The 261,654-nt window shown below is 42.9% G+C and overlaps 8 protein-coding genes and 1 long non-coding RNA gene across 25 annotated transcripts; 7 read left to right on the top strand and 2 right to left on the bottom strand.

The window, feature by feature from the left end:
- Nucleotides 1–6,476: 6,476 nt before the first annotated feature.
- GPCPD1 (glycerophosphocholine phosphodiesterase 1) lies at nt 6,477–49,722 on the bottom strand. 4 transcript variants are annotated; one of them, XM_033053931.1, is made up of 21 exons: nt 48,945–49,092; nt 41,535–41,620; nt 38,018–38,102; nt 37,035–37,128; nt 29,662–29,737; nt 27,821–27,862; nt 26,588–26,711; nt 23,906–24,149; nt 22,752–22,914; nt 22,529–22,661; nt 22,259–22,313; nt 20,621–20,713; nt 19,478–19,555; nt 18,617–18,656; nt 17,811–17,872; nt 16,868–16,933; nt 15,869–16,005; nt 15,000–15,135; nt 14,519–14,679; nt 11,666–11,767; nt 8,168–8,251 (listed from the first exon to the last, which is right to left on the bottom strand). In XM_033053931.1, exons 2-20 carry the CDS (start codon nt 41,581–41,583, stop codon nt 11,713–11,715), a joined length of 1,893 nt encoding a protein of 630 aa, XP_032909822.1. In that variant the 5' UTR covers nt 41,584–41,620; nt 48,945–49,092; the 3' UTR covers nt 8,168–8,251; nt 11,666–11,712. The 4 variants fall into 4 exon arrangements, with proteins under 4 accessions (XP_032909820.1, XP_032909819.1, XP_032909821.1 ...); XM_033053929.2 differs by lacking the exons at nt 11,666–11,767; nt 48,945–49,092 and adding an exon at nt 49,582–49,722 and having other exon boundaries at nt 6,477–8,251; XM_033053928.2 differs by lacking the exon at nt 11,666–11,767 and having other exon boundaries at nt 6,477–8,251; nt 48,945–49,090.
- LOC116993413 lies at nt 48,733–51,774 on the top strand. 2 transcript variants are annotated; one of them, XR_004417289.1, is made up of 2 exons: nt 48,733–48,980; nt 50,138–51,774. It is a non-coding gene; the product is annotated as an uncharacterized LOC116993413 (long non-coding RNA). The 2 variants fall into 2 exon arrangements; XR_004417290.1 differs by lacking the exon at nt 48,733–48,980 and adding an exon at nt 49,845–49,941.
- Nucleotides 51,775–75,467: 23,693 nt separating this feature from the next.
- Nucleotides 75,468–118,399, top strand: SHLD1 (shieldin complex subunit 1). Of its 5 annotated transcripts, none has more exons than XR_004417474.1 (6): nt 75,468–75,931; nt 76,620–76,735; nt 78,549–78,717; nt 108,895–114,138; nt 116,287–116,350; nt 118,371–118,399. XR_004417474.1 is itself a non-coding variant. In XM_033056091.1 (4 exons), exons 3-4 carry the CDS (start codon nt 78,558–78,560, stop codon nt 109,404–109,406), a joined length of 672 nt encoding a protein of 223 aa, XP_032911982.1. In that variant the 5' UTR covers nt 75,468–75,931; nt 76,617–76,735; nt 78,549–78,557; the 3' UTR covers nt 109,407–114,965. The 5 variants fall into 5 exon arrangements, 1 of the variants encoding a protein (XP_032911982.1); XR_004417473.1 differs by having other exon boundaries at nt 76,617–76,735; XR_004417475.1 differs by lacking the exon at nt 75,468–75,931 and adding an exon at nt 75,939–76,037.
- A 42-nt stretch (nt 118,400–118,441) lies between these two features.
- On the top strand, nt 118,442–128,693 carry CHGB (chromogranin B). 2 transcript variants are annotated; one of them, XM_033056087.1, is made up of 5 exons: nt 118,442–118,502; nt 123,420–123,463; nt 124,668–124,761; nt 125,585–127,254; nt 128,319–128,693. In XM_033056087.1, the coding sequence occupies exons 1-5, from the start codon at nt 118,457–118,459 to the stop codon at nt 128,400–128,402; spliced, it is 1,938 nt and encodes a 645-aa protein (XP_032911978.1). In that variant the 5' UTR covers nt 118,442–118,456; the 3' UTR covers nt 128,403–128,693. The 2 variants fall into 2 exon arrangements, with proteins under 2 accessions (XP_032911978.1, XP_032911977.1); XM_033056086.1 differs by lacking the exon at nt 118,442–118,502 and adding an exon at nt 119,635–119,738.
- Nucleotides 128,405–141,835, bottom strand: TRMT6 (tRNA methyltransferase 6 non-catalytic subunit). Of its 2 annotated transcripts, XM_033056088.2 has the most exons (11): nt 141,717–141,835; nt 140,306–140,433; nt 139,796–139,905; nt 137,531–137,622; nt 137,360–137,443; nt 136,149–136,273; nt 134,588–134,952; nt 134,272–134,357; nt 131,159–131,261; nt 130,992–131,078; nt 128,405–130,150 (listed from the first exon to the last, which is right to left on the bottom strand). In XM_033056088.2, exons 1-11 carry the CDS (start codon nt 141,809–141,811, stop codon nt 129,977–129,979), a joined length of 1,449 nt encoding a protein of 482 aa, XP_032911979.1. In that variant the 5' UTR covers nt 141,812–141,835; the 3' UTR covers nt 128,405–129,976. The 2 variants fall into 2 exon arrangements, with proteins under 2 accessions (XP_032911979.1, XP_032911981.1); XM_033056090.2 differs by lacking the exons at nt 139,796–139,905; nt 141,717–141,835 and having other exon boundaries at nt 140,306–140,392.
- An 80-nt stretch (nt 141,836–141,915) lies between these two features.
- Nucleotides 141,916–155,052, top strand: MCM8 (minichromosome maintenance 8 homologous recombination repair factor). Its single transcript, XM_033056357.2, has 18 exons — nt 141,916–142,249; nt 142,430–142,504; nt 142,813–142,895; nt 143,080–143,229; nt 143,573–143,676; nt 144,506–144,704; nt 145,398–145,483; nt 146,352–146,503; nt 147,335–147,533; nt 148,286–148,316; nt 148,600–148,740; nt 149,757–149,898; nt 150,497–150,692; nt 150,948–151,161; nt 151,799–152,008; nt 152,581–152,657; nt 153,123–153,312; nt 154,190–155,052. Exons 1-18 carry the CDS (start codon nt 142,120–142,122, stop codon nt 154,280–154,282), a joined length of 2,472 nt encoding a protein of 823 aa, XP_032912248.1. The 5' UTR covers nt 141,916–142,119; the 3' UTR covers nt 154,283–155,052.
- An 877-nt stretch (nt 155,053–155,929) lies between these two features.
- CRLS1 (cardiolipin synthase 1) lies at nt 155,930–160,454 on the top strand. Its single transcript, XM_033056681.2, has 7 exons — nt 155,930–156,239; nt 156,528–156,665; nt 157,069–157,198; nt 157,667–157,752; nt 158,110–158,178; nt 158,501–158,592; nt 160,116–160,454. The coding sequence occupies exons 1-7, from the start codon at nt 155,955–155,957 to the stop codon at nt 160,201–160,203; spliced, it is 888 nt and encodes a 295-aa protein (XP_032912572.2). The 5' UTR covers nt 155,930–155,954; the 3' UTR covers nt 160,204–160,454.
- A 1,220-nt stretch (nt 160,455–161,674) lies between these two features.
- On the top strand, nt 161,675–220,459 carry COMMD1 (copper metabolism domain containing 1). The gene is made up of 3 exons (XM_033055854.1): nt 161,675–161,873; nt 178,895–179,176; nt 220,318–220,459. Exons 1-3 carry the CDS (start codon nt 161,685–161,687, stop codon nt 220,423–220,425), a joined length of 579 nt encoding a protein of 192 aa, XP_032911745.1. The 5' UTR covers nt 161,675–161,684; the 3' UTR covers nt 220,426–220,459.
- A 12,292-nt stretch (nt 220,460–232,751) lies between these two features.
- B3GNT2 (UDP-GlcNAc:betaGal beta-1,3-N-acetylglucosaminyltransferase 2) lies at nt 232,752–249,755 on the top strand. Of its 7 annotated transcripts, none has more exons than XM_033055535.2 (2): nt 232,752–233,385; nt 247,358–249,755. In XM_033055535.2, exon 2 carries the CDS (start codon nt 247,367–247,369, stop codon nt 248,558–248,560), a length of 1,194 nt encoding a protein of 397 aa, XP_032911426.1. In that variant the 5' UTR covers nt 232,752–233,385; nt 247,358–247,366; the 3' UTR covers nt 248,561–249,755. The 7 variants fall into 7 exon arrangements, with proteins under 7 accessions (XP_032911426.1, XP_032911427.1, XP_032911421.1 ...); XM_033055536.2 differs by lacking the exon at nt 232,752–233,385 and adding an exon at nt 233,893–233,915; XM_033055530.2 differs by lacking the exon at nt 232,752–233,385 and adding an exon at nt 233,997–234,122.
- Nucleotides 249,756–261,654: the final 11,899 nt, after the last annotated feature.

The raw sequence follows: 261,654 nt of genomic DNA, 5'->3' as shown, positions 1-261,654 counted from the left end.
TATAAGTGGTAGGTATTGGAAGATAATTGTAAATAATGTTTATGTAGTTTATAGTCTAAAAAGATAATACTGCCATGAAGGCGGGCAGTGTGCCTGGGACTGACCTGCTGAGCCGACCTCAGCTAGTCAGGGAAAGAAGTTTAGATTACAGTAATTTTACGACTATAAGGCGCACCTTAAAGCCTAAAATTTTGATCGAAACTGGAAGTGCGCCTTATAATCTGGTGCGCCTTATATATGGACAAAGTTCAGAAATTTGCCAACCCGGAAATGTGAGCTGCGAGCTGAGCAGCGAGCCGAGCCGCGCGGCTCGGCGGGGCTCAGCGCAGCTCACGCAGCCCCGCACAGCTTGATGTGGCTCACATGGCCCGGCGCGGCTCGGTGCAGCTCACATGATTCCGTTACTTATTGGTTACTTTGTTGCGCGCAGATTCTCACTGCAAAAAAAGTGCGCCTTATAGTTGTGAAATTACTGTAGATAAAATAAACAACTTCTGGAAATCACAGAAGACGCCTCCAGACTCTTTTTCCGATGCTCGGGCTGGGACACAGAGATTCTCAACATACACAGGTGGTTGTCTCGAGCTCCTGAGACACCACCGACCATAACTGGTGTCCCTGGGTGGGCCCCCAGAGTGGGCACCAGGGTGGGCTACCAGCCCAAATTACAGTCTGAGAAGAGGCACACCATCGGAGAAAAGTCCAGGGAGGAAATTTTGACCTCTGCTGAGAGACAGACTGTTTCAAGCTCGACTCAGATGGGAGGAGACCCGGGAAATCCTTGCCTGTAATCTGCTGGTCAGTGAACAGGAAAACCATCCGATTCGACTTTGAAGATGACGTGCTTTTGGTAAGACAGGTCAAAATTCAGAACATGGGGGGCAGATTCAGCCAAGAACAAATAAACCTTCTGTCCACCTGTCTTGGTTACGATACAGAGTGTGATAAAAGGTATCTATTCTATCTCCATCTTTGAGAGTGGGGGCAGTGATCCTTCTCTCCGTGGGAGATATTCTGCTAATGGGCCACCCATTGAAACCAGGCAGGGCATTGTTCTTTATCTTTTCACAACCCATCCTTCCTCCAGGGAGTCATTTTCTGCTAATGGCCCATTGAGTCCCACTGTGTGACTGATAAAATTACTGCATCCCATTGGAAGTTGCTCCAGCCAGCGGAAAGAGCCCAACATTTCTTACCAAGATGAAAACAGAGATTTTGGGACACTAAGGTAGCCCTTTCTCCACTGGAATTCAGAGAGAAACGGGATTTCTCCACCGTGTCTGGAGGGAAACGGCACCTTCTACAGGAGCACTGCTCCAACTAAATCACATCTGTCACTGCAGGAGGATGCAGTCACCATTTAATGGGACTGCTGCCAACACCCTGCCTGACAGGGTGTCAGGTTGTACTCTGACTTTGTCAGGGCTTGGGGTTTGTTTCTTTGTAGTACTGTATTTCTATTTTAATTTCCCTAGAAAAGAACTGTTATTCCTAATTCCCATATCTTTGTCTGAGAGTCCCTTGATTTCAAAATTATAATAATTTGGAGGGAGGGGGTTTACATTCTCCATTTCAAAGAGAGGCTCCTGCCTTTCTTAGCAGACACCTCTCCTCCAAACTAGGACACCACCTTAAAAGGCATGGCAACTACCCATCCAGTGGCTATTCCAGAAAAAAAACTCAAAAGCTTATTATTGTGGATAAGATTACAGTATCCAAACGTAGAAACAGATCTGTTGTTTGAGCCAGGGTTTTGGCGAGAAGTTAATAGATCTACTTATGATTTAGCAACTAAAATAGATAGAGTAGCCATGAAGCTCTTATCCCAAGCAAGGATAATGTTGGAAGTTATATCCCGAGGGAATGTGGGGGGCGGCGGGGGGTGCCGTGGTGACCACGGGAGATATGGCGGAAATAGTGCACATGATAGTAAGAGCAGCGGCAGCTGGGGCGCGCAGGACAGGCGGGACCGCGCATGGCTGTGGCGCTGGCGGCCCCGACCCCAGGCAGCAGCAGCAGCAATGGCAACGGGCGCATGCACGGTCATGGCGGGACACGGCAAGCATGCTGTAACGCAACAACGAGATGACACAGTATGCATTACAGCTTCAGAGGGTGTTCCAACCTGGGTGGTTTCAACTGATGTCAGCTCATCCAGCCAAGGACAATCAATCATGATACCAAAAGGTATTGTTAAAATTTTCTTGCATTGTATGGGAACAACTTTGAAATCTTGTCCAGAGTTGTGGGCTGAGCTTCCACAGATTTTTCAAGCAGCTCAGCAATCGCAGATCCCTGCTCCCCAGCCAGGACCAGGAACAGCTCAACAGGGTGTACTGGTGCCTCTGAAGCCAGTGAGTAGGCAGATGAGTGGAGGAGGCTGCAACATCAGAAAAATTGGGCAAATGTGTTTAATAAGCAGATGAAGTGAGGGACAGGGTTACATAGCAGAGCAAGCGCTGAACCATAGTGCTGGTGGGGCAGGGAAGGGGTGGGATGGATGCCTCTAACCCAGACCCTGAGCTCTACTATTTTCACTCTATTGAACCAAAATCATCTATAGTAATTTCACGACTATAAGGTGCAACAGATTATAAGGTGCACTTCCGGGTATCAGCAAATTTCCAAACTTTGTCCATATATAAGGTGCACTGGACAATAAGGCGCACTTTTTTATTTTGCAGCAAGGATCCGCCACTGGTTTCCCCTGTGCGGCTGCCAGACGCGGCCCCGCCTGCCCCTGCCAGCCATGGCCCCACCGGCCGTGGCCCCACCTGCCCCTGCCAGCTGTGGTCCCGCCAGCCCCTGCCGGCTGTGGCCCTGCCAGCTCCCCCCACGGCTCTCGCGGCTCGCACTTCTGGGTTGGCAAATTTCCCAACTTTGTCCATGTATAAGGTGCGCTGGATTATAAGGTGCACTTCGGGTTTCCATCAAAATTTTAGTCAAAAGGGTGCGCCTTATAGTCGTGAAATTACTATAAGTAAAAATGTCACCTTTCTTTTTTTCCTGAGGCCTCTTCTCACTTAAATGCAGAGTCCATGCTGACCTTCATGACTTCCTCAAAGGTGGGGGAGTCTTTTTGCTGCATCCACCTGATTTCCCACTTCTCTAGTGAGATTTCATTTGCCCTAAGGTAACACAGCTACACCTAATGGATGAAAACTTGGATGTGAGGCAGACCTAGAAACCAGTCAGCTAAGAGGGAGAGCTGCAAGAAGTAGGAATGCAGGCATTGGAGTTGGAGACACAGACAAAGCTCCACAAGGGTCTTACTGTCTCTGTAAGGGACAGAGATGAAGCTCTCCTATTCCTAGGACCATGGGACTGGTGAGAGGAACAAGCAACTGCATTATGAGGGGCAGGGGCACTGGTGCTGTTCCATTTGGAAAGGTTGGGATAACTTTAAAGAACCCTTTCTTATTTACATATTTTTGGTGATGGATTAAAAAACGGGGGTTTAGTAGAATACTGGGTTCGGTGGTGAAGAATGCTGAGACCAGATTGACCAAACTCTCTTAAATTAGGCCCCTCAGGAGTGTGCTCCTCCCGACTGAGGTGAGCATCAACAGACATGTGGAAGAACCTGGTAGGGAAGCGAGAGACTAAAGTTTTGAGCAGAAACCAAAGAGCTGGTAACATCTGACTCAAACATGCTCTACTGAGGACAACACAGAATCTAAAAGTTGCAGGACAATCAACCTCTTCATACTACAGAAGATCAACCCTAGTTTTCCCAGGATATCACCTTTAGATGCATGAAGATCCTTTCCTTGGGTGGGAGCACCCCTCAGAGATGCCTCTGGAGGCTGAGTGACAGACTTGCCCATGGTCAGTGATATGGGTAACATCAATCTCTGTCTGAAAAGTATTAAGCTAGCTGTGTTATTGGTGCAATAAGTAGAGCACTGCAGTAGCAGCTGTACTGTGTAGTAAATAATTCTGATCAGATTGTCGTTTTGCCATTTTGCATTTTCATCTTTTTAGATTTTCATCTAATCGTTGTCAATTTAAATAAAGCAGTTATTTATTCGTCTTTGTCAGGTGCTGGTCACCTGAAAGAAAAGGATGACATGACAGCGTTCCCTAGGGAGGTATAAACCACTAACAGCTTTCTATTCTGGAAAGGTTTCTCTGAAAGAGATGCCTGGACATACACAGTTTTGGATCAGGTATCCAGATACTGGTGGGAGCTCCAGAAGGAGGATGAGGATGCCTTCACTTGCTAAGGAAAGCACCTCACCCCATCGCTGGTGGTGCAGGAGATGCTGCTCTGGGGAGGTGCAAACCAGCAACAGCTCATTCAAGAGCATTTGTGTTAGAGCACTCCCTGGTGGATGTATTCAACACTGGAAGCAGCATCCAAATGTTGGTGCAGGGCTCCCACACAGGAAGTGCCACGAAAGTAAGTTGGGTACTGGAGCCTCTTATCTGCACCAGGAACACTGGGGATTGCTGCTTCCCTTCCACAATAAATGGATTTCTTTTTGTCCTGGCACATTTTGACAGTAGGGACTAGGCATTTTTGACTTCAGATCTGCCCTATGGGTTTCTGAGGCAGCATCACAGTACATTTAATAGACTAGGAAGTACACAGGGATACAGGCTGGAGTTCTGAATGTTGACAGTGAGAAGGTAAAAGCCAACGTATTTTTTGTCCTGACACCTTTAGTGGGAGCAGGCAGTGGAGGGCTTCAGGTTTGGTTCCTGAGGAAAGGAAAGGTGAATTACCTCAGTGCAGTTTATAGTTAGAAAAGTCTAGTCCAGCACTGGCTCTTTCTTCCAGGACCTTCTCTGTGGAGCAGCTGCTGGAGTTTTTTTTTTAATTTTGGACATAGATTCTGTGAGAGAGTCTGAGGGCACACACAGTGAAAAGAAAGAGCAAAGATCCACACATGGTGCAGTTCACAGGCTGCAAGAGGAAGGGTAAGGCCAGGGCTGGCTTTTTCTTCCTAAGAACTGTGTGGAAGCAGTTGCTGGTTGCTTAACACTTTGGATCTGGGCTCTGGGAGATTGATAGCCCAAGATGAAGCCTGAGAAGGAAAGCACAAAATTCCAGGATGTGGGGTGTAATTCCAGGGGTGTGAGACAAACGTGGAGCCAGCAAGTTTCCTCATCTGGCACCTGTTGTGAGCAAGACTTTTGCTGCATGTTTACAGTTAAGGTACAAGATCTATGTGACTGAAAATATATGAAGGCTCAGCTATTTAGAGAAATTTTGGAGGTAGTAGCCAAACTTTCTAGGTGGCAACTGCCACTGCATATTGTAACAGACCAGCTCTGTCATGCCCAGCTCACACACTGTCCAGCTACACACATACATATATATAGATACGCATGTATATATCTGTACATAAAAGTACAGATATATACAGGCACCATTTCCATAGTCAATGGCTGTCCCTCCAAGGTGGCTGTAGAGTTTCAGAGTCTTCACTTAGTCCATGACTGAGTTCTATCCATCCCAGCTGACTTCCAGTGAAGCAGAGCTGCTGTGCTATCGGCTGGTTGCTGCAGCAGGAGCTCAGGACTGGTGGAACTGGAGCAGTCCATACTCACGGCACATATTAGTTGTGAGATACAGCGGAAGTGTCATTCAGCAAACAATACTACAGATGTAGAGCCCAGTCTTTGGGTGGGCCAAAAGGAAATGTTCCAAAATCAAGAGGGAAATTCTGTCTCCCCTACTACAGCTCTGGATTAAAATTCTGCAACGGTCCCTTGGCTGGAGCAAAGCCATCTCTGCCCTGGACCATGATGGTCTCCAACAAGCACTCCAAAGCAGGAGGGGGCAGTTTCCCCTGCCAGATCCCAAATTCCTGCTCTCTATCCTGCCTGCAATGCCAGTGGCTGTGGCAGAACGGCTGCTCAGTGTGGCAAAGTCCTCAGCTCAGCTCCAAGGGCTGGCACAGCAGGAGAGCTGCTGAAGCTCCTCAGATTTGGAGGAACTGACACAACTTCCCTTCAGAAAAAAAGGGAGTCAGCAAGAAAACACCGACACTAACACTGCTCAAAACTGTCCAGTAAAATCAGCACGGTGGGTGAATTTATGTCCACTCTCACTCCCCTCAAACAGAACAGGCACTAAAGCACTGAAGGCTGGAAATAAGATTTTAAGGGTGCCTAAGCCCTCCTGAGATCTCACTGGGATTAGTGGGAGAGGGTACTTCACACAGCACAGCTTTTAAATTCCCTTTGCACACAGCAGGTGTCACACTCAACATCTCTGTGGAGGTGCTGCCCAGCTTTCACAGTGACACAAACTCTGCTAGGAGTTGGGTAGCAGTTGGAAAAGCCCTCAAGACCTGTCAAGAGGATCCCATAGGGTACACAAATGAGGAAAAAGAATTAAGAAAAAATATTTAAGAATTAATCACATAGGTGAAGAGTGTATTAAGTAACAACCACAAGTTCCTGATGCCAAGATTCTGGTTCAGTGCCCCCTCCTCTTCTTAAAAACACAGCACACACACTTCCAGTTTTGGTTTAGGGTTGTTTTGCATTTTTGCTTTTTTTTTTTTTTTAATAAAAGAAGGCTTCCAGATACCTAATCACTATTGTGCTGTTTGTGCAGGACAAACAAACTTTAAATACTCAAATGCACAAGTCAAAACAAGCTGTTTCAAACTGCTCAGCAGTGCAGGCTCAAGCACTTATTTGCAATGGCTTTACTCTTTGTACAATCAGTTCTATATGTAGCAATGACTGTATATAAAGAATATAGTACATACTATTGTTTTCATTGTCAATTTACAAGAGGAAAAAAATAAATATTTTCCATTCTTATTATACATTAACACTTCAGTAGAAAGTTACAGCTGTTGTGTTGGCATGACCTGCAACATCAGGAGAAGAGACATGCATACTTATCTTTTAAGAATTCTAAACTATGACTTAGTAATAAATTACAGAGGAGAGACACCAGTCAACAGAATACTCATTATATGAATTCAGTACATTTGTGATTCTTGCTCCATGGTAAAAGCCAAAAAACTTGCAAAATACAAAAGCCAGTAGCTTGTATTATGTAAGTAAGACAAACCACATATGGTACAGCCTCTTCTCCAAATGTTTGTGAATAACAGGCTTGTGGTTTCTCAGGCAAAGGAGATTAAGTTGTTGAGTTGGTCCTTGCACCCTTCACACAGAACTTAGCACCATAAAGATGCAAGGACCTCAGCAAACACCTAAATTTCACGCTTAATAGATAAAGCATGCATTTTGTAGAGTTTGTGCAGGGTGTGTACTCTGTTCATTAAGGTTACTGTGCAAAAAAGATTCTCAACCACTGAAGATGTTTCTGTAATTCTGTTAAGATTATTAGCAATATTTTTAAAGTTTAGCAGACCTGTGTGCGATTAATGAAAAACCGGCACTCGTGGTTTCCCCCTGATTGCTGTGCACGGGCACTGTACCACTGAACTGAGAGCTGAGGAAACAAAGGCAGCAGCCTGAATGTCCAATGAAGTGGGGGAAAATGAGCTGCAGTTCGCTAAAAAATAAAAAAAGCATTTTAAAATGGCACAAAGCTTTGTACAGGTGGATCTACCAGTGCAAATACATATACATGAGGTACCAATTCCTTCAGATCTTTTTATAAGCCAGATCTATCTATACGTATCTTAAAATCACTCTCAACTTCTTGCTGTCAGATAAATGCTACAGCTTGTCAGCCTGAAAGTAAAATCAAAATAATTTTTCAGCATATTCAATATCAGATTATTGTAAATTTCTTTACAATTTCGTTTCTGAGCTTTCACTACTGAGACTGCTTAATTAATTTTTGTTTTTAAAAGCACTAGTGATAATTTTCAAGATTTGAGATGATTTGAGGGAAAAGTTAACTGTAAATTGGAACAATAACTATAACTGTCTGAATATTTTAACATTGCTTGAAATTTTACTAAGTACTGTTAGGAAGGAGGAACACAGTTATTGCTATTTGAAGACTTAAAATTAAAACAAACCAATCTGAAAGCATAGACAGAACTATTCCAATGGTGAAACTTTTATAGATATAAAACAGCATTCTGCCTAAAATTAGTCCTTCTGCATCTGAACACTCTTCAAGTTATCTACAGCTTTCTCTTCCAGGTAATGATGATCACATTTACATGGAGCCATGCATCTGAATTGGCTAACTGAGGGGCACAAAGAGCTTTTCAACTCTGGCAGTTCTTTCTTGAGATGTTCCAGCTGCTCCAGCTGCTCCACCTGGAATACATTTGGTTGTTCAGGATTTGAGTCGTATATCCTGATGAAACGAGAAAAGAAAAAACACTGATTAGTATAAACTAGCAGTCCACAGAAATGTGCAGCAGATGAAGTACCTTTTTTTTTCCTCAGTAGAGCAAATTTAGGTCCCAAAGACTGTTTGGGGTTAGTACCCCAGGTTTTGCTGCTCATCTCACATATAAAATGGTATTCCCTTTTCACTGACTAGTTAGTGTTTCACTGGATATACTAAAAACCTACTGGCATAGACTCAATCTCCTGACAAATGTGATTTCACAGGTGGCACAAAAGCAGTGAAACAAGAGCAGTGTTCCAGGCTGCAAAGTTCAAAGCATAAGAAGTTTCAGAGCCCTGAGATTATTTGAGGATTGTGATATACTGCTTGCACATAATACTGCATGGAGTGTATACTTACTGTTTCAAGAAACATTTCACCTCCCCACAGTTCAGTTTAAATTAGCATCATTACCACCACAGTATTAAGTGAAGAGTGAAAAACAGAAAATCTGACCTCTCTCCCCACCTAATGCAAATTAACCAATCTATTCTCTTTTCACTTGTTTTCACACAAGTAAACAAAGGCGCAGGATTTGAAAAATCAGCATCATACCAGATTTTCCAAATTCAAACCACATTTTTGAGTGACAGCGCAAGCACTGAGCACAACTCAAACACTATTATGGTGTAACTCATTACAAACAAAAGCACTGCTGCTCCTGTAACCTAACACTGGCACACCTATTGTAACAAGAATATACCTTGATTTCCCAACATTAATTTCTAATACCAGCATGTTTATATCCAAAATTTTAATCCTGGCACCCAGTTGCCCTCACTTTCAGATGATACCTGGATACACAGTTCCAGGTATTGCAGGTTTATCTCCTTCAAATGAAAACTCCTGCAAGAAATTACTATGGCTTCTGCCTTAGTCTTTAAGAATGTTCATACTTCACTTACAATTCCTACAAGAAAGTAGGTTGTTTCTATTTCATCATTCTTTGTCTCTCACACATTTTCAAGTTATGCCCAAAAGGAACCAATGCCACTAATAAAACAATGTAGTGCTGATGTGAGAGACTGTGGGGTGCCCTTTTACCCTGACAAGACAACTTGTGAACTGTTGGCAACTCCAAGACATCAAAAACAACATGCAGCTCAAAGATGGATACAATAACAGGATTCAAGTGAGGAAACATTTCCACAGGTAATATTGATATGGATCACAGTAAGGTCAAGGACAATTTCTGTGAAGAAACTCCTAGAGGTGAGGACAGATGCTGTCCAGTTTGATCAAATTCAAACAGAAGGCATAGCATTTAAATTTCTTGCACAGAACTTACAATCCAGTACAGGACTAAGATATGACTCAAATTTGCCCAATGGAAGCTTTCTGCAAAGTAACAAGCTCTACCTTCCTTCCCTCCTGTGCCTTTGTCAGTTGAGTTTGCTGACACCTTACGAATTTCCCTGCAAATTCCAGACAAAACACTGAAACTTGAGGATGGTTTTCTATACAAAACACACACTATGAACTAAGAATCTAAAGTCCTTCCCATCAGTTAGACACTAAACCAACAAAAGCATGGTTCTTCTAAGCCCTTTGCTCCTAAGATGTGGCTAGGCATGTTTCCTAAGCAGCATCTGTCAAGTATTTTATTGCTAGTTCTTTACTACAAGTATAAATTCTTTAATTCCTGCTCCATTCTAAATTCCTTTCAATTGAGCTTCTGGACAAATTCAACCCTCCAAGCTCCCTTCAAGCTGTCCACTAAACCAAATCCACTCCAATGTGTGTTTCTTTTAAACCAAAAGCAGAGAAGACAACTCAAAGCAAAACTTCAGAATTTCTTGACTCTACTTTTTGTTTCGGTCCACAAAAGTACACCACCAGTTTGCAGCAACAGAGCTCCAGTACTTCTCCAATTATTTCCAACAACACTGTAAAGATAAGGAATAAACTCTCATGCTCCTATGCTCCATTCTTCAACAGGACAATTATTTGTAATCAACTATGCACCGAAGTTTCTCCATCCGACCTCCTCTTAATAAGCAAGCCCTGCAGAAGACTGAGAAGTCCTTTAAACATTATTTTTTAAAGTAAGAACCTTCTACAAAAGATTTGCTGGATGTTACAGGTCTCTGCAGTGGGTGTAAAACAAAAGTGTTTGGCTCCTGAAAGGTGTTCTGCAACCTCTGAAAACGCATACAAAACAAGAGGCAGCAGCACTCAAATACTGTTTCCATGCTCAAAAGATTTTCTGAAAGTTCTGATTAAAGCTTTTCACTTTTCTTTAGGTCTTGAGGAAAACTTGAGTTAACTTTGCAATTCACAAAACAGGGAAACTTAAGACTGTCATTGCATAACATCTTAATTCCATCACTGAGTAGATTATAAATCAACTCATACTTCCTCCACATACCCATGCTGTTATTTAAGTAACATGCAGTTTCAGGCAAACAGGGCAGCCCAGATTTCAGCAGTCCTCTGCTTTTGAGAGGTGTTTAAAATGCTTTTGATTTGATGACCAAGTAAATTTGTGTAAAAGTTGGGAAGTTACTAATACCAATCAAGCACAGCTTTTGCCTGCAAATGCAACATGCAGCCTAGGGAACTGTAGTGTTTGGACAAAGCTGTCATGGAAAAAGCTCTCAGCATCCATGTTTTGGAAATACTGATTTAGTATTTTTTATGCAGTTCTGTGTATTATTCAACAAACAAAATTCAGATAATGTAAAGTGAATGAGAAAAAATGATGCAAGTGTAAGCTAGCACTCACCCCTCTCCACATTGGTATTTAACATACAGTCAGCGGGTGTACAAACACAAGGCTGCTTTGTTCTTACTGAGTTAAGTATATTCAAATACAGAAATATTTTCTGGACTGTTTACAAAGCCTATTCAGAAATACCAGATCAATCACCCCAGAAATCCTGCTTTAAAAATCAGAATTTTAACCAAGCCAGAAAATCTCACAATAGGTTGAAATTTCTTCTCTAATTGAGATCTAAACATCAGACTAATAAAGCATTTTAAGGATGAGATTTCTGTGCAGACAGAAGATACCCAGTCATGCACATGAAGTACTTTCCTGTGTAAGAGCCCAAATAAAAGCCTGAAGGCAGATGTGGCACCTTTGTGTAGAGGCTGCCCTTTTAATTCAAATAATTTGGTTAAACAATGAGACAAATGGTAGTTGAACATAGGAAAATAGGAGAATATCATCCCAGCATCCCAGAACATCTGTTTGGATGAATGACTTTAGGTGTATGTAATAACCTGCAGCCCAAGTGGAGAAAGGCCTGGATGGGGAGAAGGAGTGCATTTGTGTTCTTTCCTCTGCCCCAGTGAGATCAGCCTTTTGGCATTTGTAAGCTTCCCAGATTTAGTCTTGCAGTTTTTCTTCATGCAAAGCAAAGCCAGACCCCCTACCTGCATTTTTTTTTTGCCCAGTGCATGGTATCACCAACTTTTGGTATTCAGGACACAGTTTTTCTGCCATCTTCACAACTGGCTACAGTGTTTTGGCCAATTCTACATGGATGATTAAAGTTTGGAAAAAGATAGCTTACAGAAATCATCTCTATGCACACAGTTCATAATCTCAGAAATAACTACTGCACACAGTAAGTCAGTCCTACATACAAGCAATCTAAAATTCACTAAAATTCCTCTATTCACTTCCTAGATTATTCAGATAATTAGCACTTAACATGGTGTAAGTAAAGGTCTAGTAAACAGCAACACAAAATACCATATTTGATAGATATCTGCACTTAGCCATAAATCCAGAGAACAAAGATTTTGCAGAAACCCTGGAAGAAGCATCATCACAATTCAGCCCTGGAAATGTTCTGGAATTTGAAGACACAACAGCATGAACTGGCTTTACACTAAAACAGATTACTGCAGTCCCCACTTGTTTCTACACCTTGGAATCATCATGTACATCTCTCTTAAGTTCTGCTTTTCAGATTTAAATTTATTTATGTCTAAACTCCAAACAGCACAAATATGGATGCTGACACCATACCTATGTGAACTCTTAGTATCAACTTCAAGTCTCAAATGATCTGAAGGACTGGCCCTTTACCCAGCAGTTCCAGATGGGAGTGGAAACATTTGCTGCCAGGTTTTACGTTTCTACATTCCAGAACTTGCAGGTACCACCTGCAGTTCAAAATGTCCACCTTGAGAGATCTGATGCAACTTTCAGAAAGTGTCATATCCCCAATCTGTATTAAGATTGAATTTAATTTTATTCACACAATCAGTAAAACTTGAAAAGTAATTAAGAATTGCAAAGGGATATTCTATTTGTTTTGGCCTACAGAAAACAAGAGAAATTACATTTAGAAATTACACTTAACAAGCCTGCAATAACAGCTTTGGAGTTAATACTGATGTTGGGGTTCCTCTTCAAAAAAAAGGAAGATGTTGAGGTGGAAGTGATAGAGGAGGCAGGCAGTGAGAGGAGGAATGAACACTATTAAGAATCCAGATGAGCTAAACAGTGAAGCAAGGTTAAGAAATTTTTGTTCAGTTAAATCCACAAAGGAATTCAACCTTCCAACAAATTGGCTGGTTATCAAAAAGTGAGAATAAAAGGTGTTCTACTGTCCTACTGCAACTGAAAACACACAAAACAGTACAACAGGACACAAAGTGACATGCAGCCTTAACATACATTTAAGTAGTGTGGAGTATCTAAAGCAATAAAAGTAACATGAAGTCAGAAATTAGGCTGTCACCTGCTTTACTCTTTTACCCTAGTAGTGAGTATCTACTGCACCAGGAGTAATTAACAACTCTGGAAGACTAGACTAGTAGACATGAGACAAAGAGACATTTTATGAACACTTTATGCAGCTGTGTTTGATTACAACACCTCACCAACAATGTATCACTTGAATTTATGCATACCACAGAATAAAATTTCATTACCCTTGACTGCACACTACGTAGTTAGAGGACTGTTTCACCTGCATTCTAGTCCAGATGAATTTTCCATTGACTAAAGAGGGTCCCAATCCTGAGCTGCAGCAGAGGTGCAATATGCAACACTGTTGTAGCAGGAAAGAGAACTCATGTGTCCATGTCTTCAGTGAGAAGCTGATCCCCAGTGTAAAAACCTAGTTCCTTTTTTACTGTCAATGAATAGGAGACATTCGGTACACCAGAAGTGACACCTCTGGCAAATCTGAGAAGCAATGGACCCACCTTGAAAGGACTCTCAGCAGTCAGTTAACTCTCTTCAATCTGTAGTTATTTGTTTATACACTGAGAGCCTAGAACTCTAGAAGCAAACATTTGATTTCTTGCCCCAGATATGATTAAATTGACTCACAGTTTTCACTTTATAAAACAGAGCTATGGACAATTATTGATTTTTCCCTTGGGGTTGGTTTTTTTTTGGTTGGTTTTTTTTTTTGTTTTTTTTTTTTGTTTTTTTTTGTTTGGTTGGTTTTTTGTTTTGCCTTTTTTTTCCCCAGGTAAACAATATCCAAAGCAATACTCTTCTTAAACAGAAGGCCTGAAAGCCTTCTGCAATTTGAAACTTCAATTACACTTAATGCTTTCCGAATTACTTTCTCATCTACCAGAAATTAAAGTTTAATACAGCTTTTCAAATTAAACTTAATTTCATAATAATGAATCTCTCATCTTCAGAGACAAAGAGAGCTAAAACTTTGGGTTTTTGTAAGCAACCAAATAACACAACACCACTTTTGTTCAAATATTTAACACTGTATTCTGATGTCTCTACCAGAATTTTTGGATGTAACAACTACTTTCTGAAATTACTAATTTGGCAGTTTGCCCTGGAGTCACTCCAAGCTAATTTTAATAGAAAAATAACTTACAGCTTTGAAACACAACAGAATGCTGTGTTAACTATTTCCACAGTTTAATGTAGAATGCTGAAACCTCCAGTCAAACAATTAAACATTTTCCTTACCGTATCACATACATAACTTAAAAATTTACTATTGTGAATATTAGCACCTTAAACATGTATGCCATGTAGTAATTCTTTAAAGAATCAAATTACATTTATGTTAATCTTAGGGAAAATGAAAGTTATTTTGCTTCATATATAGAGTTGAAAGAGGGGAAACTGGTGTTAGACTTGCTCTTGATCTGGGTTTATGGGGTCCTTGTACTTTCTGTACTCAGTCAAGCAAGAAGCAAAATGAAATTTCACCAGAATCAATTTACAACAGTTTCTAAGCTTGATGATGGTAGTGATTATGATTATTATTTTAAAAACCCACAACTAAGTACCTGTCATATATCAACCCATGAACACCATATTCTCTCAACTTCCTCCTGTTATCCGCGTCATTTACATCATCACCCCATGAAAAAATAACCAGGCCTTTGGTTACAGCCCGTGTAATAAATGCTGGATTCCTCAGCAGGTCTTCAGAATTCACATTAATTCCCTGGAATACAAAAAGACTTCAATTAAAATTCATGTTTCTGAAACACATCCAGTTTTTTAATCTTTTGACACTAGTAGCTTCTTACCATTTTATCCATAATAATAAAAAATTACTTAATACAATTAGAGTTTATTTATAGTGTTATTTTTAAAACACTGTATTAAAAAGCATTTGAAGCAATGAACTTTTTTTGGCAGTTACCCAATCTCAGTGTATTTCTTTTGTGAGGTTAGTCATAATTTAAAGTATTAGTGTCAAAAATTACAGAATAATTAAAACAAGCAGTAATAATTTAGCTTGATTTTAACTTGTCAGCTTACCAGCAAGTTTTCAAACTGTGCAAAGTTAATGGCAATTGGAGTTGTGCGACATCTGAGATCCATAAGCTCTGGATAGAGTTTAGATTCCCCTTGGGTGAGAAATAACACAGGATACTTGTTTTGCTTATGTCGGATCCTGTCAGGAAAAAAGTCCACAAGTAGCAAATAAAAAGAATGAAACAGTGAGATAAAATTTTTATTTTCTCAGTTTTAAGGGGAATTCCTCTCTTTCCTCCATGTTCTTCTAGTTCCTAGCTGGTGCAAGGAGATGGTCCCACAGTTTAGCATCAAACTGTGACAAGTTGCTCAAATGAGTCCTTCTGCCACTACTGAGATTACCACACAGGCTAAGGGAAGCTAGACTTGATGTTGAACTTAGCCTCACATCCTCAAAATGTTTATATATAATCCCCAAAGGCCATTTAATTCTGTAATTTTCTTCTTAAATGCACAGATTCATGATGATCATGAAGATCCACAACAGGAATTTCTAAACATGGTTAACACACAGCCCCTAATCCTACTAACCGATTTTTCAAACTGGACACTGAAAGATGATTTGTTCCTAAGTTAGGCTTGCACATCCCTCAAGTATGACTGAAAAAGACTTTGGGATATCAGAAGAAACTCTGACCTTTTTTCCTTGACAAAAATATCCACTATGACTTTGTTCTCCTATTTAATTTTTGGCTCATTTCAGATGGCAAAGTGGTCTCATTCCAGTTCTCAACTATTTTGGCACTCAAATTTTATGTCTAAGAAAAACACCTGTTATTCATTTCTTGGTGTGTATTTTTAAATACAAAGTAAAATTTACCAAATAAAAATAAATTTCAAAACCAAAGTACATTATTTCTTTCTTAACTTACATTGTACAAATATCTGCATGAAAAGAAGAAAACACAATTCTTCTTTTTCCAGCATTCATCAAAACAGTTTTCAGAATAATATCTAGAAAAGTGTTCATATCAAAGTAAGTTGACAAGTTGCCATCCCATTGTCCATCCTAGAAAAAGAAAGTCCAAGTTTGAGTCACTTAAATTAATGCTTACTAAAATTGCTTTAACCAGCAATGGTCTCTCAGTCAACCTAAGCAAAGTGAGAATTCAGCTGGCCAGTTTGAACACAGAATCAATCCTTTAGTCTGTTAAGTGCTGGTTACAGCTCTCCAGGACTCACAGCCTGAGAGGTGCAGCTGAATTCTCACAGCAGTAAAATTCACTGAAAAATTCTGTCTCCCCATGCAAGGAACTCATTCCTAGGAAGCCTACTATAGCTTCAAAAACAAAGAAATTCCCTGAAGACCAGTAATTACAGCAGCTACTCTGTCATTTTTAGCATATTGACTTCCACCTACCGCTCTATTAGCTTCCTTCCCCCCAGTCCAGGCTTCCAGCCTTTACAACCATTTCCCTCTGGACTGAGTGTTGCACAATCCAGCTGAGTCTGCAGACCTGCTGACTAGAAGGAAGTAGCTGCTTGCATTACTGCACCATGTTGTAGTTGTTCCTGCACTGGATCAGGAGAGGTTGAATTTCTTGGGACTTTGCTGCCTGCCCTGTTGTCATCTGTTGACTTTAAAAAGAATAAAGAATCTCCTACCAAAAGCAGTCTGAGCTGCATTATGAACCCAAGCCTATAAATACTTTTTATCATTTTAAGAATAAGTCTATTCATTTGCTGGAGTGGTGCTACTATATCCCCAGTTTAAAAACAATGCATTACTAAAAAAAAAAAAAACCTAAAAAAAAGGCACAAAACCCCACAAAAATCATGCCTTTGCAGCTCATAAATTGTCACATCAAATTACAAGCTTTAGCCATGAGAATGCCAAAGAACCAAAGTAAATCACGTGTATGTTTATTTACCCTTTGTTGGGAGATCCACTTTACTTCTATGTTGAACCCAACATCTTCAGAAACTGACTCCAGGACCTGAAAAAAATTTTACTATGAAGAAACCCCACAGCAAAGGACAACAAAGCACTATGAATGTAATTGTTGGGAGAATACATTGGAATTTAAAGTTAAGGGTGTCTAACAGTAGAATTAAAAGCCCTAGGTTTTTAACATTTTATACAACACACATTTACACCTGTTTCTACCCCAATTTAAACTTAATGACTACATAAAGGTGGATAAAATCTTAAGGACAAGATTTTGACAAGGTACAATTGTGAGTCAAGTCACCTTAACACGTGAGAAATGCCCCATTTGTATTCTGAAAGAAAAAAATGGTTTTTCTTTCTCCAGAAAGTTATTTTGAATGCAAAAAACAGCTTAAGTATGAAATCCAGGAGCTTCCCATTACAATGGTAACAAAAGTTCTTTAATGTGAAATTCTTGTAAAGAATTATTTGTAAGGTGATTTCAAAAGGTGGAGCTAACACAAATCAATCCTAAATGGAAATGCACTGGAAATTCACTCAACACTTCTCAATATCTGGCTCTGAGAGATGGTCAAGACACTGAGGAACCGCCAAAGGCCAGGTGTGATTTCATTCAAAATTAGAAACAACTGTTAATGTATTAACAGGCAATGCCCACGTTAACCAGCTGCAAAACTGAGTGCACCCTGAGCTACACAGTTTTGAATTCAGAAGCTTAAAACACACACAAGCTGTAAGCACTGAAAACTCTCCAGTGCACAACAATAAAACCCCTGTTCTCAGTTACAGCATTGATACCAGAGTCCTAAACAAACAAACAAACAAAAAAAAATAATCAATATCCCTTGCTATGTGTGCAAAGCTGAAAGTAATACACAGTTTTGCATGTTCCCCAATCATCTTGCTCTATATTCACTACTTACTCTTTGCAGAGAAGGAAATGGCTGTGTCTCAAAAGCAGAGTTCTCTTCATCTTTAAAGGATGCTGGAAAGAAATACAAAATATTGAATTAAAACAGAAGCATAATCCCAGTAATGCCAGCAAGAAAACACTGGCTCAAAATCCTAAGGCCTTTAGGAGTGAACCAAGAAATCAGGTCTCCCTTTTGATTACCTACACCTTTTCCTCTGACACTGACATACACCCATTATGGTGTTGGCAATTCCGGGTTTGGAATTTAAAACCTTTGCACAATATATATCAGAATGACTTCTCCCATCCCACATCACGTCACTCAGTGAATTACATCCTTAGCTATCAAGGCTTGTTGTGGGTTTTTTTTTTTTTTCTTTTAATCTTTTCTTATACAGGTAGGATGTGTGAGAGAATTTGCTGTCCCTATTCAAGGGTATAATTAAGGCTAAAAATTAACAGTACTGATATGACATCCTACAGCAGTTACCCACGTTCTTGTCAGCAATTCTGAAGAGCTGAAGGCACAGTTGGAGAAGCATAAGATGGAAACATCAGTGGTAATTTTGTTATCATTATTCAGAAATATATATTGATATATCTATTTGCCTTCGACCCTTCTGTCCCTGCTTTCCAAGGTGGTAACTTCTGTTCAGATACTTCCTTCCCAGTAAAGAGTTCTACAGCATGCACAGAAGTAACTGCATAAGCATTTAGAAATGTTCAGGACAAATGTGATTACAACAAGCAATCACAGAATTTATATCATTACATGGTAATAAATCAATCCCAACACTCTTCCAAACTGGCACATACCATTGTGATCTTTTATTTTCAGGGCCGTCACGTGAGCCAGCTGAAGAGCATAAGAGCAACATTAACATTCCACCCACATGTTCCTACATGTAAAACATAACTAATTTTGCTTATAAATAGTTTTAAAGTTTAAAAGTCTATAATAGACACAGTTTCAGTAATATGTGAAATAATAAAAGACATAGTAGTACACAATTTTCCTTCAAACTCTGTTTTAAAGATTTTGAGAAAAGCTCAAAACCAAACTGAAAACATGCTCACTGAAAATTCAGAAATTATGTTAAGGGTCAATCCATACAAAACATAATTCAACATCAAGATGTGAAGAAGTCTGAACATTAATCCCTCCCCTGTGTTTCAATCCAGCGCAGAAGGCTGACCTGTTTTATATTATAGTCACATATACTGAGCTAGAATCAGGCCAGACACAGCCAACTCCCTTGCTCCATTCAAATTCTCTCTCCACAAAAAGGAGCAGACTACTAAGTAAAAAGAATCATATGGTTCTTGGACCAGCCAGATGTTGAGGGCAAGTATCTCAGGAGGGTCTTCAGGAGCCCACTCATCCCCTGACTTTTTTTACCAAGACAGGGCACTTCTGTTTGGAAGGTAGAACAGTTCAGAGTAGTCCCTTTAACATTTGAGAATTGGATACCATATTTCTAGAGGATAAAAGTAATGACATTTATCCAAGTTTTAAAAATGAAAACAGTCTTTTTCTTGGAATTTGTTTAATAGTTCTGTACAATTTTTAAGACTGTACTCTCCTGAACTATCTATAGTTGCTCCCAAAACCTCCAAGCTTCACACACAATTTAAAATTCTACACATAGCATATTGTACTAGCCAAGGTAACGATACCTTTAATAACTGCAGCTGATCAAATGTGAGTTCTTTGACTGCAATCTCAAACAGCTCCAAAGGCTCTGTATCCAGTTTCTTTGAAGAGAACCAACACACAATTAAGCATCAGTGAAAATAACAAAAAAAGCCTACACATTTTTATACAGTAGCATTAAAAGCAATTAATGTTTCCTATTTTATTGGTAAAGATACAAGTGATATCTTATTATTAAGATGATCAGTTTTCACAAGACAATACAGACACTTAAAAACATAAAACAGGTATCAATTTGAAAAAACTCAGTGTTTGGTCTTTCATGCAAGTCAGAGACTTTTAAGTTCTTTCTTCTCAAAATGTTAGCATAATTATTCTGTAAAAACTTGGTTGGTTAATGTATTCAGGAAAAACGTTTGCAAGTATAGAAACGCAGTAAAAAATATTCCAAGGCAGTTCAGTTTACTGCTGTTTATCCAATGTCTCAGAAACTAATAAAAAAAGATAAATGTCCTGAGGTAAAATTCACACACACAGACCACTCCCAAAATAATCTGGTGTCAAAAAAATTCTGTCTATTTCTTGCTTTCTCTCTTCACTAAGAAATTTTTACTGAGCAAGACAATACTGGGTGAAGATACACTGAATATTCATTCCCCTGAAAGTTCCATTTCCACAACTGTTCAAAATCAAGCTTCTTACAAATTGCAATACTGCAGTGTGTGTGTGAGTTTGAAGACACAAGAGTCAGTGCCAAGAAGACAGAGCAGTGTGCCCTGCAATCAGCCTCTGCATTCACTGCCAGAACTAGGAGGGAAGATAACCAGAACAAACAGAATGCAAACATTCAGGTCTGAGTATAAGACAGCCCCACAGGCATCACTGAATATAGCAGAGTAGTCTGCTTTTTTCTTCCAAATAGTAAGTCAGAAAGAAGCTAAATAGTAACTACAATGTGGGTTTGGAGAGTGCCAAACCATGCATCTGAAATGCTGTTGCTACGACATCAAAAGGAAGAAACTTCCCTGCTGTATGCACAAATACTGCTGCATATTTATTCCCACTCCATCCCTTGAGTCCTCAGAATTATTTCTATGAGAGCTTAACATTTTACATTTCTAGAACAGGCATATTTATACAGGAAATACAGATATTATCTTCTTTACCTTTTTCATGGCCATGCAACACGTGAGGTCGTGGTATACTATAGGCACATGATCTTTAGAAAGATGTACATCAAATTCCACAAATGCTGCTCCCTACAGAAAATTGAAAAAACACACAGAACAAAACAAAAGCCCATTAAAGAACTACAGAACTGCATGCAAATACTGTCAAGTATTCACAGGTCCTGGAGATCAAACAGAAGCTGAATACAACTGGCTGTTACCAGTTAAACCATGCTTAGCAATGGATTATTAATGATGAAATCATTATATTTATTATTTTAATTACCATAATATAGACATATATAAATGTATCTATCTTGCTTTATCTTGTAAACCCTCTACTAACATTCAAGTCTTGTGAACCTGATTACAGACAAAGACTAAGATGATTTTTCAGACACAAATGTTTGAAACACTGATGACTTTGAGATATCTTCTTCCTTCCTCCCCACCACCACACCAAGAGACAAGTGATGGCTCCATATTGCCAAGGCTTTAGGGAGATATTCCATATAGGAACAAATTCTGGAGCCACTAGTGAGTAACACAGTAGCAGTGCATTATAATCTGTGCAAGACCAGAAATGGCTGCATCCAGCATTCTCCTGCCCTGTTCAGCTGTAAGTGATTTTCTGTTAGGCTTTAAAAAACGAAAAAAGATTCAAAAGCTCTAAGTATAGTATTTTGGAAAAGAGGGAGGGCCAGAAAGAGAAACACAGTAATAGGTTTGGGGTTTTTTACTTATATTGACTGTCTGCAAATCATTTTTTGAAGGCCTCCAAGAAACCCATTTATCAAATTATCACCCTGACACCCACTTTTTCAACCAGCACAGAGAGAAAATAGGACATTTTTCAGCCATTTTCTCAGCAGAAATATTTTCAGAGTGGTGGCTTTCAGCCTTTTCAATCTGCAAATAGATGAAAGCATTTCTCTGGTGATGCTGCTGATGACTTCATAGCAAATTTCTGCCTCATGCATATATCTTGTGACCATTTTAAAAGCAGTCTATAAACCTGTAGTGTCCATGTAGGGACTAAGAACTACTGCTCAAAACAGTAATTTAGTAGCTATAGTTTTATTCAGTGATCAAGACTACTGGAAGGAATAAAGTGACCACTTCCATCAAAGAATTTAGGCACATGGAGCTATTATCTCCCAAACTGGAAGCTCTGTCTTAGGATTTCAAGTCTTCGCTGCAGCAAGCACCAAAACAAGGATTGATTTATTCTGCCAGTTCAGCTCCCAAGGCACATTTTCAAACAGCAAGCTTCAGTACACAGCAGTTCCTGAGCAAGACCTTTGCCACCTCAGAGGATGCTGACAGACTCCAGCACTGACAAAATTTTATTCCTTTGTTCAAATTGTCTGTTTGGGGTTTAGATTAAAATTCTCCCTGCATTAGAATACCACCAGAATATGCTAAATAGAAGCTTTCATTTTTTTTTAAGGGACTTGAGAATGAGAGTCTGTTCTACTACTAACTTCCCATAACTCAGGCAATTTCCACAGTGATTTTATCCAATTTACATCAGTGCAATTATCATTCACTGTACTGAATCATGCAAATTAAGCACACAAGCCAACCCAGCTTGCACTAGACAAGTTCTGTGTGTGTGAAAATGTGTGTACATACATGACTAGCAGCACTCCTCAGGGATGCAATGGTGTTCTCTTGAACTTTAGCAAGCCTGAAACAACAGCCAAGAAAAAGGGTTTGTTAGATGCAGTATAGCACAGAAATGAAACAGAAATAAACATTGGAAGATTCTGTTTTAGAGAATATCCACAACCTGATACTGAAGCAAATTACTATGGGGGTTGCAGCTTTTTTAACTGTCCACTTCCTCAACTGATGTCAGTGACACAAAACAACTTCCCCAGTGTAAAATGCAAACAAACTTACCTAGTTGTTGTTGTAGAATTCCCTGCTCCCCTATGTCCAACATCCAGAGTTGTTCTTGGTTTCCAGTATCTTGCATATGAAGCCTGCATATCACAAGCGTATCCCTGGATTGGTCTGATAATTATGTAGTCCACTGCAAGAAAAACAGCAATGCTTCACATGTCAGGAAACAGCAGATGGTTTTGAGGAAAGTTATCTGCATCTCTGTTGGTATCAACTGTACCTCTAACTTTTCCAATTGTCTTCCTTGGATTTCTGCTCATAATAGCAAGTGTAAGAATTCCAGCACTCTTTCCAAGTTCTGCAATTGTGGATGACAGGAGGCAGGCAGAGCCTACATGGCCTGGGAGCACATCATCTTGTACTACCTTCTCACTTAAATCCTCCTAAAAACAGAACAAACAAAACCTCAAAACTCCCACTGTTAGATGAGTGAGAATTCTAAACAAACTCTTCAGGTTTGCTGCTGTGTTACACAGAATACTCATTTCAGCTAAAATTGTTTAATGTAACAATGAGATATGAATTACTATCAGGAAAATGAACATTTTGACAAAACTCATTTTTCTTTGACATCCCTTACATTTTATAAGCTTTTCAGATAAAAATAGCATGCATGGAATAATCTGTCTTCTAAAACGCTCAAGTCCTGTTTAGGACAAAAATTAACTGGAATAATATTTATGCTTAAAATGCTAAAAAACTTGGTATGTATTTGCAGGGAAGAACTAATAAACAGAATGTGCACTTGATCTTAGTCAAGTTCAGGAACTATGTAGACAGTTCACAATTATGACCGTAAGTGATCTTGAAGGCATTTTCAGACCAAAAAGAGAATGCTTAAAAAACTTTATTCTGTGTAAGCATTTTCTTTTAAAAACAAATTCAAACATTAAGATCTTTCAGGGGAAAAAATAGTGCAGGATAACAGACACAGTAGTGAGAATTCAGTTTTAACCTGTATGAGTTAGTTCAGAGAAATCTCTTTTGCTTATAATATAAAAATTTAGATTCAATAATTTGTGATACAACCAGTTCAGGTAACGTTGTACAAGTTGAAGCAGGAGAAGCATAACTTAGCTCTGACAAAGGATCAATATCAAGCCAACCTAACAGCATGCAATACTGCACACACACAGATTCAAGTCTAATTTGCACTGACTTCTAAATAAGCAGAACTGAAAAACTTCCTGTGTCATATCAAGAAGGCTCACAAAAGCCTTTCAATAAATGGGCTGGGAGTCAGTAGCCTCATACTTGTGTAAACAAATCCCGAAGATCAAGAACATCAGGCTCTGTTTCAGCAGTGAAATCTTCATAATAATTGACCTGAGCTCCAAAAGGCAGACTGGAGTTACTAGGGGTAAAGAGACATACCTCAAAAAAATCAAATATTAATTCCAAGTTATCAGGCTCCATGGTTTGTATTGTGTATTCTAGCCATCGGTCTGGCTGCAAAGCATAGCCGCAGTCTGGCTGACTGTGCCGACATTTGTAGTCATCGTTGCTGATTAAGGAAAACTCCACCGTGTTTGCCATCTTCTGAGGGACAGTAGGGGATGTCTTCTCCTGGCACTCTTCCTCATCATCCTTCTCTAGGCCTTCTAGGGTCAGTTTTACTCTACTCAACCAGAAACACAAAACAAAGGGTTAAGTCGCTGCAGTGCCTTTGTGAAGGATAAAGATTTAGGAAGAAGCTTGAGCAGGGATACAAGAATTGTTCTCAACTCCATCACTCACAGAACAGCACTGTATACAGCAGGTCCTATTTTAGTCAGATTTCAGTGCTCAAGTCACTGTTAAAAGTTGAACCTGAGTAAATATGAAAACTCTACACTAGTGGTCTGAGAAGCAGCACTCCACCTGACTATCTAGGCTGCCAAACAGACAGCCCTCCTGGGAGATTGACACCCATAATGCCTACAGGCTAATGAAAAGCACTGAAAACAGCAATCATCATATCAAGATCAAGACTTGAACATTGGTGACTGCTGCTATGTCTCTGATAAGAAACGTAAGTATACTCTAATAGACATTAGTAATATAGGCTGAAGTAATTAGTCCCTTGAAAAATCCTAAAGGAGTATTTAAACTGAATGGATATCTGAAAAACCCTGGACTGAGCATAAGCCTCTCTATAAGACTCAGAGTCCTTCATCACACAGATCAAACCTTCCAGACAAAATGAGTTATGTCAGTGATGTAAATACACGAGTAAACCAAATCCCTTCCTGCATCATAGACACAGCAGAGGAGATACAGGATTATCATTTACAGATGCCAAGTCACCAGTAAAACAGAAGTCATATCTCAAAGAAGTAATTGCAATCATAGAAATATATTACACCAAGTCTACATTGAAATAGATCCTCATTTCAAAAAAAAAAAAAAAAAAAAAAAAAAGAAGAGAAAAGTTACAGGTACTCCAGAAACTTGAAAAATGACACTGCCATAGCAAGTAACAGTGACAGAAACTATTGGACAGATCCAATATTTTAGGACAGAGGATTTAGTGAATGCATCTACCTTTATTTCAACCATTTAATTTAGACAAGAAGCTGGCTTCAGAAATTGCTCTCTCTACCTGCTACAACATGCAAGGAAAAATGGCAAAGCTGTGGAAAACATAAGTATTAAATCTCACAGAAGAGCATCGTATTAAATAAACCATCCCCTTATCAGCAAATCTGGAAATGGTGGGAGGGGAAATCAAAACTGGAAAAAAGAAATAAATCAAGTATAACAGATCCATGGAATGGTTTGGTTTGGAAGTGATCTTCAAGATCATTTAGTTCTAACCTCCCTACCAAAGGCAGGGACACCCACTCCAGGTGGGTTCCTCCAAGCCCCAATTCAACTTTGCCTTGAACACTTCCCAGGATCTACATCATCATCTACAACTCTGGACAACCTGTGCCTCACCACTCACACACCTAAGAATGCCTTCCTCGTATCTAATCTAACGCTGTCCTCTTCCAGGTTAAGGCAGTTCTCCCTTGTCCTGTCACTCCAGGCCCTTGTCCAAAGTCCCTCTTCAGCTCTCCTTAAGGACTGCTACAAAGGTCTCCCCAGAGCCTGCTTTTCTCTAGGCTGAAGAACACAGAATTTCTCATCTTACGTCCACAACAGAAGAGTTCCAGACCTCTGAGCACCTTTGTGGTCTCCTCTGGACTCACTTTAACAGCTCCATGCATTTCTTATTCTGGGAACCCAGAGCTGTATGCAGCTCTCCAGGTGGGGGGTCTCACCAGTGCAGACCAGGGGGCCAGAATCCCCTGCTGGCCACACTGCTGCTGCTGCAGCTCACGATGCACTTGGCCTTCTGGGCTGCAAGTGAGCAATGCTGGGTGACGTGGAGCTTCTCATCACCAACACTCCAAGTCCTTCTCCTCAGGGCTTCTCTCAATCCATTCTCCACCCACTCTGTACTTGAGATTGCTCCAACTCAAGTGCAGGACCTTGCACTTGGCCTTGCTGAACTTGGTGAGATTTGAACCTCCTAAGCCTGTGAAGCTCCCTCTGGATGGCATCCCTCCCCTCCAGTGTGACTGCACCCCTCAAGCTGGTGTCATCAGAATCTACTGAAGGGACACTCCATCCTATTTTCCATGTCATCAACATCACCAACCTCTGAGGGACACCCCTCATCCCTGGTTTTCACTTGGACATCAAGCTGCTGACCACAACACCCAGAGCAATCACCCAGTCAAATCCTTATCCACTGCATGCAACAGGGCAGTTCTCTAAACACCAGGGCTAAGGTAGCCATTTCTGACAATTAACTGTGGAGTTATAATAATGTCTGCTTTTTGAGGCACCTCTGCAGAGAAAAGCATCAAACTGATTTAAGTAAGAACCTAAGAACATTACTGTTTCAGCCAAAAAGCAAGAAACACCAAGGCAAGTTTGGAGTAAGTATTCATGTTTTAACATTTGGAAATTGGGCTATTAGCAACCCAAAATTAATTTAAAGGCTATATTAATTAAGTACAAAGAAATATCACAAGTATTGACAATTAATATGAAGTAGATTGCATACTGAGATGAACAGGCTCTTACCTAAACCTTGATGTTTTAAATTTCTTCTTAGATATCAGTACAGGGGATTTCTCAGAATAATGCAGACGTAGCCTTATTTCTGTCTGACATGTCAGCCACCCAGAATCCACAGTTTTAATACCATCTATCAAAAGCCAAACAGAAAGAAGACATTTCAGTAACTTATTTTAGGGAGATCTAGGCAGTTCCTCTTGCCATCATCTTCCAGGTAATCCTCCTTATCACTAGCCTTGATTTACAGCAATGCAAGAAGTTGGGTGCAGCCCTTCCCCAGTCTTTCTGAACTACCCAACAGATACTGCTGGTTTTTAAGGGAATTAAACAGGAACAGTGATCATGTGTAAACTATCTGCAGGATAGCACTGACTAAACTCCCTTGTCCTGGGATCTCTCAACATATGGAATAATACTGACAGGAACTCTGAAAGTTCATCAGATACAGATGTGTCCAATAGCTCATCATAATCAGTGCCAGTAAAGCAGTGCAAGTCTGCAAGACAGAGTACAGCAGCAGTTCTGATGAAAAGAATGGAGAATCCTCACCCTGAACATCAAAACAAGGAAAGCCTACAAGCAGGAGGACCAGAAACACAAGCTGCAAGCCAGGTGGCTGAAGCAAACCTCACAGTTTTGAGGAGTCCTAAAGAGCCAAACCCATCATTTGATGAGGATGTAAGGGGAAAATGGAAAAGCTTGAAGACAAGATTTAAGAGGTATGATGAAGAGTTACTTTCAGTCACAGAGGATTGAACATTAAGTGAGAGGTGGGTCAAAACTGCCAGAAGTGCACACACAAGAACATGAGATGGGGGCTTACAAGGACCTTTTGGCAGCAGCATCTCCAACTGAAGAGGCAAAGTGGGTACATTCAGTGTGAGTGGTTATGTTTTTCCAGGCATGAGGGGTTTGTTATTAAGAGAAAGCTAAAACTATTCTTAGCTCTTATTTTCAAAAAGTGCATGCTTATGATTTAAAGTTCCCAAATTTCAACCTTTTAGACCCATAAGAGTGACAACACTTCAACTCTTCCTAGCATTCTTTTATTAACATTAGAAGGGATAACAGTAAGTGTCAATTCACAAATGTTGGATACAAAAATAACTGGAAAAGCAGAGAAAACTACCATAGGCAATTCTTCTCAAAACTTATAATCTCAAACATTTTTCAATTACAAGACTTAACCTTGTTTAAATTAAATTAATGGTAAAGAATAAAGGTTAATATCTCACTTACTACAGATTCCAAACTCTCCATCGTCGACAGTAATTTCCTTTTCTAGAATTAAAAGGAATGGTAAAGAATGGAAAAAGTAATTAGTATTCATATTTAAAAATCATTGCCAAGTTAAATTAATTCTACTTTTCCACTTCACTTCTAAAAAGTGTATCTAAAAAAAGGTAGGAAAACTGAAACAGACAAAAGCAGCATGTTTTTTGCAACCTTCTACAAAGATTGATCTCAATTCACACTTTTTCTCAGTTTCTGCATGAAAAAAACAACCAACACACAAAATACCACATTTCACTTCAAGTAATCTGAGCTGAGAATAAAAAAGTTGCACAATTTTCTGGCTTGCTGCAGCATTTTGCTGATAACTACATTCCACTAGTATCTAAGATGCTTTACTTGTCAAAGTAATGCCAAAGGCATTACATCTTCTTGCAAATATATAAGAAAGTTGTCCTGATGCATACTAAAAGCTTTTAAATTGAGTTAGTCACAATTAAAATGCTTATTCTGCCTACATGACAGAAACCAACCTAGCACAAAATATTGAAAATGCTCAGTTCACACTTTCTTTTAACCTTACTCTTTCCAAAGCTTTAAGAACTGAAATCTTAAGGCACTAAGTAAAATCATCTGCACTGACAGAACTACAATAGTCTAAAAAAACCATGCATTTCTCAAAACATAAAACTTCACATAATTTTGCCTCTACAGTGGTTAATCCTTTTTTCCCCTGAGAATAATTTGGCTCCTAACCTAATTTCTCAACAACTACAGGCAACAATTTAGGATCCAGATGACCCGTGCTAACATACTGTGTTAGCTGCATTTTCTTAAAAACTGCTTATGAAGAATTGAGTATTACTTGGGGGGGAAAAAAAAATCCCAGCTGTTTGGAATGAGGTAATCTAAACTTAGAGATAAAGTCTAGGCCCTAGCAGAGGATAGGCTGCTTCTTTTACCAGTTACTGACAAATACAGAAATAATCTTCTTACAGGAATAGAAACCCTACTAATTCAATTGAAATTAAAAAAAAAAAAAAGCAAAGAGAGAACAGAATGTGATCATGGTACTATTAATCAGTAACAATCAGTTTCTTTGATATCACCTCCTTTCTAAAAGACATTTTTTCAAATAATTAGAAAGTTTCCTAACAAATGGAGAAAATAATATTTTTCATGTGCTAGAAAAGACAGTGCATAAAACATGCTATAGCAGCATAAGAGATCTAAACTACAAGCTACATTCAAAGGTTATTTCAGTCACTCTTAAACCTCTAACTTTTCCCCTGTTCAGAAAAGCATTAGTAACTCATATGCAAGTCTGCATGCCACCCTCTCTTTCAGCAAAATACATTTCTGCTAAATTGCTGGGTAAATAAGTCCATTCAAGTCTCTATTGTCATTAATCCCTTTACTTAAAATAGCCTACTGAAACATTTTTTGTTTAAAATTTTACTAATTAAATAGTACTTAAATAAAAACACTAGTGACTTCACACCCTCCCCCTCATTTTCTTAAAAAAACATAATATGGATCCTTAGTCTCAAAGAATTAAGCTTACAGAAAATTATTACAATTCCAAATTAATAAAAAACCAACCCACATAATCTTAAGGATGACAGCAAAGAATTTCACATCCACTCAATTTTGAAGCCACTTATGTATATATACATATATATTTTGAGAGTAAGGCCCATGTTGTGCAAAGAAAAAAAGTCTACACCTCCCACACATTAATAAATTTAAGCATTTTAAAACTATAGCTATCAATCCCTCTAAACCAGTGTGCAGCATATCAGCAATCTTATGCATATGCCTCAAACAGATGCAGTTGATGCCCATACCTAAAGGGGTAATTGATCGTGGTTGTAGATGAGTCTCCCACGTGTGAACTATGACTTCGCAGGGACCATCGATAGTCTGTAATTTAAAAGTTACATGTCTGCAATAATTTCTTTTGTTAGGTCTGACTTTGTACCCATGAAGCTGTTTGGGATGGTTGTGAACTAAACTTAGAGATTTAAGGAAGTCACAGAAGAAGGAGAAGAAGGAAGAGAACAGAGAGAGAGACTGAAGGAGAAAGAAAGAAAACAGATGAGGCTTCTTACCCTTGCAACTGCTGATGACTCTGATGTGTTGTGAATACATATGACAAAACTTGTGACAGTCTGACATGGCAGAGAAGTTACATGGAATCATTACACCTTTACTGCTAAGAGATACTTTGCTGGACTACTTTAGTTTCCTTCTGATACAAAAAAAAATTGACTCATTAAGAGTGCTCACTTTGTTCTCAAGCTACAGTAACAGTTTATGAAAAACATACCCCACATCTCTAATTAAACAGCACTCAGCATCTACACATAGCAGTTGCAGGGGTGGCTCTCCTTCAAAATTTGCCTTACTAAATTCAAAGACTATAAAACATAGTTATTTTAGTTGTGGTACTGGAAAGCAAGTTATTTACCTGCTTAATTAAAACATAAATAATTGATCCAATCAGCCAGCAATGAAGGCCCTGCAGTCTATTCCAGTTGGAGCAGGATAAATTAGGTTTTTTTCATTAAAAGGAAATACTGTCCACCAAAAGAATACATTTGTTGACAAACATAGCCAAGACTCAGATAACCAGAACAGTAACACAATCTCTTATTTCAGAACAATTTAACTTTAAAATAGCTTTCTAGGTAAAAGCTTTTAGGTAACCACAACTTAACATCAGAGAGAACATGCCTGATTCCCAGTTCAGTCACCTCAGAAGTTTCCCCTAGTATGGCATAGTTGTTACTATCAGATGTAAAAACCACTGTCAAATAGCTGCAGCTTGTCTTTTTGATGTTTTGGGGCCTAAGTAACTCTTATAAAAAAAATTGCTACTATTGTCAGAGACATGGAAACTTCAACACCAGCTCATCCCAGTACTTCAGGTTCTTGTTTAAACAGATTTCAGACCCACAGGGACATCCAGACAAGCTTCAAACTCAGCAGTAAAATTGCACAGACTGTAATGCATTGTCCCATTACAGTTCACCCAATAAATTCTTCACATGCAGATGGAATTTCTTGACATACACTGACCACATTTAATCTCCCATGCCTTTGGGGGCATTAACAGTAAACACCAAACATTTAACAAGTGCTCAGCAGAATGGGTTTGCTCTGTGAGTCTCAGCTAAAGCAATGTTCCTAAAGAGTTCAGGGCACCCACACTTACAGGTCATGTCAGAATAAAACACATATGCTTAGTTATGCTTTAAAGACAGAATACATGTAAAATATAAATAAAATTATATTACTGCTTCCAGTTTATTCCTGTTACAGAGCAGTTTTAGTTCCCAACTTCTCACTGCTGCCACAATGACCACATTCAGGATTTCTAGAAAAGTAAATATTAAGTTTCTTTCCCCTTCTTTCACAGTACAGTGACATTTGCCAGTTACAATGACAGTTTCTAAAGCTGCAAACCATGTTTGTCAGCAGGGAGGCTGTCATTTACTCCCACCATGCAGGCATGCAAGATCTCCAACAGCAGCTCCCACTAACATGTGCACAACTTCAGTTTGTGAACCTGGGCAATGCAAATCTTCCTAACATCAATGAAGCTGTTTTCTACAGAAGGTAAGCAAAGGTTTTTCCTTGTAAAATCTCCCAATGTATTGTATGAAAATACCTATTTATTTCTTGCACTACTGTAACTGTCCATTCTAAATTTAGGTTCTAAAATGATTAATTAATTTGAATAACATTATCCCAACAATAAGGACACCATGCCAGATACATTTGGCACAATTTCCTCTCCTAAAAGGAATGCAATGGACTGATTGTGCATTTAATCCCAGGAACCCTCAACATTTTCCATATTAAGAAGAGTCAAGCAAAGCTACCTGGAAAAAAAAGGGTAATTGATTAAAGAACAGGCACAGGCAACACTAAGAACCCTCTCAGTCCTTGCTCAGACCATCTCTGAGTTTACAGGCATTTAAAAAACGTTTTAATTACATGTAACAGAAGCCATTGTTAGAACGAGGTCAAAACAGTAATGTCATTTCTGTGGCATATATTGCCCACATCTGAAAAGCAGCCCAGCTGAGTAGCAGAACTAAATTATGTGTCACCAATACTAATAGCATGGTAATGTTGCCTAAAACCAGAGCTTCTGGAGGACAGTCTTAAAAGGGCATCTATTCAAATGCCACATCCAGCATCTCACGGGTAGTACACACACTGAGCTAAGTGGCATGTGGATCCTTTTCTACTAATACAGACACTTTGGGGTTTTTTTAAAGCCAACACAAACATGTTGCTTGATCTTGATTAGCTGAATATCTGATGCAATTTCAAAGCTTTTAAAAGAATATTCATGAACTTTCTTTAAAAATCAAGTCCTCTTCCATTAAGAGAAGCTGAGGTCTCCAGCAATCATTAGACACTTTTGACATGAAGCGTAAAATGCCTATCTAGCATAATGGGTCAGAGGTGCAAAGCAGATGCACCATCTGCATGAAGTGTCTGGGCACTCAGTACAATTAAATAATGAAAACATTTCTGTGGATGTTTCAATGGTAATTTAGGAGATTAGTTCTGAGGCTCCTGCTTTAAGGCCACACAATAGAGTAGGCATTGCGGGGATGGAAAACGCAAACCAATTCTTAGAAACACCACACAAACACATTTATCCAAATGCACTTCACTAATTAAAATTTTGTTTCAGGAATAATAATCTACTTCAATAATATGAAACAGCTAAATTAGACTTAAGTGCTAAAGCTACATTTCTTACAGAAATCTCTCTGGATTATTCTACCGTGCACAAGACAAAAATTAAGCACTAAACCGAGTAACTAAAGCCATTCAGCCATCATATCTGATGTGCAAGGCAGCAGCACATAAAAGTCACCTGGCAGGAAATGCTGAGCTCAGTAGAGATTTTATAGCTCTAGTAGTTCCAATAACAGTTTCCCACACAATCTGCTATCTCAGCAGATGATAATTCCTTCGCTACTATCACAACAACCATGGGTTCTTAACCTACAAAAAGCTTTCCTAAGGCATTAATTACTGACTCTAGGTCTAAGTTTCACCTTTATTACTACAACCCAGGCATTAAATGGATTTATTTACTTGCACTTTAAAAAAGTAAATTTAACCCTCATTTAAAACCTCTGTAATTAAGCAGAAAGTGTGAACAATGTCCTCCAATCCAGTTTTTTAAACCCTGCTACATGCACAGATAGCTTATTTCACACTTGCCTTCAAAGAAGTAACCCTGAACTTGCAAGCTTTTTATAGTTTTAAAAGAAAATACAGAACATAGCTGAACAGGATAAGGTGTGTTCCTTACTAAGGTTTGTAATATGCATCATGCAAACAATGTATATAAAATTCTTCTTCTAAAACATAAAATACACAAATCCCAGCCAAGGGAGTTTTGGTGTGCCTACACAAATCCCCTCACAACCCACCACCTCTGCCTCTGCCACAAACAGAAAGTGAGTATAAAATAAAATCCAGGAAGACCCTCACAGGGAGCTCAGTGGTACCAGACTATGTCCAAGGAAAGAACAACCCCAAGCAAAATTGTTTAAGGTACTATCTTACTTCATCCAAGCATGCGGATTTATTTTTCTTTAAAAATGCTTAAGATCAAAATGTTTGCAACACAGTAAAAGCTCTTGATATGCAGGAGCCAAGACCTGACACCAATTTTATAGTAAAATGTTCTTTGTACATATAATTGTATTCATGCAAAAATTTCAATACAGTGAGTATTTTTAAACTCTGCTCTATTTACATAACCACAATTATGTTAACACTGATATGCTTCACTAGAAACAAGACTTTCCATTACCTCATACTTTCCTTCAAGTAAAAAAAAAAAAAAATTAAGATTAAATTATTATCTTCTTAAAGGGAGGTGAGAAAAAGACTTTTTAAAATAAAATAAAATGTCAAATATTCTATCTTTTTCCATATCTAGCCTATAACACTACTATGGGTAATCCAGTAACTACCATTTCTCTGTGTAAACATGTATCACCCTCATCTGTGCCATCACATCCAACTCCAGCATCTTCACAGATGCAGTTGATGCAGAAGGGAAGGCTAACTTCAGGTGGGTCTGTGTTCAGCATGATTTACTAATTATGTGATGTCAAATTCGTACACTCAGACTTGCACAAATAATTAAAATTACACTGTTATTTTACTACACATAAAATTGATATAAAAAATTAAGTGTCAGAGATCATATATTGCCAGTTTGTCAAGTTTAGGAGATTAATCACATGCATATGCCTAATGAAAAAAAATCTGAAATAAAAATATGCAGAATAATTTAACTCAAAAGTATCTTTTTCTTATCAGCATTTCCTTAATGCTAAAGTTCTCCATGTACTGTCTCACTTCCACTATACTATACCTGATATTCCTCCTACTTTTTCATTATTCTTCAAGAGGTTTACAAAAAGAGGAAGAAAACACTGTACCTGGATTTCTTTTCTTCAAGAGACTTAATTTTATAAGAAATAAAGTCCTGTGCATTTAACAGGCACAAGCCAGACACCACTAAGCTGATAACCCTGTACCCCAGGAATTCACATACTGTTTTGTAGGGTGATTTCCCTTTTTCCTGCTCTTCACATTCAGGAGTTCTTTATGCTGGTATTTGATAAAATTCATACTTACCTTGGCAGACTCTGCATCACACGGTGCATAAAGTGTGCACGATACAGAGCACCTACTCAAAGAAACACACTCACCAATACAGAGGGTAAACTTTTGCAAATGTAAAACAGAAGTTGTATTGTCTACGGCTCAGCCTCTGCTCACTAACTGCTTTTTTGATGTGTTATTACTTACATTTAAATTTAGGGGCATTTGCAAAAAAAAAATTCTAAGAGTCCCATCAGAGCTGCTGAGCTGTAAGAATTACAGTAATTTCACAAATACAAGCCGCAGCAAGAAGACTAAAATTTTGGTGGACACCCGGAAATGTGGCCAATATTCCGGTGCGGCTAATCTATGGACAAAAATGTGATATCTGCCCTTACCTAGTATCATGCTGGTCCAGTCCCGAGCCAAAACAGTCTGAAATCCATGGTTTCCCGTTGTTCCGACGATGAACCAATCAGAGAACAGCTTATTGCCTGCCTGTGGATGGCGGCGTTACTGAGGGGCGGGGGTTGTTATCGGGGTGAGTTACCTCGGCAGTTCGATAAAAGTGTGTGATATTTCTCTGTACTTTTTAAAGTGTTTTCAGTCTTGTGCGGCTACAGGGCTAGCTGAGCTCGCAGGGAGAGGGCTGGGGGAGCCTCTCTCCCCGCAGGGAGAGGGGTAGAACGGCCGCTCCCCCCGCCGGGCCGCGAGGGCTACAACGGCCGCTCCCCCCGCCGGGCCGCGAGGGCTACAACGGCCGCTCCCCCCGCCGGGCCGCGAGGGCTACAACGGCCGCTCCCCCCGCCGGGCCGCGAGGGCTACAACGGCCGCTCCCCCCGCCGGGCCGCGAGGGCTACAACGGCCGCTCCCCCCGCCGGGCCGCGAGGGCTACAACGGCCGCTCCTGTGCCAGCACGGAGATGTGGCTCCGCTCGGAGCTCAGCTGCCTGCCCGCGCGGCTGAGCGGCTGTTTAAAGGCAACGCGGATCCATTGGGAATGCTCGCAAAATGACCACACTATTGTTCCTGTCTTTTTCGGCTTGTAAATAAAGGGTGTGTCTTTTTTCACTTGGAAACAATGTTTCCGAGGTCGGCAGTAAGCCAGTAAGCCCCGGCGATCCCGCGATTGTGTTACTAAATGACGACTTTGTGAAAGTTCGCTGCAAACTAAAGTGCGGCTAATATTCCGGGTGCGGCTTATCTATTGACAAAGACATCAATGTTGCCAACACACCGGATATGCGGCTTATACTCCGTGCGGCTTGTATTCGTGAATTTACTGTAATCTACTTTCGGCCTCAACTTGACCTCAGCAAAAGAAATCTATTATTGACTTCCCTTCTTTTGCCTCAAAGTACCAATTTAAATACCAGTTTCTGACTGGACCGCTGTAATGAAAAAAAAACAGAACTGTAGTTCATTTGAAATCAGTATTATTCACTGAAAGGATAGCTCTGTTAATTTTTACTTTCTTTGTGAATAAAGGCTGACAAAAACTTACATGCTCTTGGCAGTAATTTGAAATTTTTTAAAGATATTGATGAGATGGTTCTGCAACTCCTTTGCACATTTAGCTACAGCCTTCGTAATCCCAGTTTCATTGAGGAACTAAAGCCCAAGATGAACAGCTACAGGATATTAATAGAATAAGAAACAGCAAAGGCAGGATTAAATTTCTTAAGGTTATTAGTTGTTACTATGAAAAACAGTTCAAGAGTAGCTGCTAATTTTCCCAACTTAGCCCAGCTTTTTCCAGGATGCAGCCTCACCCCATCTGAAGAACTTCCCCCTGCCCTAGTGTAATGTTTACAAAATAGTACACTGCCACCTACATTAAACTCTAATTTATGTAACTTCAAGTCATATGCAACTTTGACATCAATAACTATAAGAACAGTCTCTGTCTCTTGAGTGTTTATTTTCCCTCCAAGTCATGCAAATACCTATATACAAACATACAGAAAACAATGGGGCGCCTCATCCCTTGTTTCACCTTTTCACTTCAGGAGATTAACTTACATTAATTATGCAGCACAAAATCTGTTAATACTTCTCATGCTTCACAAAAACAAATCTGCAGCGATTTTCAAAACTTTCAAGGTTTTGATGCACCTCCTACACTAACCATGTTTTCCTACTATCACTTGCTTCCATCCTATCATATCGGATGGAAGTTATATCTATCACATACTATCACATTCCTTCCATGGATCACTTGAGATCCATGCCCTGCTGAAATCCATATTCAACTAACTAGGAGAACTTCACCAGATTATTTAAGCTTTATAAAAATGTCAGGGATTTCTTTACCACTGAAATTTTTAGAACACTAACACTGGCAAAAGAAAGAAGAGAATATAATTAAACTTAACAGTACATGCTCGTGTATTTCCAGAAGTGAACTATGAGTATTTTCACAAATGTTTTAATGTTTCACATGTTGCAATTCAAGACTTATATTTTAAAAACCCCTCACATTTAACTTAGGAAATCCTTTCTTTATTTCAAGTATAGAACTTTTTACTGGGGATGAGCCAACTTAAAGTAGAAGAGATTGTACATACCTTAGGTTCTAAAAAGTATCCTTTAAAATACCGATACTGAACAGGAACTCCTCTAGGAAGCTCTACATAAGCTCTCCAGATTTGGTAAGATGCACTGTGGAGAAAAACAAAAAACAACCATCCAAAACAAAGGTTTCAAAATACAGCCTAACAGCCACCTCCAGACACTTGTCTAAGTAACATTCTAAAATAAAGTCTAGTGTATTGTTGTAAGGAAAGTTATTACAAAATACCTTAGCCAAATCTGCACAGAACAGGAGATGTACTTAGAATTGAAACTGAACTTTCTGATCGACAGATCTGAAGTGCTCTAAGAGAACAAGAGTTCTCATCCCCGTTGAACAGATGGGGAAAACACGAGGAAGCAATTCAGAGACTCATCCAAGATCACACAGCAAATACGGAATTACAAACACAGACTGCAAGCCCTATTTTCCTGCATCACAAAATGGCTAGCAGCATTTTAAGAAAATACTGAACTCTTCCACTGCATTTAAACTTTCTTTACATCCACTCATACACACATCCCCTCCCCTTACGAATTTTAATGAAACTTTCAGTTTAAATAATCTCCTCCCCATCACTTTCTAGCATAATAATGACTTGTTTATAGTCTTTACTTTCTTTTTATCCTTTACATCTACTATAACCTGCTTCACAGCCATGGGACTGAGAATTGCCCCAAAGCAGTTTCTTACTCCAAGTATCTACAGCTAAACTACTGAGATGACTGCCACAATAGCAGATGCATCATCTGTAACTAGAAAAGCACACCCAAGTTTCATATTTTCTTAAACATATTCCCAAGCTTTCAAAGTGCTCACGGGCAATTGGAGTTCTACTAACAGTACATGCAGCTCAAGAGTTTATAAACTCAAAGTCAGAATACATTTGTTGCTACTTCAAATGGAACAAGTAAAAACAAATTGAAAAAAAGAAGAAAAAAATCCCTCAAAGAAAACAAAAAATCCCAACCAACTTACGTCTCCTCAGGGTGGAGCACCACTGCAGCTTGGGGATTCCAATTTCCCAAAGCACTGCAGTTCCCGCATATTGCAAAAACCTCTCCTAAAAAATCCAAACAGAAAAAAACCCCACAATCATCATTACTCTAGGCTAGATGGCATTTAAAAGTACAGCCACAGTCAAACTTTCAAGTCTTTTAAATACATACACCTAAAATCCCTCCTGTCCAGAAAGGAATCCTACCCCACCCAAAACTACAACAGCATTTTCTTCACCATCCCAAGGGCCTGAGCGAGGGACTACTGACAACCCCAGCTGTTAAAAGGGTTGGCTTCCAAACCATTCTTAAGGAATAGTGCTCAGAACATCTCTGGGAATGTAGCAGGCACATTTTCACAATAAAATGTCTAATCTCAAGGTAACAGTTATTTTCCTAGATACTCTCCATTTTTAATATATGTTCATATTCCCTCAAATTCAAACCAACAATTTAGAAAGCACAAACAGGAAGTTGCTAGCATTATTCCCAAGGCAACATACCCAATTAATTTGATTCACACGAGAAATAAAGTTAACTTTGCTGCTATGCTTTCAGTTTTTACTTGACATCAAAACATTGTTACACAAGAAACACATGTGAAATTGTCACACTTATCTTAATGCATACACACATACAAAACCCAAAAGGTCACAAAAGTATATTTAATTCTGGGATGTCCCAAAGTGATCATTGCAATGTACCCTTGTTTTTAATATAAAACCTATATGTATCTGACTGTAAGAACAACAATGATAAATACTAATAGAAACAACAAATCAGTATTTTGCTCTTACAGGGTTTCAGCAAGATTTTTAGACATAATAAAAAGCTGTTGTAGACTGAGAAAATACAGTCTTAAAAGTACAGTTAGGCACCATGAAAGAATGATACAAGCACCTGTGACTTATTTCCTGTTCTCAAAGTGAGTAGTGTGGGGAACACAATAATCCAAAGATACAAAGTAGACAAACTGTATGCAACAAGTGTAGACTACCCCTCCCTAAGCCACATATCACAGTGACCCTTCAAAGTACACAGGTACAGTTTTGAGGATGTCCTTATGTCCCTACAATTGCATCCTTTTTTCTCCAGTTAAACTAATAAGGGATACCACCAGGCCTATTTATGAAAGATGCCTCTGCAGGGATTGGAAACCAACTCCAGCGGTTGGAAAAAATCTACAGAAGACAAAAAGTAAGACAATTTTGCTCTGAAAGCAGTTTATTGAAATAATTTTGATAACACTTCGAACTTCAGTCTTTTTAAAAAAAACAAACAAACCTTTGCTGCAATTCATTAAAAAAAGAAGCCCGAGATTTCTGGATGCTCACTGTAAGCACAGAAATGCAGACAAAAATCTACATTATGTGTATTTAGTAAGCAATTGCCTATGTCAGGTGCTTTCCCTTTTCTACCCTATCCTGAGGCACATGATGACTTGTTTTTGCAGGGGAGTTAAAGTGGGGAGGAAAGACCACCTAAACACCACACAGGTCGAATTTCTGAATGGGGATATTAAAAAGAAGCTAAAATTCTTTTAGCATGCCTTTAAAATGGCAGTATTTAATACATCTTCATGTGCACATGGCCAATCTTTGAAGTACCATCTAATTATATTCCTCTTAATGGGTGCCAGCTGGAATAGTTCTCTGGGCTGTTAAACAAATGTGTGAGCATCCAGTGACCACCTCTCACTCAGTAAGGCACCACACACAAAAGGCAACGCTGGAATAGGATGTGCAGCCACCCCTAAACTCCCTCCAACAACTGCACTGAGGTGGAATTAGGATTTGTAAAACACTGCCTTTAATTATTCCAGTGAAGCCAAAGTGAAATGCATGACAAACTGCCTTCCCATAGGCAATTCTGAACACAGTGAGGCTTGGGTTGGGTTTGTGCTTCAAGCTTAGGGGTCCTCTGCTTCTCCCCTCTCCTTGTCATGGAATTCAAGGCTGCTCCTGGCAGAGCTCCTTCACCCACTGCAAAGAAGGTTAATCCAAGCCTCACGCTGCAACTCAAAGCTTGCAACAGCCTCACTGATCCAACAATAACAACCAAAACCCCAACAGTATCAATATTGTCATAAGCAGAAGCACCCTTTTGTGTCACCTCTCTATGCTCTGAGCATTTCCAGATAATCCTTTGTGAACAGCCACTGAGGCAGGATTTAGTTCTCACTAATGCTACTTTTCATTGCAGATATTATTAGTACAAGAAGTTACACATCCAAAGTCAGTTTTGTTAGTGACAGTGCCACTGCAGCTGTGGAAGCAACAGGGTAAGCTGAGAGAGCACAGCTTGCAGTTCTCCATGGTACACCTACACCAGTCTTGAGCTAAGGTCCATTTACTCTAAAATTTTCTCCAGAATGCTATAAAAAACTGTACTCCTTACTAACAGATTTATGTCGACATTAAGTATCAGTTTTCAGTTCCCAAAACACGAGGGAGAAACACAGGAGAGGTTTAACACAGGGCAGATGTCAAAACCTGTAAAATGTTTTTATCATTTTCTTCCCTGTCAACTCCAGGAGACACTTCCACCGTCTGGTAATCTCCTGGCACAGGAATTTTGCTAATCTGCTCCCACATTCACCTGCTTCTCTTAGGCAACCATCAGTTACTTTTTTGGTGTAACTTCTGTGCTGCTTTTTGCCTGGGGTAGAGTTAATTTTCTTCATAACAGCTAGTAAGGGCTGTGTTTGGAATTTGTCCTGGAAGCAGTGCTGAAAAAAGGGGGATATTTCAATGACTTCTGGGCAGTGCTTACGGCATCAAGGCTTTTCTGCTCTCCTGCCACCAGAGAGGGGGCTGGGGGCACACAGGAAGCTGGGAAGGAACACGGATGGGCCTCAGTTACCAGCTGTGGTTAAACCACAACTCCTTCCTTCCAAGTTCCTGAAGATGAAGGTCAATGTAATACGCACAATTTATCCACACCAGATCTTCATGTTCTACCTGATGTGATACTCTGTTCCTCACTGGGATTACAGGAGTTATTTTGCACCGTTTTTTTTTAGCACAGACAGAATACTGAATTAAGTAGTATATTCCTTCTGCCTGTAACTTCAGACAGAAGTCACATCTTGTGAGAACTTTCAACAGGGATGCAGAGAGAATAAAAAACAGAACAAACATATCAATGTGTGCCTAAATACCATGGTTCTGAATACAAATGTTTGCCTCCATGGAATAAAAATATTCTAAAGAGAGAAGATTTTAAACCAATCATAACCATTTCAGCTAGTATCAAAATCTCTAGCACATTACGAAATTTTTGTTTGGAGAAAGAGGTAAAATTTATCTCCCGACTATCATTTTCAAATTCAAAGGTGAAATATCTTAATATATTATACAGTGATTTATCATTCTCATATTTGAACTAATATGTTGGTTTATGTCTGAGGAAAACAGACAGGAGAGACTTTGAACACTCCTCTATTAAGTTTTCTCCTACAGCAGCCATACAAAAAGGAGAAAGCACGATTTGAGTACCTGCTGCCAATAGTCCTGATACTTCAAAAGTGACTTGACAAGAGGTCATTTCTGCAGAACTTCTGTCTCGGAATAGCTGAAATCTCCTATAGTGGAAGAAAAAATTAGTAAAATTTGAGGAACAAACACTACATTTGTTGCTGTTCTAAACAAGAGGAAACAGAAATCCCACCACTTACACGGAAACAAGCCACTTGTGATATTATTGTTTGAGTGAGTAGTAGAAGCAGAAAGCTCTTTAAAAGCAGCTGCAGGCCCAGAAAACAGCATCCAGCTGCAACACTGGCACAAGGAAAAGACTACTAAATCAAATAGCACATGCAAGTATCAGTATTCTGCAACATTATCAGTCTTCAGCTGAGATTTTTCAAAACTCTCTTTTTTGACTGATTTTGCTTCTAAGGACCATTTCCAGGGCACTGGGTCATAATTTTAGATCTCTTGAAACAGTAACTTCTATCTCTTCCAATACATGACACCCTGACTGAAAAGAAACTGGCAAAACTGCACTTTCACCACGACAGCAGAAACACTACTGATGTATCACATCCTTTTATATTAGTTACAAAAGCAGCAGTCATAGTAAAGTCCACATATGGATGTTGCTAGATGTCATCACCTAAGTATATCCATCTGGATATGGGCTACAAAATAATCGTAATACTTATGTGCAGAATAAATTTTGCAATGGTTTCAATCAATCCAATTCTTTACATTGCTGTAGGGGGCTTTTTGCTCTGTGTGTGCTTTGTTTGTTGAGGTTTTTTTTTAACCAAGGAAGTAGAATGTTACTACTGCTATTTTTGAACGGGACAAACAGCATTTTATTTCAGTACAATCTTGGTCAGCAATCCTTTAATAACAACATCAGGAAGAACAAACAACACTGAAGAAAAACTTGCCTTTCATTAGCTCTACTGCTAAAGGGGAAGCCCTTGCCTTCAAAGGGCACAGGACACAAAAACATGCCTTGAAAGCAAAAGATAGATACCAAATAGGAGGGGGAAAAGAAGCTCATCATCAAACCTCATTCTTTGTGGGCATTTCCAATGCTATTGCAGGTACTGAAACTTCTGAACTGCTTCTTCTGGATCTTCTCCTCCTCTGAATTATAACCCTCCTCCTCTGTTCCTATTGTAACTACAGCTGCCTTTATATTCCTTTCTCTCCTCCCTTATTTTCCTCTCCACGTCAAGGAAGATGACTTTTCAGCAGTAAAATGAGAGAAAAAAAAATAGTAGAAACATAAAGGTTTCTAGTCACATATTCCAATTCTGCATTTGTCTTTCACAAATTTTATCATTCATCAAATTATAAAATCCCAGACTACTGAAGCTAGAAACAAGTACAGTTGCTAAACAGGAATTCCATGAAGGGCACACCCTTAGGAACTTTCTCACGTGTGTGTCACTAGTTACTGTGTATGTTAAGTGACACATTCTAGCACTCGTTTTTAGCAGTTATTTTTAGACACAGAAGCACAGCACATTTCAGCGCTGAAACCAAGACTGGGCTCACGAAACCGGCCTAAAATGACAAAAAAAAAAATCTCAGTGTAATGCAGAGAATATAAATGACTAGTGTGCGTTTATGATGACACTGAGTAGTCAGGGCTTGGCTGTGCTCACCAAACGCCTTGCTTGGACTGCCTCTACCTGAAAGGGCAGAGGAGCCAAAGGGGAAATGAAGCAGGCAAAAAACGCCTTGCAAAAGTCTACAAAGCAGGAAAGTGAAAGCTGATGTGTCCACTCAGTTCCCCAAAGCAAACACATGCTTTGGCTTGTGTGAGGGGGAAAAAAAAATCATATTTAAACTTCACAAAAAGCCAGCATGCATCATACTTAACTAACTACCCAACTATTCCTAGAGAATCATCCAAAACCCTCCTAGGTTTATAAAGCTTTTAGCCAATGTTGCAAAAATTCTGTACACCTAACTTGCAAGACAGGTGTGGGCTTTTCTAAACTGCTTAGTAAAATAATTTTACTTTTCTATTTAGCAGTAGCCAGTTGTAAGGAGATTTTGATAAACTCACTCTGCGAAACTGCCAAAATTCTACTCAAAACGCACTTTATCTCAAAACCTACTTAATCTACCCAAGGGATGCATATGCAGAAAAGAAAAATTCCACTTCACCAAGCAAGGACACATTCTTTCCTAGCAGAACTGCAGGTACAGGTATTGCACCTATATTTAGGGTCAAAGTACCATCCCTCATTCTGAAAAAAGTTATCTTCTAGCAGAGGACTGAACGCAAACACACAGCAAGGAAAAAACAAGCCTGCTTTTTGTTAAGGAATCGAGCCTATGTGGTATATTATAATGCACTTATAAAAGTAGTCTGTGCTTTCAAGACATGATACAAAAACATTTTACTTTGGGGGAGGGAAAAAAAAAACCAACTTAAGTTTAGCTGTCTAGTCACTCACTGATGGTTCCTGAAAAACATAATAATTTAATTCCCAAAGGGGAATGGCAAGCTTCAACAGTCAAATCCTCTGACCTCCAAGTGTCAGGCATCTTTGAAACGTGATGTTCCTTCCTTCAGATTTTCAGCCCTGCTTAGCCAAAGAAGCTGGCAAAGAATTAACAAAATCCTCTTTTGCTCCCCACTCCTGTAATGATGGTTTTTAGATGCAAAGAATCCTCAGCTCAGAGGGGGTCATGTCATAATTGCTTAAGGGAACTGAAGTAAATTAGAACAGTAACATTAAAAATGATAAACATCTCCTGATCAGCAAATATTAGCAAGATCAGTTGAGCAGATTTACAAACTAGAAATCCTTGTGCAACAACCCCTTTTAAACAACCTCTGAGGCCAAAAGTAACAGAGCTGAATTCACATCTGCTGCAGCTCCAGGCATTCAGACGCTAACCTGGGCGCAAACAATTGCTCCTCCTCCTACATTAGACTTCCTCCCTCTCTTTGGTCAGCTTTTAGACTACAACCACATGCAAAAAAAAGCAGGGAACACTTGAATCTCAGTTTTCCTCATGGGAAAGACTTATCACACAGGTAGACACGCACCAGCATTTCACTTAAAAAAAAAAATCAATATGAAACACTAATGGGAAGAAAAGAATGCGAAATCCAAACTCTGCCCTCCCTGATGCTAAAAGAGAATTTCTTTGATAGAAACACAAAAAATGCAGGTAAGAAAGAAAAGATGACAGAACATAATCAACCATTAAAGTGTCACAGATTTCCTCTAAAAATGATGTAATAATAAAGGTCATCGTGGATGGGGAAGACCAAAATATTTTTTGGTTGTAATTAAAAATACACCAGGACAGGGACTTAATTTATTAATTCAAATCCTGAAGTTCATTGAACCTTCTGGCTTCTGGTGATACATTAAAACCCTTCACAAGCCTTCAGCTTTAGTGGATTATTCTGCCCCACCTCTAACTTCCCTAACCTTTCCAATATGATTTAAGAGGTGCTGGTTACTTGCTGTACCATATCTTTTATGTTTTTTCAGGATTAGCGAAACACACACCAGGTAATCTGGGGCAATCCTGGAATATAACAGCCTGACAAACACCAAACAAACAAATTCCAGTCATAGAAATTCATAGCAGCCATGAAGTCAGGTTACCCGCTCTCTGCTCAACAGACTGATATTTTTAATAGCAACTTGAATGGGTTTCAAGGCTTTGAGGTACAGGAATTTTTTTAAACTGTGGAGACTTACAAGTCTGAAAGCCTTGAATTTAGCTGCCTGGACAGAAGGCTTTCAAAATTAGGCAGGGAACACTTCAAGCTACTACCCTAACAGATGTGAATGAAAAGCTGATTTTATCAACTCTAAGTTGACTGTAAGGGCTGCAGAATGGCTGGTTACATTTAGCATATCCATTAAGGATAATCAGAATTTGGCAACATGCTGGTAAGAAAGCCAGAAAGTATCAGACAAAGTGTCACATTTCTCCCCTTCTCTCCCCACAAAAAGCCACAAATCTCTGCCTAATAAACTAATAGTAAAAATTTCTGATGCAAAGCCATCAACCCAAAACTCTCTTGGGTAACATCCTGTTTAAAAACAACAGGATAATACATAGCAGAGGTTTTTCCAACGAGATGGAAAAATACAGCTTACAAAGTATCCTTTTAACGGGTTGGTTCTTTGTTTTTAAGCTAATACATTCGTGAATTTTTTTTTTTAATGGGATTTTTCAAAGGTAATTAGACAACTAAGTATCCAGGTGCCACGAAATTCCTGGAATGCATTTTAGTACTTTCAAACATCTGATTTTCAGTGTAATATTACTCCAACCTGCTCTGTTGCTGAATTTGCTCAGTTAGGTGCAGAAAAATGAAGGCCATTGTGCTGGGTCTGGCTGAGATGGAGTTAATTTTCCCTGCAACAGCCCTCACAAGTGCTGTGCTTTGTACTGGCAGCTAGAAAGGTGTCGATAACACAGCAGAGCAGAGCTGGTTCCGGCTGTGCTCACACAGCACCAGCGCTGTCTCTCCAACATTCCTCACTATCACCAGGAGGAGACACAGCCAGGGCAGGTGACCCAAACTCACCCCAAGAACATTCCTTATCATATGACATGTGCTCAGTGATCAACAGATAATTTTAAAAAAAAAAGAAAGGAGGGCATTTGTTATTTAAGACATTCTAGAGTACTGCTTCCTTAACGGGGAAGTAGACAATAAAATCTTCTGTTTCCCCCTGCTTCTGCATAAATTATTTTGCCTTAATAAACTGTCTCTACCTTGACTCCTGAGGCTTTATCCACCTTTCTCCCCCTGAGGAGAGCAATGACAGAGCTGCTTGGTGGGCAGCTGGCATGCAGCCAAGATCAACCCACCAGCACCTTCTGTACACAAACAGGCTCTTTCATAATGCTAGCACACATTTCGTCACAGCTCCTGGTGTACAGTCCTGAAAGCGCACAATCCAAAAAGCAAACGTGCTCCATTATGTCAAAATAGCTCTCCATTTTCTGCACAGAAAGATAAAATTGGCCAGGACTAGTAGGCTGGAGCATTTTTGCTTTTACTTTTGTCATTTTGAGCTGACATTTTCCACCTTAAGAGACACATGAGATGTATCAACACCAAGGAGAGTCCAACTCCCTGCTGAAGCAGGGCAAAGGTGTCACAGTCCCAGCCAAGTCATTTGACAGCTGGGAGGACACACTGGCAGCACTGGGGCTGACCTTGCACCTCCCTCACAAACCACGAATTTGAACACAGCCCAGCACTTCTGGAAAAGTAACTGTGCACAGATTTTACCTTCTTAAAAGCTGTGCTACACACACCAATAGAAAATCCACTAAGCATCAGATCTGCTGCTGTGCTGAACAAAGAGATGCAAACCTAAGACACAGACTGTGATATTCCAAAGATAACAAGTCACATCTGGTTAACCTCATGGTATGATGAACAGATTTTCTTGCTTGTGGTTGGTCCTAATGAGGTATCAGATATTACAGAATACATCCAAAGCAACAAATTACACATGCAAGAAAATTATGTAAGAGTAGTTGACGACACCTGGGTTTTAGAACAGCGTCAGATGATATATTTGTCAGGGCATTCCCTCTAACAACTGGGAGAGAATTTTTAGAAGCAGCATTACATCATCAGTTCCTTCATATTCAACAAAAAAACCGAGTGGCTTCTTCCTGCCCCCTCCTTTCCACCCCTGCTGCACGTTGGCTGCAGGAGCAAGGATGACCAGAAAGTCAGTAGGTCTCTCCTCCTGCATTGCAGTGACAGCAAACAAATTTGCACAGACCTGGACATGCTGCTCAGATCCAAAAGCTGAAATTTTACCAACAGGCTTATGCTGGCATTTAGAAAGCAGCAAAACACAAGCAATACCTCTGGAATTACAGCATTGATGAAATTAATACACAGCAAATGAGAAAAATATCTTGAGGATTGTATGCTCAGTATCAATTTAGGTCCCCATGTGTGGAGCCACGTCAGCCCCGGTAATGAAACACCAGACCCTTCTCTATTCACCCACAATGTTATCTGCTTTAAGTGCTTTAAGTAACAACAAGTTAATTGTTTTCAGCATTTGGCAAATACCTGTCCCTGTGACAGATTCTTCCACCTCAGCTATGCCACAGCAGTTTTGCAAACTTCCTGAAACAGACAGGAAACAGCTGGGCACGTTTGTAAGTGAAAGAGGGCAGCGTCAGTCCGATTCCTCTTTTCTGAAGTGTTGTTTATCATTAACATACGACTGACAAGATCTTAGGCAGGGAGTAAATTAGCTCTCTGTGATCACACTAACATTCCTCATTTAGGAATGACTTGGATAAATTACATGTATAATGCTCCCCACAGCACTCAACAAATCACTTTTTTAACGGGTTTCCAAAGCCTGGAACCATTCTGCTGAGGAGCTACGTGCTCTACTGAAAGATCAATTACGTGGCAGCTTAGGCTACCTGTGTCTATTTAAGACCAATGCAATCTCCAATTTTTAATCTCTTATATAGCTATTTACAGGAAGTAGTGTTAGACTATAAATATTTATGATAAAAATAATTCTACTTATCAACTATTTCACCCTACCTTTAATATTTAAAACGTGCTGAAGGCCAACCTCCATCTAACATTGTGTGCTCTGATAAATTAAAACGCTAATACTAACACGACAAACTAGCAACTTAAAAAGAAAAAGAGAAAAATGGAAAAAGGAATCTGCGCCTGGTCAGGGTGCAGGTAACAGATTAACTTTTAAAGCTGAATCTAGAGCTGCCTCACTAGCGCCTGTGCGACCAATAACATCAAACCATGCGCCGGTAGCATCATCGCTGTGTTCCCTCAGTGCAGAGCCGAGACAAAGAACAGCGCAGGGCGCACCTCCCCCCGCCCGGCAGAGCCGCAGCGCTCCCGGCCCGCCGCCCCTCGCACCCGGCCGGGTACGGCCCGAGCGCTCCCGCGGCCCGCACGGCACCGCCCGCAGCGGGAGCCCGGCCGGGAAGGCGGCGCGCCACGTCCCGGGCCCGCCCCGGCTCCTTGCATAATGCCGCAGCCGCGGGACCGCCCCGGGCCAGCGCTTTAGGCTGCGATGTAAACAAACAGAGCAGCCGGCCCGCGCCCCCCGGCCCGCAGAGCACCCACACGCTCCGGGGGACAGCGGGGCCCGGCCCGGAGCGCCATGGGCCCGCAGCCCCGCCAGCACCACGGCCGCTGCCGGGGGCGAGGAGCCGCGCTCCTCCCGCCCCTCACGGAACCGGACGGTGACGTCCCACTCCTCGGGCGCCGCGCTCCTCCCCCGCGTCCTCTCAGACAGGACACCGGCCCCGCGGTGCTGCGGGCAGCGCGGCCCCGCTCCCTCAGCGCCCCCTCCGCACAGACCCCGCTCAGGCGCACCGCCCATCCCCTCCGCCACCGCGCAGCCCCACCGCGACACGGGGCCCGCGGCGCCGACTGACCCAGCGCAGCGCAGCAGCTCTCCCGACCCCCACTCGGTTTGTGCGAGGCTCAGCCCCGGCTCCCCGCCCCGGGCCGCCTGACGGGGTGGGGAGGGGGTGGCGCGGCCCCAACCGGTTCCAGCTGCCCCCCGCCAACACGTGACCCCGGCGGCGGCCCCGCCCACCCCGCCGCGGCCAATGGGAGCGCGGGAAGGGCCGGGGCCGTTCCTCGACAGCGGCGGGGAAGGAGGGCGGGCCGGCGGCAGAGGGCGGGCTGGCGGCAGAGGGCGGGCTGGCCGCCGCTGGGCTGAGCTGGCGTGGGGAGTGCAGGCAGCGGGGGCAGGCGCAGGGGGCTCTGAGGGGCACCGGGGCTCCGGAGGCGGCTTAGGGCACAGCACACGGTGGGGGAGCTCGGCCCTACCCACCTCTCCCGGGGGCCAAGCACCAGCGCTTCCCCGCGCCATTGCCCCGATACTTCCCTCAGAGAACGCCGCGCCACTCCCCCGGCGCTCTCCCCACACCGCAGCGCGACCCGACCTCCCCCAGCCTCCAAGACTTCCTCAGGAGCGCGCCTCGACCGCCCCTCGCCACCGCCACCACACACCCTCACCACACTCCCACCGGTCCCGCGCCCCCTCGGCCGGCGGCGTGTACTGACCTGGCCGAGTGCTACAGCCGACTGCCTAGCCTTGGTGCGGGGCTGCGAGCGGCGCTGCCCGGGCTCTCCTGGCGTGCCCGGGGCCGCTGTCAGCGCGGGGAGCAGGGGTGGGGGCGGCGTGCCCGGCACCCGGATCCAGCTGCCCCCGAGCGCACCGGGAGGCGCCGCCCACGTGACCCTCCCGGTAACGCCCCACGCCGCGGCCCCGCCCCTCCCGCCGCAGCCAATCAGGGAGGGCGGGCAGGGCGGGAGGGGCACGCGCCCTTCCCTTGAAAGCCTCGGCGCTGAGGGAGCGCGGTCCCGTATGGGTCAGGGGGCTGGGGATGGCCGTGGTGAGGGGTGGATGGAGGCTCGACTGGGGTGAGTCAGGTTTCTGCTGCCACCCACACACTCTGAGGTCACCCCGCATCGGTCCGTGTCCTCCTTACGCAGCCTGGGACTGTGAGGGTTGCCCTAAGTATGGGGAGCTCTGCTTCCTTAACCTTTACTATGGTTTAAGCTGGCTATAAGTCTGCGGTACTAAAGACTTAATAGAATGTTTTTACATTTGTTTTAGGGCAGATGTTGTGTGTGAAGACCCTGCTACGCTACAAAGTATTGCTGCGTTTGGGACCCCAACATCGTGGCCTTCCCAGAGCTGATTTTATGGCAATAGGGGTGGCCCGCAGGAACTCACCCAACAACATATTAGCAGATAAAGAGAAACTGTTTTTCTCTGTGTTTTTGTTATGCTCGGTTTTGTAGCTGAGCTGTGAAGTTGTTATAATTTCACTCTGTCCTGTCCTGTGTTGGGGGTTAGTGCTGTTATAGGAATGGTGCTCTATGTTGCCCCTCAGTCTGCCATTCAAACAGAGGACTATCTTCCATTTATTCATGCCCTGCAGGTCTAATTGTGTTTATCGGTAATTTGTGACATTTCACCGGATGTTGTAGGCAAAACAAATGTTAGTGTCTGATGGTGTATATCTGGAAAGTGTGTAATGCATCTAAACTGCTGAGGTCTCTGTGTTAGTGTTGCAAGCTTCAAGGAAAGAAAGGTAGGGGGAAACATGCAATAAAAGGAAATTATAGGTGAAAGCTCATTTTTAAGTGAAAAAGATAATAGGAATTCCTCTGGATAAGGAGAAGGGGAGGGTTGGTGGAAAGTGATTCCCTTGTTAAACACAGACATGAACTATTCTAGTAACAAACCCTTGGTATTTAGGAAAACATTAGGAGCCATCACTTCTCCAGGTGTGTTTTCTACTGAGTGAAGAAAGAGAATAAAGAAACTTTAGAGAAAACAGTATTTAGAAAAACAATTGTCTATTTATTTTCTCTTCCCTGTTTTTAGGATTTATTAGTTCAAGGAATTTGTTGTAAAGCATTGATAGAACTGAACACTTTCAAACATGGTTTGATGTGTTAAACTTATCAAAAATTTGATGTCATGCCAGGTATATTATAAAATTGTACCATTAATTTTTTTTTTGTCAAAAACTAGAAATATAGTCAGCCCTGGTGTTAATTTAAAAGAAAAAAGGGAGGGGGCTTTATTTTGTCAAACTGATATTGCATTTCCTTCCATAATTCACTGTAGCTAAAAATTACAATTTAGGCCCTAAATGGATTCAAGGAATACTCATGTGTTCATTTTATTAAAGATGTACATCAGTATGGAGCAAGTAGGAAGAGGGTGGGATGGAAAATGCTGTTTCATGTTGACTTACTTAACCTGAAGCAAAGTCTACATGTAATTAAGCTTCCCAGCGCACTTTTTTTTCCTCCCTGAGGAGTTACTTAAATATGGTTGGGTCAGATAAGCTCAGACTTTGCCATGATGCAGCAGACAAGTCTCAGCTATTCTTTAAGAGGATACAAAATTGTGCAGTAATTAGAGCACATGGATCAGTTTATAGCACTCTTCTTAAATGTCTGCCCAAAAACTTAAGGTTGATGACCTGATCTCCTTTTACACAGAAAAAAAAGACAGAAAAAACAAGACAAGGGAATTGGGGCTTTATGTTATAAAACTTGCACTGAATAGAGGTGCTGTTTGCAGAAGTCCCAAAGAGATCCAGAAAGACAAGGTTACAAGATCTGTTTCCAGTGGGCAAGACAAACTCTATTTAAACCATGTGTGTACCTGTTGGAAAACATGTTTTTCTTATTCAATAAAAATTAACAAGCTGAATGAGAATTGCTAATACTTAACCAGAGGGTAAAATGTTCTTTCTTTGTTCTGGCAGTGACACTGTAGTGCTGAAGTCCCTGAGCAGGATTGAAAGACCCAAAAGAAGAGGCAGAAAGTTCGTGGGGAATCTGCCCTCTGTGTTTTGCTCCCTGCCATGCCAATTTGGAATGAAGTTGCTTGGGAGTGTTGTGTGCTGTAGGTGGAATATCAAAGAAGCCTTGAGGCTGGACTGGCTGAGATGTGAAGCCCAATGGGACTGCAATGATTTTTATAATTAATGAGACCAATACTTGCCCAAGTGCAGGAAATAAGTGGTTGAGGCTGATGTTTGCAATACACTGGCAAACCTATACTAAAAAGGCTTTAAGCAATGCCTTCAAGGTTTGATATCTGTTTCTGTAGCCGATGTCATATATTTTTCAGCTGCCAGAATTATAAATTCAACCTATAATCAAGCTTCATTGATACAACAAGTAGCTATAAAGATTGTGAACATCAAATTACAGCTGTGCTTCCTCTTCACATCATGCATTGAGTTCCAGTGTTCTGGTTTTAGTGACACCAGTGCTGATGACAGCTGAATATTGAGATGAATTTCACTGCATATTTTACAGCACTTGATTTTTCTGCAGTTGTTCTGGGTCTGGTGGGTAATTGAGAATAAAAATAGCTGATAAAACTCTGCAAATGAAGGCACAGCATTAGGCAAGCAGTGTCAAATTGATGTTCTTTGATCTTTTGTAGAATCGCTTATAATTGAAAATACACTTCTGACCTTTTCTCTGGCACTGACAATATTGCTGTATCACTTCCTAATGTGATATCTGGATGGTTTATGGGCACTAAAGAAAAGTGATGCCAAGGGATGTGAAAAATAGCAAGAAAGAGCCATGCTGTCAGAATGGCAAGAGCCTCTCAGTTTCACTGATGAGAAAGGATTATTAGAAAAATTGACCATTCTGCAATGGCATTTTTAATGTTTGCTGTAGTACAGAATAATGTATTTTTCTCTGTGGATGAGTGAGCAGTTTGTTATCAAAAGCAGGGTGGCCAGCAGGCCAAGGGAGGTGACTCTGCCACTCTGCTCTGGTGAGACCCCACCTCCAGTGCTGTGTCCAGCTCAGAAGGGAGAAGTTACAGTTGGAACAAATCCAGAGAAGGCCATGAAGGTGCTCAGAAGGCTGGAGCACCTCTGCTATGGAGACAGGATGAGAGAGCTGGAGTTACTCAACCTGGAGTAAAGAAGGTTCCAAGAGGAGTTGGGAATCTCTTTCAGTCCTTTACAGACTTCAGAGCCTCTAAAGAGGCTACAAAGGTAGCTGGGAGGGATTTTTTTACAAGGACATTTAGTGATGCTGGAATGGTTTGAAAGTGAAAGAGGGGAGATTTAGACAAAATGTTAGGAGGGAATTCTTTACCTGGAGGTTAACAAGACACTGGATGCTGGGGAAAGCTCTGGATGCCCTGTCCCTGGAAGGGCTCATGGCCAAAACCATTCTCTGACTGGGACATTGATTTAGGGGTTGTGTAGGGGTGTTTTCCCCAATTTTGATTTTTCTTCTCTGCCCTCCCTCTTATCTTCCCAGTCCCAATTTTTATGTGGAAGGGAAAGTTAAGACATTCTTCAGTGAGAATTAATGCTTTGGTCATATTCTTTAGAGCTTTTCAAGGTGGGTAATGAAATCATTACTAAATATAAAGTGACAAAGTAACAAGTATAAAGTATCATAAATATAAAAAATGAAACCCTCTTTTGGCTGCTGTTAATAATCAAATTTATAACAGAAAAAATAAGAGTTTCACTTCCTCCTGTCAAAAATTCAGTCACTTTCAAACACTGTTAATTATTATGTATAATCTGGCATTGGTGATAGACAATGTTACAACAAAGTTTTAAAAACAAAACCCCAAGTTCCAATAGAATATTGCAGGCATTAAATTTTGATTTGAAATGAGATTTGTTATGATTTAGTCTTGAGCGTGTCAGCATGATTTACTTCTTGATCTGAGCTGGTATATAGTTTCTGAAATGAAACATAATTTGGGAGGGTTTTGGTTTCATGAAATTTTTTTGTTTGATTTTGGGGCTTTTTTGTTTGGTTTGTTTTGGTGGTGGTGGGTTTGTTTTGGAACACTTGAAGGGCTCAAGTACCACACAACCACAGCACCACATTTAAACTGTTACTATCTCCATCTTGTTATCTCTGGAACTGTATTCCTATGCTAGTTTTCCCAGCAGTACTCCTGTTCCTGTGTAAGAGCCAATGGAAATGGTCAGAAAATGAAGAACAGTTGTGGAATATGACACAGATAATGTTTGTTTGTTTGCTTAGTCTCAAGAACAGGGAGGAACACCTTAAGATAAGGAGAGACAAAGCTTCCCATGACAGCAGGAAAGTTTGACTCTGCTGTCATTTAAAATCCCATTTCAAAGGTCATGTTTGTGTTTTAAATGAAACGTGAGGCTGAACTTTATGCTCTGCCAGATAACAGCAGTCGTGATGCAAGTGCTTCCTTTGAAATCTGCAGGTAAGGAGTAGCTGCAGTGTGGGGTTGTGGTGTGGTGGTGCCCAGTGTTTGTCAGGGGAGAAGGAAAATTATGTTCTCAGTGACCTGTGGGAACACCAAAGGACCCAGCAGGGCCTGAAATTTGGTGCTTATTGTCTGTTGGGTCTCTGTACTTCCAGACTCAACATTTCTTGAAGTGTGCCTCTACTAAATGTATCAATATGGAGAAAGTGAATGGGACAAATCTAATCTGGGGAAAATGTTAGCTTTTCCTGTCCTCCTTCACTTGCATTTCTCCTCCATCTGCCACACATACTCCTAATGACAGGGAAATGTGTTTTAAGTTTCAATTATTGACATGAAAGTCTTTTAAAGTAGACTGAAATATCATCTTCCTTTTTATGGTTATTAACTAGGTATCAATTCCCATGTTTGGGATGGCAATACCCAAGGTTTACTTCACTGCTGTTCCTGGAAATGCCATAGCACAGAGACAGAGTATTTCTTGGGAACAAAGGTCATGCCTGAGGAGAAGCTGAGGGTATCTCTGCCTTAAGCCAGCCTAACATCTGGCTGCCGCCTTTTGGCTCTGCTACACCTGCTCCTGTACTCCTGCCTGCCCTTTGTACTTTCTCTGGCTCTTGTCTAACCTTTCACTGGACTAGGACAGCTCTTTGTCAGAAAGTGGGGAGCTTTGCTTTGGGTTTTGTTTTGCTGCAGGTTGGTTGGTTTTTAAAAGGGTTAGTTTTGTGTTGAGTCAGTGGGCTGAAACAATTCAAATTCATGTTGGATGGATGTTGGAGCTGTCTTGGTTTAAGTGGGGACATCAACAGGTAGAAGCTGAGTTGTCCTTAGTTTTTAGGGAACTGTTGGGACAAAGTGCTCGAGCAGATTTATCACTTGATGTTTAAAACAGAGGGTGAGCCACTTCAAAGTGGATTTCTGAGGGGAACTGTGAGAATATGTCACCTACTTTATGTTTACTGTATTCTTAACTCAGTTGTGCTCAGCCAGTAACGCTTGTAAACAAAACATTCTGCCCACAGCATTGAAAATATCAAAACAATAATTCTTTCAAAAAAAGATTTAATAGAATTAATAAGATATAAATCAAGAAAGCTTTTTGAGTAATTCTGACTCTTATTCTCCTTGCTGGGAAGAAGAAAGAACTCTCATTTTCAAGCTTCTGAGGATAGATATGGCTATATGTCATTTTAAAGATGACAACATCCTTTGCTGACTCTGACAGTTTTCCATGTGAAACTGTTCACAAGTTTGCCATTTACCTTTTAGTCAAAACTTTAAAAGTCAGGAGCAAGCACTATGAAAATGCAAGATCACTGGCAAAAGGCACATTGTACAGATGAACAATGTGTAGCATTTGTGTGACAGCAAAAACTGGTTTATCAGGTTCACCACAGACAAGTATAGATAAACCCTTGAAACACTGCAAAAGCTATTGGACTTTTGGATGAATATTCTCACAAAAAAAAAAAAAAGGTGCCAGGACCAAAGGCAGCAAAATAAGAGCTGCAAAGTCTAGGCTGTAACTGCTGTGAGGTAGTGAGGACTCAAAGCCAGCCTGTTGGTTGATGTGAACACCCTTTTATGTAGAAAAAAATAACTCCACAGAAAAGCACTGAAAATCCTGCCCAGCTGCTCTCAGCCATGGGAGCAAAAAACATCCAAGTATGCTGGAGTACTGGCCTGGTCCCAAGCCTGTGTGCATGGGCAGCACAGATAAAGCACAGACAGGCCCCAGACAGATAAATGACTGATAAACTGAAATGTGTGAGCCTCTGTCCTGCTGCTGCTGGCAGCTCTGCCAGTGAGATTGCAGCTGCAGAGCTCAGCTGCTGCTCACAATCCAGGCAAACCGCTTTTTGCTGGAAAAACTGCAGAAGGGCGAAACCTCTGTGCTGTATTCCAGCTCTTCCTCCAGGGACCTGACCCTGCTGAGGAGCCAGGTGAAATAGTGATTAAAAGAGTCCATGGGGAAGGTTCCCAGTGAGGAAAAGCAGTGCTGCAGTCCTACACTGACTGGTCACCCTGCACCCAGACCAGCACCCCACAGAATCACCAGGTTCCCTGGGAGAGCTACCGGCAGGAAAGGGGGCACAGTTTTGAGGTGGCAGAAAGTGTCTTTTTGTTGCACCTTGCAATTCTCTGATTTACAGGGAGGTGATCTGAGGCACTCACCAATTTTGTCAGCAATTGCCTTGGGCTCAGTCTGTGTTACAGGGAGGCTGCTCAAGAAACAACACCCTCCTACTCCCAAGGTGAAGTAGCATTTGCCTTTAAATTATGATAGTACTGAATTATGGCCAATTAGGCACTATTAAAAACTGTCAAATTTCCAAAGTACAGATGAATGGGTAGCATTGAGGAGTAAAATGAGAGCGCAGAGATGATCTCAGTGTTAATGGCATGCCTGTGGTGTTTTCCTGTTCTCTTCTAGATCAAGATGCAGCTGTAATTTTTTCTGCTGTTTTCATTCAAAGTATTGATCCACAAATAGTTATAGCCCTGAAGAGCTGAGCCAGTTTTTAACATGATTAAACCAGAGTTGCAGTATCCTGCAGGCTCTGAACATAAGTCATGTCAAAGGATAATAAGAAGCTCAAAAGACTTTTTTTTGAAGACTAAACATACACCCTTGTTCACTGGAACTAGAATCACAGAATGGTTTGGGACGGAAGGAAGCTTTAAAGAACACAGAATCACAGCGTGGTTTGTGTTGGAAAGAGCCTTTGAAGACCATCTCATCCTACTGTGGACAGGGGCACCTTGCACTAGATCAGGGTTCTCAGAGCTCCATCCAATTTGGCTTTGAACTCAAAGCCACAACTTCTCTGGGCTGCTTGCTTCAGTGCCTCACTAATTCTTGATGTCCAATCTAAACCTACCCTCCTTCACTTTAAAACCATTACCCTGTGCCCTGTTATTACAGACCCTGGGAAAAGATCTCTCTCCTTGTTTCTTACAAGCCTCCTTTAAGTGTAGAAAGGCCACAATAAGGTCTTTCAGATTAACGAATACTGAGAATCCAAGAGCAGAAACCTCTTTTTCAGCAGATCTCAGGACTGTGTGCATGCAGCCAAAATCTGTGGGGATTCTTAGAGGCTGATTGAAATGAGTATTCTGCTAAGGAATGAGTGGATGAGGTACCTGCAAAATCTCAGGATGGAATTACTGGGAGGATTTTGAATGGAGCAGGCTGATTCTGAGACAGGAGACTGCCTCACCTCAACAAACTGTTAGGTGAGCTTTCCAATTCCTTTATCCAACAGATCTTCTGCAAAGGATCCTAAACTACACCAAAGATCAGGCTGAATCAAATCTTAGTAGTTGAAAAGACAGTAAATGTCAAAACCAGATTTTGACATATTCTGAAGTGCAGTTTGTGACTTGTTCATAGGATTTATCACACCCAGTGTGAAGTAAAAAATAAAGTTTATTTGTTTTCAAACCCTCTAGAGGGCCAAAAAGAATCATTCAATTAAAGCAGGAAAGGAAAAGGAGTCACAAAAAAATCCAAAGAGAGACAGAGAAAATTCCTTGAAAAAAATACACATTGGGAAAGAGTACAACTTGAATCCAAAGCAAGGGGAGCTGACCTTAAAATGTTGTGACTACTCAGTTACTTATTTCCTGTTTATTTCTCTTTGCTTTGTTTTGCAACATGCTCCAGGCTTTTAGAATTCTCTAATATAAATAAAGAGGTATGATTTTTTTTGGTCAAATAATTTCCCACACAGCAGATGTTTCTACAAAAATAAGTATTCAGAACATCTTTTTTGTTTCAACAAGGGAAGTATTTTTCAAACTACTGTAGAAACAAAACAAAGGTATCTTGTTTTTCCAACTGATGCACTTGCATAAAACACCTGCACCACTCAGAGATAGTTTTATATTTATTAACTGAGTTGCAGCACCTTTCACAAAATGTTTTAAAATTAAATATTACAGATACTGGAGTAGAAAAGATTTTGTCAGCATCTCTTTCCCACCTGTGTGTTTAAAGACTATTTTTGTGCAGCAGGTTTTCCCTCAGAAGTGGCACATGAGCTCTACCTCTCCTGTCCTGCCTTGTGCACCTTCTGCCCTATGTGACCAAGCTCCTGCTCTGCACCCCTGGGAGGGTAAGTGGGCAAGAGGGTGCATGGCTTTTCCAGACTCAGTAAGAAAACCCCAAGAAAAGTGGCACAATAGAACAGATACTGTAATACAGTAGAATGAAAATAGGAATAAAGATAGCCAGCAGATCCTGCATCCCTTCAGATGCTGGAAATCTGGCTTGCAAATGACACGGGGCAGCCTTATGGTGAATTTTCCCATGGCCTTGCCTCCTTGTCAGTATAGTCCAAAACCATTGTATGGATTCATAATGTACTGGAAAGTAGGAAAATATAAACACACTGCCTAGATAAGTAAACCTTGACTTTTCTCAGGGTGCTGGGCAAAAGAAATTAAGCATGTTAAAAAAATAAAGCCAAATTATCACTAGCTGAGAGGATAGCAGGGAGAGTGACTTGAACAGAAAACACTGAGCTCCTGCTGAAACTTCAGGCCCTGGTGACATTGTTACCTCCAGCTGCCCAGTCACAGATAGGTCACAGCCTCAGCTTATGGACAGTAGCTATATTTAAAAATGGCACTCTGGCTTTGCACTGAGAACAGTTTTGCTGATAAGCTCCGGAAGCAGTGAAGCTTCGTGACTCACGGCCATCCTGACTTCATTATCTCCCTATTAGTACACATTAATTAATAGCTGTAATGTCATACTTTGTTTACTCTGTGTCTTATCTCAGGGTTTCATCCTCCTGCCCTTAATTGTACTGTAATCCTTGTGTTCAGTGGGACTGTTTGCACAATGGAGGATTATTCATGGGAATAAATTATTATCTGGAAATCGTGTCCATAAGTCCCCTACACTCCATTCAGCTGTCCCCAAATCAGTAAGTGATTTTTTACTTGCTAGAAGCCTGATCCAGCGTCTGTATCCATCAATGATTTAGTGACTTCTCCGCTGAATGCCTCTTTAAAGGAAGGTAAGGGTTGGGAACATTGTAGAGACTGGTGTGAGGGAAAGGAAAGAGCCAGTTCTCATCACAGGTCAGCAAAGCCTACAAGGCCAATAAAAATGTGTAACCCTTCAAATTCAGAAGATTTGAGATCTTGACTCTATTTTCTGATATCAGGCTGCTTTATATTTCCGTGTGAAAAGCTGCTTTATGAACAGCAAACTACTATGCAGTACTTTATGAGCAGGAGAAAACCTCTTTTACTGCATTTGCCAGTATTCAAAAGGCAAGAGGAAGCAATTGTCATTGTTTACATCACACATTGCCTTTCAACTATTGTGTTAGGAGAACAAATTCTAGCATAAATCAGTGTTTTACAACCGTATTTTTTCCTTCTGAAGTATGTAATCATTGTGTCTTCGTTATCTCACAGTATGATTACATCTTGCACAAACTGCAGATAAACTCTAGATAGAGGCAGATAAAATCTGGAATATAATGTCTTAAAATTGGAAGACAGGTGAAGAGTTCATGAGGGCTGAAGGTCTGGAAGGAGTCTCATTTGTATTTAATCCTACTCACATTGCAAAGAATAGACATTATTATTTTCCCAGACAAAATACTGCACCGTATTCAGCACTTCTAACAGCAGCAGTATCTTGGATAGAGATAGCAAAGGAAGGTATGAAGGGTATGAAGGCTAGCTTGAGAAAAGCTGCCAACAATTTTCCCTACAGAGGAAGATGAAAGAATGTTGGCATTAGGGATTCAGTTGTCAGTGGGAAAGGTTTTGCAAAGACAAAAATATAGGATTTGCTTGCAAGTTTGTGGCACTCACTCTCAGAGGTGCTGCACAAAGGCATATCCCTATGGATACTGCTGGTGTAATGTGAATAACTGACAAAATGGTGCTTGGTTTTGGGACTAAGTGTATTGTCAGCACAAAATGCATGGCTTCAAGCACCGGGAGTTTTCTGGTGCAACACAGGAAAGTTCCTTCAGTTGCAGGGAAACTATTCTGGTGGCCAGCTAGGGAAGAACCTCTGTCCTTTAAATCCCTAGTTCAACCTATCTGCTTGCCATGGTCTCTCTGATTTTACTCCCTTGGCAATTATCTTGTTTGAGCTCTTCAGCTCTTCCACATACATCCAAAGCATGAAATTGCATTTTCATAGTATGAATTCACCAGTCAGGATATAAGTGACATTTTATTTGTTTTGGATTCTCTTTTAAAGGACTAAGTGAGCATCAGCACTTTTTTGCCAGTTGAGTGGCACAAACCTATCCCAAAACAGGAATCAGATTCTTGCCTGAATATTGCTGCACAGAAGTTTCCAACTCCACACTGGCAAGATGTGATGGGTGTTACCTTGATGTGAGTGACAGGGATCTGGGGCACACCTGTGCAGGAACCTGCAGTGGGTGGCCAGCAAAGCCTCGTGAGAAATCCTGCCTGGCTTTCTGGAGGCTGCTCTGTGAGTAGGAAGCCCTGCTCATTGCCAGTAAGGAGTCAAACTTTTCCAAGGTCCTTGTGAGGTGCTCAGGGAGCCGGTTTCCAGCAAGAACACAGGAAGAAACAGCCTCTATTTTAAGGAGATTATCTTCAACAAAGATTGGTCAAGCGGAAGTACAGCAAAGGCTGAAGCCAAGGCACATGTTCCTGTGACCCAGTTACCTTCCAGAAACCCAGGCAGGACAGAAAGGACTCTGGCTTCCAGCTACAAGAGAGCTGCTGAGCATTAACACATAGTAACCTAATTAGTTTATTCCCCCAGTGGATAATTACTAGCTTTTTCTTTTTCTTGTTGCAAAGTAGCAGCCAAATAATGGTGCTGATTTTAATTAACTAGCCAATGGGAGGCTGGATGGACTAAGGAAGGATTTCATACAAAAATTAATTAATGCTCTGACCTACTTTAAAGTGTTGCTTAAGTGGAAACTGGGGGGAAGGTGACTTCAATCCGTTATGGATCTTTTCACATCCTTTTTACCGGTCAAGTAATGAGTCTTTCCGTGTGATCCACAGCACTTCAATTGGCAACCTAAAATAATTTAGTGAACACACCAGAAATACGTCATTCCCAAGGCAAACATAATTTCCTCTTTATGAACACACCTGAGTTAGCAAGGGAAAAGGTTCTTCTTTCTCAAACCAAGCCCCTGGTTTATTGCTGAACTCAGCTCAGGGCATATGATGAGTAACATGAGCTCTGCTGTTTTAACCAAACTATAGCTATCTCTGTGTTTCTTCCTTTTGTCTTCCCAAATTTGTTTTAATCCTACATGTCTCAGATTAATAACTCTCACTTTGCTTTATTTTCCATTACTGAAAATAAAGCACTTCAGGATTTTATTTAATCTTCCTGTTTCTTTGGGAAGTAAATAATTATTTCACTTACTGATCATCTGGAAGTTCTTCCTATTAAAGCAGATTTTGCCTCATTTCTGAAAACCAGTTTCTCTGCAGTTCTTGCCATGGGCCCAGAGCAATTTATAACTACCAAATCACTTTTGCAAACTGATGCCAAAAAATGCGTGACATTGATTGTTGCTTTAATATTCTTCATCCTTTGTGCTTTGCTTTGCATTGTCCTGTCCTGAAAAGTTGTCTTTGGGCAGGATAACCACATTGGGGAAGAAATGAGGTTTTATTTCCCTCCACTTTCACAAGCAGGAATACAAGGCACAAGGACATTAAATTAATTTACCAGGATCACAGTAGTGCAGTTAAACCATCCCATCCTTTGCCCGTTCATCAGCATTGTACTATCTTCCTCTCAGCTGGCAAAGTGCAGTTAGGATTATTGCAGTTTGAAGGTCACAGAAAGATACCTTTTTGAAATTAGTGCATCAGGTGAACTCCAGTCTTGTAAGAACCTCTTTCTTTCCATAAACAACTTTGTCAGGGTGCTTGGGAGTCAGGTCCTGCACCCAAATATTGTGAAATGTTTACTCACAAAGCAAGCAGCTCTGCTTAAGTCACTGCAAATCAATGGATCACTGAAGCAAACTCTTACCTGGCAGCTGAGCTTCACAGACCTGTTTGGGTATCTAGAGATAAGTGGAGTCTCACAGCCTTTTCTAGGTCACTTCACTAAAACCCCATAAAATTCACCCTCTGCAAATCACAATGTTATGTTTTATTGGAAGCCTGAGACAACTGCTTTCTGGGAGGCAGGAATTACACATCCTTGGGATCTGACTTCTCCATAAAATGCAGCCTAATCCCGCGTGAGGAGTATGTTTAAACCTTTCTGAATCCTATTAAAACCTCTTTCTGTCAAGGACACACCAAATACCTTTTCCTCCTTTTTCTGCAAGACCAAGTAAACAAGGCATTCCATGAACATCAGGGCTGGAGAGGATTAATGCCTCCAGCACTTGATTTGGGTTGGGGAGGCAGTTTGTACATAAAAGAGAAGGGAGAGCCAGGTACAGCTGTCTTTAGGAATTGATCAGTGTTTGTGTGTAGCTTTGGGTGTGGGGGAAGCTTGAGCTTCTTGCTGTTGTGATTTTGTCCTAAATAAGGCACCAATGGCTTTCAAAGAGCAGCCTAAAGGACTTAGGTGCTGGCTTGTAGGGAAGCTAGGCTGCTCACCTTCAGTGATCTATTTTGTTCTTATTTTAAAGGTTCCCTTTTCCCCACTGTACTGAATATAGAATGTATTGGAATTGAACTCTGTCACTAAAACTGGAGGGCACTGAGTGATGGTGATTACGTTCACGTGGGCACTTCCTGAACACTGGACTGTGATGCTTGTTTGGACTTAGCTCCACAGCAGTCTCCTTTGGCATGCCCTTGCACAAGATTTCTGTGAATATGGCTGAGCCTTGTCCTGGAAATGCACATCCTTCAGCAATTCTTCTTGTCTCTTTTACAGGTTTTGTATTTTTTGTTTATATGGTGGCTCTTGATGAACCTCTCAGTTCAAGGCAATATGATCTCCTATCCCTCCCCTCCCTGAGGGATGCAGGGGGACTAAAGGAGCAGCTGCTCAGAGATTCCTGGCAGACAATCTTGCCCTTGGCACTCTGACTCAAGGCACATGATTGTGTAACACACCCACTGGGTGGATGGTACGTGGCTTGTTTGCAAATACTGGCAACTTTGGAGAGGTGCTGAGTGCTCACAACCATCCAGCAGGATCCTCTTGGTGACCTTTGTGAAGAGTGTCACATCTTTAGTGCCAGCAACAAATTGCTGGCATGACCAGGAGGTAAATGTAATAGTAGCCACCAGTCTCTTGAAGGGCAGCTGAAAAGGTGACAGAGCCAAACTCTCCTTGGTGGTGGGAGACGGCCTAATAAGAGTCAAAGATCACAAATTGTGGCTCGGGATGTTGGGAAAAACTTCATCATGGGGAAAATGTGCAGCCCTGGGGAAGATCACTAGAGGGATTGGAGGGGAACCTCCATCCTTGGAGAGGGTTCAAGTTTCTGCTGGACAAAGCCACAGCAGACCTGATTTAGCATTGGCCATCATCCAGGAGCTTGGGTAGAGAGTCTCTTCCAGCCAAATACTCATGGGATGACCATCTCCCTGTTGGCTGTGGGAAGAATTAGGGCAGAGCCTGTGGACCTGTAACTGAGCATGCAGTGGGAGGAAGGAAAACCCAAATGGCAGCAGATGACCAGTTGGCTCCCAGGCAGCTTCCATGCTGTTCCACCACCAAGTGACCCCTCCAGCCTTTCTCCAGACATGGGGCAGCTGCAAGGACAGTTCTGTGTGTGAAAACACTCCTTGCAGCAGGGGATCAACTAAAGATACAGACAGACTTTGCCCACTTCTAATGCTGTCATGGGGGACAGGGGGAGGAAAGAGCTGAAGAGCCTTGTGGCCAGTGAGCCTGACTTTCTGTGCTAGTTAAAAATCAGTGTGAAAGCCCAATTGTTGATTAAAACTCATATGCTCTCTGTCCATATTTTACCTAAGTCTGTCCAGAACATATGTAGATGTACTTGCCTAAAGTTTGTGCAAAGATTAACTTCTATAGCTGCTCAAGGTTGTAACTGAGAAGCTGTATTACCTCCAGAAATTGAATGCCATCCCTAGAGGCACGTAGCACACTATTTAGGGACTATTCTGGACATAATTTTTGCCCCAAAAAATGTATTTAAATGCATTTATAGAAATAGCTAATATATCAGATTACTAGTCTCTGGCAATCACTGTGATGAATCAGTGGTCAGTTATTTCTTGGCAGGGAAGTAAAAATTACTGTCTTGAGAAATATTGAAAGAAAACAGCATGTACAACCTAAAAGCTAAATGAACAAGAGACCACGTAAACAGTATCTCAATTTTTTTGGGGTGGAGGGGAGCAGGGGAGGTGGAATAATTTAGTTTAAAGCACACTAGGCCTTTGAGGAATAAATTGGAGCACTACAGAGGCTGCATGTGTTACAAGAAGGCAGTTGTATTCTAGTCCTTAGTTTGGGCAAATTGAACCTTATCTGTGATTTTAAAGGCTTACACAACACAAAAAATGTGTTTTCAAGGGGAGAATTCAAATTAATCCTGCATCCTGGCAACTGCATTGGTAATTGTATTGGTGCTAATGTAAAAATCCACGGCATTTGATGTGATTCAGGGGCACCTAAATGTACCATTAGCGCTAAAAGTGTTACATTAATGAATCAGTATCCATGCTTACCCTGAATGAGCTAATGCTTTACCATTAGCACTAAAAAGTGTCAAATTAATGAATCAGTATCTGCACTTACCCTGAATGAGGTAATGCTTTTCCTGCTCAGAGATAGTGACAGACAACATCAACAAGGAGCAATCTTTGCACGGTGAATTTCTGTCCCACTAATTGTACCCCGGTGAAAAGGGCAAATTTGGGCTGCTAGGGGTATCAGGACAGTCTTCAGTGCAAGGCAGCTGCCTTTGGGCTGTGGAAGCCCATCCTTTGCTCACTTGTTGGCACAGGGCAGCTGCCTATGGGGCCTCTGGAGCAGCCATCACTGCCAGCCAGCAGGAGCAGCCTGCCCTTCTTTAGCCTTGTCTGTGCTGTTTCATCCCGAGCCATTTTAGGGCAGAAGGGGCAGGTTTGGCTGTGATCTGTTCCCTGCCCTACCTGTGACAGGTCAGTTTTGGACATCAGATCTAGTCTGGCATTTTTAGCTCGCTGTCTCATAGGCTCTGGATGCTCTAGTCAGGACAGGATTTCTAAAGGGAATATTTTCCCACTATCTCTCAGGGAGTTCCCAGTAGGGGAATTCCAAGGATATTTTGCATTTCTGTGCTGCTTCATGTGTGGTTTGGTTTCAGTCCTTGGCAGCTCCTCGAGTTTGTGACTACAGTCTCATTTAACATCCTTTGCTATGGAAACTGGAAGTAGTGCCAGGGAATTGCTAAGCAAATGTATGAGGGTGAGGGGAGCATCAATAGACATGATGTTTATGAGGGGATGTGGAATTCTTTTCACATAAACCCAAAGGAGGAGGACATGTGGGAAAGGAGGATGCATCTATTACCAGAACAGTGGTCTCACAAGGATCACGTAGCTGTTTTAATTTCTATAACATGGAACATGCTGTACTTGAAAAAGACAAGATTTCATTCCAATTTATGAGAACTTGCTGTTATTTAGCAACTCCATGTTCCCCCATGGTGAGAGAGCAGCAGATTAGATTCAGTAACAGATCCCACTGAAATATTAAATGTACATTGCTCTGATGTCTGATTTCAAAGGCCAAATGGAGGTAAAAATACTTGTTTGGTACTTCCAAGCTACAGACCTGCATGGTTTGACTGACAGTTTTGCCATAGCAGGTACAACCACTGGATGCAGCAGGGTGAGAGGCTGACTTGCTTTCTAACAACCTTGTGACACTGGAGAGGAAGTCACAAACTTCCATGTGGTCAGAGTGGGAACTGATCAACCTCTCCCAGCTTCAGGGGACTTGACCTGCTGTGTGTGTATCAGAACTCCAGCTGGAGAGGCAAACAAGGGGAAAGAAGGGAAAGAAGGGAAGGAAGGAAGGAAGGAAGGAAGGAAGGAAGGAAGGGAGGGAGGGAGGGAGGGAGGGAGGGAGGGAGGGAGGGAGGAGGAAGGAAGGAAGGAAGGAAGGAAGGAAGGAAGGAAGGAAGGAAGGAAGGAAGGAAGGAAGGAAGGAAGGAAGGAAGGAAGGAAGGAAGGAAGGAAGGTCTAGTAAGAAGAAGCAATGGGATGAAAGTGAAAAGTGGATATTGTATAGAAACTATTTCCTTGCTTTTAGCATTAAAAATAAAAAAACCCTCTATGCTGTTTACATAGAAGCTTCAGCAGTGGTTTGGAGCTACTGGTTAGCTCCTCATCGGCCTTAAAAATACACTACAAATGTCTTGGCTCACTTGTCTGTACTGATGCTGCTGTTTGGAATGTACCTCGGCTTGAATCTTTCAGAGCTGCAGCAAAAATTGCTATGGGCAACATCTGCTCTGTGATGCTGGGCCCTGAGTAACCTGGATCAGAGGAATGGGATCAGCTGGAGCTTCTGGGATATAATCAAGCCTTTTCAGTTTTCTCTTTGGTGTAGTTGGGCAATAGGGATTTTTTTACAGAGATTCATTATTGATGCTGTGGTCGTGCATCAGAAGCCCTCCTCATGTACTGTTTTTCCTAGAGATGATTAGCCAAAAGCTGCTAAGCTTACCTTTGTCAGGTTGAATATGTATGACTTCTATAGAGAAGTTCATCTACTTTAATTGCCACTGAAAAATGATACATTTTCCTCCAAAATGTCGGCATTCCAGAAATTCAATACTTCTTATCAGCTCAGTCATCATGTGACTTGGAAACATTTGACTTCAATCTTCTGGCTTTGGCTCTGAAAGCCTTGCAGTGCAAAGCCACAGCGGCTGAAAGTGTGGGATGGTCTCTGTGTAACTTCCAGACAGAACTGTGGTGCAGAATAGGCAGAAGGATGCTGCTTTCTCTACCCAAAAGCAGATTTGAGTGAATCTGAGCACTTGGGATCCAAACACAGTTGTCTCCATCAGGAGGAAGAATTGGTAGTAATAGCCTGAAACGGTTTTGTGGGCTTGTAAAAAAATGAAGAGAGTATTACATGGTCACAGAGGGTTTTCTTTTGCTCAGGTAGCTGAATAGTAGATACATGTATCCTACTTCTCTACTGTTTCTGATGCCTCTACACACAAATACTCCCAAACCTCTATTTATTGTTGGAGAGGAGTTATGGTTTGATGGGTCCTGGACCTGCCATCCCTTGATTTTGAAGGCTTGATCAAAATCAGAGAAACAGGCAGCTCAAGCTCCTCAGATTTCAGGCTGTGTTCACAGGTGCTGATATTTTTTCCTCCACAACTGGGTTTTAAAAAGAAAAAAACAAAGTGGTAACAAGGTTGACAAACATTGGGCCTGTTGCTGTCTTGGGATCAGGGACTTGGTGACAGCTCACAGAAACCTTCAACAAAACACAAGCCTGCATTACAGAGTATTTGGGATGCCCTCCTGGGGCAAAAAGGGTGACAAATTTTTTCACTCCCAAACAGGGAAATGTTGAAAGTTTGAAGCTGCAACCGAAAATACAAGAGAAGTATCTGTCAGTGTAACAGCCCTGAAATACATTGACAAATTCTATGTATTACACCATGATCTTAAAAGTGCTGAGAGGTCAGGACTTGCAGATTGCATCACCCTTGGAAAAGAGGTCTCCACCCTGAGAATCTGCTGTATTCTCAGTGTAATGTGAACCAGTGACTGAGTCATTGCAGCTTTGATTTTTCTTTTTTTTTTTCCTTTTAGTAACTTGGGTGTTTTTTAATTAGATGTCTCTGTTCCCATGCCTGCCAAGGTCAAATTCTGTGATCCAGTCAGTAGATAAATAATTGGCGTGATGTAACTGCAAATAAAACAGCATTCAGTACTGAGAAATGTGAACATCAAAAACCTCTAAGTAGGCAACAAGCAATCTCTTAAAAATAGCTAATCTAAAAATAAAAGATTAGGGAGGGAGCACTCCAGAAGAGCAGTTAAGGAGCTTACATTGGAGACTAAGAACAGCTCTCTATCTGCAAAGTGTCTTTGCCTTTAGGCAATAAATAAGCCTTAGGCCAGAGGCAGGGTCTCTTCTGTATCTGCTCACTTTCAGGGCTTAAGGCAGTCTCAGTCGGATGCTTTCATCCAAGGAATTCAAGCTGACTCAGGAATACAGTGCATGAAATCATGCTCCAGCAGGGCAGAGGTCTTGTGGGGTTCTCCTGCCTCCATGCAAGCCTGAGAATTGTGTTTTCGTTCTCCCAAGCTGTGTGAGCACTGGGAATGGAGAAGCAGGCTGAGCTGCAGCAGTGCCAGCCCTGGAAGCTGCATGACTTCCTACTCCTAAAGGATGGACTCGTCATATTTGTGCGAGGCCATGGATAAATTCAACTATAAGGACACCAGCAACAGCATCCTAAAGCCAGCAATGAGGCTACAATCTCTTTAACTGTTAGCTTAAACCTTCCAGTAGTACTGGGGGCTTTTGGAGCTGTGAAGAGTGAAGTGGGAGGCCAGAATGACAATTTACTGTTCCTTCTGAGGTGCTCACATAGATTCATTGCATAAGAGCATGTTCTGACTGTTGGTGACACTGGATCAGGGCAGTTCATGTGGATACTCAAAATCCAGCTGAAGGCTGAGCAGGCTGAGGGGAAGATCACTTTATGTATTAGAACTTCACTCTGCCAGGTTTAGCTTTGCCCTGCTCTTGATCTCCAGCCAGGGGGACAATTTCCATTGTGCTTCCTCTCTGCTGACAGCTCAGAAAAGGAAAGCACAAACCCACTCTCTCACTGCTGGTAGCTCCAACCAGGAAAGAGAAACTTATCTTTTTGTTCTGGTATTACTGCCTGGTATTCCAGGGAAACCAGCAGGACTGTGAGCATTTCACAGGAAAAAGCCCTTTCTTGCCCTGCCCTGCCTTGCCCTGCACTGCCCTGCCCTGCTCTGCTCAGGTGGATTCCTGGAGAACAGCTAGAAGTCAACATCTCTCTGAGAATATTCTTGCCACTTTCCATGAGCAGTGTGTCTCTATAGAGAGCCACAGCTCAGAGTGTCCCTCCCAAGCAGGAGCACTGACACAAGCCTGACTTTTGGTGGGCTTTTGACTCACACAGAATGCAGGGGTTAAAGGTGGACACATCTTGAACAAACCTCACAGAGGGCCAGACTTTATCCAAAAAATATAGGAAAATGTGTAAATACTCAAAAAAACCTCAAAAGCCCCCAACATACCCCACCACAATATATGGGGCAGGTGATAAGACTGTCATCTCAAATCAAGAAATGCTGAATGGGATCAGAAGGGGGCCTCCCTTTTAAGTTATAAAGATGCTGTCCTAGAATTGGTGGGCAAAATTAATACCAAAGCCATTGTCAAATCTATGTCCTATGAGTGGAAACTCAAAGTTATGTGCTCACAACTGCAAGAACTACTCAGAAGCTCCCTAAAACAACACAGCTGCTGAGGTAGCAGATAACACTGCGTGAGAGTAGAGGATGATTTCCTTGGGCACTCTACAATCTCTGCCCTCCAGTTTCATATTCATCATCACCCTCCTGCAGAACACCAGCCCTTTAGATGACAGAGCTGACTCTTCACTTTGATCTGGCTTCTAGGAAAAACAGGGTCAATGTGGACGTGCTTATCTCAGGTTACTTTTGAACTCTTCGATCCAATCTAACAGATTGTTAAGTAATGAGCTCAGAGCTGGTGTCTTGGTGGTAACAAAAGCCTGCTACTGGGCAGGGGGACGCCCTAGCACTGTAGAAAGCCGAGGAAGTGAGCTCAGCTCCTAAACACAGGAGGTCTTCCAGTGGGGAGAAGTGCATAATTACTGCAATTGACACTTCTTGTTGTACCTCTATGCTATATCAGGTGCTGGAAGATCCAGGCAAGAAGCCAGACTGTGACTCTTCTCCTGTGACTGTTTACTTCAAGTGAGGCTGGAAGCATCTTTTGGAAATTCCCTGGAGGCTCAACAGCATGAGAACATGACATATCCCTGGTGGGTATTTATGTGTGTATAGACGGATGAAGGTTCCAGCTGTAACAATTTCCATCCAGATCCCAGGAATAAAAGAACTGGAAACTCAGACACATGCTCCCTTCCAGAATTAAATGAGTCCTGTTGCTGGCTGGTGTGCACAGTGACTAAGAAGCTGAAGAGACTGTTGATCACTTGGTTCAAGAGGAAAAGGGGATAAACAGCAGAGGATAAAACAGTGGTTAAAGGGTGATTCTGCCCCAAAGGGAGACTGAGACATGAGCTTAGGAAATCCAAATGTCTGTACTTTACATGCATTGCCATGGCTAGCAGCTGTGTCACAGCCAGGTAGAGCGATTGGGATCAATAAAACTCCTGGGCAGCAGGAATGAAAGGGTGTGGGTATGGGGACTTACATAGAAATGCAGTACAAGAGGAGAAGTCTGGCAGAAGGAAACAGGATGCTAGTTAAGGGAGACCCAAGCTGTGCTTAGGTGTATCACGAGAGCTAAGTTACAGTGTGCTTCATGCCTACTCCTGAGTCACATAATGCTCTTGTTTTATTTTATTCTGTGCAGAAGAGAGGAAATGAGACCCCACAGAGCCCTACATCAGCATCCACAGTGCTAAAATCTTGTACAGAACAAGAGTAATAGCGTTAGGTCTTAAAAAGCTTTTATTTAAAGTGGGTTCGAGCAGCAGCAGATGCCAAGGAGGAAGCCCAAAAAAACAGGGGCAGTAGTACAACTCAGAGCACTGGAAGGCATGCTTCTGCACCCATTCTAGCAGGGGATCTCAAAGAAGAAAGGTGGTAATTAATACAGAATTGTAAGAAAAAAAATCCTGCTCCTGCTTGTACTGAAATATCCCCAACATTCACATTTTTCAACCTTTGCCACAGTAAACTGCTTTTTGAAGAGAAAACCGGTTTCTCCTGGAATCACAGCACGGTATTAATACATGAACTAGCTACCATGATTTCATGTATAGTTTAGAAGTGACACCTTAAAAAGTCAGATACCCAGAAAAGCAGGTCTCAGCCATAACAAGGGATTCATAAAAAAAGAAAAAAAAATAAGTCAATTTACGGTAACGTGGTTCAGCAGAAAATAACATTTGGTCTTTGAAACTTCCTGTACCTCAGGGTGTTGACTGCAGCAAGCAAAAGGCTTAAACCTCTTGTTATTGAAGGAGGAAGCAAAAAGCATTACTTGTCTCATGGACAGGGAAGAGAAGACCAAGAATATTTTTGATTGCCTGGCTGACCCACTTTTTGTAATGCAGACAACTTCTCGTGAACTTCACCTGTCTTGAAGAGAAGTACTATTACCAGAATAGAGCTTATGAGGTTGGAGGAACTTGGGAGATGCCTGCGTGACTGTGGGTGAGAAAGACAGGTAGATTAGCTTATAAGTTCGAAAGACAGGTAAAACAGCTGATATGTTAACCCTAGAGTTAACCAGGAACCTTAGTCAGCAATCAATTCTCTGTGATAGTTCAGTCCAAGCTCTGAAAGGCATTAGCCCTGCAGTTATCAGTGCTTGGAGATAGCAATGACCACAAGGGGTACTTCAGTTTAAGTGGAACTGACCCTTTAGAGGGAGGTTTGCTGGTTTGAGTGATTGCCTTTGACGTGGCAGAACATGAAACACACAATGTCTTTTTATGTGGGCCTGAAAACTTTGGCAAATTTGGAGGGACTATAATATTCTCCATCTGATCAACTAACACAGATAAATCAATGAGTTTTAGGGTAACCAACCTCTTTTTTTTCCCCCCCGGGTAACAAGGATATTCCCACAAGTATGCTATCCCCTGGTCTGGCCTTGATAGGAATCAGGATGGACAAAACAGCTTTTAATGTGTTTTACCTCTGCAGCTGAGCTGCAGTTTCAATGCTGTACTGTGGTATGCACGCAAAGGACACGCTCTAGGTGAAGGAATGATGATCATGAAAAAGTTATATGAGAATGCCAGGTGTCTTATGTTTTATGGGATAGTGGGGTGGTGGAAAAGAGCTTTTCTTACAGCCTTCCTCTGCTTTTTGCTATTTGCTGTGTTGTCAACAAACCTTGCTGGTCTGGAAGGAGTGGAGAGGAGTTGCCAGTTGCTGTTTCTCATCTCGTGGGTTTGAAGAGCTGTTTCTCACTCACACTGCCCTGAAGTCTATAAACACTCATTCCTGGGGTAACCACAAGAGGATTTTCCAGAGCAAAGGCCACTGAAACACTGTCTGCAGTGCTTGGGGAAAGCTTCAGAATGGAAACTGGCATGAAGCCTGATACTCTATCTGTTTTACTAACAGGGTCTTGAGCTGAGAAGTAAAATGCATGCAGTTAATAAATTCAAATATACTGATATTTTTTCTTGCTTGGTGAAGGGTGAACTCAAAACACTGAAGTATAAACTACAAACTTTGGTTGAATAATTTCTGTTAATCTTTATAAATCCAACAGTGTAAAAATCAGCCTTGTTCACATCTCCTTAGCATCCCTTCAGGCTACTTCCTGGATTAGCTTCTATTCATTCAGCTGTTAGTCTGCTTTGAGGTACTAAATTAACTTTGAGCTATTGTGTAAGAAAGAAGGAAGTAGACAGGCTCTCCTGCAGTGTGACAGTGGGAAAGGACTGAAAAGACACAGATGTGGAAGTTCTGCTGTTTGTGAAGACGCTCTTTTTCTTCATGTTATGAATTAAGTATTTAAGGTGGCTAGTTGGCAAGTACACATTATCTTCAGTTACATGGAACTGTACAGGGTGTACAATCCAGATTGAGCCAGTCAGCACTGAAAAACCTCTTTGTGACAGAGCTGCAATAGTCAGGATTTATTTCTGAGTTTCCTGGCCCTCATGTACCTTCTATTTTAACTAGCTTCAGACATGACTGCTGGTATAGTTTTATCGTGTGCTAACAAGATGCTGATAAAAGGGAGCGTAGTACACACTTAGAGACTTGCCCTAAATACTACAGGAAAACTTAATCTTTTTGCTGATAACAATAAAGATTACAATGTGTAGACTACAATGGTGGAGGTGCCAGCACTGCAGGAGCTCCTCATTCTGGTGAGGGAGAGGAGTGAAATGAAGTTCAAAGATTTGGCTGCCCATCCAGTACAACAAATTGAAACTGGTAAGTTGTGTATGTTTGTTAATAAGTAGCACAGCTTCCTTGGCAGTTCAGTTTGCTGGAGCTCCTGCCTTTTCCAGGAGCCAGTGGTGTTCCCCACTGCCAGAGCTTTTCTAGTGGCAGAGACTTGGCATGATCCAGTGGGGTGAAATTGCAGAGATGGCTGTTTTCTGGATGCTGTAGTATTGCACGTGCTCCCAGAGCTAATTAAAGCAGATCTGCTGGTGTTTTGCATTCCACAGCTCAGCTCCAGCTCCAATCCCTGCAAGGAAATGAAGGGCTAGGGTGCTGCCTTCCAGGTCACAGAATGCCCTCAGAGAGGGATGGGTAGTTCTCGGGGACAGATATGGCTGGCAAGAGGTATCTTAGCACTAGAGTAGAGTCCAGGCTTAGTTGCAGCTCAGGGTGTAGCTAGGTTTGCGTCTCCACTTCTGCAGTGTCCCCAAATGCCCAGGCCTGCCTCAAGAGACACTGTAAGGGTGAGGCAGAGTCACGGCTGTGCCTGAAACACAGATCCAAAAGCTCTGCCTGTGGAGACCTTCCCTATCTCACCTTCAAGAAAAACAAAGCTCTCTTGGCAGCCACAGGACTTGGAATTGTGTAAGAGCCTAACTGAGGGATTCGAAACTCCAGACAGGCTCTTTAAAATGCTGTTTATTATATCCAAATGATGCAGCAATTCACGGGGTCGTGGGTGACAAGAGCCCAGCTCACAGCCTTTTCAGCCACAGCTGTGGGTTCACCTGAAAGCTTCTCTAGTTCTGTTTACAATGCATGATACACTTTTCATTGTAGATCATCTTAATACATGACAACCAATCAATACCTTTACTATTACCTATAGCCCATCACAACTACTAACATTACCATATTCATGTTACTATATTCCAATCACCAAAAGTTAGTATGTTACAGTTTAAGCTAGAAGTTGTTTTTTCAGTTTTCTTGCAGTGGAAAATTCTGAGATCTTTTCTCTACTTGCAACATTGCATTTTTGTTTGTCTGTGAAAATCTTTTTGCTTGGTAAATGCATCTTTTGTTTGAGGTGGATTTATCCTTTGCTCAGAGTCATAAAAGCCCCTTCCAATTCACTTGCTCTTTGCCTTCTTAGCTACCAAGTAAGACTGGCTCAGCAATTCTTCTATATCAAAACTTGCTATCATTTCTATTCCTTCTTCAGATTCTGCATTCAAAGATCTTTCTGTTATACACACATATCTGAGACCTTCCTGTCAAATCCTTATCCTTCCCAACAGAATTCCTCCTAAACACATCCATTTGCCCTCTTAAGTCCGAAGGCTCTTGGAAAAACCTCGTAGCTCCTTCGCAGCCTCTCTCACAGCTCGCGTGCCAAGGATCCCCGCCAGCTCTCCCCTGGCAGCAATTCTCGGCAGCCTGGCCGGCAGCTCTGATCCTCGACCTCCGCCCCGCCATGTCTGGCTGTCAGCATCACCGCACTGCCTTCTCTTTGCTGGAGAAGAACCCAGCACGTGTGGGCGACCCTCCCTGAAGCCCTGGCACAAACAGGATGTGTGTGGGTCCCCAGCCAATGTCCTTGTCACCACACCTGCCGTGGCTGTGGCAGCACACACCGATCGCGCTGGGATGGCCCGACCGAGCGTGGCTTGTATCCCTCTGCTCAGCGGGGTTTGCTTCCCCCCCGCCGCCTGTTGGAACCCCTCGGTGGGAGCATCCTCGGTGCACAGCCCCTGGTGAGCTCCGGACAGCCCTCGGAGGAAGGCTGCCAGCTTATATCCCGCACGGGAATTGCGTTGGTTTTTATTCAGCCCGCGCTGTGATGTTTGCGCCCTGCGCCCCACGCTCAGCCCTGCTCTGGCCGCACCTTTGTAGGTGTAAAGCGCCGAGCAGCACCCGGCGCGCCAGGCCAGGAGTGCCAAGACAGCGCCGCTGCCAAAACCTCTCCCCTCCGAGTCCAGGGAGATAAAGCCCAGCGAAACGCGTTTTAAGGAAAACCTGGCTAGAAACATTTTGAAATCCACCCGCCCCGTTCCCACCGCAGCCCGCGGGGGCGGGCCCGGGCCCGGGCCCGGGGCCTGCGCAGCCGCTCTGAGCGGCTCAGGGCGGCATCGCTGCCGCAGCTCGGGTCCTTCCCAGCGCTGCCCTGCTAGCCCAGCCCTCCTGCCCCCGGCCCTGGCGCTTCGGCCCGCTTCCCCTCGCCCTGCGGCGGCCTCGGGGCGGGAGGGCCCTCGCTGGGCCCGGCAGCAGCATGGAGGGCCCGAGGCGCGGCCGTGCGAGTGCGGCCCGGCCCGGGGCAGCCCTGCCGCGATTTTGACTTTCCCCGTATTTCCACTCCGTCCTCCCCCCAGCCCTGGCTGCTCCTGGGCTGCTGCAGCGCTGTTTCCCCTTGGAAGATGGGGGGGATGCTCCGGCTGTGGGCCGCGCCGGGCTCTATGTCACTCTGGTTGCGCTTCACTGCCGAGGGAGTGGTTTTAGAAATAACGCGTGAATGTTGCCTGCAGAAAAAGGGGAAAGAAACGAGGCCGGGAGGAAGAGAACCCCCTCACCTGCTGAGCGGGGCGGCTGGTAAGGCCAGTGCCTCACCCCTCCTGTATCCATGATATCCTACAGCCAGGCAAGCCTGTGCAGGACAGGCCTTTGGACATTCCTGGTGGTGCTGCAGTGCTACCAGGTGAGGGTGGCCCGGGAAAACATCTAGTTTCTGCCTGAAAGTATGTCTGTCCTGGTTGCTCACTGAAAATAATCGAGGTAATGGCAAGAGAAACAGTGTTTGGGTTTTGTGAGCTTCTGTTGTACTCTACAGGGAGGGCTTCGTGGCCCTCTTAAAACACATCTTTTGGATGAGGTTTGACAGAACAGGCTGTTGACATCAAGACACTCACCACTAGATAAACCTGTTGGGGAAATACCTGCTCTCCACAGGTGGCAGGGAAGGTTGCCAACTATGACTTGCTTCTCTGCCTGATGAGTTTTGAATAAACAGCCCATCTTGTAGCTTCTTGTAAAGAAAATTTTGCCTTTACTTCTAGGATGTACTAACCCCTTTCCTGGAGGTCTGTCATAAGGTTCAAGGGCATAAGTCTGATTCCTAGAAAAAAATTTCTCTGTAAAAAAATGACACAACAAATAGTTGTACGTGTGATGACTGGTTGTTGACATTGGCTAGCACATGCGCTTTGAAAGGTCACCCTGTCCATCTGCCAGATCAGCTGGTGCAAAGCATCTAACTGACCTGTTTGTTTCGTTCCAGCAGTCTGGGATTAACAAACCATGAAGGAAGAATAAGGGAATCCTGAAGCAGCAGCAGACTGTTTGCTCCTGGACTTTGTCCAAGGGGACTGTTTGCACATCAGTGCTCTGTCTTACCAGGTATGACACAGAGGTAATAGTAAATCTGTTTCATTTGTCTGAAGGCAAGGGCTGAGCCTTTTTTCACAAACACCATGAGTTGTGGTCTCACCATCAGTTTTGGGTGATAGGACTGGAGGGAGCTAATCCAGAGGAAAACTGTTTTGTTTTTTTTAATACTGTTTTGTTTTACGTAAGCCTGATCAAAACATGGTTGCACATGTTGTTAGTCCTGTTGTGGCATGACAAGGAAGGGGAGCAGCACAGGCAGCTGGCAGAGACAGCTAGGGCTGCTGCAGCTCCCATCAGTGACAGCCTTAAGCTGCTGTTGCTATCACACCAGCAGCTCCTATTGCTGTAATTTGCCTTTTGCAATTCATTGGGCTTGTGATGTGTGCTTTTGGGGTTTTTCCAAAGCAATGAAGGGAATAGGTAGTTTAGTTCTCTAAAATATTGTAAAGTATATCACACATCATAAACACAATATTTGAGGAAAGTTTTTCCTTCTCTGTGCTCCTTATGCACAGATCATTTATATTTTGGTGCATGAAAAGCAGTAGAGGAGAAGTTTCCATCTGTTGGGGAATGATGGTTGTGTGCTTTGTTTTGGTTTTAACCTTCCACTGCCTTATTCCTGGAATCTTTCTGTGAATGCACAGACCTTTTCCCTCTAAGGCAAGGCAGCTGCTCGTCTCTGATATCACAGCCATCATCTCCCTTCTCTTTGTTAGTGAGTTGGCCAGTGTTTTGCAAAGGTCTGAAATGTATCTTAGCTAAATGTTTGCTCGGCACAGAAGCACCCAAGGAATTATGGTTTTGGTTTTTTTTAAATCTGCCGGCGGTATTTATTTTTCAGTACTAATGGATTCTGGGGATTTTCTTGCCCACTGTGGCTCTCACATTCTGTACTGATAATACCCACAAGACAAGAATTTGTTGTCTTCATTTTATAGAAAAGGAGATAAATGTGAGCCTGCAGGATTACAGGCCATTGTCTGACCACCAGATCTGGTTCTTGGGTCTTGTCTCTCTTACCCCACCAAGTTTTTCTTATTTCACTGCTCTTCTGCCCCAGACACTCACGTGACTGTGCTTGGAGCTCCTGGACTGGAACATTTCAGATCCACCCTCTCCAAAGGAGTTGCCCATTCACTGTAACCCTTGGTGTGGAGCTGGGTGGCACCAGCTCTGTCTTGTTCTCCACTCAGCTGTTCTTTCCCTCTGTGGAGGTGAACTGGTTGTGGAAGCTTTATAAAAAGGTGTTGGCATGAGGGAATGCTTCAACCAAGACTTTTCACAGTGTTGTGCACTGATTATGTAACACAGCTCCTCTGGTGTCTCCACACCAGGAAGTCTTTGCCATCCCTGTGAGGTTGAGGCTACCAAGTTTTAAGATGCTTTTTCCTTCTGCTAGTGAGCATAAGCCGGGAGAGATGGGTTTAACCTGGGACTTGCAGCAGCATCAGTGGAAAGGGACCCTGTACAATGTTTCCTTTTAAATGGCACATACAGGATACCCTGAAGGGAATATGCTCCATAGCTTCCTTGTTTTGGGTTGTGAGGCTGTATTTCTGGGAAGCCTCTAGGAAAGCCAGAATTATTGTGGTCTCCTAGTTATCCTACTTAAGGCTGAGAGCTGTTATCTATGGGGCTTACTGTTGTTGTTCCTTTACATCTTTAAATTTGTTTTTATTTTCTTAATTGGAGTATGGTTATACTAGAACAGCTCCTGTCATCTCATAAAGCAGTACAAAAATGTCAGATCATTTGTGTTGACTTCTGCTTAGATTTTTCATGCTCTAAAAACCCAACTGAGTCTCATTTCTGTCTGCAGTGGGAAACCATGGAAGGGAAGGAGACGTCACCAAGTCATACCTCAGAGAGCAGCATATTGGACCTCCCCTCTGTTTGTGACCTAGCAGAGCACTTTCTGCCTCCACACAGCTCTGAAAACAGCAAGGAGCTTTATCCTTCTGGAGATGTTTTTCCCTCTCCACCCACAGGTAACAGCTTCTGCTTTTCCACATGTTCTTTCTTTAGCCAATGCTTCATCTACGTAGGCAGTGTGTTGTTGGACTGAGTCACTGCAGTCTAATACTGGTGCACCTGCCTGTCATAAAACACAGTTTTACAAGAACTGCAGTCTGCTCCAGCTGGACGGATGGGACACAGGAGAGAAGCTCAGAGGATGCTGTCAGCTGCTAAGGTTCTGCAATACTCTTCGTGTTTAATGTGTTCGCAGAAGGACAACTAATAAGTGGTCCTTCAGACATCAGGAGTGAACACTGTCTCAAATTGCCATAGTCAGTAGGAAGAGTTTTTAAACTTTTCCTTATGTTTTTCATGTGCTCATCACAAGCTCAGGATGTGGCCTTGTTACTCTATTACTATAATAATAATAATAACTGAGTCTTTGCTTGTGCTAATGACAATAATGTGGTGAGGATTGCTTCAGTTCAGCTCTTGCAAGAGAGCAGTTTGCTCACTTGAAAGAGGACTGGCTTCTGCAGACGTAGCCACCACTCCAGATTCTTAGAAGTAATAGTATAAATTGTGTATCTGAGAAGATAAGGGGCAGCTGGCAAGAAAGGTGAAATCAAAACGTGCTGGTCCAGTGGCACTTCCTGCCATGTATTCATGCTGGCTGGAATGAAGGTTTAGTAATTATATTCAGTACTGGAGGAGAAATAAGTTCTGGTCAACAAATAATATATGGAGAGGATTTGTCAAGACACCTGAGCAGGTGAAACGTCACTAACATTTCTGGTTGCTTTAGAATTTTAAGTAGTGTAAAAGTAGGGTTTGACTTCTTACTCTAAAGTGGTTTTCTGTGGCTTACTTCCAAGAAATTAGCTTGAAATTCAACAGGTGAGTTTCTTTCAGTGGGAATCTCACTGTTTTTGTGCCCAATGGGTGAGCTGTGGGATCTACCAACTGATCTCACTCAGCTGATGTTAACTGCCTGTGCAATTTCCTTCAGCTGTAGGTGTAGGACATCCAGAACTGTAATGGAATCTGCCAACAGTAGAGACCAAGCCTTGCTTTGGTTTTTCACACGGACCGGGAAGTCACACGTCTTATGTTAATAATGATGGGAATCTTCTGCTGCTAACCTCCACTTTAAACCACAACATGTATCACATTCCATGGTCCATGTTGTACTATAGAGTAATAGCATGTCTGCTTTGAGGTTTTGCTTTATTTTTGTGTGTAAGAGTAGTGACCAGCACTGCAAGGAATGTCCTGAGCTGGCCTTTTCCACTATCATGGGAGACCTCCTCTGATAGTGAGACAGGCTGGAAGGCATTTGTCTGCTCAGATTTCACAAGCCCTGTGTCACAGGTATGAAGCAATCCTGGGAGCTGTGAGGCAGTTCCTGGGATGTGTTGCTCAAACACCATTTAGTGTGGCTCAGGGCAACTGGCCTTGATTGAATGGGACACACAGAATAACTGCATGACCACTTGGCAGTCCCAGGAATGTCTGAGGCTTAGTGGGAGCAACACATGTGGAAATGACAGTGCCAGGGAAGTGTTTGTGGTGCCTGTGTGGATTAGGCAGCTGAAGCTCAGCACCAACATATGCTGAGAGGCCACATCCTGCTTCCTGGCTGTCCCCAACACCCACTGGTACCAGTGTGGATTCCAGGTGTGCTGAGGACGGCAGATGAGGCCCATGAACCCTCCCCTTCATTGCTTGTTGCAGAGAATGCTCACAGCTGAAACCACTTAGCATTAACTGTGGGATGCTCCCTGTGGTCCTTCAGTGAAATAATCCAAGTGTCACAGGGTAACCAGTTCGTGCTCAGAACATCTTGGTTCTTTTCTCCTCATAACATCACCAAACCAATATACATACCCACTTAAACTCTCTTTTTTGATGCAACTTCAGTGTTCCAACCCATTGAGTTTGGTCACTGTGGCAGAAGAGACAGGAAGATGGTTTTAGTCTGCCCATGTCAGATATTCTTGGAAAAGCAGGTTCTGTCAGGTGTATCTTGGGAAAGGACGCTCCTTTGGTTGGTTGTTTTGTCATGAGACATTGAGAATTGCTGCTGTGGCACTGTGTAAATGAGAAGAGTGGGAGTGGCTGTGGGTTGCACCCCCACAGTGTGACCAGCAGATTGGATCCGGGGGCTTGGGCAGGATGGGTGAGGATCTTCCTTAGTGATTCAAAAGCATTTCCAAAAGGCTGATAGGTCTCTGGGAATGTGGCAGCTTCCTTAGGAATGAAACAGACTGACAGGACAGGCTGTATTTTCTGCCATCTACCACATGAACTGGCCTGAGACTGACTGAAGTACCACACCACCCTTGCCTCAGGAGGTGGAAATGGTCATGGGGTGTTCCTACAGCCTGAGGCACCAGTAACAGGTTTTATTAGTCTAGGGAGGCTCCATCACTTTTAATAGCAGAAGGTAGCACTCATTAGCCATGAATACAGGACCTCCTGAAAGCAGACATCCCCAGGCAAGAAAACAGTAGTCCTGTAGGAATATTACTACATCTCTTAAATTGTTTATAAATTACTGGTTTTATGGTTTGTGTGGAAATGAGGGTTCTGCTCTTGCAACAGGCATTCATACCTTTAGCTTATTGTCATAGTGAGTTCAAGTGTCTGAAGTGGTGATAGACTGAGAAAATTAAATGGGATACGTAAACTCTTCCATTTGCTTCATCTTTTTTAATCCCATACAGGAAGATAATTTTTAAAAATGTAATTGTTTATTTCTTTTAATCCACATCGCTCAGTTGCTCAATACACCAGGAAGACCTTACCACTTCCTCTGGATTAAGAGAAGTTGCCAGCTAAAGTTCTTACTTGGTAGGCAGCACTCAAGTGTATGCGTGGGAAAGCCTTAAATTTTTTGGATTAATATTTCATAGGAAGCTAATAAATGTGATTTCCAAATAAATAAATAACTGGCAATGTGACTTTTCATGTAGGGCACTGAACCAGAGAGTACCAGGGACAGTGGAAAAATACTATTTACCTGGAAAAATTGCAACCTAAGAAGGTGTTAGAGAGTAAAGCACAGATGTACTGTACAAATTGGTAGAGCACAGGGTTCTGGGCTCTGCCTGTGCTCTGTGGTCAGGCAGAACTGGATTTGCCAGTGCAGCCCTGGCGAAATTCTACTACATTTGGAAGCAGTATTTGAGAGTTCAGCTGTGGAATCATGCTTGGGAGACTGAAGCATGGGCAAAGCTCAGTCCCATCTCCTTTCATGGTCCTTCCTAGGGTTTGTGATCTTGGGCCGATGGGTCTCCTGTTTGTCCTGTAGCCTCTGCCTTTGTTACTTTTTCTCTGTAATGAAAAGCCTTATAGAGAAAAGGAAAAGCTGTGTTCTTAGGAAAATGGATGGGTGGAGAGGGTCACCCAGTGGAAGAAAATGGTGTGTCACAAGAACAGAGAAAATAAGGGTGACATTAGGAGAGAGAGGATGACAGAGTTTCCTGTGGGCTTGAAGAGACCTGCAAGTATTTAAAAGCTGGCTGGCTTTTTTTAAAAAAGCAAAATTAATTAAAGCCAGCTTGGGAGGATAGAGATCTTCAACCTTTAGTTGCCTCTCCAAAAACACTACTGCAGTTTGTTTCAAGTTTGAGTCCAGGCTTATCTTTAGTTATTTCCACATTTAGTTATTTTCAGTTATTTTAGTTATATGGGCTTCCCTGACCTCTGTAGTGCAGCCAGAATCCCAGGCTGCTGCTGGCTGTGCTTATTATTCCTGGTTGATCCTTAGTGTTGGTACACAGTGAGAAGTCAGCTCAGGGAACTGGCCCAGCTTTCTGGGCAGCCATGTGAATATTTGTGTGGATCAAGTGGGGACAGCTCCTCTTCCTGGCAGCAGCACAGGTTCATCCAAGATCAGCGCTCTGTGGCGTCTCCTGACTTTCATGTGGGGTTACAGCTTTTCCAGGATGGTGCTTTCTGAAAAATGTGGTGTGGGACTATTAATCTCTTCTCCCTTGTGGGTAGTCAGGCTGTAGGTTCTCTCTGATCAGTTGTGGGGTGCTGTAGGCTTTCTTCAAAAACATTCTATTTGGAGCAAGTTGTGAGAGCTTTGGGGAAATGGGATGGACCATTTCACTGGAGACTCTCTGGCTTCAGGCACATCAGTGGCACTGCTACTGTACTTGCCACCCGAATCAGGGGTCATCTGGTCACAAGGTTATCCCACTTTAAAAGGCATGGTTTTGGGACTGCTCAGTTACTCTCTGGTTTTTCAGGCAACCAAGCAACTATGTTAAAGCAGACATTTTCAACCTGTTAACACAGCTCAATTGGGATTCCTCTGGAAAAAAAATCCCAGTGAATTTACATGCCTAGTTTTGTGGTGGATTGCTGTACCTTTTATTAGCAGTGGAGGAGTGGTGTTGATGTTGGTGCATGTGTTCTGACTTGTCCTTAAATGCTCTCTCCTCTCTACCATGTCCTCTGGCCTGTCAAGTGTTACTTAATCTGTTTTGCAGAACTGGGTTTGTGTTTACTGAAGAAGTCTAGCATGGCTTGTGCTTTTCACTGGCTGAAAATGAAAGGAGTGGATTTTGTCACGTCAGCAACAACCTTTCAAGGCTGGCTCTTGGTGGGTTCTGGGAGGTTCAGCTCAACCCATAATTCAGTGCTAGTGTAGAAATTACAGCTTAGCTGTCTGAGCTGCCTCTGAGCTGCCACTGCTGCCAAAAGTTGCCAAATTTCCAAAATGGCTTTTTTATCTGGCTAAAGACTTTTATATAAAACTGTGTAACTTTGTAAATCCAAAACGTGTGTAATATTTTAAGTCACTGTCAGGCTGAGCCAAAGCTGAGATAGAAAGGGCTCATAAGTGCATTCCAGGTTAGATGCAGAAACTTCTGAGAGTCCCCTTTGCCTGAAAGATATAGATCACAATGAGAATATTTTACTTTTTGGTTAGCTCTAAAGGTGAAGGGAAGGGTGCTGCTCAAAGGTGCTTTGTGATGTGAAGAGTCTTCTTTGACTGCGTGAAGTTAGAAGAATGCAAACCTACTTCAGTTTGAGCTATGGTCCCAAACAACAGGACTAATTATGATTAACCACAGAACAACAGAATTATTTTTTTAAACCAGTATGTTGGTTTGGAATTGGTTAAGCACAGTGCTTGCCTTGGCCTTGATGAAGAGCATAGTCCCTGTTCTGGGAGTTGGTGGATTTTTATCGTTTTAGTTTGTTTCCTGCTGCCCTCTAGTGCTCAATGTTACCCATTTCTGATTCCACCAGCCTGGTAGGCTTAAAACTTAGGAGGGCTGGAGGGTTTTTTAGGTGGTGGTTTTTAATCAAATACACTCTCAACTATGACCTAAATGCTAGATTTTTCTTAGACTCAAGGAAAAAGAAAGGCAAAATGTTCCAAAGCTGTTAATTTTGTATAGATGGTGTGAACAGTGGACTTGAAAATTGTGCAGCTCCACTGTAGTTATGGGCAGGCCCTTCAGTGGATGACTCCTTGGCTCTGGTGAGTTTGGCATCGTGAGCCCTCCAAGCATCTTTGTGGCCCAGTTGTGTTGAGTGCTGGATGAAAAGGCAAGGTGGAAATTTATGCCAGCTGACATAAAAAAGGGAAACTTCCTTGACACAGGGAAACTGCAGAGCACACAAAAGAGAGCACTGGGCACCACTGGATCACTGTAGGTCTTAGATCTTGTGTAAAATAATTTTTCATGTACTACATAAAGCATTCATGCAAAGATAAATCCTGGAACAGAAAAAGGCAATGTTTTATTCTTCACAGTCTGAGGAAGAAAACTGGTCCTTTTTGAGGAGAATTAGAGCACTCTGCATGCATCAGTAAGGGAAAAACCTGAGACTTGTGCCTTGCCTTTTATACTCTTAATGCTTCAGAGTACCTCTGTGTTCTATGAAAGTGAACAGTTTGTATTAAACTATTAATAATTAGTAATCAACTACAGAGAAAATCCTTCAGTAACAGAGACAAGGAGTTTTACTACTTCACTGAAGTTGTCTGATCAGATTCCATGTTTCTCTGCATGAAGGGAGCTTGAGAGTTTGTCTCGTGAGAATTTGTTTTGCTTCTTATTACCCTGCTCTGATTTTGATTGGTAATAAATTAATTTAATTTCCCCAAGCTGAATCTACCATGATGGTATTTGGTGAGTGATCTCTGCCTGTCCTTATTTCAACTGATCAACCTTTTGCTGTATTTCTTCACCCCTGTCCAGTTGTGGAGGGGAGTGTGGCCCCCTCCAGCCAGGGTCTCACCATCAGTGCCAGACTCCGAGACCTGTCAGGTGTGTAGAGCTCTGTCTGCCCTCTGGTGGGACTGAGAGCTTTTAACATCACCTTGTTGTGCTGCTGTGGTGTCAGAGCTCCAGTGGGTCATTTCTTCCTTACCTTTACCTAAAGTGTCATTCCAGCCTGGACTTTTGTCTCATCACAGATATCGGTGTTTGTCCATTGCTGTGACCTAATCCAATTCAGACTGCAGTAATGTCATTATGGCAATTGTTCCTAAGGTAGCTGTGAGGCAGCTTTGTGCATGTTCGTGCAAATGCTGTTTTATCTCACCAGACCAGTGCTGTTTTATCTTACCCAAGAGCATTAATCATTTTAACAAGAAGGAATTAAATCCTGTAAGCAAATGTCAAGAATTCGTTCAATGGGCAAGAATGGACAAGAGTTTGTTAAATTCTTTATTAATTATTTTTCATCCTCTGAAGTGCAGATGTAGAGTCGTTTGGGATGGAAAATAATTGGGAACAGAAGCTGTTCAAATATGAGTTTTGCAAGGGAATAATAAACAAATTCAACCATCATTTGCAACCACTATGATGCCATTAAATATTATGGGAACAAAGAACAATTTCTAAGCTAGTAAAAGAGGGCCTCAGGAGTTCTTCCTGACCGAGACACAGACTGATACTAGGTTGTGATGGGGGTGTGATTGGGAAACCACATGCTACTGGCTCTGTGAAGCTGCAAAATCCAGTGCAGATATAGCTGAAAAGCTGCTCCTTGGTTGGGTTCTTCCTTAATGGGTCCTTCCCTGGGCTTCCCCATTCCATAAATGTTTATTTATCACATACGTAGTACAAAGTTTCTCCTGTGCTTGAAGCTGCTTTTGTAGTCCTACTCAGGCTTTTCAAAGCAATGATCTCTGTTCCTTGCCTCTGGAAGTCATCAGTGGAGGGGGGTCTGTCCTGGAGCAGCTGGATGTTGGCATTCAGCAGATGCTGCTGGAGGCAGCAGAGTTGTTATTGAGTAGTCACCCTGTAAAACAAAGGTTCACCTGGGATTGCTGTCTCCACTTCACTGAGCTCCTATCTGAAACAAATTTCACTGTAAATTGTCTGTAGTTGGGCCTCAGAATTTTCCAGGAAAGACTGTGCTAACAGGTCTGTGTGGCATTGGGTAGCCAGCATGGGAGCCATGGCATAGGACATTTCAGCAAATGGATAGCATTCCTTTTTAGTCCCTCAAGAGCATGACTCGAGAATGCACTAATGGCTGTGAGTGCAGTTTCACTCACTGGGCTTGGTGCTTTTCCATTTTTCTGTGTATGGCTGCAGGGGATTCACTGAGTGCTGCAGGCCAGGGGTTCTGGCTTATAAAGGGCAGGCAGATCAGAGATTTTTTAGACAGACAGTTATTTTAGTGCAAAGCTGTAATGGAAATTCCTCAAGTTCCATTCTTTTCCAGAAGAGATAAATGCCTTGTTTAGACTCATCTAGCCTTCTTGCCCAGGGACTGCTTTTACCACCTGCTTCTTGCTCAGGTGGTGGCCTTGAGCCATTTCCTTCTCACCATCAGATTTGGAAGCACAGGCTGATGTTGTAGAGATCCTCATCTGCTTCACTGCACAGCTCAGCTCCCTGTAGCATTATTGCGGCTCTGTGCAAAGGTGCTGAAGTGCCAATAGAAAGGATATGGGTTGAAAAAAAGTTCAGGATTCGGCAAAGAGGAAATTAAACTGTCAGGTTCAGGAGAGATCAGAAATCCTGTACAGAAGGGATGTGTTGTTTAATCGCTAAGTTTTGGTTAACGCTGTCATTATTTTGAAGCTCAGGAACTGTGGGAACAATCCCTGATGTAACTTTGGGGCTGGAAGGGTATGGGAAGATGGATAGCAATGACCTCTCCATTGATGCAGAGAATATTCTGCATGTGTGTGAGCTCTTTACCCACCACCTTGGGTTACCATGTTAACTTCAATACATTTCCTTTTTTTCAGGCAAGTGATGGTTTTATTTGCTGAATTCCAAGATAACCTTCCGTAGATTCTTGTTACCATTGAGAAGTGACTCTTGATAAGTGTATTTGTGTTGTATTGTGTCCAAGCGTCCATAAACTATTTCACCAAGCAATGTGCAGAATGCCGGGAGAACATCCCCTGCTCTCCTGCTGTAGTGGTAATTTTGTGTGCCCTTGTGTCTAAACAAGGACAACATGAACCAGATATCAATGTGTGTGAACAGTCAGTGCTCAATGTTTGAAACATCAAGAGGCAGAGAAGTTCACTTTACTACTGTAGAGAAAAATTTTGGTTTCCTTAAAAAAACAAAAAAACCCCAACAAACAAACAAAAAACCTTTAGGATGTGTTTTTACTTTAAAACCATGCAAGAAGTTTGCATTACAAGGTTGACAGATGTGAGAATTACACAAGGGACAAAGACCACAGAGGAGAATGGGAGCACAAAGGGGTTGGGCTGTGGCTCCTGTAGAGTGTCCAGGTTAGACTTATCTCATTTTTCTTTCTGCTTTTAGAAAGAGAAGCATCTTTTGTGGGAAACAATTTCAAGGAAACTCCCAGTTTTCCTTAACAACTGGAGAAGAGAAGCTACAAAGGAAATTCTGAGGCCTGTAAGCCAGAATAGTCATTTTTCTAACAAAGGGCTCCAGTACTGCAGTAATAGCAGTTGTGAAACATTCTCACGTGTGTGTGAATTGGTCTGTTTACTTTGAAGGGTAAGAACTGCGGTGCAGCTGAAATCCTTCACAAAATGCTTTATTTTTTTCCCAGGGAGAAAGAAAAGTATGTACCATGAATCCTTAGTAATTGAAATAACTGTGGAAAGCTGTCAAGGTCTGTGGCCATTCTTGTTACCTGGACATGTGTTCATGGCATCTTTCTATCAACCTTAAATTTTGTGTGGGGCTCCCAAGATGTTGGCACCTTTCTTGTGTAATAGAGTTGCTCTTGGTATTATGGTTTTGTTGTAGATGATGCAAGAATGACCCAAGATCATTGGGTGTCTGTGCTGAGCAGCCAGCAAGTGGCAAAATATGGAATGCCTGTGACAACATCGTTATATAAAACCAACATTGCCCTTGCCTGCTATCTGCAGAACCTGCCTGGTGTCTCAGCTCTATCACTTAGGTGTGGGTGGTAAAGATCTGTGAAAGTGCCTTAAAAATGGCAATTTAAATAATGGGGGATGTCAGGCTGGGGCAGAAGAAAAGGGCAAATTGGCTTGGAATGCCGTGTTGAGGCCAGCCTGTGCCAGTCCTCTGGGATATTTCTTTGGTACACAGTGCTATGGAGTCACCCACATTAGCATCAGTGCTTGGTAAAAGAAGTACAGTTGCTTTGGGCTGAAATGCAGCTGTACTCGAGGCAGAGAGCCCAGGTAAATGATGGTACAGAGCTTTCAATAAACTCTTGAGTTTCACACATTTGTGCAGATGCTCTGGGACATCTCACCTCCGGTCCAGTTGTGAGTGGTGTTTGTGGTTTAGAGGGCAATTTGATACTCTGCTTATACACAATAATACACATAAATAAGGAATGTTACTCCTAAAGTCTCTTTAAAACCTCTTGTTTTCTTAACTCTGTTAGTGAGATTTCTGCTTTTTTTTTTTCCTGGTCTGATTCTAAAAGTAGGGATTTTGTGTTGTAACTTACAAGATTACCTGTCCTGATACACAAAACACCTTGAGGGACCCTGATTTTGGGCACCAGTGATCAAATATGCAGGGCCTGACTTTGATTTTTATTGAGAAACTTCCCTTACATTTAGATCTCAGTCATTCAAATGTTTTTTCAGATGTAGCCTGTGACTGTGTGGTAGAAAAATCATTTGAAGTTTATTGGACCCAGAAGGCCCTGCACTTGCAGTTGTTGAAATGCAGCAGCAGAAAGCAAGATACATCTGCCATGGTTGCTGTGGTCCCTTATTGTCTCTGAATTTATTCCCTGAATTTGGAGCTTCTTTAGGAGCTGCTGTGAACTGGCAGCAGAGAAACACATTTCAGGGAATCCTCTGTGCCTAGTGGCAGGGAGGAGAACAAAGAAGTTAAACTGGTGGTATTTAGATGAGAAGCTGTGCTCCCAGGATGCTGCTTAGTGTACAGGCCAGACTTGCTGCTGTGAAAAGATGCAGATTGTTCCTACCCAGTTTTGCCATGGCAGGTTTGGAGTGAGCTGAGCAGGAGACTGTGGGCAGGATGCCTTTGTTCCATGTGCCTGGGTAGAGCTCAGGGTGGATGCAGTGCCTGGAGTGCTGCAGGGATGCTCCATAGCTGTGTTGAGGATGTAGGACTTAGCAGTGCTGCCTGCCATCACCCTCTTTTGAGTACTGAGCCATTCTCTCTGCAGTCATGTGGCTTGGATTAATGCCAGGATTGTGGGGGTCATTGTGGAGTTTTCCCTGGATTTATGTGCATTGATTTGGTCCCTGCCTTTACATTCACATGCTGCTCTCAATGTTTCCTGGTTTCCCCTTTGTGTAACATCTGGTTTGTACCACACCACATGGATTGAGCCCAGTTGAAGTGTTCCTAAAGCCTTGCAGCTCAGACTCCTATCACCTGTGGGGCATCTGGCACTGAATTTAAATTGGATCTCTGTCTTAATTCAGGCCTCATTTTTCTTCTCTCTTTGTCTGATTTACTTCACTGAGCTCACTGGTGTGCAACTGATGAGGCTGCAGCATAAAAAATAGTGAGTCATAGCCCCTTAGTAGCAGACTGGAAGTATAAAATACAGCACACATCATCATCCACATTAGTTTTTGAAACAAAACAACACCAGGCCAGTGATTCAGCATCAGTGTGGGCTGCAGTACACAAAGGTTTGTCCTGGAGCCCTCCTGCATCTGATTTCTTCCTTCATTTTATGGGCTTTAACATCTCCCACCCCACTGCCCTCCCTTCTTTGTCTTTTATGCTGTAGATTCCATAGTAGCTGAGCCTCATATGCATGCACATCTCTATGCCTGTGAAATCTCCTCCCAGACAGATGGAATGCTGTCAGGATGAGCAGTGCTGCTGCCTTTCCAGCAGGACTCCATGCTAAGGGTTTCTCTGTGAAGGGTGGCAGGCAGCTGGTTATTTATTGCTGCAATAAGCACTGGCAAGCAAATGACAATATTTTGTGCTGTGTGCTGCTTGCTGTTCTTTTCATCCTGCCGAGGGATTTCTGGCTATGCTCTGTTTGTGCTCACTCTGGGTGGAGGTGGAAGCAAGTGGGGGTTTGAGTTTTGCAAGTTCACTGTGTTTTATAAATGTAGCACTGCCTGTGTCAGAGAGGTTATCTTACTCCAGAAGTTATTTGGGTTTGTGAAGAAGGTAAACCCTTTGCATTCCTACCTTCTCTAAGTGCCTACAGATTGTTTTATTCAGCTCTAAGTAATAAAATGATGCATGTTACTGCTAAGGGAGGTCCCAGCTTTGTACAGGCTGCAGTGCCTGGCAGGAAAAAATTTGTGGGTTTGTGTGTGTGATTTTGTTGTTGTTGGGGTTTTTTTAGTTAGTTTGTTTGTTGGGTTTTTTGATTTCTTAATCTGGAAATAGGAGACAAAAAGAACCAGAAAGACTAAACATGGGGAAACAGACAAGTATACTATAATATCTTCTAGATGAATGGAGGTTTTGGTACTCTCATAGTGGTCTGTTTTAATATGTGTGTTTCTATCTCAAAGAATGATGAAGAATGAACCTTTTCTTTTTTTCTATTTCTAAAATTAAATTTAAACCAATAATGATCTCAAGAGGAATCTGAATGTTGGTTCTGTGTCTGTTGGACAAAAAGGAAAGGCAGTAGAATCAAAATCAGTCACTTCTTACACAGCAGATAATTAAATTAAAAATTAAATTAATTAAAATAATTTTATAACTAGATTATAAAACTCTGTGCAACAGGAAGTTATTGAGGCAAGGAGCTTAGCAGTGAAGAAAGGGGACTGATTTGGGTAATAAGAGCAAGCTCAGTCGGTAGTTTTTGCTGATACAAATGTTGCTGAGATATTGAATACCTTTGATGGTGTTTCAGAGCAGTGTCAGGTTGTATTTGTGTTTGTGTGAATTTTACAGTGGTATTTTACTTTATTAATGAATAACCCACACATAGATAAACCAAAAATACAGTAACTTGTACAGACCTAAGGAGTACTCATCCTTAAGATGCTGACCCAATGCCTAGCCCAAGTCCTTCTGTACTTCTGTTTGTGTTCATAATACAAACTTATTTTGAATTCAATTTTTTAAGCAGTTATTATCTCTTAAGTTTGCAAAGAAATGTATCATCTCTTCTTCTGCTCATGGTGCTGCACAAGTGGGATCTGTTTCATGATACCTTGCCATTCAATAGCAATTTTTTGAAAGGAAGAGCATTCTGCTGATGTGCTGAATTGAAGCAGAACCTGATTTACAGAGCTACCATCTGCAATCCCAGCTGAATTTAACATTGCTCTACATTGCTTCTTCTCTGGATGTCTAATGAGGTTATTTCTAGGTTAATCTTTCTCCTGATGCAGTCTTAATTAAAATATAATGAAGGCAGCAGAAGTTGCAAAATAAAATAACTTGAGAAGATCCATTTCGTGCTGCACCAGTGCTTTGTGGTAGGATGTTTGTTATGGCTGCTAATTATTATTTTGTACAAGGCACTTGCCCAGTAGCATTTGTGTGTGTGTGAATCATCTGCAGAGCCTATGACAGCATTCCAGAAGTGAAATTAGCTCCAGTGGCTGAGACACTGAGTTTGTGCCAGTGGGTTTCATGCTTGGGTTGGATTGAGTGGAAGGAAATATTAGGATTCTTAAGCCCAGTAATCTTGGAATATAAAGGGAAATACGTTTGCATTGTTAAGAAATCACCTATTGCTATTAGCTTTCAACAACCTGCTAATAGTTAACGGAGACAGTGATTTATTTCTGATTTAACTCTAGCTGGGATTTTTTTTCTTTTGAAGAATCATTCTTTTGCAGAAGATTAAGGCAAAAATGAAGTTGATGGTTGGATGTGATATTCAGAATGAAAGCATCATACTCCATAATTAGCAGCTGTGAGCTGCAAACCCACCAGGGTGAGTTAGACCATGTGGTTAAAGAGGGTGATCATGTGTTGTTGGTAAATGAGATTCTTCATGCTGAAAACAAAATGCTAGGTTTGCCTGTGCTATTCCCACACACTGCACGAAATAGTCAATCACACAAATTCTTCAGGACTTCTCTTTTATTAACAATACCTGGCAATTAAATATTTGGTTATGGATTAATTGACTGCTATCTCTACAGCTGCTGAAGAGTTAGAATGAGAGGATATAAAACCTAATGGTATTTCAGGCAATAATCTCTAAATAATCTTTAAAAAGTGCATGTGGCTGGTTTAAATGCTTCAGTCTAATAAACTCCCTTGTTACATCCTTTGCCAAAATCTTTTTTCCTCTATCACAGAATAAAGTCACTGTGCTGTTTCCAGATGCCAGTGCCCAGCTGTGTGGTGAAGTGTGGAAGCCTTTGCTTTCTGGACTTATACTGATGGTTTCCCCTCGCTTGATCCTTCTGTCAAGTAAACAAACCAACCAGTTTAACCATTTCTTAATAGGATTTCAGAGAGGATCTGGCAGGAGTCTCTCTCCTATTGACCACAACCAGAATTTGCCTTTCCAGAGTGGTGCTAAATGAATGTGTAGGGATCAAACTGAGTCAAATGCTCTTGCAGCAAAACCATGGAAAGAAACACATTCACATTATTTCATGGCTCTGCTATTTGAGCTAGAGCCAAATTTGGCCTCCTTAGAAATACTATTCTATTCCATGTGCCCAAAGATTCTGCTCATCTCAGTTCCTGTGGGATCTTGGAGCAAGAGTGATCTCAAAACAATGGGATGGTCAAGTCTGAGGGAAGACAGGGAGCTCTCTTTGGTTTAGCAGCCTCAGTGAAGGTATTTACTTGAACCTTCCAAGGTTTTTGAAGCTCTGCCAGGCAATAGCTGGGCCCTCCCTTTCTCCTCACCTCTCAAACAAGCCTCTGTAGCTTTTCTCAGCCAATAGGTTATTAGCTTGCTGCAGCAATCTGGTTCCCTCACTTGATTATTGCATGAGAAAACAATCAGGCTTCACTGCTGTTTTGGAAGCTGTTACATCTGGTAATATGTCTTGGGTTTTCCTTTTGCAAAACACTGTTGACTGCCAATTTGAAAACAGTTATTTCTGGAACCAATGCATTCCTTTGGAATTTACTTTTCTTCAGGACATCATGGTATCCCTGATTGCTCTTGCTGCAGTGACAAATGAAGCAACAGAAGTGACTATGCTGATTTAACTCTTGGTTTGTCTTTTCCTATAACACTTCGCCCCAAACCATCTTTGTTCTCCATCTGTGAGCGTTTGTGAGAACATCTCTCATTAACATTTGTGTGAGTATTCCCTAAAGCTCAGTGTAGTCTTTAAAACCTGTCCCTGTCCAAAATGTGCTTTGGTGCACATTAAGTCCTGCTTAAAGGCAAAAAACTAAGACAAAGGCAGTGCAGTAAACAAACTGTTACACCTTAGTTATACCTTGATACTAAGAGCTCTCTTGGGGAGAGCATGTGCATCCAAAGGAACTGCAATTTGTATGGCTTCTTACTCTCTGGATAGGTCCTGGAATCCTACTGCTCAGGGCCCATCCACTTGATGCAGAGGATATCTTTCATTCAGGGGATTAATTGGAATAAATAAAACCTAAGGCACTTTTTCTATCTCTACAGAGCTCCAAAATGCACTGCGGATGAGGGGTGTGGGGATGGATGCTTGGGAAAAAGTTGATGCCTTGCTCTAGTCAGCAGTGATCTGGGAAACAGCACTGGTAAAGTTAATATGGAGATGTTGGCATCTCTTGCTAAACACTTTTTTAAGTCTGTAGATTTAGAGTATCTCAGAATATTATTACTGAGATGTTCTGCTCTTGGGCTAATATTGCAGAATGAAACAGCACATTAGCTGTAAGAGTATTTTATTAAAATACTTCCTAGCTTGTTTCCTGGCAAGAAACTTTTTCAAATATTCTCCCTTTCATATGTGCTCAGCAATCTGTTCATCTTTTTTCATAATATTTTTAATATTTTTACAAAACTGGGGTGTTTGTTTTTTTTTTTTAAGGAAATTAAATTCTGTTTTCAGCTTGGGGCTTTTCATTAGACTTGGTCTGTAGCATGTGTCTGTAGCATCAATATCAGCCTGATACCAGGCTATAATTGACTTTTGCATTCTGTCTGAGCAAAGTTCACCTCAAAACCTAAGATCTGAGGGGAAAAGTAATTTGTACAGATGCTCTTCATAAAACAAAGACAGATTAAATCTGGAACTGTCACAGAATTGCTTTTACAGATGCATCTGCTGCAAAATAATTACCTCTCTTGAGCCCAGTAAGTTAATCAGTGTATTTTGTTTGTGTCTGCAGTGAAAACAATTAAAAGCTCATTTCCTGGTTTTTAGGTAAACCTAAGATTGTCTGATTTTTAGGGGTAATTAGATTTATTTTGATGTTTATCACAGTCCAAAGTGTTCCTGTTTGACAACTAGCTGTCTGTAATGTAATTTACTTGTAGCCAGGATGTAATTTCTTTTCAGTCACTTTTTTTCCTTGGGATGGTTTTTGCTAAAGAGTTCCACCTCTCATGGAAACTGCATTTTAAAAGCTTGGTGCTCTTTGTACAATCATAAGAAATGGCATTATTTATATTTATTTCAAATTTCCTTTAAATTAAGGAAATTTTAAGGAAAAATTCTCTACTGTAGTTGAGAAAATAAATAAGCAGTGATCACTCACAGGCAGTGAGATGTGTGCACCAAGGGCGTGCTGGTAGAGAGGGACCCTGCTGAGATGGGCAGTGGGTGTTAGAAAGCAGCCACTGACTCTGGCACCTAATTCCTCTCTGCAAGGTAGCAGATGATGCCTTTCTCTCTGCTTTGCACCATCCCTGATCCACCAGGACACACCACTCCTTGCTGTCTTCAGATGGACTCTGCTGCCTGTAACATCTGGTTTGTTGACCATGAGCAGATGTAAACAACTTTTCCCGTGCCTTCTTTTCCTCGTGGCTTGGCAAGAGCATGAATTGTTGAGCCAAAGGTTGAAAAAAAAAAAGGCAAAATAAAAAAAAAGCTCAAAACCCTAAAAAAACTCCAAGGTCTTTTAAACTCTGTAGTACATGATAGTGGCAGTAGACTCTTAAAAAAGAAGTGACAAGACCACACCCCACGATTAACCTTGCGTGCCTTCTTTGGGATGGCTTCACTTTCCTCTTGGTGCTTTGCTTGTGGCTTAGATTTTGCCATTAGATCACAAGTGCTGTGTCACTAAAATATCCTTTTTGTCTCCGCTTCTGCATGAATACCTTAATCTCTGAACTGTGTGAAGGCTCTGCTGCAGCAGACTGGCCTCTAATTTTTTTGTTATGGAGAAAGAGTGACAGCTGCAGAGAGGGCACTAAGTCTCTGTGCAGGCAGGCAGATATATTTGTTTTATTTTAATTCTCAGTGGATCTTTATTTTATCCTTATTCAATTGCTTGCTCAAGGGCACCAATTTTTTTTGTGTGTCCTTAATGCATTAAACATTTTTCCAGCTCAAGGAAGCATCAGATATATTTTCCATTGACTTAAGAGTCACGACTAAACTTCAGCAGTGACTGTGGCCAAGGGGAAGTGGAAGGATGTGGAAGTGGGAAGTGGATTTGTTTGTAGAGTGGAGGGAATAAAAAACTCTAGTGCTATAAACATAAGGGTTTTAAAACCTCAAAGCTGAGGGATCTCCTGAATGTCAGTTTTATTTTCTGACATCTGTTCATGACTTTGTTCAATTAATGGGAAAAGCACACTGATACTTTTTTTGTAATTTAATAATGTTCAAGTCCAAATCACTTTTGAATATGCTCTTGTATGTGCAGCTACACCTTCTTTTAAAAGGCTTGGGTGTCTATATTCTGTGCAGAAATGTCCTCTTGCAAAGGTGCTGAGGCTTTCAGATGGCTTGTGAGGAAATGAAAGAGATTAAGGTAGCAATGTTGTAAACATAGTGGAATACAAATTAACTACTTACATCCTCACATTGCCCATATGTGATCTAAAAAAACCCTATTAAGTAGCCTTTGAAGACAAATGCCAAAACTTGAGCTGAAAAGGTTCACTGAAGGCTTTCTTTCAGAATTCCATTTTATTTAGAAATACATGTATTTGCTATAATCACAGAATGCAGTCTGTTTGAATTACATATTCTTTAGGCCTTTTAAAACAAAATTCTTGAGCTGATCATGACCTTCTTGGGATTTAAAAACGGTTCAAAGAAAATTACCCCAGGGTGTGATCTAAATTGTGTGGGCTGTCAAATCCCACCCACCAACCAGTGTCAAATAAGAGCCAGGAGACTTGAGCTTGTAGTGGAACACAGCTGTCAGGATTATCTCCAGCTTAGGTGTAGGAATTGCCCAGTAATAAACTTTCCTTTTTATTTGAAAAATGGAATCTTACCTTCGTTGTTTATAGTCTGTTTTATATCATACATATATCATACTTACATCATTTTATTATTGAATAAAAATGTAAATTTTCAGGCATCATTATGTTAAATAGTTGTTTTTTCCTTTGAATAGGTTAATGTCCATATTAAAATGGTTAATACTATTAATTATGTTTGTATTAATGTTTACCAGGAGGGCTAATCAGTATCATTAATTCACTGACATTTTTAAATTTTAGTTGCACCTGTGTTCTCATCCAGATGACAGAAGAGTAATGGGAATTGCTAAATGCCCCGATTACATTGGTTGCTTCACATTTAAAAAAAAAAGAGCTGTGCAGTTCTGGGAGTCTGATCAATAAACTGCAAATTCTGAACTTGCTGGTGTTTCCTCATATCTGCTTCTGCAATCTCTCTAGCCCCTACTCAGAGAACAAATTCTAAACAAACTTGAGCATTATTCATCTCCCTGCTCTGTAAAAGTCATACAAAGACTCCCACATCACCTTGAAAAAATAGCTGGAGAGTGGTTCTTTGCTGTTTGTAAATGATCAAAATATTTATACCTGCAAATATCAGATGGGTTAAGTTTTTAAAAGTTTTCTCTCCTTACTTTGGTACTTTTGTGATTATTTTTGAATGAAGTAGGTATTTTCAGTTAGGCAATATTAGGGTGTAGAGTGAAAAATGTTTCACTTAATAAAGGAACAGTGGAGTTGCCCTAACTAGCTCTGGTTTATCTGTCCTTTTATTCACCTTATTTGCAGGATTTAATTAATTCTTCTGTTCACAAATATTGGGTTGCAGTAACTATCATTAACCACAATTCATAAATAGTTGAAGGAGTTGCTAAAAACCTCTAAGCAAGTGCTTCACACACAGCCCCAGGCTCTTTCCTGATGAAGTGTGTGCAGCCTTCTAGGAGAGCCATCCTGGTGCTGTATGATAATAAGGTGGGATGAACAACATAAATTCATGTTTTATTTTGTTCGCTTTGTAAACAGGATTTCGGCTCTCACTTGCCTTCATAGTTTACTCAGAGTTGTGTCTGCAAATAATTCAGGTGAAATGTTTGATTTGGGGCAGAATCCTTGGGTGCACCCAGATCTGCTCATGGCTAAGAAGTTTTCATAAAAAGCAGGACTATTGGGCTGTAGAGCCAGGTAAAAGGATGTAAACAAGCGTGGAGTGAAAGAAACCTTTTGCTGTTTGCCCTTTGAGCTGGGAAATGCCTGCAATGCCAAGCCTTCCTTGTGACTGGCTGGGAGGAAGATGGGCATAAAGACTTGCCTGCTCAGTATTTTTGTACTTTATAGCTTTTAAAGTCGTCCTCCTTGTCAAGGACCTTCTCCCTTCTGCTCTGTACTTCAGGTTTTCTCAGTCCATTCAGAAGCACAGAGAGTATCACAACCATGGCACCTCCTAGAAAAAGTCGGGGAGGCAAGTGCAACCCTGGGGCCTGAGGATTTGCTCCCAATATCCTTCTTACGTTATAACCATTTCCAATTTCAGTTTTTAGTTGCTTGGTTTATTAGCCACAGAGCAATTCTTGCAGAAGGCTGGTTGATTAAATGGCAAAACAATTCTGTTCAAAGCTCAATTTTCTCTTAAGCTAGTTCTGATAGAAGAGATTTTCCATGATTCCCAAAACAGCATGTAGATAATTAAACGAAAGCCCTTGTGGTTCTCAAGCCTCCAGCATTTGTGAATGATCTATAAATGTGCCTATTGCTCTAGTCCAGTTTCTGTTCATTACTTGATTTTCAGTCATACTGCAGCAAAACTAGATGGCTCAAATATTTATTTAGTATATACCTTTAAAGTAGCAAGCCAAAATGTCACAGATTAGTGATGAGAAAATGTCTCCCAGGTTATTAAATTTGTATATCTTGTTTGCTTTTCATTGTAGTCTGTGCAGTTTGTATTTTCTGTCTCTTGAAAATTTCCTTGATGACTGTTTGATGTATCTGACACTGATTTTTTCAGTGTCAGGCTATTTCATTTATTAGCTTGTGGAAAGCTGATAGGTGGAGATTGGTATCTTGTTTCCATTCTTATTTTTGAGTCTGGATTTTTCCATTTTAATCAGTGTCTGTGCATGAGCTCCCACTGGCACTGCAGAAGAAGAAAGCCCCAAGCTGTGTGATCTCACAGCCCCATGGCTGGAGGGGACGTGGGTCTACTCTTTTCTGTGCCAAGGCACTGGAGGCTGGTGCATCTCTCCCCAGCTACATCAGGCCTACAGGGAGGCTGGGAAAATGCTTCATTCTGCCTTTAGGTTTTCACCAGAATAGCAGTAGTTTTATTTGTCTTTGTACCTGCTATTTGCCTTTGCTTTTTGAGGTTATTTCTTTGTTGTTTTTATTTTCCTGTTCCTGCTTCTAAAAGAAGACCAAGCCTCTCTGTGTTTGTCTGATGTACAGCATATTTTCAGGAGCGTGACACAGACAAGAAGCAGGGTTTCAAAACCATCTTACTGCAAGTAAGTTCAGGAAACCATCTCTGCAAATGTTCCTGTGTTATTCTTTGTGAAAGATCAACTCTGACTGGAGGTAAAGACCTTTGATCTGAAGAGGTACAGACTACACACATTCAGCTGTTTCACTCCCATCTAGAGGGAATAGTCCATCTGTAATCATCTCTTGCAGTATTCCCACACTTGTGCTTCTGGCCTTAGACAAAAATGGAAGATTGGGATCTTGAAATCTGGTAACCACAAGGTACCCTCTTGTTCTTCTGCTGTTGAACTTGCACTGATCTGCTCCTGAAGAATTAGTAAAGTTAAAGCTTACACGGCATTGTTTTCCACAGAGCTAAAATCTCTATGGCTTCTTTTTAATTTGGTAAGGGCATCTGTGTATTCAGCACTCCTGAAAATCAATGCACCAATCTGAGATCTGAACCTAATTGTAAGTTGGTAGAACAGAGTGGAACGAATTCACACAAGTGCAGCACAAAGAGACATAAAAGTCTGTAGGTTGGAGGGGTTAAAAGCTGAGAGGAAATTATACTTAACTGAGTTTTCACTTCCTCTGCCTTATTTGACTCAGTTTCCAACTTCTTTTCGTTTTTGGAGTGTTTTCCCTTCACTGCAGCAGCTGTTTTACAGTAGATCATCTGTGGTACCCAGGCATCAGCTCCACATCAGGATTCAGGTCTCCAAGTGCAACTTTCCATGAAGATGAGTAACGACAGTAGCACAGGTCATAACTCTTTTGTTCTCAAAAGTATTTGCAAATAGTATAATTTCAGCTACAAGTCAAGAGGGATGCTTGAAAAATACCTTGATTTGTAGTATTTTCTTGGTCAAGAAACTGCATTTCTGCCTGTGATACTCAATCATTGCTGTCCACAGGTGTGCAGAGCTGTTTGTGGGTGTTAAGATTAGTGAGTTGGACTGTCAGGTGCTATAATAGCAAGGGAATGCACAGTACACTGAACAACCCCTCAATCCATCTGCTTTTCCAAGGTCACACAATCTCTAAATGAAGCAAATATTTTGCTAAATTTTATGTAATATGTCAGTCTTTTAGTCTGTTCTTGTTATTAAAGAAACAGTGTCATGGCAGGCTCTTCCCCTTGTATTTTAGCTGCATGAATAGTATCATTTCCTGTTTTTCCAGGCAAACTGTCATAAACATCACTCTCCAAGGAGATGCAGAAGGTAGAATTTTTGTAAACTGATGTTGGGATTTGAGCAATTTATGTCCAGTGAGAGCTGTCTGCTTATTCTTGCCAAAGGTATTAACTGAAGATTATTGGTCCTCTTGATTGCTGAAAATGTGTAACTGAATGAGAGACAAAGTATTCAGTATATAAAGAAAGGATATTGCTTTGGGTTTTCTTTTCAATAATTGCAAATAGAGTGATACTTCCTCAATAATACTTGTAATTTAAGGCTGTTTCCTGTCACTGCCAGTGGCCATTACTGAATATTTCAGTGTAAGTGGCAGTTTTTCTCTTTTTATGTCAGCCCCATTCTCAAAATGATGTTTACAGTATTCACTGTACTGCCTGTTGGGCCCCATTCTTGCCTCTATGAAATGTTTTGTCAAAGCCCTGAAAAATATGATTTAATAACTCTCCCAGATCTTTTTTTTTTTTGCTAGTCTTGTCTGTGGTCACTAGTTCTCATGCAGATAGATTTTTGAGTCCACTTTTAATTTCAGCTCACAACTTCATCAGTTCTGAATGATCACATCAGCAAAATGTGTAAAAGTTCAGTATCTTTCCTTTGTGAGCCTTGCCAGAAGCAGGGAGAATTTCTCCCTGCTTGTCTTTTACCTTAGAACCGTGAAGAACGTTGTCTTCAGACCCTCTTCCTCTCTAGGTGAGGTATTCTTGGATGATTCAGGTTCCCAAGGGTGTTTCTCAGGTCTTGGCTGAAGAGGTGGGCATAGAAAATGCTTTTCTGAATTCTGGAGTTTCATCCCTCTTAGTAAAATAGGGTTCCTTGGGAAATGCTTCTTGGGTCAGAAAGAGCTAACTCTACAGAATCTGCTGGGGAAAAATGAGAATAGACAAATCTGGAATTGACAATTTCTAGGCTGGAAAAAATATAAATGGAAATAACTATAAATTGCTTCATCTGTGCAATGTAACTAAAGTGAAGAAGTTTCTTCAGGCACCATAGAACACAGATTTCCTTCATAAAATTTTTTTTACAAATCTTAAACAGTGAAAATCAGGTAGGCCGGATTGTTTCTCACCTGTTTCAAGCACCAGACTTTTATTTTGAAGTAGGATGAGCCTAAAGACAAATACCATCTGGGGCTAAATTAGAGCTGTCCATATATTAAAAAAAAAAATCACTGCAAGTCACAGATTAAAAGAAGGAAAAAACATCATTTTACTAAAAAATCTTCCTGCTCTCAGGAAGACCAAAGTCAAATCTGATTCAAACGGTGATTCTTGCCTGTGGGCAGAGCAGTGCTGTGGTTGTGGTGATAAGGGGCTTGACATGGGTGGACAGTTCTGATTTTTACCAACAGAGAAGGCAGAGGCTTGGCTTGGGGATGCTTGTGTTGGATGCTGTCTGTCAGAGCTCAGCAGCTATTGAGGTGTTGGCTCTGGGGAAGGAGAAGGTGCTCCAGAGCAGCATTGCCTGGGCACGTGAGCTTGCGCACTGCTGTTCTTACAGGCACTTCCCTGTGCTCTCCTAATGCCTAATTAGAAGCTGAGCAATTAGCTCAAGAAGCCTTATCTGAGTTTCCTCTGGGAAATTGGTGCCTTTAGTGTTACACAGACACGGTGAGTCAGGCTGAGTTCCCAAGACTTTGTATGTAACAGGAAAGCAGCAGATAATTGCAATTTAATAAAGCCCCTTGGTGCCCTCATCTACTGGATAATAACTTCAACTGACAGTTGTTTTCAGCTGTGTAAGTTTTTAAAAATTATTATCTATATTTCAAAGAAGGTTTACCCTAAATAATAGAATCTTTAACCTTAGATCTTAAGCAGTGTTTGAGACTAATAGGATGCTTTAGGGTTTTTTTACTGGCTCAAGGATCATGTAAATTAAATCATTCTAAGTATACCTCTTTGAAGAGTTATTAAATTTGCTGTTTGTATTTTTAGAATGATTATGACCTCCAAGGTAAGGAGTTACCTTGTGAAAATAAAATCTCAGGCACCCCAGTGCTGCTGCCCATCCCTTCAAAGACACCTGCAATCTTGCAATGGCAGAAGTCCCTGTATGGTGGTGCACTCACAGCAGCTGTTTGCAGAAGTTATATCCAAGCCCATTGCTCTGGGGCCTGGCTGAGGATGTATCATCCTCCTCAGGCTCTTGGGGCACAGCTGTAAGTGATGGTGTTTATGATCTGCTCCTGCTTCTGCCCATACCTATTGCCCTGGCCTGTGGGGCCTGGTTGCTTAGAAACAGATCTGTGAGGTGGCAGTGGTGTTTGTCTCTTGGCCTTCAGCAGATAAGGAGTGTTAACTTGTAGTTCATATTGTAGCTGACTTTCTCTGTGGTTTATTAAATGCACTGTGTTTAACCAGTGTGTTCTCTGAAAGCTTTCATTGAGCTGAATTTCCCAGCTGTATTAAAAGCTCAGCACAGCAGGCATCGGATGTGAGCTCTCAGAGCAGGGCAGAGTTTAATACCAGTGTGACATTTGGAAAAGTGTCTAGGGGAATGCACTGTGCCTGCATATTGCATTTCAAGAGCACTTTACTATTTGCCAGCCTTTTTATTTTTCTTGAATTTCAGATTCCTAAGGGGTTTAGATTGAAAGGGAAGAGTTTTTATCCTTCCCTAAAATAACTGCTTATGTCTTATTTCACACAAATTGAGCCCTCCCCCCCCAAAATTTTCACACCACAAATGTGCAGCAGAAAGAAGAAAAAAAGCAGAGAGCCTGACTCAGTACTGGGCCATACCCGATGCTATTCCTCTGTCTCCCTTTTCTACTCCAATCTCCAAATTTCTTCCCTTTTGCTGCCCTTTGCTCACCCTCACTTTCTCTAGGTCTCCTGTCAGAGCAGCTGGCATTAGCAGAGTTCTTGGCCAGCGCTTAGCAGTCAGACACAGCCACTTGTGCCACTCCTGTGGACTGGGGAATGAAGAATATAGGTGGTTATGTCATGTGTAAAGCAAAGTCTCACAGATCCCATCTTGTGAGCTACAGCCTACTGCAGAAGACAACAGGAGAAAGCTGGTTTGTGTGGCACCAGGGAGACAGCAAAGTAGCAAGGCTTATTATATTCTTATTTTCACTTTCAGTTCACAATTTAAATACCCATAGAACAAATTTGCTTTGCTCATAACAGTCTTTTTGAATGATAATGTCATTGGAAATTTCATTTTGCCTTTGCCCAAGAAGACAATAGCTGTTTTTTGCAAGGTGGAGAAATTGTAATCTCTGCAATTATTCAATACTGTGCACCAAAGGCTTTAGGATCTGTCATGTAGTCAATGTGATAAGTGTTTGTGCAGTATTTAACAGATTGATAGTTATTTTCTTGATACTTGTCTTTTTGGTGCTATTCCAATTTAAATGTTGTAATAAAAATCCTATAATGCAAATATATTTCAGCTCATGTATAGGAATGTGATCAGTAGCTCACACATGGGTTTTTAACTGTCGTAATCAGAGGAAATGTTCTTAATGCAAGCAAGAACAATAGAATTTGATCCTCAAATGTCTAGATTTGCAATTTCTGAGTACTCAGGTATGTGATTACTGGCAGGCTAAAGTGCTTTGTGAGATTGGGGTAGAAAGAGCTCCTGCCAAATTCTCCTAAAATTTCTTCTTCTCTGAGCAGAGAGGAATTGCATTCCCATGATGATACATGCACTCCCACTGGAAAGCAGCCAGGTGGGAAGAAGAAGAAAACAACAAAATATGCTTTTCTATGCATCAAGTGTCTCAAGTGTTCAGTACGTGTAGGGAGTTCAGCTGCCACATGGGACCTGTTCTTGCCTCCTGTGCAGATGGATGCATCCCTGAACTCATGTGTATTGGCACAGGTTTGATGTCAGCTGGGAGCTCCCCTCTAGTCCAGCTAATATCATCTCTTCTTCAGCTTTCCCATGCCATATGGACATGTCTGATGGAGAGGCAAGAAGGGATTTTCTAAAAGCAGGGTGAGGACTGGAGCAATTCTCAGGGATGGCATCTGTGTTTACTTGTTATAGCACTTCATGGCGGCCACAGACCCTTTCTTGTGGGTGACTGCGGTCACCCCAGGTAGATCCTGACAGGCTGGTGGGATAAGAGGAGTAATGCAATCTGTGAGAACACTGTGCTTGAACACAGTTCTACAGAAACTCAAACAGCTACATTTTCTGTAAGTGCAAATAATAATATTACTACATTGTTGCCTCACTGAAAGCGGCCCAGGTTCAAAGCAGGATTTGGTTATGTGCTTCAGGCAGTAGGGTTATGTGCTTGTACCAGATGGAGCTTTTAAATTTTCATCAGCAGGTTTATAAACACAAGAATATCCTTTTATCTGCCCCCAGCTCTTTTACTAATTAGCTGCAAATGCTGAACTTCAGTTAGCATGGAGTGGAGGAACAGATGAAATAATATACATTCTTACTCATGATTATCCATCATGTGGGAATGAAATAAACATTAATAATGACTGTTCCAGGTTTTTGGGGGTTTTCTATTGGTGCTTTTTTTCCCCCCTTTAATACTTGGTAGTGTAAATGAGTGAAAATAGCTAAAAATAATGAGCCAGATTCTGTGGTGATTAAATGCTATTGCAGGCAAAGAGTGAGAGTTTTCAGCCTTGCTATGTTTCCTTTGACTCCTATAGGTGTTGGGCCAAGCAAACAAGAGTGTGTGATAGCTGTGTTGTTAAGTTTGCCATGGAAGGATTTTACAAAGGCAGTTTTATAAAACTACATTTTTCCTGCTGCTGAGAGGTGGCCAGAGAGGTCTAGGCTTTGAAGCACCACTGCTGTGTGTTATGAGAGAATCCCAGCTTTCCTGAGGGGTGCAGGTGCATGGAGAGGCAAAGGGATGAGTTAAATGCTGTCTTTGCCTTTAGCAGCATGTTTGCTGGCCTACAACATGTCCATGTGTGCTCTGTGTGCACCCCAGCTGAGAAGCTCTGTCTGGACCCTGCAGGCATCCAGCTACTGTGCTTGTTGCCTGTGGTTTATAAATCATTCAGGAGATTTGCACCTTTCTACAGCAGTACCAGCTCTTTAGAGGATATCGAGGAAGGATCTCTACCTTAACTGGTACAGTAATTTCACGAATACAAGCCGCACCAATTTGACCAAAATTTTGGTGGAAACCCGGAAGTGCGGCTAATATTCCGGGGCGGCTAATCTATTAACAAAATTCTAAAAGCTGCCAACACGGAAGTGAGAGCCCGCGGCAGCCCCAAGCCAAGCTGGAGCCCGGCCGGCCCCGGCAGAGGTGGGAAAGCCTGGCAGAGGCGGGGCCAGCAGTGTCGGGGGCGGGCGGCAGAGCCTGAGCCAGCAGGGCGGGGGAGCCCGGGAGAACTGGGGCTAGCAGTGCAGGGGAGCATGGCAGAAGCAGGAAGGCCGGCGGGTGGGGCTGCCTGGCAGCGGGGGAAGCCCAGCATAATCGGGGCCAGCAGCGTGGGGGAGCCCGGCGGTGCAGGGGCCTGCAGTGTCGGCCAGGGCGAGGAAACGCGGCGGCGGTGCAGACGGGAGGGGGCGGCCGGCGAGCGTGGTGGCGGCGGCGGCAGCCCTGCCGGCGGGGCGAGCGAAAGCGGCGCTCGCGAAAGCGCCGCCCGGCGAGCGAAAGCGCCGCCGCGAGCGAAAGCGCCGCCCGGCGAGCGAAAGCGCCGCCGCGAGCCGCGAACCGCGAGCCGCGAAAGCGCCGCCGCGAGCCGCGAACCGCGAGCCGCGAAAGCGCCGCCGCGAGCCGCGAAAGCGCCGCCGCGAGCCGCGAGCGCCCCGCCGCGAGCCGCGAACCGCGAGCCGCGAGCCGCGAGCCGCGAACCGCGAGCCGCGAACCGCGAACCGCGAGCCGCGAAAGCGCCGCCGCGAGCCGCGAGCCGCGAACCGCGAGCCGCGAAAGCGCCGCGGGGCGGGCGCGGGGCGGGTGCGGCGCTCGCGAGGCGCGGCGCGGGGCGAGCGAAAGCGGCAGCGGGGCGGACGGCGAGCCCGGCGGCGGCAGCCCTGCCAGCCGGGCGAGCGAACGCGGCAGCGGGGCGGTGCTGACGGGAGAGGGGGGCCAGCGAGCCCGGCGGCGGCGGCAGCACCACCCGGCCAGCCCCGCCGAGCCGTGGCGCTGAGCTGGGCCACCCGGCCCCGTGGGCAACCATGAGCGGGCCGAGCCTTCCTGGCCCCGCCCCGAGCCAGTAAAGCCCGCTATGCCGCGATCCTCTTACTAATTGGCCAATTTGTGAAAGCTGCGCACGGATTCTCGCGACGAACGAAAGTGCGGCTAATATTCGGGGTGCGGCTTATCTATTGACAAAGACAGCAACATTGTCGAGGCACCGGGGGTGCGGCTTATAATCCGTGCGGCTTGTATTCGTGAAACTACTGTAACTTTTAGGCAGGAAAAGGTTTGGGTGTATTTTCAAACATCAGTCTTGGCACACAGTTTAGAATGTATTGGAGAATTGTCAGGAAAGCTGAGGAAAGGCACCAATTTGTGAGGTATAGATCTGTTCTGGGAATTCTGCATCCTACTTTTCATGCCATAGAATCATAGAATGCTAAGGAGTTGGAGTGGACCTTAAAGACCACGTAGTCCCAACCCCCCTGCCATGGACAGGGACATCCCCCCCAGATCAGGTTGCTCGAGGCCTTATCCAACCTGGCTTTGAACACTCCCAGGGCTGGGGCATCCAATCCTGTTGTCTACCTTGCCTTAAGAAGGCTTTGCTGGAAAAGTAATTCACTAAGAGGATAGAGCCTACTGTTGGGAAATAGAGATGCATAAATCTGAAGCAGTAACTGAAAGAAAACTGTTCTTGCAGTAATAATAATGGAATATGTTCTGACTAAGCAAACCCCAGAACATACCCCTGAGACACTTACTAGTCAGTTCTTGGGTGGGTTGTGCTTCAGCATAAGGATGCCAGCTTTATGGGCCGTACTGACCTTGGAATAAAATGCAGTAGAGTCTCTGAAGTTGGAAAAGACCTTTAAAATCATGGAGTCCAGCTATAAACCTCACACTGCTAAGTCCACCACTGAGCCATGTTCCCAAGTGCCACATATACATGTTGTTTAAACACCTCCAGAGATAGTGACTCAACCACTTCCCTGGGCAGCCTGTTCCAGTGTTTGACAACCCTTTTTGTGAAGAAATCTTTCCTAATGTCCAAACTAAGACAGTAGGAGAAAGGCAAAGCAGCATTGCTGAAGTCTCCCCTGACAACACAAAACCAACAGAATTTTTCTTTTCCCGAGTCATGCAGGCTTGGTATGTGTAGCTGGAGGCAGCTGCTGCTCTGTCACAAAATGTGGCTGTGAGCAGGAGGTAGCAAAAAGCCAGCACAACACAGGGGTCTGCAATTGCCCCAGGAGTCTGAGTCCAAGTGCCATTTGATTGAATTATCAGAGATGCATGAGGCTTCAGTTCTAATTTAGTATAGGCTGAGAGGTTACTAAGGAAAAATGGGCCTGTTCTCTGATCTGCTATTCTGATGCCATAACTCACTATTAAAAGAAGGCCACCAAGCTTTTCTTTGTACTGCATTGGACATTGCAAGGGGAGGGAAAGTTCTATTTAAAATTGCTTAATCAGAGATGAAGCGCAATTGAGAAGAAAGATCAAAGATAGGAAGTAGGGAGAGGAAGAAAGAGACGAGGTGTGTCAGCACAGGCAGCTGAATTTCATGTTAATGAATCTCTGCTTACGAAGGGAAAGATTGCTCTTTGTGTACCAGGAGAGAAAAACAACCTTCTGCCACCACACTGAGACTCCCTTTGAACATGGTCTCCTACCAAAATGAAGGACTGCACTCTGCTTTACATTTCACAGAATTAGAAAAGACCAAGCTATTTTCTGACTGCCTGCATCCTGCTTATGTAACTTGCTGATGACGGCTGTGCAACCTCTGGCTGAGCCCTGGAAAATTTCCTTGTTGGTGAGTCAGGTGCTTGGCAAATGGTCTGGTGCAGTGGGCTTGGAGATGAGATTGCAGTCAGAGGCACTACCTGGGTACCAGAGCCCAATTCAAGGTCTCTTCATGGAACTTCTTCCTCCTAGAAGCTTGCTGATCATCCTGGTCTTGTCATTGCCAAGTGTCCCTGTTGTGCTCTATTAATTAGTGCAAAGCATCCCCCTTGATTACTCTGTAGCAGGAGGAAACCATGGCCCTATTATCCAGAGATGTGGGTCAGCAGGGAAGGAGGAGAAGAGCTAGGCAAGAAGAAGTCCTTGGTCTTTGCATTAATTTTATCCATAAAAATTCCATCAGAGTGTGGGGAGAGTATTTAGTGCAGCAGGGCTGCAAAAGTGGGACTTCATGGGGAAGCACAGAGTCCCCCTTTGCAGTCCTCATTCTGAAACTCCATGCAGTCACCAGAACAGTGTTGGTTTAGAGGCTGTGAATCTGGCTGAAAGCTGCAGGTCAGGACTACACGTTGTGCTGTAGGAGTAAAATTGAGAACTATGAAAAGTAAGGATTAGACCCAGAGACAAGGAAAAACACTGAAACAGATGCAAAATTATCTCAGCTGCAAACCAGATTTCTTGTGGGTCAGCTGTCATCCCCAGGAGCAGCAGATTCCAATTTCCACTTCTTTGGAAGTGTGACTCAGAGGAGCCAGATCTGTACCACCAAGCAGGTCCAGTCTTGGTGGTACTACTGCAGTGTCAAGGCTGGGACAATTGTGAAGTCCCCAAATCAGCCCATCTTACACCAGTCTGTGCAGCAAGGCCGTATGGCAGCCCAGCTGTGTTCACAGCAGCACTTGGTTTGCTCATGCAGAGTCTGTTTGCCAGACTGCAGTGGGAGAGGGACAGAAAAAGACTTTGCCACAGGGATGGCTGGTGACTAATGAGTTTCATTGATCCTCTGCTTGCAGGAGAGAGCAATCCATCATCTGCAGCTCCTGCGGGCTGCTCTGCTGAAGGCTCTGAGGAAGCAAACGTGAGATGTTACCCAAAAGCAGGGCTGTGTGAGCCCTCTGAACCTAATGATGCTGTGCTCTCATGGGGGTATGAATGTGATGGTGCAGAAGATCCCAGCATCAGGGACTCTCTGGATGGCTTCTACAAAATGTATTGCAGAAAGCAGCCAGAGAGAAAGGATCCAACCTACGAGGCTGCCTCACAGTGTCTGTCACAGAAGATTTCTGAGCTGGAACAAAAGGGTGGAACAAAATATGTGTCACGTTGCCTGCAAATGGCACAGTTGGTCTTGAACAGAGATGGATGTAAGATCTTTCCAAACCACCCCCCTTCTGCTTGTTTTTCCAAGCCAGCTGAAGGAGAGGTCTTGTTGGAAAACAGGAGGACACCTGGACTCTCAGATGACATCCTGCAGTTCCTCTTGAAGCAAACACAGGCAGAACATAGCCCTGATGGGTCACACTAAAAGTGAGCAAGACACTGGTTTGTTTCTGTCATTGAAGCTTTGCTTTCACTCCACAAAGAGGTGACTTCCTTAGAAACACATTGTTCTCCAAGCACCACCTTAAGACTCTCCATGGAGGGGTTCACCCACACCAGACCTTGCACCTTGCTCTGAAGGGCAGAACTGCATAAGAATCATCCATAACTCCTTGGGATGTGTTGACTGATTGGGAGAGGTCATGCAGTGTTTGTTGCTGGGACTTCAAACATGATCATTTATACCTACCAGGCTTTTAAATTGGCCTGCATCCTTACCACAAGTTAACAATGGTCCAGCCCAAATTCAGCCCCTGGGTGGGCATGGCTGTCCAAGTGCTGTTGGCTGTAATAGACTGTTTGAATGACCTTGGCATGGTGTGTCCCAGCCCTACAGAGGGAAAGTTAAGATTTCATTGTGTACATTTGCCTCCACAGGGTGCCTGTTGGCTCTGTGTTTTTAGATATATAACCCCACAGTTCATGATTGCAATGCCAGGTGGGTTTTTCTGACAGAAAAAAGTGTGTGTGTATATGAGAAAGAGAAAATACAGCTCTGAGCATGTTCTCTGACAGTGCTTCTGTCCTGTTTGCCTCCCCACCATCGCCCCCCAAGAACCTTCAGTTCCTTTCTGACTTTCATGATGGTGCTAATGAGATCCCTGGGGGAATGTTCCCTTTAAAATGAAACGGATCTCTCTGAGCCCAAAGAGGCTGATGTCAGTCAGCAACAAAGCAGTGAACCCACACACAGCCACTTAAGGCTTCTCTCTCTCGGAAGCCTCCCGGCTTGGTGGCTTCTTTGTTGCTTTACTGCCTCAGCCAGGCAGATAAATGTCTTTGTGCATGTTTTCCACCCACTGATCTCTCCACTGAAAGAGCAGTTTGGTGTAGTGATGTTGTTTGCTGACAGGGGAGGCTGTTCTCCAGCGTGGGTGTGAGCAAGGAAGCACAGAATGCTAGAGGAAGGGATGTGTTCAAAATGACAGCAGATGGGCAGAGGAGAAAGAGAGAAAGGGTGGTTGGGGTCTCAAAGGTGAACATCACTGTGGTTACTCCAGTGCAACCACAGTGGTCGCACTAGTTTTGGTATTTGATATCCAGTGTTTACCAGCTCAGCTGCTGAGACCCCTCATCCACTCCACACTGGCCTGATCTCAGAGTGAGTGTTTATGTTCCTGCATGTCACATTCCCTGCTGCAGTCCCACATGGGGCTGCTATTCCTGCCTTATGCCCCTGGCAGATTGGCACAGCCGCTGTGCTCTGCAGGTGTTTCCAGCAAAGGCAATGGAAATTTGGCTGCTGCCTTCAGTCAGAGCAGGAGGAGGCCCAGCTGGCTGCAAGTTATGGCCAAAGTCTTAGGACTTAGTGTAATCTCTCTTTGCAAATAGATTTATATTGGAAGAGGTTTAGTTTCCTGTCCTTGAGTCATCGTGGAACCAATACATTTGGCTTTGTGGTGGTCCTTCTCAGTGTGTTGCTTGCTTGCTTTTATAGCAGAGGTCTTGTGCATGTGTTGGAGGGCACACAGAATATTGGAGCAGACCCTCAGCTGTTCCCCCAGCATTACTCGAGTTAAGGGTGCTAGGGGGGAAACAGGAGTTGAGGATGCAGCATCATTTCTGTAGTAGCAAACAAACCCACAGGTGCTTGTGTATCAAAATCCAGATGAAAGCATCCTGCTGGCAAAACTATAGAGAATGGTATTAGAGATGCAGATACAGCTGGAAAAAGCAAACATGTTCCTGAATGTGCTGTCAGTAATTACAGTAACATCACTGGCCCCTCTGCCAGCTCACAGTGCTTAACCCCCGTGGATCTCTCACAGCCATAGGGGCATTGGTATTGACAGATGTTGGGAGATACTGCTAAGGATGTACAGGGAAGGAATGTCTTCAGTGTGAATCAGATATTGTTGCTTTTAATTTTTGCCAGCATCTGTGCTGTTCCACACAGTTAAATTAGTTGCTGTGCAAAACCTCTTAACTGCCATTTTAAGGGAAATAGACTCCCATGAAGAAAGAGATGGAGAAATCAGAGGTCTGCATCTGAATCCCTTTAGTTGCTGTATTTGGTTTGTTGATGAATTGGTCAGTGCTTTAGGTGCTCTAAAACCATCTGGTCTCCTATTCAGACTTTTAAAAAATTATTTTAGGGGGAAAAAAGGGCCAAAGATGTGCAATTTCCACAAAGAAAGCTTGCAGAGCAGTAGGAAGTTCCTGCTCTTTCTCGTGCTGCTACTGATGTTTGAGACATCCCTACTGGGTTTTGATGGAAAAGAAGCTTGAAATGACAAAACAGAGAAAAGGTGGCTGCTGAAAGAGCATGAAGAGAGATACTAGCAGAGGAAAGTGTCAAACTGTTCAATTTTAAGGACCAACGTAGGCAGAACAGGCTGGATGCAGCTGAAAAATTTGGATTATGACTCATATCTACAAATCTTGGCTGGCATCTTGCAGAGGACACGGTAATGTCTGTGCTGCTGAAACATGCAGTCTTTTGAGAAGTTTGCACCCCTCAGAATCAGGAGAGCTGCAGCTCCTTCTGTGTACTGCTCACTTCCAGTGGATCATGGATGTGTCTATCCTTGGCTTCCTCAAGGTAAAAACACAGTCTTTTTTGCATGGCAAGTACAAGAGTAGTATGAAGCCATACAGAAATATCCCATGTTCTGTCCATTTCCCCCCAGCCTGTGCAATAATCCAAGACTGAGTTTATTCCTGAGAGTTGCTTTCCTCTCTCCCTGGCTTGCACTTGGCTTAGTTTTGACACTTCTGTGGTTTCAACTCACCCAATCTCCCCAATTTGTTGGCCTCCCCAGCACTGGTGGTTCTTACCTCTGCTTGCAAAGCCAGTTGCTGTCACCTCTCTTCATCCCCCTGTGTCTGGAGGCTGCTTTAGCAAAGGCATTTTGGGGCTTGCACTGCAGAACAAACCCAAGGGGGTTTTTCCCTTTTGTTTGTTCAAGGCTCACAGCTGAGGAGCAGCTCTTTGAGCCTAACTTAGGACAGCACCTGAAAATCTACACCACCTTTCAGGGCTCAGAGTTCCCACAAGATCCTCAAGCAAAGTGTGCAAGTGAAGTAGAAGATGGGGAATCAGTCCCGTAGGGCCAAAATTGATCTCCCATTGCCAAGCAGGAGGAACACAGGACGTGATGAGGACTTGACATGGCCCAGGGGTTTCCCTGCTGCACAGCCCAGATCCAAATCCCACCCAAGGTCTGTTAGAGGTGTGTGTGCTTTGGGTGGGGTGTTCTGCATCCCGAGTGCCTCAGAGGAGTGGCTGTACTGCTGCAGGCACTGAGCCCTGCCCTTGCACACAGCCACTGGAGTGGCCTCTAGGCTCAGCCTAGGACTAGGTCTGGCAGGATGAGAGTGCTGCCTGTATTCCCTTGCATAAATGCCTGATCCAAGCTCTTCTGTCATCCCTGCCGAATCCTGCTGCTGTTAAGTCATTCCTTCGGCTGGAGCTGCTCCAGGACGTTTGGTATCCATAGCCCCTCTGCTCCTTACTCTGACAGCGTTTTTATTTTCCCTCCCACACTGCTGCTGGTGGGAGGTGCTGATTCATGCCAGCGACCTACCCAGTCCTGGAGCCCAGAGGCAGCCAGGGAGAGCTGAGCTACTGCCACAGGTACCTGAGCAGACCTCAGTGAAGTGAATGGGGCTGTTTACATCAGCAGGGGATTTTCCCCCAGGAGTTTAAGGTGCTTTGGTATGCCTGGATATATCAGGACATATGGTTGTTAAAACTGGTATATGACAGGCAATATAAATGAGGCCATTTCATTTCTGAGCATTGGTGATTTTCTGTGGGGCATATGTTTTCCCACAACACAGAAGTTCATTTTAAAAATACCCTGTTCTGTAGGCTTTCCCTAATGACTGTTTTCCCCCTCACATTGATTAGGCAATAACATATGCCAGCATTTCTTCCTTAAAAGTAAAATCTGGCACATAGCACACAGAGTATGAAATAATAAGATGTGATTAAAGCAGTAGCTGGAGCTAACCAAAGCCAGAAAACTTGTGGCTGAAAGGTCAAACCTTTTTTTAAATTGCCTTTGCAATGGCCTGTTTGTTTGAGATGTTGGGACTTGGGAGGGAAAGTCTTGTAATGAAAGAGCAACCATCATAGAAAATTTCACCTTCAGTTTAAACCAAACTAACTTTCACTTGCATTGAGATGTAGGTTCTTGTAATGGGAAATGTCAGTCAGCCTTAGGGCAGGTATCCCTCTCCAGTGTTATCTGCATTGCTGTGAGATGAGCCAGGAATGGTGCTAAAACCAGCACCTCCCGGCCAGAGAAGCTGGATGATTCTGTAATTAAGGATATTGAGGTGGAATTGCTGTGCCCTGCAACACATTTCCAGTGTGACTTCCACCAGTTAGTTTTTTCTAAGTTGCCAGCAGCTTGTTTGGGGTATCTGAGAGCTTCAGAGAAAGAGTGAAAGGGCAGGGCATTTACACCCACGTCCCTAACAGCACTTCCCTGCAAAACCTTGCAATTAGAGGTTCAAACAATAACAGAGATTTTGCATCTGTGGTCCAGGCCCCCCTGTTTAAGAAGCGGCTCAGCACATGTTCTGTGAGGCCAGCTTGGTTTTGATCCTTGTTTTTGCATCTTCTCAGGTCTGACGGATCCCTGAGACAAGCTGAGCAGCACATGATGAACGTGTGAGAGCAGCAAGTCCCGTGGCTGGGTTCTGTCTCTGTGAGTGTTAATGCTACCTGCCTGGTGTTCAAGAAGAGACTGCTTGCATGTGAATTACTAGGAAAAAAATATTCTTCTGGGATGAGGAGACAGACTGCTATTTTGAGGGCTGGGGGAGTCTTTCCAAAAGCGGCAGTGAATTAGGCTGAAAATGCAGTGGACAAGTGTCAGACTGTCTCCTGTGCCACTTCCTCCTGTTCCCATTCCCACGGGGTGCCTCTGCAGCTGATTTTTCCCAAAGCTAGGACATGACATGCTGCAGGCTCAGTGTGCCTCACCTAAGTGCTGGCAAAGCCATCCACTGTGGCTTGCTCCTTCTCATTTCCAGGGGAGCAGAGTCCTCTTTCAGGGTCTCTTTTCCTGCTTTTCCTGTTTGGATCACCTTCCCATCATCAGAATTACTAGACAAATTTACACAGATGGAGCATCTTCCTGGTATTTTCCTTTCCTAAGACTGCCTTTAAGGTTAAGCCTTTTAAGCTTTTTTGATAAATATGCAGCATTTCACACAAAGGGCCTAAAAGTCCTAAAATTGGGGTATGCAAAAGAAAAAAGGATATTCTAAGGGGAACAGATGCTAGCACAATATCCTCGTGCATTTTGTAGGTTTTGCTCTCTCTTTCCTAGGCTTTTTTGCAATTCGGTTTTGTTCTTTGTGCCAGTGGTGATTCAAAAAAAGGTGATGGAAAATTTCTCAGGCGATTCCTTTTGCTGTGTGAATATTACTGTCATAAAATAGCACTGTGTTTTCAGTCTGCAATTATGTGCAAGGGCATAATTAGATGTTTTTTTCAGTACATACATTGTTCAGTAATAAAAAGTTTATTCTGAAATCATTACAGTCTGTTGCAGAAATCTATATGTTTTTGTCTTACAAAATGGAAATTTGCCCCTGAAATTTCCATGACACTATCAGCCACAGAACACTATTGTTCTTACCAAACAGAACCCTTGCTGAGAGTCAAAGTGCTATAAATATTTAAAGAAATTAATTACTGAATAAGCCAGAGTAGTACCCCAGTCTTTAAATATTAAATGGAACATACACAGTTGACAAAAAGCAGGCAGAAACACTGAATGGGGCAATTTAATGGCCTAAATGCAATTATTTGCAGTGCAAAGGCAACTGTTAAAGTAATTTTTGCTTAATGACAAGCCGTACTCAAAATACAAGGGCTTAAGTCCACACTTCACTTGCTGAAAGAAATTTCTGTCTTGTTTTATATTCTACTGCAGAGGCCCCAGAGTTCACCAAAGAGGTTAATTAACCAGTGCGAGTTAAAAAGAGCAGGGGGTATTGGCAGGGGTTGTTTCATGAAGGGCTTTCTTTGGGGCAGCACCTGGGTGTGCAGCTCAGCTGTGCCCAGCCTGGAGGGTGAGATTCTCCAGCCATTTCCAGCTGCTCTCTGGGCATCAATTGCCTGGGAACTCCAGTCCTGCAGTGATGCTAATCCTCCAAAAGCCAGCCCAGAGGGATGTGTTGGCAATTTTGGGCACTGTTCATTGTCCAGGACTCCTGGTCTGGTCAGGAGGGTGTTGGGGTGCTCTTACTTCCCCCCTTGTAGAAGAGGAGGCGCCCAGGGATGTGAAGGTTGTTTCTGTTGTCAGCAAGGCAATTTGGTGACAGCTGAGGCTGGGAGAAGGTTTAGTCATAGCCAAATTTGTAAAGCCGTGAGTAATCATGTCAGGGCTGCTTGTGCCCCTGCTCAAGGTCCAAAAGCTGCATTTTAGCTTGACAACCAATTCATCTGGAATGGTCAGTTTTGGAGTGCAGCGGATCATTTTCTGACAGACTATCAGGTGAGAAGTGGCAGCACAAAGAAATGAAAGCTTATGACTAAAAATGGTAGTGGTACCCACATTATTAGGCAAATTCCAGCTTTCTCTTCTGGATGTGCCTGTTGTTTCCCACCATTGTCATCTTTCCCATGAAGACATTTACCAGTGGAATTGCAGGAGCTAACTTGTTTTTCCTGCCTTGAAGAAAGCAGTACCAGCGAGTTGCTACTAGGGAAGGACCTAGGAAGTGGCACTTCATGCTAACTTCATGCAGTATGGAAAAATTGCCCCTAGGCCCCAAGTACAACATTTATTTAGTTATTTAATTATTTATCTATTTTATTACTTTGAACTTATTTTGTATTGCAGCATAATCAAGTTTTCTGCCACCTGATCTAACAAACTGAGAGAAGGATGATGGGGAGGAAGAGAGGTATGTGTGAGCAGCATATGGGAAAATGTTCTATGGAAAACCTGGGATGTTGGGGAAATGGTTTAAACTTGGTCATCCCTCTCTCACCTCTGTTTTGGGTTTGACTTTGTTTTGGGTTTGGTAGTTTCTTTGCTTTTGTTCTGTAGCCTGTGAGTGTATCCAGAAGCCCTGAGGATTTATATTAGGTAGCCCAAGGCTTTTTCCAGAAGACCACAGCAGGGTCTGTGCATGTATTTTTCATATCACTTAACAGTTACGACATGCCTTGTAGGCTTATTTTAAACCTCTTTTCAGTTTGGCTGTATAATATTTGGCCTCATTTCTGTGGAATAGATACATCACTGGAAAACAGGAGCTAGAAGGATTCTGAAGACATGAGGGTTACAAGTGAAGAAAATTTGCTTTTTTTTTTTAAAGAAGGCTAAGAAAGACAATTCAAGAAGCATTGGACTGAACTTTTAAGGTTCTCAAGCAAAAGCACCCTGTAAATTCTTTGGATTTTTTAATGAAGAAAGCATTTTGACTAAAGACTAGAAGTCAGTTTCTAGCAGCTGTTTCTGCACTGCCTAAAAGCAGGTGGCATGAACAAAACCCCACAGTGTGAGGTGCTATATAAATACAGAAAAGCTAAAAAAAAGATATTTGCCCATGCTACAGAAATCACCCATCTGTACCACACAGGGTCTCTTCGGTGCAGCTCAGTTTGCACTGATACCATGTGCTAAGGTCACAAGTGGTGACGGTCACATTCCACTTTTGTGGAAGAATGATCCAAAAATTTATCAGCTGTGCAGCTCCATCTTCCCTTACGTTGCCATGATCACTGCATATGACAAGGTTTCTGAAAGGATTTTGGTTCTGCTAGTGAAACTGGATAAATGGTGGCCTTTAGGTGCAGTTGTCTTTCTCCAGACCCATCCTCTTAGCATGTCCTCAATGAAAGAGATGAGTTTTTTCATTAAATGGGCTGCAGTATTTTAATGCCATGAAAACTAATTGACATCCAAGAATGAAGATAATCCCCACTAGCATATCTCATTAGAAGAGCAATCCTCATATTCCTCATGCAGTTTCCTCTCAATTTAAAAGGAGCTCAGGCCCAGAAATTTGCTTGTCATCCTTTGAAGTTCCAGCTTCTAGCATGAGCCAAATGTGTAATTTTTTAAAGCGTTTGTGTTTGAGAGAATCCCACAGGATAAATACTGTTTATTCATAGAGCAATAGATTGTCACAACATTGTGAGGCGTGGATGTCACTGCAATCAGAGTACTGACACAGCTGAGAAAGGAGGTTGGGGTGTGCCACTCACAGCTGATCAAATGAAATGTGCCTTTGCCTGCAGTAATCCTGATTTAGTGCAGTCACAGCTCTCTCCTGATCTGCAGAGAAACTCACCCAACTGATACCTGGCTGTAAAAGTCCATGTGAAGTGACACTGCTTTGAAAATACAGGCTGACTTGATTAGCTGTGGGCAAGATGCTTGGATGCTCTGGTTTTCCAGTGCTGCAGAAAAGTCTGTGGGATCCTGTTTTGGAATGTGACCCTGAAGACAGAGTTGGATATCCTCCAGCCAGTTCTGTCCCTACTCCTGTCAGGGACCTCCTGCAACACTTGAAAATCTTTGTAACCTCGAATCTGAAGGTGTGAAGGTGCTCCCATGTAGACCCTATGTAACTGATGGCAAAACATATATACCTGCAGAAGCAGGGAACACATAAAAGGCAAATGTTTCACTTAAAATTCTTTCTCGTGAGCAGCTGAAGAGGTTGAGGCCAGGCTAAATCCTCACACAGACAGGGGAGGACCTGGCCTTGGAGTCAGGGAAGTTTGTCAGTCTTTTGAAACAGGCTCTTGACTTTCCAAAACCAAAGCTGGAGATTTCCAAAGAAGCATCTGCCTGGTGGATATGGGGCTGGCATATCAAGTACAGGAACAGCGTGCAGCGGGGGGAGATGGGGAGATGCTGCAGATAGTTTGTCTTCCATGGTGACCAGGTGACTGGGTTCTGTTATTTTGCAGAAATTATAACTGAATGCAGATTGAACAAGATGTCTGGCTTTGCCTCCTGGTGTCTCCTCCAGGCTGTCTCCTGAAACAGGCTTCAAATGGAGCTGGGATTCCTGCTTCCCTTAGGCACCGATGAAGCTGCCGGTGAGTTTGATTGGAGCGCTGTGCTTGTGTCCTGTTTTCTGTCTGTAAAGGCTGTGTGGTTGTAGCAGCCTGCCATTGTTAATGGACAATAGAGTGGCACACAGAGTGATAGCAGGCAACTGCCAGCTTGACGTATAGATCCATTGTCCTCAAGGAGCACTGGCAATTAGAGGGCCATCTGCTTGGCTCTGAAGAAAAACAAAAAAGAAAACTGAAAATACACCTAAAATTGGAGATGGTCCTCTGAGGGTTAATGAAAACCAAAAGGAGTTCTGGTCTTTGCCTGGCTTTGAAGAGAACCGGGTGGAACATTCAGACTTCCTTTTTGGAGATCTTGTTTCCACTTGTCGTTTAAGCTTTTTCTTCCACTAAGGACCGATTGGGACAGCGGGGACTGTTAAAGGAAGCTATGTAAAACTTCATCTCTGTACGTTTCCTCTGTCTCCCCAGAGCATGATCACAGTAAATAAGAGGTTTGCTGTGGAGAGGGATGCCGAGAGCAGTGATTTCCCCGGTAGAACTCTTGGGGAATCCTCCGTGTCATTCCCTGCCCAGGTGACATAAGTACTGGGGTTACTTCCCAGTCATTCTCTGGGTCTGGCTGTACTGGACAGGGCGTGGGGGGAGGCTGTGAGAGGAGGGAGCGATGAGGGGAGGGGAAAGGACAAAAACCTTGGAGGAAGAAGAGGCTGCAGCAGCACCTGAAGAGCTTTGGTCGGAAGGGATGTGGAAGCGCGGCGGTGATACCTTGTGGAAGCTGTTCAGGAGGGATAGGTTACCGCACCTCCTCCCGCAGGCAGAGGCTCGGCATCCTCTGGCGGTGGCAAAGACCTGAGGATGGCACCGCATCCTCTGAGCTGGAGAAGGAGGCAGGGAAGCGCCGCTTTCCCCCTCTGCCGAGGCACGGCGGGGCGGGGGGATGCACAGGGGTCCTGGAAATGTCAGTGGGGGCGGGAAGGGCGGCTGCGGTCGCTGCCGAGGAAAGGCAAACGAGCTGGCCTTGCCCAGGCTGTGAGAAAGTTGCCCCGCTCTGGAGGGGAGGGGGGTCCGGGGGCGGCCGTACCGGCACCGCCCCCGGGGGCTCGCAGTGACGCAGCTCCCGGCGGGGCCCCCCGCCCGTCTCCTCCGCCCCCGCTCCCCTTTTAAACCGCGCCGGAGCCGCCCAGCCCAGCCGAACCGAGCCGAGCATGGGGCCGCGGGCGCTGCTCGCCCTCCTGGCGGCCACTGTCCTGGCAGGTGAGCGGGGCGAGGGCACATCCTGCCGTGAGAGCGCTGGGAAAGGCGGGGAACGGGCAGGGAGCAGCCGCGGCGGGATGGATGGAGGGATGGATGGAGGGATGCAGGGATGCGCTCCGGGGAGCGGCGGTGGGTGCGGGACCCGCAGCCCGGGTGTCCCCTCGGGAGCGGGCGGTGGGGCCGGGGAGCGGGGATGGCGCTGGGCGAGGGCTCCCCGGCTGCTCCGCCTTTATTTTTATCCCGTCTTTGCACAAAGACTTCTCGGTGCCGTTTCGTTACGAGGGTGCCGCTGGGTTTTTGCCAGCCGGTGCTGGATGCTGGGAGGTGATGGCAAAGTGGTAGCTCTGCAGGTTTAACTAACAGGATTTTTCCTTTTTTTTTATTTTGTTTTTTTTGCACGTGGTATTAAATACTAAAACCCCGCTGTGCAATGAACCTTAAACACAATAGAATGAGGTGGTGGCTTGGCTCTAGAGTGTTTTATGCATACTTGCATCATTGATTGAAATAGTCGGTATCGTTCTGGGTTTGAGTATTTTGGCTTTAGGTCTGTCAGAAGTCTCCACACTTCTGGGACTTGTGCAGAGGCTGCGAGGAAGTTACTGTCTTCATGTGCCCTCATTGAAATCAGAGAGGGAGGGTGGAATACAGGGAGGAGAGACCCCAACACAGAGACACTCACCACACTTTTACCATAGTTTCTATGGGGGTTTGTTACCAAATATTTTTTCCTGTTTATGACATCAAATTCCTGTCGTGCTTTCAAATGTTGAATTGGTTAGACATTAACTTCAGGAACTTTCTAGTACTGCTGCAAATCAATATGCCTAAATTTCAGTGAACCTGCCTAGGAAGACACTGTGACATTTTGATGAGGAATGACACTGCACTGAGTCATCTGCACTGATGAAACAAAGCCATGCGGGGATTTCATCAGGGACCCACCCGAAGATCTGTTTTAATTTTGGAGATGCAAGGAAAAACCGTGTGAATTTGTCCTGCATTTACCATTTTTCGTGATATTCATCAACTCTCAGCACTTAGCCAAAATAAAATAACGTGATTGTAACTGTCTGGGCAGACTTGGTTCAGGAGGGTAAAGCAGAGCCAGGGCTTAGCTTTAGTTAGTGTGGCTGTGGTTTGTTTCTTGCTGTGTGTTCAGGTGCAAGGTTTCCATGCTGGCGCGTGCTCTGGCTTTGCTCTCTCGCAGTGGTCCCATCTGCTGTGTTCCTGCAAGCTCAAGGGTGGGTGCCCTGCTGCCTGACCCTGCTGTCCCTGTCAGGGTGGTGACCTCACCCCTCCTGAGCACACTTTGAGAGGGAGGCAGCCGTGTTGGCCAGCACCTTCAAGTGGCAGGTGGCCCCAAGGGAGCTCTTGCCAGCTGGCGTGGGCTGGCTCTGCCAACACCTGGGTAAAGTGGGGCATTGCTGGCTCCCCACTGCCTTCTTGGCTCAGACCTGGTAGAGCAGCTGCCTCAGTGTGTTATTTCAGGCTCTGGCATGGATTGGAGGCTCATTCTGTTTATCCAGGCAGGTTAATACAACATATGTCCAATACCATTTGGTTCTCCTGACGTTGTTATGATGCTCCCTCTTTGTTCATGATGGCTTTCACTATTGACCAAACTCCCATGAGCTCTTGAATGACACAGCAAAGGCAGTGGGTACAACCTGACTTTGTCTTCCTATGCCACTGAGAGCACTCAGGAAGCAGGAAAAGATGTCCAGGAGTTTGTCTGCTCTGTGCTTTATCACATCACCCAGGTGTCACTCACAGGAGATGTGCTGTGGCTAAAAGGACAAAATCAGATGTTTGCCCTGGTGCCTGTCAGGTTTTCTCAGGTGCTGGAGGAACAGAGGAGCCTCCTCAAAAAGAGGCAGTGGAGGGGCTCATACCTGTGCTGTCATGTGAGGTGGGTCTAGGAGAAGCTCCTCAGCACCTGTGGGATTGAGAGAATGTCTTTTTAAGACTAACACTTTTTTTTAGTGGAAGGGGCTTTGTCTCCCGTGTACATCTTCTATGTCTCCATGTACATCCTACATGTCTCTATGTACATCCTGCTCCTCCATGCATGCAGCAGGGTGGGCTGCAGCAGTGTGGTAACTATTTTTATGCTGGGTTAGTAAAGGAACTTGGAGCCTGCCTCAGTCAGCACTGAGTGCCAGAGATGGGGGAGAGAGTTGGCTCTGTGCAGCACCATCTCCCCTCACATACCACCTGGCACTCTGGGGGAATGCTGGGGGAGGAAGGCAGTGCTATTTTAGGGGAATCCCTTCTGTGCTCTCCTTGTGTGGGTTCCCTTCTCTGATGGCACTGATAAGCAGGGAAGGGATGGGGGCTGGAGAAGCGCGTCCCTACGTGTGTGTTTGGGGGAGAGCACAGAAATATCAGGAGTTATTATTGTGTGATGCTCAGCTATTATATTCTGAGTCAGTGCTCCAGAGGATGTCTGCTTCCTCTGCCAGCACAGAGAATAAAGGTTGTGTTGCTTTAAATAGTGTAAGGCTACATGCTCCTGTCTTCTTTGGGGCAGTGTTCATTGTCCTGATGTTGAGAGGTAAAACCGACCTCCTTTATCTACATGATGCTCGTCTATTTTAGGAGGGCTCTCACTGACCCAACCAGAGAGAGGTCATGGTTGTATTTAGGATTCTCCTGACTCATGTCAGGACTTCAGAGCTGCACCCCAAGCTGTCTGTGTGCTGTGACTCTTCACTTTGTGGGAGGCCTGCAAAGCCAGGATTCAACAGGCCCTGCTTCCACACACTCATGTGGGGCTGGCAGAGGTGTTTAACCTCACTCCTGGAAATCTCCAGGTGGATGGGAATTGACACAGTTTATTAAAAACACACAGCAGCTAAGCTCATTAACCAGCTGGAGACATTGCAGCAGTGATGACAAAATAAGGCAGCATGGAGGTTTTATTGGCAATAGCTTCTTTCCAAAAGCAAATTCCTTGGCCCAGGTACAGTAGAACTGCTATAAGGAGGTGTGAGTTATCCCATGTCCTCAGGGTAGAGATAGAGAGGGATGGCTTGTACTGCTTCCTTCCAGAGTAGTTTTCCACTGAGATTTGAGGGGGTTTTGCTTATTTCTTGGAATGATAATGGACTACTCAGTGAATGGAAATTTTCCTGTCCCTTCTGGCTCTCTCCTTCCTTCCAGGAGCCGCCTCCAAGTTAAGACAGCATTTCTCCAGCAGGACTGGGACAGGAGCTGCTTTAAAATCTAAAAGAATGGTCTGCTGTTGGCAGGGGGTGCAACTTGAGCTTCTTCAAGGAGCTAAAAGATTCTTGGGGTGTGCAAACAGGCCTTGCTTGTTGGATTTGATTTATTTTTTATTTACCATCAAACAGATGTAGCTACATAAGGACCTGATTTGAAGTGAAGTTCCATTTTGGAATTTAGTGTGGCTTTCTTTGGCGTTCATTCTTTGTGGGTGGATTATTCTTGGTGTATATTATTTTAGTGCTACAAGTGTTACCATGCCTCTACTCTCGTGTTTTGCCTCAATTTTACGTGGCCTTTCCATCTAAATAAGGAAAGGTTTAATGTGGAATATGCCTGGTTTAGTTGACTGCCAGCCCAAGACTCAAGCTGTCTCGTCAGACCAATTTGACTGAGGGCTTCTGTCAGTGATGCTTGTATTAATGAATCTCTAATAATTGGTTTTTCTTCCAGGTGCCAGCACAGTTCCAATGGAAAAAGACCGTACTGAAGAAATGGTGAGTAGCTTCTTGTCAAACCAAACTCAGAAAATATCAGTGGTGTGTTCTCAATTTCGTTAAACTCTCAGGGCAGTGCTTCATTTTTTTTTCCTAAGGGTAAATCTGTAAAAGTTCATGGCTGGTGTGGAACTCGGAGTACCTTTAGCTGCCAGGAGATGCCTGCCTGCACCTCAGTGTGTTTGATGGAAATGGGAGCTGGCTCCTGTGTCAGTGTGGTACTTGTGGAGCCCTGCATTGTACAGCTGCTTGAAAAGTGATCTGAAAAATTACACAGTACATGTTATTGAACTGACAGCTTTGGGGAAAGATGAAATACCTACAGTTTCCAGCTGTGTGAGAGACTTTCTGGTGTAGTCCTTCCTCTCCTGCTTTGGAAAGAGATCTTGCCCTGTGTGATTAAATAAATCAGACCCTTTAAGCTGACACTGGTTGTTGCTGTGATCATTTAGATCAGCAAACACCTGGTAATAACCAAAAGTAGTTAAAAGACAAATGGCTCTATAAATGTTTCATTGTCTCCTCCCAGTCATCCTCACAGATTGTCAGCCTGAGGTCCTTTTACCCCCAACAAACAGGAGAACTTGTTCTCACCAACAACTTCAGCACTTGAAAATCATTTCATACAGAGGAGATATTTTGGTAGTGCATAGAATTAGAGCACGTTGTGTAACTTTCCTAAATCAATCCATTTTCTCTGCTTCCAGACAATCCAATTGAATGTTCAGTGCTAAAACCCAGGCAGGACTTAGAGCATACACTTGTGAAAATGTGTGGAGTGCATCCCTTACAGAGGACACAGAGGTGTTTTGGTATTGGCAGTCCAAATTGCCTTTGCAGTATCCTCATGTGGACAGATCCTACAGGATAATCCTCATCCTTTGAATGTGTGTTGTGTCTGTTTATTTTATAGGGTGTGTTGCCGTATGTTGTTTGACTCTGCTTTGTACTGAGTAAGGTATTTAATATTTAAAAAGGTACAAAAGAAGCCCCTTTCCTCTGCAAACAAAAGGGGAGATTAAAGGCCTGTCTGTTCCTTCCCACTGGTACAGGAGTGAAGGGCAAAGCCCAAATGCACAGGATTACTCAAAACTCAGTAGTAGCTGAACTCTAATCTCAAACAGGTTTTTTTCTGCCAGCTGGATCAGAAGTAAAGTTTCCATTTTTGCCATAAGGATTTTCTCTCCTGTTTTGTGTCTTCCAGGTAACCCGGTGCATAGTGGAGGTTCTGTCCAACGCTCTGTCTAAGCTAAATGCACCCCCCATTAATCCTGAATGCAAAGAAATCCTGAAGAAGAGTAAGTACAACATTATCTGAACTTAGGAAAGGAGTTTGGTACGTGGTTTCTCTCTGGGGTTGGAGTTCATGAGCTGTTGCTTTATTGGAGCCTGTGTGAAAATGGTGCCTCCAAATTTCAGTGCCAGAATTCTGGTTTCCTTCTGTTCAGTCTGTCTCGCTCAGGGAACAAACACCTTGACCTGGGAGTGTCAGGGATTCTTAGCTGGCACTTGTGGTTCTCCCCTTGAACCACCTGGAGAATCTGAGAGGATTTGACAAAGTCTTTAGGTAGCCTGAGAAGATGAAGTATAACTATTGCAAAGCATCAGATTTCTTAGATATTTTTTCAGTCATTTTTTTTAAAAAAAATTAAATTTGCTAAAAGATCCCCGGTGTTTTTGGGTAACTTGGGACAGATGGTTGTCTTTTTATTATGAATAAGTATCTGTGATGGTTCAGGTCTGACATTCAGTGAACTGACCACAGCTTCAGATCCCATTGATTGTTAATGGGAATGAGAGCTAGCTTGATTCAATACTAAAATGTGATCACAAAAAAAAAGCCAAAGAAGGAAAATAATTCTGGAAATTCCAGGGAAACTTTTAAAATGTCTAATTAAGTGGAGTTAATTAGTTAATCCTTTTCCAGGCATGCATACAAAAGAGGAGCAAACTAATGATCTTAAAAGCAGACTTAAGAAATTGATTCTTTCCAAATTTCTTTGGTACTTTGGGAAGCCAGTAATCTCGTTGAAATAACACTTTGAGAAGCCAGTCATCTCTTTGAAATAACACTTAAATGGAGGGTTGGATTACTCCATGATGCTGCTTTTGTTATTGTAGGTGATAAAAATGACAGAGAGAGAAGTGAAAACAAGCAGCCTGAAGTGAGACATCCCAAAGACCCAGCAGAGACCGAAAAACATCCTGCTGGGAGCATGGAGGAAGAACAAAGGCAGGCAGAAGAGGAATCTAAAAAGTACATGGAAGGAGGTGATGAGGAGAAACTTGCTCGTGAGGAAGGCAAAAGCAAGGAAGAGGAGGCTGCACACAACACACCTGCTCAGGATGAGACAATTCACACAGAGGAAAAAAAGCACTACCAGGAAACTGGGAGAGAGGAGGAGAGGAATTACCACAGTGAAGAGGAAAGCAAAGACAGCAAGTGTTGTGAAGAAGTAGAGGCTGCTGTTCTCACCAAGAAGTCCCACTCTGAGGGCATGAGCATGGATGAGTTCCGTGGTGGGAATGATCAGAGCCCCAGGGGTCGCTGGCACCTGGAGGAGGGAATGCAGGGCCCTTACAAACAAAGTCGGGAAGGTGAAGAGGGAGAGGAAGAAAGGAGTGAGAAATACCACCATGAGTCTCAGGAACGTGGCTTCTCCCACCAGCAGGAGCGTGAGGAATCTGAGGAGAGCGAAGAAAGAGAGGAGGGAAAGGAACCCTACAAACCCAAAGGTTATCATGGGAAGCACAGAGCAGGTGACTCCTATGAAGAGAAGAGAGGCCATGGTGGTGAGAGGGGGGAACCAGCTGGGGGCTCACACCTAGGGGAGGCCAATCTCTGGGAGCAGTGGAAGCACCGGCAGAAGCATGAGGAAGAGTCTGAGGAGAAGGGTGCCTCTCCTGGGAGGCTGCAGGAGGAGAGGCCTGCAGGGCAGGACAGTGAGGAGCACAGGGACAGCTGGCAGCAGAGCCAGGAGAGCAGGGAAGAAGAAAACAAGAAGCGTCACCACAGCGAGGAGAGCAACAAGAAGTGGCGTGAGGAGAGGAGACACCACGATGGATCCCACCCTTCTGAGGGGAGAATGTACCTTGATGAAAATGAGGAAGAGCTGGACAGGTACCTCAGCAAGGAGAAGCAGCGGCATGTGGGAGGGAGAGCCCACTTACAGAGCAGGGAGGAGGAAGGGTCGCAGAAGGTCCATGCTCGAGGGCACCAGGGACAGGCCAGGAGGCACTACAGCACTGAGGACAGCCTGGAGGAGGAGGAGGTGGAAAAGAAGCATCACAGCAGTGACCAGGTGGAAAACGAAGAGGAAGAAAGATTTGCAGAGAGAGAAGAGTACAGAAGCCATCTCCCTGCAGAGAAAGAGAAGAGAACTGCTGCATCCTACAGGCCTTTCTACCCACTGTTGTGGTGGAAAAGCCGGCACTTGGACAAAAAGGACGGTGCAGGGGAGCAGCTTCTGGAGGGCAGGGCAGAAGGCAGGCCTGCCCTGAGCGAGAAGAGCCTTTTCCCTGAATACAATGACTATGAGTGGTGGTCAGAAAAGCAAATCCAGAGTGCTCTGAACCACAGGCGCACCGAGAAGAGGAACGCTGGCAAAACGAACAGGTACGATGTGGAAAGGCAGTACAACAAGATGGATCAACTTGCACAACTTCTGAACTACAGGAAGAAGTCAGCTGAACTCCCAGAGCTGTACAGCTCTGGAGAAGACCTGAAGAAACGTCATGTAGCTGGGAATGACAGAAGGAGCCTAAGCCAGAGGCCCCTGACGGAAGAGGAGGTAAGTGCACAGCAGTTTCTCTGAAAAGCTGGGGGACGCACGCTTCCAAATCCATTTCCAAGGCAGCTGGGAAAGTGCATAGAAAAACACAAACAAGATTAAGTCGCATTCTGAGAGTAGATCCTCAGTGATATAAAAATCTGCTTTCTTTGAACAGTGGAACTCTGGGTTTGCTGAGCTATCCCAGGGCAGTTTGTGGGATAAAGACACAGCTCCTGTCTGCTGCAAGGCAGGAAGGGAAAGGTTTTGTTCCTCTTTGGCCCTGCCTCTCCCTCGAGGCTCTACAGGCTGACAAAACAAAGGTGCCATTGCAGCAGGAGCAGAGGGGGAACTGACAAGCACCACTTGGGCTGCCAGGTTGTGTAAAATACAGAGCTGAAAAGTGAGCTGGGTGTTCAGAGGGAAATCAGCTACCCATGGACTTCCCAGCTGGAATTGCAGAACAGAAGCTGCATTGCCCCTAAATCAAATTCATATGTGCAGTTCACATGTAGTTCATCCTCTTCTGCTCCAGTATCCAGGAAAACTGAGCCTAGACCCATCAGTTAGCTCCCATCAGCCAGATCCTCCTGTGTGTGTCACTGTGTGTGCATTGCACAAAGCTGTGCTGGCAGCAGTGGAGGCTGGACACTGATTTACACAGATGTTAATTGGTGTTAACGAGTCATCGTGGTAAAGAATGGGCTGCATAAAGCTTCTCCTGCTCTCTGTGCCCTTGCTGCACTTCCAGGGACCCTCACCTCAGCCCCAGGACAGCACCTGCAGCTGTGACAGGAGTGGCCACCACTGGATAAGGGTGCTTTAAATCTACAAAGATGAGGCTGTGATTAGGGCCAGCTCTCAGAATTAATATTTTGATGCTTTCCCAAGCCTCAGTTCAGTCCAAAGCCGGGAATTCCACCAATCTCCCAAGAATGAGCTACACTGCTGTTAACACCTGCTCTGCTCAGGGACTGGGAAGTGGCAGGACAGAACCTGCCTTAGAAATAGCTTTTCCTCTCCTTTCCATGGAACAAAGCATTTGCCAGTGTTAATGATGTGTAAAACCCACTCTGTTTTCACAGGAGAAGCAGCTGGAAAACTTAGCCACCATGGATCTGGAGCTGCAGAACATAGCAGAGAAAATAAACAGCCTCAGGAGAGGCTGAAGGTGTCTCTTCAGTACCTGTGTTCTCTGGTAAATTCACTGCCCCTGGAGTGTTTGCCCTAAACCCAGGAAATTCTATTCACTGTCCACTCTCGTGTAGTGATTTACACAGCTCAAGGTGTCTTTAATTTGCTGTTATGCTCCTGAGACCTGAATGGCATGAATTTTAGTAACATAACCTTTCATTTGGGCAGGTATTTTTAATATGCTTTTGGAGATAATTGTGTTAGTGTTCTTCAGGAATATATTTGTCTGAGTTTGCAATAATAAAAACCATTGCTCTTGGACCAAACCTTCTCCTTGTTGATGTGGCTGGAATGAAGAGATGATGAACTCTACATCCTCCCCTTTTATGGGTTGTTCACATAGGGAGAAGGAAAGAGAAACTTCCCAAAAAGTAGAAAAACAACCCTGGGAAGTTTACAAAAAGCAGAAGTAGATAAAACCTGAAGATGTGGTGTACCTGTTCTCCCAAGAGAAACCTTTAACTGCTTCTTTCCATGAAATACAACCCATTTTGAGCTAATGCTGCCCTGAAAGAGCATTGCTCTTCTCAAAATACTGAATTTTACAGCTTAATCAAGTCTCACCACTTGATCCCCAAGCTCCAGGTTCTGTCCAGTGAGTCCAGACACTGATGAGGGAGTTCCAGAATGGAAGCCAAGCCCTGGGACTGTGATTAGAGTGCAGCCAGCAGACTATCCTCCTTCAAGCCTATGCTGGTACTTTTTATTTCCTCGAGGAAAAGTAAGAAAAGAAGATAAATTTCTTTAGGGAAAACACCCTGTAGTTTAATTGAAATGGCAAATGCAAAGTTAAAAAAAAATTAATTAAAAAAGCCCAACATCTGAAAGATCCAACAGTAGAATAAATAAATATACAATACAGCAGTTTTCAAAATAGTAATATCTTAAAAACATACAGCAGCTCTCAGAATATGTCTTGGAAAATGACAGACAATACTAATAGTGACATTGTTTAAATATTTAGTATTTTAATTTAACAACATGCACTTTCTCCTCTGTATTTACTTCAGTAAAATGTGGAGTCATGCTGTAAGCATGGGCTCATCTCTACTATTAGATTTCTCTTTTTAATTGTTCCTTTGGAAAAAAAAGTGTATGATTTTTGCTGTTCATTCTACTTTCCTAAATTCTGTGTCCCAGGTGGGAGCAGATCACCACATGGAATCCTGAGGAGAATCCTCTGATGCCTTTCTGGGAGAAGGGAAAGCTAAGTTGGTTGTATTGATTCTGACTCAACCTTTTAAGAAAATTCCTCCTATTCAGATTTGGCAACAAACAACATGCCTGCACTGAGGCTTTGTCTTCTCTTGATCTTCTCTTCTTCTTGGAGTTCCTGTGAGTTCAGTGGGATGTTTGCTCCCAAGGGTTTTCCTTGACATTCAGCTGATGTGAACTGCTAGGGAGCAGGACAGTCCTCCCTCCCCTGCAGTTCTGCTGCTTTCTCTGATAGATGCATGACAGGCACAGCCCTGTGCTGCCAACAGCACAGAAAGGACTTCTTATTTCACTAAACTCCTGAGATCTAAACCACAAGTCAGTCCTCCAGATGTTAACAAGGAAGGTCTTGAAGTTTGCATCTTTTACATGATGGCTCCTCCATCTTTAGTGCTTCTGAGTCACTGGAATCAGATTTGCCCTTCTCCAAGACAACAGTGATGCCAGACAGGAGGTACCCTCCACCTCCACTCATGGTCAGCTTGGGATGGCTGCGGTCTGGTAAAACCTTTAAAACAAACAAACAGCAACAAAACACACCCCGCAATCAGCACCTGTAAAAATCCACTCTCTGTGTGCACATCATGCTGTGTAATTTCAGTCTACAGGATAGGATATGCATTTTTTTCTCAGCCACAACAACAACAAACAGCCATTTGGGAAGTGTGTTTATCTTAAAAGTATCTGCAGAGGAGAATCCAGTTGTAGAAATCCACAATACAGGCTGGTTACTTCTTCATGACATTGCCAGCAAAATTAAGAAGCCAAGGTTTGAGACCCATGGAAGTGCCATGATATGTTCAGAAGTGAGTTACTCTGCAAGAAACCACAGCTGCTGCACAAAGCAGCCTGAAGGGATTCTGTGATTCCCTTTGTGTCACCTTTCAGCAGCCACCCTTAGGGTCAGACACAGCTCTGAGCCCTCCCTTTCACACCATTTTGTAAGGACTGTCCCTTCAGCTGTGCCTCCTCCTTGCCCCGACTGTCACTGCAGGTCTCGGAGGTTTTACTGGTGTCCAGGACATTGCAAGGCTGCTCTCACTGCAGTTGGACACAGGACCCCTGGTCAGGCCACCTTGTGTGGACATCTAGGAATTATTCATTAACCCCCTAACTTTCCTACAAATATTTCAGCAAATGTTTAATATAATGCAAGAAAGTAAAGTCTTTCCATTGGAAATTGCTACAGTGAAGCATAAAAACTCTTCAGAATACCCAGGATTCTGGAGTAGAGCAAATGCCTGAGCTTACAGATTGTTTCAGTCAGCCCAACCTCCCCCCTGTTTTCAGGGAATGTTTTGCTCCCCAGAATTCCCATGGCTTTGGCAGCCCTGTACTGCCGTTCTTACCTGGTAGTTCCGTAGCCAGGTTTCAGACAGTTTCAGGTTGATGACTCCACCTCTTTCTCTCAGCTTGGTGTAACATTCTAATAATGGCTGAGAAAAACCAAAGAGGGGTTACCCAGCAGAATGGCACCAGCTTGAACTGTAACAGCTGAAGTAACGTCCTGATTTACCTCTTTATATTGGCAGTAGACAACAAAAGGCCTCGAAGGAGCAACAAATTCCAACAAAGAAAGTAACAAGGGGGTGGGATGAAACTTGCTGGCTACAATTAAGCTGCAAAAAAAGTTTCATGCATATTAGTTTTCTGCTTCTGAAACCTACTCCTCTAGTGACGTTTCCTCCTACTTAGCCCAGCAATCAATTACAGCTTAGAAGTGTCTCATCAGCATGTTTTCATTGCTCTGACAACTCCCCAAATGTAAAAACAAAACATTACTTCCTGCTGGTGTAATTAAGAGGCTGAAGCATTGTTCCCCAAAGTGCAGAATATTAAATGCATTGCAGGAGCACTCACTTCAGCTGTTGGGCTCCACAATAATTCTTACAGTCTTAAGAAATCTCATGTTGCTTGTTTTGCCCCAAGACCATTTTCCAAATACAATTTAAGTTTTGTGACTGCAAAATGTTGCTTAGAATGTAACCTCAGTCGTGACTCTTTAGACTGAGTAGTTTTCATTTAATAGTTTTATATAAAAGGAATATTCAAAGACAGAACAAATCCTTAATAGGTACGGCTAAAAATCTTCTAAAAAGAAATATGAGCTCGACTACCTAATGGCTTCATAGTTTATCCTCCATCCTCATTTCAACATCACACAATAACTTGGATCTACAGATGGTTGAGATTCTCTACCACTATCTCCAGTTTTAATCCAAAAAAATCACTGCTGAACTACACTCCAAGAAATGGTTGATAATTAGTTAATTAGTTATTAAGTGCAGAAAGGATGAGCTAATTAAACTCCTTCTTCACAGTGTACAGAAACTACTGAGATGCCCCATCAATTAACATTTATTCTCCAGGGCAATGTGCAGCACTGGAGCAGAATTAAATTTGCCTGGCAAAAGGGAGGTAAAAATTGATGTTCAGATTTGTAAATACAACAGAGATAAGGAGGTGAGATAATTCTTTTTCAATTGTTCCCACTTTGGTTGTTTGCCAGCCATGGCCTTACAAACCTTTTATTTCAAATGTAAACCTCAAAAGAATTGTGCTCCATAATGAACCAAACAGGCTCATCCCATGCCTTGGAAGGCTTGGAATGCTGCACTGGCACTGCCAGGGGCTCTGCCAGACTCCAGGAAGGGAAGTGAGGGCTGAGAGACTGGGGAAAATCAAATGCTGCTCTTTCATATGGTAGCACAGATTGCTGCCAGCAAGGAGCCTGGCCACAAAACTGATGCAGTGGGTGAGGGGGGAGCAGGAAGAGGGAGAGGAACGGAGATGGTCTAATTCCAAACACATGGCATGTCTGTGAACAAATTTCTGCTTCCACAGTGTCAGGAAAATTGAACAGTCTATCTCTAAAGTCTTCTCTAAAAGAATACCAAATACCCAATGAATATCTTCCTTTTTCTCCCCAGTGGTCTAACATAAAACTCAACTCTCATAAAAGGAATTGAGCCAACAGATCCAGCACAAACAATGTTTTGCCACACAACAGCACAGAAGGTAGAAATTTAACTGAAATGGTATCTTCTACATTCAGTAATAAATACTGTTAAATTCAGGACCTAAAGATTTCTCCAAAAGTTGGTACCCACCTTCACTTAATGAACAGCGTTTCTTTACTCTGCCACTAAGTCCCAGTCTTTCTCCCCACCTCCAGTGTTAACCACCTTTTCCCCTTATCCTTTCCCGGTTTCTGTCCTGCAAAAAGACCCAAACCCTGATTTTCCCAGTCTGTTTCTACTCAGGTAGAGAAGTGTTAATCTGAAGCATTTCCTTACTCCATGCCAAGTCTTCTGTGGTTCCTGATCTCAAGGAGCAGTGGCTATAAAAGGCAGATGACTGAAGAAAGGAGATCAGCCTGAACCCTCTGGGACAGTGCTCTCAGGCACCATAAATCCTTTTGTCCCCATCCTGCTGAAGCCTTCCTAAAGCCAGGGATCACTCACCCCTTCAGAAATGTTATTTGTTACAGCTTGCATGCATTACAGAGGATATGGAGGATAAAAGTGATTGAAAACAAACAGGAGACAAATACTAAACAGGCCTCCTTGAACTCAGTCACCAACTGAATGCACTATTTTACACAGAAGGAAATGGCAAGTGAAGTCAAGTATTAATTTTGCCCTTGCCAAATCAAGGACAGACATTAATTACAGAATTGCAGTGATGGTGCAGCAAACAGCAGTGAAACCCCACCCAAACACTGCCACTATTCAGTGGTCACAGCCACAGGCACTGCCAGACAAACGTGCAGAGCTTTTCACAAACCTCCTTGACCCCTTTACTGCTGCAGAGAACACAGAATGACCTGGTTCTGCAGGTTTGTAAATTCTACCACTTAAACATGCTACATGAGGTATATGAATGAGCATGAGTTGAAACATTCCACAGTAATAAAATCCAAAAATTATACACAAGCATTTGAAAATAACCAGTAAATGTGCAGTAGAACTTATCCAAGCAGAACAGCTTCATTTCCAGTTAACCAATATTCTTTGGAGAAAAAAAAATAATATCAATATTATTAAATTAACTAAATTAATGTTACCTGGTTAACTTGAATCACTTCAGCATTTGCTAAGAACACAGTGAAAAAGTCACACCCACCAAATGCTCTTACATTATTTTGGAGTTCAGTTTCTAGGAATATATTGATTCTATTTGTTTTAATGATATTAGATGTTTGTGATAAATTGCTCCTCAGGAATAACTGATCCTAGGTAAAGCAGCAAGCTAGCAAAAAAAAAAAAAAAAAAAAGCAAAATCCCAGAACAACAAATTTAGCTCCACTTTAATGAACTTAAAACCTCAGGTTCTACTTTGCTAATTAGAAACCTGTGATTTTTTTGGTAGTCATTTTGAATTAGATTCTACCTTGGACTCTGTTTTTATTTGAATAGATTTTCTTGCCATTTTTAGTATTTGCTTGTATTTAGTTGACTTTTAGATCATTTCAAGCTCATTTAAGTGAAAGAAAAAAAATCTCAACCAGTGCCTTTTGTGCCTCCAGTTCTCTGCTCCATCCATGGCCCCCATGGTCTGGGGTGTTTCAGTGGGAGCACTAAACTGGGAATACCATTCCCAAACTATGACAGTTCTATGCAGACTTACCCATCAGCATTCTTCTCTCTCAGCAAAGCAGCAGCTTCTTGCAGCTTCTTCCTTCTCTCCCACTGTTTTATTTGCTTTTCCCGAACCTGTGAACAACAAAACAAACAGCTGGCAATTTAACTGGTAATTATTTATTGAATCATTATCACCTGGACTGCATTTTCATTTTTTGACTCTTAATCTAAGACAAAAGACAACTTCCAGAGTTGCACTTCAACAGCTGACTAAGCTGCATTTCAGCAGGGTTGATTCACAAAGCAGAATTTTATGTCCACAGACGTTGTGAAACTTGAACAGCCACAATAAATATTCTTACATTTTCTTTATTTTCTTTTTCTTTGCTCCCTTTAAATTCTACATCTTCAGTGTTAATGTCCATTGTGTCTTGCTCTTCTGTTGGACTGATCTCCATAGGTGCTTCAGTAGCAGGTTCCTCCTCTGTTTCCTGCAGGGAACTCTGTTTCTCCTCACTCAATCCATTGCTCTCCTCTTCCAGCAATGCATTCTCCTCAGGGTCTGCAGGCAGAGTGTCTGTAGTGAATGTCCCAGACAGGAGACTCTGCACTTCGCTGAGAGGAAATTCATGAAGATTATCAAAAAAAGGCTTGGGAAATCCAAAACAACTGGTGGCAGCTCTAACAGGTCCCCCTCCTGGGTACATCTGAATGATGGATCCATAGCCTGTGAGAGGGAAAGAATCAAAACACATTAGAAAGCCAGAATTCCTAAAATTTTAAAATTTTCTCTAAAATGCTTAAATGAAAGGTCAATTTAAGAAAAAGGAATTAAACTGCCTACTCTTAACCAAATCAAATTTAACAAGCTATGGAAATATGCCTCAGGCTAGAAAACCTTTATTGGAAAGACAGCAGTTAGTGAAAAGCAAAAGGACAAGGTAACTCATGGAATATCTGTGTATTAGGATTGGCTCAGAACATATAAGCAGTGATGAATTGCTAGAAAAACCTAATATAATAAATAATTTAAAAACAGAATTTATACAGTTTCCATTACTTATTTATGGAGTTGCTTGGATAAAACCCAAAAGTTAATTTAAAAAACTTTATTAGGCCAAGACTTTCTTCAGTATCCAGGCCCTAAGGGAAGAGGTGTGACTTGTTAAACACAAAAATAACTTTTCAATAGTTAACTGAAATTGTCTTTTTTACTTTGAGAAGTAGCCCTATGGCCAAAAATTGCTGAAACAAAGCCAATCTGTAGTAGCACTGCCTGTGTGCTTCCCAGACAAGAGACAGCACAGCTGTGTGCACATCACATCACTTCCTGCCTTTCCAGGCTTCTGGAATATAATTGTCACCTCTACCTGGTGTCTTAGAATAATGAAACTGATGAACTGAGTTTGAGAAACAGATCAGGAGTAAAACTTCTCCTAGAATATGCTCAAGGAAATGTCACATGCTTTCAAAATACACACTAAATCTGGTGCAGTGAACAAGAGGAACAGCGACATTTCCAGTGCTGTCAGAATTCCAGTGGCACTATTCCTGCTTTCTGCCATTCACTTTCCTGGTGTCTGGAAAGAATCTCCATACAAGCTCCTTACAACTTTTTCTGAACTCAATGTCATTATGCTAATAGAGGAACTAAAACAGATCAACATACAAGACTGTCAATTTAATCAAAATTCATTCTATAAACAATTATATGAAATTTAATTCTCAAAATTTTATGTTTTTTTAAGTACTGAAAAATAAATCCAACTGATGCAAAAACTTTCCCCAGTGGAAAAACAAGTTTTTCCTTGAATCCTGGAGGTGGTAAGAGCAGATTTCAGAAGCTGAGGAAGCATTTTGCAGTGTCCCACAGGTGAGTATTTCCATGCCCCTTGGTGTGTGCATGACTGAGGTGTAGCTCACCCCCCATTCTCTCCATCACGGCCCCCAGCACCAGGCCTGCACATGTTTCCATCACAATCATCTTGTTGCCAGCATGGACGTTTCCCAAAGTCAGCATCTGAGCCAGGGTGTCGTATCTCAGGTGGCTGGAACACAAGAGGGGTTTAACAAACATCAGTTTCCTTAAGGATACTGCATACTAGCCCAGGAGCCTGCCAAAAAAAGTTGGATTACAGGCAGATTCAGAAAAAGTATCAGTGACCTTCAGGGTTACCACACAGAAACTTATAATTAAACATTTGATAATGAAGAACTAGAACTGGAGCCAACAAGAAATCAGCCAGGAAAAGCAAAAGCAGGAGATGCAGCAGGGTGTACATATCAAAGTGGGCATCTTGTGCTGTGTCAATCAGAGAAAGGATTTTTTTAACCTTTCGTTTGTTTTTTCTCTGGCACGTCAGCTTTGTAAGGATCAAATGGTATGGATGCACTTCCTGATGCAATAATGAATCCCTGGTTTTCACCTGTTTTGCAGGAGCCAGCACTACCTGAACCCAACACATGCACTGAAGAGGCTCAGTGACAGCTACACAAATTACAACTAACCTTTAACAGTAAAAAGCAGCCCAGTGATAGAGATGGTAGAATGAGAAGGAAAAAGGTTTGAGAAGCCTTAAATAATATGTATTTGAAGATTTTAAATCTCAGTATCTTAGATGTACTGTTTCTACTTTAAAAAATGTATCAGTCCAACTTTAACATCTGTAAACATCAAACAGGGCTGGATCTCTGTAGTGATGGCCCTGTCTGATCCCAATCCCAATGTTACCCACAGGTTTTTAAACCCTAGAGACTTCTGATGGAGGATTTTGAATTCCTGATGTGTTAAAGACAACAATTCTTGCCTGTGCTGAAAGATATTTGGCCACCAGCCAAAGTAGGTAAGAGTACCTTTGAAAATCAAAGAACTTCTGTCTGTGTGGGTAATTAGCAAGGTGGTGCTGATAGGGAAATGGTAAATTCTGGTGCTGCATCTAAGAGTTCTCCTGTTTGCTGCAATACTGATTCATTTCCCGTATCACGTTCTTTGATTAAATCACAATGTTCAGGTTCACAGGAAAGAAAAGAGAAGAAAGGTGAGTATTGTATCCTTTGCTATAGTTTAGGTATTTTAGAAGTATTAAAGTATCTTTCTGTTATCATTTGAAAAAAGAAACAAAATGAAAACTCACTTAATTTTTCCAGGTTCCCTGGCGTAATACATGGTTGAAAGGATGCGAGTGGATGGTTTCACAATTGTAATAACTGCCTCATATCTGTAAAAAAACACAGTAATGGTCTTATTTTAATCTCAACAATTTAGGGAATTTCCATGTATTTTTCACATTTTAAAATTCACTTACTTTTTTTTCTTCTTCTTTATGTATTTATCTTGAGCAAATTCTGTTTTGTCTCTGAATGTTGTACTGTTCTCTATTAACTGTTGAACTATTTCCTTGGAAGAGACAATTCATTTTTGTTACAGATAGCATTTATTTCTCATTCATTTCATAGACAGTATTTCTTTAAACAAACACTGAAAACATTTTCTCTCAGTAGAGGCAGGTACACCATGAACTCCTGACACTAATGGCAAAATCAATCTCTGTGAACCAACAGGACTAGTGAGGAATTACACTGACCATGTGCAGGAATTTAATCACATAGTTCTGCATAAAAATCATAGAACTAAAAATGTTTATGCCAGAATATTCAGTAACATTTCATTTAATCCAACTCCCTCTTTGGGTCTCTCTGATTCCAACATCTCTGTGGGTATATCTTTTTTCCCCTGTTTCATGTAGTTCCTTCCCTCTGCTCTGCTTAATCTAACCAGACATCTCACTCCAATAATTTTTTCAACCTCATAAATTTTGCCACAGTGCTGTACCAACTCCCTGCACAATGTCCAACTCCTCAGCATTTATTACTTCCTACAATACTCCTCCTGATTTTTTTCCTTCTCTGACTCCCAGGTCTTCCCAGAATTCCAGTTTTGGTTTCTTGGTCTCCTTGTTCTAATCTCCACCCTTTGCCAACCCAACTTTTTCTCATGCTTTCAGATTCCAGCGGGAGGGAGCATTAGGACTCCAGCAAAACCAAACCAATCCAACAGGACTCTCCTTGCTCAGGGTTTGTCTCCATGTCAGCAACACAAGAACAAAAATGCTGCTATTTTGGGTTCTGTGATCCAAGTAGTCCAACTGCTAAAATTATGGGTTCTATTAAACATGGAGAGGACAAATGAAAAAAGGAATATTTTCAATCTGGACACTGCTGCTCTCCTTGTGCTTTAAAAACCTGCTCAAAAAACAGAGTGGTACAAGTACTCCTCACTTCCTATTGCTGCTTTTCAGGCCATTATTCCTTCAAACGTTTAACATGTGTTACTCATGATTTGAAACAGAATCTCTTTCTTTTTTGCTTTATTCTAGTGAAAAAAAAATTCAATGCTTGGGTTGTTTTGTAGCATTTTTATGTTCCAGTAAGGAACAGAGAAAGTATCCTGAGGAAACAGAGAAGTATCCTGCATCACCAAGACACACCATTCACAAACAGGAATTCAGTTTTAAACAGACATTTAGGGAGGAATAATATCGATTGCTGCTAATGTAGCTCAAAATGAATATTCTGTTACCGTCCAGAAAGCAGAGTTAATACAAGCACAGCACAGGAGATGCAGGGCACAGGCATGCTGAGGCATGACACAGGAATGACACAGGAAAGTCAGAGGGATCTTCTGCCATGGACAGTGAAAACAAAACCCATCAAAGCTGTCAGCCTGATTAGCACGTTCTTCTCCAAGAGATAACAACCAGCAGCACAAGTATGGAAACAGAAAAACGATTCCAAACTCCCTGGACCCAGCAGGCAAAAGCAGAAAAATTGCTCCAAAGAGCAAGATGGAAAAGGCAGATGAACTTGATGTAAGCATGAGCAATTTCCTGTTTTTATTAGAAAGGGTGAGCCAAAGACAAGAGAGGATTTTGCCTGACAGCACCTGCAGAACAGGACTGGCTGCAATGCTTTAGTAGCAATTTAGGATGGCTTAAAGATCCCCTACTTTATAAAAGGTGCAGGCTTAAACACCAACCCCTCTTCTAACACAACAGAACTGATCTCTTGGGTATACTCTTAGTTTTCCAGGTACAGATAAAACAGCAGCATCACCAGCATCTGGCAGGCACTGCCTACAGGCACACAGGTGGTACATTTGTTACACAGTGTTATTTGTTAAGACTTCATTGTTTGGCCATAATCTTTTCCTACTCCTTTGATAGGTGAATTATTGCACAATTTTAATACTTCTGTAATATAGAAATAGTATTTAAAACCTTATACACAAGCAAAACTAAATGGTGATTATGTCAGCTGTCCTTCTTTTTGTTATGATTTCTGATGCCATAAAAATTTGTTCTTTACCCTCCTCTGACAAAGTTGCCAACCTTACATAAAGTTTTATTTGAAAACAGCCTTAGCATTTTTGTAAAATGAAAAAACATGACTTGACCAGAAAAACAAAGAGAAAGCACTGAAATCTATGCACAGATAAAAAGAATATCCTTTTTCAGAAACTAAAATATAACCATCAAGGTAGCACAAAAATGACACCAAAACCTTATTTTTACCTGTCCTTTAATACCCTTGTCCTTCAAAGCCTTTATGTCATCATGAGTCAGTTTTTGAGACTTCCCATCGTCAACTATGTTACGATTATCTGTCCCTGCTTCCTTTGTTTCTAAAGGAAAAGGATATAGATTTGTAAAATCTAGCTCATATAAGTGGGAGAAACACATGATTTTAGTGTCACAGAAAGCAGTTTTCTCGTGGTTAAAGACATTTGTCATGGCCTTGCAAAGTACAGCCTAAGCAAGGAAATGTAATATGTGAGGTAAAACTTCATGTAAATAAAATCACCAGACTAAGGTTCAAACTTTCTCCCACATTAGAAAGGTTATTTGTTACAGGACTAGTGAAACCACTGATCGAGACAAAACCATGCACTTTCATGACAGAAAGATTATAAGTAGCATGAAGTTAACAAATGATTAATAGAAAGCTTTCCCAACTTCTTTAGTGTCATCAAAGAAACAAATTAATTTGAAATCCTTTTTCCAGCAGACAGTCCTCTGGGATACCTGTGGTAGTTTCTTCCACCTCTTGTTTTGGCTGGAGGTTTCCACCACTGGTCACTTCAAACGTAGTCCCATAAATATGTCCGATGGCATTATCCAGGTAGAACCACTGCTTCTCAAAAATTATCTTTCTGAAATACAGAGAAGTGAATGATACTTAAAGCTTTACTCTTAGTATGTCTGAAACCCACTACAGCTGAGCCTAAACTACAGCTTTATATGTGACATTTTCAGCCATATTCCCAAAGAAAAGCAGGACAAGCATAAAGAGTGAAAATTACCAAAAAACCCATGTTAAACTGAAACTGGTCAGGAAAAGAACAAAGAACTTAAGTAGACCATATAGGAGGAACTTCTTTTTTCAGTTCAAAATGACAGATAAAACAAGGTTATGGCACTTGTCAGCATCATTTTTTGACAGAGAAAGTCAGAAATATATTAAATCCGAGCTGGGTCATGCAGAGTAGTAGCAAAAAGATGAGCATGGTCCTGGATTTTGGAAAACTCCTCTGAAATAACATTTGGCAAAAGACTAGGAAGAAAACAGACAGAAAAGTGTTTCTTGTAATCCTGGAAATGTTTCATTTAAAAAAAAAAAAATTTTGCCATCCCTTTCATTTCAATTGCACCCAGGCCAGAGTGTATTTTTCTTTCTTCACTAAAATCAGGATCCACAAAGCCTTTAACTTTCAGGCTGACCAACAAAGGCTGCCTTGCTATCCCTGGAAATACCAATGTTGGCAAATGAAACAGGTTTCAGATCTATGCCATGCTCACATTCAATGAAAACTTGTCAATATGAGCCCTAATTATGGAAATTACTCATCACTAATTCTGAACTACACCATTTTCAAACCAGTCTCATTCAAGCATAGCACCTTTAAATCTCCATCCCACTGAATCGGATACCTGGCCACGTTACCCAACATTGACTTCTACACATTTCTACAAAACTGCCTGCTGCCTGGGGAAGAGCCTAGGCTGTGCTCAGCGATTTGAGCATTCCCCGCTGGGCTGCAGGTGCCTTTCCTGGCACCCTCTCCAAAGCTCGGGGCAATCACCGATCCCAATTAGCACAGCACAGCGATCCGTGCCACGGCGAGCCCAGAACGGCACCAGGCTGGTACCGGCAACGCGAAACCCTCTTAAATCTCTTACAAAGTCTTATCGGAAATGCGGCCAGGAGATCTTCCGGGTTTAAGGGTTTTTTTTGCCATAGGAACTGAAACAACATTAAAACCCTTCCGCCGCCTGTCACGCGAGCCTCGCCAGGCCGCAATTCCTGCCTGGCGCGGCGGCACCGGCACCGGGACGCCGCTCCCCGCAGCGGGGCCCGCACAGCCGCACCAGGGGCGGGGAGGACGGAAGGGCCGAGGCGCGGGGCGACGCCGGGAGCCGCCAGCGCGGCGCTCACCTGCGGCGCAACACCAACACCGCCTTGAAGACCTCGTCCCGCTTGAGCACGGCGCAGTCGCCCTCACGGATCCGCCCGCTAGGGCCGCCCTCCATGGCCGCCGCCGCCGCTCGCGCCGGGCCCCGCGCAGGCGCTGAACGCGCAGGAGCGGGGCCCACCGGGCGCGCATGCGCAGTGCGGCAGCGCGGGAGGCGCGAGCGGCCGCTGAGGGCGGCGATGGCCGGGCCGGGCCCGGGGCTACTCCGAGGGGCTGCTCCGCGCCTTCCCCCGGCGCCGTGCTAGGGACAGACAGGCCCTGCCTCCCGCCAGATCCCCTCTGCAAGCAGCGCTAGTTTAACTTAAATATCTCCTGGTGAAATTGGTTTCCTCGCCTCGGTTTGTTGTCGCGTCCCCAGAGCGGGAGATGAGCGGCGACGTCAGGGGCAGGGGATGCGCCCGAGGCAGAGGCTCCCCGGGGTGGCGAGGAGGATGGAGAGGAGGAGGATGGCGAGGCAGAGGACAGAAGGGAGAGCCCAAAAGGATGCCCGAACCTGGTGAGCCAGCCCTGTGCTTCTCCCCGCTTTCCGAAGTCAAACGCTTTGCTTTTAACGCATTATGCTAGGCGAATACAACTGTTTGTCTCCCGTGGTCAAAAGAATCACTGAGAATAAAACTTATAAAATTTCAGTATCCGTATTGTTTCAATCCACATTGTTTTTTTTTTCTTCTCCCAGCAAAATCTCGACTAGTCCAATCAACGATGGACCAATTTATTCCCTATAAGGGCTGGAAACTTTATTTCTCTGAAGGTATCTTTAGACTAAAATTACATGTAGCAAGCATTTAAATTAATTGTTTTCTAAAATTAGTTACATGCAGTGTTAGTAGAGTTATAAATTCAATAGAAAATAACCAAAGTTTAATATATAAAAACATATACACAATAAAGACTTCACTCTTGCGTAACCTTTGTGATCATTACTGGGATACTGCGGAGATCTATCATCTTCCTTAGTTCTGCAATGCAGAAAAACAGTCGAAGAAAAATTACCTGTTTATGTATTTTATGAAGTGGAAAGAATTATTTCTGTCACTAACATGGTGTGTTTCTAATTAGTTTACAATGACAAGTCTCCTTTTGTCCAGAAGACTCAAGCCTTTGAAAAGTTTTTCATGCAGCGCATTGAGCTTTATGACAAGGTAAAAAACAAAGCCACACCTATCCCACTCCAACAAGCCCTTGTTGATACAAGAACACTACAGATTTTTAGTGGTTTTTTCCATCAAAAGTCTCTATCAGAGACCTTTTATAAACATTTAGGACATAATTTGGGTGCTTCGCTTCTAATTTAAAGTGCATTTTATCATTTATGATGTTTCCCAGGATGAAATAGAAAGAAAAGGAAGCATTCTTGTGGATTATAAGGAGCTAATCCAGGACAGAGAGCTGACTAAATCAATACCAAATATATCTGCTGAACTAAGGGATATGCCTCAGAAAATACTGCAGTGTATGGGCCTGGCCATTCATCAGGTGAGCACGAGGTTCTGATGCATGGAAGCAGAACCCTCACAACAAAAAACAATCAGTGACTCTTAGAGGCAATTACACTATAAACCCCACATCTCTGTGTTTTTCTGTCTTGGGGAGAATTGCTGTTTGTTTAAAACTCAAATCCTTCAATCTCTCCCCTTCCTGTATGACTCACAAAATCACATTTTGAAGTTGCTTTGGTCTTGATGCATTTTGCTTATTCATCATTGGAGCAGTTGACTAAAACTAAATGTAGTTCTAATGTAGTTCTAACACCTGTGTCTGTCCCTATTGGGAGTTGTAACTCCTGTGGGCATCTGTGTCCCCCTTCCTTTCCACACAGGTCCTCACCAAGGACCTGGAGAGACACGCAGCAGAGCTGCAGGTGCAGGAGGGATTGCCCCTGGATGGGGAACCTATCATAAATGTGCCTCTCATCCATGCCAGGTAAGGGTTCTGGCCAGTCCTTTCCCAAGGAGGAGCTGTCTGATCTTTGCCAGTGTCCATGCATTGTGCTGGAGGGTAACATGGTTATGGGAAAACTGGGCTCTGTGAAGCTTTTCCAGAAGAGCACCCTACATTTTGCTTTTCACCATGATTTCATGTCCCTGTGAAGAAAAAAATGAAATGAAACCTCCTTATAAGCTAGAAAAACTTGTAAGTAGAGAAATGGCTTGCAAGTAGAACAACTATTCTATAAAACACATATTGATTAAAAGCAGATTTAAATTCCTGTTGGCGGGAGAAGTTTTTAATGAAACAAGTCCTTGGAAATTTTTTTTCTTTCTCAAAAGTAATGGCATTTCATACTTCAAGGGTCTGAGTGTATAAGCCCTATTGGAGTTCAAATAGAGTTTAAATTATTTTTAAAAATTATTTCATTTTTTATTATTGTTTTTAATTCTATGCTGGTGGTGGCAGAGCCATAATAAAACTTTGGTCCTTCTGAGTCATAAATCTAAGCTCCAGTCTTTATTTGAAACTATGGAAAGAGACAGGGATGATCATGAAGTGATGCCTGTTGTATTGCTAGGGCAGAGGTTTCACTGGATAAACAAACTGTACTGTCTGAGGCTGTTGAGGTCGATTCATGTGGAGAATACTGAAAGTTTGGCTGCTTTCTAGAGCAAGAATCAAAGACTCTGCCATTAGATCTGCCGAAAAAATACTTCTTTTTCTGGATTGCTGTTTTTAATAGGGAGTAGGATTTTTTGTCTGTTTGTGTTTGGATGGGTTTGGGTGTTATTTTTGTCCTTGTTTTCCTGTGCTAATGCAGGGTGTACAACTATGAGCCTCTAACCCAGCTGAAAAACGTGAGGGCCAACTGCTATGGCAAATACATCGCCCTGCGCGGCACCGTGGTGAGGGTCAGCAACATCAAACCCCTGTGCACCAACCTGGCCTTCGTCTGTGCCACCTGTGGGGATGTGCAGGGTGTTCCTCTCCCTGATGGGAAGTACACCCTTCCCACCAAGGTAAGCCAAAACCATTGAACTTCTTGATTTTTATTGTGTTTTGACAAAAAAATAGCACTGCAGGTGTCAAAAAAAGGGGGAAAAGGGTCTTTAAAGCTAGGTTAAACAACTGACACATTGACAAATAATTAAACATACCATGCAACTTCTCTAGCTTCAGACCCTTGTTACTTGTAGAAAATGTATGCTGCTGGAACAGGATATGTGACAAAAAATACGTAGAAATTCCCTGAAATTTGAAAAGAATATTATCTCTTTCAATTTACATTTCACCAGTTACTTTTTAAACTACCCTTCCACCTTGCTGTGGTGGTTTTCTATGCTTACATTGTTTGGTTTTTTGGTTTAGAACTTTCTGCTTTAATTTTACTTTTTATTATCTGTTCTTAAGAAGTCATTAGACATAGGAGAGTGCCTGGTTGTTCTCAAACCAGTTCACTGAGGGGATGGCACAGTTCAGCTCTAACAGCCATGAGTCAGAGTTCAGGTGTCTGTGCTTGGTGGGTCCTGATTAATCCTCATTAATTGTGTACATCCTAATTTGTAGCCCTAATTTAAGTGGCTTTTTTCCTGGAATGATGCTGAATCATATTGCTTGGCTTTCTTTTGTTTTTGTTTTTTGATCAAGTAAGACAATTTCACCTTAAAACTTTAAAAGAGGCTGGGAATGAATCAGAATTCCTGTTGTTGCAGTGCCTTGTTCCCGAGTGCCGGGGCCGGTCCTTCACAGCTGACAGGAGCTCTCCTCTAACCACCACAGTGGACTGGCAGTCTGTCAAGTAAGCACAAAAATGAGGTGTGACAGGACATTCACAAAGTGACAGGATGGCGCAACCCCTGTTACACTGCATGATTTTAATAATCTTATTCTTTTCAGCAAGCGCTCTCCAACATTTGTATCACAAAGCAGTTGTTTTATCCAAGTACTGGTATACTTTGTAACCTACCCTGTAACAGTTTCCTGGAAATTCCTTCTGCCCTTACCCAGCTCTTGGAGAGATGCTCAGTTTATGCTCTTTGCTGCTTTTCTCAATAATTTCTAATGGCATCTATGATTTTGTGATTCCATTCTACGAGCTGTAAGTCAGCTAGAAAAGCCCTATCAGGTTATATTGGTCAGCTGTGCCACTGAGTGAGCTGTAAGTCAACTGGAGGGTTAAAAATGTTAGTTTGAAGTGTTATTCATGTAAAAACTTGCGCTGTTCTTAGCAGCTCCAGAGGGCGCTGTTTATCACAGCTTCTTTGGTAAAGCTTGGCTTGGCTTCCAGGAAATCTCAGAGCTCCAAGTGCAGAGCCAGAACTGGAACTCTCTCAACCAGAGAGTCAGCTACTCTTCTTCTTATGGTCTGAGAAATTCCTTGGGCTTTTCCAGGTTTGCACTCCCTGTTCATGAGGGCTATAATGTCTGAGCTCTTCATTTTTTTTTTAATATGGGTCTTCATGTTTTGTACTCACTTCTATAAGGATGTGCTCATCAGTGGTAGAAAATCTGAATTTCAACTCGGAGTTCATAGTCACTGCATTTCTGGGTTTTATGCATCGTTTATCCCCATTTAGTGACCTGAAAAAGCTGCCCAGAGCTGCAGGTGTTGTGTGCTGCAGTTGGACTGGGAGGTGCTGCGTGGTGTCCGAGCTCGTGTGTTGCAGGGTGCAGGAGCTCATGTCGGACGACCAGCGGGAAGCAGGACGGATCCCGCGCACCATCGAGTGCGAGCTGGTGCAGGATCTCGTGGACAGCTGCGTCCCAGGAGACATGGTCACAATCACAGGCATAGTCAAGGTGTCAAGCACTGAGGAAGGTGAAGTGCAGCAGCTGAGACTCATTTTTCCTAGGGTGGGATTTTTTGGTAGTGCTTACACAAAAACAACAGCAGTCACTCCCCTTAACTGGAGCTCTCAGTGTTCTTTGGAAGTTACCAAATTTCTTTGGAAGTTACCAAACTTTTACAATGAAGAGTTCTTTTATGGCATTATTTGCTTAACATTTTCCCTCTAATATCTCCTTCAGACATTAGGAGAACTGTCACCCTGTTGTGAAGGAGAGTTAGTTTAGCCTCCCTAAAGAAATTTTTCAACACTTTTTTCCCCAAAGTGAAGAAATATGTTGTGCATTGCTCTGAAAGAATACATTGCAGATAATTGCAAGGCTGTTTTACTGTGAGACTTCATTCTCTGCTCAGTTATCAATCTATAAAGAAAATTATTAATTATTAATTGATAGTAACTGATTAATTACTAAGCTACATGTTTAATGCTTCTGCACCAGGCATCTTTTTTTCCCCTCAAAATATGGAGTGGAAACATTTTATGTTCAACCTTTATTTCACTGCAAATGTAATAATTTAAAATCCCTGGAAGAATTTATTTATTCTGGGACAAAATTCTCTCTAGACATATGCCCTCCAATGCAGCAAAATATTTTATTGTGTATATGAGTGGAGGGAACTTCAAAGAACAAGTGTAACTAGAAACCTGTTTTGCATCAATTTTACAAAGTGCAGATGTTAAGTACTTAAATATGAACATAGCTGTACATGGTATTTCCAAATTACTCTATGCCATTTGTAGATAACATGAGTACTTATTGATAGAAAAAATGCTCCATTGTCCTTTCCCAATTTTTCTGACAGGAGCTTCTAAAAATAAGAATGACAAGTGTATATTCTTATTGTACATTGAGGCAAACTCTGTCAGCAACAGTAAAGGACAAAAACTGAAGAATTTTGATGATGAGACTTTCCAGAGATCGTTCATGGAGTTTTCCCTTAAAGACCTCTATGCTATCCAAGAAATTCAAGCTGAGGAAAACCTGTTCAAGCTCATTGTGAAGTAAGTTGTGTCAGACCTAGACTGAGTCTAGGATTAGACATGAATCAGTGTGACCGCCTTCACACTGTCACAAATGTGACAGCTCCTCCTAAAGGTGTGAAATGTCTGAGCCTTGTGCAATGGAAACCACAGAGATCTAACAAACTGCACTGGGCAAGGGACTTGGGAGGGAGAGAAAGTGTTGGGACTTTGGGAAAGGTTTAGGGATACAAGAAGTTACCTGTGCCCCAGTTCAACCTTAGCCAGAAAAAAAGCAATTTGTTAATTTTCTTCCTCACTGTGTAAATTCAACTTACACATACTGTTTTGTCCTCCACTTTTCTACAGTAAAAAGGTGCAAGAACTGAGCAGAGGGTGTGAAAGACCCTCAGTTTAGACTAAAAAGTACTCTTCTACTTGGGATGTGTCTCAGGCCCTTCCAGTGGAGTCAAGGAACACAAACCAGCACTTTAACAGGAGGGTTACAGATAGTTACTTGATTAAGACAAGAATGGATGTAGGTACCACTGGGAAGCTGATTTTCCTTTGTCTTTGTGGGGACACAAGTGAAAAACTTTTCTTATTTCAGTCATTTCTTGTTATCCAAAAATTTCAGGAAATTTTGATGCTGCTGATTGGAAATTCAGCAACAGCTACCCAAAAAGTTTTATATATTTATTAAGATGTTCTGTGATGAGAGAGAGGACAATTGATTTTTTATAGTAATGCATGATTTATCTTCCACTTATATTACCTTATGCTTTACTTTTCAGCTCTCTCTGTCCTGCAATTTATGGCCATGAGGTAAGTAATTTAAAAACTCTGCCTGCAATTCCAGTTTGAAATGTTTGTGCCACATCCAACTCCTGAAGGATTCACAAAGCTTATCTGGGACAGGGGGAAGGGGCAGGGCCTGTTTTTACAGGTGACTGTGGCTCACAGTCTCTTTTGGTATCAGGGAAGTGGCAGCTTTATACCCTTAAGTTCAGTGGTCCAGAAGGAAAGGTTATTGCAGCCAGTTCTAGGGAGCTGTCAGTATTGGTCACCATGATCAAATACTTACCAATGTTGGTTGGTACCACAACAGATTGTGAAGGCAGGTTTGGCCCTGGCCTTGTTTGGAGGATGCCAGAAGTTTGTGGATGACAAGAACAGAATCCCAGTGCGAGGAGATCCACATGTTCTGGTTGTTGGAGATCCTGGATTAGGAAAAAGTCAAATGTTGCAAGTATGGTTTCATTACTACTATTTTCTTTTTTCCTCTATTTCTTTGTTATCTTGATTTGCAGCCATGGTAGGGTAACTGTGCTAAGACCAAAGGGTTGACTGTGCCTGGCTAGAGCCATCTTTTCATGTAGGATGCCTCAAGTATAGGATAGTATCCAGAGGGTTCTCCTGCTATCCTCTCCTTCCAGGGAGCCTGTTAAAACACCAAAACAGATGTTTTTGCCCATGGGTTTTCGAGGACAGGCTGACAGGCTTGCTGTCCTGCCCCTTATACAGTTCTTGTCACCAACCGTTTTCCCCAGTGAAGAGGTTCACTCCTTCCTGCCTTCATTTAGCTGGTCCACTGTAAAATAAAGTAATTAGTCTTTGAACAAATGCAACTTCAAATACTCTGTGACTCTCCTCCTATGAGCTTTATTTCCTTTCTGTATCCTATTTCTATGTTGCTAGCACAGATCTTGGCTTTTTGGGAATGGGACCTAATGCTGTGTTTGGGTTTTGATCTCAGCAGGCATTTCTGCATGACTGTGACAATTAGTAAAAGATTTGTTTTTTCCTTAAACTGAGTGATTTTTAAATTCCATGTCTTTTCCATGGTTACTGTGGAGTGAAGGAGGGACAGAATTCACCCAGATCTTCTTTAAAAAGTCTTTCTAACATGGACCTGTTGTGTTAGGATATGATTTGCAATAACTTAGCCAAAGGGATGGATTTGCATGCAAGCATTTTAACAAACAACAATTTTAAATTGTTCTTTTGTTGAATGGGGAATCTCCAAGCATAGAGTAACTGATTTGTTTTTTCACATTGTTACTTAAAAAAATGCCATCCAAGAAAAGTTATTCCTACTGCTTTGTAGAATTAGGTGTCTTGGAGTTGCAAGGAGTTAAGGCTTTACTATTGGGCCATGTTCAGTAGAGAGAAGCAATTTTGGGTTTGCTTTGAATTGTTTCTCTAGAATGAAGCTTATGAAATTCTTCACTTTGGGGAGGGAAAAAGTTTTTGTTTCTCTTCTAGGCCGTGTGTAACATCGCTCCTCGAGGTGTGTATGTTTGTGGTAATACTTCCACCAGCTCTGGCCTGACTGTTACACTGTCCAAAGATGGCACTTCTGGAGATTTTGCCTTGGAAGCTGGTGCCTTAGTGCTTGGAGATCAAGGTAATCCATGTAATGCCACAGGTTTTGTGTAGCCATCTGTGAGGGCAGGAGTGTGTGTGCTACTGAGTCTCAGTTAAGCCAAAGTGCTTGTTTAACTGTGGACTAAAAATGTCCATTTGTAGTATGAAACTGGGTTTCCACACCATGGGAAGTTCTGAGCTTCTCCAGTGGCTTTGCTGGAGGCTTTCCTAGAGTATAAGGAAACTTCAGTTCTCCAGTTCATATACCACACTTACTGTGTCAAAGAACTAGGATTTTTTTTTTGTTCAGGAATCTGACTTGATGCCAGCTGCTGGACTCTTACTGGTTTTGAGAAAGGACTTGCTTATGACACATTGTTAATTTTTAGAAACCTTGTTTTGTTATCTTAATGAATAATCAAAATGCTGCATCCCCAAGTCAGGCTGAGTTCACTGTGGTTTGGTTGCATTACCATGGAATGAAAACAAACCTGGTAAAAATGGAGATTTTCAATGTCTCCTGCAGTCCCTAGGGTTCTAAGTTGGACTTCTTCCAGCAGCACTGGATTGTAGCAAACAATTGTCCTTCAGGTAATGAGTTGTCTGATAAGTCTTTGTCCTGTTTTAATTGCTTCCAGGAATTTGTGGAATAGATGAATTTGATAAGATGGGAAACCAGCACCAGGCTTTGTTGGAAGCCATGGAACAGCAGAGCATCAGCCTGGCCAAGGCTGGCATTGTTTGCAGTCTGCCAGCTCGGACATCCATTGTTGCTGCAGCAAACCCCGTTGGAGGACATTATAATAAAGCCAAAACTGTGTCAGAGAACCTAAAGTGAGCACTTTCTGAAATGCTGCTTTTATAATTCACATTCAGGAATAGATGCTTCTGCAGTCTTGTTGCTTATGTACAATTGCTTTCTAGAATTTTGGAGTGTGAACACAAACTTTAATAATTTTTATTGGCTTTTGAGAGAGAAATTGCTGTTGTCCTTTATCCCGAATGAGCAGGACAGGATCTTGTGTTTGAAGTGGAACAGGGTTGCTATAATTTTTCCACTTCTCCAAGCACTCCTTGTCTTTCCTCCAGGATGGGGAGTGCTCTGCTGTCAAGATTTGATCTGGTGTTCATCCTGCTGGACACGCCGAACGAGGACCACGACCACCTGCTGTCCGAGCACGTGATGGCCATGCGGGCCGGCTGGCGCGCAGCCTGCAGCAGCGCCCTGGTCACCCGGGCCAGCTCCCAGGAGCACTCTGTCCTCCAGGCCACCTCTGACCGACCCCTGCTCGAGAGGCTCAAGGTGGGACTTGGCCTGGGGCTGCTGCGTGAGATGCTCTAAAGCAAATTTGCTGTGTTGGGTTTCAAAAAGGAGCTACAGAATTGGGCTGGGTGTAATAATTGGTATAACATCATCTGTGATGGAGTGTTGAATCCAAATAAAGCAGTGTGGAAGCCAATCCTTGGGCATCTGCAACTCTGTGGATTTGGAAAGTACAGAGAGGAAGGATGTTTCTCATTAGACTTCAGTGGTGGCTTTGAGAACTGATATTGTCAAATGCCAGGTCTTCAGAGAAATACTCTTACGGGAGGTAAACCCATGCAGTTTTAGAAACAGGATATCAGCAGTGATGGTTTATTCTTCTTTGGAGCTATAACAATTGGGAATTTGGATTTTCTATTTTTGAGAAAGGATTTAACCATGTAAGAAATTCTATTTGGCATTTCCTATCACTGCAGATGAGAAGCACTAGCTGCTTTTTCTGAAATGGCGAAGTGTGTGTTAACATTTCTGAGCATAGTGTATTCATATATGAAGCACTAAAGCCCTTAGAGTGATGACTTCATCAGATAAAGCATAAAGATGATGATTTGATATTAAAATTTTTACTGTGTAGAATTCTGCCAGACAGAAATCTAACTCTTTGTAATGGTGCTAGATCTCAACAGGAGAAAACTTTGATGCCATTCCCCATCAGCTGCTGAGGAAGTACGTCGGATATGCTCGGCAGTATGTGCACCCAAACTTATCTCCAGAGGCTGCACAAGTCCTCCAGGAATTCTACCTCGAGCTCCGGAAACAGAACCAAGGAGCAGACAGCACCCCAATCACCACGAGGCAGCTGGAATCCTTGATCCGACTGACAGAGGTAAATGCAAGCTGGAATGTTTAAAGGATTGAAAGCAAAGATATTACTCCTGAGGTACTACCCAAATCCTATCATTTTTTACAGCTTAGTCACCACTATGCTTTTTTTCATTTTGTTAAAAAAAAAGTAAGAATGCAAGAGACTTGGAAGTGCTTAAAGAGCTACTGTTCCTTAAAACTTCTTATAAAGCAAAACACCCTTGAGGAGATGGAAAGAGACTCTATCACATTCCCCAAAAGGAGAAAAAGTAGGTGCAGGCAGGAACAACCTGCTGCCCACCTTGAACTTAGAATGCTTCTGTTTTTCCTAACACTGCCTTAACAACACTATTTGTGATCTGCTGCTTCAAGGCTACACTGCTAAAACGTAATAAATAAACTCCAAGCCACAGCCTAAAAAGTGCAAGTATGCAGGAGGTGACACTGACAAACTAACAAAAAATAGAAACATTTTCCTCTAATCCTGTAGGCTTCGGTTCTATCTCTGCTCCTAAACTTAGTGATTGTAACCCTTTTTCACCTCAGTTATGATATATCTTAAACCTTCGTGGGGTATTTTTTTTTTGTTTTAAGGCACGATCAAGGCTGGAATTAAGAGAGAAATCTACCAAGGAAGATGCTGAGGATGTAATAGAGATAATGAAATACAGGTAATAGAAAACACTGCTTTAAAAATAAGTAAAGCATCACAGTGCTATTTCTTTGAAACATTTTCTCTTTACGTATTCAAAGACAGTGAATCACTTTACGAAGCTTAGGCCTATGATACTAATATTTGGATTTATTAGCTAGCTGCCAGCAGCCCTAAGTAAAGTACAAACTGCTTAGGCTTGTGAGCTCTGTGGTTCTGTGTCTGGGCACAGTAATGCAGACATGAGGCTCTGCTGAAGCGTTTTTTTCTCCCCTGTGATTACTCTCCGGTGAACAGTTAAAGTTTAAAAGTGGTTGGGATGAATCCTTAGTCTAAGTTCCCTAGAGAGTGACTTGATAGGGGACGGTTTTCTATGTGGCTTCTGAAAGCTCTGTCAAGCAGCTGTGCTTTGGGAATCAAATCCATGTATGTTTGCTTTTATCTCCTGTTGAGAGCTTTATCTCTTTCTGTAACCTGTTTGTAGCATGCTGGGGACCTACTCGGATGAGTTTGGAAAATTGCACTTTGAGCGTTCCCAGCACGGGTCTGGGATGAGCAATCGGTCCCAGGCCAAGAGATTCGTGTCTGCCCTGAACAGCATTGCAGAGAGGACCTACAACAACCTCTTTGACCTGCAGCAGCTGCGGCACCTCGCCAGGGAGCTGCAGATACGGGTGAGCTCGGCCAGCAGCCCCTCCAGCAGCAAGACTGCCCCACCACCCCCAATTACCTACTGCCAAAGGGAGAGGAGCAAGGGCACCTCTGCTGTGCCTCTTTGCAATGGCAGAAATAACCAATGCACTGCTGTTAGGCTGAGCAGAGTTCCTCAAGTGTTGGTTTCAGTGCTTCACTCCCTCTGCCTCCCCAGAGGACACACCTAATTTTGTTCCCAAGTTTAGACTTGTGTCTGTGCTCTACTTCAGCAGTGCAATGATGTTTCTGTGTGACCTCCTCTGGATTAAATATTCCTTTCAGGTTTTCATTCCTGCTTCAGATATCCTAAAGTTGTATGTTGAAAGGAATATCATATAGGACACATGGCTGTAAATGTATTCTGCCCTGTAATTGATTTGCATTCTGTACCTCGGGGGGCTTCAGACAAACAGAATTATTGATAGATAACTCTACTTATTGCTCCATCAATACTTATTAAAGTTAATTTAATTAACTTTAATTCTCCCTTCATATACAGAATATTTTTGGCCAAAGTTTTATACCTGGAAATCAGGGAGAGTTGTAGAAATCATGCTTTCCTGTGCTAGATGCTTCTGTTTCAGAACTGCAATTTATACATATGTGACTGCATCCTTTCTTCATGTGATAAAGGAGAGAATGCTGCTTCTGTGTAATGCTGCAGTAAAAACAGTGTGTAAATAAAGCACAAAACAGGGTCACTGATGGTCTGAGACCCCCTGGAGGGTGAACAGTTTGCTAGGGGAACAATTATTCTTAGCCTGCTTTATTTCACTAAGTTCTTTCAAATGGTTTGTGTTGCTTTACATCGGGTAAGATGTCATTCTCCAATTTGATATTTTGTCTTTATTTTCCCAGGTTTCTGATTTTGATAGCTTTATTGGATCCCTAAACGATCAGGGTTATCTTTTGAAAAAAGGTTCAAGAGTTTATCAGCTTCAGACCATGTGAGGAGTCACTGTGATGAACTTCCTTGGGATGATCATTCCCCTGCACTGACTGGAGCTGCGGCAGGAAGGCACATCCTGAGCTGAGCTGCACCTGGCACAGCACTGGGCTTTGCTGGGCTGGAGGCTCCCCTGCAGACAATTAAATTGGAAAGCTGCAACAGGACAAACTGACACATGGCATTGCTGGCTGGCTCATTCTGCAGCTCTGCTGTTCCAAATGGGACTGTGCAGGGCTGAAATGCACCTCATCCTCCTCCAGCAGTGGAAGGTGTGATTTTACACTATCACAGTGCCATAAGGGACTTTACTTCTAAGAGATGCTGGACCCACAAATTTCAGGCCAGAAATCTTTCATGAGAGGATGATAAGAGCTGCACTTTTACCACTCTAGTTCATTGAGAGTCTAGAAATGTTTCCAAAAGGTTGTGACAACTCTTTTATAGCTGTTACCAAATGACACTTTACTGAAACTGACCTGATTTTCTGCTTTGAAATGTGGTTTTTGAAGCCAAAGTTTTATTTGAAATGCAAGTCTGATTTAAGAAAATATCCTTATTAAAATATTTAATTTGTAAAGTAGGGGTTGGATTTTGACTTTCATTAAACTTTATATATGAGAAATATTATTTGTTCAAGGTTGTTTTAATGGCTATTAGAAGACCAACAGGTTCTGTTTGTTTCTGTGTAACTGTTCCTGACAGCACAAGGTGTGTTCAGCAGGAGTGAAGGGCTGAATGTTTCCTGACTTTGAATCAGAATCATGGTCTGGTGCAATGAAAGAGCAGCTGAGAAGCTTTCAGTGTAAGAATTTTAAAAGCACAAACACCAAAGAAAAATATATTCTAAAAAAATCAAGACTGCAGTGCTGATTCTTCTGTTTTCCCTTTCATTTCTCAGGTAAGATATAATAGATGAAAAAAGCAGAAATACGGAAGCTTAGTGCTTCATCCTCTACTTTAAGGGACATCAGGGATCCAATACACCTGAAACTGAAAACTGGTCAGACAGATGAAGTGCTTTAAGCACGAAATTACAGTTCTACATCTGAACTCTTAGGGGGCAAGGTCTGCTCTATGAATAATCGGAAGCAGGTGTTAGATACTGATTTTGGCTTAGTGCAGTGTTGGGGGACAGGAACGCGCCTCAGGAGCAAACGAACGACTGCACCTGGAAAAGCGAACTCATTCCCATTTCTCCTTGGTACAAAGTAAATGCTGGCAAGCGAGGGCCAGAAGCAATTCCCGAGCGCAAGACACCACTGGCGCTCTCTGAGCAGTCTCTCAAGATAAAGCAAACTTCCCCTTCCTCCCTCAAGGGCTTGTCCGAGGCCGGTGCGAGGAGGAGCGGGATGAGCCCGGGTAGCCGGGATGCAGGCGGGAAAGCGGCGCGGAGGCGCTTCCCTAGGAGCGCCTTCCAACACCGCCACCGTCTGCCGTAAAGCGCGCCGCCCGGCGGAGGGGCGGGGCTGGTACAAAGCGTCGCAAAAGGTCGCGCGTCCCCGGCCAGCGTTCGCGGCACCCGCGCCGCGTGCGGCTCGCGCGCCGTGCCCAGTCCCGCGGGGCGGATGGCGCCGGCGGCGCGAGGTCGCGCGCTCCCGCGGGCAGCGCGGCCGCGCGCGTAGGGCCGCGGGCAGCGCCTCTCCCGCACCGCTCCTCCCGCGCTTCTCCCGCGCCATGTTGGCCGCCGCCTGGCTGGGCAGGGGCTCCTGGGGGCTCCTCCGCGCCGCGGCGCGGAGGCAGCCGGGTGGCGGCAGCGGCGGCGCGAGGCCTCTGGGCGGCCGACCCGGTCCGGCGGCGTGTGGGGGCCGGCGCGGCGGGGGCGTCTCGTGCCTGGCCGCGTGTGCGGGGCCCCCGCGGCTGCTGCGCGCGCCCGCCGCCGCCTGGCGCCTGCTGAGCGGCGGGGCCGCCCCGCCCGAGCGGCCCCCGGAGCGCGGCGCGGCCGGGCCCTACGCCGAGCTGGTACGTGAGGGGCGGCGGGGCGGGCAGGAGGGCAGTGCCGCGCACGGAGCTCGCCGCCGGGCTCGGCCCGGGGGCCCCCGCGGCGCGCTGCTCTCCGGGGGAGGCAAAGTTAATGTGCAGCAGGTCGAGGCCGTGTGCCTTGCGCAAGCCGCGGGCTGCTTCCAAGGACTTTCCAGGCTTTCTGTCTAGTTCGCCTGGAAAAAGTGTTTGTCGTGTTTAAAGCTCTGTTGCTTGCCAGGGTGGAGGTTGCGTTCCCTCCCTGAAGTTTTTAAGTTTCTTGCTTTACAGTATGAAAATCCCTGGACCATCCCAAATATCCTGTCCATGGCGAGAATGGGTCTGGCGCCAGTTTTAGGCTATTTGATTGTTGAAGAGAATTTCAACGTTGCACTCGGTGTCTTTGTCCTGGCTGGCGTGACAGACCTGGTACGTCTGCATCACTTTGGAAAGGCTTTGGGGCGCTGGGCATCGAAACAGGCTCCAGAGTAGAATGGAAATGGATCCAACAGATTTGTTTTTAGATTCGTTGATTTCTAGGAATGCAGTGTATTTCCTTTGCGGTGCTGCGAAGGGAATTTGCCGTTACCTGAAGGGGACTTAATGCTAATGGAGGAAAGGGGAATGTCAGGGCTCCCTGACCAGCACCAACTTGTGCATCTGGTGGTCTGTTAAATGATACAAGTATCAGCTAAGGGGTGTCACCTTTTATACTATCTAAACTCGCTGTTTTACCTGATACCATTCATTCAATTTCTCTCTAAAGTAACGTGCATGAGCTATTTAGTTCATACTCTTCTAACAGAGAGCTATTGAATTTTGGTTTTCCTAGTTGGACGGATTTATTGCACGGAACTGGGCTAATCAAAAATCAGCACTGGGCAGTGCTCTCGATCCCCTGGCGGATAAAATTCTCATCAGTGTGCTCTACGTGAGCCTAACTTGTGCAAATCTTATCCCAGGTGAGGAAACGTCAGTTGTGTGTTCTAGATAAGATGAAGAAGTTCAGTTTATGGGTAGCAAAATTTCTTGTGTTTCTAGAAGGAAAACTGTATCTTTTGGAACTCTTTGGCAGTTGCTCTTTGCTCTTGTTAAACGCTTCCAAAGAAAAAAGTGAAAGCAAGTGCTGCCACGTACAAAAACAACTAGCATGTACTGCCACTTTCAAATGCAGTTTCCTTAAAGCAATAGTAGTTAGTAGCTGTGTAAAATTGTTTTTCATGGACTGGGTTGTTTTAGCTGTATTGATTGATTGAGCTTAAACCCTTTCAAGAGTTGTATTAAACATTTTCAGTAATGCATAGAACTCATTCAGGAGGATTTGGGAGTGGTTATTTTGTCTTGCTTCCAATTTTCTATTATTTTGGTTATGTTTTACCTTTAATCGTGGACACAGTTTTTCACTGGGTGCTGTTGGTTTGGTCTTCCAGTTCCACTGACTTCCATGATTATCCTGCGGGATGCGGCGCTCATTGCTGCAGTTTTTTACGTGCGATACAAAACTCTTTCTCCACCGGTGAGTGTACAGCATTAAAAACACATAATCGGAACAAAAAATAAATTAATCAGCTTTTTTAAAGCTGTGACCGAGAGATTTGTCATCTTGAGGCTTGGTGGTTACAAGATATAATGCTTGTTCTTTTGTCAGATACATTTCTGAGCAGAGCAGAGTTTAATAAAATATGGTCTGTTAAGATAAGTCAGAGCTACTGATAACTTTTTTTCTGTGTGTGATGTAAAATAATAAATCTTTTTATAAAAGAGCAGTGTTATTCCTTAGTGCTGCAGTTGCCTTTTCTTTATCATGTGAACAGGTATATCAAATTGAATGTACAAGGGTGGCATTTTTTTTTTGTCTTTTCTCCCCCAACAGAGAACACTGAGTAGGTATTTTAACCCCTGTTATGCTACTGCACAATTAAAACCAACATTCATTAGCAAGGTAAGAGCAGTAACTCATTACAAAAGACAACTCCTGGATACTTGGGGCATTGTGTGGTTTGGATGGTGGGGGTAGTTTACCACTACTGCTGTGTACAGTTTCAAAATAGTGCCAACCAGGCTTAGATCCTGAAAGGTTTTCAACTATACTCTGTCAGAACACATGCTAATTTTGAGAGAGTAAGATGCTTCATTTTAAGAAGGTTTCTAAATAAATATTCTTTATGTAGACTAATCCTTAAAGCAGTAATAAAAGTGTATGTTGATATTCCTTGCACTGTACGTCTTCATGCTTCTCAGAGCTCCTGTTCTGCTTTTTTCAGATGAACACAGCAGTTCAGCTGATTTTGGTGGCGGCTTCTTTAGCAGCTCCTGTTTTCAATTATGTGGACAGCATATATCTGCAGACATTATGGTAACTAATATCTTAAAACTTTTTTTCACAGATAATTTAATGTGCTCCTAAAGAAACTGGTAATGGAGATTAATTTGCGTGGGCAAAAGAAAAAAACTGAGCCCAGAAGATGTAATAAGCCCATATGCCTGTATTTTTACACCTTTAAGTCTTAAATGAGACCAGAACTAGATATTTATTGGTACTTAATTTACTGTACAAGCAAAAGGTGGTCACATGAAATTAGTTAAGATCCAGGAATAATAGTGTAGAAACAAATCTTTGGGATAGGCATGTTGTACACAAACAAAACATAAATTCAGACCTGTGGAGAAGAAAGGAGCAGGAGAGGCTGTATGGATTCCTCACTTATTCATACCATAAGTGTCCTTGAAAAAGCAACCTTGGGATCAGTAAAAATAGCCATTCTTATTGTTGCTGTATGCTGAACCGATCTTGAAACCCAGGTTTCTGCAGCCTCTTTGAAAAGCACATGGAGAAATGGTGATTCCTGCTAGACTTTAGGAAGGAGGGGGAGAGATGGGATAAGAACAGACATGAAGGAGCTTCCCTCATTAAGTAATTCTGTTCCTTCCTCTGTCACTGGAGATCTGAACTGCAGCTGGCTGCAGCTGTTGCAAGTGCCATTACTTTTCCTGAGCTGTTAGGTAAGAGTTCTCAGCAAAGAGCTCCCAACAGCACATGTCAGAATTAATAAGTAACTTAGTTTAAAGTAATGCAAAATCCGGTGCTACTTGTCCTGTGGGGAAATAAAAAAGCCAACCAAACCAAAGAAACCAAAACCACCAACCCAAACCAAGAAGCATTTAAGGAACTATGAATGAACCTTGATCTTAACAGTCTGTGGTTTTTTATCCTGGTGGTAAAACAAAATCTAGGGTAGCCTCGGGGTGCAATTTGCCGGGGTGCTCTGTGAGCACTCTCAGAAACTCCCTGGCAGAGTGCTCAGGGGGGAGCAGAGGGGCAGGCAGGGCTGTTGCAGTGACTCCCACCTCAAGGGTGGTGTCAGCCTTTCGCACAGAGGAGCACTGCTCATTTAGGGATATGTGTGGTCTGGGAAGGAAACAAAAGAGGCTGAAGCAGGAACTTGTTCTTTAGCTTTGGAACCTGGTGAAAAGGGTAAGTTCAAGTGGTTTGAGTGCTCACTGTTCACACTATCAAGAATTAGTTTCAAAAATCCATCAATTCTCAAGCTGGTAAGTTATGTAGGCTGCAAATGCTGAATCTTTTGTTTTCACTTCTCTAAAAGAAATGCTGGTGTGGTGAAAATTTGTCCTGGCATCCAGTTGCAATGAAGCATGCTGCTTTTACCACTGGATGGCAGATGCTTTGTTTGTCTAATCCTCCCCTTAGCACTGAATTTTAGTACATAAACTGAAAGCTGCATTTCTGTGGAGCATGGCTCCTGACTGTGTAGTTAAAATCAGGTGCTTAAAAAATACCGAAAAACCAAAAAAAACCCACTTTTTATATTGTCCATAGACCCACTGGCTTACAGGAACTCTTCTCTCTTTTCCCCAAAGGTGCATCACAGCTTTCACAACGGTGACATCTGCCTACAGCTATTACCACTACGGCAGAAAAACTGTCCAGGTGATCAAGAACAAGTGAAGTGGTCCAGGTGATAAAAGGTGAAGTGTTCCTGGAAGGGCAGGAAGGTGCTGTGCCCACAGAGGTGGTGGTATTGCAGCTGAGTTTTGGATCAAAGCGCTTTGTTTTTCTGCTTTAACCATGGCGTCACAATGAAGTGAAATTTGAATATGTACTGTGTATATATGTAGAGAGAGACTTTTCAATGTATTTTTAATTTCTTTAAAAATGAGGTTGTTTACAAAAGCAAATAAATTGCATTCTTAAATACACGGGTTACTTGTTGCTGCCTTGTGCATTCTGAATAATTTTATGCAGTTTTTGAAGTCAAGACACACACTTGGTACCAGATTTGTTTTGCTGTATTCTTGCAAGGCACTGAGTACTCTGGAATCTGAGAAGAAAAAGCAATGACAAGCACAAATCTGTACCTCAGTCTAAGTCAGCAAACCAGCACTGCTCTTTAGGTACTTAATGACACACCTCAGGTTGCAGCAGAAGAAAGCATGTCATCGAGGGACAGCATCTTCAGAAATTCAAAGCAGAGAGAAATTTTGCTTTATATTCCTTGGGTGATACAGACCGTGAAGAGTTCCTACCCTGCCCTTTTTTGTTTTTAAAGATGAGCAATGATGAACTGCACTCAGAGTTTTTGAGAAAGGTCAGTGCTGTTGTGAGGAGTCTGTACTCAAATGGAGTTAAGTTCCTCATCCTATATATTCATTTTTAGTGATTGAAAGAAATTCCTGTATCTCCAGATGCTTCTAGAGATGTTGTTTAATCCCAATACCACTGGCTAAAGGGAACATTTAAAATACTGTCCAAATGAATGGAGAGTGGAAGAAACTTTTAGAAGTGTTTGCTGTTAATTCTTGCATTTCTAGCTTCAGGATGTACTCTGGCCTCCCTCTTTGTGCAAGGACAACTTGTTCTTTGCCTGTTCTCTAGCGACCAAACCAAAGAAAGAACAAGGCAGAACAGGTCAAATAGATTATAAGCTCATATTTTCTCTTTGTGAGCAGCATGATTTTTCTTTTATGTCATAAGAAAGTGCAACTATAAACGGTTTCAATGAATGAAATCAGGAGGTAAATAATATCACTGTTGTATGAGCAAAGAGAACCTCTTTGGAGAGCATACAGTGTCTTTTGTGACTGTTTGTGTATACAAAGCATTTAAATAGTTTTTTTTAATATTGAAACTTGTATAAAATGGTGCACAGAGAAAACGCCTGCTCCTTATTAGTACCTTTGTTTTAACTGGCCCCGTGTTTTATTGTTAACCTTGCATCTTTCAGCAAAGAACAGAGGGCAAAGCCCGTGGAAGTTTCCTTAAAATACAGGAGTAGTGGAGTATTTTCGGTGACAGATCGGTTCGGAAAGCGGAGGTTTATCGTACCAGCTGCGGCTGTGCGAGGCTCTGGCGAGCGGAATTGGCGATCGGCTGGGAGCGCTGTGGCCCCGCGCGGCCGCCGTACCCGGCCCCGCCCCGCCCCGCCCGCCATGGCGGCGCCCGAGCCGCAGCCCCCCGAGGGCTGCAGGGCGCTGAGCGCGCTGCTGAGCGGCATCGCCCAGGTCACCTTCCACGGCAACGCCCGCATCACCGAGGAGCTGCTGCGCGCCCAGCTCTACCCCGAGGCGCCGCCGGAGGAGTTCCGCGCTCTGCGCGCCAAGATGGGCGGCCTGCTGCAGGTACCGGGGCGGAGGGGCCGCGGTCTGCGGGAGAGCGGCCGCTCCATCGGCCTCGCTCCCGCCGCTGGGCGCGGGGCTCTGCGTGCAGGGCCCGGAGCACCGCCCGGCCCTGGGCACCTCCGGCTCCATCCCCGAGGGAATGGCCTGAAGCGGTGTCGGGAGGGTTGGGCTCGGTATCAGGAAAAGGTTCTTCGTCCGGAGGCGGGCTGGGCACTAAACAGGCTCCCTACGACTGTGGTCACAGCACCGAGCCTGCCGGAGCCTAAGGGATGCTGGCAGGCACAGGGTGTGGCTGCTGGGGATGGGGCTGTGCAGGGCCGGGAGCTGGGCTGGATGGGTTTGTGTGTCCCGCACAGCTCCGCTCCCTCTGAACTCTGTGCCTTGGGCTCTCTGGCTCTCCTCAGGAGCCGCAGCTCCTCAGGCTGGGCCGGGCAAAGGCGGCACGTTTGGGGTGTGTGCTCGTGGGAATACGGACTTGTTCTTTTCGGAGAAGAACTGCAGTTTTCTTGTAAGAAAACCGTGCTCTGCAGAAAGCACCACCAATTATAAAGCAAGGCAATTTACTTAGTTAACAGATCTGTGCAGAAGAGAAGGTATTTTTCCCCATAATGGAGCTCTTTGGTCTCTGTTCTAAGTGAAAAGCGTTGTGGCTCAGGGAGCCTCCAGGTGCTGAATCCTTGGATGGCCACTGCCACCTTGTGGGTAAGTGCACAGCTTGGATTGGCCGCATTTATAAAGGTGGTTAATAGTGGTTTTAAATATAATTGAGAGATTTGGAATTGGATGAGGATGATGACACTCGCTTTCTCCTTTATGAAGATTCTATTGTTTATTTAATGATCAGATTCATGTGGTGCCCTGAAAGGCCTGCAATGGAAGCTGAATCCTAAAGACTGATTCCTTCAGGGCTCTCTGGTTTGTCTGTGGACATTTTTTTCTAGTGGGGAACTTAAAAGAAGTTGCCCCTAAGTTCTGTGGGTCCTTACAGGATCTGTGCTCTGGAGCATCCTGAAAGTAACTCTTGGCCTTCTGGTTGCTCCGAGAGTCCTCTTTGCTTCACACCTGCCAGGCCTGGGGGGAAAGATTGGTATTAGGACTGGAGGCTTAAACTTATCTTTTAGTATCTCCCTGACTTGAAACCTGGAGGGTTTTTGTGTCACACTGTATTCACCGATAGCAACAAACTTCAAAAGTGATCCTCTGTGCTTGCAACATCTTGGTCTTTGGACATATCTCTTGGGTGCTGGTGTCTCCTCAGCACCTGATCTGCCTTTTCCCTTCCTTCTCAATTGCCATGTGAATTTCTGAGCATATTTATTCCAGTTTTGATCCTTAATTGATTGTGAAAAAATCTCCATGGTTAAAATCACAAAAGCTGGGGAAAGAAAATATGTCTTCGTTACCTTTCTGTGGTTTTATTTTTTCCTTCCTCCTCTGGGTGGTGGAGGAGGGGGAGCAAACAGCAGGATGACAATAGAAAGTTTAATAGCAGAGAGATTCATTGCCACTGTGACTTAATTGGTGTAGTAGTTTGTGTCTTCTGAGCAGTAAACATGGATCTGGACCATAAATCAGCCTCTTGCTTTCCCTGGAGGACTTGCCAGTACCTTTCTGCATCCCACCTGTGAAAAGCATGGAGATAAAGAAGTGCCACAAAAGTCTGTCATTACTGTAGCAATAAAAAATTTAAATTCTCTCTCCCCAGATTATATAGAGAGTATTACTGGGTTTATGTTTATAAAAGATGTCATCATGATTCCCCCTGTTTCCTTTGCTGCCCATCGATCTGCTGAATATGCATGAATCAGCTAACCTCTTTCTAAAATGCCAAATTTATTTTGTAGTGAAATCATATTTCTTTATTAAATTTACTTTTTAAAAAATCTAATTTCTTGTGTGGAATATGCTGGAAGGCAGAACAAAGCCCTAGGAAGGCTGGCCCTGGAGAACCACATGATTTCAGTGTTCTGCTAATTGCTTTTTTTGCCCTCTGCCTTCAATCCTTCCCAGCCTCCTGTCCCTTAAAGCTGCAAAACCTCGAGAAACTGGGGGTTATTAGCTTTTGTGAATGTTCACCCCCATCTTTTTTGGGTTTTTCAAAGGTTATTTCATCATGATTAAAACGCTACATTTGTCTGCTTCTTACATAAGTTTAATTTGTGGTCTTAGTCCACGGGTCATAGTTCCTTTCCATGAGGAGTAATCCCACTGTTTTCCTTTTGGTGGCAGTAACCTCTTGCATTTACTGAATGGGATCCTTTGCTGCTGGGTTTAAAGTGCCCTCCTTCACTCTTCTGCTTTGGAACGAACTTTACGTAGGATATATATAAAATGTCAGCATGAGGAGTGGAAATATTGTAATATATTTTATTTAGAAGTTGTTTTTGTTTGGGGTTTTGGTTTTTTTTTTTTTTTTTTTCGGGTGTTTTGTTTTTTTGGGGGTTTTTTGCTAGGGACTGCAGCCCTTTCCCTATGAAGTTGCTGTTGTAACCTCAAGAGGGTTTCCAAAGCATTTTTACCTCTGTTTGAGAAGGAAGAGACAACTCAATCTTCACAACAGGGACTTGCCCTTGCAGGAAAAATCAGAGCAAAAAAGTGGTTGTAAGGTTTCCTCAGCTGTGGAGGATTAAGGCCTTTGCTTCTTCAGCAAGATTTCTGCTAACAGAAACATTTCTGCTAACAATTTATGCTAACTGGTGGAAAATAAATGACTTCTTGCATTTTCTAATAAGGGAAAAGAGTTACCATTCTTCCCTCTCCTTGGATAGCTTGTGATTCCTCAAATATGTGGGCTGGGTCATGAACTCAGGAGCACTTTGCAGTTTCCAAGCTTCAGGAAGGCTGAGAGGGAGAGCAGCTTCAGTCTGGAGACTGAGATAAAATAACTTTGGAAGGGCTAATACGAAAGACTGCTGGCTTTCTGCCACTTAGATTTGCAATTGTGCCTGCATCTACTAACTAAAAAGAAAATATTTTAAGCAAGCTCATTCATCTTGATTCAGGGAAAAGGAAACAAGTACTGTGTCCCTATTTTCTACCCAAAAATGTGTCCTATGGAGTGTTATACTTTTCACTCCAGTGAATGACTGAGCTTATAATGGATAGTTCTGTTTGATATTGGGCTAGATGAAAATGTATTAATAACTATGCACAGAATTTTGGGAGGAAGGGAGTGTCTATAGTGTTATAATAGGACATAGATGAGAAAATTATTATTATCCAAATGCCTGGAACAACTAAATAAGAATCCTAGCTTTTTTGGTTGGTTGGTTGGTTGGTTGGGGGTTTTTTTTGTCATTTAACAAAACACCCCTGTTATGTAGCTCACTAATCTGAACATCTCAGTTGCCAGCTCACCAGTGTCTGGTGTTGCAGCATACATTCTCTCTTATAAACTCTAATCCCACAGTTATTGCTTCTTTTTTCCTTCCCACCCCCCCACCCCATTTTTAGCATTGTCTTAGGAGGGTAGAAAGTGTAATGTTTACTGAAACTAGCACCTGCTGTATTGCAGTGATGAAAATGTGCATGGGCACTATCCCAAAACATTCTTACTGCTTTTAACATGAGTTATTTTAGCTTTTAGGTTGGTGTATGTGTGGTCACTTCACAAGAGGACTGGCTCAGCTGGCAGGTCACATAAACTGGAGGGGGAAAATACTTGAAAACAATGAGGTGGAGAGGAAGGCTGGGTGCAGAACGTGACAGGGTTGAAGAACATTGCCAGGAGTGATAAGATCAGTGCTCCACTGCCTGGAGCAGCAATTTGTTGCTTAGGTATGTCAGTTAGAAAGAACAATGTGCCTGCATCATTTGGGATCTTTTTAAAAATTTTTTCCTGATTTCTCAAGTTGCAAAATTTGTGATTTGTGTTGTTAAAGCCTCTGGCATTTGTGGTGTTGTTTTCACTGGTGCTGTGGTTCCTAAGGAGATGTGTAGGAGGTGGTGGTATTGCTGGTGGCTGTGAGATTTGGAGGTGATGGTGTTTTGCACCACATATATTGTTTCAAGCAACAGGGTGTGAACAAGGAGCCTGCATGTTACAAACCTCAACTACAACTGCAGATCCTCAAGGCAGACAGAAACAGAAGGGCTCCCACCATTATGACATTGTTCGTTTAATGAGTGGTATTTTCTGTAACTCACATGTGGGACAGAAAGGCTCATTTCGTTTGGGATTGTGAAGTGCTGATACTCTGTGATTGTGCCACCTCAGTGAAAATGGCTCACCTGACGTTTAATGGTTTACCTGACCTTTTGCAGTGCTTTTTTTTCTTTCTTTTTTTTTTTTTTCTTGAGGTTAGCTACGGAAAAGTGGTAAATTAAAGAAACGTCATCAGATCTGTGTCCTGATCTATAATAGGTGTGGTAGGCTCTGTATTGCCCAAACAAGAAGCAAATCTCTCTTTCTCTCTCTTCTAATTAAAGTGTTGATTATATCTCTGCAAGCAGAGGTCTGGTTGCTTTGCCCCAGTTGTGGAGGTTGGTGCTACCTGTGTGCTTCTAGAGCAGGCAGGTCAGTACTGGCTCTTCTCATGTCTGGTGCCTGTTGGTTTTAGAATTGCATTTTAAATCTACTAATTGGCAGTTAGTGGACTTCCAGAACAGCATGCTGCTGAGAAGGTTGGATTCCTGCTGATTCCCACTTTCCCATCCAAATGTATGGTTTAGTTTGTTGCATTTGTAGGACTTCTGCAAGCAGGTACATTTTCATCATTAATCACACCATTTTCAAAACAAACAAACCCTGCAGGTGTGATTATTATGTAAGTTACACACACATATATGTGTATCTGTGATCAGCATATTCAGCATATTCACAAACACTGTCACACACAGAAAGGGAAATGTATTGATTATGCTGGAATTCATTATTCCATCCTGATCCCCACGGTGTTTTTCTTGAAACACCTTAACTCTTAACAAGAGTCTACTCTGATTGAAGAACAAGGAGTCAGGTCTTGCCTTTGAAGATCATTATTCCAAATTAAATGCTTCTATTATGCTTAATTAGTATTCATCAAACACATGCTGTATGGAATATGTTTGAAAAGGGAGGACTCCCTTAGGCTTCACATGTAGTTTCATGCCTTTATTTCAGTACCACTAAGGCTCCATTCCCTATTTCCCAAAGTGTGTGGGAGATGCTGAAGAGGGTAATGAAGCTCACTGCCATCATCTCACAGCACTGGTGACTTTCTAGACTACTTTGAGTTGTCCTTCTTGTAAATGTGGGGTTCTGAAAAGGGGAGAACTTGAGCTGTCTTGTCTTCAATTTGATGCATAAAGGCTAAAAGGAAAGGAAAGGCTCAATGCTGAAATTTTGTTATTTATTATATGCTGTAAAAATGGTGTCTGTTACAACTGATGTGAAGGAAGATTAGTTCTTGCTTGCTTCAGGGGCCAAGTGATGGTGCCAAGGAAGTAAAAATATTATTTTCAACCTTACTGTTTTCATGTGAGGCTGCCACAAAGCTGAGCAGATAATAGATCTTGCTGTCTGTCTTTCTTGCCGTCTTTCTTTCTGTCTTTCTTCAGAGGGTGGTTGACACATTGAATAGCAGTCTATCAAAGATGCAGGAGCTGTGGTTTTTACAGGCAGTGAATTTCACAGCTAGTGTATGAAAAGGAAATTTGGATGACACTTACAACTCAACCTTTTTGCAAGTTGAACATCTGAAATTTTTCATTCCTTGTAACACTTAACTACAGTCTTGGCATGATGTAATTTAGATTGTTGACTGTGCTAGTGTGTAGCAACTGGGTGCAGTATATCCAACAACTTATTAAAAATTAAAAAATGTAGTCAAAACAAAAGACTTTGTATGGCTAGAATCTACTTGTATGGCTAGAATTATTTGCAGTTTGAAATCCAGTACTCTGGATTTCTTCCAGTCTGGTGACCAAATATGATGGAGCCTGACTTCTTAAACATTTGGATGATACTTGGTTTTTTCAATGGTTTATTTAATTAAAAAAAAAAAAAAAAATGAAAAGCTTTAGTGGCACAAAAGTACCAGGCACTGCAAATGTTACATGAAGTCCTTTTTCATTGATGTTTTAGTCCTAAAACCCAGTGGGACAGAAGTTGTCAGGTAAGAACATCTGACAGCTTGAGCTGCTGAGTGGCTCCTGTGTCTCCCCAGGAGCCTCCTTGGGCAGGCAGGATTAGCTGCAGCTTCCTGAGAGGGCTCCAAGGTCATCCCTGGGGGATGATTTATTTTATAACAAGGTCAATTGAGTGACTTTATTTAAACACAGGGCCTAGTATAACTAGTTTTTAATTTTATAATGATCATTATCAATGTATGCTTTTACACTATGAATTTTAAGAAAAGGATTTAATTTATGGAGTAAGGAAGAATGAGTGGAACATTGATGGCCTCCATTGTGAAGGATTAAGGGTTCATTATGGGGAAAACCAAACTGACTTGGTTGGTTTGTGGGCTTTGGTTGGCTGGTTTGTTTTGTGTGGTTGTTTTTGTTGGGTTTTGTTTATTTGTTTTGAAGGGAAGACATTTTTGTTTTATATTCTCAATACCTGGAGCTTAAGCACAGTAGTTTTCCATAATTTTGTCCCATTGTGTTTACCAGTCATAAACAAGGAAACCAGATCTTCCTTTACTTATTTTAGCCACCCAACAATTTAAGAATTGGACTGTTTGAACAAAGTAAGTGGGACTTGCCTTTTGCTTTGTTTACAGTGCTGGAGCACCTGGTTCTGGTTGATAGCCCAAGATCTAATTCAGAGTATTCCATCTTTTATAAAGTTGGTAGTTTTTGAATTGTATAGCAAGCCTGGGACTCTCCTCATTCTCAGTTCCCAGTGGAGTTCAGTATCTGTTTATCTGCTGTGCTTGAGGACTGCAAGTTTAATTTTTAAGGGTGACAGTGATCTTGGAATGCATTTTTTTATCCCTCTAATTCTTTGGCATATTCTGTATTTAGCTCTTTACAATGCTGGCTTATATGTGATTTCATGTAAGTACAAACAGACTGCAACAATCTCAGGAAAACAAGGCATAAATTACACTATTCAGAGAAAATGTGAAATAATAGCCAACTTGTCCTAGCAATTGTTAGCCTTAAGTGGTTTTCTAACTATTTAAAAAATATTTTTGTAATCGTATTGTGCATATGTTAATGCATTTCCAAAAGCATGGATTTTTTCACTTCTCTCTCTCTTTGCTAACAGTAAAAAGTGGCAATACAAATATAGTTTGAGCGAATTCTTTGGGGTTTTTTCCAAATAAGGTTAGATTTTTTTTCTTGGTTGAGATGTTTTGGGATCTCTGCCAAAAGATTTCTACCTCAGCTTGGTGGGCAGTTTTTATTTCCTTCCTTTGCAGTCTCTCTAAACTGTGATGCCAGGATTATGAAATACGTTTTGAAGACACTGAAGTAGTATCTGTGCGAAAGGCAAGTAATCAACAGACATTTTTACTCCTTGTCTGACATTTACACACGGCTTTGTTGTCTCTCTTCAGACTGTCACATCAGATGTGCTGTTCTCTCAGACTCTTTTTGCCATTTCTGGTTCAAGAGTAGTTTTTATTCTCTTCTGACAAGCTGTTTGTATAAGTACCTTTTAGTTTTACACAGTCACACATGGCAGAAATATTTTATGTACTTGGATTAGTTGTGATTCCTCTTTTTATTTTTTAACATTTTTGAAGTGAGAAAAATCTTTCTAACTCCCTTTTTCTGACAAAGAGAAAATGGTACATTTGCAATTTATATTTGCTTGGGAACGAGAGTAGGTTTGCTCATTTTATGACATGTCAGGAAATCTATAAAAAGTCTCATAATGAACAGAAAACTAATGAAGCTGTGCAGTTCATGTGGACAAATAGCAGGGAGTTTATTGAATATGCGTAGCTCCCGGATTTGACGGAAAGAAAAAAGCCACGAGAAAAATTAATTAAATTCTTTTTGATGCCATGGGTTGCAGTATCTTGGAGCATTTGATTGCTGAAGTTTTTGGCAGTTGAAGCCCAAAAACGTGAAATCTAAAAGCAGATTTTCAGTACCAAGCAGTTTCCACTGGCGGTTTCCCTGCAAGCTCTGGCAGCAACAATGGTGTGTGGGCAGCAGAGCACTTGGGCTGTGCAGGCACAGGGCTGGGGAGGGGAAAACCCTGATGGCTTGGCCAGCTCTACGGATGGATGGATGGATGGATGGATGGGTGGATTAGATAGCCCAACCTGACAGAGCCATTCTCTCAGGGGTAATCAAAACAGTCATTAGTATTTAATTGGATTCTATTGGAGAATGCTTTGGTTGATGTCTTAGCTGTTTCATCACATCTTCAGCTTTTTTTTCCCCCCCAAAATGTTAATTATATTAGTATAATTATATATTTTTTATTATTATTATTATAAAGATAATTTTTGATACAGGAAATGGCAACTAAGATTTTATGGGCAAGTGAGAGATGGTTTCTTCCAAGCTCCCTGCTTTGGCCTCTGTTCCTGATCAGGTGATTTTTCCAGCAACAGGGATGGAGAGGAAGATTTAGAGAGAAGTTATGATTCCTGTGGTGAGGAGTTTGACCTGCTTTTCCTTTCTCCTTGTAAAGGCTCATGTGTTCACAGTCACCATGGCTGCTGCTGGTTTGGGGAACATGTTTTATGTTTCACTGAGCTGACAGGAGGGAAAACCATTTTCCCTGTGCTGAAAGGAAGCCCTGGTGGCTGGGATCCTGAGAATGGAAGCTTCTCTCTCACCTGTCAGCTCTGTCAACGTGTAATATGAGTTGTCAAAATAGGTGGTGAAGGACCAGATGGCAGAGCACTGTTGGTTGCTTCCTGTGAAGCAGTGTAGTCTGTAAGCTTGTCTCCTTTCCTGGCTGATCCATTTGCCACTCTGAAACTTGTCTGCAGGGTTATGGGCTGAGGCAGGGATGTATCTCTAGCCTGGGCTGGGAGTACAGAAGTCATTCTCCTTCCAGGTAGGAAATGGAATTGCAGCTGCTGCTCAGAGTGGCAATAACAGGTAATGCACAGTAGTGCTGGGAAAGAAGGAAAGCAGAGACTGGGGTCAGAATTTGCCACTAAAAGGGAGTATATGGCCACAGTGGAGGAATGAGACTCATATAGTTCATGTTTTTCACTGCTGGAGCATCTCTGCTGTATGTCCAAATGCGAGCCAAGGGACAGATTAGCTGAGTTAACCATTAACTTTTAAGATGCAGACAATCAAGGTACTCTGAATAGAAGTGGAACCTTAATTCATGATTGTGCTTGGTTCATAATAAAGGAAGTTTGTGCTGATTTCACTGACAGGATCACTGCTTGCAAAGCTCCAATAAGCTCTGCTAATGTCTGGACCATTACTGCACTCAGGGTAGGGCTACAACTTTTTTCTGTCTTCCATGTCTTCAAAATGTGAAGTGCTCCAACTCCTATTTTTAACTCTCCAAATTGAAATGAGATTAAACATGAAGCAGCAGTCCACAGCAGCAAGTAATTTTCCCAGAATGATTGTAGAAACCTGATAAACACAGATCTCTTTTATTGTAAGAGAACAGAAGGGGAGAAGAAAAGGCTAAGCACTTGATCTCCTAAGGGAATGACAGGTCATGTCACTTTGTCTGTCTGTCTTTTCCTGCTTTAATTCCTTCCCTTTTTTTTTCCCTTTTTTTTTTTTTCTAATTTACCATTGGGTATTTTCTGTCCTGTCTGGATTTCTTTCTGCCTTTTATTTACCTCTCTGTCTTTAGCAGTAGTCCATTAAATCACTTTCTTCTGTTGTGGGTTCTTGCTTCTGAATCCAGCTCCTTCAGGACTGAAGAAAAAAATATTTTGGACCAAATAATGTAACTTGTAAAGATCTGTATGTTATCCAAGAAAACAGCTCCCTTCTTCTGAAACAGAGTTCAGGGATCACATGTGTGTGCACATCCATTTTGAAAGAGGTTGAACCTCTCAAACTTGTCTGTAATACAGTTGCATGTTTAAGAACTACTGGAAATGTGACATTTCTTTCCTTCCACCCCAAGTGGCAAAATGCTTTCTAAACCACAGCAAAGAATTGGACTTGACTGGGGAGAAAACTGGTGCCAAAGTCTGGGATTATGTTTTTCTTTGCTGTAATTCAGTAGAGTACATGTCAGGTTGGACAATTTATATTTGTATTTTTAATTTCAGTATGTTTATATTTTTAATCCTCCTATTTCACCCTTGTTGTTGCAAGTATATCTGCTATTAATAGAACTTTCATTTTGTTCCATGTTTTATCTCTCTCCAGCCCATCCAACCTATCTGTGCTCTCTGAGAAGCTCTTTCCAGAGCCTGTTTTTCTTGTATAACTCTTCCTCTTTCTATTTTAAATAATACAAGTAGTTTGAAGAGTTACTCAGGAAGGAAGGGCTGGTGCTTTTTTTTGTGTTTATTGCTTAAAATCCAAGCTCTTAGTATCTACTCATAAGCTGAGTTTGCAGGCATCGTTTGGATACCTACCTATAACTGATGTTATCCGCGGGTGGGCTTGTTCTGATTTTGTTGTTATTGTTTGTTCTTGTTTGGTAAGTGCTGTAAGGCCTAGACAGAGTAGGTCCAGACTGAGTAATCCCGATGATTCTCAGTTTTCCTTCAGCTAAAGATGTTTTCTGGAGTGGGGGAGCCACTTGGAGCTCAGCCCAGCAGGCGCGATGTGACCGCAGGAACACGGCTCAGGTTGCAGCTCCTGTTTTCATCAGCCTTTCATCCTCCTTTGTCATCAAATGCATCTTCACACTGCAGAAAAATGACACCTTCTGCAAATTAATTTGGGAAGTGGTATTTATGGTACTGTGGGTTCAAACAGGTCATTTCTAGCAGCTGCACAGACTCCTGGAGAAAAGATGTGGTCACTTCACATGCTTTTAAAAGCTAATGCTAAGATCTCTTTTGTGTTGTAAGCTAGGTCAAAAGTAGCTGAGTATTCACTCCCCTGTGATTGAACTTTCAAGCAAAAAAATAATTTTAACAGAGAACATAGTTTGGTAAGCTAGTATGCAAAAAAGAAAAAAAAGTTGGTGTTTGGGGGATGTCTGCTTGGTGGGAGCCTGGGAATTGTGGGGGTGAAGATGGAGGAGTCAGTGAAGAAGCATGGAAGTGACCCATTGAGAAGAGTTTTTTCCTTCCATGTGTGTAATTGATGAGTCTGTGTGGAATCAAGCTTAATGAGATCAGGAACACAGGAAGGATGTAATTTTGCCTGAAACTTCATCATCCACACACACATTTTTCCCATCTGCAGTAGCAGTTCTGTAATTCTTGTGTTGGTGTGTGTTGCGAGTCTTCCCATCCAAGAACAAAGCCTAATGAAAATCAGAAGTTGAATTCAAAAATATTTACAAATCTACTGAAACTCTGTTGACCTGGTGAGTGCCTCCTTGGCAAGGAATCAAAAGGTTGGAATAAAAAAATAATTGTTGCAGAAGACCTGTTACATACTAGAAAAAAAGTAAGGGTTTAAACAACATTTATTGACCTCCTAATGGTTCACAGGTTCAGTGGTTCTTTTCTCTTAGCAAGCTGTTTTATTTCACGTTTAGCTTTCACTACAGCTCCATAAGAGGCAAATAAAAGTAATACTGGGACATAGTATGGAATGTGAACAAAAGAATTCGTCTGATCTCACATGAATTTGATGAAGACTTAGAGATGAGGTTATATCTTTCTACTTTGTGGTAGAAATACTAAATGTATTAGGGTCACTTGTGATTTCTGACTTAGAAATTTGTTGGGGGTGGGTAGAAGCCTTTAGTTTTGGGGGATTTTTTCCTGAAAGATTGAAAGATGGATCACCATTTTCAAGTGCAGACAGGCTGCAGGCTGTTGTATCTAATTTTATCTTAATTCTGGTTCTCAGGAGAGCTCTTGGACTGTAATAAACAGTGTTTGTGAGGCACAACCTACCAGCTAATTGAAAACCTCCACTGTCTCCTCCAGAAACGTGGGAAAGTCTTCTGGACTTCTATCCAGGGAACATCTGTGGGAACAGCTCATTTGTTACAGGGCTGGGTATCTCAGCAGCCCTTGGGAGAGTCAGGCTCATACATACAAAGGAAGATCCAGAAATCACAGGGTTGGGAAGATGTTGGATTCCTCCTGTCAGAAGCTGCTTTTGCAGAGGAGCATGCTGAGCTTGAGAAATAGCACAGTGTCAACAGCACTGATGTGCTGTTCTGAGCTGTATCTCTTCCCGTGCAGGAAGCTGCTGTTTGCCCCCAAATCCAGTAAATGTTTTCCTCTGAGGCTGATAAATGAAAGAGCTGCACATTGGTGTTACCCAGAATGGGCTTTGTGTGGTGAAGATGTTCCGCTGAGCGAGGTTCCTTGGTGTGTTCCGCCTGTCTGAGCTGCTCCCACATCTCCCTGCATGCATTCCTGGGGTCTGAGAAATGGCCTTCAAGGTTCTGTTTCTAAAAGCACATGAGAAGGGCTGTGATGCAGGAATAGCCTTTTACCGTGGCTCCCAAAAGCCTGGGGAGGCGAGTTCAGTAGCACAGTCCATGGCACTGAATTGTTTGTTGCCTTGATTTTGGGTTTTCTTTGTGCTCCAGGGTGGCAGTTCTGAGGGTCAGCTGGAGGAAATGCCCCCACATGCTTGTATGTCCAGCTCTTAAAGTTCTTCTGTGATGGTTGACAAGTAATGTTTTATTTCTGAGAATGAAATGTGTTCTTTTATTCCCAGTGGGTTTTACCAATTGTTGTTTCTCACTAGTACTGCGTGCTTGTCAGGCTTTATTTCTCAGAAGAGATAATGAATTTAAGTCTGTTTTCCTGTTCTGTGTACCAGGGCACATGTCTGATGGATCTAATTAGCCTAATACAAAACTCTCCAGATTATCAAATACTGTTTCATTAAGGAAATGGTATTTGAAGTCATATTTTTATTGGCTGAATTGTATTTGAAGACATAGTGGGTATGTGCTGAAGGAGAACACAAGGAGAATTCAGTATGACCAAAACTCTTTCTTGCTGTTCAAAAGCATCTGCCCAGTCTCTGGAAAGGAAAGTGTTGCCAGTCTGAGGGCAGGATTTGTGTGTATATAATGTGACATACTGTCCATAAGCTGTGCTTTCTAGGAGGGAAAAGAAAAAGAATGTTTCATTAAATCACAAAATGCATAAAGTGAGGAAATTTTTAGTATCTAATGGTGCTATCTTACAGACTCTAGTTTTGAAATAGGCTTTTCTTACTTAAACATTTAAGTGAATAGTCATAGTAAAGTTAATTTATGTTTTGCACTGGCACAGAACAGCTGTGATTCTATACATTCTTGAAAGAACTTTTCTGCTTTTTGTTAGTTGAAGATTTTTATGTTGAAATGGTAAATTACTTGTGAATGCCAACAAAAACTGAAATTAGTTGAGAGTATAAAGTCTCTATAACATCATGATGTGTCACTAACGGTGCAGTGACTGAAGCTATGAAAATTATTCGGCACTTTAAGGTCTGTCTGGACTAAGAAATTGGCATTAAAAAGATGTATCACTCTAGATCCAATGCTGACAGTGATTCAGCTCTGGCAGCAGATGAATAAAACAGGTTTCCATACCTTTAAGTTCTGAGAATTTTCTGGTTAGGATGCTGAACTGCACGTGTTGTTTATTCCAGCAGAAACAATCTTCACCATGGCAGTCAGAGCTGAGGGACAGCTGGTCATTGTCCTGGTGGTGATAAATGCCCATCTGAAGCTCCTGGGGTTTAATAGCATGAGAGGGAGATAATTATAATCTGATATATTTTATCTGTCTCTAGTTGTAAGCACAGAAGAACCACTGGTGTTTTAACTTAATCAATTCTTAGAAATATCAATCAGATGTATTCACTATAATTTGATATTCTTTGTAATAAATGAGCATTGTTAAAAGTAATAGAAAGAACTGTTTGTAATGCTATGCAGAATATGACTGGAAATACAGTTTTTGCCAAGTTAAATTAAAACATTTCCCCAAGCTTAAAAAAATTCTGAATTGAGGCCCTTCATATAAGCAATGGAGTAGAACTACATTTGTTTAAAGACTGAATTCTGTAAATGTTCATGCAACAAGAGACCGAGAAGATCAGTAAGGACTTCACATATTCTTTCATTTTTTTTCCCCACAGTGAAATGTTTCCAAGTTAAGATGAAAGAGAATACGAAAATGAGCTACTGTTCTTGTGTGACTTGAAAACCGTTATAGCTGGTGGGATTTGTTGAGGAATTTCAAAGAAAATATATCTCCATTAATTAATATCTTCATGCAGCTGTACCAAAATATAACTCATTGATTGTTTGTACCCACATCTAGTTAATTTTTAAAGGATTTTTTAAGTTGTAGTCATATTTCTAAGAAGAGAGATTGTAGTCTGAATGATGGATTACAAGGCTATAATATTTAAGGTATGCATTGTCTGATAAATACTCCACCAGAATACTGTGTGGTTGTTACCTTTTCAGTTCTTGCCTGTGTGCAGTAGGTTTCTTTTATGTGTAGAGTATAAAACCATCTGTATTGTGTGTATTTGTGCACATGTGTGTATGAGGGAGGTATAAATGATGACTAATTATCATACATGGTTTCCTCCCTCTGGTTTTATGTGGCACTCTTTTGGTAACAAACTACATCGGGTGCTTATAGTACATAAAGGTACTGAGTTTTTAAATGTAGCTCACACCAGACCCTGATTTAATTAATTGTCAATCTCTTTATGATCTTTACCTGGTTGAACTATCCTCTGTGTGCTCTAGTAATATTGGTTTGTGTTCAGTATGCTTAAAATTTCAAGTTTGGTCATAAGCTTCCTCATCCTGATACCCTTCAAAGTCAGATTTATATCACATGTCAAGCACAATAAGGAACTTTGTGTCTGCAATTTTTTATCAGCTTGGAAGGGTACTGCCAAAAATCCTGCTGCATCTTGCAAAAAGGGATATTGTGAAGAGAGTGAGGTTTAAAAAAAAACATCCCAGAGGATTACAAATGTGAAATGCTGGAAGGTTATGAAATCAAGCCTGGTAAAAGGGGTACCTGGTATCACCATGAACCTTTAGGTTCACATGTAACTCAGATGAGCTGTTTTGCCATGACACCTTTGCTTTACTCAGCGTAGAGGACACAGATTGTGTTCCTGGTTTCTGCACAGGAATAAAACAGAAGGCAATTTCCTGCACAGCTGAACTGAGAAGAAAGTCTGCATCTGAACTTGATCTTGACAGGGCTTGCATGAGGTGCTGGGGTCTGTGCTTGTTGATTCACCTGCACTTCTGCCCCCATTCATAAACCAACACAGGAGGAGTGCACGGGCAGTAGCTGGTGTCACACAACACACAAACACAGATGTAGTGATGTGAAAAATACTAAAGCAGAAAATACTCCACACTGCTGTTAGTAGACAGTGTAAGACATGGTTGTAGGAAGGGACTGTAAGTCTGAATAGCTTTTCTTCTGAAAATGAAAAGAAGTGCTGTTTTCACTTCTAGCATAATGCGTTAGTACAGGATAATTACCACTTAAGTTAAATATTTTTTATATAAAGCAGGCAGTATGTACCAATATTTCAAATGCGCTATAGAAAAGCCAGAATGGTGCTCTAGGCAGCTCAGATTTTATAATAAAATCACAGATGCTCCTATTAAGCTGGAGCCTTAATAGAGCTGAGGGTTTACTCATAGTGTTGATTGCCATTTCTTTTCTCAATCACATAACAGATGGCAGCTGATCTATTGTGAAAGCAAGGCAAGGCAGCTCATCCCTCATAAAAAACCACTACAACCACCTCAGTTTTTAAATAAGCACTGCCCAGTTTTGCAGACAGGCACTATGAGGTGCACAGTGTGTGTGTCCAGCCCAAAGCCACACAATGTCACACCCCTGGCTAAAGGAATGAGGCCGTGGCTTCCCTGAGTGCCTGGAGTGCAGCTGTAGCAGTGCCATTGCAAAGAAGATTAAATCAAGGCAAATCCCAAGGACTGGCTGCACTTCACCTTGCTGTGCTCCACGTCAGTGTGTGCTTGGAGGTGTTGTGTGCATTTTGGAGAAGTTGCATCCATTTTGTGTGAAAATGAAGCAAAAGCATCTGCTTGAAATGAAGATGGGGAAACTTAACCACAGTTTCCTCTTTCCACCTCCCATCCTCCTTTCGTGGCCATATATAGTAGCAACTATTGCTGCTTAGGCAATACAAGGCTGTGGATTTATCAGTTTTGAAAAAATAGATGGAAAAACTGGGTATCTATATAAAAAGGGGGTTTTAGGAGTAATAATAATTTCTGTTGCTGCATAATCATTTCTGTTGCTGCTGGGAGGAGGAGTAAATTACCCCTTCCACACCATTGCAAAATACAAATAAAGCCTGACAAAGTGCACCAATTCTCTACAAGAACCTGCAGTTACATTGTGAAGGCTTTTTGGGCCGTATGGATAGAATAATACAGATGAAAAAAATGCAGTAACATTTTGTATTTTGACTCTCCCTTGAAAGACTTGTGCTTTGCTACTGCAGGCCCTGCTTTTCTGGGGCAGCATTTACCAGTTTTGTTTCTGTGTGTGTGGTGTGGAGGTGGCAGATGAAACTGTGGATGTTGCAATGAGCTGGGCTGTCCCTTCACTTGTTTCAGCCCAGGAGCACGCCTTGTTTGTCCCAGCATTCCTGCTTCCTGGCCCATCAGAGCAGCAGTGCAGTGCCAGACCTGATACAGTGTGTGTAGCACTGTCCATTTGGGAATGGCTCTGGCACAGTGGGGAAAGGGCCAGGAGAGGGGGAGAAGCCTCCTTCCTATCCATACCAGTGCTGAATTCCCAAAGGTGCTCCCAGCTCATTGCTAGAGTCAATCCCCTCTCCCCCAGCTGCTGCAAGGCAGGAATCTGGAATAAGTAGTGGACACTTGCAAACTGAGTTTTAATAAAAGGTGTCAGGTTATTTGCATAACCTAGTTTGTTTGTACAACCCCTTTAAGATCTAATATTTGTCAAACCCTAAAGATGTGACCTTTAAATCCTCATTTAAGCAAGCTTTTCCCTTTTACCCCCTTTATTTTCCTGCAGTCAATTGCTTCAGCAGACATGGATTCCAATCAGCTGGAAGCTTTCCTCACTGCCCAAACCAAAAAACAAGGTGGCATCACATCAGATCAGGCTGCAGTCATTGCAAAATTTTGGAAGAACCACCGGACTCAAATCCACGAGAGCCTGATTAATCAGAGCCGCTGGGATAATGTCTTGAAAAACATGAACTGGAGAGTGGACCTGAAGTCACAGCTGAGGCACATTGATCAGATAAACACTCCTGTTGCGATAGTTGAAATGGAACTGGGAAAAAATGGGCAGGTAAGCTTCCTTTTGCAAAATATATAAACCTGATGTAACCGCATATACACTGAGGCATATTACCTATTGCTGAACTCACTGCATCCAAATCAAGCCAGCTGATTCATCACCACTGGCCCTTTAATTGTCTTGAAATTAGGGTCCATCTCTGGATACACAGAAACATTCTGGCTGGTGAATGCAATTTTTGCCTTTTTTTTTATATCTTCGTATATGTATTGACAACTGTCTTTACATTAAGCTTGAAAAGTCAGAGGATGTAGAAATCAAACATGATCCTATAATTTCATTTGTATACCGTGCACTGGAAATTCAATTTTTTCTTTTAATTCAACTCTAAAATTAGTTAAAATATGCAAAGTAGGAGCTGAAAAAGAGTAAAGTTCACAAACTACATTTTAGAACAAATGTGGGGAAAGACTCCTTTTTATTTTACATAATACCCATTCTTATGTTAGAAGTACATCCTTATTACCTGTCACGTTATGCAATCTGGCCTTATCTGCCTGAAAGATATCTATATATAGCTCTATCAGTGCTGAACACTGCCTTCCTTTTTTAATCTTTATAGTCCATAGGAATGTACAGCTAAAGGCACAGCTTCCCATCTTCACACTTTACTGTTGTTTTCTAGCAGGAAATGTCAATTCGGTATCTTTTCTCTCTGCAATGTTTTAGCAAATTTTAAAACCTCATTTCTTAGCAGTAGCTACTGCAAATCATGCCATGAGCTGATTTGGGCATTTTGATGTTAGCAAGGTTCCTTGTATTTCATAGTATTTTAATAGCAAGAGTACCTGAATTAAGAATATCTCAGTCCATACATACGTGCACACACATGGAATATACGTGTGCATAAGAGTGATTGAATTCCAACTGTGTGGCTAAGCCAAGACCTGGATGATCATACATGTGGGATCCTGCAGAGACAGAAGGTATTGTTGGAGTCATTCTGTTAGCTCACTTCCCTTTGCAGTCAGTGGAAGCCGATCCTCCCTGAGCCTTCAGACCAAGACGATAATGGTGTGTGGCTTCAGGTTGTTTCCTAACCTCAAAGAAGTGGAGTTTTCTGCTCAGCATCTTGAGATAGAAGATTATTGTGTTCTATTAGTAGCAAATGGAAAAAAGGTTGCTTTGAATAAAAAGGTTACAGGGAGCACATTATAATGAGTACATTGAGTACTTTAGTGAGCAAATGGGAGAAATACCTACATTCATTAAAAAATGAATCCTGAACTCAGAATTGCTGTTGTGTTTCAGAAGGGGGTTGTGTAGTTAGTGACTCTTGTTTTGAAACTATTTTTTCCCCCAGTAATGGATTTTTACAGTAAGCAGCAAGGACATTTATTTTTCTTTCACCCTCTTCAGAGAGAGTCAGGGGATGTGAATATGGAGGAAGAATACACATTTCTGAGACACTGTAATGTCTCTTACCAAAGAGCCCCACAACCAAATCAAAATTAATTATTTTAGCAATGCCCCTTCATGCTGCCAAGGGAAATGGTTGTGTAAATGCATTTTTGGAACTGCCATCCTTCCCTGAGGATACCAGTGAGCTGTGGCAAGCCTGACGCTTGGTGTGAGTTAAACTGTGACTTACTGAAACAACCATGGAGTAATTAGCATTGTCACCACTCGAGTCAATTTTCATTTATTCTAAGGAGTTCTGGTTTCACATCGCCTTTAGCTGTGGTTTAAATAAGTTCTCTGCTGTAAATCTTTGGGTTGAGGCACTCTGCATCAAGCTGTATGCCCCTGTGATGGGATGAATTTTGGGAAACCACAGGGGTTTGGAATCTTTCTGGAAAGATTGGTCACAGAAACTCCTACCTAGAGGTTGAACGAGTTGTTGCACACTGGATCCAGCCCACTAACTTGAAACTGTCATGTTTTACAGTCTTTGTAAGTATTTTTACTTTATTGTTAGCACATGTCTTCTAAATATCAAGTTTTGTACCTTTGTTAAGTTTAGCAGAGAACATATTTTCTAAAAAGTTGTCAGCCATGGATGGGATTTGGTGAATAATGAAGATCTGGCTTTGAAGAAGAAAGCTGGCTGATGATTCAGGAGTAAATTATTTACAGCAGACTGTTTTCATTTGGACACATGATAACAGGGGAATATACAAGTGTAATGAATTGACATGAATATTTCATGGCTCAACAGAAGCAAAGAAATGCTCTGTAGAAAATGCACCTTTCCAGAAGTCACTCTGATTCTTCTCAGTGTCTCTGGGTTGGATTTAGATCTCTGCCCAGCAGAAGGCCAGGCTGCTTGGTGGAGCATCTGCTCCTTCTGCTTCAATAAATAACTTTGCTTCCTGCTTGCCTTCTTTGAATTTTAGTCAACTCTTTCATGAGGGGAAGACTCTGTGTGTGTGAGACCTGATGTGGTTGGGAATGAGGAATTGGAAGTGACTGGTTCATTAATGCCACAAGACTGAGTTTACGTGAATTTTGTCAAATTCTGTAAACGTTTTCTGACTGGAGAGGAATGTTTCTGGGTTTGAGAATCCATGACAACTTGCATGCATTAATTCTTGATAGCCTTGCCATTACTGATAAGAGAAAAAAAAATGAACCCTTTTCCCTAAATGCTCTTAAAAACACTTCTAATGAGGAACATTTGAAAATACCATGCTCCAAACTTCACAAAATTGGATTCAGGTCTGTAAGCTGGAGTTTGAACTCTTCTTCAGTAAAGATTTTACAGCAACATTAAAAGTTTCCTTTACGCTGGTGTCGTAGTCTTTGTAGATTCTGGTTAAAGGCAGATGAACATGCTAACCATCAGCTTTGAAAGCCCATTTTCTTTTACAATATGACTAAAAATAAAATGATAAAGCAGTTGCACTTCAGCCTACATTTACCTTTATCTTGTGATATTTAGTGCTCATCAAAGCCGGTTCATTTTTGCCTTTTCAACAGCTCAAATTTTCTTTGGCACAATGGTTTTATCCTCTTGTGTTTTTAACCTACCTTACTGGCTTTCTCTTACAGCGTCTATAGCTACCTGCCCCCTTCTTTGTGTCCTTTTTTATCTTGTTCTCCCTCTCTGAGCAGGTCTGTAAAGCTCTTTTGGCATGAAATTTCAACCAGATGTGAATCTGCTCAGAGGGATGGGAGAGTGAACTGGAGCATCCTCCTTCCCATGCCCTTCCTGCCCCTGCACCAGCCCTGCTCCACATGGTGGGCAGCCACTGCTGTGCAGTGTTGGCTTACCTGCACATTTCTGTCTCAGATTTATACCTGACCTTGTCATTGATAGAAAATTAATGCATTGGTTTTGCACCATGGCTTGGGCACTAAGATAATATTTTAACTTGTGTTCTGGACTTCATCATGTTATTTTCCTCATGAGATGTGCCTCTCCCCTGGGGCTGTGGTCCTACTGTGGGCTGATCTACCAATAAGTTTTACTTTCTTTATATAAATACATAGCATTACATGTTTTGCAGTTTAATGCCTGAGACTGATCAGATATCACAGATTAGCTGAGAATTTGTTCTTGGCTTTTTTTGCTTTAACTTATTTACAGAATGGATATTTCTACATACATTTCAGTGTTTAAGATACCAGTAATCCATGTAATATCACTTCTCCTGGGGCTTTGTTGGATCTTAAAGCATGTTTTATGATCAAAGAGTATTTTCTGCCCTAGTTTAACATGAAGCTGGGATTCTACCACAGGATTCTTCCCAGAAAGACCTGAGATAATCACATCAGGATTATGGATTAAAGGGTTTTTCCCCCAAATACTGTATCTCTCTTCTCTTGCCTTTTCTAAAAGCATCTACCTGACAGAGGTGTCATAACAATACAGTAGGTAAATGCCACAAATTCCAAAAGCTACATACAAGGTAAGAAATTGGGATCATTTATTTCAATGTTAAGGGCAAACAGCAGCCTTTCATTCCATATATTTCTTCTGGTCTGAAATCACCAGGGATATGTATCTTCATAAAAAACAAGTATCAAACATTAGCAACAGCCTTTTCAGTGAAATTCTAATATTCAATACTTTAAACTCTCCCCAGTGAGCTAAAATACCTTCTGATGAAAGGACTTGCTAGGTGAAGTGCATCTTTGCCAGTGCAACAGCATACTTGAGGTTGAAAAAGTAGGAACTGTCAGCTGGCAGTTCACCTGCTGTCTGCTAGTGGCTGGGTCCAGACCCTTGTAATTCAGAGAAAATAATACTAATTCAGGTAATAATTCTCTTAGTTCATGTATGGAAAGAGTTCATAAGGAGTGTAGACAATTGTCGTGTGCTATATGTAGGAGATAAAAAGCTACCAGTATTTTGAAGATCTGGAGCTTGACATTTCATCAAGTTTTAGTTGCAATGACTATAAAGATTTAATTAATGTATTGGGAAGGAGTGAAGTAGGTCTCAAAGTTAACTTCTGGCAAATTAATATTTTTTTTCTGATTTGTTAATTATATCTACACAAATTTAGGCTAAAATTTCTATCATCTGTGCTATAAGCAAATTGTATTTATTTTTAGCATTCACACATGAACATGCTTTCGCGATGTAGTAAAAAAATCTTAGAATTTATCATCTATAAAACTCATTCCCTTTCTGGGAGTACAGACTGAGCACTGCTGAGGATGTGGTGGTGTTTTGTGCATTTTTCTAAGCCATTTTTCTCTTGGCTTTTGTCAGGTACAGTTATCCCCAGCCATAGCTGTTGCTGCTGCAGGGAGGTCAGACCAAGAGAACATCAGGAGTAAACTCATGCCATAGGGAGGAAGGATTATGGCTGCTCCTGCTTTTGCCTCTGTGTGACTCCAGGTCAGGCTGCTTCAGAGATATGACTGAAAATAGCCCCAGATAATGGATCTCCTGTCTTTTTTATGTAGGATCTGTTTGAAAAGGCAGATTGCTTTTTGTAGGGTATCAGTGTGGGCAAAGTGATGCGTGGGGAGATGAAAAGCAGCTCCAGATACCCAAAGCAAAATAATACCAGCCTGGCCTGCAAAGAGGAAGGAAAAGCAACCACCAAACCATTTTTCCTTTCCAGCCAAAATCTGTCTTAATCTTTGTAGCTATTAACATCATCAGAAACAATGTTCCAGTCGAAAATGGAAAAGCATGGGCATTTAGAAGCCAAATTAATCAACTTAACCCCAATGGGCTTAATATTTTTATGTGATTAAAATGATAGAATCTGGTAAGTATGAGTCAGTTGGAAAAAAAATCACCTTTATGGCCGAGCTGAAAGTAATCATTTGAGCTTTTGTTCACCTTGGAAATTTATGAGCTGAAGGGAACAGTTACATAAGGGAAGTACAGCGCAAAAGCAAATAAAAAATGGAGAGGGCAGCAGGTTATTCAGCACAGAGGAAACAAACACAGTTGACTGACTTAACTCAGTTATTTACTTAATCCTCTGCATGGTACTCTCCTGCTTCGACAGGTCAATTTTTGTCACCTTCTTGGAGTGGAGAGAAACTTGGGGAACAAGAAGAGAATTTTATTATTTGTGGTTCTTGGGATGTGGAAGTGTAATAAGTATGTTAAGGAGATAAGAGCATTAAATGGAGGTATTAAATAACTGTCTGACTCAAACTGTCACTTTTCCACTGGGTATATTTGACGGAATTTTTTCTCCATCCTACAAAGCAAGGATATTCTGTAATCAGTAGTGCTGACAGTTTCCATTCTGGTTTATTTGTGCCCTGTATATGCAGATGTGCAAGTGCACACATACTCTTGTATTCCCTGTCTTTACTCTGGAGCTGGATTTGTTGAAGTAATTAAATAGAATAAGTTACCTGGGATATAAACATTTTTGATTGTAGCTGAGCTCAGGGTGTTAGAGGGGAAATTCTGCATTAATTGAAGGTGAGCTGTAGGAAGCCAGGAGTGATGCCTATTAACTGCCTTTCAACTGTCTAAATTCAGATTCAGTCCTGGACCCTTGAAATTTTTACCTTCTCAGGTCTTGCACGTTATGTCAGAGGACTTGCAATGTGTTATATATGATATCAACAAAGATTTTGCAATCTAACCTCAATGTGGCATTCACACACAGCAATAAAATGTGGGATAGCTTTGATGAAATGTCCTCCAGAGCATCTCCTGCAGCCTTGAGAAACAGATTGCAGTGAAGGGGAAACTGGGGTCAAGTGACCTGGCTGTTGAAAGTTGTCCCAGCAAAAGTGTTTTACCACATGCCTTTGCTTGGAGCTGGCTCTACAGAGTCAGAGACCCCAAAGGAATTGTTGTTTGAGGCAGGGCAGTTTCTATGTGACGCTTGCACTACTGTTGTGTAAATAATCACAGGCAGTCCCACTGTCTGTGCAGTTCCCCACCACCATGGACTTGGGGCTGTGTGGAGAGTGTCTGCAAACATGCAAATTAAAGCACTGCATTTGCACAGAGTGCCACATGCAGACTGGCACCATTTGGCTGCATGACCTTACAGCAAAGCCAGTCTGTAATTGAGGTGAAATGTAATTGAAGGACCTAAAATTGTAACCTCCACAAGCATGTTTTTAACAGAAGTCAAAAGTTTTGTGTGATTCCTGAAAAACATTTTTAAAAGGGGAAATTTCTTTGCTGTAGAGCCTGTATACAGCAAATCAAAGCCTCTTAGCTCTGTTCGGGTGGTGTTGTCCATCTGTGTTCTTCAGAGGACTTGGATATCAACATTAACAAGTCATTTGTTCTTAGGAAGCTCAGGGAAAAAAGGAGTTGTTATGAACATAAGTGCCCACTGCATTGGCTGACAAAGCATCTTGTTTTTACAGGCCTAGCTTGGCCAAATAGATTTAAAATTGTTGTTTTGCCAGTTGGCCAGCCTTGCCCCTCTTTATACTATGCCACATTGCAGCTGAGAAGTGCTTTGGAGATCCTTTCAGGTTTATCATGATCTCTTTTGAGATCTCTGAACATTAGCATTCAGGGTATAATTATTTATAGTTATAATTATTTGTTAATTTATTTAACCTGTTCTTTAATTTAACCTGTTAATTAATTTATTTTAATTAGGAAGAGCTACTGCAGAAGAAGATATTAGAAGATACAAAAGGCAAAAGCTGGCACATAACTGGGGAGAAACACTTGTAGAACATTGCATTCTTTTTGTAGCTTAATCCTTTGGATTATCTTTTTCTATCTTAAATATATATGTGTATGTATATATATTTATGTACTTTTCATAAAAGATGGAACTTGCACAGTTTTTGCTGTGCAAGAATTGATGCAACAGAAGAAATAACACAGCCCACAGTGGCAAAGCAAAATCCCTTCAGTTCATGGCTAGTTCTCAGTGTTATCTTTTCATTGAGCAGGTATTTTCATTCTAGTTTCTGCAAACTAGGGTGGGAAATTTCCATCCTTCTGGAGCCTCTACTCATCCTAGTTAAAGATGAGGAAAGATAAACATTTTTTTTCCTTTTCTTTTCCCCTTATCATTCTGTTTACCAACTCTCTGACAGAGTGATTCCACAGGTACCTTGCTGGAATCTGCTGGTGTGAAAAGCTGTCCTTGGGAGTAGGTTGCTGAGCTTTAAGGCTGAGGTGCTATTGGCCCCCTGCAGAGAAATGCAGTTAATCACCATGTGAAACACTTGGAATGCTAGCACCCTGTCTGGATAAAAGCAGGCTCTCCTGCTGCAGTTGCTCTTGCTGTTACAAACCATGAGCAGAGTTGCCTAGGGACTTCTAGAGGCCAGCAGAGAACTTTTGGGAGAGGTTCATGCCCCTTCCCAAGGTAGGGAAGGGAAGACTGTAGGAAACAAAGCCTTTTTTTTGCAGATTCTTTTACCTCTATATTAAATGAATTTGTCTGCTCCTTGGTATGCTGGCTTCATCTTGTTAAAATATAGACTGAAAGAAAGGCAGTAAATGGAACTGCCACAGATCACACGTGGGTTTGAGAGGATGATTTTGATATCAGGTCTTTTCCTTGCTGTGAGGTGGACTTGAAAAGTTCCTGCTTGTCCTCAGCCTTGTGCTGCCCCAGCAGTGACGTGTTCATGGAACTGAAAGTGGCTGAGTGAGTCCAAATGAAATTCTTTTGTTCCCTACCCATCCTTTTTTTTTTCCACCCACATGATTTTTAGTGTGGATCAATTTATTGAGGGCAAAATTGAGCAAAAGATATTGAGGTCTCTGTCTTGCCTTGAAAAAATGCTCATTTAAGCATACATGTTGAAAGAGCCACCATTTTCAAATATAGCTACTGATCTCTTGAACAGAAATGAAGCAGCTCTCCTTGAATGCTGAGGATAACTTCTCTGAAGTGCCAATTTTTCTTCCAAGAATGGAGGAGGAATAGAAAATGAGAGGCTGTTGGATGAGTTTTGTATTGTGGAGTTCATCTGGAGAAGGGTGGAAAAGGTATCTGCTATGGAGATGATCTAAAAGGATATCTGGAGGTGGGAATCTGCACAGATTGCAAGAACAGAGAATCTTGCTACTTTAACAGCATTGATATTCTTTGTTTCTAGAAACTTTCTCAGCTACATAGATTTGTGAGCAGTAATGGGAAACATGATTGAAATACTGGTCCTATTCCTTGCCTGGTTATTTTGTCTAGTGTTAGTGGAAAATGTGGTGAGCTGAGCCACAGCTTGGCTGAGTTGCCTGAAGTGATCCTGTAAGTCTGGGAGCAGCAACAGAGTCCTGACAGCTTTAACAAATAAACTCATTTATTGTTCAGGGAGTTTTTTTTATTCAATGGTTACAAGAGGTTGGTTGGTGTTGACAATTTCATCCTCAAAATAGCTTTCTCTGTTTCCTTGCATGCATCTGGTCCGATTTTTTTTTCTTTTTGCTTGTTTTGAAAATACTGAGGCAGTGGGTGAAGCATAGGTTTTCCTGCTTTTCTCTGAAAGGAGATGGTTGGGAAGAGATCACTGGCAAGTGCTTTTGGTTAAGACATCATTGTCCTATATACCACTTGAGGAAATGACTACTTTGAATGTAATTCCTGGAGCAAATCCTCTTCATTTAGGAAGAGATTATAACTTACAAAAGATACAAGACAGTCCTTTGATTAAGAAACCTCTTGCAGCTGTAATTTTGCATAGACCTTGACACAAGGGGTTTTTTTTCTGTCCTCCTTTCAAATTATCAGTTGCAAAACTCCACAGAGATAATCAGACATGCAAATCTTCAATATATTTTTAGTTCAACTCACTGATGTATATTCATTAATATGTTAATATGACAAGGAAAGCATCATTTAAATTGCATATGCTTAATTTGGTTAATAAATGCTTGAAATACAGTCCCAATTTAAAAGTATCTGTACTTGATACCAGTTTTTCAGAGATTTTTTCCCCCTTTTGAATCACAAGGAGAGTATAAAACCTCTTGTTTTATGTATAGAAATAACTTTGTGGTGCTTTTTACCCTGACCATGCACAACTAAAGGACTTCTGTGCTGGGAATCAGTGCTCCTTGTACTCATTGTCACATTCCTGATGACTGAATTATAATCAATTGCGTCAGTGGAGATCTAGTGAGGATTGTGGTATTGTAATTTGAGTTCCCAGGCTGCATTAGGTGGAGCTAGATAGGCAGATAGAAGATGAAAAGAGCAGAGTTTCCTCGTGTTCAAATATGGCCAAGCTCCACCAATGCAAATCAGGAATGTGCTTGCCCTCTATTTAATTTGCAGTGGCCTAACTAAATGAGACACAAATTACTACTGGAATTAGAATTAGACAGCTTCTGAATCTTGGTTGAACATGCAAAGCTGCTGTGTATCCTGACTTTTTTTAAACCCCTGAAGTGGTGTTTGAATGTTTACAGGCAATAAACTTTTCAGTCAATTGATTCCATTTCTGTTGAATCACCCTCAAAAGTGAAGCTGTGCTTTAAGGACTATTAGAAAAATTTCATTCCATTTAACCTGTAAATATGCCACAGGACATGAGAAAATGAGTTTGGTAATTGCTTTTCTTTGGAAGACTTCAGCCTGAAAGGCAGCATCTTAAAAGGACTCAGCACTGAGGAGAGTCTCTAATGTATCCAGTTAGAGCCAGTTGCACTGGCCTGACTTCCTTGGTCTGAAGTAATGAGGTGTGACAGATCATGAGTGCAGTGCATCATGGTCAGGACCAATAACTCCTTTCAGAAAATTACATTTCTGCTCTAAGCAGTCGTTTTGAGTTATCTGCAGCTAATTGTAAACCACTTGCTTTTATGGAAATGGAACTCTCATGTTTCCCAGTAAATATCACCGTGATGCTCTGAGACAGCTATGAAGTGCAACTGTCTGGGAGAAAGCTCAAGTCTGATCAAATTTAATTAGACTGGAACCTGTTCCTGCCTACAAACATCTTGATTATAGGAAGGGAACAAACATGCCACTTGACAGAATTGGTTTTGTGATAGCTACTGCTGTGAGAACGTGAAAAAGAGGTGTTGATTCACATGCTCCTGCTCACTGAAGATTGAGCTGAACAGTGAGCTGTGTCTGCATCCTGCTGGTCACCCAGAGCTCACCAGTGAGGAAATGGAGAAACCCAGGCTGCTTGAGGGAATGATAAATCTGTCTGCCCTGGACTATTCCCTCAAAGAATATGGACTCCAAAGGAAAGCAAGCATTACTAGGTTAACTTTAGGAGCCTAAGGTTTGGTGTGCTAGATTTCACCCTCTATCTGAACTGCTTAGTGATTAATGTAGCTTGACATCTCCTCTCAAATGAGTGGTATGGATAAAACCTCATCACTTTGTTCAGCTGAGGGCAGTGGAGGCAAACTGCCTCAGTCTTCATTTTTTAGGAAGCAAAAACAGAAAAGAAATGTAGCACCTCCCATTACACTGTGGGAAGTGTAGTTGAGTGAATGTTATTAAACTATCAGCCAAAGAAATGCAGGCTGCTGGGTGAGAGACCTGTATTTGCATTAAATCAAAACTCTTGGGCTAAAAATTAATGCAAGTTATAAATAAAATTATAAAGAACACCTCTTTAAATGTGAGTTTCTTTTTTAAAGTCATATTGAACAAGCACTGAGTTTACTGAGCGTAAGTACTTAGAGGTTTAAGCACACAGAATGCTTTGCATGACAATTAACAGCATGGATAAACTGATCCAGGAGCACTGAAATATGTCATGGTCTGGATATGAGGTGGCTGAGCCACTTTGCTTCCTGACACTTTCCTCTGCAAATGCACTAAGTCCAGCTGGGTGGATGCTAAGGGAGAGGAAAGACAATATCTGCAGCTGAGAGCAAGGGTTTGAAAGATGATGGACAAATGGATCAGTTTCAAGGGCTCAAAGCTGCTCTCTGGGGAAAGAGGCAGTGAAGAAAAGAAGAGGTTTGTTTTTCCAGAACTTGGAGATCAAAAGGACTTGCTCAGCTCTGAAGGGGACTGTTGTCCAGAGCTGCTGGAGGAGAACTGAGGTTGGGGGACTTGGGTGTTAAATGGTGCTGTCACATCCCAGTGACCTCTGGGTGGTCTGGGGGATGTTGGCTTGCTTGCAGAAGCTACCTGGTTGGAAAACTGTGTTCAGCAAATCTTTGTGTTTTGTCCTGAACCACTGACTTTTGCTCTGAGCAGGCAGTACTTCCTTTCAAATAGCATTGGATGTTGCTGTTCTCCAGCATTGCTTTTTGGAAGGGGCTGTGAGAGGTGGGATGCTGTGCCCCAAGCCTGGTCCTTCCTTCTGCCCCTTTTGCATGACACCGTGTCGAGCTCTCCACGAACTCTTCTGGCTCCCAGGAGAGATTTCAGCTCCTGCTTTTCCCTCAGGGCAGCATGCAGAGCTCCTGGCCAGAGGGCTGAGGATGGCCAGTGCCTTTCTGAGCCAACAGGGAGTATGAGATCTGCTGCCAGCCAGGAGTTACATGTGACTTTAAATACTTGTGCTCTAGGTCAGCCTGGCTCATCATGTTCCATCCTAGTGACTGCAGTGTCCACAGCCTCGTGTCCTCTCAGAGGTCAGGGCTGGGCTTTCTCCTGAGGACAGGGAGTTGTCACCAGGCCTCTCCCTGTGCTGCCTTCCCCATTTGGCAGCATTCCCTGCCTGAGCACGGCTCCTCCGCTCCCTCCTTTCTTCTGTGCCCTTTGCTTGGCTCTGCTTGTGTATTTGTTTTCTCTCCCACACTGACTCTGTTTCATTCACTGCCCAGAATAATAAGAGGTTTGTTGGAAGGGTGCTGCTAAGTAATTTGTCTTCTTCATTCATTCTCTATTTGTTTAATGTTTGTTTTTGCCGTGCTTTGAATACAAAATTATTAATTTCATCGTCGTTTATTTCAATAGTATTTATTATTGTGGAGGCTCCTACACAACCCCTCTTACTGCCATAAAAATCTCATAAATGAATACTTACAATCAGTTATGATAGTATTTTAATTTCCATTTCAAGGATACAGTCTGAAGGCAGAGAACACAAACAAAAGGATTTCCATTAATTCTGGTGGCCGGTGTGAAAAACCCTCAACCCAAGTTCCCAGAGTGCAGAGCCTTTGTGGTATTGCCAGGGTACATCTCTGGCAGTGCAGCCATGGCATTGATGGACATCAGTCCTGCAAACCAGTCCCCAGGCACCTCTGACTAAGCCTGGAAAAAAACGTGAAACACACGTTAGTGAGTTATCACCTGGACAAATGTTGGCTTGGGCCTCCTTTGTGCACACAAGAGCATTTACCTGTGGGCAGAGAAGTTTATTTAATGGCTTCATGCATTATAATGGCAGAACACTCATGATATCTGTAAGCCACTGGAAAAAATATTAGTGGGATTTTTTTTCAGTCAGAGAAAATCTGAAATGGAGGTATATTGGAGCAGATTATTAATATCCTCCCCATCCAAAATCTGGGAAATGGCTTTTAGTACTTGTCTTTCCCCGTTGTTAGAACCTACGTCAAATGCTGCCTTTTATTTGAAGTGATTTCCCCAGAGATTTGTGCTCCATGCCAGTTCCAGGTATTATTCAGCCTCTGTCCTTCTCTGAACGTCTTGCTTTTTCCAAATTTTCAAGTGTGAAGCAATAACATTTTGTACCTAGTAAAATGTAGTGATCTGGTTATATTGCATGCACTCTAATCAATAAGGTCAGTCACTCTCAGGTTTTGCTAAAGAAGTAAGCAATCATGCAGTGGGAGTCCAGCAGGTCCTGAGCTGCAGGTCAGTCACCCCTCAGCAGCAGCACTGCCTGCCTTGCTGTGTGTGAGGCCCCATTTCTCTCTTATCTTTCTCTGCTGGTTCTGCTTTCATTTCTTCTGCCTCTCCTCTTTTCCCTCCTGTCTTTCTCTGCTGGTTCTGCTTTCATTTCTTCTTCATCTCCTCTTTTCCCTCCTTTCTTACTCTGTTGGTTTTGCTTTCATTTCTTCTTCATCTCCTCTTTTCCCTTCTGCCCCTCAGGCTGCTGTTCTGCCTCTTTCACCCATCCTTTTTTTTTCCCTTGGCTTCCTCTTCACTCCCAAACTTGGTTCCTTGTTTTGTATCAGCAGAGCAACTGGTTTTTTTTCCTTTATTAGAGCTGTGCAATACAGCAAAGGACTACAAAGTGTTCCAGGTTAAAGCTGCCCATGAGCACATGAAGGTACAGAGGCTGTCCTGGGGAAGGTTCAGGTTTGCAGGGTGTCTCCCTGTGCTGTTGCTTTACATTATCTTACTGAGCCCCAGTGCTGTTATGGAAACAGTGTGTGGTTCTTGCTGTGGAGCACAGCTGATTTTTCTGGGAAGCTGTGAATAGATTGTATTCTTACAGTTGGGTGTGGTTTGGTGTTTGGTCTTTTTTAAAGCAGTGTATGAAATCTTCACTTGAAATTTTGTGTGAAACTCCTTGTCCAAAATTTTGTGGATTTAGTGAACAGAGCTTTAATAACAAGGATGAAATACAGAAGAATTACTTGGCACCTGCATCTTGTACTATATTTGAAGTAATGAAGTTTATGTGGTACATTTGTGTAGCTAAGCTGTAAAATATTTTTCATAGTGATGATTATGCTAAGAGCCAGCTTTGCTAGCAGCTGAGGTGCACATGAACACAAACAAGGCTTATTACCCTGGAGACTTGATTAGAATTGGGCAGAGGGTAGCTTGAAAGTAAGCAGCCTATTTGCATTTCAAGTGAGCTGTAGTTGCAATGAAGACGTGCACACCACTGTCAGTTAGAATTGTCCCTCGGTCTGTAGCAGTGGAACCTCACAGTGGTGACAGGACACATGGCTGCAGAGTGTGTGAGGACACTGCTCCTTCTTTCTGATGCTTTTTCCCCTTTGGAGCAGTGAATCATGTGGCAATCCCAGCTTCAAACAGGATGCTGTCAAGGGGTTTAATGGATTTACAGAGAGAATCGATTGTGCACGCGCTGGATGAAGTCTTCAGATGCCTCATTGAACACCAGCAAACCAAAGGGTCATTATCCCTTCCCCTCTCCCCCCTTACCTCATCTGTCATCTGTTTGTAGCCTGCACTAATCTCCCTCTTCAGACCTTTATTGTGAGTTGGCCTTACTTGAAAATGGATTTTGAGAATATGAACAAATGGGTTCGTTGCACATGGAAATAAGTATTTTTTTTCTTTTCCTCTCCTCGGTGGTAAACATGCTTCACAGTATGAGCATTGTTGATGCAAATGCCAGAATCCTTTTCACACTCAATGGTATTTTTGATGAAGGCAAGGGTTGTGTCACCAAAGTGGACAGAACATGACTTTTTGTGCTGAAAACAAGAACATGGAGATCTCTTACACTTGAAATTATGAAGATGTGCTTTGTCCATGGTTTCACACTCCTCTGCACAAGCAAACTTTTATCTCTCAGGCTTGTGTTTGGTCTTTAGACTTGGCTGGTACTAATTAGAGAAAAATCAGGTGAAAAACAATGAGCCAGATGTTGAGGAAAAGAGGTGGGCTTTTTTCTAATGAAGCAAAGTGCTTTACATGTACAGTTTGTAGTTTCTGGTTAAACAGGAGGAGATTTTCATGTCCTACCAGGGTATTTTTGAGTATTAAAGTAATAGCATAAGAACCTAAACAGAAAAATGTTTCATGATCATGGGTATGTTAACTAAAAAAGTTGCCATTGTGGCACTCTTAAGTTCTGTGCTGTGCTCATGGGCTGAAAAACTCACACTTTACAAAGCTAATGGCACCTCTTCATGCCCCTGGTAAATTCTTAGTGCATTTGGTTTTATGTACAGCCTTCCATTTGCATAAGCAGCTGGATAAAACGAGCTGTTCTGGCTTTTTCTGCTCTTAACTTTGTCTCCTCCTCCTTCTTATCTTCCTTCTTATTTCCCCATTTGAGTCACTGCAATGTGTTAGGTGCTCGTGTAGCCCACCCCCTCACAAACATACATGCCCATGGACTTTTTTTGGAAACTTGTGTTCAAACTCACAAGGCTTTGCCCCTGCCAACTCGCTGTGTGTGGGTGTGCCAGGAGCAAATTATCAATTACTGACAAGGAGAGAAATCTCCAGGGTGGAGGAGGCCCTGGAGATATCCAGAGAGTGTTTCTTCTGAGGTTCCTGCAAGGTAGAAATGTGGTTATTGCAGTGGGTTACAGAGCGTGGGGTGACATCAGGCTGGCAGCCTGTCACCAGTGGGGTTTCACTCAGGCTCTTCAGCAGCTCCATAAACATCTTGGACAGGTCTTAAATGGATACTAAGGAATTTTATTGATGGAACGAAATTGGGAGGACCTGTTGACTTCTTTACAAGGTATTTTCTGGAATTTTTAGAAGTTTCTTTGCAGAAAATGTGATTAAGCATTGGAATGGGCAGCCCAGGGAGGTGGTGGAGTCACTGTCCCTGGAGATGTTTCAGGGAAGACTGGGTGTGGACTCAGTGCCACGGTCTGACACCGTGGTGTTGGGTCATGGCTTGGACTCAATGGTCCCAGATTCCCAAACTTGGGCCTCCAATCCATTCTGTGATTCTATGGGTTAATCCTATATGAGATCCTTATGAAGGATGGGCCCAATCCTAACCTTACAAAGCTGCTTTTTTGTACTGTATTTATGTATCTTCAAAGATAAAGCTTCTCCTCTAGCATTTAATTTTGAATAATTCCTATATTAAGCAAATGTTTTAAGAAGAAGGGAGGGAGTACATGCTGCTTTTAAAGCTCTGAATTGCTTATTAGTGTAAGCTACGTCACCCTGGAGTTGTTTCAGCCCCTAGGGTCTCAACACAATCATCATCAACTTTTTTTTTTTTTTTTTTTTGTGCACTTGACTCCCCTTTCTTTTTCCACCCAAGGAAATCAGAATCTAAAAGGAAGCTTTGGAACTTGTCTTATCTGAAAAACCTCCAGATTTCTGGCTTGCTGTCACTGTCATCATGGAACAGCATTGCAGTCAGGTACCATGGTGATCTTAAACATTGTCACAGTGACTGCATGTACTTGTCAAATCATTTTTGTAAGTTTTTTTTTTTTATTGCTTTGATTCTAAGATGCTGAAACAAGAGTCATATCTAATCCCCACTACAATGTCAATGCTATTTACCTGAGAAGAAACTAATTTTTAATGATTTGCTTAGTGCTTATTCAGTGCCTTACTCCTTTGTACTGCTGTAGCTGCACAAGAACAGCTTCTGACATGGGAATCTGCCTTTGTGAAAGTGCTGATCACTGAAATACAGAAGGAACTCTGCTTCTGGACATAGGTTTCAAATGAACACTGGTGAGGAACTCTCTGAAAGTGGAAATACAAAACAATATTCTCCTCACTTCCCTGGCCTTTATCTTGTTCAGGAAGCAATTCTTAACAGGCGTGTTCTGGGCTTGAAACTATTTCCTAAAACATGGGAAAGGCATTGCACACAGACTTCAAGGCCACAGGTGGAAGAGCAGAACCAACTCAGTATTGTATTTAGAAATCCCTTGTGGCACCAGAGCTATGTAAATTCCCTTCCCTGTGATTCCAGAACCATATTGGAATGCCAGGTACAACAGTATCCTCCTCCTTAGGGCTATGAGAGGGGTTAGTACCATGATCCAGCTGATGTTATCCTGTGAGGGATAGTGCTGGCAAGGGTTTGTGCTGTCTCTAACCCATTGAGGCTGGAATTCCTAGTTCTTCCTAACCTGAAGCACGATTGTTTTCAGCAATCAAAAGAGCTTTCTTTTGAGGGGTGTGATGTTTGAGAAAGCCAACAAACAAGTTAATGACAACTTAAAGTATACTGTAATTGTTTTTTTTTTTCTCTGAATTCATGGCTCACATAAAGATCAAGTGGCCAGAAGCACCAGAAACTAACTTACTGGGAAACTGGGGCAGGGGCTGGAAATAAATCTTTGAGTGGGAGAACTTTCTTCTGTGACAACTTTTACAGATATAAACATTGAAACACAGGAAATCTGGTTCTATCTAAATAACTTGTTGGGTCGGCTTGAAAAATGCTAATTTTCAGCACCTGAAATAAAAGGGGACTTCTGCTGATTTTTGAGAGGGTTATTTGTGATTAATCTCAGCATCTGAGATGCAAAATAGTTTATTTTTTTTCCTCTTACTTCAAAAAGAAGACCACAGGCTCTTCCTTGGGCTGATCCCTTCAACACCTACCTGAGGTCAAGCTTCCTGGGCAAATCCCCAGGGTTTTGTGTTCATTCTGCTAAAGCTCTGTCTCTAAGGCTGGCCTTGTTTTTTGTAAAAGAGTCCAGAGAGCAAGATAAGGCTCGAGGTGATGAATTACTGCTGTGTTTCACTGAGGATGTAGCTGAAATGGGGAAATATCGCTGCGTCAAAGAGGTGTTGTGACAGCAGGAATTCTGAAAATTTTGCAGGGGTTTCTTTACTTCCATGAGGGACTCGAATTCCAGCTTTTCTGTGTGATGCTCATCTTCCCTAGCATAGCCTCTGTACACTGGGCTGCCTGTTTTCCTGCTGCACAGGGACTTGGGATGATGTCAGAAAATGTGAATTACAGTGAAAGGAGTGGAATTACTCAGGGTTTAGTTTGTTCCCCATCCCGCCAGCATCTGAAGGAGAGGATTTGTTTTCCAAGTTCAGTGCCAGAACATCAGTGAAGTTTCTGACAGATGCTGTTCTCCTGAGACATGGCAGTACTTTATTCTTTTTCAGCTTGGCTGGACCTACAGAGTCTCAATCTGCGAGCGGGTTGTTTTTCCCCCTCTGTGCTATGGATGCTGATACACACCTTTGGGCTATTTCTTCAGGTTTGTTTGGGTACAGCTTCCTGGAGCTTCTATCCAATGTGCCAGAGGTATCCTTGGAAGAGATCTTTTCCCTAGGGGGATGCAAAATTAATGTGACCTGATGGGCAGTCGGAGTAAAAACAGCGAAGAAAACAACAGCAAAATGCAAAATTCAAAGAGCTGCTTCCAAGAAGTACAAGGTGACATCTGGGAGGATTTATTCCTAATATTATTCCTAATATTTGGCATTCAGAATTGCTTCTGAATGGTGTGTGTTGAGTGTTACTCTGTAGGTTCCTTGTGTGGGCAGTGGAGGGAGAGGCTTCTCCAGGGAGTGGCTGGGGTGGATTCAGAGGGCAGATCCAGCCTGACAAAGAGAGCCTTAAGCACTACAGCTAACGGGGCTTGGGGTGAATACTCCTCAGTGTGGTTTGTTGCACAAATATTTGTAAAAGCCTGTTGGTTGCTCAGCCAGCACCTCGAAAAGCCACCTTCCAAGTTCAACTGATGCAGCAAAAAGAAGTTTGTTTGTGGTACCCATGCTTGTGTTTGCTGCCCATCCTCGGTGAAGATGAGTGTTCATCATCTTTTCCTGTCCTGCCCCTTGATCCCTCCCAAACCACACACACCCATGCTTTGAGTGGCAGCATTCTCCTGCCTCTTTTGGGAGGTCACACTATTTAATCTTTTTTACTCCAGTGAAAAGAAAGGGTTTGCTGTGAAAGGGGTTATTCGTGAGGTTTTTGTCTCCTGTTAACTCAGTGACATTGTAATAGCTGTGCCTGTAACATTATCCTTAAGTAAAAGCTGAGAGTTTGCTGATTGTTCCCGTCCAGAGCTGGAGTGGTGTCTTGTTCCCTCCTGTGTCTTTTACACTTTGACTCCTCAGTTTTTAAAACGAGAAGGAAATTCAAGGTGAGTGCAATTGATGAGGGTTGCACATTTATAAAAGTTGTTATACAAATAATGGAAAAATACTTTTATATTAATTTAAAAAGAGGGAATTTGTTCCTCTAATGCTCTAAATGAAACAAAATCTTCATCCACCAACTAATCATCTGTTGCCCACAGAAATATTTCTGTGTGGCTCTGTATAGTTTTCTAGACTTGCATCCAAAGATGTGAACATTTCTGCAAAAACAATGAAACCTCTTTAATTCTGCTTTCCTTTCTCATTCTTTCTTTTGCCTGAGACTGTTTTGCCTTTATTAGTCTTTAACAAGTGCATCTTTATATCTTTGAAATATGGAATAATGTAATTTAATATCCTATCAATATTTTTGCAGTGAATACCCATTATAGTATGAAAGGTTTATCATAGGGTTAATAAAATTACTTTGATATTCTTTCTTACAAAACTGTAGGAAACTCTTATGTATCCAGTTGCTGACTGTGGTGTTTGGAGCAGGAGGGACTGGATTTGACGGCATGGCTGTGAAGTTAAATCACATCAACAGAATTAAATCCAGGTTGTTTTATATTTTCATTGGAAGATGTCAGTGTGTTCTAAAAAGCAACCATTTATTCAGTGTTGAAGCATCACCTACAATGGCAGCATCAATTCCTTTCTGTCTGAGCAGGAAGCAGCCAGCACTATCTATGGAGTTTTTCACCAGGGATAAATCCACAGGAATGCCTGCTGACCTCTGTGTCTTGAAATTCTAGCTGAACTTAGCCTGCTTTCCCTGTTTATCCTGTGCACTCCTTGGGTGAGGGAGTTTCATGCCAGGGAGCAGCTCTGCTGATACTCAGAATTCAGAAACTGCGTGGAAAAAAAAGTACCAGGAAATACATAGGTCAAAAAGAGGGAAATTTTAATCAAGGTGTTATTGGTAATATTTTTAATATTCCTTTATGGGAATATATGAACCACCAAAGGAGTTGCTTGCCTTTTCTTCTTAGGAAATTTGTAAATATTTATCTTTGAAATGACATATCAGATAATTCATGGCTAAGGGAAAACCTCTGTATTTCGTTGTGTGGCTTTCCTTGGAAGGAGCTGTCTGGCCAAATCCTGCAATACAGCTGATACCAACTTTAAAAGACTTCCCAAATCCTCACATTTTGATGTTATCAGCTGTCTGTGTTATATCATAATGTTGCATGTATTGACATGGACCAAAAAAAAAAAAAAAAAAGGCAAGCAGAAGACAGTGTTGAAATGCTGGGCTGTAGCTGTTGGGTGCAGCCTGGTGAGGATGAGCAAATTGTTTGGCTTTGGAACAGGAGAGCTCAGCCCACAGCAGCCGGATTTTAAAGTTACAGTTTTGTTGCTGTTCGCTCAGCATGTGGAAAACTTTGTTTTTGTGCCATTTCTGGAGAACAAGGTTAAATTCTTTCAGGACAAGTTCATTGTATCTGACCTGGAAAGCAAAAAAAAAAAAAAAAAACGTCTTTTATGCTTATCTCTAAAGTGTATTTGAAATGAAAATGAAAGAAAATCAGTAAACAATGATGGAGACAGGGCTATTTCTGTCATAATATTCTGCCTCTGTCCCCTGTGCACACACTGTAATTTATGGTAGAATTTGCACCTGCATGAGCTGAGTCCCACCAGGTTTGAACCATTTATTAATTACCTCTGCAAAGTGATGTTTTGCAGGGAGGAGAAGCCCTTTTGCCTCGTGTTGTGGCAGCTGGGGGTCAGAGGAGTCTCTCCTTATTCTAGCAGGGAAGAGGTTTCCCTACAAAATTCAGCTTCTTTCATGTTGGCTTTTGCTCAGTGCCTGATGAAATGAATGAGTAGTGAAGGAGACACCTCACAACACAGCATCTCCTTTATTATCACTGTTTGAATTTAGCACCTTTAGGCTTTTCGCCATGAAAAACATAGCTAAAGCTTAGCATGCCTTACACTTTATTTCTTCAGATCGCTGTTTGGTGTGTTCATGTGGGAAGGATCAAGTCTTCTGTTGTTTTCTGGGCACTGAATTGCAGTCCTTGTTGCAGTGCCTGATTGTAAAGTCACATCTCCCAAGAAAGGCGTTTTTGTCGGGTGAAGTGCTGGCAACCAAGTCCTGGCGAGCAGCGCTGTCTGCCCAGCTGGAGCAGCACTTGGGCTGTCACAGCTTTGCTGCTGGGCTGGGGTGGGATCTGGTAGAGCACATTAACTGTCAAGATGCTGATGCCTGACTGTTTGTAAATGGATCCTTGAAAAAGATTTTGGGGCAGGGTATGTTTTCCCAGGAACAGGGCTCGTTTCCCCAAGGCATTGCCTGCCATCCTGTTGCACCGGAGCTCTGGCAGCTGTGGAAATAGCCACCCATGACACGTCCCTGTGTCAGAATGCCCCTTGGTTCCCCAGCCACAGCATCCATGTCACCTGAAAAGCTTTAGGGACATTTTATGACCAGAAGCTGTGCTCAGAGTATGAACCCAGCCCTTTACCCCATCAGGGCCCCAGGCACATTCACTGCTGAGGGTGGAAGGTTTACAGCTGCTGTTCAAATAAACATAATTGGTTTGTACTTTGATTTTTGGACAATGCACATCAGTTGTGTGGTGAGGCTTTTATTGGCAATTATGTTTGCTTTTCCCTTATAAAGTTACTTATGCACTGACAGCCCTTTGATTTAAGAGACCAGTTCATTGGGCAGACACATACTGCTATCTCAGGTTACCTCTGTGAGATGTCCATCATCCATCCCTGAGCTGCTGAGCTTCATTTTCAAAGAGGGGGTTTTAATGAATTTGAGTTCTGAATGAAAGTGCCTGTTTCTAAGAATACGGTTTATTACGTTAGTGCTACACCTTATAAAATGCAAAAATATTTAATTGTAACTGTTGTTCAGGAAATCTGGAATTCGTTGCATATTTAGAAAAATACTCTGATATTTCATGCTTAGTTGATGCCTAAGGTTTGCTTCAGAAATAAATGGTAATTCTTCAAATAGTACTTGTTCTTAGAATTAGCTAAGAGTGGATATTTTTTGTCCTAAAGGAGGGAGAAACTGATTGTGTTCGATATTTGTCCAGCTATCTTCCCACTCCTCCCTCCCATAAGTACTTAAATCATATGTAAATAATCACTTACAGTCCATTTAACATTGTTTTAATTAAAGCCATCTCTGCAATCTCTCTTAGAAAAACCACCCATAACAAAAGTTTCTGTGACATGTTTGGCATGAATAAACCATCAGGTTTTACTAACTTTTTAAACCTTTTTATTTAACTTTTAAAAACACTTGGGGGAGAAACATTGTTCAAGAAAGGGTGGTTTAAGGAAGAGCAGGTTGGAGGTCATGATCTTTTCATCTATTACTTAAAATATCTTCAGGTTCAGGGTTGTTCTGGAGTTTATTTGAAATGCCTAATGACAAAGTTCAGGGGGAATATTTGTAATCCTGTGCCTTGAGGAGGGTATCAACAACTGATAATCCAGGGCCAGGAGTTCAGGTTGAAGCTGGAGAGTTGCTGACTGTAATATATCCTGCACTTTCCCATACTTGAAGAGCTAAATAACCATTTTCTGGCTTTCTTTCCAGGGTCTGTACAGCTGAGGCTGCTGCACTCTCTGCACTGGAGCTCTGTCAGGGGCCTGTAGGTTTGGTAGCTCTGAGGAAAATAGAGGCTAAATGCACTAATTTTGGTTCTAATTCCTTTGGCATGCATAACATTCAGAGGATAAGGAGGGAACGATGCCTTTTAAACTCGATCATTTGTTTTGGTCTTAAGGGCAACAAGCTATTTTTAGAGCTTTATCTGTGGTGTGAATGAACTGAGGTGTTTTGAAGTTCAGTCCAACAGGAATAGGGATTGTTCTACCAGCAAATGTGAGTGACTTTGTTTTGGAAGTTGAAATCAGTGTTTAGTTACTCTGTCCCCAGTTTTTGGTGGATCACAGTTGTGAGAAGATTCAGGACACAGATAGTGAGCGAGGCTGCTGAAACAAATACACCCAGCGAGCAAAATTAAAAGGGCTTTGGAGATGCATTTTGCTTTTTTTCACATGGATTGCTGAAAATAATTTTGCTTTTCATGTTACAGAATATGGTTTGTTTTACATAACTTGCTGATGAGCTCATCAGTGCTCAACAGCATAAATGAATAAACCCAACCCAGATACAGCAGCAGCCTCAATTAAACCTTTCATTAGCAGATTCCATAGACCTCCATTTCCTACAGTTTTTTGGAACAGACTTCTTAAGAGGTATCAATTAACAAAGTTATAAAAGGCAAATGCTGAAGCTTTCTGGTGATCCTAAGCTAATTTCTTGTGTGCAGAGGGATTAAGTCCTTGGCTGGGACCAGAAGGGGCCAGTGGGCTGCAGCCCAAGTGCTGTCCTCTAATGAAACCAAGAGATTCTCTTCTCTTTCACCCATGCAGTGAGATTCCCAGATGATATTTTATGGATAAATTTACTACCAGGCTTCTGAAAGTTAGCACACTGAGTGCTGCATTGATTAGGATATTGAGTGCTTTGCTCTGTCTACCTTTAACCCATTAGATTTTCCAAGATGTGCAAGTAAAGGCTTAAGAAAAACAAGTAATTATTGCTAATGAAACCTTCAAATGGGATAACATTCAGCACTGCAACATCAGCACAGGGCATTAAGCTCACCCTTGCTCTACTGAGAATATTCAAGTCTTGGATTAATCAAGGTTGCTGAATGTAATAGTGGAAGTTTTCAGTCTCAGGTTAGGATTTTACTTTGGCTTTTGATGGACGTGGAAGGAACTCTGATTAGAGCTCTGGTTTCAAAAGCACACACTATAGAAAACTGAAAACCAGGAGAAAAGCCTTTGTCAGGCAAGATGCTTTCCTCAGCCTGGATGGCATCCCTTTAAAAAACAAAAAATTGAGATATAGATTAAAAATTCCTTTAGGCTCCTGGAATAATGTCTGGAGTTGCAGACTGGAGCCAGTCCCATTGTTTTTAGTTCTGCCTAGTGTTTCTTCTGGTCATTGATGATCGGCCCTCTCCCAGCATAGGCAGCTTCAGAAGTCTTCAAAATACACTCACTGGCTTTTTCCTTATTTTGGATGGGAGGAGAGATAGTAGGACTGCTTGCTGCCAAGACTTCAGTTTCTAAGGTGACAAGTGTCAAGTGCAGGGCTTTTTGTGTGAATTTGAAGATCTGAAAGATTCCTTGGTCTTAATCTTGGGTCTTCCACATCCCCTCACCTTCCTCTGAGTTTTAGGATACAAAGCCTGTCTTGCAGCTCTGAAAATACATCCAAGCTTGAGTTTGGCTGTGAGCTGCCTGCTTGTATTGATCTATTGCTCACTGATGTCTTAAAAACAAGTCCATTTACTTTAAAACAAGTCCAGTTGTTGTCATCTGACAGAGGCAATTGATTTGTGTGAGAGGCAATTGATTTCTGAGGTACTCCCCTGCTTCTTTAAAATCCTTTTTTCATTTCAAAGGAAAACAGTCTGGATTTGTGGGTACTGTCATTAATGGAAGGTAAATACATCTAGAATTCTTGTAAAGCTCACTTTGAAGGATAAAAGGCAAGTGTCACATGACCAATATAAATATTCATAGGTAGCATCATCTTATCTCAAACTTTTTCGGGGTCTTTTTTCTTTCAAGAAGAAACTATAATGATATTTTTGGAAACTACATTGAGCAAGATAAAATCCACATACAACCTGGTTCTCTGTAAAGCTTATGCAACAGGTTTGCAGCCTTACACAAACTGTTCCCATGCTGAATGTGATACACCTTTGTATAACAGGAGTCTTATGTCATCTCTGCAATTTTTAAAGCAGAACTGGGTAATCCATGAACAGAACAGTAAGGGCATTAGAGACTAAATGGGATACTAATGAGTACTGATGGTTTACTGAGTTTCAGGTTTTGAAGCTCTCAGCATGGTCGCTTGCCCTGTGAACTGGCATCTCTTTCAAGTAACCAGCCTGGCTCAGGCATTAAAGGAAAAGCTTTGCAAGAACTTCCTTGCTGCAATGGGATTCACATTGTTGAACTGGGTTTGCTTTCTTGTACAGACCACTCAGACACTGCAGAATATAAAATTTTGGTAATAAACCCAGTCCTTGATTAGATATTTAAAATACATGGTTGTCTTACTGTTCTCCTCATATGAGTGGGGTACAGCCTTCCTGACTGCTTTTCCTAAGTGCTTCAGGCACAGGACAGAGTAATTTAAACAACATGTTGGGTTGAAGAAGAGGAAACTTCCAAGAAGCAGGCGAGAAGGATCTCGAGCAGAGTAATTCCTTGTCATGGATCTCCTCATGCAGTCAGAGGTGGCAGCTTTCTGGTGGCCCTTTCCCAGGAAGGGTCATCCAGAAGGAGCCCTCTGCTCCCCAGCCAGACATGATGTTTCACCACAGGGAGCCAAACTCCTGAAAGGTCTGATTGTGTTTCAGGCTTTTTCTCATAACAAACCTTCAAAATCATGCTAAGGTATTGAAGCGTATTTATGGGACAGATTTTGTTTAAAGGCTGCTTCAAATATTACTTTCCCATCCTAAGTTGTGCTGTCCTTCACATGGAGTAAGTCTCAGAGTGCTCAATTTTGCGCCTTGTCATATCTGATTGTTTGCTAAAATGAAGGTGAAGAAAATATGTGCTCATTTTGATTTCTTCAGCCAAAAGTCTTTGGGGTGTGTTGGGTAATTATGTCTGTTCCCACTCAGCAGGAAACATTTCTGTATTCACTTTAAAGAGTGCTGGCTGTTACTTCACCTGTGAAAGCATTTGTACTGATGGCAAGTTGTCTTCTCCCCAAAATGAAACTGTACCTCCTTCATTTACTGTGAGCTGCTACACTTGGTAACTCCAAGGATGGGGACCATTCTTCCATTCTTCAACTTCTACACCACATTTTTCCCCAGCAACCTTTTTCCTACTATTGTTTTCTTTTTACTACATGTGTTCCTCTTTCCCACTCTATGCAAAAGCACATTAATCATTAACATGTGTACGTGTAGTTGAAAAATGGCCTTTTCAAAGCTGCTTTTAGCTGAGCTGTAAATATTGAGCAGCACATCCACAGGTACCTGTGGGACACCACTTGTTAAATACTGCTGCTGTTAAGTGCCCCAGGTTTACATTTGGGGGGTAACGGTGTGTTGCTGCACGCTTTGGGGTGCTCAACCCATGATCATGGGCTCAAAAATGAGCAGCAGAATTATGGAGGGACATGACCCAAAATGAATGTAGCACATGCTGATATGAAGCCCCCTTCTATTTAATATAGCCTTGGGACAGTGACTGTAGCATGGGATCATTATTTTGGAGTTGTGAAGCCTGAAATATTTTGCTGTAAGTGCTGGACACTTTGGCTGTGTCACACGAGTGGCTCCAAAGCAAAAATATGGGTTTGTGGTTTTGGGTTTTTTTAAAGGAGAGAAACAACCCAACAACTCTGTTTTGCCCTTCACAGCTGAAAACTAAGAGGACAGTGATTAGAGCTTTTACCTAAGACAAAAAAAAAAAAAAAAAAAAAAAAAAAAAAAAAAACCTAGAAAAGCTGCTTTTCTGGCCATTTTATCTAGCAGCAATAAATCTCATTGAGCTGAATGCATCTGTCCATATGGATGTGGCTATTCTGAGACTAAAGAACTTCACACAGTACTACTGGTGCTTCAGACCTAGGTGCCAGGCTCTTTTTGCTCCTGCAGTAGTTATGTTCTGGTGGGTGAATCTTTAGACATCAAATAAAACATCAAATGCCAGCCCCTCACTATAGTTAGATAAATGAGTGTTAGCTGGGGGAAAGTATGGTGATTCATTTTTTAATGAAAAGAATATGGCTTCAAATGTTCTGTTTCTGGTAATACAGTCTCTATTCAATGTGTTGTCTTTTGAAAGTCTAACCCCAATTCTAACCATTTTGTAATTTGAACTTATTTCCAGCATGAATATCCCTCCCAGGCTAGTATTTTTGCATGCTTAAGACTCTTGTTTAAAAATAAAGAGTAGGTAGCTTGGAATTTAATGCAGCCAGGTCAATAAATAGGAATAATTTTTTAGCACTTCTATCCCTCCATCCTTCTCCTGAAGGGGATTGCTAATTTTGTTGTATCTTATGGGTGAGGTTATCTCAAGTTATTATACTCATTCTAAAGGGATGAGAGCATGGTCCAGACAGCTGTTATTGTCTTCATCCTGTTCATGAATGATCCAAAGAACAGTATCCAATTCCTGGAAGCTCTAGAGCTTCGTTTTCCATTTTGACTAATTGTTTTCTTGAAATAATGAGCAGTGATGACTTCGCAAAGCACAGTCTCCTGGCACCGAGATCATTAATGACTCACTGTATCTGTAGCAGCAGTTAAAAATATGCTTTTCCACACTTTGAAAAAGTCTTGGTAGTTTTGCTCACAAAGGAAGTGTGGTGGTAGGAGTGAGTGGAGATGTATTTCCTTATCATTTTCTATTCATGACCGTTTTTGAGGCACAGAATCCAAGCAACCGAAAACTAGCAAGAAAAGAGGGGCTGCGTCAGAGGTCTGATCCAGATGAAAAATACTGCCTGGGGTGGGTTTTTTTGACATGGCCAATGACCCTCTTGCCTCCTCCTTAACTCCTGTTACAGAGATGCAGTGCAAGGACCACTTCATGTCTTTGAGGCTCATCTACAGTGAGAGCACTAAAATTAGTCCCCTGTTCTGGAAGACTTTGGCTTTCTTGGAGATTTTGTGATGGAAATTTCATCAGACATTTTCTTGAAGAGCAGTGCTGGAGGACAGTGGAGAAAGGGGAGTGCATTATCCACCTGGGATAACCTCTGGGAGAGGTTTCCAGCAATGGAAATCCCTCATGACTCCTCTCAGGTGGTTCACAGGTAGCTCCATTCTCATCCCTATTTGTTTTCTCTTGTGAGGGCAAGTGATGTAGGGCCCCTCACTGTCTGAAGTGCAGGTGCAGCTCTGAAGTTGCTGCTGAGGATTGACCACTGACTCTTTCCAGCATGAGGTCTGTGGCTGCATTCCACTTGGATCAGCTAATGTGATAGGAAAAACACAGTGAGGTTGAGTCTGTCCCTGTTTTGTTGTTTAAAATTCAGCCTGAAGATCGTATTAATCCCTTTGCAGTAGCACAGGATTCTGAGACTGCATTCAATGTTCCTTCTGGAAAGCACCTCTGGGACATTTTTCAGGCAGGGTGTGCTGTTCTGGATTTATAGCACATGAAAGATGTATTTGATTTCTTTGTGCAACTGCCTGGCTTTCTTAAAAGGCATAGTGGAAGTTACTGTTTTGAAAGTTACTCTTTTTTGTTGCTTATTTGGTGCAGGGGATGCTCATGGTGCCTCCCCTGCTCTGCTGCCTCACAACCACAGAAATCCAAAACCACAAACAAACGCTGGTTTGAAATGAGAAGCTGAGGTCTGTAATGTCAATTTAAGATACTTTATCAGGATTCAATTACAGTTCTTTGTTAAGTGGCTGCATACAAAAGTAGCACAAACACATTAAATGATAATGCTGAGTTCTCTTCAAAAACTTGTTTATTTGGGATCCAATCAAAGGAGATCAGAAATGCCAAATTCTCTCCCAGGAGCTCCATAGTACCTATACCTTTTTCTTAACTCAGGCTGTTATTTTAGAAATATCATTACACGTCTACAATGTTAATTGGGCTTGTGGGATGAAAAGCTTCAACTGTAAAGCTGCTTCCCAGCACCCTTTATCTCAGAATAATCCTTTTTTCCAAGGAAATTAAGGCACATTTTATAACATCCTGCACTATATTACCAGGCCTACAGCAGAGCAGAGCAAATGCAGGGAACTCAGCATGCCACCTTTTTTCCTAGAACCTTTTCATTGTTTATCAGACTTGGTTTTCAATTTCTGAGCAGATTTGGCCCTTCTGAAAATGAAAGTCCACTTTTAGCTTTCCCTCAGGCACAGAGCAGGCAGGTCCTGTGGGCTCTGCTCTCCCTGCAGATGCCTTGGCAGGCTCTGGGAATTTAATCCCAACAGTTCTGTGGTGGATACAGAAAACAACTGACTTGAACCCAGCTTTGCTAATTAGTGTATGATTAAAAACAAAAAAGATCTCCAGAAGGGAGGTGAAATGATGCTTTGGAGAAGCAGTCATTTGGGTTTTGTAAACCCCACTGAGCTCTGTGTGTGCTGTAAAGGGAAGAAGGGAAGGAAGGGAAAACCAGGGGTGCAAGTGTTGGCTGATCAGTGAAAATCCCTGTTCAGCATTCAGCAGGTGGTCAGATAAAAGCAAGCTTAAAGAATGGGAGGAAACAAACCTGAAAATTGAATTTTATTTATTGCTGGTGCAAAATATGTGCTAACTCCTGGCTCCTTACCTTAAAGAAAGATGTAATAGACATGGAAAGATGTAATAGGCATTAGCAGGGTTAGGAGAGACATGAAAATCCTGCAGGCGGGCAGGGAAGGCAGTCAGACATTCCCTGTTCTCACTGGCATTTTTGCCTTTATATGCAGACCCCTTTTTTCCTACTAGCTCTCAAAATAATCCAAATCTTTCCATACAGTTTCCACTACCTCCCAGCCCTTTCACAGGTAAGGGCCTATCTTCCCAGGAGACAGGAGGTTTGAAAAACAAAATATTTAAACCAAAACCAGGTATTTTTAGCACAGGGCTGCACAGTTAGTCCTGCCTTTGTCAGCACCTTTTGATCAAGAGGGCAGCAGAAAGAATAGCCATCACTACAAACCCCTAGGCTTGCCAGGATTAAAAATCCTGCGCAGTGTTTTGGTGGTTGAAAGGAGAAGAAGCATATGCATTTTAGGGACATGGGTCCATTCACAGATTTTACTATAGTTCCACTTCAGGACAAATGTCTAAAACCTGGCAACAGCATTTGGCATTGCACATCATCCTCCCTTCCCTGCTTTGAGTTGTGTAACTCTGTTCTCCATCTCATCTCCCTGCCTGAAATCACAGCAGCATTCAGTTTTCTTCTATCTGAGAGCTGCTATGTGACTTCTCCTCCCACTCCAGAGCTGCAGTGAGAAGGCAGGAGTGGTGTCCCTGTGCCCTCCTGGCCACGCTGTGCCAGGTCAGCATGAGCTCCACGAGGCAAAGTCCTTGGAGCTTAGGTTGGTCTCCCAGGAGGGCATGTTTAGCCTGATTCCAGGAATGGGGAGGAGATTAAATACATTCTATTTCTCACAGTCCTGCAGCAAGAGCAGTGACCTTACATCTGCCAAGGCAAGGCAGTCACAAATGTAACATTTGCCTGATGCAGGAGAAATAGGCTGCGGTGTTGCAGATTTACCACTGATGAGACACGTGCCCACTCTGCTGAAGGCTGGTGTCCAAATTGTGGGTGCAGGCCAAAAAAAGACAGGTTGCTTTTGTGGAGAGTGAAAAACAAAAGAGACTTCTCCTCTGCTTCAAAGGCACAGAAAGCTAAATGAGCCGTTCCCATCATCTCCATTTTCCTCAGGAGAAGTGGTTAAGGTCTTTTATATTTCATTGCCTACTTCTCCCCTTGTTCATGATGAGAAAGAGACAACCAATTAAATATCTGATGTGGAACAGCTGAAGCCTTTCTTTGTGCAGAGGTATCTCTGATTCTCATGTGTTTATTTTCCTATTCAGTTATCATAATGCTGAGTGGATTGCTTATTAATTGTTAAATGACTGCTCTGCAATTCAGTTATGGAAATGATTTCTACTTCAGTACCACTTGCCCTTGAATAGAGAGTCAGAGGTCAACCAAAATTAGATAACTTCTCTTCAAACCTTTTATCTTTCTGGAAAAAAAGACAGTTCAATGTGATACCTGTCAAGAGGACTGTGAAGTTCCGACCTTAAAACAGTCCTTGGGGCCAAGCTGGTTTGGGGATCATATTGAGAGTTGGTGTCCTGATCTATCCTGATGAGACCTTTGAACAGATTAATCCAGATGTGGTGTTGACTCTAGTGCAGAGCTGGTATTCAATTGCCCACATTCATTTCTAGAATAAATTGTGAAATCACAGATTGAATAAAACGAAGTTGCAATTTTAACTGAAGCAAGGAGACTTGTGTGGGCAGAGCGGGCAGTGCCTTGGCTTCAGTGGGATTCTGCTCAGAATTCTGAAATGTCCTCCCACACTCCTCTTCAGGGTTGCACCTCCAGCTTCAGCTTTCACTGTGAGCCTTTGCTTTTCACCTTACACTAGAAAAGAGGCTGAAAAAAAGAAAAAGGAGTTACATATTATGCAGTAAATATTATCAAGGACATACTCTGTGGTTTAGGGAAAAAAAAAAAGCAAAGAAAAAATGCAAATCTGGAGCTTTTCTTTTATTTTCAGAAGAGAGCTGTATTCCTCTGGTGTCTCCCTGCTGGCACATAATGGTGATATTTCTGTGCGTTTGATCCGAAGGTCACTGAGGTCAGTGCAGAGATTCTCAGTATCTTCAGCAGACTTTGCAGCACACTGAGCAGGAGCTGCTGTTCTACTGATAAATCCGAGTGTGCTGCCTGTCCCAAGGCCTTGGAACAGCAAGAGCAGCAGTGTTGGAGGGGCTGTAAAGCAGGCTGGACTCTGAACACGTGGCTGCCCCCTTTTCTGTGGGAGATTTCTCACTGTGAATTGAAATACAGCAGTTTGCATTCTAAAAGCAAGGAGGAAAAAAAATACCAAAAACTATTTAGACCATTTTTTCCCTCCAGTTTGGCTTTTCTGCCCCCTCGTAAGTTCACGCACTCAAATTGCAGAAGAGAAACAAATACAGTTATTTTGGTCCCACTGAGGAGACATGTTTGCAGTGACCACATAACTCTGAGTAGATTCTTTTGTCCTGGTAAGTTCTATTTTCAGATCATTAAAAAGGTTATGGATAAATGCCATAAAAGCATGAAAAATAAAAAGCCTGTTTGGTCTGACTGCTTTGTCTTGTTAAATATTTTAAGAAGGAAACACCAGCTGAAAGCATGCTGGACTGCAGACATTTTCAAGCCTTTGGTACCCTGTTTATGTATTTTTAGATGAGCAGTTCTTTTCACTGTCCATTTAAAGGTGTATTTGCTTGTAATTCCAGATGTGTGGGATCAGTGTGCCAGGGACAGAGGGTTAATGTTTCTGGGAAGAGGTGAGGATGCTGCTGGTGTGTGTCTGCCTGTCTGTTGTGCCAGCCTTGTGCTCTCCCTTCTCTGGTGGTAAAATGCCCTGGAGCAAATGGATGCCTGGCATTGCTGCTTGCTGTGAACACAGCCAGGAGAAAAGGGCTCAAACAGCTGCCCTTCAAAAATCAGTTCTGAAAAATGCCATTTTGTAGGCACAAAACATATTTGCTGTAGCTGGGTCACACTGATCTCAGAGCTTAGGTGAAGAATATAGGGAGTTTTTGAAGTGAGGCTTTTTGAGGGCATTACCTGTTCCTATTAAGAGACATAAGTCAGCAGTGGATTTGTGCGGCCTTTACTCACTACTTGCAAAACTTGCAGCAACCAAAATAAACACCTGTGTACTTTTAGTTCAGCTCTGGGTGTTGAAGCAGTTCAACAACAGGACCTGCTTATCCCCCATGTGCTGTTGTTTCAGGCAATCCAGATACCTTTCAGGCCACAGGGCAAATGTGCAGTGTTCAGAAATGAGCAGAAAAGAGGGTTTAAAACACATCTTACTCCAAAATGCTGTTTCAGAGTAATTCCAATTGTTGGTCTGTTCTCTGAGAAAACCAGTTATAGCCTTGACTGAAGACTGGTTGGAATCCAAAAGCCAGGATCCTCTGGCCTTTGCCATGAACAGGAGCCAGCATTGACTGCTCTCATGGAGAATAAACTGTTTTAGGGTTACAGAACATAGAATGGCTTGGGTTGGAAGAGTATATTCATTTCTTCTCAGGTTTTATATTTGGTGTAATACTTTTAGGCAGGACATTAATGGATTCCTGAGTAATTTATGTAACACATAAACGTGAAAGAGCTGTGGGGGAGCAAGAGCAATCTGTTTTGGGGCTGCTAACCAAATTATTCAGCCTGCAAGCCAGAATCCCAAGTCACACAGCCTCCTAAAGGTCAGGAATTCTCTTCTCAGGTTTTTACTGCATTCTTTAACTGTGGTATTATTTCTAAATGCAGATTACTTTATAACTGTGTTGATTGGTTTGGTACAAAAGTCATTCTTATTCCCAGAGTTCATTCCAGTAACAGAGAGGAATGTGTTTGACACTGATTCGACTGGATAAAAAGTTACATTAAAAGCACAGAAATTTCTTTGTGTCCTTAGGAGTTAACCAAGTGCATGGTCTTGGTGATACCCTGTTACAAAAACATGCCCCAGTGGCAGGGAGGGTTTGATGCTGTGATAGGGTACTTCCTGAAACATTTAAGAAAATGATAAATAATAACATAAGGTTGTTGAAATTTAATTCTGAGAAAGTTGGGGGGAGGGGTATGATAATGAGTGATGTTTGATTTTTTTGCCATGCTGAATGATTCCCATGTTATAGGAAGATAAAAACATGATGAAAATTAATTCCAGGTCTTAAGAATGTTCTCACTAGAAAAGCTGGGTTCAGTGCAAAAGCATAAGATCCATCAGTAAGGACTCTTTTTCTTGACTAATTTCACACTGCAATTAAGTGCTACAAGATTGAAAAAACAAGGCTAGCCTAGGTATTGGGAGATGACACATGTCTAGGGAAAGCTGTAGACTGATATTTCAGCTCCATGAGCAGCCTTAAAAACACCAACCTACCAAAGCACAGTGCAAGAAAACGAGGACAGCTGTCAAACAAGGTAGAAAAATGCAGATCATAAGTGAGGAAGGGCATTTACCCTCTAAGGTCTCCTGCAGAGGACTTTGAGAGGAGAGCACCTCACCTTGCAGTAGTTCCACTGAGAGACTGTCTTAGTGAAGAGCTGACACAGCAGGCAGGGCTTGAATAAGTGATGATGGAGCTTTCTCATTGCTGGTACCCTTGTGAGAGATCCTGATGCCCTGCCAGAAATGAAGTTTTTAAATAGTTTTTATGTATTTTTCCATGTAATATATATAACTATATAAACTACATCTCTACATATTCTTATATAGTTATATATAGTTTTTATTTTAAATTTAGTTTTTTAATACATGTTTTGTTTCAAATCTCACAGTGATGCAAAGGTAATTTAATTTTTTTATGCTGGCTTGTGTGCTTCCATGTACAGTTTGGTGAAGCTTGCAGGTATTACTGTCTTTTTTTTTTTTTCCTTTGAAAACCTCTTCATGCATTTTTTAGTTAATTATTTTAGCTCTGTTTACTCCTTTGTTTAAATAGCAGCTGGCTCAAGACCCAACTAGAGCTGCATACCAGCGTCCTCAGTGTCATTAGCCTAAGCAGGTTAATTGATTTATTTGGCCTGCCATTACACCTATTTATCTCAAGCCAGTCAAGCAGCAGAGGAAAAATGCTGCTGTAAAGATTAAACATTCCACACTCACTGTTTTAGGGTTTGGAGCTCAGCTGTGCTTTCAAAGATGCTGGAATTCAAATGGAAACAGTCTTGTGCTTTCTTTGACAGAACAGTGTCTGTAGGGGCAGAGAGGGAGTGAGAGGAGTGTGTGCTTTTGCATTATTTTTTAGAAACGGTTCAGACACAAAGAGGTTTCACTTTTCATTCCTGCAGCAGGAGTTAGATAACAACACTCTCTGTTCCCTAGTCCCAAGTCCATTCCTATCTTAGGAAAGCAGAAGTTCTGGCAGTACCTTTGGCTGGGAGTACCCAGCCCTGTACTTAGTGGCCTTTAGCTGTGAGCAGCTTACATGGTGATCACTTCCCATGCCAGGCTGGATCCTTCCCCAGGCTGCTTTGCCCATATTCAAGATCAAGACTAGGAGGGAAAAATTACTTTGGAGGTTTCTCCTTAAATACCTTATTTTCTTTTTAATAGGAAGTGCTGAATTGGGGGGGGATTTTTTGAGAAAGAAACCAAACCTTGGAAATAGTAAGTTCAAGGTTACTGCAAGGTCAGAAAGTGGCCTCTTGGTGCCCTCATGAAAAAGAATTGCCTTAAAAATTTAGGATATTCTGAACACCTCAAGGTAGAGTTTTTGTCCTACAGCTCAATTCCAGGAGGATTTAGCCTAAACTGAGCATGTTCCAGAGTGGAGATGCAGCATTATATAGAGTCAAACATCCACACTCTTCAGTGAGGGAGAGCCATAAAGGGTTTTCTGTTCTGTGAAGCTGCTGTGACTGGAGCAGATTTTGTGGGGTAGCCTGAGTCTCAGGTAGCTGAAGATGTTGTGAAAGGGTGTTGGAGGAACCAGGTGAGCAGGCTTAGCAAACAGCAATCAATCAGGTCAGGCCACACAAAAAGTCACAGGCATAACATTGCAGAGTCATCCATAAATGAGAATGAAATCTGCATTTTTGTCAGCATAAACAGGTTCTTTTTTTCTGCAATGTGTTGGTTTTTAGGACCTTTCCTTTCTGACCACAGCAAGCTGCCCTCAGCATTGTAATGTTTGCCTCCTCTAATCAGTGAGGTCTGGACTGAGGCACAGCCACAGTGCATGAGAGATGTCCTCACAGCATCTGGTCAGCACTGAGTGCCCTTTCACTGGTGAGCAGAAATCAGGGATCCCTAATCCAAACCTGTGCTGGACTTGTTCATGGCCAGCCTCTGTAGAAGGTTTTTGAGTAGAAGAGTGGATAAGAAACCCCTGGAGCAATGAGTCTGTGCAGGGACAGCACATGGGGCAGGGCACTCAGGATGGGATGTGGTGAATGCAAAAACCAGAAACAGCTGCAAGTCAGTGTGATTTTGTTAAAAAAGTCAAAAAGAGAGAAATTGGAAAGTTTACAGAAACCAATGAAAGTTAATATCACCAGTCTGAAAACAGCAGAGCCATGTAGGAAGAGGCTTTCATAAAGGTATTGTTCCTTTTTGTTGTTAGTTATTAAGAATAATGTTATTCTTGTTAGCTCTTTAATGGGAAATGTATAAAAGCTACAGAGTATGCTACCTTCCAATTAGTTGTACTGATTAAATTATGGTTTGGCTTTGTTTTTCTTCAACACTTCCTGAAAAGAAAGCTGCACCTCCAAAAGGCACAGGGAGCAGCAGGTTAAAGCTGCATCCATAAATGCTCATTTTTCATGTAGGATATAAAATATCAGGTAGACTATTTTCAGGAGGCTGATAATGTGAAAGAAATGACATTACATTTGCTGTGCAGTATCAGGGACCTACTTTTATCCTCTGGAATTGTTCCATTTTCTGCAATCCTTAATCTGCTTAATCTGTGATATTACAGGCTTGATGTTACATTAAAAGTATTAAAAATCTGCAGTGGAGGTAACTTTTTTTTTTTTAAGGGGATGTAATAATAATTTGCTTAAGAGGTTCCTGGTTCATGTAATATCAAAATAAAGAAGAATTAAAAGGCACTCACAGTTACAAATATTTGTGCTTTATTTTATACAGTATTATGGAAATGAATTGCATTTTACATTAGAGGTTTTGAAGATCATTATTGTAGATATGTAGCAAAAATGGCTCTGAATTGAATTACAAATAATGAACTTAGTATTGTCAGAAATGTGGAAGTAGGAAATCAATGGATTTTTTTGTGGAATTATCTAGATTTTACTGTCATCATATGCCCCAGTATATCTTGCAGAATATTAATGAATATAAAAATAACTCCAGAAGTTTGCAGTGGGATCACAATTGATGCAGTGTGATAGAAGAATCGATGCAGCATCTCACACTTTTGTCATTCTGCATTGGTTTGTGGCAACTTTTTTGTGGTTTTATTTTCTTTTTACCATTTATCAGATGTTCCTGATGAGAATCTAGGTGGCAAAAATAAATTGCTCTCATAAACATCTGACATGAAATATTTCCACCCTATGGAACTACCCAGTTTAATGTCCTATTACTGTGATTTTTGAAGAAGGAAATATAAGCTAAAATCCAAAGTTTTTCTTCCTTTTGGACCATTCATGCAGGATGGATGTTGTGTATTGTGACATTCCTGCAGCAGATGTTTGCATGGACAGGACAGGTCCCTCTGACCCCAGCAGCCCTGGGGAGTCACCTGGGAATGATGTGCTCCAGGTGTCAGGGAGAGGCCACCCAGAGAAAGGTTTGGAAGCAAGTTTATAGTGCAGGGCTGAATTTATCAGGTTTATTTTCTGCCACTGGGCAGCACAACACCAAATTCCCACAGTAATGAGTAAGAACAGTCTGCAGTGAAGGAAGGCTTCTGTGATAGAGCTTGGCAGCATCATTGCAAAAATTAGTTCTGGATGTGCCTTTTCCAAGGAGAATATGTCCTTGCACTGTTAAAAAGTGTCTAATTTCCATTTTGAATTTCTGGTTATGTTGAGATCTTGGGGGGTGTGGGGTGTGGTATTCAATTTCTTTTCTCTTGCCTTTTTTGGTATTGGGGAGGGCAAAAAAAATTTGAATTTTTTTTTAATCCCTCCCTTTTTTTTTTTTTTTTTTTAAATTAAGATTTGCATTTCTGTACCATGCCTGTGAGCAGGTATTGGCTCAGACAAAACCTGCTCTGGTGCTAAGCCATGAGGAGGATGTGGTCTCATAGTTAACCATTACTGACCAATAATCCTCATGGACCCCCTGGAATGAGTCCAGAGGAGAGTGATGAAGATGTTGCCGGGGCTGGAGCACCTCAGCCAAGTTGAGACAGTTTGGGTTGTTCAGTATGGAGAAGACTCTGGAGAGACCTTAGAGCCCCTTCCAGTACCTAAAGGGGGCTCCAAGAGAGCTGGAAAGGGACTTTGGACACAGTCCTGGAGTGACAGGACGGAGGGAATGGTTTTACACTGAGAGAGAGTCAAGTTAGAATAAATATTGGGAAGGAATTCTTGGCTGTGAGGGTGGTGTGGCACAGTTTGCCCAGAGAAGTCATGGATGCCCCATCCCTGGAAATGTTCAAAGCTGGGTTGGATGGGGTTTGGAGCAGCCTTATCCAGTGAAAAGTGTCCCTGCCCAGGGATGAGCTTCAAGGTTCCTTCCAACCCAAACCACCCTGTGATTCTGTGATTTTCCTGCTGCAATACAATTACACTTGTGACTTGGGATAATATTTACAGGATAGTCCCCTAGGTGTTTTATTGGAACAGTACTTACATGGAATTAGCAAATTTGGAGGAGTTGGGAGAGTTGACATTACCAGATAAACCAGACTTTCTGGCAACAGCAGGTTACTCCTAAGCCCGTGCATGCATTTTCTTTTACTCCAGAGAAGCAATCTCTTAACATTCGTTTGCAAAATTGGACAAGAAAAATATCAGCAGTGGATTTATTCCGAAATGAGTATTTTGTCTTTTGTGTTTAATTAATGCCTTGGAGCCAAAATGACATTTGTTTCTGCCCGTGGGTGTTGCTGAGGGAGCTGATGTGCTGTGAATTCCAGGGCACCTTTGCTGTGTGCTGGCTCCCAGTGATGTCTTGGGGAGCAGCTCCTTGTTTTATTTACCCCCCACTGGCTTTTGTGTTTGCAGCCTAATTTGCGGTAATGGGAACAGTCAGATATTCATCTGTGCTAAAACATCTCTGGTTTAACCAGAGCCTTGATTAGATACGAGCCAAGCCCAAAATGTCCAAACAGGCAGGACTTCTGAACTCTCCTACTTTTGTTGATAACTGTTATTGGAATTGTGGCTTCTTTTTTGTCTCTGCTGACAAAAAAAAATGGGGAGGCTGAAAATCAGTGTGGGTTCTAATGACAACGAAAGGTAGCAGGCTGTTTTGAAGGCAGGTTTTGGTGACATTACAGATTGGGTTTTTACATATAGGGGAAGCTAAATCCTTAAAACATCCTACTCTAAGGCAAAACCTAAAATAATAGAAGAGGATAAAACCTCTTCCAGAGCAGTGCAATTGCATGGACCCGCAGGCTCTGCAGAGCACATGGCTGCGCTGCCTGCTCCAAAAGGACCAGACCTGAACCCCTCCAATACTCCCACTGCTCCAGGAAGCAGCTGCGTGGGTGCAAACAAGTCCAGAAGCACTTGGCTGTGTTTGCACACAGGCATCCGAAGCTGATGCTTTTGCACTCACTGAAGAGCGCTTTCCTGGTAATTCAAGCTGGGATAATTCCTTTACAAAGAACCACTAATGATCTTACAAGCACCGCATCGAGTTGAGACGGCTTCTAAGAGTGGGTCTGGCGCCTTGGCTGGTGGCTTTGAAATGCTGAATGTTGTTGTAGGAGGCCTCCAAATCAAGGGGAAATGAATATGAATAAAATGAAATGCGAATTCTGAGGGATTTCTTTCTGCTGTTTTAACGTAGTGGCTGAAACTATGATGTGTATTAAAGTTGCTAGAAGGCATTTTAAGTGGCTGTCCAAACTGATGCAACAGAACAATTGCAATTTTTTTTTAAGTTTTCAATTTGTGAGGGTTGGTTTTCTAAAAATACATGGGTTTTTTAAGTATAGTTACTGAGACAGAAAAAGTCGTGCTTCTCTTAGTCTCTCATATAAATATTTTTGCAGCACTCTGTTGTTGCAGCTCCTAGAAAACCTAATTCAAGGCTGGGGGCAGTTTGTGTTTCTTGGATGTTTTGTTTTGCAGCTCCTTTTTATAGCCCGGGCTCGGGGTTGAAAGGGGAGGAGGGGTGGGAAAGTGTGTAGGGACAAAAGCGAGGTGGCTGCAGGAAATGGGTGTCCATTCCCAACCTTCCTGAGGCCATCGAGCTCGGCTTCCCAGCCTGAACCCCAGGCTGCAGCCCGGGCAGCAGCAGTGCTGGGCTTCAGGACTTGGGAGTCTGTGACTGATTTCGGTTTTGCTTAACTCCAAGGGGACTGAATTATTTTTTAGCAGTAGGAAGGATCAGAAGGGGTACCTTGTTTCCTGGTGAGGATGAGCAGGGATACCACATTTGTCCTGCTCCTGGAGGATGCTTTAGGGAAGGAATAAGGATTTCTGTATTTCACTGCTCCATCTTATTTTTTTGTTCCATTTTTTCATGGGGGAGATAAAGCAACAAAGCATTGAATAAAACTGAAGCTGGGTTCTGAGCAGCCTCATTTACAGCCCTCTTGGGTCAGGTTTTAGGTTGGTCCACATGAGAGTGGATAAACAGACACCATCAAGCCCACATGGGAGAGTTTTAGCTGCTTTATAGCTAAAAGAATGTTTCGTGAGTGCACTTACACTTGTATGAAGTGGCAGTGTCTTTGTGTAATCAGAGTTTTGTGTAATCAAAGAGTTTTGTTTTGATACACTTACATTCCTTTTGACTGACAAAACCTGAGGAGGGAAACAAAAAAAGTCCTCCTTATGCTTTAGGCTCAGGCAAAAACATCTCCTCCAGAAGTAGGCGCTTCCATCTCCTGTCCACTCACATTCCCCGTGTGATTGAGCCATGAAATCAGCTTTAGCAGATCTCAAAGGCTGCATGGGCAGCGCTGGCCTGATTAAATCTGTGGATGGGCTCACATGACTCAGGGTGCAGAGTTGTGGCTGGAAAGCCTGAGATGTCAGCAGGAGCTTGGCCTTGGAGTGATCCCGTGGAGGACCAGGTCCCTGCATAGCATGGCACTGCCACTCCTTCCCCAAAGGTCAGGATAGAAGCCTGCCCGAGGCTGGAGCACACGTGGAGCAGTGGGAGGTCAGGTTACAGAGAGCTCTTGTCACATCTTGTCTGTGAAAGGAGACTCGAAATGCGTTACAGATCCTGGGAGTATTTTGGGGTGGTGAGAAAAGCTGCTCCTCCTGCAGTAGCTGTTCCGTGAAAGCCTGGAGCTGAAGAGGCTTTGCAGTGCCGGTTTGCAGCAGTTGCTCAGGGTTAGGCTGAGGCTGTCCGGGTCTGCCCATAACCATGGAGAATGGTTAACTCAGCAAGAGTCTGTGGTCTGTCTGCATGGTGCTCCTCTGAGCCTCAGAGGTTAACTCGTGGATTGCTTGAGATCTGACTTTTCCAGTGCTTCCTAATCAAGGAATGCTGTGAGAGATATTCCAGGTTTTTGTTTGCACTTTCTTAGGCAGTCTCCTGCAAACACATCTATCTGCCTTGGGCAGATCCCACCTGGATTTTTATCACTGATACAAATGAGCTGTCCTAATCAGACAGGAAAATGCAAGAAAGTCCATTGCCAAATGGAGTTAAGCTGTCAAATTCCTCACCAAACCTTTCTTTCTGCACAGGGATCAAACATAATTGTTTTTCTCAAATATTGTTGTCTCTTCTTTTGTAGGAATCAGAGTTTCTCTGCCTGGAGTTTGATGAGGCCAAGATGAGCCAGATGCTGAAGAAACTGTCAGAAATAGAGGAGAGTATGACTTTGTTGACTCAGACTACTTAATCAAATAAAGAGATTGCAACTTACAAAAAAATTACCCTTGGTATCTTTTCATAATTCCTATTTCAGCAAATAAAATAGGTGGTGCTGGTTAAATCCAGATTATAACCCCAAGAATGAGCTAAATCACACTGTGAAGCTTTCTCATCCCTTTCTCCCAGTCTGTTTTCCAAGGCAGCAGCAACACTGTTTGCACAAAGCTTTGCAGAATCAGGCCTTGAGTGTAGCACAGCTTTTCTCTTTTTCCCCTCCATCCCTTCTGGAATCTTCCAGATGCTGTGGATACTGGGCTGGATGAACAGCAAAGGTAAATTGGCCAGTTGTGGCAGAGGAGAAAAGAGCAAAAGAAACAGGCGGATTAGGGGGAACTCATGTTTATGCTTCCAAACCATGGATTTTATAGGACAAACCCACCTCTGTGAACTCTGTCTGCTTAGAGTTAAAGCCCAGGAAAGCAAGTGCAGGGAGTTCAGGGAGCAGAGGCACAAACACACCGCTCTGTACCTTGTGAGCCCTGTGCTGCCAAGGATTCAGTGGTTTCCAAGGGCTGGCCAGCCTGGCTTCAGGAGCCAGGGGACAATCAGGGGAGCATCTCCTGGGCAATGGGATGTGCTGGTTTTCCAAAGGGACCAGTCTTGCATGCCCAGAGTGGCTATTTGCTGGCAATCCTTCAAAGCCACCTCTGATCTGCTTCCCCCAAGAGCATCCACCCTCATCACCCTCTGGCTCTTGGGCTGTGGGGGTGCAGCCCTGGCACGGAGCTGCACAGGGTGTTTGAGGGGCAGTGCTTTGTCAGAGCACAGCTGAACTTGGCTGCTCTTAGACCTGTCTGTCATGGTTTGGTTTGACCTGAGAAAGTCTCAGATGGAACCCGAGGTTTCTGAGTGTGTACACGCTCAGCTTGGAATGTGGGTGAAAGAAAACGCCCTTGGCACTTAGAACTTACTCACTGAGTGAAGAAATCTGCCAGAGGCAGGTCAGGGGCGCAGGGGCTGCACTGCCCAGATGGCTCCCAGCCATGCAGTGCCCATATCTGTGCTGGAACACCACATCTGTGCTGCAGAGCAGCTGCTGCCCCTGCGCTGAGAGGCTCCCTGAAGGGTTCCCAGTTCCGTTCCGCGTGTTTCCGTTCAGGGCTGCAACCTTGCCAGCCTGGTCACAGCAGGATGTCCCACCACACTCAACTGGTTCAAGCAGGAACTGGAATGGCCTGAGCAAGCCAGCACTTGTGCAGAACAGGATGGAAAGCTCTGCTTGCAGGAAAGCTGCCTGGTGGTCCATAAAAAGGTGACAATCCTGGCTCCTGGCTTGCTCTGTCACTGGACGGGAAGGTGTGTACACACATTTGGTTGGAGGCTACATTGCTTCTTGCCATTTTATATTCATTTTATAAGCAACCTCCTCCTGAGCTAAAATTGCATTGAGGGCTTGTACCAATATAGAGATGACAACATGAAATGTTCTCGTGCCATAACTAAAGCACTCCTCATCGCTTCTCCTTGAGAATTTATTGCTTGTGGAGTTGCCAAATTGCACTTGGACATAAAATCTCTTCAGAGCAAGGGAAGGGCACCTTTTCCCATCTGCCTGGTCAGAAGGGGAAACATCCCTCAAGCCAGTTTGTGTCACTGCACAGGGAATTAACATTTCCTTTGCCGTTCCTATCCCACTGCTGCCTTTCCTCTTACAACTTCCTGGTTCTGCCCTCTGGTTTCATGGAGCCCCCAGTGCCTCTGTTTCCCCAGATGTCTTCAGCTGATCCTTGTCAGAGAGGAACTGGGCTGTAACCACAAACCGCTCCTCGTGCTGCTCCCTGAGTCACTGGCTGCAGCACTGCTGTGAAATGAGTGCTTTGTGACTCTGAGCCTTCTGTTGCCTTTTTCAACTAAGTTCATTCAAGCGCTTTCTGTGTTTTAGGACATATTTTTAAAAAAATCAAGGTCAGGGAAGGATCATGATCTTAAGTAACTTGCACTGTGTCAAACATACTTATTGTTTTATTTTAACATGGTCAGAGGATAGGAAAATGTGCTATAAATGGAAATTAAAGAGAAACAAACTGGGAACAGATGTCAGGAAGTATTATTTCATGCAAAGAATAATAAATGTGTGGAATGGCTAATAAGGCAAGGAGGCTGAGGCAAAAAGTCTAGGGGACATTTAAGAAATAATTGGATACTTTCTAAGTTGAGGTCTGAAGGGGTATGTTTTTATGGGTGGACGCTTCTCTCTCTTCCTAATCTTTCCTCCCCTGGATACATCATTTTCTTCTGGGTGGATCTTTCTAAACTCCTGTGCAAAACAAAAAAAAAAGAAAAAGCTCTGAGTGTGTTGAGGACCACACTGCTCAGTCCTTGGTAGTCACTGGGTAGCAAAATTGTTCCTGCTTCACCAAGTTTGATGTGGCAGGGATGGGGGTGCTGTGCTTCCCGATGCTGTAATCCTCAGCTACTGCTGGGACACGAGGACAGGTCTGCTCCTTGGCAGGGCCATGCCTTCCTGCTGAGATGGTGTCTGTGTGTGTGCATCCATCTGCCCCTGCCCTACGGCGTTCTGAACCTGTTGGCCACTTCTGGCTGAACTTGGAAGGGACAAGGCCTCCAGTGCCACTGCTCTTTGCTTCCTTGAGTGAAAGGTGCAAGCACTCATGGCTTTTGTTGGGATGTCACTTGCTGTCTGTGGTCCTGCTAAATATCTCTGTGGTGCTGGCAAATGAAAGCTTCTGTTCAGGAGAGATTTCACAAATCCTCCGCCAAAGCCCAGATGTAAACCAGACTCATCCTGAATGCATGGACAGACAACTCCTGCAGTGGCTGGGGCCACACATGACTGCTGGAATCCTGCATGGATCCAGCTGAACAAGCATCCCAGCGCAGCCCCATTGGCCACTGGGGCCTCATCCAGCTTTGGAGACCACTGTGGTTCCTGCCATGGCCCCAGTTCCTGTGTCCATGTGCGAAGCCAGGCCAGCAGTGTGGCACCAGGGCCATCACCTCTTCCTCCTTCCTTCAGGAAAGCAGGCACGTGTCCCTTCACAGCAAGGGCACGAGCAGCCCAGCACAGCCAGAGTGGGAGAGGAGGGAGAAGCAGCAGGAAGAAGGGCTGAAGGAGGGAGTCCCACCTGAGGGGGGCTTTCCTGCCCAGTCCTCAAAGACAGCCAGGGAAGGAGCTGGGACACATCTCCTGCTGTGCTCCAGTGTCCTTGGCTCAGGGAGCTGCCCCCGCAGCAGTACCCGCTGCTCGCTGCCCTGCCGGCAGACACAGACCCCATGTGGGGGCTGCCCTGGGGCTGGGCCAGGCTTGGCTCCCATCGGGATCTGGGAGTTTGATCCAACCTGCCCTGTGATGGCTGCGGCCGGGCAGGGCTGAGCAGGGCCATGCAGGGGAGGGCAGGGCTGGGCAGGGTAGGGCAGGGCTAGGCCAGGCAAGGCAGGGCTGGGCTGGGCCGGGCAGGGCAGGGCAGAGCAGGGCCGGATTGAGCGAGGCCGGGCTGGGCTGGGCTGGGCCATGCAGGGCAGGGTCGGGCAGGGCAGGGCAGGGCAGGGCCATGCAGGGCAGGGTCGGGCAGGGCAGGGCTGGGCCAGGCAGGGCAGAGCAGGGCCGGGTTGAGCGAGGCCAGGCTGGGCTGGGCTGGGCCGGGCAGGGCCAGGCAGGGCAGGGCAGGGCAGGGCGAGGTGGCTGCAGCTGAGGCAGGGGCCAGCCCCGGCGGCACTGTCACTTCACTGCTGCCCCACTTTGGCTGGCGTTTGCCGGGTGGCAGCCACAGAGGCCAGGCCGCTGTCCCCGCAGTGAGCAGAGGCTGCTGCCACAGCCCTGGCAGCGCGTCCCGGTGACTCAGCCCGGCCCGGCCCGGCCCGGCCCGGAACGCCAACAGGCAGCACCCGCGTTCTCTTGCTGCTCTCGGCTTCCTTTCCATGTCACCTTTTGCTCTGCTGAAACACCCTGCAGTTTGTTCCGTGTGTGCTGGGGATTCTCCAAGCTCACTTTGTGATCTCAGGGGCTCCCTGCAATATCTGCGAGTGCCGCCGCACAACTGGCAACGCTGCACTCACTCTCTGCTTGGCAGACCATTACTCTCAGTGCAATTTTTTTTTTTTTCGGTCTGCATATGCCCAGAACTGCTAAGGTTTTATAGTGTTCTTCTAGTATATCTGTATTTGGAAAAAATAAATAAATAAATAAAGAGCTTAGCCACAGCACATTTTTTCTAAATCTAAGCCAAGCGAGTGTTGTATTTCATAATGTTTTGAGTCATGGAAAGCAGCAGATGATGATATATGTATTTTACATTGGTGTTGATTTACTTTCCAATTATTCAGGTTGCAGAGTCTCATTTTATTTTACGTAGTTTTAAAAAATATTTCCTTCTTACAGGCCCTTCTGCAAGTGTAAATAATAGTGTTTGTGCTCTCATTGTGTTTCACACAATGGGAAGGATTTCGCAGGAGCCAATAATCTCCACATTTTACCATGCTTGGACTTCTTAATAAACTGATTGATATTTTGAGATATTTTCTTTTCTGTGTGTCAATTCTTTGCTACCTATTGATAAAACAAATTGTTCACCATTTTTCTGAGATTTTCCAATTTAGATATTTACTGACCGTTTGTAGGTGCACAAGCATCTGAGAAGTTTTACCCCAAGGCTCACGCTGGCCATGGATTGCTCACAGAAATGTTTTTTTCTTCTTCTTCTGGGGAATTTCAACAGTTTATTCATTCATTCTAAATATTTATGAAGAGGTCCTCAGTGCTGGGAACAGAGGGAACCTTTTGAATATGGGGAATGCAGTGGTCCTGTAGCAGCAGCCACTGATGACTTTTTAATGTGTTGTGTTTCATGTGGCTTGAGACTGGAAAAACAGGCGAGGGCTCCTTGCCTTGAAGCTGGACCTGTTAAAATCCTCCTCAAAGATTATTCCCAAATCCCAGGGAAGTGTGGCTGGGGGTGTCATTTAATCCAATGTAAAGGCTAGAGCTGTGCTCCTGGGTCTCCCTCACCGTGCCAGGGGGTGAAGGTGCCAGTACAGGGGCACAGGCAGCCGTCACCATCAGTGCTCCCTCTCCTCAGTGCACCGAAATCGAGCTGTTTCCACCCATCCAGGTCACACTGGTTTAGCCGGTCTTTGCCAAAGCTGTGGAAGAGGCCCCCTCTCCTCAAAAAGAACACACAACACCAAAGGTGCCTTTTCCCAGTATCGTGAATCCCATGGGTGATTCCCCAGGGCCACAGAAGTCCCGGAGGACACGATGTGTCACCTCCCATGGAAAGGTGGCAAGAGGGATGCAGCTGCAGCCTCACTTCTGAACTGCCAGTGCCACTTGGGAAGTGTTATTTTGGGATATCACCTGAGCTTGTTGTCCAGCACAAAACTGTGGGTGGTGCCTTGGAGCTTCCCTCCAGATGTGAGGGGGCTGACCAAACCCCAACCTCAAGCCCCCAAATGCTTTGCTCTTCCTCCCTCCTTATAGTGGTAGAAGGCAGATCTTGCAGTGCAAGAATTTGCAGGAAAACAGGCTTGAAGGCATGTCAGCGGTGGAGAGCCCTCTTGGGGGTTTGACCCTGGGGCATTTTGCAGGATTTTTGCAGCAATGGGAGGTCCCTGAAATGCAGAACTGTCAGAGGGCACTTGTCAGCAAGGAGGTTCAGGAGTGATTTCCCCAAAGATGTTTTCCTGTTTATTATTTTCTCTGGACACAGGTGACTTGGCACTGGCATTTTAATTCCCTTAGTGGCCAGCAGCACTGGAACTCCAGAACTCAGCCATTAGCTCTTGTGATGGGATGGTATTGGAGAATACATAAAAACAGGTAATTGCATAAATGGCATTTTTGGATGCCAGCAAGTGCCTCAGACCCTCGAGGAGTGACATTTTACAGCAGTGGAAGGGTGAAAAAACAGCAATCACAGCACAAAACCCAAATTCATAGTGTTTCTGAGAGGAGCCTGGGAGGCAACTATCATTTCCTGAGTTTTCTGGCCCATTGGCAGCCCTGGCTGAGCACAGCACTGCTGGGAAACTATATAGTGCATTTTAGTAATTAGTGGCACTTTTGCTGCCTGGCAAATCAAACCACAGAGGGTATTAGAGCCTTCATGGCATCTCTGTTCTTGGCAACAAAAGGAACAAATAAGCAAAGCCACGTCAGGAGTGGATGGGTAGCTCAGGCAGAGAGAGAAGTGACTGGTAAATCCCAGCCACCTGCACATGGCTCAGGATTCTCCCTGCAATCACAGAATGCAGCAGCCACCTCACCACCCTCTGAAAAACATGTGGTGGCCCCCTCCAGGCATCCCCCTAAAATAAACTCACTCCTGCAGGACATCAGAACAAGACTGCATTTTTCTGTGGCCGAGGAACACAGTGTGTAAAAGTTAATCCCCTGCTCCAAGATCCTGCGAGGCAATGGCATGCAGAAGTGCAAGGTTAAAAAAATGCCTCTAGAACTGGTAGCTGGGAACCATAAATAGCTTCCAGGCAGTCCTTAGGCACGTTGGAAGATGAGCAAGCAAAGCAACTGGAATTTATAAACTTGCATAATTAATTATCCTTTGCAAGGAGAACAAACATTCCCATGTTCCAGCTCTTTTTGGGCCTTTGACAATTTGGCTCCTTTCTGTAAATAATGTTATGTAAGTTTATACATTTCAGTTAGTGCTTTTTCTAGCCTCTTCACAGCCCAAGGATGTTTTCACTCCAGTTTATTATTTCAGCTGTGCACAGATCACTTTGCTGTGGTGCATCTATAATGGGCTTTAAATTTAAGATGCTTGCAAGCAGTGTAACACTAGTGAAATAGTGTCTGGAAAACATTGGTACATACCCAGGGAGAATGAAAGAAAGAAAGAAATGAGCTTTACATTGCAGCACTGGGCAAAGTGTTGCACCCTTCCCCGCGGGGCAGGACAGGATTTCCCTCTCTGAAAACACAACCTGTGAAGGACCAGATCTGTACCCGGGCTGCATTGCAGGGCCTGGAGACATGGAGTAATGGCCATAGATGCTTTTATTCCAGAGCACGGGAGCGCCTTTGAGTCATCCAACAGCCCTGTAACTGCAGCGTGCTGCAATCAGAGCTGGCTGAAATGCTTAACCCAAACGGCTTAATCTCCAGCCATTGCAAATTAGTATAGCTCCATTAACTCCAGAGGACTATTTACACGGGGGGAGGTTAAATGTGTACAGGACCAGGCAAAAAACCGGCAGTGATTCTGTACGTGGGGGAATGGTTTACTGATTTACAAGGCTAGATATCATCTCTGCTGGTTTCTGATGTTTTATTTATTTATAGTGAGCACATCCGTGTCACGGGGATTTCTCCCTCAAGCGGCATAAGGAAAACCCTTCATCTACTCCAATTATTGCTGATCCCAGGCCCTAATGCAGGGGATATCTTCCCTCCATGTCATTCTTCAGTAACCTGTAGCTATGAGACTGGATATTAAAATTTGATATGTGGATTATTTAATTTCCCTTTGTCCTTTTTTTTTATTTCTGAAGTTTATCTGCAGATCCTACAATAACAGGAGGAAAGCTTTGTCATCTCCTTCTTTGAACTATTGTAATTCTGATGCGCCGGGGGGCCACATCCCGCACCCTAGATGGGCTGGGCAGTAATGAGTGTGTGTAAGTCAGTACTGAGGCATGGCAAATAGCCCGTGGCCTCTGGGGTGGCTTTTACAGAGCACAGATCCACCTGAAATGGTTACAGAAGAACGGCAGGTCCTGGGGTAAAACCAGGTGAGTCATGAGCGCCTGGGGGAAGCCGGATAGTGCAGGACAGGAGCTGGGAGTGAGGCCCCACAGTGCTCTGGAAGCTGGGCACCAACGTGCTGGACAGGTTGGTTACAAGCTGACTGTCAGGACAGGAGTTACCAGCACCCAGGGCTTGAAACTGCTGTCCTGACAGAGAGCCCAAAGAGCTGGCACAAATCCCCTTCAAGATAGAGCCTCATGAGTGCCTTGGAGGGTGCTCCAAAACAGCCCAGGTAGGTCCCACCCCAACGCTGCCGCTGTAAAAATGAGCCCAAGCACTCTCTACACTCTGGTTTTGGTGATCTTTCCACTCCTGAGAAGGAGCCCTCAGCCAGGAGCACCAACCCAGGCCCGGTGGCAAAACACGCTGTGCCTCTGCCACTGGTGTGCGGCTCCCGTGGGCTGAGTAGGATTTCACTGTAATAGCAGCCGTGCCCAAAGCTGAGATCTTTGCCCAAGGTTGGGAGTGTCTTGAAAAACCTCCTGCACACGGTGTTGGCAGAGTTTCCTTTGCCACCCAGAATCAGCCAGTCTGGATTCAGCCACCCAGAATGAGCCAGCACCCTCCCAGACAGAGGACTGGTTTTAACTGGAGCTACCCAAGTTGGCACTGTGACAGTCCAAGGGAGCCTCATCCAGGAGGAGCCTGAAATCAAGATGGTTTGGAAAAATCTAAGTGACATGTGAGGACTGCCAGTTTTCCCTCATCTGGGGTTTTGCTGGTGCTTAAAACTGCATCTGCTAAAAAGTAAAAGCCAAGCAGAAGGGGTTTAGCTGGAGTGGGTCCAGTACACTTTTTCGTAGGTGTAAACATTTTTCTCCTTTGAAAGGAGAAAAATGACTGACTCTTCACCTTTGAAGCATCTTGGCTGCAGCTTCTTCGGTTTTGCAGCTCTTCAGGTCTTGCTGCAAAATGCTGTGGGATGCCTCTAAACAGAGGTAAAGAGAGATGCAAGGAGCTCATGTTTCTGGGACACAAAAACCTTTTTGGTTTTTTTGCAAAATAATTATTGTCCAGTTTCTGCTACTATAGAAATTGAATTTCGGATGGATTCTTCTCCATCCTCTTGCATCCTGCACTTTGCACTGCTGTGCCTGCCTTGTGTCTGCAAGGAAAAGGAGCTCCACATGGAGGCAAAGAGTGTTAGTTACTGCAGCCTGTGTCTGAAAAAGGTAGGTACGTCCTTCCAGAGCAGGGAAACTGATTTTAATCCAAGCAGCTCAGGGAGTAATTATTCTTGGCAAGTGTGAATCAATACCAGCACAGTGCAGCTCTGCCCACAGCTTGCAAATGGCAGCACACAACACAACAGGGGCAACTTTCTTTCTGTTGTGTCCTGCTGTGCCTGCACAAGCAAAGCTGCAATGCTCCAGAGAAAAAAAAAGTGTTGTTCTGAAGCGCATGTGCCAATCTCTTCGACTTGAGTGGTTTTGCCAAAGCTGAACCTGCCAGCCACAGCTCCCCCACCTCACCAAGATACAAAAGCAAAGGGAAGTGGAGCAGAAGACCTCTGTGGCACTTGCTGTGCTGGTTGGCCTGTGTGTGGCAGGGGCAGAAGGTGGGGAAATGACTTTGTGAGGACACCACTGAAATGTTGTGCTCGTGTTGCTGGCAAGCCTTGCTGACAGACCCTGCCTACCCTGGGAGAGGCTCTTCACTTGTCTGAATTCCAGGCTCAAACATTCGGGTGGGAAAAACAAGGTTCATTCCTGGAGGAACCGAGATGCTCCAACTTGAATTGCATGTCATCTTCGCTTTTAAATTTTTTTCTTACTGCTGCTGAAGTCCTTGCATGCCACAAGAACAATCTTCAGTCTCTTGTCATTATTTATATTTTTAACCTTTTATCTCCTGTTCTTATCCTCTTTGGTCACAGAAGCACACTTGGGTTAGTCCTGTGCTTTCCAGGTGTCCTCCAGCCACACCAATCTGTCCACAAAAACCAGGCAGATCGGCATCCTGGATAAGCTTTGGTCCAGCACAGAAAATTAATTCCAGCTGTCCTGGCCTTATGGAAGGGTTTTGATTCAGGAGAGCCAAGTGAGTGCCCACAGGTGTTTCAGGAGGTGCTTCAGTACCCGTGTGCCTGCAGCGTTTTCAGCACAGGGGGTGGGTGCACATTTTGGAGCAGGGGCAGAGAGATGTAGATGCACGTTCTGGACACAGTGTGAGGGCTTTGAGGCGATCACTTCCGTAAAGTCAGCGACTGCCAGCCACGCTAGACTCAGGAAAAGGAGCTACTCCATTGTTTCTGCGGAGCTGGGTGCTGGTCCCCCGAGCTGAGCTGCAGTGGGGGACGAGCAAGCCGCGTTCACAAGGGTGGCTGCAGGCAGGGAGCCGGGAATGCCGTCAACAGACAGGGAAATTCCTGTGCCTGCTGCTTTCCCGTCGCTGGGAGAGGACGTGCCGGCAGCCACCGCGATGGCTCCGGGAGCGCTGGGATGTGGCTCCCCCGGGAATGCAGCACATGCCCCGGGGCCGTGCAGGGACAGCGAGATAACCTTGAAGATTTTATAACTTGAGTCTCATTCCTACTTGTCCTTTGCTCCTGGCAATATACCAATTATTAATTAACAGGCAAATGCTAGAGAAAAGGCCAATGTACATAGCTCGTTTCCATTGATGTAAACGCAGCAGTCCCCAGGTCGACTTTTATTACATTGAACCCAAATACTGTGAATAAAAAGCCTGGGGGGGAAAAAAATCCAGAAACTATTTTAAACTTGAGAAAAAATGAGAGTTTAATATTTTTTAAAAAATATTATATTTTCTGGCTGTCATGCATGCCATACAGAAAAACTCTGGCAATGAGAATTTGTGTCACCAAGTGATGTGACACCGATGCCCTGAACACACAACTTCCCAGTACCCAGCTCCTGGGAAATGTTTGGTGCTCTGCAACTCCCTGACAAGGGCTGTACACTGCATCTCAACATTTGCATCATGATGCTGAGTGAAGGTGGTGCTTTTACACACGCAGGCAAAAATGTTATTCCGGATTCAGACCAAATTACAGCTGCTGCAGTCAAAAGGATTTGCTCTCTGTCTCAGGAGGGGAAAAAAAATGCAATGATTTACTGCTGTGTCTGTCACAAAACTTGGCTTTGCAGACCTGAAACATTAAAATCCTGCTTCTTCTTCCAGGAAAGCAAACTGCATAACAACTTTAACCACACATTTTCCAGGCTCCCTTGGTTCTACCCCAGCACAAGCAGCCATCCAGGAGAGGTTGTACATCTGTGCAGAGATGTGGTCCCTGCTGTCCTGCCACATCCAGGACCTGTTAGTTGGCAGGAAAGAAACATCCCGGGGCTTAGGGCTTTTGCCTGGTGTGAAGCATGGATTTTGATGCAGAGAAGGTTGAGTGCTCACCCTGCTTGGGAAAGCAGCGCTGCAGAGCGAGCCCCAGGCTCACCTCCCATAGGGGTTTTAGGTCTAGGTGTTTTCCGGCTTTCAGACAACTTTTGAGGCCCAGCTGCCATGTGGATCAAGGAATACATTTGGATTACAACACCTCCCCCCTGAAGGTTTCCAAAGGCGCCCCGTGACCAGCCCAGTAGCTCTGATTACAGAGGAGCGGGTGCGGCCTGGGTGTGGAACTGGGAGCAGGGGAAAGTATCTTTCCCCCAAAGGCGGCAGACCATCTAATCACTGACCAACCCTTTCAGCTTCTACGTGTTTTTCCAGGCTCCTTAGCACCCAGTGACACGAGATACACTGCTCTAGTCGATTTTTGGTTTGTTTGGTTTTTTTTTTCAGTTGATCTCAAAACATATCATTATGAAATCTCCTGTGCAGTGGAGCCAAGCTCCTGGCTGCCAGACACTCAATTCTCCTTTCAAACCCTCCTGTTACTTAATGGACAGTGATGTTTGCCGATTTAGGGTAATTCCTCCCTTTGCTGTAATCTTCCTGCTCTGATGAAAAGGACAGCTTTACTCAAACGTGAAGTACATGTATAAATATTTGAAGAGGGATGAAATATGCAACATCTCCACCAATGCGCTGTGAATGGGGACGTTTCTTCCAGACTCCTGAGTGAAGATTTTAGAGCAGCTCCAAGACACTTGCAGCAGGTTTCCTAATGGCATCCAGTATTTAACACACAGAGTATGGGGAGCTGGGGATGTGCAGTGGGTGCTGATGCTGTTTCCCAAACCAGAAGTATTTAGGGCTGGGCACACCAGCTCTTGAATACTGGTGAAAATGAGTGCTGTAAAATGGAAGTGAATAACCTGTATTTCCATGGATCTCAGGGACATACTTACCCCTCCTTTTGCAATGAGAACAATTTTAAGTGATTGTGCCAGGTGACATTGAGACAATTCCTTTGGTTGGGCCTCTCCTTACACTGGATTGAGAACGCAGGTGCTAAAAATAGAAACAAATGGCATGTGTTCGTTTTCATCCTGTGTAGGACAAAAACCTGAGAGGTTCACAGTCTGTGGGAACTGTAAATGCCTGCTAGTTGCTATTGATCTGTCCAGGACAAGATGTGCCCTCTTTGCTGCAGCAGCACACATTTCTGTGTTTTATTCCGGTAAGCATCCTGGATTCCTGAGGGTTTCCTTTGGTTTGTTTCCACAGGGATGTCTGGTTAGGAACTGTCGGCTCATCCACCTACCAAGAAAGCAAACAACAACAACAAAAGAGTTACTAATGAATGAGTCATGCCTGATTTAGTACCAGCACTGGAAGGCGAATTCCCAAAATCGGAAATTCTCACGAACTTCTTTACTAAGGGAAGCCTTGACAGTCTGAGGGCCCCTGTGCTTCTCCCTGCCGGACTCGGTAACAAAAGCTTTGAAGGCTTCCACGGAAAGCTGAGCCACGTGCAAAGAATGTTTATCCCGAAGAAGAAACATTAAAAAGTGATGCGGCACGGCATTTCTGGGAAGGGCTTGGGGGGGTTTCCTCGCTCGCCTGGCACCGCATGGAACAAAACTGAGGGAAAACCATCCTAAGGGAATGGCCGGCGACCCGCGGACGGAGAGCCGGACAGAGCTGCCAGCACACCAGGACCGGCACAGGAGCCAGGAGGGACCCGGGGCCAGCCCGGGAGGAGGGTGCCCGCTGCGGGGCCGTTTCCACAGCCAGGGATCAAAGGGAGCAGCCCCTGGCCCGGCTGGGAGGCGAACGGCGGCAACGCAGCGGCGTCTGCCCCATTCCCCTGGCTCCTCCAACAACACAAACACCTTTCCTGAGGTAAACACCTCCCAGCTCCACAGCCTGGGCTCGGCGGCGGTGCCGGGGGACGGCGGGAGAACACCGTGTCCAGCCGGGGCCGGGCCGGCTCGGGTCGCCCGCCCGCGCGCGGCCCTCAGGGGCGCGGCGCTCCGGCAACCGCGAGGAGCCCCCGCCGCCGCCCCGCCCGGCCCGGCCCCACGGGGCGCGCGCCCCGCGCTCCGCCAACCCGCGGCGCCGGCGGCCGGGCGGGGGCGGGGCCGCGGCTCTCGCGCCCCGCGCTGTGTCTCGCCCCCGCCCGCCTCGCCCCCTGCGAGCCGGGCGTGCGCGCGCGCGGGGCTCCGCCACAGGGCAACAAGTGAGAGGCGCTCCCCGGGCGCGCCCCCGCCCCGCCGCGGCTCCGCTTCCCCCGCCGCCGCCTCCGCCTCGCCGCGGCCCCGGCTCCTCAGGCAGACCACCCCTGAGGACACAGCGGCGGGGCGCGCCGTCCCGCGGGGACGGAGGACGAGCCTTCCGCGGCAGCCTCGGCGCCGCCCCGGCATCGCCCTCAGGTGCGGAGCCCCCGCCCGCTGCGGGGGCCGGCGGAGCAGGGCGGCAGCGCGGAGCTCCGGCGGCCGCCAGGGCCGTGGTGGGGCGGCAGGCCGGGGCCAGGCGGGTGGGAGCCCGCGGCGAGGGCAGCCTGCGGCCGGACAAAGCATGGTGGATGCGGAGGCGGCGTCAGCGAGAACCCCGGCGGAGCCCCGCGGCAGCCTGGCAAGGTACGGGCGGGGGGGCTCTGCCGCCGCCCCCGCCAGCGCTGCCCCAGCGGCTGAGGACGCACGGCGGGCAAAAAAAGCCCCGCTTTTAAACTTAATTTTCGCCTCCCGGGCTTTTCCAGGTCGTGAGGTTTTCCTTCCCTGTCGCCTCTCGCTTATTTGCGTAGTGACCGCTGCGAGCTGGCGGCGCGGGGGGCGAGCGGGCGGAGACATGAATTTGTGGTTTTTTAGGGGCTGGGATTTTCCTTTTCCCCGGCTGGGAGGTGACGGCGGCGCAGGGTGGGGTCACAGCGCGGAGTGCCGGCACATGTTGCAGCCGGAGCGGCGGGGAGAGGCACAGCCTGCCGGGCAGCGATGCAACTCAGGCCAGCTCAGCCCACCGTATGTTTGTCCTGGCTTTTTAATTTTTTTTTTTTTTTTATTTTATTCCTTTAACGTGGGGAGGCAGCGTTGGAGGTGCCGAAGCCGTGAGGTTTTTCCAGGGAATGCCCGAGCCGTGGGGCTGCGGCAGTGGCGGGAGCTGCTGCAATCCGCTCCTCGGCTGGAGGGAGGCACGGAGGGCGGCGGTGGCGGAGCGGGGCCACTCACAGAGCTCCTGGGCTCACCTCATTACCCCACTGCGGCTTAATTATTAACATCCACCCGGGATTCTGCACAGCGCAGTGCTGAGGCTGTGGCACTGGACCTGGAAAGGGAGAAAATGGTGTTTTTGATGGAGTTTGCCTGAATGTATGTGCTGCTTCACGAGGTGATGCTTTTTAGTCCTTCAAACTTCCTGACACATCTTGGGTCCCGTCAGGAGGGGACTTCAGGTTACTCGCAGGGATTGTGGCTAAGCTGCAGCTCGCGGCTCAGTCATCCTGCAAAAATTTGTGGTGAAAGTTACTTGAGTAACCCTTTTAATCCGACTTCCCAGAATACTCTGTGCTGTTCGGGTTGATTATTAAATACTCATGGTTAGTTTTAACTATGCAAAATAAGAACCTGCGTGGTTCCGTTGTTAGTTGTTTTGTCTTTTTTTTTTTTTTTTTCCTATGGGGTTTTCTCCTTCCCTTCCCTCTCCTGTTTTATTTTATTTTATTTTTAATTTTTTTTTATAGAAAGACTTGGTTTGGGCACAGAAGAAGTTTAGTCCGGCCGTGAAAAGATGCGTGCACAAAAATTGCACGCTAGACATGTCATCTGCGAGTTATTGAGGAAACATGATTATAGCGTTGTCCTTTGAGGAAATTTCTGGTAAATTATTGCTCACCGTCTTAAAGAGAGACAACCCGGAATCCAGTTCTCTTCCCCAAGCTGCTCAAAGCGGTTTCGTGTTCTTGCAGTTCCGCTTTGGCGTCAGGTTCTGGTGCTGTCACCGAGGGCGTGTGCGGAGGGTGGGGCGGGGGCGGCAGATGACACCGGGGTGCCGGCACGCTCGGGGTTCGGCTCGGCTCGGACGGAGAGCCCAGGCTGCCGGCACAGGCTGCCCTGCCGCTCGGTGACCCGGCCGGAATGCCTGGTGAACCACCGGAGGAGTTGAATGAGCGCTGAACTGTTACGAAATGCGTGGAGGAAACGAAACGGAGAATCAGCTTTTCTCATTCGGCAGATTTAATTTGTAATGGTTTGGGGATTTATTTTTGTTGGTTTTGGTTTTTTTTTCCCTTCCCAGCGCTGTAAACAACTCGAGGAGATAGATATCTTTAAAAAAACAATACTGCCGTGGAGATGGATTAAAGTACAGAATGTTTGTCTTGTACCTAAAAATGTAATGCTGTCAGTTAGAGTCAAAATATTTTGGCTTAAAGGAAACCCTGGTTCTCCTGCTTGCTTTGAACGTGTGACTTTCTACAGGAGATGTTGTGCAGTGCTGAGCTGTATGGCTGTAGGGAAGCTACGGACAGAGGATAAAAATAGAATGTATTTAAATCATTCTGTCATCTTTTCACCTCTAAAGTGGTTTTGCTTGGATTTCTGCTCGTTTCTTTTCCCCATGATGAGGAAAATGCAGCAAGGTAGCGCAGCTGAAGGGACTTGTTTTTGAAGGTCATGTTTTAGATGGCTGGGAGTGCTAGCTAGCTGTCTGATGCCCTGTTTCATAATAGGTAAAACTCACTAATCTCCCCAGAGGTTGTTCCTAATGAACACAGTGTCACTGGTAGTCAAAAAATTTATTGTTATTGCCTGGAAGCTGCTCCTGAAATTTTTTAAATAGTTCTGGATAATGAAGATGATGCTGAGGAGATCAGTGGAGAAGTGGTGTTTGCTCAGAGAAAAAGCAGTGTTTGATGAGAAATTAGTGGATAAACTGGTGTTGTATTCTGTTTTGGCAGATCTGGGAAATTGTCTGTATGAGGAGTCACAGAGTATACAGAGGGGAGGGGAAAGCAGAATTTGAGTTTTCATCTTCTTGCCTACCCTGGCAAAGATTCCTTGGAGACCCAAGCCTTTTGAAGGAGTGCTGCTCCATGGTGACTTGTCAGTGCTGAGACCCTGAGGAGCTGTCATTTTACTGCCACCTGGTGCAGCAATTTTCACAGTGGATCCGACAGCGATTTTTCCTGTTGCTGTGTAAATCCACTTGAAGGAGGGAAAAAGTGGTAGTGACAAAAGGCTGTGTCAGTGCTGATCGTGTTTGAAACACAGGACGTGATTGCTTCTCCTACCACAGCCAGTATTGCATTATCACAGCAGTCAGGGCTGCCTTGTCATTGATCTGTGCACTTGTGGTCATTTTGCTCCAAATTACCCCAAGGACAGAAAAAAAGACTGAGCAGTATCGCTTAAAATTGTCAGCCAAGCTCTTTGGTAACTTGTTCTTTCTCGACAGATCAGTGAATTTTTGACAAGTGTGTCAGATGGTCTTGCAAAATCTTTACTTCAGGCGGGTTGCGAAACTTCTGAGTTGGACTTTTCCTGTGTGCTGTCAGACTTGTGCCTTGTGCTGCCAGGGACTAAAGCAGCTCTGTCAGAAGCACAGTGAAGGCTGATGTTCCAGATCCTCATATTTTACTGGGTTTGGTTACGTCTCCTGTGGTAAAAAAAACCCATTATTTGCTTCTTTTTGAAGAATTTGCAGTCTGCATGGTAGAGACTGGGAGGTTTCTTACAGGTAGAGCTTAAAGTGTGTGATTCTCAGATTAACCAAGAATAGGCCAAAGGTGGGGTGGAGGGAAGATATTGGCAAGAGTGAACTTACTATGGCAAAAAGTTTTCTGTGAAAAGCACATAATACAGAAAAAACGCATCAAAATATTGAGAATTTATTATTTATTTCATCAATATAATGAGAATTTAAACGTCTCGTTTTTATGTTAATGTTTCTTGAAGGTCATTAGGATTGATTGCCTTTAAAAAACTTGAAATCATCTTTATCACTCATAGGTTGTTGGTTTGTGATTTTTTTTTAGTGTATCTCTTTATTACATTTTTTTATTACTCTATGGTAGAAACACATCAGTAATTTTGAAGCAAGTAGGCATCCATTTACTTTTTAAATTCAAACTTCTTTTTTTCCAGGTATAAGCAATATTAGTCCCTAACACATTTTAAACCAAAGTGTTAACAGTTAATTTAGGAAGAAGGTTGTGTGGCTGGATGCATGTGCAATCACGGGATTAGTGTTTGATGTTTCTGTGTGTCATGGGCTGTGTTCATGTGAGTGCTTATTATGGAATCATGGTTGGAACAGGGATCCCCACAGGGATCATTGGAGTCCAACTCCAGGCCCTGCATGGGACAGTGCTTCATGTGGTTTGGAGAAGAATTTGTGCCTTTGAGTGCGGTTCACAAAAATTCCTGATGTGTTATCCCGGTTCTGACCTCACAGAGATATATTTAGATGCTTTTATCAGTTCACAGTTGTAACCCTTTATGAAAGCAAGCACCCTTCATGTGCCTAAAAAAACAGCAAAAAAGAAAGAAAAGGTCATGATGATGGTAGGATGAAATACAGGCTCTTCCTGTTTTAGTACAGAGTGAAGAAGTCACCGACCAAAAGTTGGGGGATAAATGTCAGACCTGTCCAGTCACATTTTCCTTTTCTTTTTATGTAGGAAGCACAGACAGGTAACTGGGACTTGATCCTGCTCTTTGCCTGTGTCTCTCGCTGATTTCCTTGAGCCTTTTAGGATTTCAAAGATGCCTAAGTATAAACCAACCTCAGAGTGCAGATCGTGTAAAACCCAGAGAAAAGACTGGATCATTAAACTGTCTTGTGATGAACTGTGCAGAAGAATGATTGAATTGGTGCCTCGTGAGAGGCAATTAGCATTTAAGTAAGGAAAAGAATCCCCGTGTGTGATGGGTGTGGTGCTGAGAGTTTTCAAGGGAGAATTGATGAAGCAGTTTCCATCAGCAGCGGGTTAAGAAAGCTTTGTTTGGGAGAAATAGAACAGAAAGAGTTGAAAAACATGTAATTTGGAGGCAGTTTTGCTCGTCTCTGTAAATAACTTCTGAAATTTAGCAGCTGCTTCATCTTAAGCACACTCAGAAGAGTTAGTGTTGAGAGTGAATTGACCAAATCCCTTCAACTGTAAGCCAGCTATCTGGATCAAATGAGCAGGAAGTCTTGTGGGTGAGAATGACTAGTTACCCCGTAAAAGGGTAATTCCCGGAGGCCCAGAGGTTTATGAACCGACAGACGACCTGCTATTGGTATGGCATTTACGGGAGAATTTACGATGGTGTCAAGGTTTGTGTGCCCCACGCAGGTGTGCGTGCCGTGGGATGCACGGGCTCCTGCTCGAGTTTCCTGCCGGGAGCATCCTGCTGTGTCCTGGGGCGGTTCGGAGGCTGAAGCGCTGTGTGTGCTCCCAGCCTTGTGCTGGTGTAGCTGATCATGCAGCTGCGTCGTGAACTGAACTGAGGAGCTAAGCGGGTTGAGAAATAACTTTTACTGTTTGCTTGTCTTCAGGGTTATAATAATGTAACGGTGAGCCACGCAAATATGGGAATTCATGGCCTGGGAAAGGGTGGAATTCTTTTAACTGTGTTTAAGGAGAGCTGCTACTGAATGCCCAACTGTATCCTGAATGTAGTGCTGATTTATCTTACTTGAGCAATTATGTTTTTCCATCTGGTATTTGAAAGTTAGAAACTGTTCATGGGAAATTGTCTTTGGGATGGGAATTGTTGTTGCAAACAACAGTTTTTGATCTGCTTTTGAATAAAAACAGTTAAAATTCGTACAGAACAGCCTTAGGTTGATTACCCAAACCTATCTCAACCTTTGTGTGTGTATCTCACACTTTGGTGTGTAGGTAACAGATACGGAAGGTGCTACTCAGATTTAGAAGTTTCTAATCGGGTTAGATACTTATCTGCTGTTAACAAAAACTGGAGTTAGCTGCCTAGCCGGCTTAAAGATCCTTTACAAAATCCTCCTGGTACTTATATGCATATTTAGCTGCCTAAAGCTGCTGGAGAAATTGTTCCTTTTTCCATAAACTTGATAGGCTGGAACGAGATCTGTATCATAGGTTTTACAGTTTTGAAGGAGGACAATGAACTTCTCTGCTTACCACTCCACTGATTTTTCTGAACTTTAAATGAATTATTTAGAAAGATGAAGAACTTTCCTATAATTATACCTGAAACCAAAAACAGTTGAAGGCAAAAGTATTTTTCATGTATTTGCATTTTAAAATGTAGGCTTTGAATTCTTCAATGCTTGTTTAGCTCAGTACTGTAAGTTCAGAGACAGATTCCAGAATTCTGACATGAATATTCATGGTATGAATTTGGTTTGAATTGACTTCTGAGTAACCACATAGTGCTGGCAGGGAAATATGGCTTGAGATGGCTGGGAATTTTACCCTCTCAGTTGTGTATCCCATCGCACAAAGCCAGCAGCTTGGGGAAGTCAAATTGAAAACTAGTGTTTATTTTTAACCCAAAGGATGGCAGTAACCAGGGAGAAGTGTGGACTTCATCAGCTGTACCAAGTTACACTGTTCTTGTTTTTGAAACATAGTTTTTAGTTGTGTGTTTTGTGTCTAATGGCAAGAAGACAAAGCAGAGGTAACATTTTGATGACTTGAGGTATGGTGCTTGAAGGATGGTATTGCTACTTGACTAAGTAATGATTACTCTCTGCACAGATATAAAAGTGGTTGGAATATGGTTAAGGCAGGATTAATTACTGGTTTTAAGATAAAACTGGAAGCGATACCAGGAGCAGATGCGTTGTCTTGTTTGTGGAAATTATGGTTATCTGCATTTTGCATAGGGTTTCAAATCATGAGTTTTATTTCAAACACAGCACAAAAGTAAGAAGCAAGAGAGTGTCTGTCCTGCAGGCTTTCTCTGTTTAAATGCCTACTGAAAGCATCGGTCACATTTGCAATGTGTTACACCCGTTCTTTCTCACCAGAGCTAGCACTGATCCAAGCACGAGGTGTCTGGGAAGAAGGTGGTTCCTTGTCCACTTCCTTGGCTTTCTAGTAATTATGGGCAGATAAAGTGCAGCTGGAATGAATCCCAAAGCGAGGAGCAGACACGGTTGGGTCACACTAGGTCAGTCGCTGTAGCTGGGTACAAAGTGCCAGGGAAATTTGGGGTGTACCTTGTAGTGGAACAGGTGCCCCAGACTCTCTGCCTCTGGTGAAGCAGTGCTGGTTGTGTCGGGCCCTGGCCGAGGGAGCTCTGGATGAAGGTGGGAGCCAGCAGCAGCCCGTGCTGGTACACGAAAGCTGAGGCTGGTGATAGATGGGCTCTGCTGTGACCTGGGCTGTGCCAGCCTTCCCTCTTCTCCTACTGTTTGTGCAGCACATCTTGGAGGGATGTGAGCTGGCTGAAAGCTAATTGCTGCTTTGTTGTAGGTTCTTTATTGTCCTCCAGCTCCCTGAACTGATTCACCACAATCAAATCAGTGCAAAGGTAGATGGGACTGTGCAGCTTATGCAGGGGAAGGAATAAATTTACAGGAATGAGTCAGCTATGACTGAAACTGTTTTAAACTGCCATGGAGCTGTGCTCCTCCACTTCTAATTGATGTAATGAATGACAATTAATTTTGTTCCAAGAAATATTTCTCTGCTGACACTTGGTTAAACCCCTTCTCTTGATTCTTTATAATTTACTGTTTGCTCAAGCTGAGGCCTGTCAAATGAAAACTGAAGTTCTGAAATCAGAAGCTGGCAACTCCAGGTTATTCCTAACAAATGCACGATGTCATCATTCTCAAGCTTGAACTGACCTTAGAATGGCACAAGAATTTTTTGTATTAACAAACTGGGAAAAACGGGTCACATCTGCTACCACAGGCCCTCGACTACTGGCATATTAAATTTTAATATTTATTTTTATATTGAGTTGATATCTTACCCTCAGTTTGCAGTGTGAAATCTCAACTACTGGGGAAAAAAACCCCAAACCAACAACCCAAACAATTTTTTACTGTTAAACAAAGAAACCAAACTTTTTTCATCACAAGTCTTTTGTTGTTTTGTTGTTTTTTTTTCATGGGCCGTTAGGAACAACTTCATAGCTATCTAGTGTGGCTGCAGGCATGCCAGTGTAGAATGGTTATGTTAGCAGGCAGCACTGATTTATTGGGACACTGCCGTTGTTTAAATTGACTTATGTAGGTTTGGTGTACATGTGCAGTTACATTGCTTGTTCATCCCTGTGGAAAACCATGGCCAAACTCAAGTAAGTCCATACCAGTAGTAAAATTGGAATATCCATTAAACCTTGAGTTTACAGAATATTTTTCATAACAACTTTTTCTTGCATATGCTTTGATCTTCTATAGAAACGCAGGAATTCAAATATAAAACTGAATGTTCTGTCACCCAGTCCAAGGATTTAATTTTAACAGATTAAAAGAAAATACTTAAGTCTAACTTGCAGTGAATTCAGTAGGTGCACCATATTTAAATATTTTCTCAATCAAACCCAGAGCTTTTATGACAGACACCTGCAAACAACTTAAAATACAGACAGGGCTGGGATGATCTGATGATTTATTGGTAGCTGGCTTATTTAAAAATGGCTGAAAAAATAGATTATTACTCTGTGGTTGAAGGTTTGGGCATTTCAGCAGTTTGGTTTGGGGTTAGAAGTGTTCAGTTTGAGACAGTGGTGAGCTGATGGTATCTCTTCTTTCTCTAAATGGACTGTCAAGCAGGAATTTCACATAGGGTGGTTTCAACGAAGTTAAAAGTAAGTTTTTAGTGTTGAATAACTTTGTAAAGATAACTTGATGCAGACTCTGTGGATGCTGCTGCAGTATTTCTAAGCACCAATATAAAGTCAACAAAACTTCTGTTTCATAGATGTTATTTTAAATAGCACACCTTAAAAGGCAAGGTTCTGGTAGCTTCTCTTTTCTGCTGAAGGAGCTAGAGCTGGGGAAGACCTGAAATTAGTCCAAATGGTGACAGGAAACATAGTGAAACTTACTGTGAAGATTCTGGAAGTCTGCTCCTCAGAACTTAGCATTCAGCAGTAAATAGAAGAACTGTTTAGTCTTTTAATAGCACAGTTGAAAGCTGACATCAGTAGTGTGGGGCACAAATCAAGTAGGTATTAGAGAGAGAGTTTTGAGTTCTTATGAAGCTTTTACAAGCTTGAATGCAGTAGGGATTTCCCTACCAGTTTGTAGCAACTTCTGACAAGTTAACTTCTGGAGTTTCATCAGAATATGACTGCTCTGAAAATGCCTTGAGATGCTGTGAGTTATCTGACTGCTTGGAGAAGCAAGACTCTGCACAACAAAAACCTGCTGGCATGCAGGTGATAGCAGTGTGAGAGATGTAAAGGTAATGCTCACAGATCCCACAGGTCACTGCAGCTGCTGCCTTCAGCAGTGCCCTGCTGGCAGGTTTGTAGGGTGGTGTTCTCACCTAAGGGAGGCTGAGCCCCGATGCAGGAATGTGGTCACTCATGGCTGGTGCTGGAGAAGAACCCTGCTGGAACTTGTTTCCTCTGCTCCATTGTGGTTGTGAGTGGGTGAGGTCAGAGAGCCTGCAAGTGGAGTCTTGCTTTGCTTTTACACTCCAGAGCCATCCCTTGTGTGGGGTGCACGATGACTTCATGGTCTTCGTGCTTACACCTCATACCAAACCCCACTGATGTATAACTCTAAAAAAAATCTCTACTACATTTTAAAAGTACTAAATTATTTCTCTTTGTTGTTGTTACTGTTGTATCAAAAATAACTAGATAGAAGGGGAAGGGCTGACAGATGAAAGCTTATCATGTAGCTTGTATGGCAAATGTGTATAAAGAAAATAATGTCATATTATTTTATTAACAATTTGTTTTCTGAGGATTCTTCTCCTTGTGTGGCAATAGAATACTGAGTCATTCCAAGTTCTTGGTGTGGGGAGAGATTGAGTATAATTCACAGAAGTTGAAAATCTAGAAACATTGAAAAATGGCTGGTCAAAGTGAGACCAGGTTCAATTACATAAGTAAATATTGCTCAAATGCAAGTCTGGCCCTCTAAAACCTTTTTACAGAAAACCAGGGGAGAATTACTAGACAAAAGCTCTCTTGGATGTGAGGTTTTTTTTGTGGGGTTTTGGTATTGCTTTTGGGGTTCTTTTTGAATAAAAATCTTCTGAAGATAACTAGTGAGAGAGAATGTGAAATTATTTTGGCATTTATTCAAACTCTTTCTAGTTCTTTATGCCTTGGACTGTGTTTTAGGAAAATACATGCACGTCCTTCGCTAGTCTTGCTATATTTACTCGGATCTTGAAATTCCATGCCTGATTTTCACCGGTGTCCCTTAGTATTAAAATATTGGAAGATTAGAATTTCTCTCAAAGCTAAAATAATATGCTGAAAGGTGTTTCAAAGCAGGTACATGCAAATTATTGCAAGTAATATTAAAATAAACATCAGCTGGTATGAATTTCAGTGCAGTTCTTGATGCTTTGAGCAGCATGTTGTTATTGTGGTTACTTTCCCGCAGCTGGAACATTGTTTTAGGCTGCCTTGGTAGGAGAGCACAGAAAACATTGACTGTTTCCAGTGGTAACCACCCTGTGAGACGGGCTTCTGCAGAAGGGCAGCGTGGCTATCTCTTCGATATTCTCCTGTTCTTAAGGTTTTCTTAATTACTGTCATATGAAAGGGGATTTGTGTAAAATTCTGAGGTGGGGGGGGTGGGGCAGAAGAGATTTGACAGTGTGCAGTTAAAAAATAAACAGCATTCAGATTCTTTAAAGCTGGAAATAGCACAGACTCGTTAGAACAGCCCGGGGCTCTCAACATCATCTCGTTCCAAAACTGTGCCGTTGCTCGGCCCAGAAATCTCTTGACTCACTGAACAGAGCCGAACTATTAAGAAAACTGATGCATCTCACAGGAGGTTAGAAGGACTCCATATGGCTTGTGATGTGTTAAGTAGCTAAAACAGTTAATTTCAGAAGCAGCAGTGTCACTACTGCACGTGCTGTTGCTGGCACTGTCAGAAGTGGTACTGCAGGTACAGCTGCTGTAAGGGATATCGGACCCTAAACTGAAGTTACATGGGAACATCCCAGCCTGTCCTAGCACCAGTTACAGTCTCTGCAAAGACAGAAGGGTGGTTATGTCTGTTAGATACCTGAATTACAGCTTGGCTATGCCAGATTCCTGATAGTTTAGTCCTGGACCAGTAGGGTGTTAGGTGTGATACCTGCTGGTAACAGGGATTATCTTCTCTTTTGTCAGCCCCAGTAAGTAAATGGACTTGTAATGCTTGGGTTTGGCAGTCAGATAATGGAGCTGTGGTCCTCAGCCCACTTAGAAAATACAGCCAAACTCCTGCCCTCAGAAAAGTATTTACAGTGAAAGGCTGTGGCTTCTGTCGGGCTTGAAGGAGGTGGAAAAGCTGAGTGTTTTACCTTGGGCCTGCACAAATGATTAGATTGGTTCATCTACTTGTGGATCCACAGCCTGGAACAGAGTAGAGGCTGGCAGTACTTGCTTGTGGGGGTGATACCCTTTGCTGTTCTTTGTGAGATGGAAACACTCTCATCTTGCCAGCCTTGTACTTTTTCTGCTGAAAAGCTCTACCAGGTCTAACAGTAAATGGGAATTTTTCTGCTCAGGATCCCTGTCTCATTTGCCGCAAGGGATTGCAGTCATAGTGCACTGAAGGATTTTGTTAAGTGTTTGAAATAAAACCTTTGCGAATGGTGTCTCATTGTGTCAGAAGAGTCTCAGGTCAAGTATCCAGATGCCTTGGAGGTGCTGAATACTCTCAGCTTGGTAAGCTGGGGGCTGTGACAGATGAGCAGTGTGGTGCTGCCTATCCTGAAGAATCAAGCTTTGGCTGAAATCCTGTATTTGTTGGCTGTTCCTGGGAGGGAGCAGTCACCCTGTTGTCTCTGGAGTCCTGGGATAGTCAGATACCACATCATTTGTTGCTTAGTGGGAAGTGCTGTAGAGGACAGGGCAGATAAACCCTGATTTTCATGCTGAGCTCAGTGGAACAGCACGAAACAGGGGACGGCTCCTTCTCTGGTATTTTTTGCGTCTAGTGAAAGGGAAATGTAGAAAACCAATGAATTTATCTGTTTTTAGTGGCAGTTGAAAGAGGAAGATAAAGTTCCTTTGAAGTCTGTGTGACCAACCCCAGTGCTTTCTTAACAGTTCAGCTATTTATCTTAAACAATGGCACTGACCACAAATGTGGTTTTGTCTTTGAGATATATAAGAAAAGTACTTTAAAATTGGAACAGAAACTTCATAGCTGACTGAGAGTAAAATATAAAATAAAGTAGATCTGGCCTGAGCATATACAGAGATATATATGCAGATGGTACATGAGGAAGCCCAGGCATTTTTCTGAGAGGCTGGTTTTTTTAGGAGTGGCTTTGGATTTCAGTTCCAGATAAACACCCATGCATACCCTTCTGGATTTAATAATGGTTATGGGTCAAATAAGAGCAAAAAGATTACTGATTATTTACTTGCTGCTTTCTTCCTAAATTTTTTGTAGTTTAGTGTTTAACTTATTGAGAGTAAATCAAAGTAAGACTGATGAAAGCAGAAGAGACCAAGGGTCAGTGTTGCTCAGGTTTCAGGAGATGGCTGAAAAAAAGAAAACAGCAAGAACAAGGTGTACTTCTCAGTCTGCCTCCCTGTCTGCTGTTGCTCTGTGACCTCAGGGCCCGAGGCAGTGCTCACAGCTGGACTTCCAAAAGTCTGTACAAATTCTTTATTGCATTAGGTTTTTCTGATCTTCCAATAATCATTTATACTCCTGGCACATGGAAGTGTCTTTGACAGTGAGTTCTGTATGTGGCTTCGGAATAGGCTCTGTAACCTTCTAATTCATTCTGAATTATTTGTGGAGCTTGTACGTTGATGTACCCCAGGGCTAGTAAACAGTTTGGTAAGCACTGCTCTAGAGGAAAACACTGTTTTCATGTTGCTCCTTGTATTGTATTCCTTGTATCTGCATTCTGACAGCTGTGGAAGAAAGAGAGATTGATCCATTTTCTCCTATTAAAAACTGAAGATGAATCACAGAACTTCTGTGACGAAGATGTACACATACTGTTCCAAGTATGCATATATGGGAGACCTCCCCTCTTTTCACTTCTTTTTAGAGTTTTTTCCTTCGTAGTAATAATTACACTTCTATTTTCATTTACTGTTTGAATTCCTTTTTCCAGCTGGAGGGGGGAAAAAATTCAGAGTTCATGTTCTTGTCTGTCTGAATATCAGCAATGCAGCTGGCAAGTTTTGTCAGCCTTTCTTCCAAGGAACAGCCAAGTGAAATTGTCAGGAACTGATTGTGTGCTTTAAAATTTGGCTCTGCTCATTACATAGTTGGAAGGTGTGAGAGTGCAAGTATAAAAGCTTGAAACCTAATTTAAAAATAACCGACCTTATCATATAGCAATTTATTCTATACCCTTCAGCTCACCTTACTGGCAAAAAAAACAAAAAGAAAGATTTCTCAGCTTGCTTTTGCCAAGCTGAAGGCTCAGATTCTAATTATTATACGGTCAGGTGTTCAAAGGGGATCTAAATGAGAAGCAAAAACTGCTGGCTAATTTAGACTCACCATGAAAAGCTGTGTAACTTTCCTGAGCTGCAAATGGAAGCTTCACATTTGTACCAGCTTGCTGATGAAACCCTAAACCATATGTGTGTATTAGAGACAGATTAGCTTTTGCTTCTTCAGGGGTGTAGGTAACCTTGGTTTTTAGGCTGCTTACTTATATTTGAAAATAGTTTGCATTTTCAATGAGATCAAGTACTTGCTGTGAAGAAAGCTAAAAATCTTTTTTTAAATTTATTTCTAGATATGAGAAATGAGTGTTGGACGCAGAAGATTAAAGCTGCTGGGAATTCTGATGATGGTAAACATTTTTATTTATGTGATTGTGGAAGTCTCGAAGAGCGGCAGCCAAGACAAGAATGCAAAAGGCCGTGTTGTTATACCACGTAGCAAATTCTGGAGGAAATACACTCCTCACAAAGCTTATTGGAACAAACAGCAACAGAAACTTGAGCTGCTGTACAATCCTATTCTGTCCTTGCTTTCCAATATGACTGTGGAAGAGAACTTAGTTTCTAACCTAAGTGCTCTCAATTCCTGTGACCCTGACCCCTTGGTGCACTCAGAGGTTAGTGACTTTGCAAACTTGCCAGACAGATTCAAAGACTTCCTCCTCTATTTGAGGTGTAGAAATTACTCATTGCTAATGGATCAGCCAAACAAGTGTGAACAGAAACCTTTCTTGCTGCTGGCTATTAAGTCACTTATACCCCATTTTGATAGAAGGCAAGCAATTAGGGAATCCTGGGGCAAGGAAATAAAATCAGGGGATATGATAGTCAGAAGGGTCTTCTTACTTGGGCAGACCCCACCAGAGGATAATTTTCCTGACCTTTCACACATGATTAAGTTTGAGAGTGATACCCACCAAGACATTCTCCTCTGGAACTACAGAGACACTTTCTTCAATCTGACTCTGAAAGAGGTGCTGTTTCTGAAGTGGGTCAGCAGCAGCTGCGCAAATGCCCAGTTTATTTTTAAGGGTGATGATGATGTTTTTGTGAATACCAATCAGATCCTGGATTACTTGAAGAGTTTATCAAAGGAAAAAGCCAAAGACTTATTTATAGGTGACGTGATCAAAGATGCTGGACCTCACAGAGAGAAAAAATTGAAGTACTACATCCCAGAAAGTGTTTATGAAGGTTCATATCCCCCGTACGCAGGAGGCGGCGGGTTCCTGTACTCTGGTGATCTGGCACTAAGACTGAACAATGCATCTGAGCAGGTACTCCTCTACCCTATTGATGATGTTTATACTGGAATGTGCCTTCAGAAGCTTGGGCTAGCTCCAGAAAAACACAAAGGCTTCAAAACGTTTGATATCGAAGAGAAATACAGAAATAACATCTGTTCCTACACAAACTTAATGTTAGTGCATAGTAGAAAACCTCAAGAAATGATTAGGATTTGGACACGCTTGCAAGATCCACACTTAAATTGTTAAAGTAATGTGCATAAGTGTCTTAAGTCCAAAAAACTTTGCAAGTTTGGATCACTGAAGCTCCGTTTAATAGTTGAATTTTTGCTGTAAACTTTTTCCTGTACTTCTGAAAATGAGAGTAATATTAAAATCTGAAGGGATGGCTTGAAGACTTGGTCCTGACTATTCCACTGTCCTGGTGGTCGTTATGTTTCAATATTGGTCTTAATTTTAAAAAAGACATTGAGGCTATAACTGGGTGTCAGTGACTGGTTAGCTGTGCTGGAAACAGATTGCTTACCACAATGCATCTTTCATCAGTTGTGATGGTGGAAGATGATCTTCCCTTGAGTAGTGTTTGTGTGTGGAAACCACTGTAAATTGAAAATACACAAATTGGGGGAATGTAGTTTTAGATATGATATGCTTACAAGACTTTGAATTTTTTTTTTTTTAAATTTATGGTTTTCAGTCCTTTTGCACCCTGGAACAGTATATTTTTCCTTACGATCCTTTGTGCAAAGTGTACCTGTGTCTGAAGGATTTACCCTTTTGCTAGATGAAGCTTTTTTTTTTTTTTAAACAAGAAAGGATGATTCTGCTTGAAATGCCCCCTGAGAGCTCAGTGTGTAAAGAAGAGTTTATTTTGGGGCTCGGCAGGTAGGGCTGCCCCTGCCTGAGACCTCCATACTGAACTGACTTGTTGCTCATGTTACTTGTGTGAAAACTACTCTGATCAATCCTTGCTTTCTGTTCGGGCACTAAATGTGATCAGGTAGCTTGATTTGATGGAAATGACTGAAATTGCACATTGCTTCTTGAGAGCGTGGTTTGGGTCTCCTGTAAAGCGGTGGCGAATCTGGAATTGTGCAGATGCCGAGTTTGGAATTCCCAACCAAACTTTGAAGTTTGCATGAAGCCTCATGTAGAGTTACATGTGTCCTTGAAACTCAGATCTTCTCTATTTCCACATCCTGCTTATAAGAATTACTCTGAATAGTGGTCGCTTTCTTTGTATATGTAGAAGTGCCTGTCTATTTATTGTTCAGATTGAAGACCAAAACATTTTCCTAAATATATTTTGTGTAACATTTTATTTGTATAGTGTCGTCACTCGGATATTTAAATAGAGCATGATATTTTAAATCTGAGATGTGTAACGTGGTAAATAAAGCTAATTGTTATTTTTGAATTGGAAAAATAAAATGTGATTTAAGTATTTCTGGTAGTGCCTCATGTTGACTTGCAGAGCAGTTGCACTCTACATTTCAGAAGTTCAGAAACAAAAAGTTTATGACAGATTTCTCTAAGATTACGTAGCAGACTATGAAGCAAATGTCACAGTTGTACCTATATTTATTAGATGCTGTAGTAGATGGACAACTCTGGTGGAAGCAAGGGGGACATTAAGTGCCTTGGGATGACAGTATGTAGAGAAATAATTGTCTGCACAATACCGTTGCTGGTGCAATTGAAAGGAGCCAAGGAGTGGATTGAACAGCTGGCACTTGAATTTTTGATTAAAGCAACTTGGCAGCAACACCTCTTTTTTTTGCTTTTTCACCTGCTTTCTTTTTCCTTCATTTACCTGGAACAAACGTGGTGCTTTATTTGTTCAGGGAGAGGTGAGGTGTCTGGTCTTCCACCTCTTTGTTCTGTAGATGATCATGTTGACCCCAGCATGGATAAAAGACAGGCTGTGCTCTGGTGCTGTGAGGTTTGACCCTTGTGCTTTGTCATTCCTCCTGGGAAGTGACACCTTTCTGAAAGAGCTGCAGGTTTTACATGAGTTATTTCCTACCCTGTTTCTTTAAATATTAATGGGATTTTCCTCAATATTTGGGCCAAGTGAAAGAAAGTAAGTTATGCTGATGGTGAGAGATGCAAGGAGAGATGTGGTGTTAAAGTCTTGGTGGGGGAGAAGGAGGGAGGGGGAGAGAAAAAAGGTGAGGCAGAGATGAAAAGAGGGGGTGAGGGAGATGTGGAGGGGAAGGAGAGGCAGAGACAAGTGAGCACTCAAGCACTCAACAAACTGCTAAGGTCCATGGGAGAATCAAACACAAACAGGAGGGTTGCAGCAAAAAGAAGGACAGGAAAGGAGCCCAAGAATTAAATCGTGTGAGTAAGATAGGGTGGAGTGCACCTGTGATGCTAAGTGGGTGTGAGTGCCAGCATTAATTATTTCATTTATATGCTTCCCTGCAACCATGAGATAAAAGCCAGGCCTTGTGTGTGGGACACACCTGATGATAAGGAAAAACAGTTTGAGTGGCACTGAGGAGGAGAAATGCTGTGAGAAAGCATTTCCCCACTTTCTGAAGGGACAGGAGAAAGGGCAGAGGACAAGGCTGAGCAGGTGGTGCTGAGGCACAAATAGGTGAGAGTTGCTGGGGGAGAAATCTGACAGACCACTTTTGTTTATTCCAAGTGTGGAGGAGCACTGCTGCTGTGCCTGGTCCACACCCACAGAGAAAGAATTGTCTTGGCAAATAACTGGGAGTCTGTGGAGGGAAGAGTAAGGGAAATAAATAAGAGATAAAGGAACAGGATGCATCCAAAAGCACAGTGGAAATGGGATTTGGGGACAGTTGGGACACAGAAGATGATAATTCTTTAGAAAGTATGTGCAGCAACCTGTATCTGCTGTATTCTTCTCTTTCTTAAATGCAGCAAACTGTAGCTGCTTTATTCTACTGAGTCTTTCTTAAATGCTGTAAATACTTAAATTTCTGTTGTATTTTTTCTTAAAGGGGTGGGGTCTACTAAGAGGAAAGCATGAGAATATTTGACTACAATGGAAAGAATGGAATTTGAAAACTGAAATAAGATGTGTTTGGATGTGACAGCTGAATGTGGATGCAGTCTTTGTTCTTTTTTCTTCCCTGAATACAGCAGGGAAAATGAAGTGCTGCTGTGATTAAATAACACTGCATCAGAGTGAGCCATTAGAATCCATTAGCTTGTTTGTATAAAGGCTCAGGCCTTTGCTTTAAAATCCAGTTGGGAGGAGGAAATATAGGATAAAGAAGGTAAATGAGCTATAATTAATGCACAAATTATAAGGTTTATCTTCCAGAGGATGGAGTCCCTGTTTTCTGCCAGTTGGTTCCTTGGCCTGACTGCATTTTACACTTGGATCCCTTCCTTCCCTACCCAGTTTTATTTTGTTATGTAGGCTTGAGGGGGAAATGTAGCACTTGACAGGGCTGGTGATAAGAGAATTCCTGGCAGTGCCTTTCAGTGTTGGGAGCACAGAAAGCCAAACTTCTAAAAGCGTTTTGGCTGCAAAGTACAAGAAAGAGGCAGATGAGAATTCACTGGAAGGTTTGCATTGGGTGTGCAAGTCAGCAAGGATCCTCATGCAGGTAATGCTGAATTTGGGGCTTTGTGATGCAGCAGTGAGCAATCCAGCTCTTATCTGGTGCTGCTGTTCTGATCTGGCCCAGTCATCATTCACCCCCTGAAATTTGGCTTCCTTTCCCTTCCGCCTTACTGCACCTCATATGCCTAAGATTTCCACTCGAGTTGTGTTTGCTTGAGGGCACCAATCCAAATGAGTTCATGTCTGCACTGAACTATTTCCTTCTCAGAATAGTCATGAAACCAACTTAGCAAGCAAATAGGGCAGGGAGAGCTGCTTAATGGATCCCTTTCATGGACAGTAAGCACGGAGGTGGTTCTGATTGGAGCAATGTCTGTCAATCAGCTTGAGCACAAAACACTCTTCAAATTCTCTCCATTCTCTTCCTCTAACTTTAAAGCTGTTGCCCCCTTCCTTGCTGGATGAAGGTGAGGAGTGGGAGTGAGAGTTAAGGTAAAATGGAGTTCTGGAAACAAATTTTCAAAGCATCAGGAGTGATGAAATACTGAGCGGGTCAGCTTTTCTGTTGTGCTCAGACCAAGTACTTGATTGCTAATCACAATTTATATTTGTGTTGGCTCAGCCTGCTCTAAGTAGTGTTTGAACAGCTCTGGCTGGATTCTGCTGAGGGGTGGCTGAGCAGCACCTTGTGGGCTTTGGCAGCCAGCCTTTTCAAAAGGTAGAGAGTCCATTTCCATTTATCAATGAAAATATTTGTTCCCTGTCTAATAACACCTGACTGAACCAGGTGAGCTGGGCTTAAGTTGGTCTTGGGGTGTCAGTCATCACTTCAGGCTCTGTTAACATTTGTGTAGGTATGGAACAAATCTCTGTGACCTTAATTTTTGCTCAGTTTTCAGTATTTTCATGTTATTGCAGTTTATATATCTATTTATTTATTATATATATTTTTATATATTTATGTATTTAAGTTGTCTTCACGCCTGAGGCCTTCAGACATGAGTTATGTGCTTCCATTGAATGCACACTGAGTTTCCTCTCAGAAATACATTGAGATAAATTTTACCATTTCAAATTTTATATGGACAGAATTCCAATCAATCCCCTAATTTCTAGGCTCCTTGATTTACCTCTGCATGTCCAACCTGTGTCATTTCCAGTCCTTCCTGCTAAGCTCGTCATCTAAATGAATCCATCTTTCCTGCCTTGTCATATGTTTTTGTTCCCTCTGTCCCCTCATATCTCTCATCTCTTGGTGGACACTGTGCTTGCCTCTCTAGTAAACCTCAAGGTTTTCTGAGAAAGTTACAAAAATTCTATAAATCACTTATATTAGAGTCTGGTTTCAAACAAGAGAGTAACTGGAGGAGAAATGCTGAGCTGCCAAACAAGCTGTAAACTTTCTGATTTTGGAGGTGGCTTTTCTACTGCCACTGCCATTGTAATTTCTTTAAACAAAACTGCTCTGGAGAGATTTGGACATAGTTTCTACAGGGCTAGAAATAATCCCCGGGCATCCCCTATTAGATTTTTAAGACCAGAGCTACAGCTTAGTATTTGTTGTGGTTGTATTTTTGTGTCCTTTCCCCCTCTTCCTCCATCCCTCTGGATGAATTTTGGCTGAGTTCTGCAAAGATGATTCATTAGTGTTTCCTGATTTGTCTTACGTGTCATGTTTTTTTTTCCCTCACTACTCCCATCACTGATACTCCTCTTCCAGGAAAGTCAGTGTCTCATGACAGTCCAAATTTTGCCTTTTTGAGAGGGGCATTACGTCCACACTGCTGGCAGATCAGCCAGAATGTCTGTGTGTGATGAGTATTTGAGAGCCCTGCTGAAAGGACGTCACAAGTTTTAAGAGCACAGACCTTTCTGAGTTGTGGCTTCAGAAAACGTCATCCTTGAAGCCACTTCCTTTCTGTCTTCTTATCTGTAGGATCATTATGGCTCTTGCTTTCCTGGTATCCTGTAACATTAGACTGTGATAGAGCTGGAAATAGTTGTGTCATTTATGTTCAGTCTGTAGAACTGCTTCGTCAATGGGGAGGCTCTCACCTGTTTTCATCAGATCAGACCTGGAAGCTCACCTGTGAGCTTGCTATTAGAGCAAAATTTTACTGAGATTTGAATTATTCTTCAGCAATATTGAAGAAAATAACAATTAACAAAAAAAACCAGATACAAATTCTTTTAATTCTTTTTGAGAAACAAATGGGGTGGAGGGGAGAGCAGTGGGTGGGAAGAAATTCCCACTACAGATGTTACAAAATCTTACCAGGGTAGGAAATACTAGGCTGAGATGAACTTAAAAATGAACCCTCACTTTGGTGGATATCTTATTTAGTCACAATGAAAAGTGGGAGAAATATTTTAAATATATAAACCCAAAGGAATTTGTCTCATTTTCCTTTCCTTTCAATCTTTCTAGTATGTGAGGAAAAAGATTTCTGCTTTAGCTGTCGGTTTGGCTGCTGCCCAAGAGAAAGTTTCATTGTCTTGTTACTCATTGACCACTTTGCTTATGAGAACATAAATGCCAGAGAGGCTGGTGAATTGATTTTCTTAGACTTGTCCTACATGATTTTGATACAGTGCCAGGTGACCAGCAGTAATGATGCTCAGCAGAAGATAATGATGAGGATCCCTGTCTAGAAGGCTGAAGCATAAGCCATGCTTTGTGGTACCTGGAAACTGGATGACTTCCAAGAGAGGTGAGCTTTGTTTGTGCCCTTCAGTTTTCAGAGAGGTTCCTTGTTGGAACTGGTCTCGGAATTTGTCCTTGTTCTTAGAGCTGTCATCTCTTCTCCATTTAAATACAATCTGGGTTGTTCTAATGTGTGCTCAAGAGCTGGACCTACCCAGGGCTCCACGGCCCTCCAGCCCCTCAGAGCAAGAACAAAACACTTCTGGTAGCTTTAATCGTGAACCTTTAATCATGAGAAACTGCTTCCAGACTACTATGGTTGATGACAAGCAGCAAAATTGTCTTTGTGGGGTTTTTTTTATTTTTTTTATTTTTTTATTTTTAACCTTCACTGGCAAAGAACTCTATGACAAATCCTGTGCTGTATCAATCCTGTGCTGTATGAACATTCAGTATCCAGTGCTCCAAGAAGGAGAAGATTGGCAATCAGCTGCCTCCTCCCTGCACTGCCATTTGGAGTGAACACTGGGAGTATCTTTAGTATCTTTTTGGACTCGAACATCCCCAGGGGGTGTTGCTGGTACAGCCATCAGTGATACAACTTAAACCTGATGCCCTAGTGATCTTTTAGTAACAAAGTATGACAGGAAAAATTGAAGCTTTATAGGTAGTCAGTGGTTACATTGAACAGATTTTTTTTTCCTCTATGAAGTGTATCTTCATGTGAAACACGTCAGCAGCTCTTATTGAATGCTGATTCTACATTTATTCTTCTCCAGCTTTCTAATTTTTAATTTCTGTGCTTTCTTCCTCTCAGGAAAGCAAGATGAACCATTTTAGCTATAAATGGGATAATATTAAATGTGAGAAAACTGAGTTCAGAGCTGCCAGAAAGTGAATGCCACAGTAGGGGCGTTATGAAGGGGTTGTCTTTGGACCTCTAATTGAAGCATCTCAAATCTTTTCAAGAATATTCACATTTGATCTAAGTTTGGAACTGCCATCTTTCAATTTGCTACACTGAAACAGCATTTGCTTATGCCATAATTTGTTCTGTTTCCCAGCTCTCCTCTGTGTTGCCTGAGCCATCCTGTGCAATGGAGTTGCAGCTGCCTGCTGGAAAGTTAAGTGAAATACATATCTGTGTCTTGGGAGGAGGAACTGGCATGGACCAAATGCACAGAATTTCAGATGATGCCTGGTCCCTTATTCCACTTCCCAGGCAGTTCCAGCACATGTGAGGGTCCTTTCATGCCCATCTGTGCTTTTCCCATACTCTGAGTGTGTTTTAGGAGAAAACGTGGACCTCCTGCTCTGTGTGGGTGGTTAAGAGTGTGACATCCTTTCCCAGATTTATTTTTGCTTCTTCCCAGCTAGTCCATTAAGGATTTTCCCTGTGTGAGGATGTTTTTGTATGTAGCTGATGTTTAATGCTGGAGAGACCTGAATCATTCTATCAGGGTAATTGATACTGACCTAATTACACAGAGGAGTTTTGCACTGGAATTTTTAATGGCACTTAGTAATTATAAGAATCCTTCATTCCCTGTGTCCATGATTCAGTCCTTTGCCTTGTGTGCCTTCAAAGAGCAAGGGCATTGGATGGAATTATTTCCCTGTTTGTTTTGTGTTGGGTAACTGTGCCTCCTGCCTGGAGAAGCAAGGGGAGCTGCTGCAGTTTAACCTCTCCATGGAGAAAGCTGTGGTTGGATCCAGTGACATTCCGTTGTCCCTCATCCAAACAGAATATGGATGAACTCTGATCTCTGTAGGAGATTGCCAAGGTCAGATGAGGATAAGGAGACTCTCAGCACGGCTCTGTTCAGGAAACTCTTAAGCCACATTTGCTAAGTGGGAAACCTGCTGGAGAAGATCCATCTTTGTATTCTATCCTGTTGACATCCACCCTGTGGATGGTGTCTGTTTGGGGAGGAGGCTCAATCCAGGAGAGTTGCTCTACACCTTCCTACTTGGTGAATGTGTAGGGCTGTGTCCCAGAGCACTGAAGCAAACAGGAGAAGCCCAGGTGATAAAGTCATCACCTCTCCCAGTTTCAGCAGGCTGGGAGAAGGGGTTAGAGGGCAGCGTGATTCCAGACCTGCATCACGCCTGGAATCAAGCACTTGTGCCCTTCCCCCGGCAATCCGGCCGGGCAGGACTGGTCTGGGCAGGACTGGTGCCAAGCCCAGTCTTGTGTGGAGCAGCTGAAGTGGTACATGATGCCCTTCATCTGCCTGTATGTGGTGCACAGAAATATTTGAGAGACTTTTTTCCCCCCCATGCCTGTATCATGTCCATGATTTCAAGTGCAGCACAGTGGTTTTGAAAAACCCATGGACAGTTTATTTCCAGATGCATGTTTACACCTTGCATATCTCTGGAGGGCTAAACAGACGCCGGATCACCCGTGTGGGTGTAGTTGTGTTAGAGTGAGCAGATAAACATGGTGCTCCAGAGCTGATGTTATTGTTTCTATCCCCAGAAGGGAGATCTGTGAAAGGAAAGGGCTCCAACTGCAGAAGAAAACAACCTGCATTTCATTTAGTCACCTGGCATCTGCTTGAATTAACTGGTGCTGCTTTAACATTACATTAAACATCCTTCCCACCTACTTTTTAAATTCTTCTCGAGTTTCTTTTCCTTTTATTTCACTCTGTTCTGAATATCTCAGGGTCTGGAATTTGTCTTTTATTATGATGTATAGCTCGGCATGATGCCAGCCTCAACTCCAGGGAATTTTTGTTCTTGTTAAGATCTGAAAATCTTCATAAACATACACTTGGAGGAAAAATAGTTTGTTCTTCAAGAAGCAGAATAGAGTTAGAAGAGCTCAAAGTGCTCTTAGCAGCTGTGTCATATCATACTGGGCTGACATACAGTAAATCCACAGCTCAACCATTTTTTCAATATACACATAGTTTGAGTTTCCTCATCCCAAAAGGATGGAGGTGAACTGCAAAAGGTGAGAAGACCACAGGGAACCACATGGAGCAGCTTCAGTCTGTGAGTCCTGGATCTGGAAAGGAATGACTGAAGAAAGGCCTGAGAGGGATACAGAATCAGGAGTAGCCTGGAAAAGCAAAGGGGGTCTTCAAAGGGAGTGAGCCAGGAGCACAGGAAAGACTTACGGGCTTTTTTACACACAGCAGGCACTGGATTTTCCTGATACCAAACTAAACCTCCCCTGACTCAGCTTCATACCATTTCCTTGAGTCCTGTTGATAAACAACATAGAGAATAGAAATTTTCAATTCCCCTGAAGTTGGTGGGCAGAGCCTAAAGACTAACTGGCAAAAAAGATGAAAGAATGTAAAGGTATGCACTTAGAATGGTAAATGTAGCTGGAAATGTATGTGTGGAGGAACAGATAATGAGGTCTACAGTGGGTTTTTGGCAAGTCGTGTAACAAACAACAGTGCATGCCCAAAGAAAAGTTCAAGAAAGACCTCCTGTAATACTGAAGAATTCACTGAATACAACCATCCTCCAGGACCATCCAAGGGCTTCCAGGAGGAGACTGATGCATGCAAATTAGTTCTAGGAGAAGTGATGTTTATGTATTAGCTAAGAGGCACATTGTAATGAATATGTATGATTATGATGGAACAAAAACACCTGTTGCAAAGTCTCACCACACACCTCACATTGGAGATACCCTCCTGTGTGTCCAGTGCTGATAAAGAATGCCAGCTTTCTAATGCTTCAAGTTGTGTTGGAAAGTTTATTTTCTGGTGGATTTGGGGTTCACTGTCACTGGCCTTGAGAGTGCTGCCCCCGGTGAAGATGTTGAAGACCCCACTGAGATTTCCCCTCAATCTCCTCCAGGCTGATCAGACCAAGTGACCTCAGCTGCTCCTCACAGGGCTTCTCCTCCAGACCCTTCAATCCTGATGTCTTCCAGCAGAGTCTAATAGATACCCCAGCTTCGTGTCACAGACAGGTTTCCATTGGGATCAGTGCCTGCTCAGTGAGGAAGGTTAAGTTGGGTTTCTCTGTGGTCATACAGCACAAACCCAGGTGGGGATGAGCCACCAGCAAGAGCCTGGGGAGGCCAGCAAGGGCCTGGCAGAGAAACCAGCCTGGGAGAGCAAGGGAAGGTTGGGATTGGAGAGGTTTGTGTGATATAAAATCCTTGTCTTTTGCTACAGGGTTTTACAGAGCGGCTGGAAGCAGGAGAGGGTATTAAAAGCTATTAGAGGTACTCTGATTTCTCTGTGCTGAGGTTTTTTTGACTGTCCCTAAACCCTCCCCCACTTACCAATGGTGCTGGTGTGTCAGTAGAGCTCAGATTTGAGACTGCAAGTCTTTCTCTATATAAAATTCCTATCTTCTGATTTTACTCTATTAGGGCAAAATGCTGCATAGACAATCCTAGTTACAAGCATGAGGCAGCTGCTTTTCATTAGGATCATTTGCCATAAGCCCAGCTGCCAAATTACTTCTGCATTTAAAGAATGACTGTCTCAGCCCCTCTGCTCCATGGCCAGCAGGCTGCTAGGGCAGGGGTGGCAGCAGGTGAACCATTTCCATCCAGATCAGGGCTGGAGACCTCAAAGCCTTGTACAAATCACAGATTGGAGCTCAAGTGCCCTAACCAGGAGGGTTTTTGATGGGTGCTGGTGGCTAAGAGCCACCAACTAGCTTCACCAGGGGATGTTAAGGTCCTGATCCACTGCAGACAGATCTATTTGTTGAAAATCCCTCTAAATGTGTTACTAAATGAACTGGGCTGTCCTAGTTTGGAGGACAGGTGTCTGCTAAGAAAGGCAGGAGCCTGTCTTTGAAACGGTGATTGTTAAACCCCCTCCCTCCAAATTATTATAACTTTGAAATCAAATGGCTCTCAGGCAAAGATATGGGAATTAGGAATAACAGTTCTTTACTAGAGAAATTAAAATAGAAGTACAGTACTACAAAGAAACAGACCCCAAGCCCTGACAAAGTCAGAGTACAACCTGACACCCATCAGGCAGGGTGTTGGTAGCAGTCCCATTAAATGGTGGCTGCAGTCCTTTTGTAGTGACAGATGTGATTCAGTTGAAGCAGTGCTCCTGTAGAAGGTGCAGTTTCCCTCTAAAGGTGGTGATGTGGAGAAATCCGGTTTTCCTCTGGAGTCCAGTGGAGAAAGGGGCTCCCTTAGTGTCCCAAAACCTCTGTTTTTATCTTGGTAAGAAATGTTGGGCTCTTCCCCCTGGCTGGAGCAACTTCCAATGGGATGAAGTAATTTTATCAGTTACACAGTGGGACTCAATGGGCCATTAGCAGAAAATGACTCTCTGGAGGAAGGATGGGTTGTGAAAAGATAAAAAACAATGCCCTGCCTGGTTTCAATGGATGGCCCATTAGCAGAACATCACCCATGGAGATAAGGATCACTGCCCCCACCCTCAACAGATGGTGATAGAATAGATACCTTTTATCACATCCTGTATTGTAACCCAAGATATGGGCCTTGTAGAATTATCTATGGCACGAGATCCTTCCTGGCTCAGCGTGGGTGGCACTTCCCTATGGCACTCACAGCCCAATTGCTTTGGACAGAGACCCAAAGAAGTGCTGAGCAAGTTACCATTTTACAAATCCCCTTTACAAGCCCACTTCTTGCTATGTTTTTAAAAATTTTAAGTTAATTTTCAGAGCCATGAAGGGCTGCGATGTTTGCTCAGTCTATTTTTTCTTTTTTTAACGAACAATTTTTCTGGCTTACTCCAGGTGGGATTTTTCTTTCTGGCTGGTGAGTTGCTGTGGCTGCTGGCAGCTGTTCAGCTAATGCAAGCCGTTGCTCAGCTGGGTTTTTGCTCCCAAGCTCCTTCCCAGCCCAGGCATCCAGGACAGAGGGGAAGTGTCACACACGGACATGGGCCAGCTTTTTGGCCTGGCTGCTGTTTTTAACATCTGGATTCCTTCATGTGAAGTCATTAACAGAAGTAAAAGAGAGTTCAGGCTGAGGGGGGAGGAAATTCCCCTTCGACAGCTCATTCAGTCTGTTGGGGATGTTCATGTTTGTGACCCAGTCATTGGAACACCCTGCTGGAGGATTGGATGTGTTTCTGATTCTCTCTCCAAGAGCTGATGCTGAGGGTGATGGCAGCTGCCAGCATGGGCCCAGTCATCCTCCCTGCAGGCACGCACAGAGCAGCTGGGATTTGGACCGTTCAGGCTGAGCTCATGTCTGCCTTGAAATCAGGCAGGGTTTTGCCACTGGCTTTGTTGTACAGCCTCAGCACATGCAACAGATTGTTTCTGAGCACCCAAGGGGTTTCCATCAAAGTACCTGACTTTTGTCTGAAGCTGGAGGCACCACAGCTCATGTCTGGGTGATTTAGAAGGATCTTCTGCCAGGGACAATATTCGGGAGCCATTTGCTCCCTGCACAGAGCAGGAAGCAGAATCCATCTCTTTTATTGCCTTTGCTACCGTAGTCCCCCAGCATCTTCGTGGTGTGGGCGTACAGAGCAGTGCTCTGCAGCCTTTCAGAGCTGGGATTTGTCCTCATTTTTATTATTTGCTTGTTGGATTTTCAACATGTGCCTTCACTTCTTCTCTGTGTGAGAATCTTCAGCAAGAGCAGGAAGTGGTAGCTCTGTACCAAGAATATATTGTCATGCTCCAGAAGCACAGCACTAGAGGAAAAATTGGTGCATGTTCTTGATTTGAACTGCAGTTTCTTAAACCACTTCCTGGGTACAGTATCATCCTGAAAACATCTGTTTCTTTGTGTTTTGGTTTTTTTTCCTTTTCACACCCCAGCAATCCCTACTGCCTTCCTTCAGCACCTTCCAGTCCCAGGTTTGATGGGTGCCCAGCCAGGCCAGCAGCAGCACGTTGGAATGGAAACGTTTTCCCAGACAGGGAAAGTCAGGGAGTTGCAAAGCTATGACACTGCCAGGCTCCTGGAGCCTGTGGTGATCCTCCTCACTGTGCTGAGGCCAAAGGAGAGGGAAAGAGGGGTTTATCAGCCCAGATAAGGTGAGTTTGAGTGCACCTGGCATAGGTAAGCACTCAGTTGGCTCAGTAACTCTGCCCATCTGCCTGTGGAGCAGTGAACACCCCAGGCAGAGCTCTTGGTCACCACCAGCAGCCTCCAGTCACAGGCCCCAGCTTGGGGCACACACCTGGCCAAGGTTGGGGAACCCAAGCAAATCCAAGCCA

Source organism: Catharus ustulatus, chromosome 3, assembly GCF_009819885.2.
Source record: "Catharus ustulatus isolate bCatUst1 chromosome 3, bCatUst1.pri.v2, whole genome shotgun sequence".
Lineage (NCBI taxonomy): Eukaryota > Metazoa > Chordata > Aves > Passeriformes > Turdidae > Catharus > Catharus ustulatus.
Note: the sequence above shows the minus strand (reverse complement) of the source record. Positions and strands in the feature narration are given on the sequence as shown.

What these genes read in the sequence shown, in the direction of transcription:
- GPCPD1 (XM_033053929.2), bottom strand. Translation starts at nt 41,583, where the DNA reads ATGACCTCTTGTCAAGTCACTTTTGAAGTATCAGGACTATTGGCAGCA. An exon ending in ATCAGGACTATTGGCAGCAG is followed by an intron (nt 38,103 to 41,534) that starts GTACTCAAATCG and finishes TGGATTTTTTAG; the next exon opens with GAGAGGTTTTTGCAATATGC. An exon ending in CATTTCCTTCTCTGCAAAGA is followed by an intron (nt 16,934 to 17,810) that starts GTAAGTAGTGAA and finishes AATTTTTTTCAG; the next exon opens with GTCCTGGAGTCAGTTTCTGA.
- SHLD1 (XM_033056091.1), top strand. Translation starts at nt 78,558, where the DNA reads ATGGAAGGGAAGGAGACGTCACCAAGTCATACCTCAGAGAGCAGCATA. An exon ending in TTTTCCCTCTCCACCCACAG is followed by an intron (nt 78,718 to 108,894) that starts GTAACAGCTTCT and finishes CTCTGCTTGCAG; the next exon opens with GAGAGAGCAATCCATCATCT.
- CHGB (XM_033056086.1), top strand. Translation starts at nt 119,690, where the DNA reads ATGGGGCCGCGGGCGCTGCTCGCCCTCCTGGCGGCCACTGTCCTGGCA. An exon ending in CAAAGAAATCCTGAAGAAGA is followed by an intron (nt 124,762 to 125,584) that starts GTAAGTACAACA and finishes TTGTTATTGTAG; the next exon opens with GTGATAAAAATGACAGAGAG. An exon ending in GGCCCCTGACGGAAGAGGAG is followed by an intron (nt 127,255 to 128,318) that starts GTAAGTGCACAG and finishes CTGTTTTCACAG; the next exon opens with GAGAAGCAGCTGGAAAACTT.
- TRMT6 (XM_033056088.2), bottom strand. Translation starts at nt 141,811, where the DNA reads ATGGAGGGCGGCCCTAGCGGGCGGATCCGTGAGGGCGACTGCGCCGTG. An exon ending in ACAAGGGTATTAAAGGACAG is followed by an intron (nt 137,623 to 139,795) that starts GTAAAAATAAGG and finishes GTCTCTTCCAAG; the next exon opens with GAAATAGTTCAACAGTTAAT. An exon ending in AAAAAGAAAATAAAGAAAAT is followed by an intron (nt 134,358 to 134,587) that starts GTAAGAATATTT and finishes TGTTGTTCACAG; the next exon opens with GTTCGGGAAAAGCAAATAAA.
- MCM8 (XM_033056357.2), top strand. Translation starts at nt 142,120, where the DNA reads ATGAGCGGCGACGTCAGGGGCAGGGGATGCGCCCGAGGCAGAGGCTCC. An exon ending in CTGTTCAAGCTCATTGTGAA is followed by an intron (nt 147,534 to 148,285) that starts GTAAGTTGTGTC and finishes TTTACTTTTCAG; the next exon opens with CTCTCTCTGTCCTGCAATTT. An exon ending in GAAAAAGTCAAATGTTGCAA is followed by an intron (nt 148,741 to 149,756) that starts GTATGGTTTCAT and finishes TTTCTCTTCTAG; the next exon opens with GCCGTGTGTAACATCGCTCC.
- CRLS1 (XM_033056681.2), top strand. Translation starts at nt 155,955, where the DNA reads ATGTTGGCCGCCGCCTGGCTGGGCAGGGGCTCCTGGGGGCTCCTCCGC. An exon ending in TTGTGCAAATCTTATCCCAG is followed by an intron (nt 157,199 to 157,666) that starts GTGAGGAAACGT and finishes TTGGTCTTCCAG; the next exon opens with TTCCACTGACTTCCATGATT. An exon ending in ATATATCTGCAGACATTATG is followed by an intron (nt 158,593 to 160,115) that starts GTAACTAATATC and finishes TTTTCCCCAAAG; the next exon opens with GTGCATCACAGCTTTCACAA.
- COMMD1 (XM_033055854.1), top strand. Translation starts at nt 161,685, where the DNA reads ATGGCGGCGCCCGAGCCGCAGCCCCCCGAGGGCTGCAGGGCGCTGAGC. An exon ending in AGATGGGCGGCCTGCTGCAG is followed by an intron (nt 161,874 to 178,894) that starts GTACCGGGGCGG and finishes ATTTTCCTGCAG; the next exon opens with TCAATTGCTTCAGCAGACAT. An exon ending in AACTGGGAAAAAATGGGCAG is followed by an intron (nt 179,177 to 220,317) that starts GTAAGCTTCCTT and finishes CTTCTTTTGTAG; the next exon opens with GAATCAGAGTTTCTCTGCCT.
- B3GNT2 (XM_033055535.2), top strand. Translation starts at nt 247,367, where the DNA reads ATGAGTGTTGGACGCAGAAGATTAAAGCTGCTGGGAATTCTGATGATG.